The 288,358-nt window shown below is 37.7% G+C and overlaps 1 protein-coding gene across 1 annotated transcript; it reads left to right on the forward strand.

Annotated features, from left to right (window-relative positions):
- Window positions 1-96,078: 96,078 nt before the first annotated feature.
- Window positions 96,079-215,857, forward strand: LOC120534948 (ninjurin-2-like). Its single transcript, XM_039762457.1, has 4 exons — window positions 96,079-96,176; window positions 188,558-188,710; window positions 210,108-210,208; window positions 215,617-215,857. Exons 1-4 carry the CDS (start codon window positions 96,117-96,119, stop codon window positions 215,759-215,761), a joined length of 459 nt encoding a protein of 152 aa, XP_039618391.1. The 5' UTR covers window positions 96,079-96,116; the 3' UTR covers window positions 215,762-215,857.
- Window positions 215,858-288,358: the final 72,501 nt, after the last annotated feature.

Here is a 288,358-nt window from a genome sequence, read left to right on the forward strand (position 1 = left end):
GTGCCGCAGAGCTAGCAAGGAGCTGGCGCTCTGTTCACGGATTGTTCCTGTCTCGCGCTGTATTTTTACTGGGGCTGGCACGACACTGGAAGGATAAATGGTGTGGCATGCAGCTAGGGGTGGTACCCAGTCGGGATGCCCAGGACAACCGGAGGAGGGCTTGCGCCTCCTCCAGACCTCGAGGGGGTGACCCACCTGGTGCCAAAGGGGACCACGGGTACAAAGCTTGGAAGCTCAACCCTGTAGGGGCCTGTGGTCACCGCCAGGGGGCGTCCCAATGCCTTTGGAGCCCTGGACCTCAGCACTTCCGACATACCCAGAAGTACAGAGGGGAAGAGGAGCAGGGGACTATAAAAGGGGCTGCCTCCCTTCATTCAATGGCTGGAGTTGGGTGGCAGAGGACAGAGCTCAGAGGAGAGGAGTGGAGTCAGACCAGAGAAGAGAGAAAGGCATTGTTGAGGGCCTGGACTGAGGGTGATTGGTGCTGCGGCACTGAGTTGTATGTGTTTCATAACTGTAAATAGTGTATAATAAACGTGTGCTGGGTGATAAAAGTATGTCTGCCTGTCTGTGTCCAGGCTGTTCCCCACAATGGATAGAATAATTAAACATGTACTACGAAGATATTTCAATGTTCCTTAAAAGTTTTGAAGAAGCTGTGTTCTAAGCTTACAGATGGCTTAACGTCTATTACAGAGCTGATTGTGTGGCGATTGGGTATTTGGAGAAAGAAAAGTAAGGACAGGAATCGGGGGTTAGTACGTTTAAAAGAGACAGTACTGCTGCAATAAATTATGTCATCGAAGGTCGCGCACGGCGCAGCAAGCATCTTGCGTCAGGACCATAAAAATACTTCATTGTAATGAAAATTTCATTTTAAAGATATCCGTTGTAACGGAATTTTACCTGTACGTGATTAAAGTAGAAATTTCGAGATTAAAGTTGACATTTCATGCTTTTTTCCCACTGCATGCCTATTTTTTTTTCTCTGTACCCTAATAAGCTTACATATGACACCCAGACGGTGGGCTACGACTCGCCTTTTCACAGCGACTTTGATATCTGACAACTTTTTTATTTCGGGCACTGTGCAACTTTGTGAATTTGAGCTTTTAAGTTTCTCCGACACTCTATGTCACTCAATCAACTTCCTTTTGTTGTTAATACCACTGTTTAAACCAACAAATAGTAAGTTTTACCTTGCCTCCACTTGGTATTCGCTAAAATTCTTCTATTTTCCCCTGTGCTTTTGCCATAGCGTTTTCACAGAACGCTGAGCTTAAGGGCTATTTATATTTATTTGCTTATTCAAAGAGGCGTAATTCTGGAAGGAGGTTGGGGAGTGGCAGCAGGCACGTTCACATGCGTTACTTTTCACGCTGACTGGGATTTATGGAGCGGAAGAACATGGAAGTTGGCAAATGAACAGATTTATGCATTATGATTTTTTTGTGCGTACGCACATTTACACTTTTGTCCTTACGCCATGTTTTAGTGTGAATTTTATGCACGGCATTATGCATGAGGCCCCAGAAGAGGTGTGGGGTTTCAATACAGAAACTAGAAAAAAACAGGTTTCACAAACTGTGGATTGCTATCAGAAACCAAATGGCTTAACTGTTATTGTAGTTAAATAAGGTGTCATTAACAAGAACACAATTTTGCCAAGACTGAAAATGTGGAAAGCTATGAGACATTACCAGAAAATCAGAAGCTAAAACACAAAATATCAACAAATCCATAATATTGTACAAAGGATTAAAGATGCTACACTGAAGTTTTTGTGACGCAAATTGTGGTGCCTGTTGGTGGTTGTGCCAGTAGTTGGTAATTATCTGTGAAAAGGAATGGACCAGATGTAATCATAAACAAAAGCAAATATTGTAGCTGGAAAAGACAAAGTACAATCATCAAACCAAAAACATGCATCAGGAATTGTCGTCAAAGTAATGGAGCCAAAACATTTTTAACCAGAAAAGTACTTGGAAAAAGGACTCACTAACAGTTGTTGTGGGTTATCTGCACTTTCAGATAGAGACTAAATGTCAAAGGTGACTTTTTATGACATTGTGCTTCAGAGATTCCGCCCCTTGGCCCTTAATGACAGGGCTCACAGAATGTTGGTGTCCATATATAAAACAAAATGGTGTCAGGCATGGCACAAAATGTTTTTGATCACACAATTTTCAGATTTAAAAAACTTTACCAAACCCTATCACGCATCCACACCAGAGGATTACCTTTCAGGCTCACCTAAAGTATGTGGTACCATCCCAGGACAAGATGGGGCGCCAACACTAACAGTCTTGGTTCCTTTATTCCCTTTACAGCAACAAAGCCAAGGAAGCTCTGCCCTTTCTGCTCTGGCTGGTATAAAAAGAAAGATGCTCCCTGAAGGTGGAGTCTCATTTCAGACCTAAACACACAAACAATGTACAATTTGAGCAAGCACTAAGTTAAGGGATTTGTCCCTCACAGAGAGCACCTGCACAAACATATTTTCCACTATTTTTTTGGCTTGTTTTGGAGGTAAACTGGGTTTTGCCATGTTGCCACCTCAAGCATTTGGCTTTTGTCCCGCCTCACAAATGATCAGAGCAAAACACAACAAAGATCCTGAAGAAAATATGAAATTAAATAAAATTATAACACTGGTAGGAGATCTTTAACAATCTTGCAATGCTTCCTAATGGCCCATAAACTACTTTCTGAAATTTGAAGTGGTGGTATGATGCACATAAGAATAAAGTACATCTTTCTCAAGTAAAGACACATACATGCATATTAAGCTTGTAAAATAGTTTTTGAAATATTAAAGACCCACAAATATGACAAAATATATCTAATATATATATATATATATATATATATATATTGTAGTATCCCTTCCCAGGTGGGAAAATAAACCTCACAGGCAAGTGGTGGTAGTCAGGTCAAACAAACAGGCCTTGAACAAAAACCACCCACCAGAACGAGTAAAAGACACTCTCAAACAGAACCTCCTTCCAAAGTCCCTCCCCCTTTATTTAAGAGTGGCAGTTGTGTCTCCTCTGCCCGCCCCCCTCCACATCACTCCGTGCAGCCCCATAGAACACCCTGCATCAATGGCAATTTCTTTCCCACACTGTTACAATATATATATATATATATATATATATATATATATATATATATATATATATATATATATATATATATATATATACACACACAGAAACATAGGGAAAATAAATATTATCCTAATAGTAAGAGTAATAGTATTGTCACATGAACAGAGTACAATGAAATTCCTAATTACACTTCTGAAAAACCTGCCACTCTTTGGTAGCATGATGAACTAACATGAACTGAAAAAAACATAACTTCATTTCATTTTTAGAATCACAAAAGCTAATGTATGTTGAAAGAATAAGTGCATGTTCTCTTGCACAGGATTTTTTTCTCAGAATCATTCATTTAGTCTACTACTTTTGCATAAGTGATCCAGGCAGTGATGCAAAGAACCATAATGATGCTTCTACCATGCTTCCCAGATGGGATGGTGTGCTCAGAATGACAGATGCTGTTGTGTTTTTGCTTGAGAAAGGTCTGAGTTGAGGCCAGAAAGGTCAAATTTGTTTTTAGCAAGTAATCATATGTTCTTCCGCTTGGTCTCACACAATCCTACATTTGCTCTGGCATCCTCAGTTTCTTATTTTGCCATTCCACAGTGTAGCAATTTTTACAGTTTGTGTTATCTCAGCTGTAGAATATGTAAATACTATATAGATTGCAATAGGACTTTTCTGGTCACTCTGACAAGCTCTTTTCTTGACTGAATATTTTTGTGAACCTAAAGGGGCACCATCGTAACAGCCCTGAACACAGAATGATGCTAAAAGGAGTCAAAGTATTTTAACAAAGAAAGATTTAATTTACAAACAGTACAAGGGAGGGACATAAAGAAGGGAAGAATACAAGATACAAAAGTACCCTGATGGCTTTAGGGGTCTGCCTATGTGTTTATTATGCACCTGTCTGCCTTATGGCACAGACATACTGTATATCTGGTGACTCATGCAGCCATAAGAAGTTCTTTACTGGTTTTGGCCAAGTGGGGGTTTGAAGATTGAGGATATAATACAGCCACTTACCTTGCCTCTGTTGATCCGTGTAGAATGGATGAAAAGCCGCAGAGAATTTGAACAGGTGACCCATCTGGAAGTTGCCATTCATTTCAGAGAAGGACAGAACTCCCAAATTCTAGAAGCACTTCACAACCAAAGAAAGGCACCACATGACAGTTGCCTTTTTTTTCTCACTGTTTTTGTCCTTAGTCCAACCACGGCATTAAATGTGAATTCCTTTTGGAACCCAATTCTTCATCTGTTCATAAATAAGGTTAGAAATGCTTCTAAATGTGAATAAATAAAAAGAAGCACATAAATATATAAAAAGGCTAGCTTGTTTCAATTTCACAGGTAACCAAATTATCTGTTCTAACCTTTCGTGTAGAAATCTGAAGAAATTTGTTGTGTTAAAAGATTTACAGCAATACATCTTTCTGATAGTCTTTTTCAGAAGGTCTGTCTCATTAATTCTACCTCAGCATCATTGAGACATTATCATTTAAAATAGTCTCTGCAGATGAATGAGGTGAAGGTCAAAAGACACCCTTGTGTGCCATCACTGTCCCTGTAAACAAAATATTTGTTCATCTTGATCTCAATTTTAGCACAATTCTTGCTGAAGCAGTTCCACAGAGTCATAATGATGATCACATCTGTGCTACTGGCTTTTGCAATGACCAAGAGTTCTTCCCCTTTTCATTTATTTTACTTTCTCAATGTCTGATAAAGACAAAACTATGACTGTTGTTTTCCTTTAAGAATTGTTCAGGTTATCAATAGCTGAGTGATCTGTAACTATCTGTTGTAAAAGTTTTCCATTTAGTTTTAAAATTTTGTGAGGTATTTGACTTTGCGCTTTTAATTAATAAAACCTTTACTTACAAATGTAAATTCTGTATTTGTTTTAAATATAATTTCATAAAGAAGGTAAAAGTTAATAATTTTCATAATGTTTATGCAAGTTAGTATAAACAGTTTGCCACTAAGGACCTACCCTTTAATTTATGTCATTATTAAATACTACATATGGTAATGTTTCTACCTCTATTTTGTATTTGCTTTTAAATAATGCACTTCCTGTTGATTGGTTTAGTGCACTGTATACATTTAGAAAAATCTAGCTAAAATAAAATTTGAAATAAGATTCAACAGAAAGACAAAAGATCTACTATAGAATAAAACACTAAGGCCTGTGTTTCTAGTCCCTCAGAGCAGTCTTGATTGGTCAGTTTGGCTTTGCTGATGCAGCAAAAGTGGAAGTGCAAGTATGAAACGTGTGAGGAGGAGAAAGGTTTCATGCTGAGAGGGTTGCCTTCAAACACAAAAAGTATAAAACTGGACAGGAGGTGAGAAAGTTGCCTCAAAAATAATGACATAGTATGAGAAGCAGGCTTTACAGAAACACACTCGAGAGCTGGAGCGCTGGTGAAGAGAGGTTCAGACACCTGGAAATACTGCGGAAAGGCACTGAAAGTGCACATAGGGCAAGAGACAGAAAATATTTTTTTAAATATTCTATTACCTGTCTTTGACAGGTACTATGGCTAGTAACTGAATAAAGCAGAGACTACTATAAAAACTATGTGATCATGAATTGGATTAAGTAAGTTTGAGAATTTAAAAAATTCTGCAGGACTGTGGTTTATTTGAAAAATGTAAATCATCCGTAAACGGATGGAAACCGGGTGAGAATCTGAGCTTCTTCTTGTTTTGAAGGTGTGTGTCTGATGTTAAAGAAACTATGCATTTATCACAGGTAATGCTAAGATCTCCAGCACACTCTAAGATCAAGATCAGGATGGAAACATGCTGCTAGTACTATACAGAAAAAACACAGCAACACCTCATTCTAGCTCTTGCTTATAAATAATGTACTGTGTGATACCAACTGGTCAAACAAACACCCTAGGTATGATAAAGAAAAATACCTAAAGGAAAAGTGTTTCTGTAAAGATAATATAACACGACTCTGGAGCTGGGGAGTCCTCTACAGCGCATCTTCAACCTGAGCCTGGAACAGGGGAGAGTCCCGAGGCTTTGGAAAACATCTTGCATCATCCCAGCCCCAAAGGTATCACGTCCTGGTGAGCTGAATGACTTCAGGCCTGTTGCCCTGACGTCTCATCTGATGAAGACCATGGAGCAGCTGCTGCTTCACCACCTGAGGCCACAGGTCTGCCACACCCTCAACCCGCTGCAGTTTGCATACCAGGAGAAGGTGGGAGCTGAGAATGCCATCATCTACATGCTGCAAGAATTATGTTTTTGGACTTCTCTAGTGCCTTCAACACCCTCCAACCTCTGCTCCTTAGGGACAAACTGACAGAGATGGGAGTAGATTCATACCTGGTGGCATGGATCGTGAACTATCTTACAGACAGACCTCAGTATGTGCGACTTGGGAACTGCAGGTCTGACATTGTGGTCAGCAGCACAGGAGCGCTGCAGGGGACTTTGCTTTCTCCAGTCCTGTTCAGCCTATATACATCGGACTTCCAATACAACTCGGAGTTCTGCCACGTGCAAAAGCTGACGACACTGCTATTGTGGGCTGCATCAGGAGTGGGCAGGAGGAGGAGTATAGGAACCTAATCAAGGACTTTGTTAAATGGTGCGACTGAAACTGCCTACAACTGAACACCAGCAAAACAATGGAGCTGGTGGTGGATTTTAGGAGGCCCAGGCCCCTCATGGACCCTGTGATCATCAGAGGTGACTGTGTGCAGAGGGTGTAGACCTATAAATACCTAGGAGTGCAGCTGGATCATAAATTGGACTGGACTGCCAATACTGATGCTCTGTGCAAGAGAGGACAGAGCCGACTATACTTCCTTAGAAGCCTGGCGTCCTTCAACATCTGCAATAAGATGCTGCAGATGTTCTATCAGACAGTTGTGGCAAGCGCCCTCTTCTATGCGGTGTTGTGCTCGGGATGCAGCATAAAGAAGAGGGATGCCTCACACCTGGACAAACTGGTGAGAAAGGCAGGTTCTATTGTAGGCACGGAGCTGGACAGTCTGACATCTTTGACAGAGCGACGGGCGCTGAGCAGCCTCCTGTCAATCATGGAGAATCCACTGCATCCACTGAACAGTATCATCTCCAGACAGAGGAGCAGCTTCAGAGACAGACTGCTAACACTGTCCTGATACACCGACAGACTGAGGAGATCGTTCCTCCCCCACACTATGCGACTCTTCAATTCCACCTGGGTTTGCAAACGTTAACATTATTCAATGTTATTGTCTGTTATACCTGCCTTGCACTGCATTTTCATCACTATGTAATTAATATTGTTTTTATCAGTATGCTGCTGCTGGAGTATGTGAATTTCCCCTTGGGGATTAATAAAGTATCTATCTATCTATCTATCTATTTGCAAAGATACAGATTACTTTAATTACTGTATGTTCATAAGATTTACTTATTAATGCTTTAAAATCAGTTTTTGTTTCTTTGGCACCTCTTGATTCATGGATATGAGAAATCCCCAAATATGAGATACTGTTTGACTTATCTTGATGTCTAGCAGGACATTGAGCTTTGTGAGGTTCAACTCTATTTGGCCTTCTAAAGTCCCTCATTTTTAGGCCATCTTTGGACCATATTTTGTGCAGGAAATTACAGCCTTATGATACAGAGTAAACCAGTAGGTGTCTTCGGCAAAAATTATCACAACAGCTTGAAATTGTGCATGCCAAATCAGCCGAGGGTTCACCCCCTAATGCAGTGTTTCCCAACCTCGGTCCTGGGGGCACACTGTGGCTGCAGGTTTTTGTTCCAACCAGCATCTGTTTTTAATTGGACTTCTGGGCTAATTAAGTGATGTGTTGTTTTGGGAACAGTATAGAAATTATAAAACTAAGTTTGGTAATATATATTGTGGAGGACTGCCGGCTTCATACTCCGGTCCTCCCCCCAGGCCGCCAGGAGGAGCTTTCCCGACAGCAGGATCGTGCCCCGACTTCCAGCAGGGCATCATGGACCTTGGAGTGTTTATACACAGCCCTGCTGGATACCTTGGGGGCCGCTGGGAGTCGCAGTAGGGGGGCTCGTGGGCGCATCTGTGCCCTATAACCCGGGAGTACGTCACGGTCACGTGACAGGGAGAAACGACGTGCTCCTGGGTTGAAGAAAAGGACTGTTTACCCTGACCCGGAAGGAATAAGAAACTGTGGACTGATTGGGCAGGAACACTTCCGGGTCAGGGTGTATAAAAGGACTCTGGGAAAACCCAGACGGTGAGCTGAGCTGGGAGGTAGGAGGGCGAAGTGTCTGGGCGAGGAGGAGAGATTATTGTGTTTATTTGGTTGGTAATTAAATATATGAGTAGTGTGGAGGGTGCTTGGTGCACTGTGCAAAAGAAGAATAAAGAATATTGGACTTTTATCCAGTGTCTTGCGTGGTACCTGAGGGTTCAAGGGAGCACTAGCGCCCCCTACTGCCACAATATATATATATATATATATATATATATATATATATATATTAAAATGTACGAGAATAATGTATTTATTCTTATTAACAAAATTTTCATCTTCATTTTTATTCTACTTTTCTTGGTGTTTTTAATTAATCCATTATTTACTAATTAGTGGGTCTGATGCTAAAATAGTTGCAGCCTTTGATTATTCAGTGTTGTTTGGCAGCACATCTGCTTTGCTCATTTTTATTTGTCATTAATAAGATACCACGAATGGAAAAACTGCACAGAGAAAGGGCAAGATATAATGGAATCAACAAAAGAGAGCTAAGCATTTAAATCTATAGCAAAAGCAGAAATATTTCTAAATAACTTATAAATGTAAAAATCATGCTGCTGTGCTTTTCTGAGTATAAAATAAAAGAAAAATAATACCAGCTAATTAAATGAGATCAGTGTTATCAGGTGTTGTCACTGATTAAGAATCTGTTTGGAACAAAAACCTGCAGCCACAGTGTGCCCTTTAGGACTGAGGTTGGGAAACACTGGTCTAATGTGATAACAGGTGTCAATGCTACTCACTTTTCTGAAAACTGAAAAAAAAAGAAAAAAAAAATTGGAATCAGTAATATAAGAATGGGCGGCATGGTGACGCAGTGGGTAACGCTGCTGCCTCGCAGTTTAGGAGACCCGTGTTCCCTTCCCGGGTCCACCCTGTGTGGAGTTTGCATGTTCTCCCCGTGTCTGCGTGGGTTTCCTCGCACAGTCCAAAGACAAGCAGGTTAGGTGCATTGGAGATTCTAAATTGTGTGTGCTTGGTGTGTGGGTGTGAGGGTGTGTGTGTGTGTGCGCCCTGCAGTGGGCTGATGCCCTGCCCACGGTTTGTTTCCTGCTCTGCGCCCTGTGTTGGCTGGGATTGGCTGCAGCAGACCCCCGTGACCCTGTAGTTAGGATATAGCGGGTTGGATAATGGATGGATGGAATATAAGCATGTTGAGTGCTGTTTTAAGCTATTTCGAGGTTGCCAATCACAAATATGATAATATTTTTGATGCTTCATTCTTTACCTGTAGTTTTAACCCTCTAAAAGTCACCACAAGAAAGTTAAAAATAACAAATTTAATCATAAGCATGTGGGGTATTGCTTTAGACTATTTTAAGGTCAGTGATTAGGAATATGATGTTATTTGTCATTTTTGATCTTTTACTATGAATATAGCCCTCTATGGAGGATGAAAATAACAACCTTCTATTGTACTGAAGAATATGTAGACTGAAAACATTTAAACTGTAACACACATTTTAAAATTTCAAATATTGCATGCAGCTATTCTTGTTTATTATGTATCTCTACTTACTAAAGTAAATCATTATATTTCTTATGAACACCTTGAATTAGGTAAGCTTAACCTAATTTAGACTTTTGTTCATATTTAATCTGTTTATTCAAGTATTTTTTAAATGCCAAACTATCCTTATTTAAAGGAGAATTCAGTTTAAAGTAAAATAAATGTACACTGGAAAGGACCGTTACAAAAAATCTAATGTTTGAAAATTTGTAAAATATACTTTTGCTATGTAAAGCTATAATCCATTTTCAAGACAGCATATTTGTGAACCTGCTTAAATGTAATTCAAAGTCAGAAGGCTAAAGGATATTTTTTGTTATCAGGCAAAATGCAAGACTCAACCATGAATACAGGATCAGTCAAGCACAGACTACATTGACAGAGGTGGCCACTTCAAAATCACCAGTTCGTCTAAAATGTGCATATTTGGCATGTAGGAGGAAAAGTTATGCACCTAAATAAAAACCCATATAGGCATGATGTGAAACTCTATGAACAGGCATGAGATTGGAAAACAAACTGCTAGATGTGTAAGGCAGCAACGGTAATGGCAGTAATAATCAAGATAAATAAAGCATGTAGTATGCTGTTGTATCTGAATATGCTTTAATAAGTGCAGAATTCATCTGTCATTGTTTTTGAACATTTCAGACAGGACACTAAAAATTATATGCTAAATAATAAATTTTTGCTAGATTCCCTGTATTTTTTTATATTTTGATCAAAGTACAATAATTCACACTTTGAATAGTTTCCAGTACAAAAGAACTTATCTTACTGAATTTTTGTCAACTATACTTTTGCATTGAAAGCATAAAATAATTTTAAAGTAACTTTAGATTATTTTTCTATGTGGCATGCTTTTATCATAATAAAAACGTGAAAATAGTTCAAAATTTTGCAAGCCCTTTTTGCACTGAAGGAGCACACAGTAATTCACCTATACACTCAGAAGATTTAGCTTATGATAATAACTTATGTAAAATGCAATGCATGAAGCAACTGAAGTTTAAGTTCATACACTACTTAAAAATATATTTTAATAAAGTCAGAAGCAGATTGCTGAAAATGGGTGGATGAAAGTGGTACTCTTTTATTTCCAGAGATATTTTTCCAAGTAGTTATTGCCATGGATTTATGGAATGGTGCTGCTGGATTACTCTTATAGACTGTGTTATGTTGTTATTAAGAGCTTATCCATATCTCACTTTAATCAGTGCTTTAAAAGCATTTCCATTTAATGTGTGTTGTTGTCATTTCCCCCAACTAATCTGCTGTATTTTCAGTGTATCATGAGAGAAACAACATGCTTACCCATATTATCCAACACCAAAATTGTTACTGCTGCATTTTTGATCTATTGCTTTAAAACTGTTTTCTGTTCTATTCATAATTTAAGTCAAAAAAGCGAGCAGATTTTTTACTTCTCCACTCACTTCACTTCTTTCATTTCCTTAAAACAATAATGCATTTGGCAGGATTTGTTATGTAAAGTACTTTTAAAGTACTAAAGAAATAATGTATTCATGTGATCGACCATACACATTTAATGCATGTAGGTGGTGTTATGTACTATAGCTCATTAAACATATGTATTTCCTTTATCTTTTGTCTCAGCACATTTAGACTCCATATGGTGCCTCTGTTTACTGCCAAGGTCTCCCATTCAGTAAACAGTGGCACAAGGTAACAACAGGGCTCAGCAAGGCTCTGTGAGAGAGAACAAACCATTTGATGGCAGAGGTGAGGCCAATGTTCATGCCAGTGCAGGTGAAAGAGCACTTTGAAATGGCTACAAACTATGTGAAGAAGAAGATCACCAGGGCAGGAACATTCGGTCTAGAAGGAAAACAAGCAGCTACCTGAAAGAGAGGCCATGGTGGGTTGGAAGGAGGGTAGTGTATATGGTCCAGAATGTGGAGATGTGGTTTCAAAATGCTATTTATTTACCCTCCCAACCACTGTGCGTTATTATACCAAAAACTGCTCAATCGATAGCCGTTCCCAGACCATAAGCTCTTTGAATTTGGAGTCAAGAGGTACATTTGGGCCTGACCTCAACTAGATAGACAAAGAAACCGCAGACTAGAAATTGGAGGTTTCTTAAGAGGTAGGCAAGTGGAGGAAGCTACCTATCCCAAGCAGAAGTTCAAACCTGCATTGCAAAACCAGTGGTGCAACAAATTCATATTTTGTGAGAGTTGAATGGGATACTTCACAGAACCTTGAGGTGGCAAGTGAGTAAGCCATCCCGGTAAATTAGGTGTTATATATATTTCTATATAGTAAGGCTCATTGCGGTATTAAAAATATACCACAATTAACACTAGAATTACCAGAGCCTACGAAAAAACTCGTAATTCCGTCCCACCTTAAACTGCTTCTTAAATCCCTTCACACCTCTCCGCCAGCACCCTTTGTCTTCTAAATGTGCTGATAAAGAGAAGCTAGGAGCAGCCGGCTATTCCATCCCCCCACCAATTTAGAACGTGCATGAACTTCTCCCAGCTCATGCCTTGATTGAGTATCTGGGAGTGAAGTGGAGTTTTAGAGTGGAAATAATAGATCGTTATTTGGAACACACGCATTTCATGTCTGTTCCATTTCTACAGTAATCTGTGTAAACACATTGTTAAAACAGAAACGTTTTTTATATTCTAGTAGTAGATGACAAAATGTAGGCATAAACTATATAATGTATGAAGCCTGAAGTCCAAATATCAAAGAAACATTTTCACAAGAATAACACAAGAATTGCACTTTTATTCAAAAATATAACTGCAGAAACAAAAAGCCGCCTTAACATGTGACATTGACAGCCACTTATTGCAACTGCTTCCGTGGTTCAATAGAATCAGTTCACGCTTGGGAATCAAAAGGTCACGAGTTCGATCCTGTGCAACTCCGTTTTGAGAAGTAAACTGCTCTTAGTCTTACTATTTTAGAACAAAAGCATGTGAAGGGATTTAAGAAGCGATTTAAGGTGGGACGGAATTACGAGTTTTTTCGTAGGCTCTGGTAATTCTAGTGTTAAAAGGGAAAAACCCTGGCCATGACCCAGACTAATCATTTAAGTAATTTATTAAAGAAGAAATTAAAAAATAGCAAAACATACTAAACAAAAAAAAGTCAAAAAATGTAAAATGCAGCATACAGTGCAGCAGACTCAAAAATAATACATGTCAAAAATTCAAAACATAACAAAGAAAAACAATACAAAAATTAATACTAATTAACCAGACAAAAATCCTGGAAACAAATTAGAGAGCCCTAGTAGAATGGTCAATAGACCACAATACCTGCACAAAACAGAATAAAAGGGGAGCAGAGGAACACAACCAAGCGCTAATGCCACTTCAAATTAGCACTGGTGTTAAAGGAAGGCACCAGAGTTTTAGGAAAGTAGCAGAAGCTTTCTTGTACCATTTTAAAAAGGACTTTTACAAATATGTTTATTCTTCTGTGATAAAATAGGATGTAGCGCTGCCACATAAAGATAATGTGTTCTGCTGTCGATCGGTTGTTGGGGGGGAATTGCTTCTGACAGAGATTGACAGCGGTACCCCAGAGGTGGAACTTCCGGTTGGTTCGGGGATTCATTAGCATAAAGCGCGCCGTCTTTGAGAAAGGAGAGGAAGAAGGAGAAAGAGAAAGAAGGAAGAACATTGGATAAAAGAAAAGGCAGATCAGCTTTTGCTCTGGCCATGGGAAAAGCCTAGGAGCTCCTATTCGGTCCTGTCTGAAGGTGGATGGTCTTCTGTTTAATACCTGGAAACGATCGTTCCGCTATTACCGACGGACTCGGGTGAGCCATCAAAACGGACTTACTATTACATTAATCATGGCGCAAGTATGACTGTATGTCTTTTATGACGAAGAGGAGATAGGTTGTGTAGTCTGCTATTTTCAGGACTCCTCATCAGCTCGCCGGCCGTAGCGGGAGTATGACAGGGGACTACCTGCGGATCTATTTATTACTTCTGGAACAGGAATTGAAGGGGTGAAAACGGTTTATGGGTAGATACATGTATATGTGTGTGGCGCTGCAAATCAAGGGTTACTTATATTCGGGTGGGGTGATCTATGTGTAGGGGATTGTTTTTCTATTTGTTGTTTATTTTGATGGACTGCAAGTATAAATATGGTTTATTGGTGGCAGTGACCTATAAATGTACTGATATTTGGGGGGTTGTTTTATATGAATAAAGGTGATACGGGAAAAGTATTAAGGTGTGATATTGGCCTAACCTTTTATCATCTGCCTTTAGCTAGGTCAGATATAGTGGTAGCATTACTCTCGGGCGAGTGCTCAAGACAAATTGTTACAGTTCTATGTGTAGGGGATTGTTTTTCTATTTGTTGTTTATTTTGATGGACTGCAAGTATAAATATGGTTTATTGGTGGCAGTGACCTATAAATGTACTGATATTTGGGGGGTTGTTTTATATGAATAAAGGTGATACGGGAAAAGTATTAAGGTGTGATATTGGCCTAACCTTTTATCATCTGCCTTTAGCTAGGTCAGATATAGTGGTAGCATTACTCTCGGGCGAGTGCTCAAGACAAATTGTTACGGTTGGTGCCCTCTCTGAGGATTAGGAACATATACGTCTTTATATTCCCCGTATTTTGTCTAAATTTACTCTGAGGCACTATGAGTGTGTCTTCGATGCCGCTAGAGTTGGAGGATGCCAGTCCGAATGTATCGCTGTGGGGGGATCCGGTAGCCCGAAGCCGCCACGTCACCGTCAGGACTCCTGCAGGAACCCATGATCTATCTAGTCTGTTACAGTCCATGTATCTGGAAGATCCACCCACGGACGAGGAAGACGTCGATGGCAACCCGCTGTTACTCGCGGCGGTTTCCGAACGTCTTGATGCGCTGGACGAAAGAATAACCTCTGTGGCGGAAAGTACAATATCTCGGGAAGAGGGGCTCCGCGTCTATGTGGATACAGCGATCGCAGAGCTTAAAGACAACTTCACTGCCCAGCTAGCGGCTATGGAGAGAGATTGTGCAGTGTTTACAGCGGCGAGATCGCCAGTGGAAGGAGGAACTGCGTAAAGAGATACGGAAAAGTATTTCGCGATTAAAATGCCGGCTGCACAGTCAACGCCGGAGGATCATCGCGTTTATCAATCTCATACGCTTCCTCATGTGCGGCGCTTGGAATTTCCCAAGTTTAAAACGGACTATACTTCAGAGGATGTAATTGACTTTTTGGAGCGTGGGGAAGCTTTTGTGGCTGCTACACCGCTGGGCAATGAAGAGCTTATGGGGGTGATAAACACCTCTTTACAAGGTCCAGGTAGAAGCTGGTGGCAAGCTGCCCGACACAAAATTACTGACTGGATTTCTTTTAAACAGGAATTCCTTAATGCTTTCCTGCCTTCCGGATATAAGATGGAACTTGAAGAGCGTCTCCGGTCTATGGTGCAAGCCCCTACACAGTCCATAAGAGATTTTGCTTACGATTATCGGGCTCTGTGTTTGAAGTGGCAACCTGACATGGCAGAGGAAGAGCTGGTATGCCGTATATTAAACGCATGCAATCCACGCTTTGCTGGAGGATTGAGGGGAGTAGTGACCTCGGTGGAACAGCTGGTGAAGGTGGGTTCTCTTGTGGAACGAGACTGGGCTGCTTCCAAAGAATACTGGAATAAAGTGCAGACTACAAAAAAGGAAGTTCAGTCCGCCAAAGCACCTAAAAAACGAAGCAGCCTAACTGAAGTGGGGGTCTCGGTGGTCCAGGTTCAGACTTCTCTTCTGGTGGTCTCGACTCAGGTGAGGGGATTACACATAGATGCAGTCGTGGATACTGGGAGCCACTTCACTTTAATGAAGAAAAGCTTGTGGAAAAGAATGGCACTACCAGGGGAAAACCTCGAAACAGCAACCTCCGTCAAATTTATTTTGGCTGATGGCACCAAGCATGTGGCCGTGGGTAGGGTTTCGTTACCGTTCCACATGGATTTGACCCAATGGCAGGCTGAAGTCTATGTTCTGGAGGACAAGCACTTGACCATTCCATTGCTCCTTGGTTTGGATTTTACTACCTCCATCCGGATGTCTATCCATCTGCATTTGAGAAGCTACTCTATAGATGGGGTGAAATGAGGCCTTTCTTATCCAAGGCAAGATTTGGGATGGTTTAGTCTCAATTTTTATGCTGCTGAGGTAATGACCTCCAAAACCAACTCACTGGCAAGCGTTCTGGAACAACCCATGGAGGTGCAGCCTCTGTTATGTCGATGGTCAGAGGTGTGGACAAAAAAACTGGGTTTGACACGTATAATAACTCATGTTATAAGGACTAAAGATGAGATCCCAGTGCGTCATCGGGCATACAGAGTATCCCCCCAGAAGAGGGAGATTATAAGAGCACATTTGGACAAGATGTTGCAGGATGGTGTCCTAGAACCGTCTACTTCACCATGGGCCTCTCCGGTAGTCCTTGTCAAAAAACGGGATGGGACATATCGTTTCTGTGTAGACTACAGGGGGTTAAATGCAAAAACCCATCATGATGCTTATCCGATGCCCCTAGTTCAAGAAATCTTGGAAAGTCTGCATGGGGCAAACATCTTTAGCACCCTGGACCTCCGCTGTGGGTATTGGCAGGTGCAGATGGAGGAATATAGCAAACCAAAGACAGCCGTAATTACCCCCGAGGGATTATTCCAATTCAGAGCCATGCCATTCGGGCTAAAGAATGCTGGGGCTAGTTTCCAGCGTCTGATGGAGCAAGTTCTCAAGGGGTTAATTGGGAAAATCTGCTATGTATATATTGATGATATAGTGGTGTTCTCCCCAGCACTGCAACCACATCTGCAACATCTAGAAGTAGTCTTCCAGAGGCTGCAGCAGGCACATCTGACACTAAATGTGGAGAAGTGCTGTTTCCTTCAACACCAGATTAAATTCTTGGGCCATGTGGTATCGGGAAAAGGGGTTGAAGTAGACCCTGAAAAGGTGGTAGCAATTCAAAACTATCCTACCCCCACCGATATTAAAAGTCTACAGAGGTTTCTTGGTCTTGTTGGGTGGTACCACAAATTTATCCCTCGATTGGCCGACTTAGCTGCACCTTTGCATCACTTGCAGAAGAAGGGTATTCCATGGGAATGGACAGAGCAATGTCAGGATGCAGTGGAACAATTAAAGGGGGCCCTCCAATCTCCACCCATCCTGGCCCAACCAGATGTTCAACTCACATTTCAAGTTCATACAGATGCCAGCAACATCGGGCTTGGAGCGGTTCTGACCCAAACAAGCGAAGAGGATCAGAGAGTAATTGCTTATGCATCAAGGGCTCTGCATGGGGCTGAGCTAAATTACTCCACCTCGGAAAAGAATGTTTGGCGGTAGTCTGGGCCGTGGAAAAATGGCGCCACTTCCTAGAAGGGGTGGAATTCGAGGTCTTCACAGATCATAATGCACTGACTTGGGCTTTTAATCAACCGAAGACGTCATCTCGACTGACCAGATGGGTGTTGCGCCTCCAAGCTTTCAGTTTCAAGGTATTTTATCAGAAGGGCTGCAATAACATTGTCCCGGATGCGCTGTCCCGGAGTTATTGGATGTCTGGGGATATATGTATGGTAACTACTCATACTCAATGGACAGATCTACCTTTAAGTATGCAGGACCTAGCTCGAGCACAAACCAACTGTCCTGCGTGCCAGAAGGTTGGCAAAGATTCTAATGAGATGGGACGGGATCGCATACATTTCAAGGACATCCAGGGTGTCCTTTTCCGGGTGGTGCCGACCAGTCTCGGAGGATCCAAATGCCAGTTAGTGGTCCCGGAAGAATATGTACCCAACTTCCTTAATTATTACCACGACAGTCCTTTTGGTGGGCATCTTGGGCGAATGAAGACTTTGATGAAGATTCTGGAAGTAGCATGGTGGCCCACCATTCGAAGGGACGTTTGGAGCCATGTGAAATCATGTAAAATCTGTCAACAATTGAAGAACCCCCCTGGTAAGCCGGTAGGATTTCTCCAATCCACGATTACATCTGAACCCGGTGAAATGCTGGGAGTTGATTTAATGGGGCCTTTACCTTCATCCAAAGCCCAAAAGACAGTGCTAATGGTGGTAGTGGACTATTTTTTCCACAAGCTTTTCTTCATTAAAGTGAAGTGGCTCCCAGTATCCACGACTGCATCTATGTGTAATCCCCTCACCTGAGTCGAGACCACCAGAAGAGAAGTCTGAACCTGGACCACCGAGACCCCCACTTCAGTTAGGCTGCTTCGTTTTTTAGGTGCTTTGGCGGACTGAACTTCCTTTTTTGTAGTCTGCACTTTATTCCAGTATTCTTTGGAAGCAGCCCAGTCTCGTTCCACAAGAGAACCCACCTTCACCAGCTGTTCCACCGAGGTCACTACTCCCCTCAATCCTCCAGCCAAGCGTGGATTGCATGCGTTTAATATACGGCATACCAGCTCTTCCTCTGCCATGTCAGGTTGCCACTTCAAACACAGAGCCCGATAATCGTAAGCAAAATCTCTTATGGACTGTGTAGGGGCTTGCACCATAGACCGGAGACGCTCTTCAAGTTCCATCTTATATCCGGAAGGCAGGAAAGCATTAAGGAATTCCTGTTTAAAAGAAATCCAGTCAGTAATTTTGTGTCGGGCAGCTTGCCACCAGCTTCTACCTGGACCTTGTAAAGAGGTGTTTATCACCCCCATAAGCTCTTCATTGCCCAGCGGTGTAGCAGCCACAAAAGCTTCCCCACGCTCCAAAAAGTCAATTACATCCTCTGAAGTATAGTCCGATGTTTGCCCCATGCAGACTTTCCAAGATTTCTTGAACTAGGGGCATCGGATAAGCATCATGATGGGTTTTTGCATTTAACCCCTGTAGTCTACACAGAAACGATATGTCCCATCCCGTTTTTTGACAAGGACTACCGGAGAGGCCCATGGTGAAGTAGACGGTTCTAGGACACCATCCTGCAACATCTTGTCCAAATGTGCTCTTATAATCTCCCTCTTCTGGGGGGATACTCTGTATGCCCGATGACGCACTGGGATCTCATCTTTAGTCCTTATAACATGAGTTATTATACGTGTCAAACCCAGTTTTTTTGTCCACACCTCTGACCATCGACATAACAGAGGCTGCACCTCCATGGGTTGTTCCAGAACGCTTGCCAGTGAGTTGGTTTTGGAGGTCATTACCTCAGCAGCATAAAAATTGAGACTAAACCATCCCAAATCTTCGCGCGCCTTGGATAAGAAAGGCCTCATTTCACCCCCATCTATAGAGTAGCTTCTCAAATGCAGATGGATAGACATCCGGATGGAGGTAGTAAAATCCAAACCAAGGAGCAATGGAATGGTCAAGTGCTTGTCCTCCAGAACATAGACTTCAGCCTGCCATTGGGTCAAATCCATGTGGAACGGTAACGAAACCCTACCCACGGCCACATGCTTGGTGCCATCAGCCAAAATAAATTTGACGGAGGTTGCTGTTTCGAGGTTTTCCCCTGGTAGTGCCATCCAACAAGACCAAGAAACCTCTGTAGACTTTTAATATCGGTGGGGGTAGGATAGTTCTGAATTGCTACCACCTTTTCAGGGTCTACTTCAACCCCTTTTCCCGATACCACATGGCCCAAGAATTTAATCTGGTGTTGAAGGAAACAGCACTTCTCCACATTTAGTGTCAGATGTGCCTGCTGCAGCCTCTGGAAGACTACTTCTAGATGTTGCAGATGTGGTTGCAGTGCTGGGGAGAACACCACTATATCATCAATATATACATAGCAGATTTTCCCAATTAACCCCTTGAGAACTTGCTCCATCAGACGCTGGAAACTAGCCCCAGCATTCTTTAGCCCGAATGGCATGGCTCTGAATTGGAATAATCCCTCGGGGGTAATTACGGCTCTATGTGTAGGGGATTGTTTTTCTATTTGTTGTTTATTTTGATGGACTGCAAGTATAAATATGGTTTATTGGTGGCAGTGACCTATAAATGTACTGATATTTGGGGGGTTGTTTTATATGAATAAAGGTGATACGGGAAAAGCATTAAGGAATTCCTGTTTAAAAGAAATCCAGTCAGTAATTTTGTGTCGGGCAGCTTGCCACCAGCTTCTACCTGGACCTTGTAAAGAGGTGTTTATCACCCCCATAAGCTCTTCATTGCCCAGCGGTGTAGCAGCCACAAAAGCTTCCCCACGCTCCAAAAAGTCAATTACATCCTCTGAAGTATAGTCCGATGTTTGCCCCATGCAGACTTTCCAAGATTTCTTGAACTAGGGGCATCGGATAAGCATCATGATGGGTTTTTGCATTTAACCCCCTGTAGTCTACACAGAAACGATATGTCCCATCCCGTTTTTTGACAAGGACTACCGGAGAGGCCCATGGTGAAGTAGACGCTTCTAGGACACCATCCTGCAACATCTTGTCCAAATGTGCTCTTATAATCTCCCTCTTCTGGGGGGATACTCTGTATGCCCGATGACGCACTGGGATCTCATCTCAGTGCTAATGGTGGTAGTGGACTATTTTTCAAAATGGGTAGAACTCTTTGCTCTCCGGGACGCCAAGGTTCCAAAGATCTGTTCTACGCTCAAAGATGAGATTTTCACCCGCTGGGGGTCCCAAAGTATATTGTGTCTGACAGGGGCCCACAATTTACTAGCTCTATGCTTCAGGAACTATATACAGCGTGGGGTATCAAACAGAAACTCACCACGGCTTACCACCCGCAGACGAATTTAACGGAAAGAGTGAATAGGACTTTGAAGACTATGGTAGCCTCCTATGTGGGTGAACGACACCAAGATTGGGATAAGTGGCTGCCGGAGCTCCGATTTGCTATCAACACAGCGGTGCATGAGGCCACTGGTGAAACCCCTGCTCGGGTGGCTATCGGACGACAACTCAAAAGTCCCCTGGATCGTCTTATCACCCCAGCACCTCTCCCAGATTCAAAGACATACAATACAATTCAGATCCTCGAAAAATTAAAGCAGCAAGTACAACGGAGGTTAGTGAGTGCTACATCCAGACAGGCTAAGTATTATAATGCACGACGGCGAGCGGTACCCTTTGCTGTCGGGGACTTGGTTTGGGTTAGGACACACCCACTCTCCAGTGCTGTCAACAAATTTGCTGCTAAACTAGCGCCCAAGTGGGGGGGTCCAGTAAGAATAATAAAACGATTAGGACCGGTTAATTTCCGCATACAAAGGGGTAGTGGTGTAGATGCCATAGTGGAAACAATACATGTGGCCAATATCAAGCCCTACTTTGGACCCGCCGTGCCGCCGACTGGGGGTGGGGATCTATGTAGCGCTGCCACATAAAGATAATGTGTTCTGCTGTCGATCGGTTGTTGGGGGGGAATTGCTTCTGACAGAGATTGACAGCGGTACCCCAGAGGTGGAACTTCCGGTTGGTTCGGGGATTCATTAGCATAAAGCGCGCCGTCTTTGAGAAAGGAGAGGAAGAAGGAGAAAGAGAAAGAAGGAAGAACATTGGATAAAAGAAAAGGCAGATCAGCTTTTGCTCTGGCCATGGGAAAAGCCTAGGAGCTCCTATTCGGTCCTGTCTGAAGGTGGATGGTCTTCTGTTTAATACCTGGAAACGATCGTTCCGCTATTACCGACGGACTCGGGTGAGCCATCAAAACGGACTTACTATTACATTAATCATGGCGCAAGTATGACTGTATGTCTTTTATGACGAAGAGGAGATAGGTTGTGTAGTCTGCTATTTTCAGGACTCCTCATCAGCTCGCCGGCCGTAGCGGGAGTATGACAGGGGACTACCTGCGGATCTATTTATTACTTCTGGAACAGGAATTGAAGGGGTGAAAACGGTTTATGGGTAGATACATGTATATGTGTGTGGCGCTGCAAATCAAGGGTTACTTATATTCGGGTGGGGTGATCTATGTGTAGGGGATTGTTTTTCTATTTGTTGTTTATTTTGATGGACTGCAAGTATAAATATGGTTTATTGGTGGCAGTGACCTATAAATGTACTGATATTTGGGGGGTTGTTTTATATGAATAAAGGTGATACGGGAAAAGTATTAAGGTGTGATATTGGCCTAACCTTTTATCATCTGCCTTTAGCTAGGTCAGATATAGTGGTAGCATTACTCTCGGGCGAGTGCTCAAGACAAATTGTTACAAGGTTATGTTACTTAGCTACCAAAAATGTGCCTTGTGTGTTGATGCTGCTGTGTTTAAACAAGAATTACCTGAATATTTTGATAATTAGTTTAAATGTTAGTCTAGACTTTTAGGAATGTTGTATAAGGTATTATTTGGCTGTGTATATTTTTGCTGAGAAGTTGTTTCTAAGTTATAGAAGAATGCAGAATTTTGTGTCTCCTGCTTCCGATGTTGGCTAATTTTGGAAAAGTATAGCTATAAAAGATCAAACGACAGAGCTGATTAGAGAGATAGAAGAGGAGGATGGAGATCTAACCCAAAGATGAGACTTCAATCAACTTAACCACCTTCCCACACATGTTGCTGATCTTCGTTCGTTTACAGAACTATAGGGAATTTTCCAGGTTGTACAGCGTGAAATGCCACACTTTTTTTCTGCTTTTGTTTATGGCATTGGCAAATTTAAAAATGCTTAAAAGGTAAAAAAAAAAAAATATTAAGCCTGCTTTTATGCTTGCATGTTTTGATCTAATATGCAACCGGACAAGAATAAAGTGTCATTCTTACCTAGATCAATTGGGGTGAGGGAGTACACTCCAAACAGCTGACTTCAATGACAATTATATCTGGATTAAGTCTAAAGGAGCTATATTTACAAGATAGTAGTACAAACTGGATGTATGCCCTGATACAAGTACATTGCAAGTATAATGTGAACATCCTTAAAGATTGTAGGTGTAAAAATAGACAAACTAAAGTAGTGACAAAGGTTAGATATAATACGCTGGCTCTTCCGTAGAAAGAACCTGAGAAGATAAAAGATGCACATTTTAAAGAGAGGTATCCCCAGAAGCCTTTCAGTGATAAAACAATAGCCAACATAAGCTTAACATAGCCTTCATTTATTGTTGTTAAACCTAACTGTAGCACCTGTGGACAATTACATAGTCAGAGCTACTGTATAGCTTTACAAGTTAACAATCAACAAATAACTTAGCAGGCACACACCAAGGTTGAATTCATAATAACTAAAGAATACACAGTATTTGTATTAAAATTAAATACAAACATATAACAAAACAAACAAAATATAATACAGAAGAGGCAAAATGCATTTGCCATAGGACAATCATGATATGGTAGAAAGTTTATTTGAATTCTGTGTTTATTCTTTATTAATCCCATTAAGTGTTATTTTATTTAATAAACCTGCATTGTTCAGATTTTGGCAATTTCTGTGCTCACACCTCTTAATTCTGTACGTAGTTGCAAGCCAAGGTGTACATGTTATTCATATGTTCCTCTCATGTTCTAGAGTTTCTACCCATAACAAAGAGTACATGTATTGGGCTTCTTAAAGTCTTAAAATATGGGATGTTCATCTTTACCCTAGGCAGACGCCTTGGAAGATCATGAAAGAACTGACTAAAGACGGATATCCGTCTTGTAACTGACAGATAACTTGGGAAGAGATTATGACAATCTGTCTCACTTATGGACTACTTAGACATCAGCTTTGACAGTATGTCTTAACTGTCTCAACAAAAAGTCAGAATGGAGCAGTGGGTGAAGGTTTATAGATATTTAATATTGAGCTAGATTTGTTTCCTGCCTTGTGCCCTAGGGCAACCTTAATAATTTTAAATTTGTTAAGAATATGTTCTTATATTGTGGTGGGCTGGCGCCCTGCCCGAGGTTTGTTTCCTGCCTTGCACCCTGTGTTGGCTGAGATTGGCTCGAACAGACCCCCATGACCCTGTAGTTAGGATATAGCGGGATGGATAATTGATGGATGAATGTGTCTATATATTTTCAGAAACGTCTCAAGTTTGTGACAGTACAATCAGAAACAAGATTTGTGCTGAGGACATTAGATTTTTGGGTTTATTCAGCACACAGCCAAATATTGAGAAAAACGAAAGAGTTCCTGCACCAGACCAACAGCTAGGCACTTTAATCGGTTAGGTTCAAGCAGGGAGCTGCACAAAATGGCTACTTATATATTATCTCAGGTAGCCTCTGAGAAGGTTTTAGTGTTTTGTCTTTTACTGTGTTTAAAGTGATGTATAAAGTGAAATATGATCAGGGGAACTTGGGTGTTGTACTGTGTTAGCCATTAGGGATGATTTCATCTTGCCTGAAGAAGGAGCCTGAGTTGCCTGGAAAGCTTGTATATTGTAATCTTTTTAGTTAGTCAAAAAAAGATGTCATTTTGCTTGACTTCTCACTTTGATCAGGAGATAAATAAAAACATGTAGGTGGATCTTGATCTTTTGAATGTTTACTATACAGAAAATAATTTTCGATTTTGATGATGGTTATATTTTATATGTAACAATGAAGACTTTCTCCTAAATATTTCAGGTGTAACACTGAAATTATGGAAGCTTCAATCACTTCTACCTCATTAATAGTTGTGTTTGGTGTACTCCCAGATGGGCTTAAAGTGGAGAAGGACAAACAAACTGTAATTGCCTTTACTACACTATTGGCACGTAGGTTTGCCTTAATCAACTGGAAGAATCCTAACCCACCTCTTTTTATGTCAGTGGGTAACTGATATTCTATACTATGTGAAACTGGAAAAAATCTAATTCTCACTTAGAGGATCAGTTCAAAACATTTTTAAAACCTGTCAGGATCTAATTGATAACATTTTAGAATAGGCATTTATATTGGGGAAAAGGATTCTCTCTCCCTTTTTTCTACTCTTAAACTTTTACTCTGCCTGTTGGCCTTCCTCTCTTTCTCATGGGTGGGGTGAATTGAATTTTGAATTTAGTTTTGTCAAGTTTGATTTACTTATATGGAATGTTACCCACTTTTAATAAATTCAATAAAATTAAAAAAAAGAAGAAATTATGGAAGCTTCAAATGTTTTCTCTAAAAGTATTGTCCTAAACTGATTTCAGAAAGTGAAATTCTAGGAAGTATTCCACATATAAAAAAAGTAAGCCAATGCTTTAGACATTTAAAATAAAAAGTGACACAGGCTGTAATTTCCCAGCCCAATGCTATTTTTATTGAGTCTACACGTCTTCTCCATAATCCTACGGGTTTTCTCCGACGGTAAGGTTCCTTTTTACATACCAAAGATATACTTGTTAGATTAATTAGCAACTCTAAATTTTAAACCCAAAATGAGTCGGGCTTTGTAAATGTGTGCTTTGTACTGAGATTCTTCCTTGGATAGTTTGTGTCTCTGTTACCCTGTCATGAAATTGCAAAATAAAATAAAAATAGAATGTTCACTGAAGCCAAACAAAGGTCAGTTTATTCTGTTCCATTCTACTCACCCTATCACTTTCAAATGGAAAGCCAAATTAAATTAGAAAAACCTAAAGTGTTGCAAATATTTAAAAGGCATATACACAAACACTTTCTGATCCCATTAGGTATTAGTACATCCCTAGCAGAGAGAGTAAATTGCATTACTTTCAGCAAAAAATCATTGCTACTTATATACAGCCTGCACTTCAAGAATCTTCATCAGATTGCAATCATCATTCTTTGCATCTTTAGTGTTTATTTGAGCAGGATATGAGGAGATCATATTTCCCCTGGCTGTTCAGCAATGTCTAGATGCTTCTTTATCTACTCGTAATGGATGTCAAATACAGACATTAAAATACCTAAAGCAATTCTTGTTAAAAACAAATCATTAGATTAGCAAATCACTGTTTCCCATAAATGTATAAATGGTATAAGAAGGGACGAGATTCCTTCAGCCACTTTCAAATTAGTATCAAATGAAAAAGTATTGCAACAGTCAATCAAAGGAGAATTGATGGCTGAGTGGTAGTTTGTGTCGAAAATGTCGACGAGTAGACATCTGGTCATGTACTAGGTGCTTACCAAGAATAATCTAGTTGCTAATAGGACCAATGAGATTTACTAGGGTAATTAGTCATATCAAGTTTGGGCCATGAGCTGCTGCCTCATACTTCTAGAACACTCACTTCAGCTTGGGATCCATCTGTATGAAGTTTTACCAAAGTCCACAGATTTTCTTTGGATACTTTGTTTGCTCAGATATTTCAACACCTTATACAATGTTGGCTTTTGCCTTGATCTTTGTGCCTTAGATATCAGACTGCATTAAAAAGAAGTTAAAAAAAGTTCATTTTAATTTTTGAAACACTGGTAAAGAATACCATAGAATAACAACTCTTACAATAATTATATGATCGAGTACTTTGTTAAAAAGGATGAACTGTTCCACAAATGTATTATTACATTTTGTTCATTGCAGAAATGTCTTCATTTAAAACATTCACGTGGTAATACTATATGTACAGTGTACTAAAGAAGTATAATCTTACAGTGACTATATTAGCTGTTATTTATCTATCATTGGTACATCCATGTAATCTCTTCTGCAGTTACTCTTATTATTCTCTTGGCTCAAGTGTCCTTTATAACATGCATTTAAACAATCTACTGTTGAATATCAAGTAGCCTTTCCATTTGCACAACCTTAATTTTCCATTATTTAGTGTGGGAGAATTTAGCTGTTGTCTACTGTATTGAGAGTATAGCAGAAACAAACCATGCTCACTCAAACTAACTGAATTTAGTGTCACCATTTAATCTAACATTGGCGCCTTTGAGATATGGGAAAAACAAGGAGGTACTCAGACAATAGGCTCACAGGGTTCCTCTGTAAACCTTATACTTTTAGGAATTGAATTTAGTTCCTAGAAGTATGACGCAACAATACAAACCAATGGGTCACAAAACCTTCCAAAACCTGGGATCAATGCATAATCAAATAATGTTCTATTTCAGAATCTAAAACAGTAGTTCTAAATCTAGGATGAGTTTCTTAAGAGAGAAAACATTAGAATATAAGAACATCCATCCATCCATTATCCAACGGGGTCACGAGGGTCGGCTGGAGCCAATCCCAGCCAACACAGGGCGCAAGGCAGGAAACAAATCTCGGGCAGGGCACCAGCCCACCACAATATAAGAACATATTCTTAATAAATTTAAAATTATTAAGGTTCCCTCTCTGAACCTGGCTAAGCTTCATCCAAATCAAAACTAGTGCTATTGTTTGACAAAAATGCAACTGGCTTGGCCATGGCAGCACATTTATAACCATCTCAATAGTATCCTTGCCAGGAGTAACAAGTCCTAGTAAAAACACATAGGTACGTTGACAGAGGTATTATTTGCTTAAAAATTCCCCTTGGCATACAAAGGAACTCTCATTATTTTCGGCCAAATTTAATGTTCACATTGATAAATGTCAGTTGTGATCCTGAGTTTTGTGTGTTGTCACACATCTGCATTGGAGGATCACCTTCCTGGCTTATCCTTGGTATTCAATACTACCCTGTGATTAAAAGTATCATCTCTTTCTGTTCTCACAGCACAGAGAAGACGCCCAGTGAGGGCAAATGACTCTGCCCCTCCCAGTAGGAGGACTATACATTTGAGGTGCTCAGGAAGGTTGCAATTCATTTGGACAAAATCTCAAATAGAAACAGAGCCCTGCGCCAGACCTGATAGCAAGATTAATGAAAACGGGGCAGCCTTATATTGTGTTTGTTTGTGCCAATGAGTGCTATTTCTGTTATATTTCTTTCTGTAAATGAAATGGAGCAATTCGGCTGGTGCCCCAACATTTATTATGTGATACCTTGCACGACCAAAGTGTAGTAAAAGAAATACTACTAAGCAAATGTAGATTTGTGTGAATTTTAATTTTCTTATAGCCTAACCGCAAAAGCCCATAAATATATATTTATTTATTTATTTATATATACATTGAATACATTGTACTCTCCTGCCAAACCTGTATTTCCTGTAATTTATATTCTAACTTGTGACATTGATACTTGTACATTATGCATCATATGCAATATGTTATGCAAACCATGTAATTAACTTCCCTTAGTAATTTATCTTACTCTTAAAACGATTATAACAACACAGCTCTGAGAACTGCCTCTTTCTTTTATCTTGCATTTTCACTTCTGTATTGAGCCTTTCACAGTTAAAGCAATGCACCGTAAGCCAGTGAAGATATACAAAAAGTTCAATTCCATCTGCTTCCTTAAAATGTAGCTACAGTAACTTTAACAAAAAGGAGAAAGGACATCAATATTAGGAATGTATTGTTCAGAGCATTATTCTGCATCTTGATTTTCACCCACCACTGAAAACGACCATGCTACATTTTAAAAAGTCACAAAGGAAGCCTATGTGTGCTTCTTTCATTTGGTGGAAAAGAAGCCAGCATTTACAGTTACACGTTTGGCTGATACCTTTATCGAAGATGAATTACAACATGTATTATACAATTAGCTACATTTCTTTTGTTTTTCCATTTGGAGCACAGGCAGATGAAGTGACTTGCTCATGGTCACACAGTGTCAGTAGTAGAATTTGAATCCAAGACCTCAGGGTTTAAAGTCCAAAGCCTTAACCACTACACCTGCCATGAGTATGATGCTCTTGTTTCAGAGAAGTACAGAATCCTTTCGAAGAAAGCACAGGTACGTAGAAAATAACTTTCTTCAGTTGTTTGCCGCCTTGTTCTCTCAGGCAAACACCTGGCTACACCATATAGTGGTTAGTGCTGTCACTGGGCAGCCACAGTCTTCTGTTCAAATTGTGTGGTGTATGTAGTCTGCATGTTGTTTTCATGTTATTGTTGCTTGTAATTTTTCACCTCAAACCCGTTTGATTTTAAACTTAAGGTGTTACCCTTTTAGTTTAATAAGATCATATTCAATTTTTCTGAGCACTGGGCAGTTCTATGGCTCTCAAATCACTTAAAGATGTATGGCTGTATTTTGCCAGAAGATGATGATGATGATGTCAGAAGGCATCCACAATCATTCATAAAAGGCAAAAATTACAGTTTTGCTCATCAGAATGCTCTTATCCTCCTGAGCATTCTGCAGTTTCATAAGCACATTCTCAGGTTCACAACCTCACAAACTGCAGTAAAATAGGTCTGTCTGTTGTGGTGTCAGCAGATGTACAATCCTAAGGTTCCCAGTCATTCTGATCCCATTGCAAAGACAGAAGCTGCAACTTGGCAAAGCAGTAGTACCACAAAAGAATAAAGAGGAGAGAAACAGAATAGAAGAGAGTGGATAACAACTCATAATAACTACCAAGCTTATACCCTTGAGCATATTAACAAATATAGTTGTAAAACTGTCTGAAGTCTAATCAGCATCTCTGAAATGAGAATACTAGAATAACACTATTCAGAATAGAATAGAATAACACTATTCTTCAGCCTGGATTTCAATGCTAAGACCTTGAGGGTATCACTTCTGTTAGATCATTCCACATTTTGGGGGCTGTGTAGCTAAAAGTTTGACCAACTACAGTATTGTATGAATACTTTGAATTTTTATAGGGCCAATGTCTTCTTAACATAATGTGCAAGACTCATATTAGACCACTGCGTAGATTGGAATCTAAGAAAATTAACAAGATAAATCACCGTAGTGAAGAGGCTAATTGTGAGTGCTCATGGCCAAACTGAGAAGCATCAAGGAACTGTAGCAGTGATCTGGACAAAGGTATGGATGCCTGTCAATTTACAGCTTTGAGTGCATGCCTCCTGAGGACTCGAAAATGACCAGGAACAACCTGCTGTTCATTAGGGCATGATTCCATAAGTAGTCTTGGGTCATCCTTTAAAGAGGACCTATTATCCATAGGCAGGTGGACTTTGTGTCGGAAAATGATCAGTGGCAAGTACTTACAGCAGGCATGGAGGACGTCCAGGACAAAACAGAAAGGGTCAAGGTTGGATTATGAAGTAGAAGAGTGCAAGACTGGGATTAACTCATGTGAGGCTAGTTTTCTGTTATGTATATGTTTGTCTAATAATCATTTTGGTTTTTGTTTTATCCTACCCAAACCCTACCCTTTTGTTTGAATGTTGCTGTTTGTTCCTTTGGGCTTGGGACTTGCTCAAGACTGCATTTCACAATGGAAGATTCCCCTTAAATAATCAGATGGTTCTTTTAGAGCTTCAGCATTTCCCAAATATTGAAAATTGTCCTTTTGTGCTATGTAACATGCAATAAATTAGCTATGGACACTGTTATTACTTATGATCCTAAAAAGAGGATTCTTAATCTCTTCAGTAGATGATTCACATGATACAATGATACACAAACTCCATAAAAAAGTCACACCACCTTGTACTTTAGATTAGCACAACACAGATCATACAACTTTCATGAGATACAATATGCACACTTAGATCTGGTGACTGCAATACCATCATGGTTATTTCATTATGTGTATTACAGTAATGGCTCACCATAAACCAGTTTGTTACAATACATCTGTAGTTGGTTAAAAGCATGGAAGGCAGGTGCATGCAGGAAACAAGGAAACAACCCAATATTTATCATTTTCTGAATTTGTACTGGGGCATACTGTAATGATCGCTGAGATGGAAAGACAGAGGCATAAATTGAATGATATTATTATCAAATAAACAAGCACAAGTATTAATGCCATACTCTTAAGTGTATTCCAGAAGTGATTCCTTCACTTTCCCAGCATTACAGACCCCAGAAATCCCCATCTCAAAGGAAATGTGGCTATCCTCATGCTATTCCCGTGAAACATTAACACAGAAGGAATCACAGTGTCATCAATTGCTATAAGTGCCTACTTTTCACAGTATGAAAGGTTATGACCATATTGTGAAATCTTCTCAAACCTTGTAAAAATATGTGTTGCCTATTTGTCAAGCCCCACCTGGCCTCTAAAACACTGTCTGATGTCTACCAGCTGCTCCAGTACTTTCCTTCTAATTCAATACTGGGCACGGAGAGATACCACAACATGTACATAATATTTTTTTCAGGGAATCTTCTACAATTTGGATTTTCAGGCTATAGGGGGTTGAAAAAGGTTAAGTAGAGGGATCCAGGCCTTTTGGACTCCTGTATATGCATCTAAATATAGTATTTGACCATTAATATTTAGTAAATATAGGCAAAACTAATAAATAGTTTCACTCCATTAATTATGCACATCTTGAGTTGGTGGAGCTGAAGCAGGAACGTCTCTCTACTGCCCCCTGCAGCTGACCCTAGCCTTGTCCTCTCATATTAACCAGAGCCAGAATCTCCCTTGTTTTGCCTCTTCTGCCAAATCCTTGAGTGCCTTCCTTAACCTTCAGCAGACAGTTGGTGGAAATTCTGATGAAGCCTCTCCAACCAAGTTCAGCAGAATAGGTGCTTTCTCCCCTATTTCTCTGCATTCTGCTATCAGCTTCGTGTATCAATCATTCTTTCTTGTAAAAGCCACATTCATTTCTTCCTCCTATAGGACCTTAAGCTCTACCATTATCGCTGTATTGACAAAGATGCACCACAGGACAATATCTAAACGTAACAAGGTTGTGGTGTTCTCAGTAGGGAACTTCAGCTAAGACTCAAGTTATGTTGTCATGGTTCACTCACCTCCCAGTACCAGGACTGACCTCTACTTCCTGTAGATAGATTAGATAGATAGTTAGATAAATACTTTATTGATCCCGAGGGATATATACATTTCCTTTGGGATCAATAAAGTATCTAAATACCAGTAGCCAAGAATTATACCAAGTTAAATACAAAAATATAAGTACACACTATAACAATAACAAGTACTCTACAAATATTGCAATCACAAGTTGGTGCATAAAATAATGCCACTGCAATGGCAATTGTGCAAATAATACTAAAATACCAAGATGACAGGTGGCACATAATATTAAAGTGACAGATACTAATGTGACATTAATATTAAAGTAAAATAAAATAAAGAGACCGCTTAAGCTGACAGGGTAACATGTTTAAAGTGACACATTCTGAAAAGGTTATACAATAGTGACCAAGAAGTACGATATCAGATGTAGTGCATAGCTAATGCAGCTAATATAGCTTATGAGCAAAGAAGCAGCATCAGACCCAGAACTTAACTATCCCCCATCCCTGTTCATAAGAGTTATAGAGCCTAATGGCTCTGGGGACAAAAGATCTTTTGTATTTGTTCATATTGCAGTTCTGTGATAGCAGCCTACAACTAAACAAACTCCTCTGCTTAATTGTAATGGTGTATAGTGAGTGATGCTCATAGTGTCCTCCTCTCTGCAACTGTCACCAGAGAGTTCATTTCTATACCAACCACAGAGGCTGCTCGCCTGATCAGCTAGTAAATACACTCAGTATCTCTCTTCTTCAGCCTATCCCCGTCCCTCCCCAGCACACCACAGCATAGAAGAGAGTACTGACAGCCATCAACTGATGGAAAATATACAGGTTTGTTCTCTGATCAGTCCAGCCTGTCATCCAACTGCACTCCAAAGTATTTATACATCTTGACCTACTCTATATCAAGTCTTTCAATGGAGACAGGTCTCAGTGGTGGTCCAGACCTATGATAGTCCATGGCCATCTCCTTGGTTTTGGAAATGTTCAACAGCAGTTGGTATGACTGACACTATCCCACAAAATCATTCACCAAATCCCTATACTCCTCCTCCTCTCCACCCCGACACACCTCACATTAGCAGCATCATCTGAGAGCTCTGCATGTGGCATGTCCATGAGTTGTAACTAATTCCAATGTGTACAGGGTGAAGATGAAAGGGGAAAGAACAGTCCCCTGTGGAGCTCCTGTGCTACTGATTACAGTCTGTGATGTACAGTTCCCCAGTCTGAGAAACTGAGATCTACCAGTGTGGTAATGTGTAATCCAATTCACCAGTTGCAAGTCCACACCAGACCTGTACAGCTTGACACTCGGTAGGATTGGCTGGATGGTAATAAGGACGCTGGAAAAGTCAAAGAACCTGGCTTTGTACTCTACTTCTCTGTCCAGTAAAATGGATCAACTGACGAGATAGTTTAAGGCTTCTCTTACTTGCTTCTAAACTGTTGACTTCTGTAACTTCAACAAGCTTCTACCAGAACTTTATCACGGTGCCATATATATCAGCTGCGAGTAAGAGCCACTTTGCAGCAAAATAGAATGTGCTGTAAACTTGGGTTTGGTACATCACAGAGCTGGCAAGCTGACTCTGAGCCTTACAATAACTGGAGGTCAGTTGATGGCCTGACTGACTGCTTGCTTTGCCTTCAACTTGTGTCCAAGGCAAAGGTCTTGGTGTTTTTCACTGATGAGTCAGGTGAGTCCTTTAGCTCAAAACAAACCTTACTTTATCCTTCCTATAGCACACATTCATTGACATCAGAGGCAGTTAGAGGTTATTGCCAAACAACTTCATTAAGGCATTCATCTTCTATGTATTAATATGGATAACTACGAGAAGACATAGAGGTAAGAAAGTGGTGGAGAAGGTGAACTTAACAAAACCACATAGCATGCAACAATATTCAACAATATGGTCACATCTGGTCCCTCTTGTCACACGCTAACACATTGGCAAAACAGTCTGCTGGGAATACACAGCTGGAAACATTAAGGAGCTCTTTAAGTTTATCTATATATATAAAATTCTTTTCGCGTTTGAAACGGAAATTACGTATGACCACGTGAAACGGAAATTACATACGACCACAGAACATATTATAATACAGGAACTAATCACTTCATTTGTGGACGCCATTTTTATATCGTCTTTATTAATTGTTATTATTTGTGTGAGAGTTACTTTACTGATATTGAAAAGAAGTAAACACAAACATGGTGATCTATCCCAAGTGTGCCCCGCATCGCCCTCTCCCAGCCCTCCTCTCTGGACTCCAGCGCTCAGGTGCGTTCTGACAGAGAAGTTTTATTTATTCGTCCACGTGACTGTCGTGGAAACTGCCACATTATAACTTTTTTTTAATTGGCAGTACTTGGTAGTAGAAGAGATGAGGAAAACAAGTTTTTGCGTCTTTCTACTTTCTAACTGCGCCGAGCTGTAAACAATGTGAAGACTACACCGCCTTCCGCGGCGAGGGGTCGTGAGAACAAAGTGGATGCTCGGAGGTGTGGAATGTCGGGCTGCTCCGCCGGGTCGAGAGCTTCGTAGTTTCGGGCGGCGTCCTCTCTTCTCGCACTGTTTGTGACACTTCGAGTGCCTTTGCGAATGAGTGTGATTGGTGCCATCGAAGCAAAAGTCTCTTTGTAAATTCCACTACACCACTACTTACTGTCCCTTAAGGTGAGTTCAGGTCACTAAAACCCCGCAACATTCAAGGTTGCTTTTGTGATGAATTCTTTTAAGAAGATGGAGGGTTTACATCTAAGAAGATGTACCGACCTCTTCATGTTAAGTTTTGGACTTGGGAATTGTTTGGACCTTCTGCCCATTAAGCATGGAAGGGCAGCATCCACATTTCTCAGAATAATTTTTCTCTTAAATCACAGGCATGTAGTGCAAGGTTGTCAGGCAGAAATTTGCATGATCGCATAGAAAATGTAATTTCTATACCACAGCGGTCGTGTAGCACCTTTCACAAGGGTTCTGCTACCAAGAGATGACCCAAATACATTTAAGCTGCTGTTAGTGCTACTTACCTGTTGTGTTACAGCGCCTTTAAAATGTACTTTACCCGAAAGCACTCTAGTTCTGCTCAATGTATCTTTACATGTCTTACATGTTAATGTTTTACTGTTTAATAATTTATATACTACATTTTATTTTTTTTCCCTTGCACTCAGTGAGCAAAGCCACTGGGTAATCAGCTTGTTTTGTTATAGTTTATGCTTTTGATTACTATGTATTATGTCTTCAATCAAAAGTGCTCAGAGATGATTAACATGGTAAAAAGGACCACAAAACTTACTATTAAAGGTGGCTACCACAATTGCTCAGCACTAACCAACAAAAGGCTAATTTTTTAAATGCCCCTTTATGTACACTGTCTTCTTTCCCTGTTTTAATCTTTTTAAATTTGTGTTCCACTAGTGTGACCACCCATTTCACACTTCCATAATTTCCCTTTAATATACACTGTGAAATATAGCTATACAGTCTTCATCAGCTATATCTTAGACATATGTTTCCCTGTCTGTATCTAAGTCTTTATCATTTTCTGTCTATATTGTTATTTAGTTTTGTGGTGCTGAGAGTAAGTGCTGCATTGGGAGTTTTATTTTTATTGCTTGTATGTTTTAAAGTCGGCACTTCCTTTCACTCTCTTAGCAATAAAGGTAGTTTTTCTGATATTTACAGGCAATTCTTTTTTATATAAATTAGACCAAAGCACATGGCAAGATGATTCAGACTGTAACCTTTAGGTAGATAATTTAATTTTCTAGAAATGTCTGTTGTGAAATTTGCAGGAAATACTGATATATTCTATGTAACACGGGAAATGAATATGTAGTCATTTTGCAGTCATATTTATAAAAATAATAATATTAATCTGTGTGAGACACTTTTTTTATTAAAGAATATATTATTATTGTATATTTTTCTATCCAGTAATAGCAACCAAAAGCAATCTCCCTACCTATGAAATTCTCAGTTTTGTTCTTACTGTTGCTTTGGTGTGCACACTAACAGTTTGTTAAACATATAATGGAGTCTTGAGACAACCTTATACATTAGGGCAGGAGCATCCTGGGTAATACATTAAATATCAATCATGACCTTCCCCATATACAATATTGTATACTCAATAATAATATTACTTTAGATTTGTTTTCCATAAGGAATTATACCTGTGTTTCATATTTAAGTCACATAGGGAAACTGCAGCAGTTTCTAAAATAGGTAACTCAAAAATGGCAGTAGATAAAACAGTAGGTGACTTTAATAGCAGAGATAGCATACCTGGGTGTAGATGGTTGAAATGTTGCTAGCAAAACTCACTGGGGTAGGAGGTTCAATAGAGGGTGATGGCAAAAATGGGAGACTCAGACTTGGTTGCGATGCTGTAGATGGCTTGATGTGCATCTTAAACTTCACTGCAGGTTCAGAATGTGTTAACAGATACTAAATTTTAGGTTTACGTAAATGGATATATTCATGAAAATTGTTTCAGTTGTCATTCTATAAAAGTTCAGTAATTTTGGCAACAAAGGTAGTTGCTACTAAAATTTTCTCAATATTTCTTGTAAATGTTTATAACTGGAAGCAAGAAGGCAGCATAATAATCCCCAAAAATGATCTCTCTTCAATAGTTTTCTGCAAAACACGTAGCTCTTTTTGAACCAAGCTACTTTTAACATCGCAGTTGTTAATTTTGAGTGATTAATTCTGTTACGATGGAGCAGCACACAAAACAGAAAAATGGTCTGAAGCCTTGGAAAAACACCCATAAACAGGCTTGCACCCTTCCTAGCGTGTCTATAAAAGGCCACACCAAAGGCAGCCTGGCCTCCCAACTCCATAGGCAAGCTTCCGGCCTGTCTAGGCCTCAGAAACTGAGAAATATCTTTTAAAGTTCAAAATTTTAACTGTTCCATAATATATCAAAATGCCTCTTAAAGAAAACTAAACCATAAAGAAACCTTTGACTTGAGAATCAAGTTTACAAATAATCTTTAGAAAAAGAATAATTTATTCTTTAACACTAGAATTCCTAAGTCAATGAAAAAACTTGTAATCCAGGCCCACCTTAAATCCCTTCACACCTCTCCTTTCAGCATCTTTAGTTTTGTAAATCTGTCGATCAGCACAAGCAGCCTGCTGTCCCATTCCCCCACCTCCGCAGAAAGGGCAAAAAGCTCTCCCAACTCAAGCTTTGTTTATCTGGGAGTGAGGTACTGGGAGGTGTATAGGGTAAATAATATATTGTTATTTGGAACACATGCATTTCATTTGTGTTCCATGTCTGTGTAAGTGTAGGATGACTGGAAATGCAAGAAATTTTGAACACATACCTAAAAGACAAACTTTTTTCATGTTTAGTACTAACAACAAAATTTTAGAAGAAACGTCTACTCACATTTAAGAACAACGCAGCTGCACCAGGTGTAAAGACGAATGATGGCACAGTTTGGATGCAGCAACAGACTCGGTGTCATCCGTTTATCCCACACCTGTCAAAATTTTGTCGTTAAAACTAAACTAAACTAAAACGTGAAAAAAGTTTGTCTATTAGGTATGTGTTCAACATTTCTTGCGTTTCCTGTCATCCTACACTTACATAGATCTTTGTAGACACAGAACACCCATGAAATGCATGTGTTCCAAATAACAATATATTATTTACCCTATATGATTCCAGGCACCTTACACCACAATAAACAAGGCTTGAGCTGGGAGAGCTTTTTGCCCTTTCTGCAGCAGTGGGGGGATTGGACAGCAGGCTGCTTGCGCTGATCGTCACATTTACAACACAAAAGACGCTAAATGGAGAGGTGCGAAGGGATTTAAGGTGGGCCAGGATCACAAGTTTTTTTGTAGGCTTCAGGGATTCTAGTGTTAAAACGAAGTAAAATTGCAAAAAAGGCAAAATTATTTACATAAAAGGTAATCCAAAGCAAACAAATCCAAATACATAAAAGAAGAGCAAAATCCAAGAACAAAACCAATAGCTCAAGTATCACAAAAGATCAATACTCATAAGAAACAAAGAATGTTCAGAACATCAATGAACCACTTCAGTATCCACTTCCAGGTTCCGAATATAAAGGCTGAGGGTAAACCTTGAACAATGACATCAGAACAGTCCCGCCTCTTGGGCTTCCACCCATAAAACCCAAGAAACACAAGAGATCACAGCACAACACATAGATAATAAATAATACATATACATATACATATACATACATATAAGAAAAATACATAATTAAACTATAACTGCATGAAAAACAATACATACTTTAAGCAAAGAAGGCACAAAAAGGGAAAATAAAAATAAGATAGGAAGCAAAACCTGGGTATAACATAACAGTTATTAGCTGCATTGTACATTAATTTCCTCATCTGAACACAGAGCAACCTGCTTTGTCATTTTTAGAGGAAGAAACAAACATTTTGCTTTGCCTTGAAACAAAAAGGCTTTTTCTTCTTTTGTTAGTTCTAAAATGAATTTAACCTTTATTTTGGTTTTGCTTTTTGTATAAAGACTAGAACCCTTTTCCAGCTTCCAACAAGAAGGCAAATGTGCATTTTTGTCCAAACTAGCTAAGCCCTGATGGCTGTGTTACTTTTCATCTGTGTAATTATAAACCATAACCAACTAGCAGCCGGTTTATGTTTGTCTTCCCTCTGCATCTACAGTAACTGTACCATGGCTAAGTAACAGGTAACTGCATCTGACTTGCAGCTAAGTGAGCCACAAGCAATCAGTAGCTTCCCAGACACAATGAATGCTCTGATGCTAATCTCAGGGCTTTGTCTGCTTGACCAGTTCACATTCCAAACCATTTTTTTTTTTTCTGCACTACTAACCTTCCTGGGGCCTCATGTATAAACGGTGCGTACTGACAAAAATGTTGCGTTAGAACGTTTCCACGTTCAAATCGCAATGTATAAAACCTAAACTTGGCGTAAAGCCATGCATATTTCCACGGTACCTCATACCCTGTCATACACAAGTTCTACGCTCGGTTTTCCAGACTGGCGGCATGTAACGTCAAAGCAGTGCTACTGTTCCTGTGTGGTTATCCTTTCTTTTTTAGATCAACCCTGACACAGCTACACTGAAATTAACTGCATATTGTTTATTAGTTTAAAGCATCTGATTGTAATTAATCTGTAACAATTTAACGGTCCACTGAATGGTCAAACTATTCTAAATACAATATCTGCTTTAGTGTTGTTACTCTCACTGCACCTTCTTCTTCTTTCAGCTACTCCCGTTAGGGGTTGCCACAGCGGATCATCTTTTTCCATATTACTCTCACTGCACCACTCGGAGTATTTATATCACTGTATCTGAGTGGAGAATCAAAGATCTACAGAAGCTGAGAAAGAGAATTATTTGTATACAGCATCAAGCACACGCTGTCTCAGCCATGCTATCCATTGAATTGCTTTCACACGGCAAACATTTCAAAGCCTTTCCTGTACAGACCTCGCGGTTCAGAAAGAGTTTCATCCCAAGAACTATAAACGCACTCAATCAAGTGCTCCTTGTAGAACTGTCTGTACTTATAAGTAGAATTACCTTACTGTAAACTTGCACTACATTTACAATATTGCATAACCTGAGGCACTTCATAAAGTGCGTATTAACATATGATGACGATATCATTTTTAAGATGAAATGCAGCAAAATAAGTTTATTATACTATACAGATAAAACTTTAACTTCATTTAAAAATCTATATTGTCAATTATTAAACATGCCAGAACATGGTGCCGCAGCGCTAGCTATTAGCTGGCGCTCCATTCACGGATTGTTCCTGCCTCGCATTGTATTCTTACTGGGACTGGAGTGACACTGGAAGGATAGATGGATAGAATAATTAAACACGTACTACGAAGATATTTCAATGTTCCTTAAATGTTTTTAAGAATCGGCGTTCTAAGCTTACAGATGGCTTAACGTCTATTACAAAGCTGATTGTGTGGCGATTTGGAGAAAGAAAAGTAAGGACAGGAATTAGAGGTTAGTACGTTTGAAAGAGACAGTACTTCTGTACTAAAGCATTTTATCGAAGGTTGCGCATGGCGCAGCAAGCATCTGAGACATGAACAATCACTGCACCACCGTGTCCCCATGTTTAATAACATGATTTAACTCCTATCATCATGAAAATGATATCACATATACATCTCAGTATTTTAATTATTCAGAGAGCTGTAATATCACGAATGTAATGGATTTAAGCCAGTTTAAGAAGCACGTAGTGATTCATAGAAGCACATAGAGCACATAGAAGATCAAATACAAAACAAAGCAATTAACTTGCTACTTTAGTTACGATGGGATTTGACAAACTAATAAATTAAACAATTTTAAGATGAAGTTTATGATGTCTGCGGTGGGTTGGCACCCTGCCCGGGATTGGTTCCTGCCTTGTGCCCTATGTTGGCTGGGATTGGCTCCAGCAGACCCCCGTGACCCTGTATTCGGATTCAGCGGGTTGGAAAATGGATGGATGGATGGATGGAGTTTATGATGTTCTACTTTAATGAAAAAATAAACTACGTGATTATAGTGGAAATTTCGAGATTAAAGTTCGTGCTTTTTTCCCACCATGTGCCTATTTTTTTTTTCTCTGTACCCTAATAAGCTTTCATATGACACTCAGCCAGTGGGCTACGACTCACCTTTTCACAGCGACTTTGATATGTGACGACTTCTTTTTTATTTTGGGCACTGTGCGACTTTGTAAACTTGAGCTTTCGAGTTTCGCCGACACACTATGTCACTCAATCGACTTCCTTTTGTTGTTTATACCACTGTTTAAACCAACAAATAGTACGCTTTTCCTTGCCTCCACTTGGTATTCGCTAAAATTCTTCAATTTTCCCCTGTGCTTTTCCCATTGCCTTTTCACAGAAGGCTGATCTTAATATTGATTCGAATATTCAAAAAGGCGTAATTCTGGGAGGAGTTAGGGCGGGACAGCAGTCACGTGCATGAGCGTTTTCACGCTGTTCCGGATTTATGTAGCGGAAGAACGTGGAAGTTGGTGAACACACAGATTCCTGAATCTGGAATTTTTTGTGCGTAAGCACATTTCGGCTTTTGTGCTTATGTCATGTTATAGTGCGAATTCTACACACGACGTTGTGCATGAGGCCCCTGGTCAGTGAATGTTTTCTTTTCCTCACTTTGATGCTGTTTTTCTCCTTTTTTATACACAACACACCTGATTTTTATCCGAGTCTAGTGCAACTCTGAATTTGGCTTTTCTCTCAGAATCATCAAAGATATTTAAATGTTTACTAGTTACTAACCCTAGCATGCTGTTTGAATGAAGGGTTCTTTTCTATTATCATGATGCAAATCGGTGGGACTGCCATCCCCACTTTCTTCCACCCCATTCTCTTATCTTAACCCTGTTGTTTTTAAGGCCCTTATGTTAATTATTGTATGTCCTATCCTATCCCTTACCCTTATCTTAACCCCAATTGACTAAGTCCCTAATGTTAAAAAAGTACTTAGATTACACTCACCCATTTCCTTATCTTAACATTGCATCACGATAATAGGAAAGTACCGAATGCAGTTTTGTCTAGCTGTTAGGCAACAGCAGCAATCACGTCTGAGAATAGCAGAATGGAAGGTCAATGGTCATTGGCATTGAAGAAGCGGTGGGTCACAAGAGATGTCAGGGATTATGGAGGATAAAGAAGCCTACTTATTTATTGTTTTCTATATTTTATTCTGTCTCAGTCATGTTTCCTTTGCACAATGCTTAATTATAGTTCTTTTTAAGAATTGTGCGTTGAAAAATTATACTTTATTGACTACTTTTAAATATGAAGGCAAGATATACATAAGAGTGGTACTTGCTAATTTTTATAACTGCTGCATTGAAGTCTCTGTGCACTTTCACCAAGAGGTTCTTTTCCATGTTTCATCCTTTAGAGCAGAGATTTATAAAATTGTTCCAGGATTTTTGTTCTGACCCAACTGCTTTATTAGAAACCAGTCCTTGCCAATAACTGGTTTTGTTTAATGTTATGGCTTTTTAGTGTTTTCATTCTGCACATTAGCAATTCTCAGTCCTTCACTTTTTCTCTTCAGTTTTTCTTCCAAATATTTTATAAAACTAGATAGTCCATGATGATTACAAACTGGTGTAAATGGAAACAAGTTAGATGAAGAACTGCTGATTCCTTTGTCATTTGCATCTTATTTCTAAGAAGGAGTAAATAAATTAGTAAACACAGTTGTTTAGGACTAAAAAAAGTAATTAAAGGTGGGAAATCGTAAAAGGTGAGATAACTGAAATGAAGCATAAAATGTTGATTGAGTAATTCGTGTTTCAACAGCAATGACTGAATTCTCATAAAGAAACTGGGATAGATCTAAATCCGGCAGCAGCTACAACCCTCCAACACTAGTGTTGCAGAACTCTACCTTAGAGCAACAAAGTCAAAATCTACTTCTTTATTTAACATTACATCCGGTGCCACCATGAATTGCAGCCATTCCAGCAGCTCCATGTATGACTTTATCTATTTATCTTTTTTTCTCTATTATTCTCTATTTCACTACCTCGTTCTTTTATGTGGAATCGCTCCCTGGACACTTTTTACTACTTGACATGCATTTTTACATGCCAAGACTCGCCTATTCAAGTTGTCAACTTCATGCGCTGAGAAGAAATGCCCGTGCAGGTGTGGTTGCCCCGATATCGGGCAGCCGAGCCGGCGCTAAGGTAAAAGCCAAGCGGCTTGCGAGAAAGTGGCGCTATAAACCTTCAGTGCTTTCTGTGATCCTAGGAAATGTGAACTCACTACAAAATAAGATCGACAAACTGGCTGTGCTGGTGAAAAATATCAGAACCTACAGAGAATGCAGCTTGCGGTGTTTTAGTGAAACTTGGCTAACAACTACCATCCCAGATGCTAACGTTGAGCTACCTGAGTTTAGCACAGTTAGAGCGGACAGAGACGCAAATATCTGCGGGAAGAAGAAAGGAGGAGGAGTCTGTCACTATGTCAATACAAAGTGGTGCAACTCAGGACATGTAAACGTTAAAATCTCCACTTGCTGCAGGGATATCGAACTGTTGGCCGTAAGTTTGCGTCCCTATTACTTGCCCAGAGAGTTTGGACACATCATTGTTGTTATTGTTTACATCCCTCCTCGGGCAAACACGGAGATAGTGGGTGACGTCATCCATTCCGCAGTTGCTAAGTTACAAATGCAGCACCCCGAGGCGCTTGTGCTAATCGCTGGAGACTTTAACTATGTGACGCTGGACAAAACAACCTGCCTTCTCTGAGTATGTGGATTGTAACACCCGGGGAAATAGGACTATCGACCTACTGTATGCAAACGTTAAAGACGCATACAGTGCCACACCGCTGCCTGCGCTTGGGAAAGCAGATCATAACCTGGTTCTCCTTAAGCCTCACTACAAACCAAGAGTGAAGGCGCTACCTACAACCACACAATCATTTAGGAAGTAGTCCCCTGAGGCAGAGCAGGCTCTGAGAGACTAGTTTGGAACTACTGACTGGGATATCCTGCAGAGGTCACATAGTGAGAATATTGAAAAGGCTGTTGATTTCACAACTGATTACATCAACTTCTGTATGGACATTGTAGTTCCAGTAAGAACAGTACGCTGCTATGCTAACAACAAGCCATGGATTACAAGTGACATCAAGGGCCTTTTGAACCAGAAGAAAAGGGCTTTTAAAGGCGGTTATCAGCATGAGCTCAAGCACGTGCAGAAGGAACTCCTTCTGTCCAGCTGAGGGCTGAGCAGAAATTGCAGAATAACAGCATGAAGGAAGTGTGGGATGGGATGAAGATCATCACTGGCTGCAGCTTGAAGCGGGGTGCCACCATCGAGAGAGACGTGGAGAGAGCAAACCAAACGAATTTCTTTACCAGGTTTGACCACTCTAACACACGCTCACCTCGGACTACTGCATCCTCCAACCATCCTTCTGCTGATACCAGCATAGGAGAGACATCCCCACCCACAATTACAGAAGCGCAGGTGAGCAGAGAGCTAAGGAGACTTCGTGCCAGCAAAGTAGCGGGTCCAGATGGAGTAGCGCCACGACTGCTGAAGGCCTGTGCACTGGAACTGGGGAGTCCTCTACAGCGCATCTTCAACTTGAGCCTGGAGCAGGGGAAAGTCCCGAGGCTTTGGAAAACATCATGTATCACCCTAGTCCCAAAGGTATCACGTCCTAGTGAGCTGAATGACTTCTAGCCTGTTGCTCTGACGTCACATGTAATGAAGACCATGGAGCAGCTGCTGCTTCACCACCTGAGGCCACAGGTCCGCCGCGCCCTCGACCTTCTGCCTTTCGTATACCAGGAGAAGGTGGGAGCGGAGGATGCCATCATCTATATGCTACACCGATCCCTCTCCCACTTGGACAGAGGCAGTGGTGCTGTAAGAATTATGTTTTTGGACTTCTCTAGCGCCTTCAACACCATCCAACCTCTGCTCCTTAGGGACAAGCTGACAGAGATGGGAGTAGATTCACACCTGGTGGCATGGATCGTGGACTATCTTAAAGAAAGACCTCAGTATGTTCATCTCGAGAACTGCAGGTCTGACATTGTGGTCAACACAGGAGCGTCGCAAGGGACTGTACTTTCTCCGGTCATGTTCAGCCTATATACATCAGACTTCCAATACGATTCAGAGTCCTGCCGCATGCAAAAGTTTGCTGATGACACTGCTACCGTGGGCTGCATCAGGAGTGGGCAGGTGGAGGAGTATAGGAAGCTAATCAAAGACTTTGTTAAATGGTGCAACTCAAACCACTTAGACCTGAACACCAGCAAGACCAAGGAACTGATAGTGAATTTTAGGAGGCCCAGGCCCCTCATGGACCCCGTGATCATCAGAGGAAACTGTGTGCAGAGGGTGCAGACTTATAAATACTTGGGAGTGCAGCTGGATCATAAATTGGACTGGACTGCCAATACTGATGCTCTTTGTAAGAAAGGTCAGAGCCAACTATACTTCCTTAGAAGGTTGGCGTCTTTCAACATCTGCAATAATATGCTGCAGATGTTCTACCAGACGGTTGTGGCGAGTGCCCTCTTCTATGCGGTGGTGTGCTGGGGAGGCAGCATCTATCTATCTATCTATCTATCTATCTATCTATCTATCTATCTATCTATCTATCTATCTACTGCAGTGGATGGAGGTGTTTGCTTCTTAATTAGTGATCAGTTACTGCTTCTAATGGATTGCTTGTCTTTTGCATTACTTCTTATTAACTTGTGCCTTCAGATTCAAAACACTTAATTTTGTTTTGTAACCAGCGGCTAAACAATAAGGAAAAACAAAGCAATCCCCCCAGACCTGACCTGATAACTCGATTCCATTTCCATCTGTGTGTCCATCATATAATATCTCCTTCAAGGGATTGAAAGTAAAGAGAAAGCAACAAAAATAACTCACTAAGACAAGCACAGTTTTCAGAAATGGGTAAACACTCGGAAAATGCAGTTTAACATAGAAACACACAAAGTGCTACACAGGGGAAAAAGAAGCATCATTTATAAACACAAGATAAATGATTTGAAGGCTATAGACGGCAGTGAAAACTTTAAAATGTATTTACTTTTTGCAGCAATGCCATTTTGTGGGTCCGATTACAATGATGTGACCACCGGTTGCTGGGGGTTACTTAGAGGGTGTGACTCTGACCATGTTAGATTAAGGGTTTAAAGGATGGCTTAAGTGGCCATGTTTTACCTGATTTTGCAAATAAGTCATGAATCACTGTTTTTTAAGACTGTTGTTTTTGATTGTTTACGCTTAACAAATCCTTATTATTGCCATTTACAGTTTGAATTTTTGACTGTGTTTTGGTTTTGAGTAAAGAAACTTTTTTGCCTTCCCAGTTTCTGATCTGTTTTTCTTGGCTCTGACATCTGTTTTTTTTAATACAGCCCCAGTTTGTTTTCTGACCTTGGCTTGCTTTTTGACTTTGCATTTCTTGACATAAAAATGTTACCATCTTCCTGTGGGGCAGTGCACATTTTGGATGTGTGTGCGTGTATTGGTCTTTCCATCTCTGGGCTACTAACATTATAATTCTGAATGTTGTTATGAAGTGGTAAGAACTGCATGCAGCTTAGCACAATATCTTACCTTTTACTTCTTCTTCTTCTTCACCATTCTTATTGTTTTTCTTTCCTCTCATTCTTATTGTTCTTCTTGCCACTCTTTGTGGCAAAACCTTAGTGTTAGTATAAGAAAACTACAAAATTTTATAATGAATGCCAATTTGTGAGATCTTGAGACCTCATTCATTTTCAAACATGGCCTCCTACTCTTTGCTGGCAATGGGAGTAGGATGCTTCCTAACTGCTTCTTATCTTCTACTCTGAGGTAGGACAAATTCTTATCCTAGTCAGACTTCTACTGCAATTCCTAGAAGTAATTCTGAGACGCTTCATAAATTATGACACTGATCTCAGATTTGCAAAACATTTTGGGCACCTTCCAAAAAAATAAAAGAGAAAATCAAGTTTGGTAAAGCAGAATAATAGCACTAGCAACCACAGAATTAAATAACAGTTTTTATTATTAAGAAATTCATTGGATCAAAAATGGTCACTCTTTGGGAGTTTGAGACCCCTCAAGATGACTAGTTAGCTATTAGCTCTCTTTGTGTTATTGTTTGGCTGCAGATTACATAAAAGGGAAACAATAAAGAGTTGTGTCAATTAAAATTAAGGAAAAAGTATGCTTACTAATTATAAATGTGGATGTAACGAATACCTGAAGACACTTTAGCTCTGCAGAATCTGGATTTGACATACCTGCTTTAAAATTTGATTATAAATAAGCTTAGCCATGACATACAGATTTGAATTAATTCTGAATAATAATAAAGAAGTAATCTTCTTCTTCTTTCAGCTGCTCCCGTTAGGGGTCGCCACAGCGGATCATCTTCTTCCATATCTTTCTGTCCTCTGCATCTTGTTCTGTTACACCCATCACCTGCATGTCCTCTCTCACCACATCCATAAACCTTCGCTTAGGCCTTTCTCTTTTTCTCTTGCCTGGCAGCTCTATCCTTCGCATCCTTCTCCCAATTTATTCAGCATCTCTCCTCTGCACATGTCCAAACCAGCACAATCTCACCTCTCTGACTTTGTCTCCCAACCATCCAACTTGAGCTGACCCTCTAATGTACTCATTTATAATCCTGTCCATCCTCGTCACACCCAATGCAAATCTTAGCATCTTCAGCTCTGCCACCTCCAGCTCTGTTTCCTGCTTTCTGGTCAGTGCCACCATCTCCAACCCATATAACATAGACAGTCTAGCTACCATCCTGTAAACCTTCCCTTTCACTCTTGCTGATACCCGTGTATCACAATAAAGAAGTAATCAATGAAGAAAAATAGTCTAGGGTCATGAGTAAAAATGGTTTTTAGAAAGATGCATATGTTGTTTATTGTACAGCATAATAGAGTAGATATACTGTATATCAGCTTGTTTCAGTAAAAAGTAAAATGTAATTCCATTCTTTAAAAATATCAACAGCATCTTTATTCTGCCAGGTGAGCCATCCTACGTTTTGTAACAGTAACGAGAATAAATTGAAGACTAGAAAGATAAGTGTTATGATAATGTTTCTCCCCAGATTGCTTTATAATTTCATAAATAGCAATGTTCTCTCCAAAGATTGATTTAGTCTTGCAATGTCCTGACATTTAAATCAAGCCCAGATCAGTAATATCTTTTCTTACGCAAGGCAAACAAACACAGTCTAATTAGGTTTTTATATGTGCCTTGATCTGTAAAAAAAAAAAACCATAGTGCCCTTATGGACAAAACTTACAATGTAACACACTAAATCAAGTCTAAGAGTATAGATACGATTGTAGTCTGTTTACATAAAAATCAAATACTTGAACCCAATCACTCTAATCAGAATTTCCAGAAGAGCCTCACAAATGAAGTCGACCGGTAAAGGCAGCCACTTTAATGTTCAAGATAAATTGAAAATCTTTCATTTTTTTATTGTGACTAAAATTAACATGATTCAAAAATGAAATATTTGAAAAGAGGTCCTCATAAGGTTTACAGCAAGATGACTCACCATCTGTAGTAAATGCAGTCCTGAATGATATAATGTCAGGACAAAGGTTTGGTTGTGTAACTCCTCACAGATCAATCCCCTTTAGGCTATAACAAAATCTTTTTGCTCTTTCGAAATGTCAGGTTCATGTTTGAATCTTTTGGTTTACTCTGAGTAAAGATTCAGAAGTGTTAAATACATTTATTAAAGTTCTGTTGTCTAAATTCCTTATGTACAGTAGAAGGATAAATTAACTTTACGAATAAATAGAATATGATGGTACAGGTACCAAAAAGACATATAAATACATATTGGTAAAATAATTGGATGGCAATCAAGTAAATATCATAGTGTCAGGATGAAAAAGAGAGGTCATAAGAAGAAATGAGGAAATGAAGAAACTGAAAAAGAATAGGTCAGCCTTTTTTTGAGTTTAATAAGAGAAACAGTCTAAGCTCTTTAGACAGAAGGAAGAAATTTCCCGGAGAAGAAGGGCTTGATAATAGCTAAAAACCAGGAATTTTCATAATTTGTAAATCTTTATCATAAGATTGCTGCTTCCATACCAATGAATAAGGAGTCAGGTCATTGCTTCCCTTGGGCTTCACAGCTGTACCACCAAGATTCAAAACCTGCCAGTAAGGCTCAGTAATGTACTACACATTTAGCGCCTTAACTTTATGTGCCCCCAGGGAGTCCACAGCTAAGCTGTTTTTAATGGCTGTTACTGAAACTGATCTAACTGACTGAATAAACAACTCCCATATAAATGTTTTTGATTCTTCAAACTGGAAAGCCTGGTACTGTATCAATAATGTCATTACATTGCAGTCACTTATCCTTCTGGATCATGCTGCAGCACAGTTGTTTGGGCTTTGTGTTTACCTCCGCAGATGCATAGCATGGTGTGTTTATCTAGCAGCAGAAAGTTAGAACAAGTTATAATAAAGGATGAGATTTAAGCTCTCAACTAAATAACCGAAGTCAAAGATGCTGCAAAAAATCTTTTTTATGGAAATTTGATGAAGCTCCTTTTAGCAAAAGGCTATTCAAAGCTCATAGATGTAGAATTAACATAGAAATAGTGATAACTAGTGATAACTGATTTTTATTTCACCCCATTATTATATGCTAAATTTCCCTATATTAAAAAGATGCATACAGTACAATGTATATTTTGACAGGAATTTATTTTTGACTATAGAATTTGTTTTCAGTAACCATTTTATTGTATTAATGCCCTAATATATAGTCTAGGGCATCTGCAATGTTTGTAATTTGCATCAAGATGCTGCTCATTAGTGCTACTTTGTATTATATGGCATTGTTTAATTAAGTTATTTTGCACACAGTAAGCAGTATGTGGGTAATTTGGCTTTGATTAGTGGCAGCTGCTTCCTTACTGTTTTAGGGGCATTGAATGTACTTTATGTGTCAGGTTGTTCAGTGTTATAAGATAAAAGGAACAGCAGGTGACACAATGTGCAAGCCAAACTAAAAATCTAGTTGGGCTTTCAATGGAATGGAAACACCAATATCATGCCACAGCTCTTTATTCACACATTGTACATTTGTTTCTGAACTGCTTATTACCTCATCTCTACATCCTCACAGAAATTAGACAAATGTTTGTGAGAGAACACATAGTTTTGAGAGAGTTCAGGACTTTGCTCAACATTTTATATATGTCAGTAGCTGATCTGATATTGTTGGGTTTCTGTTTTCCGCAGATAATAGAAGAAGACCTCCACAGCAGGTATGATAATTTACATGGATATGAACTAGAGCATGACGGCAGACTGAAGTACTTCAAGGTTCAAAGTTAAGTTTGTCATTTGAAAACAGCACATAGCAGTACACAGCACAAAATAAAATCACATCAATTGGCCCGCTTAGATGCAAGAATAGACAATGAAATTAAGAGAAACAACTAGAATATCAACTATAATAACAAGACTAAAACAACACAGGATAACATATAAGTCATATGTTGCACTATATTATCAGATAAGCACTGTAAATCGTTGTTTAAGAATCTAATGGCTTCTGGGACAACATTTTATGAAATCTGGAAGTTCTGTACCATATACTTTGGTGTGACTTGCTAGTCATACAGTAAGGCACCAATCACACAAACTGGTGACACTAAGAAACTTGTCATCTGATTGGGTTGTGACTTTGGGGCTGCCAGATCTCTTCCTTTCAGAGTTTCTTCCAGTTTCCAATCATCTTAGGATTGTGTAGGACACTTTTTTTTTTGCAGTTTCTCTAAATGAGAGAATTCTAAGCGTAATCATACTCTATTTCATTTCATTTGTTAATTGCCATTTTCCTGCCATTGTCACTGGAATATTGTCCAGAGGGTGCAGTAACACAGGCTGTTCCAACTCTGCTTTAATACAGGCAGAGGGTGTTTAAGTAATCAACAGAAGTTGGGATACCCATACAAATTGTTTGCTTTACCTTACAAAACTTTATTTACTTTAATTGCTGCAGTAAATCTGTAGGTTGTAACCTATTAATTGTTCCCTGAAGATGTCCCATTTGTAATATTCTGATAATTCCTTATTTTTCAGTTTTTGCTGACCTGAACTGTAAATTTAATCCTCTGGCAGTTTACTGCTTATCTTTTCTCCATTTTAGATTATCCATTGCATTTTAACCAATTAAACCTTAAGAAAAACTGGAAAAACCAAAGTGTTCTAAAACTTTTGACGGTAGTGTATATCAACCAGTTTTTCTTCTAGAATGTTTCTTTGATTCAGCAGTTACCAGGGGCCTCATGTATAAACGGTGCATACGCACAGAAATGTTGCGTAAGAACTTTTTTCACGTTCAAATCGCGATGTATAAAACCTACACTTGGCGTAAAGCCACGCACTTTTCCACGGTACCTCATGCCTTGTCGTACGCAAGTTCTCCGCTCGGTTTTGCAGACTGGCGGCACCCAGCGTCAAAGCAATGGTACTGTTCCTGTGTGGTTACTCATTATTTTCCTGACATGGCTTTATAAATAGAAGATCAAATACAAAACAAAGCATTTAACGTGCTACTTTAATTACGATGTGATTTGAGAAACTGGTTAATTAAACGATTTTAAGATGAAGTTTATGATGTTCTACTTTAATGACAAAATAAACTACGTGATTAAAGTGGAAATGTCAAGATTGAAGTTGACATTTCGTGCTTTTTCCCCACTGTGTGCCTTTTTTTCTCTGTCCCCTAATAAGCTTTCATATGACACTCAGACAGTGGGCTACAACTCGGCTTTTCACGGCGACTTTAATATGTGACTTCTTTTTTATTTCCGGCACTGTGCGATTTTGTGAACGTAAGCTTTCAAGTTTTTGCAACACGCTATGTCACTTGATCAACTTCCTTCTGTTGATTATACCACGGTTTATTTGAACAAATAGTATGTTTTTCCTTTGCCTCCACTTGGTATTCGCTGAAATTCTTATATTTCCCCCCGTGCTTTTCCCATTGTCTTTTCACAGAAGGCTGAGCTTAAGGCCGATTTATATTGATTTGCATATTCAAAGAGGCGTAATTCTGGGAGGAGTTGGGGTGTTACATAAAGCTCGTGCACGAGTGTTACTTTTCACGCTGATTGGGATTTATGTAGCAGAAGAACGTGGAAGTTGGAGTATGCACAGATTCCTGCATCTGGATTTTTCTGTGCATAAGCACATTTCGGCTTTTGTGCTTACGCTATGTTATAGTGCGAGTTCTACGGATGGCGTTATACATGAGGCCCCAGGAACTTGCAATTTTACTGAGAATTAACATGCAGGAAACTAGGAGTGAACAGTACCACCAAGGTGCTGGAGTTTTATACCTACTGTATACCCTCTTTGACACTGACAACCCAGGACATAAGAACATAAGAAAGTTGACATGAGTGACCATTCACTCCATCAAGTCAGTTTGTTTAGATAATAGCTAAGCTGTCCCAATATCTCATTCAGATTCTTCTTAAAGTTTGCCAAAGTTTTTGCTTCAACTTGGTAGTTTGTTCTTGATTCCCACAACTCTCTGTGTAAAGAGGTGTTAAGTGGCTTCAATCTTAAATGCACTTCCAGCTGATTTTCACTGGTGTCCTCAAGTAAGTGAAATTCATATTATATTGGTAGTATCTAACATTTGATTTATTTACTGAACATGCTTAAGGTACTTTTTAGATTATGGTGAGGAACAGTCATACCTGATAATACAGTCTGGTGTTAGTAACTCACTAATCGGACTTCCCTTACTTGTATTTTTCTTTTTTTTTAATTAACAAATGATTAGTCATAAGCCTTAACCGGAACTGAGCGTGAAAATCTAAATTTATCTTCACTTGCACAAAAAATTGATAGAAATGATATATAAAACATCATTAAAAACAAAACCATTTTAAAATTAGCATATCATTTATATTTCAAAAGTCTTTTATTTTTGTCTCCTTTGTAGGCATTAAGAAGGTTTCAATCCTATTTTCTTAATTAAACTACCTCATTACAAGCACCGTGGCTCATGCTGTTTTTCTAAACTGTAATTTGATTAACACAAATGTGTATTAAACTGATTGAACACCAAAGTGCTACCAAATAGCTTGTGGCTTGTATCTATTTTAGTTCACTTAGTTTCAATAACAGAGTGCACTGGTGGACATCTTTATTGTGTTATCTCCTATTTTGCGAAGGTTTAATGCTTACATACAGTAGGTGGCTAAATCAGGACATGGAAGAACTGCAGCAAAGTATATGAAGACTGTGAGTGTCAGACTTAACAAAAACTGTCTTTGTGCTATCATACCACAATTTATGACTCCCATGAAATAACAGCATACTCTAGCCAAAGGTCTGTCTGCTTGAGTAGAAAAAGAGGAAAATCTAGAAGCTTCAGATCAGTTTTAGTTTCAGTGCTGATTTCAGTCAACTGCATACTTTATTTTAAACTTTAAACACTAAAAGTTTACTGTATATAATATATTTTTGTTTTACATATTGTCACACACATACACTTAGGAGGCAGCCAAGAAGCCCTAAGGTGAGTGATATTACAACGGATGAAGGGTTGATTATATATATTAATGCCTCTCTCTCTCCATCAACAGAACTAAAGAAGACAAACAATAACTCACATTCTGTACTTCCCATCACCCAAAATGTCTAACATCCAACAATCCCGTCTCCATATTCCATCGATGACGTCACTTCCGGCTCTCCCTAGATAACGTCACTTCCAGCCCGCCATAATAACGTCACTTCCAGTCCTCAATGATGATGTAATTTCCATCCATCTGTATTTGATGTAATTTCCTGTAAACCTCATTTCCTGCCACCATTTTGCTATAAAAACTCCATGTATTCACTTCTCATTTGTCAAATGCTCTTGTTTTTGATCTATTTTTTTATTCTGTCCAAGGATATTACATGGGGTCATTCCCCAACTCTTTTGAGACTTTCTGAGTCGTTTATTCTATCACAAGGTGTATATTTAAAAGTTCAGCTATAAAGATGAAGTATATATAAGCAAAACCAGTTAATCTGGCAAAATCAAACCATGCAAACATGGGAAGAACATGCAAACTACATATAAACAATGCGTGGTTATGAGCTCCGAGAGGTAGCAGTGCTTACCACATAGATATAATGCTATCTATATATAGGGCAAATATAGTGAAAATTTCTTTTTACTTCATACATTTCAAAATTATTATTTACTTACAGTTCAACAACAAAATTAATAAGCATATGGTTAATAAACATTATTTACAGAATACACACAATGATGATAAGTTCAGAGTGAAACTTGTATTCAAATAGATTTCAGCTCTCCTGAATGCATTTATTTATTTCTGGTCCTTATCTATTTTTCTGACCAAAAAGGCAGAAGCAGAACTGCAGCAAAACTTCCTTTTATAATTACTTGAAAATCATAAGTATGTGAATTTAAGAAAGTGATAATAATGTGTTACATTGCAAATTATTAAGAAAATCATGAATAAAACAATGATTTAATTACACACCTGCTAGTGGCACATTAAACCCAGTATAAAACAAGAAATTACAACAACAACAACAGCAACAAATGAATAGATAACCATAGAAGGCGAGAGGATGTCAGGCCTCAGCATTTTTGAAGAAGTGCACTTTTAATTCTTTCAAAAGCTAGAAATGGAGTGTTTATGGAAAGGCAGTACCAGTACTACAGAGGCAGGAATAAGAAGCGACAAGCAGAATTTTTGCTGTATTAGAGAAATGCCATTATCAGATGGTTAATGGAGACTCACTGCCCAAGATTTGCTTTTATGACCCCAATAATCCAGGTTTTCATGCTGACAGTACCTGCAAATGGCAGCTAGTGCAGGAAGATTAACAGGCATATGATGAAAAATCACATCAAGCTGACTAATGCATTTTAAAAAGTAAGTAGCTGTGTGAATGACACACCCATCAAGAAGATGTTTCAATGGTCCAGGCTCTAGATCATCAGTGCATGTATCACTGTATGTGTTGAATTTACTGTATCGCTGAACCTCTTAATGCAGTTGGTCAGCAGCATGTAGGGACTGGTCACTGTTGCTTTGTACTTGATAGAGTTGAAGTTGATCCCAACGGGAAAAGGGAAATTACAAAAATTCTGAAAAACCCTATTCAGAGTGCATTGCTTCAGTTTAAAGGGTACTATGCTCACCCTACATAGAACACATTTAGGTTACGATAATAATGTACTTCTGGACTGGTTATGAACCTAGTGCCCTTTAGCAATCTAATGTCAATTCTGCAAAACATATGCAGCATTCTGTTCAGAATGAAGCAGCTATTAGAAGTTAGTGCTGTCCAAGCCTATAATGTGTTGCCTTTGCTTCACAAAATAAATCTCATGAAAACTAATAAGGCCATCTTCTTTCTAGCTCGTTGAATCTACTTGAACATTGCTCTTGTTGCATTAGAACAATGTAAAGCTGGCTTCTGTCCTAATTGGGAACTATTTAATTTTTTCAAAATGAATCATGAATTAAGTAGAGTCTTTCTTTTGGCTACTTGATTATTGTATAGGTGTCATGGAGTGTTAACCATATTCAGCACTCTTTTGATATTCAGCACAGGTACACTTCCAGATGTCAAACACTGTGCGGTAATTTCTAACCAATAAGCATTTTATGTGTGGATTTTTTTTTCTTTGGTTGTTAAGTTTGTGAAAACTGTAAACAACCTTTTCAGAAACTGTCGTAACAGTAAAGTCAGTTATTCAGAAGCGCTTAGAGAACCTGTTACATTAGTAGACAATTCTCTGCTGTTATTTCACACCCCCTACCAGCTTTTATTCACTGCCTGAAAGTGAAGCCAATGACTTTACATGAAAAGAGGAGCTTTCCATTGAGGTAAATTACCATGCTGCTATCACATGAAAAAATGATTAGAAGAAAAACTGTCACTAGTTGTATCACATCACACAAGTATGATTAGTCTGGTTCAGTGATTTGAGAGTCAGCAAATTAGAATCTACAAAACCTATAATAAACTCAGGCAGCTTAGAGATCAATATTGAGCTGTGGAAAAGTAAACCATGGCAAAGATGAAACAGTAAAGTAGCAATGAAATAAATTATCCACAGAATAAATAGAAAAGCCCAAAGTCGTTTAGTACCCTGAACATCCATTCATTTTCTGAACCTGCTTATTTCAACTGAGCGCTGATGCGTGGAGCCAGAGCACTTCCTATAAGCTTCAGGCTCAAGGCAACATGTGGATGTGGATGCCATGCACCATGCACAATAAACATATTTTCTATCAACTAGTTCAACTAACCAAGCCCCTGAAATCTACCACAATGTCTACCTCCAGCTGTAGGTACAGGAAACAGAAATAGTCACAATTCCTTTAAGAAATGTGGATTAATCCCGTTATCATAACCATAAAGTAACATACAAAGAAAGAGTTTCATGCTCTAAATATATGTTATTGATTTCTTAGAAAGAAATGTAAATGTTCTTTTCTTTCTCTGCACTTGCTTTATTGCCAAAAATCAATATGTGGTTTCTGTCACACATGATTTGCTTTCCTTTCATTTGTGACTTTCACCAGATTGTCCTCCCATTTGCCAAAAAATGTGCATGCTAGAATAACTGGCAACTGTTAATTGTCCCCTTTCTAAGTGGGGGCCCTGTGATGGAAGGGAGTTGACTTCAAGTCTTTGTAATGTCTTGTGCCCTGTGCTACTGGACAGGCTCTGGTCTACTGTGACTGTGAATTGGATGAAGTGTGTCTGAGAATGTTATTTTTGTGGTTAAAGGGTGCAAGGTGTCACTGTCCTTAGAAATACTGCTTCACTGACCCAGCTTCCTGGGTATGAATCACAGTCAAGTCATAATTATTATCATGTGTACGTACAGTAGTACATAGTGTGCCTAGTACAATAAAATTCTTACTTGCACGTCTCCTCAGAACACACACTTGCTAGATTAGTACAATACTTGTGCCACATCCAGAGTTGTTTCTTACCTTGTACCCTGACTTAGATAAAGAAGCACATGCCAAGCAAAAGGTATCTTTTTTAGTAATATCACAGAAGCCCCAACTGAAGAGAAAATTAAAATAAAGGGAAACCCAAGAGTGATGGCTAATGGTGACGCAGAACGGAAAAGATGCAGAAATGAAAAAAAGAGCAAAGAAAGGAGATCCTTGGAGATATTCTAAACTGGATTGTGCCACATGAGCAAGAACCTGATTAATTTACTTTCTTGCTGCATTTTTTTAACATATCTACTTTGGACACTTGATTAGTTTCTATATCACACAATATTGTAAATATCACTCGCTAAGTGTTCATGCACCCCATTGAATTTTAACAATAGTTGAATGTCTAATGGACAGTGGCATGAAATAGACGGCTGAACACTTTCCAAGGACTTTGTCCCACTCCCACTCCAATCTACTCCTGACTTGTAACCATTGAATGTTAAAAGTTTTAAACAGCTCTTGAATCAAAGAAATGGAAGCTAGTTTCCGTTCTCATTAATAACAATGGAAAATGACTACTCTATTATCTGATTTCCCTTTTAGCATTGTAAGGCTTTAAAATTATTATTTTAAACAGCCTTTTCAACTTTTTGATGCTCATTTTACTTGCCTTAGCATAGATACAGTGTCACACTAATCTAAGTATGGCTTTCTGTATTAACTGGAATAGGCTGTTGCTTAAACACAAATTTTAAGTGTTGTTTGAAACCCAACAATTCAGGACACTTCTGTTATATTTATGCAACAAGTAAAATAAGAAATATTCTTAAAGTTTCAAATTATTTCAGTCCCTCCTCTTATTTCTTCATCACCCACAGGCACTTAAGGTATTTCTCCTGCTGAAAAGTATTACACCAAGCTGTGCATCTCTAACTCTGTTGAAATGGACTGTGCTCTGTGTATGAATGACATTCTAGCCAGGACTAGAAAAGTTCCACCTGTGTTTATTTCACATGATTTTCACAAATCATTTTTCTAAACATTGTGTCACAGTAGTTATTGGTACTACTTCATGGACCTAGTATTCGAAGTTGAAGGCCAGTTTCTGGTTATTTTCTAGGTGGATTATGAACATTTTCTTTATGCTATGCAGGTTTTGTCTCACATCTCCAAATCAAATAGTAGGTTGATTGGCAGCCCTAACCTGAGTGCATTGTGGGTTTACATGATGAACTGGGATTCCAGGGTTGTTTCCTGTCTTGTTCACCTCCCCCCCTTATATCTCTGAATTTAATTAAATCAGTTAGATAATATTTGTATGAGTGATTGATAATAGAAGTTATAATAGCCTGAGATTAAAATGAATTGACCCATTTGTATCACCTTCTTCAAAGCAAGCTCAACAAAACAATTAACAAAGCAATTTATATTACAAATGAGATAAAACAAACTGCAATACATTTACATAAAAAAAGGTTAGACACTGTATCATTTCATGATAAGTTATTCAATAACTAGCCAGTATGTTCACCACTATGAATTCATCCATTCACTACAAATTCATTGCATCAGCTCTGCTGCTTTAAATATTTGCTGCCACTAGACAGTACAGGCCGGCACTGACACATATCACATATTGTTCTAAATTGATTCAGCTTGGTGAGAGGGTTAATTTTTTCTGATGATAACACTTCAACTGTTTCTCTCCTGTAGTAAAATTTAGTATTTAATTAATGTTGCCAAGTTTTGGAGATTAAGAATAGTATTACATTATGTGATAACATCTTGAGTAGTCTAAATCATTCTACTCATTTTAAGATAAAACATTTGTAGATTATTGTTTTGAAATTATTACAGATATTTGCAAATCTAGCAGTAGTTCATATGAAATACAAAATAAATTTCATAATAGTGAATTATACTATATAAATGTGTGTGAGGGGAACAAACCTTCAAATCATTGCCCTCAATTATGTTTTTGAAATTTCAAGGCCATACACTTAGATCAATCAGTTGAATAGAATTTACTTTCCGTTCACTTTGATTATTAAATGCATTTAAAAGCCCTGAACACTGCTTCTCTAGAGACCTATTACACACATGGTACTTTATTTTAAATGGCAGGCACAGTATCGGGTCAACCAAACCGTTGTAAAATGCTCCTTCAAAACTCTACAAAACAAATTAGTTTTTCTGGAAGTTTAACTTTAATGTGATGTCGACTTAATAGAATACTATTATTCTATGAAGTAAAAAAATATATGACAGCCAACATTATTCTATAGGCAAGGGTGCAAGAACATATTTGTCTGATAATGCAAAATGTAAGTGTGATTCCTATCACTGTGCAGATTTAATGCCTATTGCTTTGAATAAAGTACTGTATATAAATGTGCATACAGTGGGTACGGAAAGTATTCAGACCCCCTTCAATTTTTCACTCTTTGTTATATTGCAGCCATTTGCTAAAATCATTTAAATTAATTTTTTCTCTCATTAATGTACACACAGCACCCCATATTGACAGACAAAAAAAATAATTTTTGAAATTGTTGCAGATTTATTAAAAAAGAAAAACTGAAATATCACATGGTCCTAAGTATTCAGACCCTTTGCTCAGTATTTAGTAGAAGCACCCTTTTGACCTAATACAGCCATGAGTCTTCTTGGGAAAGATGCAACATGTTTTTCACACCTGGATATGGGGATCTTCTGCCATTCCTCCTTGCAGATCCTCTCCAGTTCTGTCAGGTTGGGTGGTAAACATTGGTGGACAGCCATTTTTAGGTCTCTCCAGAGATGCTCAATTGCGTTTAAGTCAGGGCTCTGGCTGGGCCATTCAAGAACAGTCACAGAGTTGTTGTGAAGCCACTCCTTCCTTGTTTTAGCTGTGTGCTTAGGGTCATTGTCTTGTTGGAAGGTAAACCTTCGGCCCAGTCTGAGGTTCTGGAGAAAGTTTTTGTCCAGGATATCCCTGTACTTGGCTGGATTCATGTTTCCCATGATTGCAACGTGTCGTCCTGTCCCTGCAGCTGAAAAACACCCCCACAGCATGATGCTGCCACCGCCATGCTTCACTGTGGGGACTGTATTGGACAAGTGATGAGCAGTGCCTGGTTGTCTCCACACATAACACTTAGAATTAAGGCCAAAAAGTTCTATCTTGGTCTCATCAGACCGGAGAATCTTATTTCTCACCATCTCAGAGTCCTTCAGGTGTCTTTTAGCAAACTCCAAGATAGAACTTTTGCGGCCAAGTACAGGGATATCCTGGACAAAAATCTTCTCCAGAGTGCTAAGGACCTTAGACTGGGCCGAAGGTTTACCTTCCAACAAGACAATGATCCTAAGCACACAGCTAAAATAACGAAGGAGTGGCTTAACAACAACTCTGTGACTGTTCTTGAATGGCCCAGCCAGAGCCCTGACTTAAACCCAATTGAGCATCTCTGGAGAGACCTAAAAATGGCTGTCCACCAACGTTTACCATCCATCCTGACAGAACTAGAGAGGATCTGCAAGGAGGAATGGCAGAGGATCCCCAAATCCAGGTGTGAAAAACTTGTTGCATCTTTCCCAAGAAGACTCATGGCTGTATTAGCTCAATGGGGTGCTTCTACTAAATACTGAACAAAGGGTCTGAATACTCAGGACCATGTGATATTTCAGTTTTTCTTTTTTAATAAATCTGCAACAATTTCAAAAAATCTTTTTTTTGTTTGTCAATATGGGGTGCTGTGTGTACATTAATGAGGGAAATAATTAATTTAAATGATTTTAGCAAATGGCTGCAATATAACAAAGAGTGAAAAATTGAAGGGGGTCTGAATACTTTCCGTACCCACTGTATTTTCAGTAGTACTGTTTTCAAAGTGTATGGCATGTGAGGAGCAGAGGACAGTGAGGTTAATACTCAATCATAACAGAGCACTATCTGCATTATAATGGCCATTTCACAGTAACTGATACGTTGTAATTAATAAATGGAAAACAATTGCTAATATCTATTTGGCAAAGATTTGGGTGCCCTCACTAATATCACACTAATCATGGATATTTCTTTCATTTTCCAAAATGCAATCGCTAGGTATGGTATAGTTGATAATGATGTTATTGAGAGATGTCACAGAGATTGCTGTAACACTGCTTTGAATTAATTTCAATGAGTTAAGACTTCTGCACTTAGATGTAAGCACAAGACCAACAGTCCACAACTAGGCCAACTAGTCTTCCAGTACTTTTGCTGTTTTCAAATGTTTTAAAGTATGCATATATTTATACCTTCAGTATTTCTACAGCATTTAAACCAGCCTTGTTTTGTGTTGCCTTATATTAAGAAAACCTAATAATTTTATTTTATACATACTTATTTTAAGTAGCTAAGTGGCAATTGCTCTGCAAGTATTCTGTCCTAAAGCAATAATTACAGTTATGGTACTATTATTCTATGAAGTAAAAAAAAAATTACTTAAAACAACAATATATGAGTGGAAGAAACTGAAATAGCATAAAAGTATTTAATCTTTATTTATGCAAATTATATTATTATATTATATTATTCTAGTAATGGTGCACTGCACGTGAATACATTTGACTTGAGCATTCATAATTTTCATACTCTTTCTCTGTACGTTTAGCATTCGTTTGCTTCTTCTCTTCTTTCGTCTGCATCTTTTTGCGTTAAAACTGATTAAGTCAGTGTTTGTGTTGCAATTACTTAGTACGTTTTCTTTAATTTTTCACTTAAGCTGACACTTAAATCTTCAATCTTCCCCAAGATTTATTTAAGGTATGAAGAGGTAGGGGAAGTGACAGTGAAGGTGATAGGGAAGGAGAACGCCGCCTGTACGCTTTCGCTGCACGGCCACCCTGCTGGCCGCGGGTGAGATTTGATTCTACAATAAAATAAAAATATAAAGAGGAATACAGTAACTGTGAAGGTCAATCATCACCCTGAAAGTGGACAGTAGACATCATGTAGTATATTTTTACTAATTTTCAGGTTAATATGTCAAACGGTTCGCGACCTATAAGTGATTTAAAATCCTGGACAGGTAAATGAACAGCCACGGTATTATATTATATTATATTATATTATATTATATTATATTATATTATATATGGTCCTATGCAAATAAAAAAACAGGTGAAATTTAAGAAGTTGTTGACACATCTTATATTTTCTAAATAGTTACTTATTTCAGTTCCTCTACAAGTCTAACTATCTTTTATTACTTCTGTGGCTCATCTAGAGCAGGGGTCGCCAACTCCGGTCCTGGAGGTCCACTATGGCTGCAGGTTTTCTTTCTAACCCTTTTCTTAATGAGTGACATGATTTTGCTGATTTGTTCCCATGAATTTCTTCATCGTTCCTCTTACAATGTGTATTCTGGACTTTGCCTTGTATGTCTATGAGCTATCATGCATGTCACCTGCTCAATTGCTCTATGTTAGGAATTACTTTTTTTTGTCAATGTGGCTTAGTGTCTTGTTTTCTTATACTTTCTCATTCTTCGTCACTTTATTGCCTTCTGTGATATGCTTGACACTCAGCAGATGTTACTATTCTTTTTCTTTCTGCCATTTTTTTTGATCACCATATTGCCTCTACCTAAAATGTTTTACTTCTTTCAGTTCATTGTCGTCTTTCCATTCTGTATTCTACGCTTGATGCTTAGAAGATGTTGCTGCCCTTTTTCTTCTTCCTATTATGGTGAACTTTGTCACGTAATTGCCATCTCTGATTTGGTGGACAATCAGCAGATGTTGCTGACTCACTTTGCCTTTCTGTCATGTCATTTGTTGTCACTTTGCCATAATAAACACGTGGCCACAGGTCACTTGATTAGTTAGACACTACCTGAATTTTTTTTTTTAATTTGCACAATGTAGCAGGTCATATGCTTTCAAATAAAATAAAGATTAAGGTTCTAGCCCCAGTAGTTCTTGAGTAATCAAATGACAGATATACAGAACTTATATATATATACACGGGACATTCAAAAAGTCTCTGCACTTTTTAAAACTCTATTTATTATGAATTTCAAAAACAAATTACAAACAATTTTTCTACATAGTCACCTTCTTTTGTGAAGCATTTTTCCCAGCGTCGTACCAACTTTTTAATGCCCAATTCCTACTCCCCCTCCTTCACCGTTTCCAATGAAAATATAAAAGTGCACAAACTTTTTGAATGTGACTCGTATATGAAAAGTGCTATATAAATGTAAAGAATTGTGCAAATAAATTTATTTGTTTATTTTGTTTATTTATTTATATGTAAGTACTGTTATTTTGTGGTAAAAAACATCATGTTTTCATCTCCATACATTTTACTGTGCTCCTGTTGTCATTGTAAAGCAACTTGTGACATTGTGCTCTATGGAGGACACTATATTAAAAAACAAACAAAAAACAAAAATTGTTGCTATAATTTTTGGTTGAAAACATATGAAATCTATTTTTCCAGGGGAAAAGTAGTTGAAAAGTACAATGCATAAGCATATTCACAATTTAAAATTTCAACTTTTTGCATAGAAAACATACTATTTTTTGCAATCAATGCTAGCTATATACTGAGGTTATCAAAGTAGGGGAGAGCAATTTACAATCCAGTTTGACTTTTTTCAGTTTCATTCAAATAAAAAAAATCTTTGGATGGGTTGTTACACTGACTTGATAAATGATCAGGGAAATTACAGAAAAATGGCAAAGTTGTAATCTGGGATAAAACTTGTATGATTCATGTCAAAATTCTTGGTTATTGATTGCAGGAACTGTGAAAGCCGTATAAAGAAGGAAATTGTGAAATAAAATGACTATTATTATTATTTTTGGCTATTTCTTTTTTACTATTGATTATGTGAACAAGGAATTGTCAAGTTTTTAATCATGTGTACCCTCAAGAGAGAGAGAGATCATTAAAAGAAATGTGAAGTAATTTGTAATTAATTTTAAGAAGAGCTTGTTTTGACAGCATAGTATTATGGTTATTTTCTTTTCTTTTTTCTTTGTTTATTCTTTTCCAATAAATGTTCTATACAGAAAATTTGGAACTTAGTTGTACTTCTATTAAAGGTGTCAACATTTAGTGCTATTACTTTTGTTTATTTCTTTATTTCCTTTACTAAATCCAATTTCGTTTATTGTAGATTGGCTGAAAATGCATCCAATCATTAAACTAAAAGTTACAGCTGTTTTACTTATTTGAGATGTTTCTACACAGAACCTCACAGAGTAAGCACTGCAACAATAAAGAAATTGCCAAGAATTGTTTTTTATTTTTCAAAAAATACCAAATCACACTTGTAAAACTTCAGATCAATATTTTTTTTTGCTACTAGCACACATAAGGTCAACTTAGCAATTGATTTGGGGATGCAACAAGTTTAGCACACTATGGCTTGTTGATCAAAGACACAAAAGGTCTAAAAACACATATAAGACATTATATAAACATTTTCAATAAATTATAAAAAATCTTTCAGAAAGCACACCATCAAAAGGCAAATTGCAAGGTACACAAAATTTAAATTGAAGTATTGAAAGAGTAATGTTATGAAGTAATGGTTACAAAGGGAGCAGAAACTGTGTGGCTATTGTGTGTAAGAAATGTGCGACAGATGTGTGTACTTCATAAACTACCCTAGTATTTTTAACAGTATTACTTGTTATTTGGCTGTTGTATGTATTCCACCTGGAGCACAGGCAGTTGGAGTAACTTGCTCTTGGTCACAGTATCAGTAGTGGGATTTGAACTCAGCCTCAGGGCTTGATGTGCAAATCCTTAGCCACTAGTATGCAAGAAATCAAGAACAGGTATATAAAAGACTTATTGGCTTTTGCACAAGCATACTGATATAAAGACCTTATGAAAGCTTTTCACCACTGATTTTATGTTATACAACATTGAATCACCATGAATTTGTTTGGCGTTTTAACATACTGATTAAAAGAAAAGGACTTTTTAATGTCAATGTGAAAACAAATCTTATCAAAGTGATCTGCGTTAATCTACAGTATATATATATATATATATATATATATATATAAAAGTCAATGTATGTGTGCATGTATATATGTTCCAGCATCACTTCCGAATGGCTGGAGTGATTTTAATGAAACTTGGTACACATGTTTCTCATTGGTTGACAAAAAATACTGTAGGGTGAAATCAACCCTAACCCATCCCTTTCTGGGTGGGGGGTGATTTTGCGGTCTTGTATGCATGTTAGCATCCAGTTGACACTCGGAACGACCACCAGAGGGCGAAATGGAGGTGACTGCCAGCATTCTTTATGTTTGAGCACCACCACGCCCCTGTTGCTTTTGAAATTAAATAGAGTTGGATGATAAGATGCATACAAGACCACAAGACAATCACATTGGTTAGTCTTCATTGTTTGTTAATTTATTTTTATTTTTAAAGTTGTTTTTTTTTAATTATACTTTTCATGAGGTCACTGGAAAGGGGTGTATGGCGCTTCCGATATCTATGCAAAAGGACGAAGGTCCAAGTCTTTAGAGTCATGATGCTTCCTGTCTTACTATATGGTTATTAGACATGGACGCTATCCTGTGACCTGAGACGAAGATTGGACTCCTTTGGTACTGTGGCTCTCTGGAAAATCCTTGGGTACCATTGGTTTGACTTTGTGTCAAATGAGCGGTTGCTCATGGAGTCCCAAATGAGGCACATTAACTGCATTGTGAGGGAGCGTCAGTTACGGCACTACGGCCATGTGGTGTGTTTCCCCGAGGGTGATCTGGCTCATAAGATCCTCATTGTTGGGAACCCAAGTGGCTGGACCAGGCTAAGGGGTCTCCCATGTAACACCTGGCTGCGGCAGATAGAGGATCATTTCCGGAGGGTAGGAGTGGACCGCGTGTCTGCCTGGGGGGTTGATAACCGGGATCCCAAGCTGTTTCGACGTGTAGTGGGTGCGGCAACACACTGTACGAGTGCATGCTCCCCAACTTGACTTGACTTGTGTTTTTTTTTTAATTATACTTTTCTCAAACGATTAAAAAAGAACACTTTATTTTCCTCCCGGGCAACGCTGGGTATTTTAGCTAGTTACAGATATATACTGTAACACAAAAAAATTGACTACATAAGCATTCAGTCCCTTTATGACACACCTAAATCATCATTGGTGCAGCCAGTCGGTTTCAGAAGTCCCATAGTTGGTTACATGTACTTCACCTATCTGTAGTCAAAGGGTTTCAGTTAATTGTAATATACAGTAAACACCTATGTATCTGGAAGTTCCACCTTGTGCTGAATCAGTATTGTGGCCTAACTTACGCAGTGAAGACTAAAGAACACACCAAGCAATTTCATGAAAAGGTGTTTGAAAGTGCAAGTCAGGGGATGGAAACAAGAAAATATCCCTTGGAGCCCAGTTAAATCAATCATTAAAAAATGGATCGATACGAAATCTGCCTAGAGCAGGTTGTCCAAGAAAACTGAGTGGTCAATCAAGAAGGCAAGTGAGGGAGGCCTCAATAGGTCTCAGGAGATCTATGAGAATGCTAAAGACGTTAGAAGCTACAGTGGCTCAGATTGGAAGGGCTGTGTATGCAACAACTATTGCCTGAGTACTTCACCAGTCACAGGATATTGGGAGAGTGGCAAAGAGAAAGCTTCTATTACAAAGAAAAAAGAAATATATGACTTCTCTGCAAGAGTTTGCCAAAAGGCACATGGGAGACTCAGCAGTCAGTTGGAAGAAAGTTCTGTGGACCGATGAGGTCCTCCCTACAGTGGAGTAGGCCCTGGAAGGTTTGTGAGGTTAGAGGGTAAAAGGAATTCAGCAAAATACAGGGAAATCCTGAAGGAAAACCTGATGCAGTCTTCAAGAAACCTGCCCCTCGGGAGAAGAATTATATTGCAGTAAAACAGCGACCCCCAAGCTTAAAGCCAAAGGTACATTGGAATGGCTTAAAAGCGACAATGTGAATGGCCAAGTTGGAGTCCAGATCTCAATCCAATTGAGAAATTTGTGGCTGGACTTGAAAAAGGCTGTTCATGCACGACCCCCATGAAACCCGACAGAGCTTGAAGTATAGAGATAAAAGGCAGTGTCTAGCTGTGCAAAACTGATAGAATCCATTCCGCAGAGATTCAGGGCTTTTATTTTGTGTTTCATAATGGCAATTAATTGTGACCGCTTTTCAGAGATCTGTCTTCACTGTAACATTAAAGAGTCTTTTTCTGATGATCAGTGTCAAAAATAAATCAAAATAAAATAAAATAAATCTACTGTGATTTAGTATTGTATAACAACAAAATGTGAAAAATTCCAAAGGTTCGATATTTTTATTGGCAATGTATTCTTATCTGTAGCTAATTTACTCTATGGTATACAACATATTAAGTGGTGTGTTTATGTTAACATCTTGTGGTACTGGCCTACAATTTATTTACCACTTCATTGTTCTTTAAAGCTTCTTCATATAGGCCTCTAGTGCACACTATATAAATCCATTAAGTTCAAGAGCTAAACTTAAAAGAAGTGGTGAGGCAGCATTCTGCTGTTATGCACCTAAAATCTGGAATAGCTTACCAATAGTAATTCACCAGGATAATACAGTGGAGCACTTTAAAAAACTGCTAAAAACTCATTACTTTAACATGGATTTCTCTTAGCTTTATTTAAGCTTAATTCTGATACTCTGTATATACATTTAATTATCATTATCATTCATGGTGGCTCCGAAATTTGTACTAACCCCTACTTTCTCTTCTGTTCTTTTTCTGGTTTTCAGTGGTGGTGATCTGCTCCACCACCACCCAATCAAAGCACCGTGATGTCCTTACATTGAGGGCTTAAAGGCCACATGACCGTCATCATCAAATTTTTCCATGTGAACCCTGAATACCATGAGGACTGATTGAGGTCATTTATGTTTGGTAGAATGCCTACAGGGAGCTGGGTGGTCTTGTGGCCTGGAACCCCTGCAGATTTAATTTTTTTTTTTCCTGTCCTCTCTGGCAATCGGACTTTACTTTTATTCTTTGTTAATTAATATTGCCTAATTCTATTTTTAAATATATTTTGTCTTTTTTCTTTCTTTATCCTGTGAAGCACTTTGAGCTGCATCATTTGTATGAAAATGTGCTATATAAATAAATGTTGTTGTATGGTAATTTAAATCTAATTGATGCAGCCACATTTTTTATAATTTACTTTAGAAAAAATAGGCTGTTTAAGCAAACTTTCATTAATTATATCCAAACTCCATGTCAGTGGCTTTAGAATAAAATTAACCTGTTATATATTCATTTTCCTCCTTTATTTGTATTGCTTCTTCCGCAGCGCACACATTCGAAAGGCACTCAAACACATTCTGAGAATACAGGATGTTCAACGAAAGCTTTTAAGTACAAATAATTCAGCTACCAGACCTCAACTACTAATCAGGAATTCTGTAATTTAAATAACAGCAACAAAATGATAATATTAGGAGAAATAATCAGAGACTATACTGTAGCTCAAAATGTGTGACACTGAGTCAAGGACAGTGGACAGACAGATGCTACATATATCCAAAAGAAGAAAACGTATTCTAGGTGGACCTACTTTTTCCTTCATTGAGTATATTTAGCTTTGTTTATTATTTATATTTTCTTATCTGTATTTCTCATTTTAATACTTTAGCAATCCATCCATTATCCAACCCACTATATCCTAACTACAGGGTCACGGGAGGTCTGCTTTAGCCAATCCCAGCCAACACAGGGTGCAAGGCAGGAAACAAACTCCAGGCAGGACGCCAGCCCACTGCAGGGCGCACACACGCACACACTATGGACAATTTAGAATCGCCAATGCACCTAACCTGCAAGTCTTTGGACTGTGGGAGGAAACCCATGTAGAGAACATGCAGACTCCACACAGGGAGGACCTGGGAAGTGAACCCGGGTCTCCTAACTGCGAGACAGCAGTGCTACCCACTGCGCCACCATGTACTTTAGCAATACAAAAGAAAATCATGCCAATGCATATATTTTTTATATATATAAAACAGGCATGTTGAGTACTTTTAAAAAGTACTTTCAGGCCAATAGAGTATTATTTACACAATCTTGATGTGGCTATGCTACTGTATATATGTCAACAGTCCCTGAACTTGAAAAAGAAAATATTTTACAGAAATAGAAGCAATGTCTTTTGCCACTTAAAATGGACTCTACGTAAGCACACTACACCATAAAGGCATTACAGAATTCAGAGTCAGATAATAGCAACTTTCAAAAAACTACACAGTTGAGAAATTTCTCTGTATATTGTAAATCTAACACTGCTTCTTCAGAAGGACAAGAAAACATTATTATTGGTAAATAATAATAATAATGATAATAATAATAATAATAATAATAATAATAATAATAATAATAATAATAATATGGAAAGGATCCTTACATTTTTGTTGAATGGCTTAGAGGAGTCTCTCAGAGCCCAGGCTCCAAGATGTCTAGGCAATGTGGCGGCAGCAGGACATAAAATGCAATAGATGTACGGAGGGGTTTTTCAGGATTTAAATAGTGGCTTATTATTTTTTCCAAGGACCCTTCCATGTAATGTTTTTATGCTCATTTTGTCTTGTTGAAATTTTGTTTTACAGTCTGGTTTCCAAATATATGACATTAGGGTGAGTGGAAAATCTTAAAGTAGCCTGGTCTGAAAGAGTATGGATATGTGGATGAGAGTGCTTCTTCAGTGGCATGGAACTGATGCTGCCAGGATCAGCTCCGACTTCCAGTCACCATGTACTGAATAACAGTGGATAGGAACCTACCAGACTTGTCAGTTGCAGCCTTTTTTATTTATGAAATCTTATTTATTTCCAGGTATATGCATTGCAAGAGAAGAATTACTATGTAATAGTCAGACACATATAGCTATAAACAAAAGGTGAAAAGCCAGGTTAATCAAAATATAATCAGTCCAGTAAATCACATAAACTCAGACTTGTTAATTTAAATGATTGTTTAGTAATTAGTAATGAAAATCTCCTTATATTATACTTTATTGTATAGATTATAACAACAGTAGTTAAGCAGACATGTTGGCAGGAGCCCATGAGAGTTATTTTAAAATAACACTAATGAATTCTTGCCAGATTCGAAAGAGGTTAAAGAGGTTGTGCACATTTCAACACGAAGAGCAATTCATTTTTCTTAATTTTAGATAATGCAAAACTTTCCCTTTTAGTCATCTAGGGCACCTCAGTATTCTTTCAGTTCAGCAAGAGCAGCCTCTGTGATAATAATCTAGTGTAGAAAATCACAGTGAGTTTATTGCTAGATAGTCTGATCCCATTTGAATAACTCCAAATAATGCTGCAAAAGGATCTGTTTTTTTTTGTTTTTTTTTACATCAAGTGCTATCTGATAGGTAAAGAAAATAATTTAAATCCTAGTGAGTTTGGAGCTTCATGATATCGTCCACAATTGCGGTGCAATCCTTGATATATTTTAGCTTATTTTAATTTGGAGAAATGTGTCCAGTGTAAAAAGGTATGATACTTTACAGCAGGTTTTGCAAATATTGATGAAGAAAGAATGTCAAGAATAATCAAATTCCTTACCTTACCTGGAATATTGATTGAGATGTAATTTCACCAGCATTTCCGAAAATTGGATAGTGCTGAATAAATAATATTAATTTATAAATTCTGACAAAAACATCATTATTTTTCTTAGTATTTAAAATATGTTTGAATGAGAGCATTGATGGAGGATTATGGAAGTTAGGCAAATTCTTTTCAGCTGTGATCCTATCTTGATAATAGAAAAATATGTGTGTTGCAATAGAGCTGATCAAAAGGTGCAAATATGTCATCAATATCAAGATCTCTAAACTACGAGATACTCAATGACTTAAGTACTGTCTAATTGAAAGAGGGCTTTAATAAAGATAACTGTGTCATTGCCTTGAGCTGGTTATGTATTTTAAACGAATGAAGCACAATCTGAATGCAGGTAAATTGCTGATAAATATTGGTAAGCAGAACACAGAGTGAAGCATATCAGGAGATGATCTTACAATTTTTTTTTCTAAAAGGAAAAGGAAAGGAAACAAAGAAGAGTCATACCACCTTCTGGTATTTTGATCTTGTCATCTTTTTAAAACATAAACCTCAGTAATATGTTGGTTTGTATAGATATGCAGTCTTGTCTTCTGGGCTAACAAAGCTGTACATTTTGAGAGCTCAATAGTGTAAAAAATAAGGAAAGCATTTTGTAACCTTTATTGACAATAATGAAACTACATCCAATCAAAATAGTTTTAGGTAGTGATGTACTGTATACACTCACCTAAAGGATTATTAGGAACACCATACTAATACGGTGTTTGACCCCCTCTCGCCTTCAGAACTGCCTTAATTCTACGTGGCATTGATTCAACAAGGTGCTGAAAGCATTCTTTAGAAATGTTGGCCCATATTGATAGGATAGCATCTTGCAGTTGATGGAGATTTGTGGGATGCACATCCAGGGCACAAAGCTCCCGTTCCACCACATCCCAAAGATGCTCTATTGGGTTGAGATCTGGTGACTGTGGGGGCCATTTTAGTACAGTGAACTCATTGTCATGTTCAAGAAACCAATTTGAAATGATTCGAGCTTTGTGACATGGTGCATTATCCTGCTGGAAGTAGCCATCAGAGGATAGGTACATGGTGGTCATGAAGGGATGGACATGGTCAGAAACAATGCTCAGGTAGCCCCTGGCATTTAAACGATGCCCAATTGGCACTAAGGGGCCTAAAGTGTGCCAAGAAAACATCCCCCACACCATTACACCTGCACAGTGGTAACAAGGCATGATGGATCCATGTTCTCATTCTGTTTACGCCAAATTCTGACTCTACCATTTGAATGTCTCAACAGAAATCGAGACTCATCAGACCAGGCAACATTTTTCCAGTCTTCAACTGTCCAATTTTGGTGAGCTCGTGCAATTTGTAGCCTCTTTTTCCTATTTGTAGTGGAGATGAGTGGTACCCGGTGGGGTCTTCTGCTGTTGTAGCCCATCCGCCTCAAGGTTGTGCATGTTGTGGCTTCACAAATGCTTTGCTGCATACCTCGGTTGTAACAAGTGGTTATTTCAGTCAAAGTTGCTCTTCTATCAGCTTGAATCAGTCGGCCCATTCTCCTCTGACCTCTCGCATCAACAAGGCATTTTCGCCCACAGGACTGCCGCATACTGGATGTTTTTCCCTTTTCACACGATTCTTTGTAAACCCTAGAAATGGTTGTGCGTGAAAATCCCAGTAACTGAGCAGATTGTGAAATACTCAGACCGGCCCGTCTGGCACCAACAACCATGCCACGCTCAAAATTGCTTGAATCACCTTTTCTTTCCCATTCTGACATTCAGTTTGGAGTTCAGGAGATTGTCTTGACCAGGACCACACCCCTAAATGCATTGAAGCAACTGCCATGTGATTGGTTGATTAGATAATTGCATTAATAAGAAATTGAAAAGGTGTTCCTAATAATCCTTTAGGTGAGTGTATACATTAATTTTGTGAACAACAAGATATTTTATAAATTATATTTGTTTTGCAAGATAGGCTAATTGAAGTTAGATGGCTCTGAAATAATTTAGGAAAATGATTAGGACAGTTGTAGCAAAATATGACTAAACTACAAAGTTTCTGAGTGCTGGTGGTTTAGTGAGCTGAAGGGCTTTGGTATAAGAAAATTGAAAATTATTTTGTGGTCACATAAGATTTAGATTACTTCTAGGTTGCCATTCTTGATCCCTTCTCTTCCTGGATCTGCCTTGTGTGAATGCTAATGGTTCTGTGTTGCAAGGTGTCACATACATAAGTTTTGGGAACAGCTTAAGGGCGCTGGTGATTGTAATTCTCCTCCAAGACAGGTGGCACAATGCAATAATGTTCTCATTTCCCTCCCCTTCTACAGAAAGGAAGATTGGCACAATTCCACCTATCACTTCTGTGGTCAGTCCACTTGGACCTGCCTCTTCCTCTCAGAATGCCACAAAACCAGTATCAATGCCATCTTGGACAGTCAAATTAGAAATTTATGGAAGACTCAAAGTTATTTGTGCTAAACAAGCATTTTTTATGTCTTTTGCGTCTGTCAATATATGGCTTTGGTCCTCAAGGTGCCCCAAAATGTTTTTTTTTTTTGTGTTTTGTCTCATCACAAAGGGTAAACTGTGAATCCTTCTAAATTCTGATGATTGTTCTACCTGATAATTCTATTTGTGAAAGAAGCTTTAGAAAACATAATGAGGCTCTTGGCTGTATGAGAACATCAAAAGCTGGTATTTACCAATACATTATTTTGAGCCTGTAATAAACAAATTTAATTTAGATATGATTTTTTTTTTTATCTCCTACCTTTTTCACCAACATGAGTGCAATTATAAAGAGTGCTAGTAGTTAGTGGATTATATCTTCATGTCTAATAGTAGCCCTAGTTTTTGTACCCTGATAGTATTAATGTTTCAAGTGGTAATAGAATGGATAATAATATTTTATAAATGTCTGGTAAACAAAGTGAACTTGTGACAGTGGTGACTGAAGGGTAACACAACGGCAAGCAACATCTCCTCATATTACAAACATATAGATTTGGAATTTAGACCTGGTCACACTCTGTGGAGTTTGCTTATTTTCCCTATGTCTGCATTGTGTTTTATCTTTTCTGAGGAATGAAAAGTATTGGCAATCCTTTTTGACTACAGTTGAGATTTTTTTGTGTTCACTTCAGGCCTACATTGTAGGAATTTAAAGCTATTGACACCATCCACAACATTCCCTTCATGTAGATGGGAATGAACTTTGCCTTTTCCTTCCTGAAGTCTGTGATCAGCTTATTGGTTTTACTGTCATGAACAGAGAGACTATTGTCCTGACACCACTGTGATAGAAAAAAAAGACTCTTCTCTGAAAATCATCTCATCAGTTTTGGAAATCAAACCTAAAACTGAGCTGCAAATTTAATGTTGGAGTTGGAGTTGTGGCTGACTATACAGTCACAAGTGAACATGGAGTAGAATACCCCATCATGGGGTTCCTTTGTTGAAGATCATTGTTGAGGAATTGATGCTGCCATTCTAATTAATTTTGATGGAAAAAAGTGTTGAATGCTGAGCTGTAGTCCATAAACAGTAATTTGGCATAGCTGTTTTTATTATCTGGTTCTGCTAATAGTAAGAAGTGCATGTAACACAACATTCTTTATGTGCCAGTGTGATGAAATATAAACTAGAAGTGGATGAAACTGTGTGAAAAACTGCATCTCTGTAAATATTGTGGTGAGTGGCTGGGGGTAGTGCCCAGCCAGGATGCCCGGAAGGACCGGAAGAGAGATTACACCTCCTCCGGACCACGAGGGGGCAGCCGCCCTAGCTGGTATGGGGACTACGGGAACAGAACATGAAAGTTCAAACCTATAGGGGCTCGTGGTCACCATCAGGGGGCACCCGGATGCCTGAGAAGCCGACGGAAGTTCATCAGGAGACACCTGGAGCACATCCGGATGAACATAAAAGGGGCCACCTCCCTCCATTCGTTAGCTGGAGTTGGGTGGAAGAGGACGAAGCCTGGAGGAGAGGAATGGAGGCAGTTAGAATTGTTGAAAGGTCTGGACTGAAGGGTGATTGGTGCGGGTACACTGGGTTGTGTGCTGTTGAACATTATTGTTAAAGAAATGTTTAATAAATGCATCTATGGTTTGGAACCATCGGTGTTTTCCTATCTGTGTCCGGGCAGCATACCACAATATAAAATAACATAGCAACTGTCATCTTTCTGTGGCCAGGCATAATGTCATCCAGCATCCATAAGAAGGCTAGAATATCAGATGAAAGGAAACAAGAAGCACAAAAAAATTGGGATGTAAGGGATAGCATATTCGATGAACAGAGGTTCCTAAATACATGAAACAGACAGTCCTGCCTTTGTGGCCATTATACTCAATGGACATTTAGTGTCTAATATTGTGCAAAATGTGTCTAGGCAACAGTATGTCCAAGCATTTTATGACAATGGCAGGGAGTGCTAGCAGTTCTGTAAGCAGTTAAACAGTCCATTTTGTTACTTTTATTCCAAACAGATGGATTAAAAATGATTCATAAAGCCAGTTATTTGGTCATATAATGATCTTATATTGTTCTCTGAAATTCAGATTCCTTACTGATGCTATGTTGTTTAAAACTTCTCTTTACATCATTTATAGAAACAGATGAGGCTAAATTACCTAATGCTGTAGACACTTGCACAAGCATAGAAAATACTAAGCTAATTTCAGAGACAAAATGTGGATGTGCTTGCTGTGTATTAGCCTTTAGTGCAATCTGTAAACAACGGGATGCTTTGCCACACAGTTCATGGCATAAGTGCTACTGTATTCAGTTTCCAGCTTATCCTTACATTGGCTTTTAGCAACTTTAAATGCTTTTCTAGGTCGTACTTGCATTTTTTGAATGGTTCTGTATGCATTACTGTGAGTATTCATTAAATTATGGATGCAACTGATGATTACAAAATAAACACTTTCTATAGGCACACAGCTATCATCACATTTACTTGATTAATCATGTCAGACAGATGCACAATCACACAGAGCCAATAGTCTTTAAACATTTCATAATTTACAGAATCAAAACTATCCTACTGGTTATACTCCACCTTCATTTGTTTTGCACTGAAAAAAAATTCATTCCTAGTGTAGCACTTGACACGCTGATGATATCTGAGGTCAATACTGCTTAAATGTTTTTATGAAATCAACTGCAACGATATATAATTCCTGATTGTGTACACATTCATATCTCATAATACTGTTGTGTTGATTGCTCAGAGCAATGCTGGTATTGGCTTGGGGGAATGTAGGGCAATCAGAAATGATCTAATTAGTAATTAGGTCATTATATTTCCAATTAAATTATCAATTTCATTAAAAATCAGTAATCATTAATAATCTGATCATTAAATGCCCAATTTCGGTGAGTGATTTTTGACTGTTTAATCATCTGTGTACCACTTGTTTTTTTAACATATGAAAAATGCCAGTCAGCCCTGCCTTATCAAAAAGTTTGGTGTCTTAGGGAGTCATGAGGGAGTTAGGTATGTGAGTGAGCGTACTCTGAGATGGCCTGAATCCAATCAGGTTTGGATTCTTGCCGTATTGCTGATCTGGCCAGGAGAGGCCCATCTCCCCCACAACCTGAAAAAATGGATTAAGTGAGCTCAGTGGCATAGTTCAGCCTGGGGTCAGCTGAAAAATAGGATTGATTGGATGCTCTGTTTCTTTATGAGCAAGTCAATTCAGAAACAAGGTTCTTATGGACACACTACTAGTCCCAATCATCTCTCTGATATCCTGTAAAGCAAAATGCCATTATGCAGTCTTCTTTTTCATGCACCCTGCACAGTGTAAAGAATCTTTTAAAAACTCTCTTGCTTTCTACTTCCTGTAAACAGAACACTCAAAAGAGAATCTCGCACATTCTCTACAAACAATAAACCTAAACTCAACATAGGTACTTGTTGCCCTCCCACTTGATAGCTGTGTTTATAACCCTGTTAATAATGTTTCTTATCCATTGAGACCTTGGCTGATCTATAATTTTGCTCACATTTTAATGTATGAAAGAAAATGTGGCATGCAACCAAGTAAATAAACACAGGTAAGTAACTTAGTGGAAAATAGGACTCATTTGGGTCCATGCCAGACGGCACTGTCATTTAGTCAGTGCATAATCTTGGATTGTCAAGGCCAGAGCAAATGAAAACTGTAAATGCATTACCTTTTCAAAGAATAAAACATCAATATTCCTATGAAAACTCATTGATAATTGTATGGGGAGTTTTGTCCTTGTTTTCTGCCTGGTTTGTTGAAAAATAGAAAACATTAGTACTAAGTGTAGGTGTGTTCATGAGTAGGCATTGTAATGGGCTGGTGCCATATCCAGAATTGGTTCTTGCCTTGAACGCAGTTGCTGCTGGGATAGCTTCCAGTCATTGTGACCATGAATTGGGTTTAGCTGGTTCAATAACAAAAGAATAAAAACATTTGAAACAATTAAATTAAGTGTTAAAATTAATTTTATATCTATTTTTTTGAAGAACCGTTTAAAGAACCCTTAGTATAAACCTGGGGTTGGCAGCTGTAAAGTGGTATAACACAAAAATGTATTAGTAAATCGTAATGCTGTTATTCAAGGTCCACGGTAATGCAGTGTTTTGTTACAAAAAATGGAGGCAAATTTCAGACTCAGTGCTCTGCCTGTTTCTGCATATTGTTTTCCTTGGGCACTCCAAAGCACATACATTACGTTTCAGATGAAAACATCCATGATATTAGCTAGAAGTAGTGTATAACAGAGTGTGCCTGTGATTGACTGTCCTCAACAGTCCCAAAATATGCTCCAGCTTCCCCTAATCTTAAAATAATATCATGGGATTCTAATAATGTTCAAATTTAATATATCTGATTCCTGCATATTCCCTCACTCAGAAATTAATTACAAAATATACAAAAATTATATTATAAAATCATACATTCATCATTTTTTTTTATTTTTATACTATCTGAAAAATACCTAGAAGATATTGAGTTATGATGCTAATGCTGTGAGCTTTTTTTTTAGTATTGGACACAAAGTCTAATCAGTCTTATGAAGAATAAAACCCCTTCTGAAAGTATTACCTTTGACTTCTGAAACAATTCATATGAATCTATCCTTCTTAATTCAAGTGGATTTTTTCACATTCATACTATATTTCATGAAAGTTTTTCTTCATATGAAGATTTGTTGATCACACTTTCCTCTATTGGGAAATATGTGTGTTATGAAATTCTTATGCTTTCTTAATACAGACTGGAATACTAAAAAAATATATAAACCTCATTTTCCACTTCAGACAACAGAGAATATCCTGCTCTTCTATAGGGACACCCAGAAGTGATAAACAATGATGCCAACTCTACTAACTGACCTGTTGTGCAAATATATCTATTTGCATTTATAGCACATGTTTATCATCTTATCTTGAAATATTAAAGAGCCTTTTAACAACTCAGTGGATTGAATCCCAGTTTTATAAAGCAGAAGACACTAATATCTGCCTTTATCACAAAAGCAATAACTGTATCATGACCTATTATATTTTTGTATTTTACCATTCTACACATAAAACATTCACTATTGAAAATGAAATATTAAAAGGCTGCATTTATTAAAATTATCTAGTTCAATATATTGTAATTTACCTCCCATATTCAAAGAATGTCCAGGGTAAGTTTACTGATGACTCTAAATTAACCCGATGTGCATGAGTCTGTAGGTGCTCTGCAATTGACTTATGTCCCATCCTATGTTACTAAATTGTGCCTGATTAGGATTCAACACTCCACAAACCTAAAGGGGATAAAGAAAATGGATTGGTACATGGATACTATAGTGATGGAGAGTTGCTGTATTAATTATACAGGGCAATATTTGTCTGAATGGATCAGGAGAACATGACCGTTTTGAATATATTTGATTTACAACCATTGAATGATTATTCTGGGTATTAAAGTGATTCGAGCTAGAACTACACCTTTAAAAGCTGCTTATTCAAAATATACCATACTGTAACTGCAGTAGAAGTGATGGATGCATTCAAGGTCTAGATGGGCTTACATCAGGGATCACCTCTGAGCCCTTTCTTATTTGCAATGATAATGGACAGGTTGACAGATGAGATTAGACAGGAGTCCCCGGGGACTATGATGTTAGCCGATGACATTATGATCTGTAGCGATAGTAGGGAGCAAGTAGAGGAGACCCTGGAGAGGTGGAGATATGCTCTAGAGAACCATCCAACCTCTGCTCCTTAGGGATAAGCTGACTGAGATGGGAGTAGACTCACACCTTGTGGCATGGATTGTGGACTATCTTACAGACAGACCTCAATATGTGCGTCTTGGGAACTGCAGGTCTGACATTGTGTGCAGCAATACAGGGGCGCTGCAGGGGACTGTACTTTCTCCGGTCCTGTTCAATCTATATACATCAGACTTCCAATATGACTCGGAGTCCTGCCACGTGCAAAAGTTCGCTGATGACACTGCTATTGTGGGCTGCATCAGGAGTGGGCAGGAGGAGGAGTACAGAAAGTTAATCAAAGACTTTGTTAAATGGTGCGACTCAAACCACTTACACCTTAACACCAGCAAGACCAAGGAGCTGGTGGTGGATTTTAGGAGGCCTAGGCCCCTCATGGACCCTGTGATCATCAGAGGTGACTGTGTGCAGAGGGTGCAGACCTTTAAATATCTGGGAGTGCAGCTGGATGACAAATTGGACTGGACTGCCAATACTGATGCTCTATATAAGAAAGGTCAGAGCAGACTATACTTTCCGAGAAGGTTGGCATCCTTCAACATCTGCAGTAAGATGCTGCAGATGTTCTACCAGACGGTTGTGGCGAGTGCCCTCTTCTACGTGGTGGTGTGCTGGGGTGACAGCATAAAGATGAAAGACGCCTCACGCCTGGACAAACTTGTTAAGAAGGCAGGCTCCATTGTAGGATTAAAGTTGGACAGTTTAACATCTGTGGCAGAGCGACGGGCATTAAGCAAACTCCTGTCAATCATGAATAATCCACTGCATCCACTTAACAGTGTCATCTCCAGACAGAGGAGTAGCTTCAGTGACAGACTTTTGTCACTGTCCTGCTCCACTGACAGACTGAGGAGATCGGTCCTCCCCCACACTATGCGACTCTTCAATTCCACCCGGGGGAGTAAATGCGAACATTAATTTTATTTTAATTTTTTCATTTTTATTACTATTTAATTTAATATTGTTTCTTTGTATCAGTATACTGCTGTTGGATTATGTGAATTTCCCCTTGGGATTAATAAACTATCTATCTATCTATCTATCTATCTATCTATCTATCTATCTATCTATCTATCTATCTATCTATCTATCTATCTATCTATCTATCTATCTAAAAAAGAATGAAGGTCAGTAGGAACAAGACAGAATACATGTGTGTGAATGAGAGGGAGTTCAGTGGAATGGTGAGGATGCAAGGAGTAGAGTTGGCAAAGGTGGATGAGTTTAAATACTTGGGATCAACAGTACAGAGTGATGGGGATTGTGGAAGAGAGGTGAAAAAGAGAGTGCAGGCAGGGTGGAATGGGTGGAGAAGAGTGTCGGGAGTAATTTGTGACAGATGGGTACCAGAGTGAAAGGGAAGGTCTACAGGATAATAGTGAGACCAGCTATTTTATATGGGTTGGAGACGGTGGCACTGACCAGAAAGCAGGAGACAAGCTGGAGGTGGCAGAGTTAAAGATGCTAAGATTTGCATTGGGTGTGACGAGGATGGATAGGATTAGAAATGAGAAAATTAGAGGGTCAGCTCAAGTTGGATGGCTGGGAGACAAAGTCAGAGAGGCGAGATTGCTTTGGTTTGGTTATGTGCAGAGGAGAGATGCTGAGTATATTGGGAGAAGGATGTTAAGGATAAAGCTGCCAGGCAAAAGGAAAAGAGGAAGGCCTAAGAGAAGATTTATGGATGTGGTGAGAGAGGACATGCAGGTGATGGTGAAACAGATCAAGGTGCTGAGGACAGAAACATATGGAAAAAGATGATCTGCTGTGGCACCCTCTAACGGGAGCAGCCAAAAGAAGAAGAAGAAGAAGCTAAGCATATAAGTAATCCTTAAATAAACGTACCCCTGCAGGATTGCAGACACATGTAGCTAGCTATAGCCCACCAGTACAATGCAGAGCACACTTACTGTATACAGCAGGGGTGTCCAAACTTTTTTCAAGGAGGGCTAGATTTGATAATGTGAAAGTACCCGAGGGCCAACAGTCCCTGATGACATTTTTTTAAACAATAAAAGATGCATAGGAATATTCTCTTATTTAATATTGTCATTTTCACACACCAAAAGAAAAAAATATGCAGATTTAAGTATTTAGATATACAGATCACAGCATACAAGTTATCTAAATTTCTAGAAGTTGAAAACATTCAGAAACTCTATAAAATATAGCTGTGTCTAAATCTGATAACAGAGCAACAGGTAAGCTATTGACACTAATGTGAAGGGTGAAACTGAGATCTGGATTTCAGTACACAGGCCAGGTCTGGTTCGAGAGCAGTAGTAGACATGCATAAAATGTCACATAGGTGGGAGTCACTAAGTCTTCATCTCAAGCGGTTCTTGTTTAAGTTCAGAACAGAGAAAGTCTGCTCACATAAATATGTAAAGCCAAACAAGCTCAACATTTTCTTTACAAATGTTCGCATTTCTGGAAACTTGCCTTGATCCAGCTGTCAGCTACGGCACTCGTTGTCACACTGAAGCTCAATCAGCTCTAGCTGTACATGAGCTGGAGCCTCATCAGGGTCCACGCTGAAGGGATAAGAGAATAGTAACAAGTCCTTTTCAACTGCGGTAAAAGCGGTCGTTGAACTCACTAGCAAGAGATGCGGTAATTACTGCATACCTCTTTGTTTGTACACCCATATTACCAACCATGACATCCTGGTTGGGAAATGTGTGATGCAGGGCTCCATTTGTGACAAGTGTCTCTGGAAAAGTTGCAGTTTCATTTTAAGGCCTTTATGTGTGAATATAGTAGGCTCACTACTGCTTTTTGTCTTTGAAAGCTAACATTCAGTGCATTCAGATGCTTTGTTATGTCAACCAAAAAAGCCAAGTCTGCTGTTGACTCAGTATCTGACAGTTCTTCAATTGGCTGTTTCTTTTCAGCCAAATACTGTCCAATTTCCCCTTTAAGAGAGAAAAATCGCTGCAGTGCTGATTCTCTGCTGAGCCACCTCATGTCGTTGTGATATATTACATCTCCATATTCAGCCTGGATGTCAAGCAGGAACTGCAGGAACTGGTGGTGGTATAGAGCTTTAGAACGGATTAAATTAATTGCCTTTACTACTGGATTCATGACATGATCAAATCTTAGATGTTTGGTGCAAAGAACCTGCTGATGAATGATGCAATGGAGTTTAACAGCGTTGTCTCCTTCATTGCTGACTTTGTTACAGATAAGTGTGGACAATCCACTTCATTCACCAGCCATGTCAGGTGCACCTCTGTAATAATCCCACTTAGCTTGCTCCATGGTAGTTTCATGTCATCAAAAGCTGAACAAACGTTATGGAATAAATCAGTTCCTCTTGTTTGGCCTTTGAGGCTTTTGAAGTCCAGCATCTCTTCTGTTATGTTTATGTCACCATCAACACCTCTCAAAAAATCAGTAACTGAGCAGTGTCTGATGCATCTGTGCTTTCATCGCAGGCCAAAGAAAAAAAATCTAAATTTGTTGACTTGTCTCCCAGTTGTCCACTAACATCTGATGACAGCTCTTCAATTCTCCGTGCCACACTGTTATGAGCGAGGCAAATGATGGCAAAGTCTTTCTTCTTTTCGGGGCAAATGTGTTCTGCTATGTTCATGACACAGTCTTTAACAAACTTGCCTCTGTAAAAGGTTTTCTGTGTTTAACAATTAACATAGCCACTTCATAACTAGCCTTGGTGATGTTTTCATTTGACTCATGGGCCCGTGTAAAGAACCACTGCTGGGTGGCTAAGCTCTCCACGAGTTGCTTCACTTTTTCAGCACTGTCAATCTCTGATAGCTTGTCATATGTACTAGCATATTTTGTCTCTTAGTGTCTCTTCACATTATATTCCTTATAAAAAGCAACAGTCTCCTGGCAAATTAGGCAGACACAGTTGTTTCGGTTTTCAGTGAAAAAATATTGCAACTTCCACCTTGCCTGAAAGTGGCATCCTTCATTATCAGCTTTCCTTATTTTTACTTGCTGTAGCCATGACAGCTGTAGGGTAACAACAAATTTTACACAGCCATACAGTGTACCTTCAAATTGGCAGCGTACACTTGCGGAACCCACCCAAGCCCCACAGCATTGCACGTCCAGCAAGAGCTGTAATTGGTTCATCATTCAATCTTTTTCTGATTGAGGTTTTATGCCAGTTGACAGACTCTCTTATAAAGTGCTGCATCCATGAGTTCAAAAAAGAAACTGCATGTTGAATTGGTATGATTTATTTATTCTGTTTGTGCATGCTGGCCAAAAATAACACATTTTGAGACAAAAGGCGCGGGCCATATAAAACCCAATCTCGGGCCGTGATTGGCCTGCAGGCTGGACTTTGGACATGCCTGGTATACAGGTATGTGCACCTGCGTTGTTTCATGCAGCTGGTCTACTTGTATTTTTATTACAGAGTAGCTTTGAGCTGGAGCTGATCCCCAGCAGTATTGTGGATGGAGCAACATGTCATCAAATGTTACAGTCAGACACAAACCTAAAAGCCAACTTAGTGTCACCAATTAAATTTAACACCTGTCTTTGGGGAGTTGGAGAAGCTGGAATAGTCAGACACAATGACTCGGTCACTGTGTGCTAACCAGCATATTCAGATGAAAACCATGCAGCTTTCACCTGATATACATGATATTTAGTTGTAATATACAAACATTGTACAAAAACATTTTAGAATGCCTACCTTTATAAACTTAAAGTATCTCACTTACCGTGTTTTGCTGCAACTATAAAACATTTTACCAAAAAAAACAACTTTATTACCTGATTTAAGGCAGAAGGAGACAGTAAGATATGTTTATTGGAATAAGAAAGGATTCATAATTCTTTACTTTCTGTACACTTTCTTTTTTTGTAGATTTAATTTTAAATGGACCCCATATGGACAAAAAGCAAACATGTATATGTGTAGCTTTTGTCATTTGAATTCTTAGTGTTAGGGAGCAGCAAACAGCTTCTCACCAAATTAAAATGGAACTCTAGTAGATTCTCTCGGTACTGAAAAGAACAGCGTAAGAAGCTCTGTGAAAAGGTTGCCAAGTATTTTTCTTTTAATCACTGTTAAAACATGGTATTATTTAATTCGAGATCTCTGATTTCTCCTTGTATTCAATAAAAATTGAAAAATTTGCAGGAAATTTTCAAGTACATCTTGAAAAGCTGCTTTCTCAGGAACCGTTTTTACTTTTAGTTTGCCCAATTTGAATGTTCATTATTTTGTCAATGAAAAGCATTTATTAGAATGGATAGGCTGTCCTGTTTGGTACCCATTGGTTTCATTTGCAGGCCATTATGCCATCTCCAAAGCACAGATGTCAAAAACAAAATGATACAGGATGTCTTTACTTGCCCAGATTGCTTTAAAAACCATTTTGCTGAGAACATAAATAAGTGTAACTGAATTGAATTATTTTATCCACACATCGAGTCTCTGTCTCTGTTATTTTCTTGGCATTTAATCTAAGCTGTTATACTTGAACACTAAAATGAATGTAAAGCATTGTTTAAAGGAATATTAAAAGATCCTTTTTATAAAAGGAAGTATAACTCAAATGAACAGCTGTTGACATGGCATTAGCTCTGATCAATTCACAAGTTTTCAGTTTTTCAACTCCAACTTATAATTCTCTTCTTTATCAAGCTTCTTTGAATAGCATCTGGATATTTTGCCTCCAGTATTACCATCTAATAATTTAGGAGTGTTGATTACAAAAATGTTTATAACTGTAGACTTCCTGTATGATAAAATTTTATGAATGAATTGCAATGGGATGGCTACAGTTTCCAGACCACTCAGTCGTATTGTTAATCAAAAAATCATCCACCTACCCATTAACTGAAGCTGAATGTTTCAGCCCAGAGACACAGCTATTCCGACAACACCAGGTGCAAGGCAGAAACCAACTGCAGTCCATTGCCAGACACTTCAAGACACATACACTCATATTTATCCATGTGGGTCAATTTAGAATTGCAAAAAAAATTTGAAGAAACTGGAGTGAGAAGAAAACTGGGAGCCACTTGTAAAACAAGAAAGCTCAGTAACACTTTAGTTTAGGTACTGCAAAAATACATCTATTACTTACTTAATTATATGTAGCAGAAATTTAACATACATTTCTTTGGGTCCTCAAAAACTTACAAAGCATCTGTAAAGTGTTTAGTCATCTCTGCAACATGACCTACAACTCGTCACTTTCAGTGGTCTGAGGTGGCTTAACTGAGACACATTTTCTCTTGATATTACTTATTTAGTATAAGACCTGTGAATCCTTCACATTAACAAGTAATCTTACCATCATGACAATATACCACATGGCACAGAGGTGAATAACCTATTTACTTAAGTCTTAATAGTGCTACGAACTCTAAAAGAAGCTTTGATAAAGTCTTATTACATAAGAGTCAAAGATTAAGAAAACACTGTTCCACAGAAAATTCTCACACACTTCATGATGCAAGCCACTCCTCCTCCATTCGCCATTATCTACCAAACACCCTCACATGTTTCTCGAGTCCTGAAGAAGGGATTAAAGATATGTACTCTTTAGTCAACCATGGAGCTTCAATTTTCTTTGCTCTCTCTGATGCAAATTTGGGATTGTGATCACAAAGATTGTCATTAAAATAGGAGAATTGGGGATCGTACTATAAGAACATGTCTGGCAGTTCAACAAAATGCCTGCACGTGACAGGAAATGAGTACAGTGATTTTGTTTTTTTTCACAAGAGATCTTAAATTAAATGCTAAATGACAAGCAGAATCAATTCATGTAGATGCTTCCAGACAGGAACTAAAGACCTTTCTTCTTGTATCAATAGCATGAATTTCACTGGAACTGAAACACAATTTGTTTTGTGACTTTTTTTTGTGAAGGAAACATCTAATTTAGCTGGACATTCATTTCAATCATTTCACTCATCACTATTCATGACAGACAATTGTGTTTAAATGCTCCAGTAGTGTTAACCTATAAAATTTGGAATTTTTTTTAACTAATGTGTCACCTAGGTGAATTATGCAGAGTTGACAAAAGCTTCTAGGCAGAATTGTTTTTTTTTTTTTATTACATAGTATAGGAAGGTGGAGGTTTAAGTGAACTTAAGTGTGTTACCACACCCAAAACATAACAGAGGTTAGGAGCACACGTTGATACAGCACATTGCCGCACCCACCACATGTCAAACCAACTCTGGATCCCAGATTAGGACCTGAGTGCAGCCATGCAACAGGTGACACCTCAGCACCACACTAGTTCAGATGGAATGGAACCAATGTGAGGTTTTATTTATGGTGGCTGGAGTGCCAATTCTGCGACCAACCGCCAGGTTTTCTCTGCAGGTTGGTGGGCCAACCTGCAGGGCTGGATGCAGATTAACGTCATACCCAGGACGGAGTAATTTCAGGTTAAGGACCTTGCTCAAGGGCCCAATGAAGTAGAGTCACTTTTGGCATTTACGGGATTTGAACCGGCCATCTTCTGATTGCCAGTGCAAATCCCTTGCCTCAGAGCCACCACTCCATCCAAAACATAACAGAAAGATATTAAATGAGTGGTGGTCGAGCTCCTATTTAAAGTCTCTTCTGCATCCCCTTCCAATAGGCTTAGAGGTTTTGGCAAGAATGTACATAGGGTGTTGAAGGCAGAAAGTGTTTTTTCCTGCCCAGCCAGAATTAAAGGTTCAACTTCAATGACCCTGTAATGGAGAAAGCAAGTTAATCAATTAAACTGAAATATTGTAGAGGTTTGCTGCGCTTGCCAGGTTTCAATTGATGTATTATTGCTCATTTCACTGGTCTTTTTTGTAGCTTGCTATCCTTAGAAGAACACTAGATTGGTGATCATGCAATTGTGGCAAGTTTACCCTTGTTTATAGTGTCCCACTGAAACTACCCATTTGAACATGGAGACCCAGCTCATACTGCTGCTGAATCACCACTGACATCATCGGCTGGTGAAAGAGTGAGAACTCTTACAATATCTAATGTGAAAACTGAAATCAAGCAATTCTGATTGCAAAATCCCAAGTCATGCCTCAGACCTCACCAGAATTCCAACCAATGATAGGATGCCCTCAATTACACTGAGACTTGGTCTCATCAGGTTATTCAGCCGAAAATGAGGAGTCAAACTTGTAGAGGAGACAGTCAATAAAAAGACCATACACAGCATGCACTCCAGCCATGAATCAAAAAAGGATCCAAGGACTACAAGGCAGCAATGTTATCTATTGTGCCTAGTGAAAGAAGCCAATTAAAATAGATAAATGGATAGAATTAAATTATAATTTCATTATAGTATCATTGTGAATAGTTTGTTAAATAGGTATACATTTTTATCCCAAAGAAATTAAATAACACAATAATATGTTTTGGAAAGACACAACAATTTTCACAGAAAACAAATGCAATTTTGAATAAAAGGTTCCCAGATCCCAGGTTCCCAGTTCCCAGATACCAATGCAAGCCATACAAACCTGTCTTTTTTTGATCAAATCGTACACATTTCATTTCATTTTATAATTTTGGACTAGTCTTATTGTGCAACATAAAAACAAAGGTTAATAAAAACATCTTGGCATTTAATATCATACTCGCACTGTTATTCTGTAGTTAGGATGTAAAAGTTAAGAAGTAAGTATCACATTACAAATATCAAACTTCCTACAGATTCAGATGTTGCCTATTAACCTAACATATTTGTCTATATGGGAATGATGGAGGATAATCACCATGCAGACAAAAGGAGAATCAAAATGGTGACTATTGGATCCTTTTTTTGATGATGTGAGTTTCACCTTTTTCTTAAAAACTATAAAAATGGTTATTATTTTTACAGATATAACCACTAAGTAGAACATAAAGACATAATGGATAACCGTATGTTCCATGCTAGTTTGGAAACCTTAAAGTACAAAACGTTTTCAAAATATGTGAATTAAAAACACATAAATGGAAGGAGCGTAATTTAATAAACCATATTAAAGCATGACAAAAGAAGTAATTGTCTAGCAATATCAAGCTGAAATCAAAATTTGAAAGAAAAAAGCAAAAGAGTGAAAGATTATATTATGTGTAAAACTCTGACAAACAGTAAAATAAAATGCGCGCAAAGCAGCAAAAAAATTTCAAATGCTCTGAGATGCCTCCGCTTTACCTTTGTACATGGGAAAAGCATCAGAACACTATGATGTTTGTGTTTATTAGGATTATAGTTCATTAAATAAGAACCTAGGCCTAACTGCTTTTTCATAAAAATCACTGAAGAGAAAATTCTGTCAAAGACTTGAGGTAGTCCAAAAGTGTCCATAAAATGATTCTGATGGCTGTGTATAGTTGGTGTTACTGAGGCGTCTGTCAGAGTTAATACTCCTTAAATAAAGACTAGTCTTGAGTTATTGTTACAAATGAAATTCAGGATGGACATCCTTCTCCTACACCAATTGGTGTAGCATCCATTTGCTCTTGTTCAGAGCAACATGGCAGATTTACTAAAAAGACAAAACAAGGACCTAAAGTTCATTTACATGTCGTATTTAAATATAGTTCTATTTATACCAATCATCACACAGATAAATGGTACATTCTAAAACATCCCCATTCTATTAAGTGCCATCTAAACTTTCCAAAATAGTTAAATCATTTAAATGGCTTGTGTAAATACATGGTTCATGGAAATATGTCTTCTTACATGTAAATGGTAAGAAATCAAAAATCTAAATTTAAAATGTTATATGAACTCATCTCTAATTTAAATGTGCTGGTACAAATGATGCCAGGATATCCTAGTTAAACAGGTAGACACTTTCAAGCACTTTTTTTCTTACAGTGTCATATGGTGAAAGTTTCATCGAGATCTTCTTAAAAGTGCTTTCAGCTTCAGGGTGTATTGTGTACATAAGAAAAGGAAATAACTTGCTATGGGTGCATTTCGGAGTGTGGTGCACTTTTCCTAGAGTGCCCTCATTGGTAACATGTACACTTCATTTAACTCTGAAATGCCTTGATTCAAATGGGCTTGACTACAGGCAATGAAAATTGAAGTAATTGTTGAATGTAGGTGGATCACAAAAAGTAGTCATTTTGTAGCATCAGCATTTTCTGCTGTGTTCCTTAAAAGCTGGACCGCCTTAGGTCTTTTTTTTATGTATACTACATGTTAATATGTGGCTGGGGTGACTTTTGTGCCTTATATTGTACTGAATTTACCTCCAACTGGGAAGTTCATTTTGAAGCTCAAAAAAGTGTATACAGTTACCCATTCTTTTTAGAAGTCTAAGTTTAGAATCCTCTCTTCAAATCTGACTGAAATATAATATATTGATATTCTGTTTGCCTGATCCTCCCCTTTCTGCTTTTCTGCTTCTGCTTCATTATGCACAAGACCTGATTTCCCTTTAAGCTGTCTGGCTTCTTTGCTTTACATGTGAAACATAATTATTTCCAACATTCAGTTTAGTCACACAGAGAGATGTATAAGAGCATGCTACAAAATTGGTTAAGAAGGCACATACATAGTCAGCTAATGTATACTTGGAACATTTTAGTACCTTTTCCTTCAGCGTGAATTACACCTTTTCATAGAGCTTTAATTGAACAACATTTTCTAACTACTTTGCTCAGCAGTATGTCAGCTAGCAGCTGGGCAGAAATGTTTTGTTGTTGGTACTGTAGTGTTTTAAATTATTGAACAGCGAAAAAAGCTGAAAAGGTGCACAATACTAATGATATGTGGAGAGTAAAAGTGGTTGAAGGACCCTAGAAACCCTCCAGGTATCCTTAAGTCTGTGATAATACTCTCCTTAATGTTTATTCTAATGAAAAGAAAATGGTAGCTGTCAAGAGGAAGCAACTGATTCTAGCACAAGTTTCACTGTGGGTTTTGCTTCCTAGGGGAGAGATTCACAGACAATTCTAACATAAATTGGAGTGTCAAAGAGTTCACTATGCAATCATTTAAGAATCAGGAATGTAATGTGTGCTCCTGGCCCACTGGAACTGAAGGCAGAAGTTCAGATCTTTCAAGCTTTTACTGAAGTTATGAGCATTCAAACAGCTGTCAGTGTTTAATTCTGTAAAGACACTTGCTTAATTCTACTCACATCTGTTTCACTGGCTCCACTAACTATGAACCACAGTGTGAAGAAAACTCAAAGTGAAATACTGCTTCTTTCTACAAAGTTCTGGCTGGCATAGCAATAAATATTAAAGTGAGTCACATGCAAGTTTTTTTGTCTTTTTTCCTGAATAGACACTCATCTTTATAATATGTAGTTTAGGTCTATGTGTCTAATTTTTTTTAACTGTTTCACATTTAATAGCCAAGGAACAATATTAAGAAATAACAGAAGACAATTAAGATTTTGGGTGTGACATTTGTCGTTTGCTATTCGTTTTAGAAACTGCTAAAACACAGTGATTAGTGCTGCTTCATAATTCAAATCATAAGTTTAAACCCACACACCACTGTTGTATGTATGTAGTTTGCATCTTTTTTCTGTATCTACATGAACTCTCCTTGAGCTCATAAATTTTTTCCTCCCATATACCCAAAGATAGGCATGATAAATTAACCGGTGATTAAATTTGGCCCCATACTGGTTTGAGCGGGCCCTGTGATGGCCTGATGCCATGCTTCCTTGTGCCTAGTGCTACTGGTATAGACTCCACCCTCCATTTGACCCCCTTGAATTTTGTGTGTTTCAGAATGTTATGCTATGTTTGGTATTTTTACACTCATAGTATATCTTCTCATTCATGATTTTTTGCCACATGAAATTGAGTTTGGCAGCATGGTGGCGCAGTGGGTAGTGCTGCTGCCTTGCAGTTAGGAGACCTGGGTTCACTTTCCAGGTCATCCCTGCGTGGCGTTTGCATGCTCTCCCCGTGTCAGTGTGGGTTTCCTCCGGGTACTCCGGTTTCCTCCCAAAGTCCAAAGACATGCAGGTTAGGTGCATTGGTGATTCTAAATTGCCCTTAGTGTGTGCTTGGTGTGTGTGTGCACCCTACAGTGGACTGGCGCCCTGCCCGGGGTTCGTTTCCTGCCTTGTGCCCTGTGTTGGCTGTGATTGGCTCAAGCAGAACCCCGTGATCCTGTAGTTAGGATATAGTGGGCTTGATAATGGATGGATGGATGAAATTGAGTTCTAAAGTGAAGCATCTACTATATAATCAAACACAAAGGCCTGAGTGTCCAGTTCCTCAGAGCAATCTGATTGGTCAGTTTGGCTTTGGTGTAATTGGTCAGTGTGGAGATGTAATGAAAGAGGAAGAGCAAGTGTGAAATGCATAAGGAGGAGTAAAGGCACGTGCTGAGAGAGTCGCGTTCAAAGACAGAAAGTATAAAACCAGACGGGAGCTGAGAAAGGTGCCTCCAAAATATTTGAGTCTGAGAAGCAAGCTTTATAGGAACACACTTGACAGAGGGAGTGACAACAAATACCTTAAACTTACCAAATATGTCAGTTTTTCAAGCCAAACGTGATATCAAGTATTTAGATTGCATGCATACTGTAAAACAGCTTATCCATGTCATTTTAGGAAGGCAAAAACGAAAACATTTTTATGAGATTAGATCACTTTAAAAGGATATCAGGTTTGTTTTGGACTGAATTTACGCAAAACCTTTGTGCCTCTTTTCAGCTCTTGTAAGCTTTTTTTGTAGTTTCGAATTTTTGAAAATAATCCTTTTCACTTATAAAGATTCTTTGTCGTTCTTCTGTGCAGAAGCTAAGGTTTTCGGTTATCCTCCTCTTGAAATTGTTAAAGTTGTTTTGCCACCTCCTTCTTTTTAAGTCTGCTTCAGTTGGATCCAGCAGGTTGCCTTAGGGCCTGGCTGAAGTCTGGTGAGCCTCTGGTAGGCAGGATTCTGGCTTGCTTTTTTGTTGAATCCTAACCTTATTGCTCTTTGGAAGAAACTCCAATTCATAACAGTAATTTACCTCACCAGACATGAAGGGCTAAACTTTGTTTGGTAATTGAGAAGTATCACTGTCAAATTTACAGTATTCACTGTTGAAACAGATAGTCTTCCACAGTTAAACACACTTATACCATTCTGTTCAGAAATCAAGGGGAAAGCATCCATGTAAAACCTGATGCTGTAAAGTAGGATTGAGAGTCCTGCCCCACCACTGTGCCTTTGTTAAAATATCTATACTAAACTTACTCATCTTTATTCTGATTAAAATTAAAGGTATACTTAAAAAGTCTGTTTCGTTCTTGTCACTTGATTGCACACTATGTACGTACTTAATCTCTTTTTCAATAGCTGTCACTAGACGACCAAAGCACAATGATACCAGCAGCAGGTAATAATATGCAAAATAACACAATAATTTTTTTTCAGTGGTGGGAATAAGCTTCAGAAGAGGGGGTGTGCCAATAGAAAATATCAAAACTCCACTCACAATGGCTTCTGAGAGCAGACATGCAAACAGAAAATGTATCCTTACCTCAAGAAAAAGAATCTGTGATAAAATGTATTTTTTTCAGTTTACTTTTGCTGTCACAAGCATACCTCAGAAATGTGAAAGGCATGTTTTGTTAGATCAAGACATTTGCTGCTTCAAAGTTGTTGTATTAGGTAAGATTTAAGGCTTTTATTTTTATATTTGGACCCCAGTACCCTCCACTTCTAGTTTAAAGTGCAAGAGCAAGCTTTTTTAAAAATTGTAAAAAAAAATGCTTCACTTTAGGACACAATTTATCCATCCATCCATCCATTTTCTAACTCGCTGAATCCGAATACAGGGTCACGGGGGTCTGCTGGAGCCAATCCCAGCCAACACAGGGCACAAGGCAGGAACCAATCCTGGGCAGGGTGCCAACCCACCGCAGGACACACACACACACCAAGCACACACTAGGGCCAATTTAGAATCGCCAATCCACCTAACCTGCATGTCTTTGGATTGTGGGAGGAAACCGGAGCGCCCGGAGGAAACCCACGCAGACACGGGAGAACATGCAAACTCCACACAGGGAGGACCCGGGAAGCGAACCCGGGTCTCCTAACTGCGAGGCAGCAGCGCTACCACTGCGCCACAATTTAAATGTGGCAAATTAATACATACCATGTGAAAGAAATAACATTGATTTAACAGAATACCAAACTTCACTTTTTAATCATGCATCCTACCTTAAAATAAATACATTATGACTACTAACACTATTAATAATACAATTCAGCATAATGTGTAACAATTTCAACCACAACAGTACTTGCTTTTAGGTTTATTTCCGTACTGTCAGGAATTTAATGGTTTTGTACATATTTTCTAACCCATTTGCAACATTTGTTTATTTTGGAGATTTGCTTGATTTCATTTCAATGTGTTTTGATGCTCAAGGCATCACATGTGCAGTGCAACATATCTTTCTTGCCATGCCATCGATATCATTATGTGCACCCATGTAATAACAACCAACATCACACACAGCAGTCGCATTAACATGGTTCAGCATTTATTGCTGTATCTTAGAGTAGTTAAGGTAGGAGGGAGTGTTCAGATGACACATTTAAAAAATGGCTTTGGTTTAGTTTGAAAAGAAAGAAAGAAAGAAAGAAAGAAAGAAAGAAAGAAATGTAGTTGTCTGTATTTTTGTTGTTTAGCTCTGTAAGTCAAACCTTTCCTTTTAATCTAGTTGAACATGTATAAGAGTCAATTGTTGAAGCTTTTCCCCAGTTTGTAAGATCACAGCTGGCGACAATTTCTTTGGCACTCATTGCTATGCATGTCTCCATGCATGTCTCGATCTATAATGACTGTGGGACAAAAAGGTCAGTGCATTTAATACATTAAGGTGCTTTTTATAGACAATTTAAAAAGAGCAGTCAGTACATTGCCAGCTCCAATACACAAAAGTCTAAGAAATGAGTAGCAAAAATAATGGAAAAGCATTAGTTTATAGTAAAAAACAATTAATACATGTAAAACTGCAAGTAAAAAAATCTCAGAAGGAAACTGCCAGAGAAAGCAATGTCTTCAAGCCCAATAAAAGGTCTTCCCTTTAAAATAAAGTTCACACAACAATAGAACACACAGAACAGCCTTAAATAAGAGAGTGATCAAGACTATCTGACCATGCAGTTGTGATGTCACATTTAAACATATAAGACAAGCCCCTAGCTACAAATGCCATGGTGTAAAAATTAAAAATGTCAAATATCGATCATTTAATGTCATTATTACTCAGTACTCATGAATGGGACAACATACGATATAGAAGATAAAAACAAAATTGGCTAAAAACCAGGTCAAACTTAGTTTCAGTGTTTATGTGTTGGTTTGTATATTGTGGTCCCCGGCCGGGACGCCCAGGAGGACCAGAGGAGGGCTTGTGCCTTCTTCAGACCGCGAGGGGGCGTCTGTCCTGGTTATGTTGGGGGCCTCGGGTAAAGAGCTTGGAAGCCCAGCCCTGTAGGGACCCGTGGCCACCGCCAGGCGGCACCCCGGTGCCTGTAGAATTCTGGAGCCCAGCACTTCCGCCACACCAGGAAGTGCCGGGGGGAAGAAGACAGGGGACACCCGGAGGGCTTCCGGGTGCGCAGCCCGTCATTTCCATCACACTGGGGTGTGTCTTCAGAGGAGTGCCGGGAAGCAGCTGGAGCACATCCGGGTTCCTATTTAAGGGACCACCTCCCTCCAGTCATTGGTGGATGTCGGGTGGAAGAGGACAGAGCTGGAGAGAGGACGGGAGGCGGCCAAGAGAGAGGCACAGAGACTGTGAGGCCTGGACATTTGGGGGAACGGTGCTGGAGGCACTGGGAAGTGCACTGAGTCAAAGATTGTAAATATTGTAAATAAATAGTGTTTGTGGGTGAACATACGATGTCCGTCTGCTTGTGTCCAGGTCCCAGTTCACAATGTTCACCCTGTGTCTGCATAAGTTTCCTCTAGGTTGGTATTTTTTAGCCAGGGTTCTTCCACTGGCTTATGTTTAAATTTCTTTTTTTGTCTTTTTCATTCAGTTATCAGTATTAATTACTTGTTTCAGTCATTTTTGTTAATTTTTTCTGTCCATATATTTAGTAGGTATTTTTAATATATTATATCTGTTATTTATGATTTAGTTGTTATTTATTTATTATTTACTTTTTATGTATATGACTGTGTTTTGCTAAATTCCTTGTATTTTGTTGGCGAGACCACTCTTATCTCACCACTAAAAGACCTCCAGCCACCCCAGCTATTAAACGCAACATGGGAAAGTGGGTTCCTTGTGGTTCATTAAATGCACTTTGGAGGATTTTGTGGGACTATTGCCATTTCTTTGTTCCTGAGCTTCTGATTTTTTGTTTATTGGATTATTGTTCTGGATATCAGTTTGAGACTTATTTTCTCTAGATTGCCTTTCCTGTGCATTCCTCTATTTTCATTTATAAAACTCCTTGAGGGACTTCTCTCCTCAAATCAGATTTTTATGGTTCTCCCTCTTTTGATGCATATTTATTGATATTTTCTTTTGTTATTCTGGATATATATTGGGACATGATAATCCAAAGTTCCTTAAGGGACTTGTCTCTGAAAGCCAGAGTTTTATTATTTTCCCTATTTTGAAGGATACTTGTTGATATTTTTGATATTCTAGTTATATTATGGCACATGATAATATTTTGCTAGTTCTCATTCTTTGGACCTTTGGACACTGAAGCCTCACAGCCTTCGAGAGTCAGACTCCCCTGGGTTAACACCTATTTTTGGGTAGGCCTTTTAGGATTCTGACCCTTTTTTGTAGATATTTTTGACCTGTTTTGCTGTCATGTGATGCTAGAATCACAACACAGGTAGTTTTCTTCCACAGTTCAAAGACCTGGAGTTTAGGCAAATCTGTGTTGTTAAACCTGACTTGTGTTGATGTGTGCAAAAGTCTTTTTCTGTTCAACCTGCAGTGGACTGATGCCCTGTCCCTGCCTTGTTCCCAATAATTGGTGGGATAGGCTTCATTAGGAAATGGATGGATGGATGTTCTTTATGTAATGTAATGTTGTTCTTTTGCTCGTAGATATTGTTGCCACAAGCTGAGTCTACAGAACATGTTTCTGTTTTTCTGCCAGAGTAAATAGGATACTGCTTAGTTATAAGACCACTGTTTTTCATCAGTAGCTATCAATTGTGTGTATTCCCTCTCACCAAAAATAATCCCACAGTCCCAGGTATCCCATAATTTTCATGATGGTGTCAGGATATGACAGAAGGTATGTAAACCTCTGTCACCCAAAGTAAAACAAGTGATTCAGGATACAAAAAGAAAACTACTTTCAATAATGGTTCCATCAAAATCTCTTCTTGTGCTTTTCTGTAGGCATTCTCATTTTCTTCTCACATTCCCACGTTTTGCAGATTAGATTCATCAGTGTCTCCACGTTGGCCTGAAATGAGTGTACGTACAGTATGTGTTAATGTGCCCTGGACTGTATACTGCTACCAGTATAAATTAGTTTGTCCCTAGCACCCATGGCTGACAGCACAGGCTTTGTCTTCTACCAGCACTGAATTTAAAACATGCAGTTTCTAAAATACATGCAGACAAAGTTACCAGAGTCTCAGTTCATTCATTAATTTTTTTGAACATTAATACAGGCATCATTTTATAATGTTAGGGTTTTACAGGTGTTTGTTCATGGAATTAATTATTTCTTATGATCAAATTATATATTTTCTGTGTAAACCTCTTTGACTGCATATACATTTACACCTTCAGTTGTAAACAGTAAAATCATTATTGAGCTCAAAGAAAATTCACATCAGGTCCTTTTGAAACAAAAAGCCCAGCACAGCTGAAAGCATATAAAAGAGTCTTCTCAGTCAGCAACTCTGGACCAGTTCAGGATTTCTGTCAATAGAGCTGGTCACAATGTGCTCAAAATAAAGGAGACACTGGAACACAAACACATGAACATATTGGCATCTGAGCATGGGGTCTCACATTTCTAATAAGTTAGTGTTGCCACTGTTGATTGTTTAAAGTTGCAAAATTTTAAAATGTTATTCAAGTTTATGTAATGTTTTACAGACCTTTCTAAGACCACATGTGACTTCCGTTTCATTCTTCTTTGTGTACACATCAATTTTATTTCTTTATTTATTTTGTCTCAGATGAAAATGAGTGCTTTGTTTAGAAGAAACCTGCATAGGAACATCCAACAAGAAGACAGCGACATGTCTACTGATGATGAGCCACTTTTCCAATCAGCTACAAATGAAGACAATCAAATAAATGTAAGTGAAAGTCTTTTTTTAATTGATATTCTCTGAATTTCCAGAGATCATGGGAACATTTCTCAAAACTTCTCATTTTGTTGTAATAATTTCGATTTTGAGTATGATTACTATTTTAAGTAAGTGGACACTAATTACCAGTGATGTATATGTTCATATGAACATGTTGTGACATTCTCAAGAAATAATGTACCTGAATACCTGAGAAGTGATGAAAAGTGTATATTATATTATGTATAAGAGTGACCAAAAAGCATTTTAGTTGATTGGGAGAAATAGCAAATCATAACAAATTAGCACTAGTTATTATAAAAGTCTCCTCATTTATGCCTAGTTAATTCAAGAGTTATTCTTCCTTCATTCAATAAAAATAAATCAATTATGAATTTACATTATTTTACTCATTTTAAATGCTTGTGAATGATTTTCCCTGTCATATTTATATGCAACTACTAAGCCATATGTCCCCATGAATTCATAATGAAAGATTGCTGGTACAGCAATATAAATCAAGGCAGAATATGCATTAATTCAAGATGGGTTATTTCATTAATATATATGTGTGATTAATTTGTGTGAGTTATTGGAATACTTTGCTGGGATATATAAATAAACTCAATTTAACAAAAATGTTGTTAGATATTTAAATGTTGGGTGTAAATCTTAATTTACATTCTCTAGCAATGAATAGTTTTTTTAGCCATGAATGAGTAATTACTTGCTGGATCCGCTGAAATGTTGGTTATGTTAGTTGGACAGCAGGCTGCACCATTTAATAATATTAAAAATATGGTTTGGTACTTCATTTCTTATTTCTGCAATTTTAAATGAAGTGACAGCAACAGTGTAAGTAATAATTGCAAGCAATCAATATTGGTAGGGGAGCAAAAGTAAAATTTATGACTAATGCAAGAAAAAAAAACTACTTTGCATTAATTTCAAGTCTGTGACATTTGGCTTTTCTGCAAGCAAGAGACTGTTTATTCCTCTAGTGCATTCAATGAAATATATCCCAGTGAATAAGACAAACTGAAGTAAAACAAAAAAGTGTTAATAAAGAAGAGTTATATAGGTCTCTTGCCTCTTTATATGTCTTGTTAAAACAGAAATGTATACCTTCATGTGGAAAAAAAGTGATTTTCCTTTGATAACACTTTGAGCCACTTCTTACTAATGTTTACATTTGCCAGCATTTCCGAGTCATTGACTTATAGTGAGTTATTTAAAAGTCTTATATACAATGATCCGAAAGCTTCTCCTCTTCTCTTGATTTAGACAGGCTATGGTCTGCATTACTGCTTGAAAAAAAGTAATTAACGTTATTGTCTTTTTTCACCTGGCACAGCTTTCATCAACATCATCAATTCCAATCAGGCCAGGACCAATATTTGACCTGCCTAGACACTTGTCTGAAAAAGATATGAAGGCACAGCTCCTCATGTTTAACTGCCAGAGAAGTTGTTTTCCAGTAAAAATACCAACACAGTTAATTATGTTATTGACATCCATCATTTTTTGTAACAAAATAGTGGACTCTTTCCTTTACTGTTAAGATCACTAGGCTGACTGTTTTTTTTTTTTTAATTTTAATCAGCGTTGCTCTCAGATAGAGATAAATCAACCTCAAAAACACTAGCTTCAGCCTTTGAAGATCCCATAATTGAAACACTTAGCGCACAGACAGAGGATACTCAAAATGTTGTCAGGCTGAGAAAGCCGCTGATGGGATAATATGGCTATTATTTCTCAGCGCATCTTGAGAGTACAGTTCTCAATTGCTTCTCCTTTGGATATTTTCAATGTTCCAGCATCTATTATACCAAAGGGATTGTATTAGAGAAAATGCACCACTCAGGTAATTTCTTTCTGATATTTTTTCCTCATCAGAGTTCTGAATTAGGACATTATGAATGAGATACTCTTCCACCCTTCCATTCATGCATCTGTCTTTTTTTAACTGTTTTTTGGGACATTTCCTTAAGAAAAACAAAGGTAGGTTGTACATCGTTACAAGCAAGTGAGGGTAATGTGAACTAGTAATACTCATTAATGTGTTCAGTTAAGCAATTAAAATGCTTTTTAGAAATATGACACGTATAGCTCGAATACATATACAGTAAAAGCACATTTTTTGAGTTCTGCCATTATGCTGATTCTATTTAGAGGAACAACAACAATATTTATTTATATAACACATTTTCACATGTAGCTCCAAGTGCTTTACAGATTAAAGAAAGAGAAAAAAGACAAAATATATAATTAGGCAATACTAATTAACATAGAGTAAAAGTAAGGTCCGATGGCCAGGGAGGACAGGAAAAACAAAAATAAAATCTCCAGACGGCTGAAATAGAAAAAAAAAACAAAATCTGCAGGGGTTCTGGGCCATGAGACCGCCCAGGCCTCTCTAGGCATTTTACCTATCAAAAATGATCTCAATCAGTCCTCATGGTTTCAGGCTTCACATAAAAAAAACTTGATGATGATGGTCATGTGGACCTCTGGCCTTTAATCCATCAATATAGGGACAGCACGGTGCTTTGATCGGGTGGTGGTGGCACAGATTGCCTTCACAGAAAACTGGAAAAAGAACAGCAGAGAAAGTAGGGGTTAGTACGGAATGCTCGCATAGTGGCAGTTAGAATTTCTGACTCACAGCTCCAGGGACTTGGATTTGAATAACAGCCTTGTCACTGTCTTCTGAAGTTTGCTTATTCTCTTTGTTTGCATGGGTTTTCCCTCGGTGTTCTGATTTCCCCCTATAAGTTATACTGAATTGTAAGTCAGGCTGAGAGTATGTGGCAATGTGGCTTAGTGCTTAAGCCAAAGGTTAAGGCATTCAAAAATATAAGTTACCGTAAGTCACCTTGGAAATATGTATCAGCAAATAAGTAAGCATGTACTATATGTGAGAGTGCCCTGACATGGACAAGCATCCTATCTACAGTTGACACATTTCTGCAGGGAACCTTTACTAGAAGGAGCAAGTTAAGCAAAGAGTTGAATAGGTATTTTGATGAGCCACCCCTCTCACACTTAAACATGCAACTCTTGATAACCATAAGGTGATGTATTTGTGTAAAATGCTTCATCACTCAGTCTGGTGATAAATGGGCCTGTACATACAGTATATCTATGTTATATTCAGGCTTCACTAAAGAGAATAAGCACAAAATACATCTAAATTAAATCTCCCGACTGTCAACATAATGTAGCTAATAATAAAATGTAAAGTTCTCTTATTTAAAAATGAGACTATTGTCATGGGGTATAGGTGAGCATCACTGTTTTTATTATTTTTGGCCTGTCCCCTGGCACTAATCTACACATGATGGATGAAATAACTCTGACTGCATTTTAAAGCAGCTAAAGTTATTTTCATCTCCATTGACTTCTGGCCTGTTAAATCTTTTGCTTGATGTAAGTGAAGCTCTGTCAGGTGAGTGAGGGGATTTTTGAAGACTTGTTCCGTCATCCCTGGGGTCCTACTTGGCTAATTCATGCTGCTACCCACTTTTTAAGTTCTAAAGTCTTTGGAAGGTACTTATTAAATAATAAATAGTAACAGCATGATTTATAATGTTCTGCAAAGCAGGGCACATGTATTAGTCAAGGTTCTGTGGAGCCCTGCAGTTTAACATCACTTATGCACATGTTTAACTGGATAATTTGTTTACCAAATGGGCATCTCATTATCATTTATGCAGACTAATGCACTGTCTATCATTAGTAATGTTTTCAGCAATTTCAATGCAACATAACACAAGCATATGATTGACATTAAATAATAAGCCACCATCAGGGTGTGAATTATGTTTTAGCATTTAGGGGAACATGCCAGACCATTGTGAGGGTGAGGTAGGGCTGGCTGTTAAGTGTGAAAGAAATACATCTTTATCTTGTAAGGGAGCAGTTGTATATCTCCACATAGACTGATCATGATTTTGAAACTCATAAGTTACTTTAATAGCAAATGATACACCATAGTTATGTGACTAAGCTTCTCATCAGAGAAAAATAAGATAGATGAATGCTAACAACACAAATCAAGTCAAGCTGGGGAGCATGCACTGGTGCATTGCCACACCCACTACACAACAAAACAACTCGGGATTCCGGTTTGCAACCCCCCAGGCATACACTTGGTCCAGTTTCACCCTCCGAAAATGACCCTCTGTCTGCCGCAGCCAGGTGTTACGTGGGCGACCCCTTGGCCTGGTCCAGCCGGATCACCCTCGGGGAAATGCACTGTAACTGACATTCCCTCACAATACAAATAATGTGCCTCATTCGGGACTCCATGAGCAACCGCTCATTCGACACAAAGTCAAACCAATGGTACCCAAGGATTTTCCGGAGAGGCACAGTACCAAAGGAGTCCGGTCTTCATCTCAGGTCACTGGATAGTGTCCATGTCTCACAACCATATAGCAAGGCAGGAAGAACCAAGACCCTAAAGACTTGGACCTTCGTCTTTTTCCATAGATATCGTGAGCGCCACACACCCCTTTCCAGCAGCCTTATGACCCCCCATGCTCTCCCAAACCGTCTACTGACTTCATAGGAAAACTCACCAGAGACATGAATGTCACTGCTAAGGTAAGAAACTCGCATGCCCAGACACTCAGACTCCTCGCTCAGTCTCTTGAGTGCCCGATCAGAGCCTCCATTGACTCCACAAAGATCACAGCATCATCAGCAAAGTCAAGATCCGTGAACCTTTCTTCACCAACTGATGCCCCACAGCCACTGGACCCCACAATCTTGCCCAACACCCAGTCCATAAAAGCATTGAAAAGAGTAGGAGCAAGAACACATCCCTGATGAACCCCAGAATCAACTGGGAAAAATGGAAAGGTTCTGCCTCCACTCTGCACAGCACTCACAGTACCAGCGTAAGGCAGACCATGATATCCAGCAACCTCGAGATCCCGTGAATCCTCAGGATGTCCCACAGGGCAGCTCGTCCTATTGAGGACGACCCTAGCGAGGACCTTACTCGGCACCGAGAGCAGTGTTTTCCCCTGTAGTTGCTGCAATCCAGGCAATCACCCTTCCCTTTCCAGATAGGGACGACAAGTCCCTTTTTCCAGTCAGTTGGGATGATACCAGAGTCCCAAATGGAAGCAAAGATTGCTGGAGGACAGCCTTACCACCAACCTGGAGAAGTTCACCCTGGATACCACAGATCCCTGCAGCCTTCCCCACCCCCACTCAGCTGGCTCACCACCTGTGCAATCTCATTGAGATTGGGTGGTTCACAGCTAATTGGATGATCAGCCTCAAGAACCGTGGACCCAGAGATATCCAAAGTCCTATCTGGAGGATCAGCTTTGAACAACTGCTCAGAGTAGCCAACCCAGCGGGTAACAACTGCAGTGTCATCCGTAAGGACCATTCCATCAGCTGCCCTGACTCTCCGAGGAACAGATTCAGATGTGCATAATGCTTCAATTCCTCTGTAAGCAAGATGTGGGTCACTAGACCACAGATGGTATGTCACTTGCTCACAGATTCCTATAACAAACTTCTCTTTATCTGCCCTCAGAGCCCTCGCAGTCGTCGTTCTCAGTTCCAGGTACAGACCAGAGTTGCCATTGAGCCGTGCTCTGCGACTCCTCTCAATGATATCCAGGGTGCCCTGCGAGATGAAACACCTCCTTCTGGGAACACCAGTAACACCAACACAACCCACAGCAAGGGTTACTAACAGTGGGAATTATTTAAGCCTTATCGATTAAATTTGTTCTTGTTTTTTTACAGTCCTGGCACCTTTATTACAATTTACAAAGCTGAATGAAAATTCACTGAATTACACTATTAAAGGGGAATTTGTATTAATTTCAACAGTAGGGTGTGAAGATAAACATTAGGGCATATCGGAAAGAACCTGACATTTCTTTAAGTAAATTAGCCTTAACTTCAAGTTTGTTCATTCGTAGAATACTACTTTTCTGATGTGCTATTAACATCACCATATAGTTTACTCAGTTTAGGTTATTTTGCAAAGCAAAAATAAGCAAACAAGGCTCAAAATTTTTTTCATTGTCATTGTTTTAAAAATACAAAGAAAAAAACACAACGTGTGTCATAGGTGGCTTCTAAGTTTATTTGCTTTTTACCTGAAAATTACTGGTTGGGATTCTACTTGTTTGGCTTGACAGCCAGTGCACACATAGTCAAATGAAGTCTTAACACCCAGGAGAAATATGTGATGAATAATACTAAATTTGTTTTATAATTTTACTTTTACATTAAAAGTTTACACAAAAGGAACATTTTTAAAATTGACTATTTAAATGACAATAGATGCCACCCCTGAAACCTTAAACATAAGTCCTTTTCAGGGGGCTGAAACCTATTTTAACACTTGAAGTGCCACACATTTTTTAAAACTATAACTTCAGAAAGCAGGATTAGTGAGAAATCTGGTTAAAGTAAGTCAGGATTCACAGATATCAGGCTAATTCCTTTCAAGAAAACCTTGATTTTCCAAACCTGAGTTTTTGGAACAGATTAAGCCAGAATTACATGATCTATAAAGCTAAAGATGTGGAAAAGTTTGATAATTATCCTATTTTGTAAAAGGATCAGGATTTGCCTGTTCTACAAAGAAAGATCTGAAGAAATCCAGATCAGTTACTGGAGCAACCAATGCTCTGAAACTAACCTAAATGGCACATTGTTGACCCAGCAAGCTGTAAAGTGAAGAGTACAGCATTGAAAGACAGTTCTCTCGCAGTGCTTTCACAGACACAGCAGATCCAACAATATATGCAAATACAGTGGAACCTCGGTTCACGAACGTTTTGGACCACATACAAATCGGGTTACGACCAAAAAGTTTGCCAAACTTTTACATCTGTTCACGACCACACACTCGGGTGACAAACAAGTCAGTTTCCCTTCCGGTTCATACGCACCGATGATTTCTGCACATGTTCAGTCTCTCCCTGTGCATTCCCTGTGCAGTGAGCAAGCGAGCGAGAGAGAGAGGGAGCGCGAGAAGGCAGTTAAAGAATGCACCGGGCTTGTTTTAAAAGAGACTGCTTCAAGCATTGTTTTAATCTTGTTGTGTTTAATAAAGACTTTTTTATATTGGATTTTAACCTTCACTTTAATTCTGTTTTTATGGGATCATTTCTTTATTAAAGGATTCTGAAAGCACTGCACTTTATTTAATTTGGACTTTGTTTTTGATTTTTGTTTTGATGATTTTAATAAAAGCACTTGGCGCTTTTTGCACCATCCGATTGCTCCCTTGTAGTGCCTGATTGTCGTACTCATTGGTAACATTACCGCGGGTGATGGGTTTAAGTGCTCCCGGAAGCGAGTTGGGAGCATGCAGCGAACCTGCATCGTCACAGACATTACCTCAAAACTTTAATCTCCTCTCCACCCAGTTCCTCCTCACTTCCTTCATGCCAGAACTCGATTCATACAAGGTTAGTTTTCTTGGTTGTTTATGGTTAGTTTTTGTGTAAATTATGGATTTTTCAAATGTACATTTTTGTCCCTGTGCTTAAAACTCATTAAAAAAAGTGTTTACAGAGAGCGGTTCGTACGGCTATAGCGTGAACTTTTGCAATGTTAGTTTTCTCTGTTCAAAGTTTTCTCAGTGTTATTCAATGTTTTTACATTTAGTTTACTATTACACTGTGCATTACATGGTATAATTAACTATTTTTGTGCTTAAAAATCTTTAAAAAAATATATATCTACATACAGCTCATACAGTCCGAAACAGATTAATTGTATTTACATACAATCCTATGGGGGAAATTACTTCGGGTCATAACCAAATCGGTTTGCAAAGAGAGTTTTGGAATGAATTACGGTTGTGACCCAAGGTTCCACTGTACTAGAATAAACAATTAACATTCTTTACTTTCATATGTACCTGCCATTAAACCGTGTGTGTAATTCAATATGTAAAAATATGTATGTGATTCAATATGTGAGACAGCATCTAAGCTATACTCAAAACAGTATCACATTGCATCGGTTCTTCATTTTTACAAAGAAAATCCTCTATTTATTCTTGAATTTTGCATACTTTGATGGGCCTTCCGTGTCTGTGAAAACACTGAGTGAGTCTCATCCCAGCATTGTGTCATCTCACATGTTCTTCCCTTCTCACATTAAATCAATGCTGGCTGTGTACTCAATATTTTTCAAGTTGTGTGGAAAATATTGCAATGCCATTTCAAGTGTGTTTATAGTAATTTTTTACCTATCTGCAATAACTGGCATGCCAACAGCTTTAAGATTTGTCTATGTTTTCATTACATGTTATGAAACAATGTTAGTGATTGTAACTGTGACAAAGAGACAGAAGTTCATATTTGGGAAACAATTTTCAGTAATGTAAATAACATTGGCAAGATATCATTTGTCAAAGTGAAAAGGATATAAAAATGCAGCTAAGTGCGCCCCAGCGGTGGTGAGTAATGAATCATACCTGAGTACCAACCTTCAGTCATTTTACTTCTGCTCATAATAGGGGTTCTTCCTTGTGAAAAAAAAAATCAAATAATAAATAAAAATGTCACAACGTGGCCATTTACAGTGCAGCAATTTAGGAAGGAAGGAAGGACAGGAGCATGACATGGCACTTCTAGTGTTAAGGGGGTGAGTCTCCCAGTTCTCCTGTTGTTTTTTACACAACAAAATATTGAAAACACATCCCTTACTAAAATATTATTTAGAAAAAAAAGAAACATGTCCTTACCATATTTATTTTAATTATTGAATTTTAGTTTTATTTTACTCAGTTTAAATTCATTTTGTGCTAATATTTAGGAACTTACACTTAGCATATAGTTTATACATAGGCTATGTGTAAATCTTGCGTTTCTATACTCAGTGAAAGGCGCTATTAAAGAACAAATATATCTGTATTGAATCCATCCATTTATTGTCTCAAGTCTGTTACAGTATTCTTCAGGGTTATGGGATGACAAAGCCTACACCAGCAGCAGGAGAACTGTAACAGTTATACAATGTGACCTGGAACATTGTGATTAAAATGTAAATATTGACAGATCAGCAGGAAAACATCAATGTTAACTTCTCAGAGAAATGTTCAAAACATTGACATACTCTATATTTAATATATATTTTTTTTGTTGTTGCTATCTATTTTTAGTCAAATATCTGACAAATCCAACTGGCATCTTTATCAGCTTGACATGTGACACTGTCAAAATGACAGTGTGATGGCCATGGTGGCACAGCGTAAATGACCAACAGGGCTATGACAAGTATTAGGAACAGTGTGTCCTATAACATTTCTCCCCTAATTAACAGACCTCTTCTGTGAGTTTCAAAGCACTTTTTTTATTATTATAAAAGGCAGTTGGGTATTCTTCCAAGTATAACACAGGTTTCCATCAGCTGATTTCAGTGCAGCTGTTGGAAAATATGCTTTCCTGTCATCTCATGAACTCTGCCATCTTTGACAAATGCTTCCTGCTAAGCATAAGCAGATCTATCACCCTCACCTGTGTCTGCCAAAGCTTGTATAATTTAGTAAGCTTAAAAACAAACCAAGTCACTCCTTTACAGTATCTCATAACACAAATCCCAAGTAAACTTATCAAAATTAATCAAGTTTTAAGCAAAAATTACTTCTTTAATGGAAGAAAAATTAAAATGTAATCCCTCTTACATGCATTGGTAGAACATGTTTACTTGAACATTTGTGGAATTTTCAGTCAGCACGCATTAAGGGTTAATATGTCTGTTTATAGTGGCTGGTTTTAAATCTGAAGCTAAACACTTATGAATATATAAATACAAACACATTTTCAGCCATGCTAGCTGACCTTAGTTGCACTTGTTATTATCAGCAGGAAGGTTTAGTGCAAAGGTTTATATTATCCACTTTTGTAATCAATTCTAAGCTGTTATAATAGAGTTTCTTTAAAAATCCAGACTTTAGATATGAGCATGCAGCACCATCTGAGGTACTCTGTGTCTGCAGTTGCTTTGAATTATGAATAATACAAAACAAATCTTGAATATCCCTGTATAATGAAACACTCTGAACTGAACATACTGATAAAATGTTAAAATCACAATTATTAGTTGTATGCATTTTTGAGTATGAAAATATGTTACATGTACTTCCTTCCTTTGCATAGTTACATATGGAGATGCGCAAGAGTTGAATATTTGCCTAGGATTTATTTTTAACATTTGAGATATTAAACTGAACTCTATACCTATGAAAGCACAGTGTTGTATTACTGTCTGCTGGTATAATGACAGCTTATTTTATAGCAAAAACATTCACACTCATATCTAACACTTTTATATTATAGTTATTATCATTTCATAACTTCGAAAGAAGAATGTATTTTTAAAAATGTCACTTTTTTGCTTTAAGTGAGTGCAAGGAATGGTTTGAACTAATTTTTGGATACATATTAATTTAAGTCTTTGTTGCAATCTATAATCATTGCAAGAATGAGTGAAAGAACAGGAGTGATATTGAAAAGTTAGAGAATCTATTTCTGGTAAAAAGGAGTAGAGCCAAGCAATGTATTAAGAAAGTGTTAAGAGTTTGCTTGGAATAACAGAATTTATGGTCTTATAGGAGGGCTGATTATTATCTTTAAGGTGCTACTCTAATAATACAGGAATAAGAGCACCATGAAAGCATTTTACTTCTGAACTCTGCACAACGAACACATAATTATGTGTGAAAATAACAACTCTTCCTTCAGAGTTATATAAATATTTTGAATGATGCTTTTATAACTTTTTTTTTTTGGACACCCATTTTAGCTGACCGACTTATCTTTCTTTGTTGCTTAGAGGCTGACAGGGATCATCTGAGATTTTACAATGACAATGGTCATTACTTTGTGATAACTGTAATTGTGGCATGTTTTTATACCTATTACTATATGCAAAATTACATATATACTAGGGGGTTACCCCCAGTTCGCTTGCTTGCTAACCCCCCTGCATTACGCACCAGCTACTTCACGTCTCTGCCGCTCGTGTTGTGAAGAGGGGGGCTGAACACACTCCAAGGAGACGTGGTCGCTCATCCGAAACCCCCTCTTATATGGAGATACAATGGGAAACAAATATTTTTTTTTTTTTACCTCCTCTTTGCTCGATCAGCTGCTGGGTTGCTGCTTCTGCTGTGCCGCATGATCTGCATCTCACACGGCGCTGTGAATATTTAAAAACCTGTACAGCAGCTGTCTTTGTTATCTACTCTTTGTCTTTTATTTCCAGCATGGTTAAATGTCTTGGCACAAAGAACTGTCTTGTGGGACATGAGTTCTTGATATTTTAGTTTATATTTTTAAGACGGAATAAGGATCTGAAAATCTAACAACATCACATTAATGTTCGATAAATTCTGAAAAGAATGATTCCAAACATATATATGTAGGTTTTAAAATAAGCCCGATTTATAGCATGTCAAAAAATGTGACATAATATCGTTGCACTTTTAGCCTTAGGATTTTATATATAGAGAGAGTAGATATACTAACATCAGGCCCGCCGCCAGGGGAGGACAAATGGAACTCTGGTCTGGGGCCCTAACGGAAGGGGACCCCTTCACGCTTGATTTTTTTAATGCTGATGTTGTGCGTGTAGATATATATTCGGACAATTATTCAAGTTACATGTAATTGAAAAGTTAAATCATTTAGCTTACAGTAATACAAGTGAGTGTTTTAATAGCCGCACGCTCCACGCAAGTAGATATCGTGCTCGTGTCATGTGAAGCACACTTGTCAAAGGGGGCCGGCAGCAACATGCTTCTGAAAGACAAAGGAGAGCCGACGCCTATGTCCTTCAGCTTGACGTTGAGGAGTATGTTTGTTGTACGGTGTACGTGAATAATGGATTGACTTCACCGCTGTAATTGAATACTTCAATTTCACACACACAGGCGCTGTTCTGTCTCAGACAACAGCGATATTGTTGTGCACTATTGTGGATGTTGACGTGTATGGTGTAGCAGAAGTCCGCGTCCGTAGTTTGAGAATTCATTCGCTTGGATGTTTATTGTTGTTTTTAAAGCAGTGACGAGTGTGCGTTGGTTTTGTGTGTATCACTAAAGAGTCTGGATCACCCGGATTTTTTGAAAACTTTGAAGTTTGATACAGCAAGTTACCATACCGACTGTACACCATGTAGATAACCCTAACCGTTAGTATCTATTAAAATGTTCAGATGTTACTCCTATTCATTGCATTGGTATAATTGTACCGTTACACGTTAGATAATACATAGGCCTATCTCATTAATGTATTGTTTCAAGTCTGCTTTGAGCTTCCGTTAGCACTGGCTTTCCTTACTCACAGTCAAACTTTGATGTTGAAGAAGGCTTAACTCATCATTATGGTATTCATAAATGCAGCATTGTCACTGTCAGATAAACTACATTTCGATCATTTTGTATACGTATTTGAAGGTTTTGGCATGTGGGGACCCGGGGGAAGGCAGAGGGGCCCACACGTACCCAGTTGTCTGGGGCCCAAATATTTCTGGCGGCAGGCCTGCTACCATCATTGCAACTGTCTACCACCCACCTAAAATCAAATAATGATTTCCTGAACAACCTTGTTATCTTTCTTAGCTGTTTATCTACAATTTCTTCAAACATAATACTGTTGGGGGATTTTAATATACGTATGGATAATATCAATATCCCTCTCACTACAGACTTTTTATCCTGCCTTGAGAGTTTTGGATACCAGCAGTACTGTATACTGATGTTCCCATCCATTCTAAAGGACATATCTTGGACCTGATCTTCTGCTCTGGTGTTATCCCTCTCGATCTTACAGCAGATGAACTCACCATAACTGATCATATTCTCCTTTCATTTAATGCTAAACTTACTTTTTCTATTACTAAGGTTCCCTGTTTCATATCTTTCTGTAATATTAAGAACATTAACTTGGATTTTCTTTACTCTAGAATTGATTCCCACTTGGACTTTTATAATCTGTCCACTCTTGAAGAATTGGTCTCACACTATAACACTGGACTCAATGGTATTATTAATTCTCTTGCTCCGTTAAAAACCAGGTTTGCTTCCTTTCCTTTTCTGCCCCCTGGTTTATGCCCGAACTTTTACTTTTGAAAGTCAAGGGCCAGCAACTTGAACAGTTACATAAAAGAACTGGACTCTTTGTCCACAACAAGATGCATAAAAATCATGTACCTATTTTATTATAAGGACTGTATAGCTCAAACCAAATGCAGTTATTACACTCAGTTAATTTCTTCTAATAAAGGTAACACCAAGTCTCTGTTTTCATTACTTAATATTACACAACCTCCAGACTCTTTACCATCCTACCTTTACTCAACTGCTTTTTGTAATTCCCATATGTCCTTTTTTAATGAGAAAATCCATAGGATACAACAGCACCTCGGTCAAGAGTCTCTCAGCATTTCCTCTGAACTAAACCCACCTATTCACTCATTATTCTCGTTCCAGTTGCCCACTTTCTCAGAAATTTCAGATCTCGTTCGCAAATCTAAGCCATTAACTTGTCAGCTGGACCGCCTTCCCACAGTTTTGGTTAAAGCCTGCCTCCCATCTCTGGTTCCTCTTATTTCTGCTATAATTCAGTCCTATCTCACCACTGGTACTGTTCCCTCATCTTTTAAAACTGCTACAATAATCCCAATACTGAAAAAACCTGTTGCTGAACTTACTAACTTCCAAAATTCTTGAAAGAATAGTAGCTATTCAACTTCACTTCCACTTATCTCATAATTATTTGTATGAAGAGTTCCAGTCTGGTTTTCGTCCTCTCCACAGTACAGAAACTGCACTTGTTAAAATTACTAACGACCTCCTTATGGCTGCTGACTCTGGTTTAATTACTATTCTCATCCTCCTTGACCTGAATGCGTCCTTTGATACTATTTGTCATACCACTCTCCTTAATAGATTATCTTTGATTGGCATTACCCACACTCCACTAGAATGCTTCAGATCCTACCTTTCGGGTCGCACTTAGTTCATTTAGCTTAAAACTTTCACATCCCAACCCACTGCTGTTATTTCAGGTGCCTCTTTGTTTTATTATTTACCTTCTTCCCCTTGGGATTATCTTTCATAAATATAACATTAATTTTCACTGTTATTTCAATGACACCCACCATCTTTGCTTATTGACTGCATTGCTGAAATTAAATCCAGGTTTTTCTCAATTTTTCTTAAATTAAACAGTGGCAAAACTGAGGTTCTCCTCATCGCTACAAAATCAACATTATCCAAAGCCGATAATCTTTCATTTGTTACTGATAACTCCTTTGTTTCCCCATCACCTCAGGTCAAGGGTCTGGGTATCATCCTTGATAATATTCTATCTTTCCAATCTCATATTAATAACATTACTCGGTCTACTTACTTTTACCTATGTAATATTAATCACATCCACCCCTCCCTCACTCCCCATACTACTGCCATACTTGTTCACAGTCTTGTTGCTTCTCGTCTAGACTATTGCAATTTGCTTCTCTTTGCTCTCTCTAATAACCATAAACTTCAGCTGGTCAAGAATTCTGCTGCCCACATCATTACTTGAACCCTGTCTATTCACCATATTACTCCAGTCTCGCAGCAGCTTCATTGGCTCCAGATTAAATTTCAAATTGATTTAAAAATTCTTCTGTTATCATTTAAGGCCATTCACAACCTCGGTTCTTCATATCTGTTAAGTCTTTTTCATTGTCGTTGTCATTTCCTCCTGTAACCTTAGATCCTCTTCCTCCATTCACCTGACCGTCCCTCTCACCCGTCTAACCACCATTCGGAGCAGAGAATTCAGCCATTCTGCTCCCAAGCTCTGGAACTCATTACCTTCTGAGCTTATAAATACTCAATCATTCTCAACTTTCAAATGTAAATCTGTTCAAAATGGCATTTTCTCTATGATTACAATGGCTTTGTTTGGTTTTAACGTCTTATATTTTGTGTATTTTCTGGTACTTTTTTTTTCAGTTTATAATGTGCTTTTTTATTTATTGTTTGTTCGATGTCCTTGATTGCTTAGATAGGTGCCTTTGTATAAATAAAATGTATTATTATTATGGTGCTCATGTTTTTAATCAAGTGTAAAACTCTTATAATCTGTTAACTCAGAAAAAATACCCCTACAACACAAAAACATGTCTTCATTAAAAGATTAAATAAAATTCTTGTATGCTTGTAATAATCTATAATCTAGCACTATTCTGAAAGCCATAGACTGGATTTCTTTGTTAAGAAACTAATTTTGATAACCCTGCGAGTCCCTTACAACACTTTTCCTCCCTAATTGTAAATAAACACATTTAACTGGCATCACTAGAAGAATCTAAAAGGAATTATTAGACCAAAGCATTTTTGACAATGAAGGAATTATAACAAGACACAAATTACATTTTTTATAAAAGATTTATTCTATGTATATTCTTTAAATTGCTACCTTCTGTTGCTTTACGTAAGATTCAGCTGGCTGTCAAATAAAACTAAATTTCGTAATTTTCAATTGTGTATGTTTGCCATAATAAGATGGATAATAGATTTAATAGATTTATTTACATGGCATATTTCATACACTGAATGCAGTTCAATATACAAAAAAATTACAATACTAAATTTCCTTTGTAAATACAATAACACTATTATTTAAAAGTGATGATGTGATTAGTTTATCATTATTACAATATCCAGATTGCCACAGAGGAGGGAAAAAACAAAACTCCAGGAAGCCACATGCTAGAGAAAATAAACTTTTTTTTTATAGTGTGTTTTGGAAAGAAATTAAAGAATTCAGTCACGTTCGATTAAGAACACAAACCTTTCCTAAATTCCTTTGACAGTAAAGTAAGTCGTCTTTGGTACAGTTTTAGACTGACACATTGGATGTTGAATCAATCATTCATAATAAGCAAGTGCCCAGTTAAAGGAAAACATTGACCTCTGAATAAACATAAAAGTTACACAGGAGTGTTATATGTCAGATAAAACTGCAGGGTCTCCACTTTAATTGAAATCCCAAGGCAAAAAGTGTACATCAATGTTCATGGAAAGAGAAAGAAGAAAAACCATTATAGAGTACACTACCAAAAAGTGTCAAATATAAATGAAAAATATCATTTTAGACAGATATTGAAATCTCAGAATAAAACCATTTAGGATATTTAATGTTAAAACACACACACACACACACACAGAGTATATATATAAATGGAATTGTAGTTATTACAGTTTTATATTTATAATTGGTGTATGGGGTTTGGGTTTGTAAGTGGAAGTGTGCTTGTAATGCTAAGTTAAAATGAACTTAATAGCATGTTTGTAATGGTAATTGGTAATGCATATTATATCAGTTTTGATAATAAAATGGTTATACTGGCAGTTTTGAAGCTACATAGCACAATTACTGCATTTTTTCTAGTAAAATCTTTCACTGGTGACTACATGTATTTTATTTGATCGCATTGATCTTCTGTGCTGTATTTTATTTTTTCTATATTATATCTGATAAGGCCATTCCGTAGAAAAATCTCAAAGGTACCAAATACATGAGATATGCAACTTTCTCTCCATATTCCCAGGTGAGTAAAACACACCTTAACTGGCATCAACTATAATTAACGAAGGAAAGATGATGAAATCCTATTAGTTAAAAATATTGTAGGTTTATGGCTTGATTAGCAACATGGCATTCTATTGAACTGCATCTTAATAATTAAACAAATTGAAGTGGCTCGTTTTTCCAAGCAGTTGAGCTATAGACAATACAGAAGAAATAAGTGCTGAATATTACAGTTCGCTTCACCTGCCTCAATGAATGTATGTGATTATCATCGACATATGAGTATTACATTTTTTATGATCAAGTTTGTATTAAATCAAAAACAAAACAACAGAAGAAATCAACAATAAACAGAGCCAAGGGGTAAATACTTTGGAAAATTTCAGTTGCAAGAGTACAGGAATGGAGATTTAAAGGACCATAATCAAGTCACTGCAGTGAAGATAAAAATAAGAAAACAAGCAATAGTTAACAGACAAACAAACTCAAGGTGTTGCAGCAAAGAGTACTACATTTTAAGGACTTTTAAATCCAGACATTGTTGGCAGCATAAAAACAACAGACATTTTCACTTTTCTTTGAATTAAAAAAGTGTAGGTGTGGTTCAATATTTTTGTGGAAGTTCATAATAAATATCTGAATAAGGAGTGTTCAATATTTGCCCCTAAAATCTGCCCGCTACCTGTATAGAATGACAATGGTTGATCAAATAATATACATTTCTTAACCCCTGAGGAAAACAGGAGTAGTTAAATAAATCAGTCTTTATTCAGTCACTGATGAGTAGTAGTAGTAGTAGCAGTTTATTTATATAGCGCCCTTCACAGACAAGAGGTCACAGAGCGCTGAACAGCAAATACAGAATAAATACAAACAGTTGAAGGAAAAACATAAACAAAAGCAGTAAAAAAACAATAAATAAACAAACTGGAACTATTTAGCACTAATTAAAAGCTTGTTTAAAAGAAATGTTTTTAGTTGTTTTTTAAAAGAATCAACAGACTCGACTCCACGCAGACAACAAGCAGTCTTGGTGCCACAGACTGAAAGGCACGATCCCCACGAGTGCGAGTGCGTGGGACAACTAAAAGGCCCTGTTGACCAGATCTTAGAGTCCGGCAAGCTGTATGGCGTTGGAGCAGGCTGGTTAGGTACTCAGGGGCCTGTCCATGCAAAGCTCTGAAAGTGAGTACCAAAATTTTAAAATGAATTCTATAAAACACTGGGAGCCAGTGCAGTGTGTACAGAATGGGAGTGATATGATCACTCCGGCTAGCACGAGTTAGGAGCCTGGCAGCTGCATTTTGAACTAACTGAAGGCGTGACAGAGAGGACTTGCTCAAACCCGTAAAGAGAGCATTACAGTAATCAAGCCGTGAAGAAATAACAGAATGAACAAGCATCTCCAATTCTGATTTAGAAACAACATTTCTTAGTTTTGAAAGATTTCTTAAATGAAAGAAACACGAGCGGCTGACTGACCGTACATACTCATCAAGTGTCAGGGACTGGTCAAAAATAACTCCAAGGTTATGTATGTATAACATGTATGTTATGGAGTACATGGATTCATGCTTTGCAAAGCAGAAGAGCAAAGTTTTCCAGTTTCAATCGGCTTTTAATATTATTTTCCTCTCGCCCCCTTACTTATGAAACAGCATCTAAGTATTTCATCAATTTGGCCAACCGTTTTTTTTTGTTAACATGTCAAGCGGGGCCCCAAAGATCATCTTTCCTGTGTCTAACAGACGCGTGCCTAAAAAAGGAAGTTGCCCAAGTTCAGCTTACTTCACCTTATCTTACGATAGATGCCTGTATGAATAACCTGCCGTTATAATAAAACAGCTTTAATCCTTAGTAGCTTGCAAGCAGTTAAATTTTCTTTCACAAAATGCGCCACCACTTTATCAACTCTCTGAATAGTAACCAGACATAGAGTCTCAGTGGCAAAGCTAAATTCAATAACCAACTCCTTTATTTTGCTGATTTAAATTGACAATTCTTTCATAAATTCTTTCAGCATCAAGAAACAAAGTTTTCCACCTGAGTCCTCCACTCTGTCTCATCTCCCTTGAGAGTACATTCCATAAATGCAGAATCATCTGAGAATTTCTTCCAGTGATGAGCCCTGGTGTTATATTTATAGTCAGAGGTGTAAAGAGGATTATGGAAAAGAAAACAGGACTGTCCCTTGTGGTGTTGCAGAATTGTTCACATCCATATAAGAGACACAGTTCTTGAGCCTTACAAACCTGGTGGACAGTTCATTATCCAGGACACCATAGGCTCATCCACCTGCATACATCTGGGTTTACCCTTTAAAAGAGAATGCTGGATGGTAGTGAAATTACGAGAGAAATACAAAAACATAATCCTCACAGCTTTGTCTATGATAGAAATTTAACAACTTAAAAAAGAAACATCCTCTAACAGGACGAATCATCAATCAAGCAGGAGAAAAGCTGTTAACTGAATTTTTTAATTACTCCTTGGCAAAATACCTTAAAGGGAGCATTCTTCCAAAACAGTCTGTTACAGCTTGGCCAGAATGATCAGAGAAACAAAGAATAGAGGTTCATTTTTATAAACTCTTGAATTTACATACAATGTCAATCAATGCATACATTTTACTCTGGTAGGTTCACTGGTTTACACCCAAAGTACTTATATAAAATAAAAGTCTTGTTATGTTATATTCTGGTTCTTCTTATACCTTTGTGTTGTGCAGCATTTTCACAACCTCCTGTACACCTCTTAGGAGCCTAGAGTACACATCAGTTAATGGAGAGCATCTTATTTTTATGAGATTCCTCTCTGTGACTGCATAAGATAAGATCTGTTTGTAATGGTGTATAGCGCACTTGACAATGTGTGACATAATTATTGTTGGAACATTTAAGCCATCAACAGTGTGCTGAATATTTTAGGTAATTTTCTTAGAAGGTACCTGTCAGTTGAAGAGTTACCTGCTGCATCAGTGTAGGTCTCCAGGACTCTAAACAAATTCAGGTCCTATTATGTGATATCATTTACTGTTATATTCTGTTCTGTACTTGTAATATTTTTATTTTACTTATTATATTGTATTGAGGATTACTTGTGTCCTTTTCTGCGTATTATATTGTATTGACCCCCTTCTTTTTGAAACCCAGTGCATGCCCAACCTACCTGGAAAGAGATCTCTCTTTGAATTGCCTTTCCCAAGGTTTCTTCCATTTTTTCACTACTAGGGTTTTTTTTTGGAAGTTTTTCCTTGTCTTCTTACAGAGTCAAGGCTGGGGGGCTGTCAAGAGGCAAGGCCTGTTAATGCCCATTGTGGCACTTCTTGTGTGATTTTGGGCTATACAACAATAAATTGTATTGTATTATATTGTATATTGCTTCAAAGCTGTACATTTCATTAAATGACTCATTATTTGAAAGTGCCAATATGGATGGACTGGCAGTCTGACTAGGATGGAGAAAGAATCTTGGCCTGGCCGGGAAGCCATAACGGAAGGACAATGTGGAAGGAGGTATAACTCAGCCAGGATAAGACTTGATTATTATTTCAGTTGGGGTGAAAGATTAATGGAGACACTGAGGGAGGTTGTTTCTCAGGAGCAGTTCCTTCCCCAGTGCAGTGGATTACTGTGCTTCTCTGGCCTGCATCTATGGGGTAGTCCTAAAGGACAGCCCTGTCTGTCCAACATAAAAAGAAGCCATCCTGTCTCCTACAGTTGAGTTAGACCCACTTTGAAATATTGATTATGGATGCTCTCTGCATTTAGTATGGCACATTCTCTGACTTGGTTGTGATGTGGTCTCCTCCCTTCAGTCATTGCTACTTTGCAGAATATCCTTTTCATTTAATCTGCAAAAAAAGAGTTCTTCCCATATTTGAAAAATTATTTTCTATTTTTTTTTTTTTTGTTATAACGCTGCTTGTGATTTGATTTTATTTGATTTAACTGGTATTGAATAATTGTCCTCTTCTCTTTTTTTTATTAGTCTATTACAAAGTATTTGCTAATTATTACCTTCTTTATATTGTAGTAAATGAAGACCGATTACTATTAACTTTTGGCATTCTTGTCCTCACTGTCCCAGTTGCTTTATAGCTAATTGTACTGTTTCTGTTGCTTGCTTTATAGACTTGCAGCACAATTTTTCTGTGTTGCTCACTAGTGGGTGTGAAAGTGCACAAAGAGAGGTCGAGTATAATATTCTTGTGAGTAGGTGACACGCATATCTTCCTTGCACTTTGATGACCTGTTGCTTCATATTCAGTCCTTCTTTGATCATTCTTGTACCCTTGTAACCAGCCTGTCCTTGAAATTCATCATTTGGATTACACAGCACTACAGCTGTATTGCCATGTAGCTGCAAAAAATTCCATGTGCAGCGTATGGCGAAAACCCAGCACATGTTCCTGTGTCTGATGTCATTTTTGCTGTGCTGCCCCTATTTTAAGTATAGACCAGGATTCAGATGAGGTCATGAGAGTCTGACACGCTATAAGCAGTTGTCTTTTAAAGAGACACTAATGTTAAGATTGTAAATGAAGAATTGGGCATTTTCCTTTAATCAAATTGTGTTGATCAGGAAAATATTGCAAGGAGCATTGAGTCTGTAGTATGGTTGTCCAATATCAAAAACTAGTAGTCCAAGGAGTTTGGACTAATGATTTGTCCACCATGGCCTAGAATGTATACAATGGTGCTGTTTTGTTTTGTTCAAATGTATTGACTTTCTGATTAAAATAGAATCACTTGGTAACTATCTTGATAATACAGAACAGTTTTTTCCTTTTCCGGAAATCAGTAATTCATCAAGTTAACATTTATCTAATTGCTTTAACTAAAGTGAATCAGAATCCTGTTTGGATTTAGGGTTCTCACGGAAGGGCTTGATGATGGTCACGTAGACTTCTGCCTTTTAATCCATCCATCATTGTTGGAGCATCATGAAGCTTTGAGTAGGTGGAGGTGGCGCAGGCCACCACCACAAAGAAACCGGAAAAAGAAACAGAAAAGAGAGTAGGGGTCAGTACGATTTTAGAGCCACCATGAATAGTTATTATGAGGAATTGAACATACAGAGTATCAGGATTAAGTTAAATTAAGTTAAATGAAGTTATAAAAGGCCATGTTAAAGTAATGTGTTTTCAGCAGTGTTTTAAAGTGCTCTACTGTATCAGCCTGGCGAATTCCTATTGGCAGGCTATTCCAGATTTTAGGTGCATAGCAGCAGAAGGCCGCCTCACCACTTCTTTTAAGTTTTGTTCTTGGAATTCTAAGGAGACACTCATTTGAGGATCTGAGGTTACGATTTGGAATATAAGGTGTCAGACATTCCGATATATAAGATGGAGCGAGATTATTTAAGGCTTTATAAACCATAAGCAGAATTTTGAAGTCAATCCTGAATGACACAGGTAACCAGTGTAGTGACATCAAAACTGGAGTAATGTGTTCAGATTTTCCTTTCCTAGTTAGGATTCTAGCAGCTGCATTCTGCACTAGTTGCAAACGATTTATGTCTTTTTGGGTAGTCCTGAGAGGAGTGCGTTACAGTAATCTAGTCGACTGAAAACAAACGTGAACTAATTTCTCAGCATCTTTCAGTGATATAAGAGGTCTAACTTTACTATGTTTCTTAAGTGAAAAATGCTGTCCTAGTGATCTGATTAATATGATTTAAAATTCAGATTACAGTCAACAATTACCCCTAAGCTTTTTACCTCCGTCTTGACTTTTAATCCTAATGTATCCAGTTTATTTCTAATAGCCTCATTGTATCCATTATTGCTAATCACTAAGATTTCAGTTTTCTTTATTTAACTTGAGAAAGTTACTATTCATCCATTCTGAGATACAGTCAGACATTGTGTTAGTGAATCAATAGAATCGGGTCATCAGGTGCTATTGATAAGTACAGCTGTGTGTCATCAGCATAGCTGTGGTAGCTCACGTTGTGCCCTGAGATAATCTGACCTAACGGAAGCATGTAGATTGAGAATAACAGCGGACCCAGGATAGTGCCTTGTGGAATACCATATCGGATATCATGTGTCTTCGAGTTGTAATATTTTCTCCCTGTCAGGTAGGATTCAAACCAATTTAAGACACTGCCAGAGAGGCCCACCCATTGACTAAGGTGATTTCAAAGAATATTGTGATCAATGGTGTCAAATGCAGCACTCAGATCTAAGAGGATGAGAACAGATAAATGGCCTCTGTCTGCATTCACCGCAAATCATTTACTACTTTAACGAGTGCAGTTTCTGTGCTGTGATTTGTTCTAAAACCGACTGAAATTTATCAAGAATAGCATGTTTATTTAGGTGGTCATTTAACTGCATAATGACTGCCTTCTCCAGAACTTTACTTAAGAAAGGCAGGTTAGAGATGGGTCTAAAATTTTCAAGAGCGAGGGTCAAGATTATGTTTCTTAAGAAGGGGTTTAACTACAGCAGTCTTAAGACAGTCTGGGAAGACCCCCGTATCTAATGACGAATTTACTATGTCCAGAATATTATCAATTAGCACGCCTGATACTTCTTTGAAAAACCTTGTTGGTATTGGGTCAAGGACGAGGTGGAGGTTTTAATTGAGATATTATTTTTGTAAATCAGGTAAATCTATCCTAGTGAAAGAGTTTAATTTGTTTATAACAGGATGCTGGGGTTTAGGAGGATCCTTAGTGTTGGAGGGATATACTATGTTATTTCTAATATCATTAATTTTTTGATTGAAAAATACAGCGATAGCCTCACAGGTTTCACTGGAAGTACTTAGGAGGCATTCCTTTGAGTTACCTGGGTTTAGTAGGTGATCAATTGTAGAAAATAAGACTCTGGGATTACTAGCATTGTTATTTATAATCTTGAGAAATAGCAGCGCTCTCAAGACGGACAGTGTTATTGTATTCTGTTATTTTGACTTTTAATATTTCATAGTGGATAGTAAGTTTAGTCTTCCTCCATTTACGCTCAGCTCTACGGCATGTTCTCTTTAAATCAGACACTCTTTGGGTCTTCCATGGTATAACAATGCTAGAAGATTTTTTCACTGTCTTTTCAGGTGCAACTATGTCAACAGCAGCTCTCACTTTAGTATTAAATCTTTCCACCTTACTATTTACATTATCCTCGCTATTATAGCTGGCACTATAAACGGACTGATTGCTTAGAATGTTTGTAAGTTTTAAAGCTGCTGCTGAGTCAAAGAAGCGTTTTTAACAATATGCTTCTCATGAGTGTTTTTATCATTATTTCTATATTAAAAGTAGAAGAAAATGGTCTGATAGACCAATATCAATGATCTGTTTTATATCAACTTTCAGTCCTTTAGTAATCACTAAGTCTAATGTATGACCTGCTTTATGTGTAGGCTGATTTATGAGTTGTCTCAAATCAAAAGAATCCAGGAGGTTCATAAATTCTTTTACTTTTAGATCACACTGATTATCTATATGAAAATTAAAGTCGCCAACTATTAGGAGTGTGTCATAGTTAGTAATTAAAATTGACATTAAGTCAGAGAATTCCTCAAAAAAAGACGCGTTGAATTTTGGAGGTCTATACACGGATAATACTAGAACTTGAGAATCTCCATGGATAACAACGGCGAGATACTCAAAGGACTTGAACTTACCAAAACTGACATCTTTACACTTTAACCGGCTTGAGTAAATGTTTGCCAAACCGCCTCCCCTTTTTCCCTGGCGGTCTGCACGAGTAAAACTGTAATCCGGAGGCAGATTGATTAAAACAGCCGCACCGTCTGAGTTAGGCCACGTTTCACTTAGTGCAATAAAATCTATTTTTTTATCACTAATAAGATACATGTATTTGTTTGCACATAATGGAGCAAGAAATATAAATAGATTACAATTATGGACATGTATTTCTTTGCAAATGACACTGAGATAAAAACAAAATTTCAATTCAGCAGGTCAATATCTAAGCCATTGTGGTTAGTGTGTGGCTTAACTCATCTGCTACATAATATCAAGAAGAAATTTAAAATTAGTGCATTGCCTATTCAGACAATGAGACTGTAACCCCAATAATAAAATGTTAACAGAACCAGTTCTATGGAAATTTTTTTTTGAGGACACTAACATAAATCTCACTTAAAAACATATAGGAAATGGCATATTCCTTTAAATAGTCAGTTAATTCTCATGTAAAAAAATGACAATAAACCAACAGACTTCATATTCAATACATAATTCTATAATTCTATCTGGGAACCTGTCAATATTCTGTTATTTGTGCAAAATAACTGAGCTGGTTGTGGTTAGGGCTCCATGACAGGGTGTGAATACAGAAACCATGTTCCTCGTGTGCATTTGTCACTGGCCTGGAATATTATCCACCATGCCATGTGTCTTGTCAGTACCAGCTAACGAAACAATGACTTAGAGCAACATGTTGCGTCTCAGGGAAAAAGAGAAAGAATTAGCCAGCAGGAATCAGGGATAGAGAAAGAGAGACTCCTTTTAAAGAACGACATGTCAGTCATGGCTAGGAGCTGCATAGTGTAGTATGTATGTTTCATGAGGAGTTGGTTATACTGGAACTTGACAACTGAAGCAGACAGAATTAAGAGAACAGCTGCCATGTAGACCTTAACACTGTCTTGACTGAACTCTAGATCACAAAATTATTACCCTAAATAAGTTCTTTTTTAACTGTTTATAATATTTACAAGATCAATCTATGTTAGATGTAAAGTATATTTTTGATAAATATACTTTCTAGTTAAAGGCAAAGATTGATGATAAAAAATACATGATGTTAAAATTAGGATTATTATTTAAGAGGGTTAAAATCTCTTTTTTTACCACAATCAGTATGCAATTACTGTCCTTTTTATTGTTAACCTAGGATTATAATTATCTCTTCAGAAATTTTCAATGCATGAGTAAGTACTGTGAACAATGCTAGGTCCTTAATCTTTAGTGGTACATGAATGTCTGAAACAGCTGATTTAAAAATGAACATTCTCTGACATTTTCTTTAGAGGTGATAGCTCACCTCTAAAAATCTATTTATTTATTTTTTGATCTTTAAGCAAAGGAGGTGGTAGCCGATTGTCCTCAAAATCACACTCAGCATACATCTTATAATTTGGAACACATACATTAAAACACTGTGGATTCACTGAACAAATCTCAGAAGATAAGAATGCACTGCATTATTAAACAAACTGAAAAATAGCATGGTAAGCAACAATAAACACAACTTACTCTTACTCTTTCCTGAAATGGATAGGTGGAAAAAGAAGTGATAATGAACTCCCTTCCAAACTGATAAGGTGAGTGTATATTTGGGGTTTATTATGAAGACATTTTTTTCAGATTCTTTATTTAGAAAAGCTCTTTTTTAACTTATAATATTTCAGATCACACTTATAATAATCAATACTGTTTGTCTCCCTTACTTTACAAGAGATTTGTATTACTCTGTAACAACTCTTATAAAATACATTTGCATTTGACATATTATCATCAGGAACTCACTCACATTGTATTTATATTATTTATTAAAATACATGATGCTGCATAGAATATATTCTGTATAGAATATTGTTAAATTACATGCCTTATTAAAGGAGAGCAAAGGAGAGGCAGAGCAGCAAGGAATATTATAATGTGAAAAAATGTCAGGGATTTAAAGAGGTAATTTTGGTTCTCTTTATTTCAGACATAACTAAAAGAGAAATTAGAAATTAAGTCACTGTGGATGTCCATGATGGTTTTTGAGTTCATTCATTCCTGGAATATATGTTTAGTTTGTCCTAAATTATCTGCACCATGGTTAGTGGTGCCTCACGGCTATATCAAGGTTAGTATAGGGCCTCACAGCTCCAGGAAACTCAGTTCAATTTTCAGGCTGATACAGTATCTATGTATCTATCCATGGGTAGTCTGTACATTCTCCCGAAGTGTATTTTCAGGTGTGTTATGATTTCATCTCATTTTTCAATGATAACACTTTAGGACAATTGGGGCTAAAAGTGGCCTTTTGTGCCCTGGTTTGGACTGGCACCTAAACCACTAATGCTTCCGGCTTTCTAACCAATGAAGATGGAAGAGTCTCTAGTTGAACATTAATCTTAACTAGAATTTATGGGTTGCCTAAATTCCCTTGGAAATAGTTGACCTTCATATCAAAGGCTTAGAGATTTTTGCTAATAAACCTGGATACTGAGCCTGATGTGTCTATGAGACAGACAGGAAGAAAGCAAACAACAGTATTGCCTCCATAGTCAGTTAATAAGAATAATCAACTTTTCATATTGATATTAAGTTCAACCTTCATATAAAGGGCACAAACTGATGGAAAATAAATTTTTCTTATTAGATTTTTTTTTTTCTGACAAGATTTCAATTCTGGAACAAGCTATTTGGAATCTAAGATCCCCTCTCATAAGAGTATACATGCTAGATTGCAAAACAAAATAACAGTGAATCTTTAAATTGAGGGAGGAAAGCAATTTTTTCAGAGAAAGCCACATTATACAGTAAGAACATGCAAATTCCGAAAGAGCGCACTATACAAGACCCATTATTCTTTGCTGGAAACAGTAAGTTAAAGGTGGAGCTAAAGGGATAAAAAATAAATTATCAGAACGGCAAGAGAAATGAAAAACGTTAAGAGCTTTACGTTTTTATTATATATATTCATCCATGACAAGCTTGAGTTTACAGTATGTATTATGAGTTATGATCTCCTATGTCTCAGACTCCTTTATAGATTTATTAAATAAGAATACTGCATATTTGCAAGCACTTTATATAAAATTGTAATGACATTATCATCTATTATAAAGCAGTATTATTTTATGCAAAGTCATTAACTGTGTATAAATTTTGAATGGTTTTGAGTATTGTCACAACAACTGGTAAAGTAAAAATATTTGTATCCTCAACATGTGTCATCATTCAATTCAGAATTTAGCAATCAGAGAGAGAGAGACAAAAAATCTCTTATAGCTCCTAAAATGAGTATTTATCCACTTACTAAAGCCTGTCTGGATTTAGTATTCTATAATAATCAGGATAGAATTGAGGGTGTAGAGGTGATTGAACCGCTAGGGTCAAGTGACCATAATGTAATACAATTCTCAGTATTTTGTAAGAGTGCAGATGCAAAGACTAAAATTTTTAAGTTGAATTTTGGTAGGGCTAATTTTGAGCAGATGCAACCATGTCTAAGTAGGATACACTGGGATAAGCTGTTAAGTGTGGAGACAGTTGAGGAACAGTGGAACAGGTTTAAAAATGTTTTACATGTAATGCAGGAGAGATACATACCTAAATTTGGAATTAATAGGAAACTAAAAAAAAACTCCACAGTGGATTAATAAAAAAGAAGCTGCAAAGGAAAAAAACTGCTTTATAAGGCATATAAGACTAATGACTGCAGAGTGAATCGTAGAGCATATGAGAACATGAGGGCAACCATTAAGAAGGATATCAGGGAGGCTAAAAGATAGTTGGAGAGGAATATAGCAGATAAGGCGAAAGAAGACCCTAAGAGATTCTTTCAGTATTTTAGTAGTAAAAGAACAGTCAAGGAGGAGGTCAAGTGCATCAGGAATAGTAAAGGGGAATTAAAAGAAACAGACAGTGAAATAGCGGATGCCCTAAACTTACATTTTTCTGAGGTGTTTACAAGTGAGCAAGTGAATAACCTCCCAGAGGTAAACGCAACTACTAAGGAGGTACTAAAGGATATGGAAATTGTAGAGGGAGAAGTGCTGCTCAGATTAAATAGGATGAAATCAAACAAATCACCAGGACCAGATAATATTTATCCTCAAGTTTTTAAGGAGGCTAGTGAGTACATATATAAACCCTTGACACATATTTTTAGGAAGTCACTGCACACTGGAGAGAATCCGAAGGACTGAAAAATGGCAAATATCATCCCATTATATAAAAAGGGTGACAGGGCAGATCCAAGCAACTATAGGCCAGAAAGCTTAACATGCATCACAGGAAAATTAATGGAAGGAATTATTAAGGATAAGATTGAGCAACACCTGGCAAGGACAGGAGTTATTCTGAACAGTCAGCATGGGTTCAGAAGAGGGAGGTCGTGTTTTACTAACATGCTAGAATTCTATGAGGAGGCAACAAAAGGATACGATCAAAGTGGAGCTTATGATATTATTTATCTGGACTTTCAGAAAGCATTTGATAAGGTGCCACATGAGAGGTTGGGCATCAAATTAAAAGAAGTTGGAGTTCAGGGTGATGTTTTTAGATAGGTGCAGAATTGGCTTAGACATAGGAAGCAGAGGGTGATGGTGCGAGGAATCTCATCAGAACTGGCCGATGTTAAGAGTGGTGTTCCACAGGGGTCAGTTACCAGGCCGCTGCTTTTTTTAATATATGTAAATGATTTAGATAGGAATATAAGTAACAAGCTGGTTAAGTTTGCAGATGATACCAAGATAGGTGGATTAGCAGATAATCTGGAATCTGTTATATCATTACAGAAGGACTTGGATAGCATACAGAATTGGGCAGATTTGTGGCAGATGAAATTTAATGTCAGTAAATGTAAAGTACTTCACATAGGAAGTAAAAATGTTAGGTTTGAATACACAATGGGCGGTCGGAAAATCGAGAGTACACCTTTTGAGAAGGATTTAGGAGTCATAGTGGACTCTAAGCTATTGACTTCCTGACAATGTTGAGAAGCCATTAAGAAGGCTAACAGAATGTTAGGTTATATAGCACGATCTGTGGAGTACAAGTCCAAGGAGGTTATGCTCAACCTTTATAATGCACTGGTGAGGCCTCATCTTGAGTACTGTGTGCAGTTTTGGTCTCCAGGCTACAAAAAGGACATAGCAGCGCTAGAAAAGTTCCAGAGAAGGGCGACTAGGCTGATTCCAGGGCTACACGGGTTAAATTATAAGGAAAGATTAAAAGAGCTGAGCCTATACAGTTTAAGCAAAAGAAGATTAAGAGGTGACATCATTGAAGTATTTAAAATTATGAAGGGAATCAGTACAGTGGATCGAGACTGTTATTTTAAAATGAGTTCATGAAGAACACGGGGACACAGCTGGAAACTTGTTAAGAGTAAATTTCGCACAAACATTAGGAAGTTTTTCTTTAAACAAAGAACGATAGACACTTAGAATAAGCTACCAAGTAGTGTGGTAGACAGTAAAACGTTAGGGACTTTCAAAACTCGACTTGATGTTTTCTTGGAAAAAATAAGTGGATAAGACTGGCGAGCTTTGTTGGGCTGAATGGCCTGTTCTTGTCTAGAGTGTTCTAATGTTCTAGTGTTCTATTCTCTACCCAAATGATCCTGCATTGGCACAGTAAGCATTTGCCTATAATTAACTAACGCCCAATTGTTATAATCCTTGTTTTTGGAACCCCGCATTCTCTAGCCACTACCTTTTGCACACCTGTATTTAGTTTTGGTTTTTGTGCATTATATTTCCATTATGTCATTGACTTATTCTTGGAGTTTTCTTGCTGATTGATTTGTCAAACAGCCACCACTGTTTTGTGTTCTGTTTTCACAGTCATGACAATAGTGTTGGTAGCAGCAGTACACCATTGCTAGCCACGTGTACAAGTCATCATGGAGTATGATATCTTCATGCAGTCCCTACCTAAGATGGTGATGCAGTAATTTATATACAATAAACTCATGGATTGTGAGTAACTTGGTCTGCAAGTGTTTTGCAAGATGAGCAAAAATTTGTAATAAATTTTAACTTGATAAACGAGCAAGGTCTTGCAATACGAGTAGTATGTATACGCTTTGTCTGCTGAGCATCACATGATCACAACTGAGCCAATGGTTCTTCTCTCTCTCTCTCTCTCTCACTTGTGGGTAATCATTTCCCATACTCAGTCTCAGTCGGCGTGCCTCACTCATATAGTCAATATCCATACGAGCTAGTATACTGTTTACTATAGCATTGTGACCATGTGTTGTGTGCGTGAAGCATTTCTTAAATTTTGTGTCCAAGTATAGTGACTGCTCTTTAGTAAGTGTACTGCAACAAACAAATTTTGTAGAAAAACACCACCCGAATAAGGCTGTAACAGTGCAAGTGATAAATCTGTTTAACCACAATGCAATGTCACATTTCTGCGAAATCTTCAAAAGGATGCAAAAGCAACTGTCATTGGATAGGTTCCTTGTTAAAGTCATAAAAAACAAAAAAGATTCCAGTGAGCCAGATAGCAGTGATTCCGTTAGTTATGGTGAAAGTTGTTCTACACAATAATCCTCCTCCTCCTCTCCTCTTTCTCGTCTCCCTCATACCAGCCATGATTCTTTTCAAAGGTAAAGAGTAGGTTAATTTGTTTTATGTATTTTTACTTGATTTTTTGTATTAATCATTTTTATATGAATATTTTTGGGTTGTGGAATGAATCATCTGAGTTTCCATTATTTCTTATCGGAACATTCGCTTTCATATACGAGTGCTTTGGATTACAAGCACGTTTCCGGAATGAATTATACTCACAAACCAAGGCACCACTGTATCTTCATTGTGGATCTTTTTCTTAATACTTGCAACCTTCTCCCTGGGTGTCAGTGGTAGCTAGGAGCAACTTTCAAGACAATTTTATTGTTGGGACGTCTTGCTTGCTTGCCTGGACATCAGTTTTGTTTAACATTACTGATTTGTTTGTTTTGGAGTTCAGTTTTCTTTCTAATCCATACCAGTTTTTTTTTTGTTGTTTTGAACAATACCATGGCTACATCCTATCTGTCTGTTTCTTGATTGCTTTACTGCAAATAGCATTCCAGAAGTTATAAACATTTCTGAAGCTAAGCAGTACAAATCCACTACAGTGCTGAAAATGAACAAAAAGAAAAAAAATAATAAAACAAGAGAACAGGCAAAACAAAACTAGGCACCTAAACCACCAAAATGCAAAATCACTGTTTTTTTAATGCATAAAGAAATGTCAAAATTAAAAACTCTGGCTTTTTCAAAACAAAAGGTTCTGAAAGGTTGACAATCGTACCATTGTGCAGGTGTGCTTACAGTATATGTTCTTGGAAGGGTTGGAAGAATTTTGGGATTACCCTATCCTAAAGCTTAAATTTTTTTATACACAAGCACAGTTCACATATGTTCACATAACACACACATATGTCCTCCATCCCAATTCTGGTCCTGTTTTCCTTGCACTTACCTGGACTATGGTTTGACTTTATCCAGAGGTGACTTCTACTTTGCTTCATATTCCTTGTTGGGTTACATCTACTCTAATGTTTAGACTACAAGTAGCAGAACAGAGCAACAAAGCAACTGGGGTGGGGTGTAGTTTAGGTGTGGTGGGCAGGTAGGAACTTTTATACGGTCATACAGTCCGACATTCTCAACCTTCTTAGTGTCGAAAGCAGAAGCAAAACAAATGGATGTGGCAAATCACATATAACTTAAAAATTTCAGAAGCGATCTTAAACAATACACAGTTTAGTTCCTTAAGGTTACATTGCTGCATCTTGAACATCTCATGGCATGGATCTTCTTGGTGACTATGTTCTTTCTGCGGCTAAGACTGTTTCTTTGTATATTATGGCACTTAGAGTAAACAAATTAGTATATTTGTGAATGCAGATATGCTGGTGGTAATGTCACACCAGACCACAATTTTTTTCATAACGTTGCTTCCTGAAACTTTTTTTATGGTTATGGTAGACAGTTTTAGGCTAAACACAAATATTACTTCTGATTGTCTGTATCATATAGGGATTAGGAGACACATGAAATTTACTTTTTTTATGAATTTAGGATATTCAATAGCACTAACAATTTGCATTAGTTTGATTGAGCTAAAATTGTTTTGCTGCTGATTTTTAATTTTTAGTATTTGATGCTTCTCATTTTTTTTGTCCAACAATAGTTAGCCAATATTGATGGATTCCATTTCACCTGATATCACTTTTCCATTATTACAATTACAATCTGAATGCAGAAAACTGAAATTCAGTAACATTTTGCACATCATGGTTTTGTATGTTTGACGCATGTTGTCAACCAGCTGAATGTAGTCTGGTGCTCTGTAGTCTCCAAGAAAATTCTCAACAATATTCCTCGATGGCTTCCGTTCAATTTTTTTTTGGCCTTACTAGCAGGTTTTTGAACTTCTTGCCATTGATGACACCTCTGATTTGTGGACAAACTAAAATACCTTCCTTAATGTTGGCAATGCTTATTCATTGAAACATCTGTCTCAGATGTAGGTAACCTTCATCTTCTTGTTCAATACTTTTACAAATCTTTCCATCAGTCTAAGCTTTATATAAAAAGGAGGAAAAATTATCTTTGTTGGGTCAACAAGTGGGTTATATGCCACACTGTTCTGCCCTGGGATCAAATGGTTACGAGCAGCCAGATCTTTTTAATGTAATGAGACTCTTTGGTATGGCTGTCCTATTCGCAAATGAAACCACAGGACTGTATATCTGTGCTACATTACTAGTAGCAGGGCCACTACTTTTAGATCACTACAGATGTTCCTGTTGTAACTGCTATCTTTTATAAATCACAAAAATAGACAAATACAACAAATTGTACATGATAGGAAATTTTACAGGTGATTTTTATCCATAAGATACATCCAAATGTGTTTTGGAAGCAAAATCCAAAAATCAAGCAAAAAAGAAAAAAACAACATTTGAGTTATGTTTATTGGGCCCTGTAAACTGGTCTAGTGTTAGTGTGTGTAAGTATGTGTGTGAATACGCCATGTGACGGATTGGCACCCAGTACGGGACTGATACCTTCTTTATGACTGATACTGCTGGGATAGGCTTGATTCCCCCCACAACCACATTTTTGGAAAATTCTGGTTTCAAAGAGGTTGGTAAGATAGGTGGGCCTGCATAGATATTTTAATAATATATATCTATCTTCTCTGCTTTCTTATCTTTACATTAGCTAAACATGTCAACGTTTTGTCTTTGTGGTTCTGTCACATTCTTTCTGTGCAGTCCAGAAATAAAGTACATGTTCAGCAAAACAAATTAAATACAAAATTGTGCAATTGCTTAGTCTATGCTAAGGGACATGTGTCTTTTACTACACATGTTCACTATCACCAGCAAAAAAAATCATTGTTTTGTCACAAATGCCTTGTAATTTGTATATAATTGATTAATTAGTCACATGTCTCTTCTTATAATAAAGAGATTGCTGAGCACAAGCAGCCTAAAGGAGACCTTGAGGAAAACTCCTGAAATGCAGCTTGACAGCCTGATGATCACACATGATCATATGGGTCAAGAGAAAATCCAGGATTTAACTCTAAAAAACCATTCATCTGGAATGATCTGTAATGAGTCACCCAGCACAGCTGACATTGCAACTGCACAACCATTCTTATAGCTGACAGCACATTTATGGATGCAAAAAGGCTGAAAATGCTAACAATTTTATTGTTTAACAATGATCAGAGTTAACAGAGTTTCAGGGTACATAAAAGTCTTGTTTTTACATATTTGGGTTTGAGTAAATTAGCTGAAAAGCTAATCCTTATCAAAAATAAAAGGGAAATATAATCAAATCAGATATGATTTTGTTTCTGAACTATAAAGATAAAATCCTCTGTTACTTACCTATGGTTTCTCAAAAGCCATTTTAACACAAATGTATTATTTGCTTCTATTATGTGCTTGTGAAGGATGCTTTATAATTTTTCTTTTAAATTCATCCACAAGTAACACATTTCTGAAAAAATGTCTCTTTCTGCTCCACTTGAACTGCTGGTATTTAAATATTTGGCAAATTGAGAGCAGGCATATAAACCGAGTAGCCAATTTATTAGACCACATAGGGTTCCGATTTTGAATACTCCATTAATATTACAACATCACTGTTACTTTAGAGAACCACCTGAAGATACTTGGTCCTTTGTAAAAAGGACCTGAAAGTATCCAATTGAAAATGGGTACACTGTAGTCATAGTGGTCACTGGCAGTGCTTAAGGAGATGTCAGGTGGATAGGACAGGAGATAATGAGAGTGGCAGAGATCAGCAAACTTAGCAGAGAAGACAGTACACACGGACAAAGATTCACATCAAGATTCACATGGTATGGTAGCACTAGACCTGCAGTAATAAACAAATTAGATCTAAACTAAATTGATTTTCTCAAAACACGTAGGTCTTATTTTTAAACAAATAAATGATTCCATACAGATACAAAAAATGACAGCTTCCATGAAAAATTAGAGCCACATGCTGATAACATGAAGTCAAAGAAATAATGCTAAAAAATATAAATAAGGCAAAAACAAAACATTATCTATGTAAGTCTGACAGCTGTTTCAAAAATAATGATACTGCTAATGGAAAGTATGGTGGATCTATGGGCTCATTGTGTTAATGCTAAATTCTGACCCTAGCGTGTTCATGTTGCAGCATAAAATAAAATTCAGTACACCAGATGACATTTTTACCATTGTAAGCCATTCTGTTTAGGTGATTATATGTCCACTGCAACCTTCTTCTTCTTAGCTGTTAGAAGTGAAAGCCCACTGTTGGAGACTATCCTTTACAAAATCATGTGCACTGGACATTTAAGGGTGCATTTTGCACACAACTGTTGTTTTACAAAGTTTATATTTCGGTGTCTGCGGTGGACTGGTGCCCTGCCTGGGGTTTGTTTCCTGCATTGCGCCCTGTGTTGGCTGGGATTGGCTCCAGCAGACCCCTGTGACCCTGTAGTTAGGATACAGCGGGTTGGATAATGGATGGATGGATATTTCGCTGTTTGTGGACTTTCTGTTAGCTTGAATGAGCTGACCAGGTCAGTAGCATTAACACAAAAAGTTAAGCATAGATCATCACTAAAAACATTAACAAAAGGCTGTCATGTATCAATGTGTACAGCATATGTGTGTTTTATTGCAATTTTTGTTAATATTGTATGATTATTTCTTATATTTTTGTGTTATTTCTTTTATTTGAAAATGTGTACTTAAATGTTCTGATAGTTCATATGTTTCATGGGTGGAACCTCAAGAGGCTGGGCCACTGTGACATCACCACAGCTGGCTCCTCCCTCTGCCTTTATTAGAAGGTCAAGGAGTACTCAGCAGTGGATCATTTTGGTTTTATTATTTGGAGTGGCCGGTGTGAGTATTGCCCTTTTCTTTGTATTCTCTGGTTTTTTTTTTTGACCTTACTCTGTTTAAGGTTTATGAATTTTGGATTTTTTTTTATTCTGACTAGTTTTCTTCAGTTTTTGATTTTGGACAATATTTCTTGCATAATTTTTGCTCTTCTTAGCTAGTTTATGGATTTTTCTTATTTTGCTTCCTTTTCAATTTTAAAGATACTTCGCCTGCAATTTACAAGCTTGCAGTTTTCAATGGTTCTTCTCTCTTTTGACGGCTTTTGTTGAGTTTACTTTTTAAGTTTTTAAGCTTTTGTTTAAGTTTTGGTAAGTTTTAAAGAATCTAAGAGCTTCTTCCCCAAAGGGCTATTGGTACAAGAACCTGTCCTCTATAGTGGGGATAAAACCTAAAACGACCTGTTGGCTAGTAAAGGCTGTGTTTGTGGGGACTTTTAGCAATGAATCTAGCTTAAAATCCCAACAAGGGCAAGTCAACAATCATAGAATGTAGCATAATGTGAAGAACATAAGATGGAATTAAAAAGTCATTTGTCTGAAATAGCTAAGGGTTAACTCAATGACAAAATACTAAAACGTTGCAAGGAGTGAGGTTATGTTGAAATCAGCACTGGAGTTACAAACAGACATTTGGGGGTGGTGATACAAATCTAAGGAAATAGTTAGATGTACAACATAAGAGTGCTTCTTCTATAGGGTATGATGTTTGGTAGAATCTGATAAAAAAAAAAAGGAAAAATTACCACAAACATATGAAAAGTAGACTACTAAATCTGCCATCCTATACTTCAGATCTATTGTTTAGATTACTGAACAAGGTTCTCCTCTCCATTACTGTCTTACTTTATGCAGATCAGGTTACAGATTTGCTAAGGTAATTTTGCGTTTTTGTTTGGTTAACTTTTGTGTTGAAATGTGCATACCATGTGAGAAGCCATGACATCATGACATTTGTAATATAACTCAGGAGCATTTATCTGAAATTTGAAATAACAAGGAAAGACTCAACTAAAACAAACAAATCATTAAATAAAGAATACAATTAAATTTTTGAAACTAGTATTATTATGGTTTGTGAATTTGGGTTAACATTTTCACTTTTGTGTTTAGACAAATCATTTCTGTCATGATGGTTCATAAACAATAGCCAAAAGAGGTCATAGGCCTCCAAAAGACTCGCAAACCATGCCATGACCTTCACTGAATGGCCCGAGGCTAGCTGCTTGAATCAAAACTACACACGCAGGAAAAATATGGTTTCAATATTCCAAAAACCCAACATACCCCAAAATTCCCTTCTAAGGTGAGAAAACTGTGAAGCGTTTGGCTTGGAATGACAGGCTAAATGTAAAATGTTTATAAATGATGAAATCATTTCAAATAAAATCAAAAAAGAACACAAACAGATGCCAAAAGAAAATGTCTAAATTGATAGACCAGGGCGAACAAATCAAAGACGTGATCCAAAAATGAAAATTCTGGAACAGAAGTGAAGAACCCAATAAACCAGATATCAATAGAAAAACAATTTTACAAGAATGTCTCCAAGAACACTCAATGATCCATAGAAGGCCAACTTCCCAGCCTCGCTCACTGTCTAAAGACTGAGGATGGCCCTTCTGCAGATCATGTCAAGGTGGCCCAGCCTCTTAAGATCCCACCCACAAAATACAAGAGCACTCAGAAACGCAGTACAGTGGAACCTCTAGATACGATCACCTCTGTATACGAGAAATTCAAGATAAGAGGAAAGTATGAGTGAAAAATTTGGATCTAAATACGAGCATTGGCTTACGTAACGAGCCACGAGCCAGGCTGTGGTTATGCGTGACGCGTTTCCCAATCCGCCTCGACTTGGGGATTCACCCAAGCTGACGCTGCCAGCCCGTCAGCTCACTCAGTGTTCCTTGTTCTCCGTGCGTGAGGATCTACGCGTTTGTGCGCTTGTGATTTCATTGTTTCGCTGTAGCAGTTCGCCGTATAAGCATATCCAAAAATATTGCGGACATGCAGACGGAGAATAGGAGACGATTGCCCTCAAGAGGAGTACTAGGGTGTTGTACCGTGTTAGCCATTATGAATGTAGAGAAAAGCCAAGCAAAATGACACCTTTTATTGGCTAACTAAAAAGAGTACAATATGCAAGCTTTGATTACATCTTGCCTGAAGAAGGGGCCTGAGTTGCCTCGAAAGCTTGCATATTGTAATCTTTTTAGTTAGTCAATAAAAGGTGTCATTTCGCTTGGCTTTTCTCTACCCTCAAGAGGAGAGAGAGAGAGGCGCGCGAGCGAGCGAGCAAGGGAGATAAAGAGAGAGAGAGAGAGGCGTGCGAGCGAGCAAGAGAGATAAAGAGAGAGAGAGAGAGGCGCGCGAGCGAGCAAGAGAGATAAGGAGAGGGAGACGCGCACGAGAGAGAAGAATCATCAGCTCAGTTATGATCACTTGACGCTCAGCAGACAAAGTGTATCCACACTTATTTATCAGTGTTATTTGTTAGGAAAATTGATTTTTATGTTGATATTTTTGGGGGTGCGGAACGGATTAACTGGATTTCCATTATTTTATATGGGGAAGTTTTGTTCTAGATACAAGAAATTTGCTATACAAGCTCAGTGCTGGAACGAATTGAACTCGCATCTAGAGGTTACACTGTACTAGGATATTAAACAACTAATAGAAATTACATAACCACTTGAAAAATTAATCATTCAAAAACAGCAATAAACATAAACCACAGGCCAGGAAATAAAGTCTGGCTGTAGAATAACAATTTCACAGTGTATTGATCCTCAGTACATCTCATGATCTTCCTGTCTCTTCTACACTGATCAATCTGGTGTGTCCACAAAGGACAGTTTAAGTAAGATAGTTAGGACTTGAAGACAAAGCAAATTAGGAAGGTTGTATAGAAGAACAGTTGATAAAATAGGTAGCGGAACTAAAGGACAAAAGTCAAAGTTCACTATTTCAAAACCAGTTGGCCCTAACAATGGCAAAATACTTTTTTCCTAACTAATACTGGATACACTTGTGTGTATTTGCTGTTAATTTAAATGCAAAAACAAAAACCTAGAAACTGTGTGTTGCGTGCCACCATCATAAGTGAGGTATGGACAGTATGCATCATGCAGATGTACTATCACAAAAATAAAAACCAGAAACAAGATGGTAATTAAAATCAAAACACTGAACATGATTGCGTTGCCAATGAAAACAACACTAAAGAAATTACAGTAATGAAATAAAATAAAATGCTGATTATAAATAAAACCAAAATAAACATCCAATAAATGTTGTAAATATTGCACCCTGAGATCATTCATAAGATCATCCTTTTAATTTGGTTGCATCACTTGCCATACATCTAATAATGATTATAAACATAACAACATGTGTAGATGCCAATTAATAAAGAGGGAATGGCAAATTCAGGTATACTGTCAGATTCTGATTTGTTCACTTGAAATAAATATTGGAAGAAATAAGGAGGGCGTAGCTACACTCCAAACAGTCTAACATATTTGTCAAAATAATTTCCTAATCAAGGGCTTCAACCTGGAGAATTGTATTTTAGCAGATTCTAATTTCTTTCCCTTTGAAAATCACAGACACGATAAAAATAAGCTGACACTTGACTTGAGCACGAATTTTAGGACTTTTTAAAATGAAATGGCCCACAGTTGGTGGAAGGAGTGTTAACTAAATGAGAATTCTATAAGACAACACTTGCCTAGAGGACACAAAAATGTAGCCATCTGTAAGACAGTTAATTGAACAGGAAAAATTAAGATCAAATCAGCAGGGGCCTCATGTATAACGGCGTGCGTAGAACTCGCACTATAACATGGCGTAAGCACAAAGCCGAAATGTGCTTACGCACAGAAAAATCCAGATGCAGGAATCTGTGCGTTCGCCAACTTCCGCGTTCTTCCGCTATATAAATCCCTGTCAGCGTGAAAAGTAACGCTCGTGCACACGCTTTATGTAACTCCCCAACTCCTCCCAGAATTACGCCTCTTTGAATATGCTAATCAATATAAATCACCCTTAAACTCAACCTTCTGTGAAAAGACAATGGGAAAAGCACGGGGGAAAATATAAGAATTTCAGCGAATACCAAGTGGAGGCAAAGGAAAAACATACTATTTGTTCAAATAAACCGTGGTATAATCAACAAAAGGAAGTTAATCGAGTGACATAGCGTGTTGGAGAAACTTGAAAGCTCACGTTCACAAAATCGCACAGTGCCGGAAATAAAAAAAGAAGTCACATATCAAAGTCACCGTGAAAAGACGAGTTGTAAGCCCACTGTCTAAGTGTCATATGAAAGCTCATTAGGGTACAGACAAAAAAAAGGCACATGGGGGGGAAAAAGCATGAAATGTAAACTTCAATCTAGACATTTCCACTTTAATCACGTAGTTTATTTTGTCATTAAAGTAGAACATCATAAACTTCATCTTAAAATCGTTTAATTAACCAGTTTCTCAAATCACATCGTAATTAAAGTAGCACGTTAAATGCTTTGTTTTGTATGTGATCTTCTATGTGCTCTATGTGTGTGAATTACTACTTGCTTCTTAAACCGGCTCTCTTCCTCCAACTGGATACAGAATCCATTACATTTGTGATATTACAGTTCTCTGAATAACTAAAATACTGAGATGTATACGTGATATTATTTTCATGATGATAGGAGTTAAAGCACGTTATTAAACATGAGTTTCATGGCGCATTGATTGTGTGTGACCTTTGATGAAATAATTTATTGCAGCAGTACTCCGGGGCAGCTCTAGGCTTGTGGTGGCACTGGGCAGAGGAAGAATCGGTGGCTCCTTCGCCCGCCAATGTCAGAAAGGTAGTTTATGCACGGTGGATGGCCACGCCCATTGCAGACACTGCATAGCCCTCGTTTTCATGACACAAGCATTTAACGTTTGCCGAAATTTGTCGCTGCGTTTTTAGCTGTGTTGTTATTTTCTCTTTCTGTTTTATATTCAATATACTGTATATTGGCATAGCCGCCACTGCAGTCCTTGTTTTTCTTTCCCCAAATACCCAATCAGAATTGGGGAGCGCCGATTCTTCAAAACGTTTAAGGAACATTGAAATATCTTCGTAGTACATGTTTAATTATTCTATCCTTCACGACACTCCCAGTGAAGAATATAGATTATTTAAATGAAGTTAAAGTTTTAGCTGTATAATATAGGCCTAATAAACATATTTTGCTGCATTTCATCTTAAAAATGATATCGTCTTCATATGTAAATACGCGCTATATAAAGTGTCTCAGGTTGTGCGATATTATAACTGTAGTGCAAGTTTACAGTGGGGTGATTGTACTTATAAGTACAAACTGTGCTACAAGGAGCAATTGATTGAGTGCGTTTATAGTTCTTGGGATGAAACTGTTTCTGAACTGCGAGGTCCGTACAAGAAAGGCTTTGAAATGTTTTGAGTGGCTGAGACAGCGTGTACTTGAAGCTGTATACCGATAATTCTCTTTCCGATCAGCTGCTGCCGTGATTCACACTCAGATACAGTGATATAAATACTCCGAGTGGTGCAGTGAGAGTAATATGGAAAAAGATGATCCGCTGTGGCAACTCCTAACGGGAGCAGTTGAAAGAAGAAGGTGCAGTGAGAGTAACAACGCTAAAGCAGTTATGGTATTTGGAATACTATGGCTATTCCCTGGACCATTATATTGTTACGAGTTAATTACAATCAGATGCGTTACACTAATAAACAATATGCGGTTAGTTTCAGTGTATTTATAAAGCCGCGTCAGGAAAATAAAGAGTAACCACAGAGGAACAGTAGCACTGTTTTGACGCTGGGTGCCGCCAGTCTGCAAAACCGAGCGGAGAACTTGCGTACGACAAGGTATGAAGTACCGTGGAAAAGTGCGTGGCTTTACGCCAAGTGTAGGTTTTATACATTGCGATTTGAACGTGGAAAAGTTCTTATGCAACAATTCTGTGTGTACGCACCATTTATACATGAGGCCCTAGGCCAGGTACATTCAAAAAGGCCAGCTTGGACTGTAGTAAAGCAATTGAAAATTACAACTGAAAAATGAAGTAAGTCAAAAATATGCAAAGAAATCACAAAGGCTTGAGTAACAAGAAGCTAAGCATTGACCCAGAGTTCCAAAAGTTTAATGGTCACTATATTGATTAAAATAAGCATAAGAAGATAGCTGATGATTTGCAATTTCCTGGAAGTGGTGAACTGGAAGAAAGGTTAAGTGTAGGATTATCTGCAGGACATGACAAGAGTGTCCTGATCTGTGCTATTACAGGCATTTATATAAGTCATGATTTGCAAGACAATGTATATCTGACCTTTTGACATTAGAAAATCTGTTCATTCAATTTCTAAATTCTCATTTTTCATCAATTTCAGCAAGCTGAAACCTATACACTTAACCCAGAAGCACTGGGTGTAAGGCGGAAAAAATCATTGTATAGAAATGCCAGCATGTTGAAGGCCACGCTCATGCATACACCTACACTTTCATACCAGAAGACATGCCATGTGGGCACAAGAGGGATGTGCAGACTGTGTAGTGACCAAAATAAGACTAACCTACCTCTCTGGAGTCCACTTTAGTACTTTACTATCATGTCACTCCTAAAAAGAAATTGGAATCTTGACTCCTGAAGAAGAAGAATATTTCTGTTGAATTAGTACTTACCTGTTAGTTACAGTATGTTAGCAGTCAAAAAACACAAAATTCTTATAAGGTCTTTTGTGCAGGACACACTTGAAAAAAATGCAGTATAGCAAATATAATTTAAGATAAAAAGAAATAGAAATTTCAACCAGGCTGGAAACAAAATAGATGTCTACTCATTCATTATACAACAACATTCATCCAGGCTCAGGTATATAATTATTCTTCTAAAAACAAATGTTAACTGAAACACAGTATAATTATATTGTACGATTATTTTAAACAGTCATACTCCAAATGCAGTCTCATTTAGTTAAAATATTGCAATGAGGTTCCCTAATGTCAATTTGCTTAAAAGGAAATAAAAATATCTTGTTAATATTAGACCATAGAAAAATCATCATGTTCAAGGACAGCTGTGAGTGTGATCATCTTTTCACAAATAAAAGTGACCTGGATCAACTACATCTATCTACATTTAACACAGAGGAGGCTGGCTGTTTACTAGTTATTTAGGTTTCTAATTTACCTTGGCACAGATGAACAGTTTTATGATACTAAGCCTTTAAGGATGATGTCCTAATGCTGTGTGGAATGGAGTGGAGGAGTGCTGGAGTGCACTGTTGGTATTTGCTACATGGTCCTTTGTCTGTATTGTAATGTTGTGTTCCTCAGCTAGCTGTTAGGCTATTTCTCATGTCTTCTGCAACTTCATAGCAAAACTTCTGTCACCAGTGTGTAGGCGTAAAAGTTCCCTTCTTGAAATAATGGCTGCTTATCAAACAGGGTTCTATCATTGGCATGGAGTTTGGCTTGAAAAAGTGGATCTTGGGTCCAGATCAGGGTATCTTTTCATCTGAAGATGTATTTGTAGAGGTGTCAGCTCAAATCTGATTTACATCTTTGTTATCAGATGAACTACAAAGCTAACCAAAGTGTTGGTAGAGCTGCAGTCCAGCCAATCATGTTAATGTTACCTCAGGAATGCCTTAGTGGACTGCAACAGACATTCTGTATCCCTGGTAAATCTGCTGTCTTAACAGGTCTTGTGTGCCACTAAAAGACTAGAAACACAAGCGATTCCCTCTTTGTCAAAAAAACAACAGGGCCTACTCATGAATGGCTGCTTTGAGTATGGGAAAGATACAAAATAAATCTTCTTTTGGCTGCTCCAGTTAGGGGTCATCTTCTTCCATATATTTTTGTCCTCTGCATCTTGTTCTGTTACATCCATCACCTGCATGTTCTCTCTCACCACATCCATAAACCTCCTCTGAGGCCTTCCTCTTTTCCTCTTGCCTGGCAGCTCTATCCTTAGCATCCTGAAGCCAGTCATTTCATCAGATTTGGGCTGCCGACACCTTTTGTTGGTACTCGAACTTGTACTGCTAGTGCTAACAGCATACAAAGTTTCTGTGCTCGCTGTAACATGTTTTGCATTTAGATAGTACCGTAAGGTTGAAGTGCTTCGGTGGTATGCAAACTCTGTTTTGCACAGTTTGCACAAAACCACGCTTTTATCAAGGCTTCCGTCGGGTAGTCTTTTGAAATGAAATTTGCCTCCGATCAGTCCTAGCAACGTGCTTTCTTCAGACTCTTCCATTTTTGTAGCTCTGATGTGTGCATCAATGTAATCGATGTACCAGGAAATCATGCATTGAAAAAAGTTCCCCTTTGCTTGGAATGCAAAGTGTGATTAAATGCGTTATTTTTTTAACGCGTTATGGAGCACATGCATTGAAGCTTCTCAGCTGTGCTTGTGCTAAGAAAAGGAAACATTTTAAAATAATGTAACATGATTGTCAATGTAACCTTTTGCAGGGTCTGTCCCTGAGACTAATTAATTGTCATCGCGAAGCATAGCCTTACTGGAAATTGGAGGCATTTGAATTGAAATGGTAGATCAGAGTATAACGGGGATGCGAGGAATACAAACTCTCTCCCCTGAGCAACCGGCAGTAAAAATAGTTGCCTCAATTAGGTTCTTTTGCAGACACGTGACCTGAAGTCTTGTGCCGTTACAATGTTTCGGTGGCTGTAAGGTTTTCAGTAATATTATTGGTGTCCCTACCCTCAAAATTAGATTATGCTCAGTAGTGCCTGGAGGATTCAGAGTGCGGAGAAACCCTAGAGACAGCGTGTGTATTAACTTTTTTCTGTGAGTATTTGGTGGCAGCGTCACAAAGTTGCTTCCGCAAGACCGCGTTAGCTGCGGAGCTCAGCTCAGAGCGAAATGAAGTGAATGAAATGAGGTGAATGGGAGGGGAGATGATTACGTCACTCTCCCACCCGCCTTAACTGTCAATCCCCCCCACAAACACAGTTTTTTGGAATTTGCATAAGCAGTCCTTCACCAGCAATTTTAACTTAGTTAAAAAGTGATCAAAACTCTTATTAAACTTGTATCCCGCGAATATCGTATTAGTTGTGGGCATGACAAATGCCAGCGGCAGCCTGTCTATGAACTTAATTTAAACTTTAGGTTTACACCATGCTTTGTTTCAGAAGTAGCTGCACTCATGAATTAGCTTGTATGTGTCACTTTGCATGACAAACGGCAGCGGAAGCGTGTCTATAAACTTAATTTAAACTTACGGTTTACACCGTGCTTTGTTTCTGCAGTAGCTGCACTTATGAATACGCTTGTATGCGTCACTCACTCGCTTCTTATTGTTTCGCTGCCTTCTCAATTGTATAATGCATGTTTTCTTTGGCGCTCTTTGGAGCTCCTCCTTGTTTTCCACGTACTGCGTTCACAGTCAGTTCACGTGATTACGTGGGAGGCGTGATGACACGACACGCAACTCGAGGTGCAGTCTATTACATCATATGGACAAAAAATAGGTTCCAGTTATGACCATTACGCGTAAAATGAAATCTGCCCAACTTTTGGTAAAGTAAGCTGTAAGGAATGAGCCTGCCAAATTTCAGCCTTCTACCTACACGGGAAGTTGGAGAATTAGTGATGAGTGAGTGAGTGAGTGAGTGAGTGAGTGAGTCTTACTCTAACTTAGTCAGTGTCATGGGAAGACTGGAAATTACCCCTGGTATGTCCATATCATCACAGGGCATCCTATCACTAAACCAAACCTGATGTTGCATTTTTACAGATATAACAAATAGTACCAGTTTTTTCACCAAACAACGAGTCAGGTAATCTGGACATTAACCCTGAACTTGTGCCCCTTTCAAGAAGCATGTGTAAACAACACTGCAATTTGTTAATATGCTATGCAATATACAGGAATACACCTCATTATCTGTTGGAGTGCAAGCAGAGACACTTTGGTCACAAATAGTCCATAACGGATGGTAATGTTACAAAGATTGTACATAAGAATGTTAGAATTATAGCAAACAAAAGGAGACCATTTAGTTCAGTGTGTTTATTTAACCAAAGTTTTCAACATCTCATCCAACTGGTTTTAAAAACCATTATTGTCAGGGAATCATCTTGAACCCTGTGAATAAAATGTTTGTTCTACCAGGTTCTAAACTTTTTAAAAAGCATTTTCTGATATTTATATACAGTATTTATATGCACTGTAATGTTTTGGGTGCTACTTAAGAAGTGGTTAGCATAGACAGACAAAGGATCAGGTAAATAAAGCAAGTCTTTGTGGGCTCAACCAAAGATCCTTGTAATTAGCTCTTTTTGAGAAAAGAGCACCAGATACACCAGAACTAGAAACTCTTATTTTTTATCAGAGTCTCTGGTGTAACCTTCCATGCAAAGATTGTAAGACATTCTTTGATTAAAATAAAAAGCCTAAATTAACAAAGGTGCAAGGTCCTCTGTATCCCACCGTGAGGTCACTGTAGGGCACATAATAAAAATAAGTGTCAACTGTTTCATTTTCTAAATTCATGATACAAAACCATTTCATATCATTTACATATTCATAAAAGGACAGGATACAGCTCAGCAGTAGCAAATATTTGAATGAACAACAAACTCACTTAGTGGTCTTCTTTAAATGCAAACAACTAGACCCCCCACTTAGAAACACTGTAACAAAAAATGGCAACAGCATGTAATGAAAGAAAAAGCCCACTTGCAACTGCCAGCAAGACAGGGCTGTGGAATACAGCTGTGGTAGCTGAAGCAGCACGTAATATGAAAGCAATAAATTCTCAAAAAGAAAAAAAACATTATTCCATAACACCATTAGGAAGCGTCCAGCTCTTCTTGCCAAATGAGGTGAACCATGGAAATTTTAGTGTCTTTATTCATTTTTATTTTGTAAGCATATTTATGGAGTGGGAATCAATAAACCTTAATAGAAAGCATCACTATTTCAAAATTCACCCTGAATGACATGGCTATAACTAAGAAAGGATTGCCAGTTTAATCTGTAGAGTAGTTTACCTGTTTTCCCACCTTTTCACCTCCAAACCAGTTTTAGCACATTGAAAAGCTGTGCTGTTCTCTTGAGGATGCCACTGTATGTTATTTTCTTATGGTAGCCTTATCTATTACTGCACCTTTGACTGCCAAACACAGAATCTGCCAAATAAAAACATTTAGAACACATAACATAAGACACTCTTTTCCAATGGCTCTGAAGAGGGGTCCTTTTGACGGCTCCTACCTGTGCCCCTCTAAGTGTTTTCAGTGTAAATAGGTTTTAAAATTTATGCCAAGAAAGATGGACCCCTTGTGTCTGCTTAAATGCTCATATCCATATGGGCATATTAAAGAAACTTGGCCTCTCTTCTGTTTTGGATTTATACACTGATCCAATGACTTCCATAAACACTTACCGAAAAAGTTATGCATTGTGAAATGACATTCACTACTCATACATAATGCATTTTAATAGGGTCACAGGCACACTATGTAAGCGTAAATTGCTTAAGAAAGGTGAAACTAATTAGTCAGTCATTCTCCAACCTGCTATATCCTAACACAGGGTCACGGGGGTCTGCTGGAACCAATCCCAGCCAGTACAGGGCACAAGGCAGGAACAAATCCCGGGCAGGGCACCATCCCACCGCAGGACACTCACACACACACACCAAGCACAATTTAGGATCACCAACGCACCTAACCTGCATGTCTTTGGACTGTGGGAGGAAACTGGAGAACCCGGAAGAAACCCATGCAAACAAACGGGAGAACATGCAAACTCCACGCAGGGAGGACCCAGGAAGCGAACCCAGGTCTCCTTACTGCGAGGCAGCAGCACTACCACTGTGCCAACGAATATTTGTCAAAGTTCAATCCTTGAATTCCATACAATCTATTATTCTGATGTCTGTGTTACCAATCTGCTTATAACTTCAAATACTATACAGTACGTTCATTTACAGAAAAAGATCAACAATAAAAGCCTCACCATAAAGTAAGCCAAATTATAATCTTATGAAGAGGATATTGCATTCAGCTACTTTAAGTTCTATTTAAGTTTTTATGAAAAATGTTAGCATTTCTGTAGAGATTTTGATCAAATATACATGTTAAGATATTTTTTTAGATTGTTTGCTTTAAACGTGGACATGCGCATCAAGAAAAGTGTGTGAATAGTTACTTTGTAATGATAAACTGGGAGACGTGAATATAACAATGGTTGGCAAGGGAAACTGCCTTCATTCAGCATCACTTATGAACTATTATAAATAAGAAAAATGTTAGCATAATCCTCCTGATTTGAGCCTCACGGTAAAAATGATGGATGGTGACAGACGTTATTTTTAACTAGAGAAATAAGCTGCTTATTCATAGATTGCAGTATCTATTATCTAACCTGATTAGGTTAGCTCAGGATCATAGAGGCAGCAGGCAGTGCTGGCTACATCGGCTGCAATATAACCTGACATGTATATCTTTGTGATATCAGAGGAAAACTGGATCAACACTAAAAAAGCATATTCAGATATGAGGAAAATAGAGGCAAATTTCACACAGAGCTTTCCTTGGCATGTTCCAAACCAATGACTTTGGAGGTTTGAGCCCAGTCCATTGCTACTGGTGATAATAATTGATTATATATATATGTACTGTACTTTAAATGAATTTACAGACATTTGCCATTATATGCATAAACACTCTTTTTTTATTTCTCTTATTTTAAATATTCAGAATATACTAGATAGATAGATAGATAGATAGATAGATAGATAGATAGATAGATAGATAGATAGATAGATAGATAGATAGATACTTTATTAATCCCAAGGGGAAATTCACTATAACTATCAATCGCCTAGTCCTCAACAAGTCCTCAAGCTAGATAAATCTAACCGTATGACAAACAACCCATAGCAGATTTTTTTCCCATTTTTAAAAGTCTATTTGCAGAAGCAATTTGTGAAAAAGAATATTTCAATCAAGGTTCAATAGCTTTCATCACAAACTTTATCAGAGCTAGGGCAGGCTTCTGAAGGTATGTCCGCTGCTGCCAAGAGTTGATTCTACAATACAATAAAATAAAAATAAAAAGAGGAATAACCTTGGAGGTCAATCATCACCCCGTAAGCAGATAGTAGACTTCACATAGTATATGTGTACCAAATTTCAGGTCAATAGGTCAAACAGTTTGCCAGCTACAGGTAATTTAAAATCCTGGTCAGACAAACGAACAGCCACAGTAGCGTATTATATATAAAGATAATTAATTATATTTATAACCTTATAAGTCATATACCATTGACTGACTTATTTCCATGCACAAAGAATAATAGCACATTTAGGATGTATAATTAAAATAAGATGTTTTGTTATAGAATCATAAGTGAATGAGAATTGTGCAACTCAACTCAATTGAATAAGACCTGGTAGACTGATTTTTGGGTAGTGACTCATTCACGAATCAAATGAGTCAAGACTTATTATTCTGGAGGTTCTTGTGCATATGCCTTAAACATCTATCAGCGAAACGAAAGAGGTGACAACATTACTCAGGATGAACTCACGTGCTGTTTCACACTCCCTTTGAGCTCCACTGAATTGTTTTTTTTTTTCATGCTCATAAATCGGTTCAAACGATTCACTGAATGGAGTCATTCAAAATAACGGTTCAATTGCAATTCTCCAATGATAAGCTCAAATAGTTTTCTTGAGCTTTTAGTGTTTAAGTGCACAAGTCCGATTATAAATAGGCAATCAAGTGGGATGAGCAATACTTGGGCTGTGTTGAGCTAATGGTTTCTATGATTTCTGTAGCCGACAAAATGTCACTGTTTTTGGAGCTTCAAAGTTTTGTATCTTTTTCTGGCAAAATCAGGAAAAAGCTTCAGAAGCTTCATGGGGCTATGCAGTTCTCAGTAGGCTTCATTACAGGTCTTAACATTGATTATCTATTCCAAAATACTTTTTTTCAGCCATATATTAAATTTTTCTGTGTTCTCAGGACAATTGTTCAGTTGCACGTTCCAGTTTCTGCATAGCCTTAGCTCTTAAATAGCTTTCACTCTGGAATACTGAGGAATAAAGAGGAATTTAATACACTGCATTTTATATTTGTAAATTGGTCCATTTCATTACGTTTTTGTTATCCAGATTCCATTTTGAAGTTTTAATTTTCAATTCAGCTTATTTTGAAAAATATATACATATTGATATTATTCCTGTCCTGTATTTGGTTATTTATATGACTTTTTCTGGATGCATCATGTGACCGCAATTATTGCATCTCTATCATGTAAATGACAGTATAATTATGGTCACAGTTACTGTGTAAGTTCTTTCTCAATAGACAGACAAAGCCTTAAAGAATCTTCAGCATAGTTAGTTTAAAAACAAAGTAGGCCCTAAAGTCAAGTTTTTGTTCCCTTTTGCTTCTGACTTTTGATTCTTACAATGCCCTCTTAATTCTTGGTTGCTTATTCTCATTTTCTTGGTCCTGACCTATTATCCTTCCTGCCTATAATTAAGCATACATATTATCTTCACAAGTCTCATTTATAACACTTTGTGTGCATACGAGCGTGAAATTATTCGTATGACAAAAAAAATCTGATTTAAAAAATATGGCATACACACATTTATATACAATTCACCCTTTATAAACCTAATCATCTTGTAAATGTGCTTAATTGAACATGCCTCAAATTCTTACTGGTTGCACTCATAATGGTCCAAATAAGAAAAGCTACGATGGTATGGAAAATACAAATAAAAAAAAACAGTGAAATTTACTTTGACTTTTATTTCATCGCAGACAGCAATGAGAAATCAAGCAAAATTACACCTTTTATTGGCAAAATGAACAGATTACAATATGCAAGCTTTTGAGGCAGCTTAGCCCCCCTTTTTCATGCGACTTCTAATACAGTGTGACAGGTAGCTGGCGTCCATGACCAGCCAGGACACCCCTGCACACTATATTCAGGGGGAGCAGCCCTGGACTGTGCAATACCTCCCCCTGGACACTAGATGGACGCCCCCCGGGACTGGTGTAGTGCTTCGGTTTCCCACAGGGCTCCCTGGGAATTGGAGTTGGGGGCAGCCCTGTTGGGTCCCACAGGTTCAGCCAATGGGTGCTGGGTTTGGGACTCCTGAGCCCGTGTGGGCAATAGATTCATCACACCTGGAAGTGCCACCGGAACTCGGTGATCAAACACCTGGAGCACTTCCAGGTGACCTATAAAAGGAGCCAGCAGCCACCACTCATCAGCCAGAGTCGGGTGGAGGAGGACAAGGTTGCTAGGGAGGAGTGGTGGTGCCAAGGAAGAGAAAAGTAATTGTGCTGTACTGGTGGTTACTGGTGCTTGGGACTGTGTTGTGGCTGGGGGGATTACGGGGAAGACGTGCCCTCCAGCTGAAGAGAAATAAAAGTCCTTTTATTTTACACGTGCCTCCCGTGTCCAATCTGTGTCGGGTCAGGCGCTATATAGTGCCTTTCACAACAGATACTGGAGTTTCCTGTGTTCATATAGGCACTAGGATATAGAGAGCTTTGGCAAACGTTTATGTGGGTCATCATCAGATAGTATGAACCCAAGATATTTCATGTTTTGTCTGGTCAACATAATTTCATTTCTTAATATACATCCATTTTTGAATTTCATACGTGCAACACATTCCTAAAAAAATTGGGACGGTAAAGCATTCACCACTTTGTAATGTTGCCATTCCTTCTTACAAAGCTTAAAAGAAATTTTGGCACTGAGAATACCGAGCGATGAAGCTTTTCAGGTGTCCCATTCGTCCTGCAAACACACCTTAAGGTGTGCAAAAATACAAGGATGTTGTCGTCACATTTTTCATTTCAAAACTCTCCAAACATTCTCTACTGGGGACAGTTTAGGACTGCAGTCAGGGCAGTCCAGTGCCTGTACATTTTTTTTCCGCAGCCATGCCTTTGTAATGTGTCCAGTTGTGGTTTTATATTGTCCTGTTAAAAAATGCTTGAATGTCCTTGGAAAAGATGATGCCTTGAAGGTATTTGTTGCTCTGAAATTTCAATGTACTCTTCTACATTAATGTTGCCATCACAGAAGTATAAATTACCTTTACCAAGTACACTAATACAACTCTATACCATGATAGACCCTGGACAGTTCTTTTGTCTTTGGTCCAGAGCGTTCATTTCTTCCAAAAAACATCTGGAACACTGATTTGTCTGACCACAGTACACATTTTAACTGTGTGATGGTCCATCTCTGATGCCTCCTAGCCTAGAGAATTCAACACCGCTTCTGGACACAGTTAACATAAAGCTTCTTTTTTGCACAGTAAAATTTTGTGGCATTTGTGAATGTAACTCCACATTGTACTGCTTGACAAATGTTTGCCAAAGTAATCCCTTACCCATGTAGTTATATCAGCTATTGATGAATGACAGCTCTTGATACAGTCCCGTCTGAGGGATCGGAGATCATAGGTTTTCATGTGCCGAAATCCCTCCAGATTCCTTGAATAATTTAATGATATTATGCACAATGGAGGAACTTTGCCACTTTGTTTTTAAACATTTACTGTAAATAATTTCCTCACACATTTGTTCACAAACTGGAGATCCTCTGCCCATCTTTGTTCCTCAAAGACTCAGCCTTTTGTCGATACTGCTTTTGTACCAAATCATGATTACAATCACCTGTTGACATCACTTGTTTGAAATCACATCATTATTTAATTATTTTGTCTCATCGCTGGCCCTAATTTTCTCCCATCCCAACTTTTTTTGGAATGTGTTACAGGCCTGAAATGTAGGAATGGACAATGACAAATGAAATGAAGTTGGGCAGATAAAACATGAAATATATTTTGTTCATATGGTCTGCAATGAAATAAAAGTCAAAGTAAATTTTAGAATTTCTGCATTTTTTTTACATACTGTCCCAACTTCTTCTGATTTGGGATTGTACAAACACCATGTTGGAGACCTTCCTTGGCTAGAAGGGCAGCCTCCTACCTGCCACAGCGAGAGCACCACCAGCAATTGAGAAGTTCAATGTTGCACGCCATAACTCAGCGGGTAAGAGCATGCATGGCATTATAGAACATCTGCTCTGCTATCTGGGGTTAGGGAAAGGTTTAAGAAAAGGCTATCACATGACACCTGCAATGACATGATTGCTGTTAAAGTGAATAATAGAGGCACAATGAAACACTCAGGGTTCAGCCATTTACCCTACCAATAAGCCAGCCAATATGTACAGCACCGTCGGCCAGTCACCTTCACCACTACTTTGCCTCATAGTAAATGAATCATGGGTTGACCCAGACCACTGATCCACTTTCTTCATTCTCATCTTGGCATCACAGATAACTTGTGCTTTAATGGAATGTAACTGCTTATGGTTAAGAAAAGGAGCTTCATTCTTTCTAGGTGCCTTTATTCCATCTTGAATGAAGCTATTTTCCCCGATGTTGGCCTGCACACCCACGCCATACAGAAATTGAATGTATCACCTTGTCAGTTAGTTAATGGTTTCCAGCATGGAGCTGAAGCTTGACTGAGATATTCCTGACCAATCAGCCAGTTTCCCAAGAAGTGTCAACAGGAAGCCTAAATATAGAAAAAAAATGAAAATATGTAACATTTTCTATCCTTAAAGGGAACTAAAATGCAGTCTGTATATTTGAAGTGTAATATGTTTGTCACTTCAATGCACATTATAATAACAGCTTTGTGATGTGTATCTTTGTGCTTGTGAGTGCTTGTGATTTAGCTGGTTTGGCTGCATTTCTCTAACTGATCAAGGGCCTTCTCATTTCCCGGATGTGCCTCAGTTGCCGTAAATACATGCAAGTTCTACTTTCAAGTTTATTTTTAAAAAACCCACATTTTTCAGGGAAAATTGCATACTCACAAAGGGAGGCCCATAAAGTTTTAAGAAATCTGACCCCTGGTCTTTTTCCTGTTTCTTATCAGTGATAAAGTCCTATGGGTACAAAGCAGCTCTAAATCAATTCCACTTCATCATCATGCTTTTGATGGCTGGTATGAGGTTTGTATGTTAGTTACTATGAAGTGCTTTGTTTTTGTCTAAATTAATTTTGTGCTTAATGACTAGAAACGTGTATTGGAGTAGAAATTTTTATGGGTGGATGCCTCCTTTTGTCACCTTTTACAACAAGAACCTTATTCAAACTTCAGGTCACATGTGAGAAAGTTAAGTGTGAAAAAATGGTTACGGTCGGTGGTGATTTCAATATATGCGGAAGCATGAAGAATGGTCATGGCAACAGATGGGTATAGTGGTATGTTTGAGATGAAGGTGGGACTGCACCAGGGATCCATTCTCAATGCATTCTTCTTCATGATACCGATGGAGATTGTGTCCTGTTTGCTGATGATGCTGCATTACTGATCGAAATGTAAAGAGATGTTTAAAGAGAAATATTAAGTTAGCTACAAAGTTTTATGCTCTCTAAATTCATAAAAAATGAGTGGGACTTCTCAGAAGCCCTGGGACTACTGTAGTTGAATGCATTTAGATCTACAACTGAAGCAATGCAATTGGTTAAATGGGTTACAGATTAATGTGGGATTAGAGCATAAAATGTATGTCATTGCTGGAAGAGTTTTAGTAGAGATTGTACACTGACTGTTTATCCTAATTTGAGTCTTTGGAATTTTTTGGGGGAGAACTAAGGCAGCAGATAAAAAACTACAAGGTGAAGACATAGAGTTTTGACTTCCACAAGCTGACCAACTGGGTTTCAATCAATCATAAGTGACTAAGAAAATCTCTTCTTTCTGCCAGAGTTCACAGAGGATTACGGAAAGCAGTTTGTTGAATGACATCAGACCATGAAGCTTCAAAACTGAGCATTAAGCAGTCTTGTTCTTATAATTCACTAGGGGGATATAGCATATGTTTTGTGGTAGCTGCTCTTATGCAGTTTAAAATAATTATGAGAACACTAGAAAATACAAAAAAAAAAACATGTAATCAAAAAAACAAACCTCATAGAGAAAGAGAGAGAGAGAGAATAAAGTCTAAAAAGGTTGCACACATTTGTTCTTATCTTCTTGCTTGTCAGGTTTTAATACCAAACCATATTGCCGAGCTGCTTAATTGAAGCCTTTATGTGATTCTAAATTAAGCTCATCCATAAACCTTATTAAACTGTATTTCTCATCTACATATACATATTCTTCCTTGTGATGTATGTCTTAGTTTTATTTAGAATTATATGTTACAGTTTCATTATTTTTTAAATGTATTGTAAATACCTGAATTTGGCATGGTTAAAAGTAATTTTGCAGACCTCGTGTATTCAATAAATTGCAAGCTGCATTTTTGAAATGCATAATAAATGCCTTTGGAATCCACATTTATCTGTTCATACATTTTGTGTCTCATCACCATACATTCATGCCCACTCGGTTGAGAAATAAAACTGGCGAGTGATTTTTATTGTTTGATACAACCCAAGTAATATTGCTATTAAAGATGCTCTATATTCTCATGCTCGCTTTGCCCCTGTTTCCCAGGTTTCTGCAGTTGTCTAAAATGCATTCCACTATCAGTATGAAGCATGTAGCAAATATGTAGAAGTGGATGTGCTCTAAGGTGTTCGATTATTTATAAATTAAACCTGTTGAAAAAGTGGAAAGAAAAAATATTTAGCTTCTTTCATAACTGTTGTGCTTTGTCTCAAAAACACAGATATGTCTTTTGCAAGGCATATTAAATTCTTGCAAAATAATTGCTAATGCAATTCATATCTAAAGATAGTTTTATGAAGTGAAGCACCTCATTGATATACAATATTCATAAAGTATCCTTTCGCCCTGTTTAATCAGATCACCTGTGACATGCACCTAACACAAAAGGTATCAAGTAATCTCTTAGGTTCTTGTCTCGTTAGGGCATAAGAAGAAATGTCACAGCCAACTATGTAACTGTTACTTGTTAACCTCTTACCTGTCTCACTGTCCATGCTGAACTTAGCGTGTTTCTAGATCACTATGACAGGCTGCTTATAACTGGGGCTGTTTCAACCAGTTTAACACAAATAGAAGACTTCACAAACTTATCCCCTTGTGCCCGTAATAGGCCATAGTCAAACTTGGAATGAACAGTCTTCTAATCTTCTGGCCCGACAGTAGTGTAATGGTTAAAGATTTTTAAAATCTTCCCACTGCAATTTTTTTTTCAGATCTTAATTTATGGGTTGTTGTTGGCTTGGATTACCAACAGTGGCGGCTGGTGAAAAAAATTGGATGGGGGTGCAACTTTTGGGGGGCAAATTGAAGCAGCACTTATCTATTATACAGTGCCTTTCACATCTGTCTATTTATCTGTCTATCTCTCTATCTATTATATAGGGACTTTCACATCTATCTATCTATCTATCTATCTATCTATCTATCTGTTATATAGTGCCTATTACATCTAGCTATCTATTATATAATGTATTTCACATCTATTTGTGTATTATATAGTGACTTTCACATCTATCTATTATATAGTGTCTTTCACATCTAACTGTTATATAGTGCCTTTCATATCTATCTGTTTGTTCATTCCACATGCTCTCCTGGTCCTCATCATACTGTCAATGCACATCATCTCCTGTCCAGTACCAGATCCAAAGGACAAATCATGGCTAAAATGTATTATACCCCCTCCACCATGCTGCACAATCTGATGCCATCTTTCTCATTTCTACTGAACTCTAAAACTTTAGTCTATGACATCTGCTTTCCCCTTATTCTTCACATAATTTGCCCCATAGATGTGGAAAGGAACAGGTGCACCTGCCACCAAAATTTTATACTACATATGTCTCTAAATTTCCAAATCCTCTGCCAACCTGCCCAGTTCCCTGTTCTTCCTAAACCCACACCATAATGTCTGCACCCCCACATCGATGATCTTCCAATAATGTGGACTTCTGTCTGTCTTATAAAACATCCATAGCAAATCCAATCCAAATCTTATACTGGTTATGCAAAAACTGTAGAGTGGCCAGTCCTTGGCCATTTGCACTGTATTCCATAAATCCACATCATACAATCATTAGTCCTTTGTTTATTTTCTGAAGTTTTGTATCCCAGTTTATCATTTAACACACCCAGAGAATCATTCTCACCCTAATTGTATTCTACACTTGCTGCCAGTCTGCCCTCTCCTATGCCAGTTTGCCAGGCTTACCTCACCTGGGCAAAAATTCACATTGTAAGCCCCACAGAACCCAGCTTAAAACATAACTTGCCCCCAACCCATCTTATACTCCACCCACAGGACAAGTGCAACCTAAATGTTATTCTGCCTTTAAAATCAGGATTACATATATTTCCTTGAACATAAATTTTGCACTCCTTTCATTCAGGGCTGAAAATTTCTCAATTACTTTCTGATTAACCTGAGTCATTTCCCTTTGCCTGACCAAAAAAAATAGCCGCATACTACTGTCTAAAGCAGTATTTTCCAGCCTTTTTTTCTGTAGTGACATAGATTTTGTAATCAAAATCATCCCAAGGCACACCACTATTCTACTAACCACAAACACATTATATCTCATCTATTATTCTGGACAGGATGTGCCTTCTAATGCCAATCCTGTAGCCTTCATCTAGCTGTTCAGCAATACTAAGTCTACCAAAAACAAAATGTCTCATACTATTGTCTAGATGACCACGACTACTTTCATGCCATTTACATTTTTCAGAAAGATGTTTTGGATCTTGTACCCATATTTTTGGCCACGATGCTTTGGTACTGACACTTTGAAACAGCAAACAGGAAGCAAAAAAATGCATTACTTACACCACACACAGTTAGCCAATTATGTTTGTCATAACAAGAGCTGGAAAATGTCTGTGTGTAACCTTGTCCTCGATCACATGCTCACAGCTGAATTATTAAGTTAGGTTGCTCTTGTATAAGCTACGTTTATCTTCTTTTTTATTCAAGTGAATGATTAATGAAGGGGTATTTCATTAATTAAATAACCATATTATCTTTGATTTCTGAAGTTTTGCTTGAAGTTGCCATCTCCTAAACGACGTTCACTCATCTGTAGTTATGTAATGTTAAAGCGGGTGTGAATTGTGAACCATTGACGTCAACATGACATAGTGCATCAACAATTGTCCAATCACATTAGATTAAAAAAACCTAAAACAATACTAATTTTTGTAATTGGCGTCCATCAACATCTGCAATAAGATGCTGCAGATGTTCTACCAGCAAGTGCCCTCTTCTACACGGTGGTGTGCTGGGGAGGCGGCATAAAGAAGAAGTATGTCTCACGCCTGGACAAACTTGTTAAGAAGGCAGGCTCTATTGTAGGAATAAAGCTGGACAGTTTAACATCTGTAGCAGAGCGACGGGCACTAAGCAAACTACTGTCAATCATGGAGAATTCACTGCATCCACTTAACAGTGTCATCTCCAGGCAGAGGAGCAGCTTCAGTGACAGACTTGTCACTCTACACTATGCGACTCTTCAATTCCACCCGGAGGAGTAAATGCTAACATTATTCAAAGTTATTGTCTGTTTTTACATGCATTTTTATTACTCTTTAATTTAATATTGTTTTTTGTATTAGTATACTGCTGATGGATTATGTGAATTTCCCCTTGGGATTAATAAAGTATCTATCTATCTATCTATCTATCTATCTATCTATCTAATTCACTACAAATAAATATGGCAGCAAAGAGCTTTGTCCCTGGAAAAATCTGAAAGCAACCAATTAAAGGGCAGCCACAGGTCACCTGGTTGCCAAAAGATCAAGCACTTACATAGACTGTCATTTGGCTGACATCCTTCACTCCAGAAATATAGGTATTCATACCGACTTTTTGTTTTATTCACACAGAAATTAAACATATACATGTCAGAAACAGTTTTTAATGTATGTTGATACGCGGTGACACCAGCCACAGTTGTGCAAAAAAAACAAATTTACTTCATGATTATTTCACATTACCTAATTGATTTAAATAGAGTTTTTAAACTATCACTATATGTAGATGATATGGTATTGTATATATCAGATCCACAAAATTCACTGCCCGCATCCCTAACTGTACTAACAGAATTTTAAAAGATATCTGGACTAATTTGAACAAAAGTCTGCTTTTTCCAGTGAATTCTCTAGCAAACAGCATTAGATTGGACACCTTCCCTTTTATTATTGAAGATCAGTTTAAATACCTACTGTAGGGGTAAACATTAAATATAAAGCTCTTTTTCAACAAAAATTTTGCTTTTTGCTTTGAAAAAATTAAACAAGTCATGCATAGATGGTCTACTCTCCATCTTACTTTAGCAGGAAGAATTAATACTCTCAAGATGAATATTCTTCCTAAGCTTCTGTTTTTATTTCAGAACATCCTCATATACATTAACAAATCATTTTTAAAGAAATTAGATTCAATCATAACTTCATTTATTTGGAATTTGAAATATCCGCACATCCAAAGGGTGACCCTACAATGACCTAAAGCAGAAGGTGGCATGGCTCTACCTAATTTTCAGTTTTATTACTGGGTGGCAAATATACAAGCTATAAAAACCTGGACATTGACACAAATAGATGAATGCACATTAGCTTGGTCCGCAATAGAAATGAAATCCCGAAGTACTATTTTATATTCCCTGCTTTGTACACCAGTAAATACAAGGTATCATCAATAAACTAGCAACCCAATTGTCCTTCATTCATTCAGTATTTGGAACTAATGTAGGAAGCACTTCAAGTTGGAAAATATTTTATCTGTGGCACCTCTACATGATAACCACCTTTTTCCACCTTCTCAAACCTATACAGATTTTCATGTTTGGAAAATATATGGGATTAAATCATTTACAGATTCGTATATAAATTATGTCTTTGCATCCTACGAACAATTACACTCCAAATTTAGCTTCCCATCAACACAATTTTTCTCCAAATTCTTCCCAATTTTCCATACCATCCACCTATTTCTAATCTATAAGAAATATTGATCAGTCTTAAAGATTCAGACAGCATTTTTTATCATATTTAAAACCATTTTAAAGTCCCTTCCTTTTAAAGATCCCAGAGTACAGTAGGAAAATGATCTTTCACACAACATTTCAGAAAATGAGTTGAAGGCAGACATGCACAGAATCCACTGTAGTTCCATCTAAGCAAAACATTCAATTATTTAACTTAAAATTTTTTATCGAGCACATCTATCTCATTTAAAGTTGTCCAAAATGTTTCCAGGGCAAGATCCAACCTACAAATGTTGCAATCAAGTTCCAGCCTCACTAGGCCATATGTTTCGGCCGTGTACTAAATTAACATCGTTTTGGACAAAATTTTTTAAATGTGTCACAATCACTACTAATCCATTAACAGCTGTGTTTGGTGTACTCCCAGAGTAACTTCAAGTGGAGAAGGACACACAAACTGTAATTGCCCTTATTTCACTATTAGCAAGTAAACTTATCTTGCTCAACCTCTTAAGTCAGTGGGTAACTGATGTTATATATACTATTTAAAATTAGAAAAAAAACAAATTCTTTCTTATGGGTGAGTGTTGATTTGAATTTAGTTTTGTTATTTTTGACTTGAATATGTGGAATGTTACATTCTTTAAATTAATTCAATAAAAATGAATTCAATATAAAATAAATAAATAAATATTTGGGGAAACAGCGCTCCAGCACCCTGCATTACAAACCGCCACTTATTACCAAGGAACATTTTGGGTAAAGCTGAGTCCTTTATTAATTGTTTTAAATAAGTTGCTTTTATTCAGCATTTTATTTTTGAAAAGTTTGGATGTCGTTTTGTTTTTGCTGTATGTGCCGGAATTTTGTGAATCTCAAAACACTTCTCTCAGTTGCCAAGTGTGTGACTGTGTGAGGTCATTTAAATGACAGGGTTTAATGGTTGGCACTAGCACTCATGTTTAATCCAAGTTTATGGATAACTTTGTGAAAGAAAGAACCTCTGCTTATTTCTTATACTTTTTGTTTTTTGAACTCCTTCTAAGTTATTTTCTAAGTGTTATGAACCAGAGAGTTACAAAGCACAAAAAGTTCTAAAATACCCAAAATACCCACTAGAGGGGGATAAACTGGCTAGTCACAAAAATGGATATATTTTACACAAATAATCCTCTGTAATAATTAACTCTGAAAAACACAAAAGGCACAGAAGGCAATGCCTTCAAAATTTGAATTTCCAACAGCAAACATAATCCCATTACAAATGAAGAATCAAAAACAGAGCATTAGGTCAAAATCTAGTAATGCACAAAAAATACAAATTTAATAAATAAAGGAGAACTCTCAATCACCACAATCATAGTCAGTGAGCTACAAGTGGGTTTTCCAAAGACTTTATAGGAATGAGGGCATCCCTTGAAGTTCATGGGCTGTGCTCTGCATTTCTGAAGACATCTCATAAAACACAGAATACACACTGACATTCAGAAACTAAATAATAAACAGTATTAACTTAAAAAAATGAGCAAAATAGAAAAAATGTGAACCCCAGCCAGAATGTGTATGAAACATGATGGTAATACTTCAAATTTGAATTACAGTCTGACATTGATGCTTGGTTTATTATTGATCTTTGGTTCAGACCCTTTCTGATTATTGTTTATGAGTTTGGTCCATCCATTTCCTGACCTTTACTCCACTCACAGCCACTGTTGAGGTTGGTATAACAAGTTGCATTTACACTGAGAGACACTCTTTAAGCTTTTACTCACAAGCTACATTTATTTAAATCAAAACCAATAACAGTACAAAGTGAAACAAAGACATACAATCTGGTGTGGTAAAAAATTAGGCAGCAGACAGAAAAAGGTTTGGGGTTAGCCACCCTGCATACTGAAAAGAAAAGAAATATGTTTTTATCTCAGTGGAGTTCACAGTTGAACTGAATAACAGGTTGAGCCTGCTCTATAAACATGATGGATCGGAGGAAGAGGTGGAGTCTGGGCAGCCGGAAAAGGTACAGATATGGCAGGAAGGTGGATTCTAAGTACTGGAAATGATGTCATCTGGGTTTGCCAGAAGTGATGTCAACAGTGGAAGGACCGGTGGTGATGTCATTGAGAGGAAGGGCTTTCAGCTGAACTGCACAGGAACAAGCGGAGAGAGGATCAGGTGAGAGCACCAACCTCTGATCTGACTGACGAATAACACTACTGTATTTGAACCTGTAAACATTCCCCCATGCACATGTGTGTGACACTGGGTGGGTTAAATCTTCATGCAGTTCTGTTACCAATAGCAAGGTGCTGGTGAACATTCACAGGTGGCACCTTTTCTTAGTTGCACATTATTTCTTCTCCAATAAACACAAAGGGAAAGAGTCTTTTCTGTGGAAGAGAGACAAAACATTCTGAAAAATGTCCGTGTTTTAAAAGACAGCAGCTCTTTCTACTCATGTGCCCAACGAGCACATAAAACAGAACTCCCTGGCTCACTTAGCAGCAGGTTCTTATCTCTGCTAGTAGGGAGCATTGACATTTTATAGTATTAAAGTAACAGTTTTAAAGTGTGAAACACATTAAAGGTATGTGCAACAAATAAATTGAAAGAAATGTTACAGGACATCATTATCACTCAGGACACGCCACCCACACCCATTTCAAGGTTAGGGACTTGAAGCTCATAAACAGTCTGAGAACAAAGCATGCTAAAATTGTACTTCACATTTCTTGCCTTCCAGCATACAGTGCATTTCTGTGCAGCATGTCAAAACGCAGGGTATATCCTGACATCTGTTAGCTGAAAAGTTTAAAGAAAACGCTATACATACAAATGTGTATTCCTGAAGTAAGGAACTAGTGTTAAAGAGTTTACCACAGCATGGTGTACATGTATCTTCTCATTGAGCATATGAATTAAGTATTATTCACTGTACTATATACAGTTCAGTTCATTTAATTGTATAAGCATGGAATGAGCTGAAGCATAATGTAAGAATAAGTAGGTTCACAAGAAAAATATGTTTGACTTGTCTTTCTGTGTAAATGTCATAACATTATCTTCTCAGTCCAACTTAATTCATTTCAGAGTTGTAGTGGAATGGAGGAGCTTAGCTGATCTAGGCAATATCGGAGGCAAGGCTGTAACCAACCCTAGACAGGAACCCCTCCACATCCAGGTCCAATCACACACGCCACAGGGATAATTCAGTATCTCAAATTTAAGCGAACACATACATCTTTGTAGTGTCTAAAACAGCTGGAGTCCCTGGAGAAAAACATACACAGACCCAGAGAGAATATATAAACTCAACATTGTAATCTGGCACCCAATCATGATCTAACTCGGGGCTACACTTCTGTCACAACAGCACTCGGGAACAGACCATCCTGCTGCCTTACATTTACAATTCGCTGTCTGCATAATGAAATACTGTAATGGTTATTTCACTCAATAGTTAGAAACATGTTTGTCTGAGGCTCATGCAGTTTAAAATACAGTGAATTATTAATGTTTGCAAATAAAAGTGATATGAAGAAGTATTATTGAAGCAAGTAAAACTTCTATATACCAGTTTTTATCCTAAAAATATTTTAATGTAACTCGTTCAGACAGAACAAGCTAGCATAAAGTACATTAAGGGAAAATATATTTGATTCATCAGTAAATAAATACAAAAGTTAGTTTCATCAGGGTCAAGTAGCATGAAATAAACTAGCCAGTGTCAAAATTATGATCAAAGAGAATAAGACAGCGTGTAACAACACAAAGCAGCCCCGTTCTATTCCACTTCCCCATGTCCCCATGAGAAAATATCACTTGGATGACATTTCCACTGGATTTGTATTTGGATATTCTATTGTAATATTAGAACAGCCTCTCTAATAAAAGAAGTAAAGAATTATTTTCAAGGCAAAAGGTGAAATACATTTGAACAATGTCTTTTTCAATTTCTTTATCTGGCAGTACTGAGGTCTGTTTCATTATTTCACAAGAAAAAAACTTTTAATATACTCATTCTGCTTCTTCTAAATGTTATGGTTTCAGGTTGTATTTTTTGATCTCCATCACTTTAAGTAGGCATATATTTATTACTGTTTTCAAGGTTTTGTATTTAAAATGCAAATTGCTCATAAAAAATAATTGTTTGAATACTGTTTTGTTTTTAATTTTAAGAAGACACTGCATTAATGCACAAAACATTTTTCCCTCACTTGTTCTATATATTGTTGGGGAGCGAAATTATGTTTGCAGGACAAAAAAGATGCTTAGGATACCAACTGTTCAGCAAGGCCCTGTTTAATTCAAAACCAAAGCAGGAAGCAATGAAAAGTAAGCACTTCACTGTGCAAATTTTAAAGAGACAATAGTCCTCTTATCAGGATGATCAGCAAGGAATTCAAGCTTCTGCCAATATAAAAGCCAGGTCCATATCAAAAGGAGACACCATCTTCTGTGATCGCTGTGCATTTATATTGTGAGGACTGGAAGTCGGTGTTTGCTTGGGATGGGGGGTTGGGGGGCTTCTTTCAATTCAAAGCCTTTACAAGACAGTTTTGCCAGGCTATGATGGAAGAAAGAGACAAATCTGTTAGCGGCAGCGCCCCTTCTCTTCCCAGGGTGGTACAGCTTATATCAGGTGAGTGTATAAGTTGACCCTCTGGCACACATGTGTGACACAATATAATACAGTACCTGTATATTGTGCTTAATCCAACTCATGGATTTCTATTTTTTTACATAGTGATTAAAAAATAACAAGCTCATTAGGACTTCTGAAAAGGAATGTACAGGTATTTAGAACAGACAGATACTATTAGTAGCAAATAAATACTATTTGTAAATTAAGTCTTCTGTTTCTCAATACTCTGATTTTATTAATTTAACTTTAATAGGATTTATAATATTATCTCTTCTTGCAACAGATATAAATGTTATCTTTGTAGTAAAATATTTTTTTATTTTGTGCTGTTTCTTTTTTTTTATAGTATGTGGGAGCAGTATGCCTTTCTTTCCTGTAAATATTGTTTTATATACATGTAATATGAATGCCGCATTTAGTGTCATAAGATTGTGAGCACATTTTTCAAACACCGCTTACCTTCTGTCTTCTTGTTCTTTTGGCTGCTCCCGTTAGGGATCACCACAGCAGATCATCTTCTTCCATATCTTCCTGTCCTCTACATCTTGTTCTGTTACACCCATCACCTGCATGTCCTCTCTCCATATCAATAAACCTTCTCTCAGGCCTTCCTGTTTTCCTCATCCCTGGCAGCTCTATCCTTAACATCCTTCTCCCAATATACTCAGCATCTCTCCTCTGCACATATCTAAACCAACGCAATCTCACCTCTCTGACTTTGTCTCCCAACCAACCAACTTGAGCTGACCCTCTAATGTCTTCATTTCTAATCCTGTCCAAATCTTAGCATCTTCAGCTCTGCCACCTCCAGCTCTGCCTTCTCCTTCATGGTCAGTGCCACCATCTCCAGCCCATATAACATAGCTGTCTCACTACCATCCTGCTTACCTTCTGTAACATTAATAATAATATCGATTGATACATATTTTGTTAAACATTGTATCTCATAAATATTTTATTACTGGACCGTGAAAAAGATGATTAAGAAAAGGATGTACAACTGAACAGAAGGAGCAAACAAAAGAGCTGTCAGATTAACTGCCAAAGGATCTAAACCAGAAAAAAGCAAAATACAAGCATCAGTTCAAAAATCAAGAGTTAAAAATTTTGTCGAAAACAAAAGCAAAGTGTTCCTTCCACCTGAAGATCTTTTTCCTAATTAAATTGTTAAGCATATTTTCAAAAAAAACGAAATAACATTTTTTTTAAAACATGCATTCAATTAGACGTCAAATGCGTGACGACATGCCAGGTGTCACATATTAGATGCTGTTTCTATACACAAAATGTTCTAATTCAAGAAAATCTCATGTTAACTACAATTTCTCGCAAGGATTGTCATAATGATAAAATAAATAACCAAATAACAAAAATCATGTTAAACAAATAAAAAAAAAGACAGAAAACAATCACAAATGAACATTTATAAAAAGGTCATTGCATATGTTTCACCATTTCACATTTTTAATACAGTGCTGTTTGTTTGAGTAGGTAGACTTTGTAAGATATAATTACAACATGCATAAAAACTCAAAAAAAAACACTGAATCATTATATAACAACATAACTAAAAATACACAAAACAAAATGAAGAGAACTGGAAAATAACCAGTAAAGTACCATCCACATTTGTGACAGGTACCAACAGACCAAACTAAATTTCTTTAATGTAAAAAATAAATCAATTGACACTAGAATTACCAGAGCCTACGAGAAAACTTGTAAATCCGGCCCACCTTAAATCCGTTCACACCTCTCCGTCAGCATCTATTGTCCTGTAAATGTGCCGATTAAGACAAGCAGCAAGCAGCCTAATATTCCATCCCCCACCATCGCAGAATGTTCACTAAGTTCTCCCAGCTCATGCCTTGTTTGAATATCTGGGAGTGAACTGCTGGAATTTTACAGTGGAAATAATAGATCGTTATTTGGAACACATGCATTTCATGTGTGTTCTGTTTCTACAGTAATCTGTGTAAACACATTGTTAAAAAAGAAACTTTTTCATATTTTAGTAATAAATGTTATAAAATGTAGGCATAAACTATAGAATGGGTGAAGCCTGAAGTCCAAAGATCAAATAAACATTTTACAAAAGGTTCAAGAACAACACAACAGCTTCTGTGGCATACTGATAAGATTTGCTGACTTGTAATCAAAAGTCCATGGTTCGATCCCCACTGCCTCCTAAATTTGCCATTTTCAGTAGTGAGCTGCCCTTATTGTTAGTGTTTTACAGTACACACATGCATTTGGTTTGCGTCTGTAACAGCCCATGTACATTTATAGTTCTGTACTTGTAAAAGTTACCGTTTTTTTTAACTTCACTTCACGATCACGATACTACCGTCCTAAGGATCTGACACTGTTAGTTTTTATTTGAAACTGTGAGTAACTGTAGATGTGAGTGGTCTTTTGAGGCAATGGAACTGGACATTCTCTGATCTGGAGGGATAAAAGCTGACACACAATGCTGGTGAATCTGCCTTCTTCGTATCTTACCGTCACTTGATTTTTTTTTTTATTCAGTTTTATTGAGTTATCCTGCTCACGCAGAATTAGTATGCACATTATGGTTTATGATGTCAAAAAAAAGAAAAACAGAGATGTTGGTATATATGATATTTGGAATTATTCATTTTATGACCTTTTATGTGGTCAGTTCAGCACTATATGCAATCATCAAATTCAAATGTTAACAGTTTACACACACGCAAGGACCATCATTTATGACATGTGTACCTGTTGCAATGCACACACTTCTCTCTATGCTGTGGTTTCTATTACACACCTGACAGAAAAAGACAATATATGTGACATTTTGAAGAAATAATTTTATGACCTGAATAGTACCAATCAGAAAACATCATTGCACTAATGCAATATTATTTGAAAATGAACAGCGTCAGATCGGGTGTCAATTGATGCTGGCGCTGTTACTTAGAGTCAGATCAGGAGAGGTGGGGATGTGTGTTAGAGCGTGATCGTGATTGAGAGAATAAAACTGAAAAAAGCTACGGAAGCTATTGTATTGTCCTTGAACCTTTTGTGAAAGTGTTTATTTGATCTTTGGACTTCAGGCTTCACACATTCTATAGTTTATGCCTACATTTTGTAACATTTATTACTAAAATATGAAAAAGTTTCTGTTTTAACAATGTGCTTACACAGATTACTGTAGAAATGGAACACACATGAAATGCATGTGTTCCAAATAACAATCTATTATTTCCACTCTAAAACTCCAGCAGTTCACTCCCGGATAATCAAACAAGGCATGAGCTGGGAGAACTTGGTGAACGTCCTGCGATGGTTGGGGATGGAATAGCAGGCTGCTTGCTGCTTGTCTTAATTAACACATTTACAGGACAATAGACGACGACGGAGAGATGTGAACAGATTTAAGGTAGGCCGGATTTACGAGTTTTCTCGTAGGCTCTGGTAATTCTAGTGTTAAACATATCTATAATATGAAGTGAATTCACTGTTGGATTTCTGCCCACATTTGATGGACTTTTAAGCACTCAAAGCCAATTCTGTAGATATTACCATAAGTTAAGGGCAACTCTGCAAAGGTGTATATAAACAGCACCTTACAAGTTATTTGGAAAAGTTTTATTAGCCTTCTATCCATTGTTAATCTAAAGGACCAGCATCAAACTTAAACAGAAGGCTATGTTAGATTCCACTGTTGTACACTGTATATTGTAATATGAGTGTATTGTGCATATTTTCATATGTATTATGAAGAATGAGTAAAGTACAAAGGGTAATGATTGAAATAATGTTTCGTCAGTTTACGTCTGCCAGTTGTTCTCATACAAAATTCCGAAAAGTATAAAGTTTCTATGCTCACATCCCCCTACCTAGCTCTGTTCTTTGGGCTTCAACATTTCTACAGAGAACACATAAACTGGGGAATGTGGCTTTCTGATTCTCCATGTCTCTTTCCACATTTACAAATGTGAACTCACTTGTGACTATGTTGTCTCAAAGGGTATGGTGGCAGTTGCATCATAGATGGAGAAGAAATCCTGTATTGACAAAGCTTTCTCTCCACAGCTAATTAATAGAAAGACGATGCGTTCACCGACACTAGCAAGAACACTATTAGTGGTGTAATAAAAAATAGGAAGCAGACAGAATAAGGTTTTGGGGTGGCCACTCCGTATACTGAAAAATCAGCAAAATAAAGAAAACACGTGTTCGCGATGCAGAGTTCAAAACCGAACTAACCTACAGGATGAATGTGAGCACAAAATATGGTCAATTAGAGATAGAGGTATGTCGGAACAGGAACTGATGTGGCAGGTACATCAGTACCTGAAGTGATATAATCAAAGGTGCCAGAAGTGCTGTTATCAGTGGGTGGACTGGTGTTGGTATCACTGACAGGCACAGTCTCCAGCTGATCTGCAGAGGAACAAGAGGAGAAAGGATCAGATGACATTGCCAAACCCTGGTCTGGCTGAGACATAACACTCTTTGAGCCTGTAAAACATCCATGCGCACATGTGTGATGATGGCTAATAGGGATCCTTTAATAAAGTCTAACGACCAGTCTCTGATAAACAGGCAAGTTTCAAAATCAAATTGTATTGAAAGTAGTAATGCTTTAAATGAATAAATAAAACCATAACACCAGCAGTTCAGTCCCTTTACCTTGTGCATGGAATCTTTAGAGTTAAAAATACTCAAGAAAACTCTTCAATGGTGCTGTGTACTGCTGAAAATTCAAGGGCCCAGGAGCACACAATGAGCAAATGACCACTCCTCTCAATTTAAAGTAATGCCAGTGGAGAACAAGATAGCTTAGCTGCTGTGATGTGTTAACTGAACTATTAAAAGCTGTAGTAACTAGGTTGGTAGAGAATATACAGTACAGTCATTTATTATTAGAATAGCATAGAGTTTATTATTTTGTAAATACACAAATCTCTCCTCGATCGTGGGGGTTGCGTTCCAGACCCCCCCGGGATAGATGAAAATCCGCGAAGTAGAAACCATATGTTTGTATGGTTATTTTTATATATTTTAAGCCCTTATAAACTCTCCCACACTGTTCATAAATATTCCCTGCACAGTTATACAGCATAATCCCTTTGTATTCTCTTAGATATTAGGTAAGATTCATTGAAATTATGTATGTAAACACACTGTTTATATACAGTAAAACCTAAATGTTATTTTAAAGATATCGAGCGTCTCCGATATCCCATATGTTACAGCCATTATGATAGACAGGCCACCAGCAATAAATACGTACAATGCAAGAAAAATTGTATACAGTAAATATGTGTACAGTGACACTAAACGTACTGTGATGGATGGCCGGCTTCCTATTCCGGCCCTCACCCCTAGGCCACCAGGAGGAGCTCTCCCAACAGCATGGACGGGCCCCGAATTCCAGCAGGGCCTCATGGACTATGTAGTTTTTATGCACAGCCCTGCTGGATACCCTGGAGACCACTTGGAGTCGCAGTCGGGAGACCAATGGACTCATTTATGCCCTATAACCCGGAAGTGCGTCATAATCCCTTGACTGGAGGAAGTGATGTGCTTCCGGGGTGAAGATAAGTACTATTTACCCTGACCCGGAAGGAATAAGGACTTGTGGACTGTTGGGCAGAAACACCTCCGGGTCAGGGGGTATAAAAGGACTATGGGAACTCCCAGACAATGAGCTGAGCTGGGTGGTAGGAGGGCAACGCGTCTGGGAGTGGAGGATTGTGATTTATTATTAGTATTGTTATTGTATTTGGTTTATGAGTAGTGTGGAGGGGAAGGTGCTTGGTGCCCATAATTATTATAATAAAACAAAGAATTATTGCACTTTTACCTGGTGTCTGGCATGGTACCTGAGGGTTCAAGGGAGCGATAGCGCCCCCTACTGTCACAGTACGTACATGTACTAAGTACTGTAAGTATTAAATTAATTATGGTTACTCACCAACAATGACACGATGACTTGTCTGATAACAATGAGTTTAATTTTACTGCACAACAAAGGAGAGAGTTACAGCCCTTCTAAAGGAGCCTCTTCAGGTGATTGTGTAGCACTGCCGTTGTTCTTCTCCTGGCAGTCTTCAATCCAAATCCCTAAAGCAGATTCCATCCAGACTACTGCCTTATTACATCCACCTACAACTCGTTTTGCACCCTGGTGAAAAGGACATTGCGGCCGTAGATCTTATATTCCTTTCCCACTTTTTAAATAAAAAGAAGCTTCATTGATGCTGTAATGGCGTCCTACAGAGGTGTAGCTTTTCCCTTCCTTCAACAAATCCAAAACGTTTACCTTTTCGGCAATCGTTAACATCTTCCGTTGCCGCTTGGGCACAGCCCCTGAAGCAGGAGCAGGAGCAGATCATTTTGGAGCCATAATAAAGGGCTTGACTATGCACAAAGATAAACACAAAAGAGCACAAAAGTTAACTCTTTACACAGCGAAACACGTTGATGCTGAATGAGCGAGACGAGACTTCCTGGTTAACACCGCATTCAGCACACAGGAACTTAACTGCATGCTCTGATTGGTTAGCTTCTCAGTCATCCGCCAATAGCATCCCTTGTATGAAATCAACTGGGCAAACCAACTGAGGAAGCATGTACAGAAAGTAAAAAGACCCATTGTTCGCAGAATCTGCGAAGCAGCGAAAAATCTGCGCTATATATTTAGTTATGCTTACATATAAAATCCGCAATAGAGCGAAGTCGCGAAAGTCGAAGAGCGATATAGCGAGGTATTACTTTATTTATTGGATTTAGACTTACCCTCTGGAATAAATTATTCATGAATCTGTTATGACATGACTGGACAAAACTCCACTTCATGCAAGTCTTCCAGCTAAATTGTCCTCTGATTTGGAATGTACATAATTCAGAGTATGTAATAGCAGGAAACAGCTGCTCAGAGCAAAATATGGTAATCCCGGTTAATATCAGACAAAGCAGATGGATGGATGTGATTGTTACAAATACCAATGCAAGTCAAAAATCTGAAAAAAAAATAACAAGAGCAGTAAGAGATATGCTTTAAATAGGAAAAGTAATGAGTGTTACACAAAGTCAAAAGCATTCAGTTTGGATGTGAAATTTTGAAATCGGTACAGCAATTTATAATTTTCATGTGAATTTTCCAAATGTCATTCTCACATAAAAATATTTTTTAAAAAATAGAATGAAAAACATTTTTGAATCCAGAACTGAAAGTTCTAACTTAAGACATTTGACTTGTAAGAATGAATAACTAAAGCAGGACATCCTTGGCAATGAGAAGTAGTAATATTTGCATTTTTCTTTCTTGTGGCAGCTGAAAGAAAACATTTATCTTCTTTTATTTGTCATTTTTCTAACCTACTTAGTGCTGAGCATGGTTGCAGGGTGTGCTGGAGAAGATCCCAGCTAGCATAGGGTGCAAAGCAGGAACAAACTCTGGACAGGGTGGCTGTCCATTGCAGGGCGAACACAAACACACACACCCAGGGCCAATTTAGTATCGCCAACTCACCTAACCTACATGTCTTTGAACTGTGGGAGGAAACCAGAGGACCCAGCGGAAATCCATGCAGAAACAGGGAGAACATGCAAACTCCGTGCAGGGAGGACCCAGGACATGAATCCTAGTCTCCTTACTGCAAGACAGCAGCACTAGACTAGAAACTAAACTTAGATAGATAGAATGAAAACTAATGCATGTCAGAAAATGCATACACTTAACATGGCAAGGCTTTCTACAGTATTTGAGTAAGTTGCAAGGATTTTAGCTTTAAAAATGAAATTTCTTAAAATGATTATGAATATATCTATCCATCCATTATCCAACCCGCTATTTCCTAACTACAAGGTCACGGGGATCTGCTGGAGCCTATCCCAGACAACACAGGGTGCAAGGCAGGAAACAAACCCCGGGAAGGGCGCCAGCCCACCGCAGGATTATGGATATATGCATTTTGTTAATTGTAACTGAGGTTAAAATACAATATTAACTTTAAAATAAAGTAGTTAGTATTTAAAATGAAGTCTACCAGTTTTTGAATTTCATGTCTACATCCCTTAATTATTTTTAGGTTCCCTCTTTTCTTATCAGTAGAAAATATATGCCTCTAGAACAACTTTGCACTTTCCAGCACCTTCTCATGGCTGTGTAAAATGTACTGAAAGGAATGGCTGTTGTATGAAGGCTTGCAGTTAGTAGTGGTTATCTTATGGCCTTTTCCTAATCCATATTGTAAGTCTCATGGAACCTAAAAATGGCCATATTTGCAGGTCATACACTTAAGTTATCTCCCTGTTGGTTCTGCATCAGACCCAATAAGCACTAATTTGCACAAGGTATTCACCCACCTTTAATCCATCCATCCTTCCATCCATTCATTACCTAAACCACAATGTATTTAATTCTTACACAGTCATTCACTTGTTTCCTTACTTGCTTTTTCCTGAACAGATTGTGGGGGTCTGCTGGAGCCTATCCTAGCTAGCAAAGCGCACAAGGCTGGGAACAAACCCTAGACAGGGTGCCAATCCATTGCAGGGCACACACACACACACACACACACACCTACATACCAAGCACACTCTAATGAACAAAAAATCAAGTCTACCAGGTTATGCAGCAAACAATATTCCAATGAGGGGCAAATCCTATCTAGTAATTGTTATTAAACATTCTTTATTTTCCAGTCTCTACCTTTATAATATCAATGCAAAGATAATACACCATCTCTTTTAAAGGAATTATTATGTTTTAGACATGGAGATTAGCTTTTTAGAATCTTGCATGAAATTAATCTTTCTTATTTATTTCAAAATATTTTAATTATTTTTCTAATGACCATGTAATTTGAAATTGCTGTTTTGTCTCATTTTCTGTAATCAGCATTAATTGCATATGTGCCTGTTCTTTAGTAATTTTTACTTTTTGGATACAACTATATGGGCAAATTCTACAGATCAACACTATGAGATATGACACACATACACATCTTATTTACATTTCTTGAAAAACTAAATTTATGCTGTTAAATATTTCTGAATATAAAATGAGAGGGATAGTAGAATAGATCAGCTAACAAGTCTAGTTCAGCTATTCAGGAATGAGTGCCTGATTATGAAGTTGGTTGGTGTTAAAGCCTATAGGCACAGGGATCCCTAGTAGTGGAAGCTTACAACATCTCTACCAGTATCAACACAAGATTCAAGAGTGAGTTATGATGTACAATTCTTCAGTCATGTGTTTAAGTGTATAGTGTCACTAGATGGATATACAGACCTAGATGGGTCCTTATCTACACTCCATGGGTGACAGGGCCTTCAGCTGTATAGCGCCCAGACTCTGGAATGACCTACCAAAATTAATCAGGTCAGCTGACTCCATGAATTCTTTTAAAAAACAACTCAAAACTCATCTGTTCAGGAAGGCTTTTAGCTCTACTTGACTTTATTACCCTTCTCTCAGTTTACCTCTCTGTCAAGATGCTCATGTAACCTGTATGTGTGTGTGCTAGACCACCAATTAAATATTAAATATATATATATTAAATATTCTCATAGACAATATATACACTTTTCGAAGTTAGTTTTTTTTTTTTTACGGTTGAGGTTAGAATTACGATTTGCATAATGTGACAATTGGACAATTAGAAGTGTAGGCATATTTTAGTGGTGTTTCATAAAATACATACGGTTTCTACAATGCAGCCCCCCAGGTTTATTAAAATCAGAAATTGTGTTTTGCTCCTTTCAAATACATTTGGGGTGTTGTGATATTTCATTGTGTCTCATAACTCTCTCTTTTTAGTGCACTGTACAGTATTTTTGAGATATAAAAAACAATTTTGGGCATTTTCTCACTTAAGACCTGCAAAGAGCATGATAAAAGACGATTGCTAACACAGTGATCCCTTGCTATATCGAGCTTCGACTTTCGCAGTTTCACTCCATCGCGGATTTTAAATGTAAGCATATCTAAATATTTTTCGCTGGTTTGCGGATTTCTGCGGACAATGGGTCTTTTAATTTATGGTACATGCTTCCTCAGTGTGTTTGCCCAGTTGATTTCATACAAGGGTCGCTATTGGCGGATGGCTTAGAAGCTACCCAATCAGAGCATGTATTACGTATTAAATAAAACTCCTCAATGATATACAATATGCTTCCCGCGTGGTGCTTGATTATTTGCTTTTCTCTGTCTCTCTCACTCTCTCTGCCTGACGAAGGGGGTGTGAGCAGAGGGGGTGTTTGCACAGAGGCTGTTTGCCTAGAAGATACGGACGCTCCTCTAAAAAATGCCACTTTATTGCGGTGCTTCGGCATACTTAAAAGCCCAAAAGTATGTATTGATTTTTTGATTGTTTGCTTTTCTCTCGCTCTCTCTCTCTCTCTGACATTCTCTGCTCCTGACACACATTCTTTGAAGAGGAAGATATGTTTGCACTCTTTTAATTGTAAGAAATAACTGTTATCTCTGTCTTGTCATGGAGCACAGTTTAAACTTTTGACTAAAGAGTGTTATTTCATGTCTAGAGGGCTCTAATAATGTTAACAGTGTGGGATAGTTTATAAGGGCTTAAAATATATAAAAATAACCATACAAACATATGGTTTCGACTTTGCAGATTTTCATCTATCGTGGGGGGTTCTGGAATGCAACCCCAGCGATCGAGGAGGGATTACTGTATTGAATTTTTTTTTTTTACAAAAAGAAAAATTGAATTAAGAACAGATCGATCCCCACCCCTGAGAGAGAGAGCAAGCCAAACGGCGTAAAATTTAAGGCTTGTAAACATACCTAAATTAATAAATTCTCTGTGCTTTATGAACTTATTTTAAAATATTACTGATTAGATCCTGCCATGTTTTGAAAAAAGTCTGTACAGATCCTCTAACTGAGTATTTGATTTTTTCCAATTTCAAATAATATAACACATCAGTTTCCCACTGACTTAAAGAGGAGAGTTTGGGTTCTTCCAGTTTATCAGAATCAGTCTGCGTGCCAAAAGTGTAGTGAAAGCAATCACAATTTGTTTGTCTTTCTCCACTTTAAGCCCCTCTGGAAGAACCCCAAACACAGCTGTTAATGGGTTAGGAGGGATTGTGAGTCCAAGGCTGTCTGAAAGGTAATTAAAAATTTTGTCCAGAATAATGTTAATTTGGTGCAGGCCCAGAACATGTGACCCAGTGAGGCTGGGACTTGGTTGCAACGTTCGCAGGTTGGATCATGCCCTGGAAACATTTTGAAGAGTTTTAGTCAAGACAGATGTGCTCGATATACTGTATAATTTTGAGTTGTATAATTGTATGCTTTGCGCATATGGAGCTCAGTGAATTCTCTGCATTGCTACTTTCCACTCCTTTTCTGATATATTAATTGAGAGATCTTTTCCCAGTGTCCTCTTGGATCTTTGAAAGGGAGGGATTGTAAAATGATTTTATATATTGTAGAGATGGAGTCTAATCCTTGAGATTGAGCAATATTTTTCCAGCATGGATGAGGGTGCAAGATGAGGAAAATCTGGAAGGTTCTGTTTAACAAAGTTCCTGATTTGAAGATAGTGAAAGAAATGTGTAGCTGGAATGTAATTGTTCATAGGATGCAAAGACGTTGTCTATATAAAGATCTCTAAGCAAGTTAATTCCAAATTTTTCCAGATATTAAAACTGCATATGTTTGTGAAGGTTGAAAGAGGTGGTTCTCTTGCAGAGGTGCCACAGATAGAAGCTTCTCCGTCTTAAAATGCTTTCTACATTGGTTCCAGATTCTAAGTGAGTGGAGCACAATTGGGTTATTAGTGTATTGCCGATAACGTGTGTTTATTGGAGCACAGAGCAAGGAATACAAAGAAGTACTGCAGGATTTTACTTCTATTGCGGTCCATGCCTGTGTATGTTCTTCTATTTGTGTCCAGGTTCTTATCGACTGTATATTTGCTGCCCAGTAATAAAACTGGAAGTTAGGTAGAGCCATGCCGCCTTCTGCCTTTTGTCTTTGTAGGGTCGCTCTTTTGATGCGTGGATGTTTTGAATTCCAAATAAATGAGGTTATTGTTGAATCTAATTGCTTAAAGAATGATTTATTAATGTATATTGGATGTTTTGAAATAAAAAGGAGCTTAGGAAGAATATTCATCTTAACAGTGTTAATTCTTCCAGCTAGTGTGAGATGAAGGGTTGACCATCTATGCAAGTCTTGTTTAATTTTTTCCATGCAGAGGAAATTTTGTTGATAAGAGCTTTATGTTTACTTGTGATGTTTACCCTAGGTATTTAAACTGTTCTGCAATGATAAAAGGTAGGGTGTCTAATCTAATATTATATGCTTGAGAATTCACTGGAAAGAGTACACTTTTATTCAGATTAATTCTGAGACCAGAGATCTTTTGAAATTCTGTGAGTGCTGCTAAGACTGCAGGCACAGAATTTTCTGGGTCGATATATACAATACCATATCATCAGAATATAATGAGATTTTCTGTTCCAGTCCTTCTCTGCTAATCCCCTTTATCTGATCAGTATTTCGACAATGTATTGCCAGTGGTTCAATGGCAATCGCAAACAGCAGCGGTGACAAGGGCATCCTTGTCTTGTGCCACGCTCTAGTTTAAAGTAGTCTGAGCAAATGTTGTTGATGCAAACTGAAGCTTCTGGGTTAGTATACAGTAATTTAATCCATGCACAAATGTTCGGGCCAAACCCAAACTTCTCCAATGTAGTAAAAAGGTATTTCCATTCAATCATGTCGAATGCTTTTTCTGCATCCAATGATAATAATATTTCTGGGGTGTTTGATTTAGTTGGTGAGTATATTACATTAAACAGGCGTCGAAGATTTGAAGATAAGTGTCGCCCCTAATAAATCCAGTTTGGTCTTGTGATATTACGAGGGAGCACTTTCTCCATCCTTCTAGCTATGATTTTAGAGAGTATTTTAACGTGTTATTCAGAAGTGAAATTGGTCTGTATGATGCACATTGTAATAAGTCCTTATTTTGTTTTGGAAGACAGTGATTAGTGCTTGGCGAAAGGTTTGTGGAAGAGATTGGTTATCTCTGGCTTCTGTAAATGTTGCTAATAGGAGGGGAGCTACCTGAGCGGAGAATTTCTTGTAAAATTCTGCAGGGTAGCCATCAGGGCCTGCTGCTTTCCACCTTGGAGTGACTTTATAGCATCTAGTAATTCTGATAATGCCAGAGGTTTATCAAGTTCCTCCACACTAAAAGCGTCTATTTGTGGTATCTGTAATGTATCCAGAAATGCATTAAATTGTGTATTGTCTTCTTTAAACTCAGTAGTATATAGGGATTTATAGTAGTCTCTGAAAGTGTGCATTATATTTTTGTGTTCGATTTTATCTCCGTTCGTGTTAGTGATTACGAGATTGCGTTGCACTTCTTGCTTGTGAATTTGTTGAGCTAAAAGCTTATTAGCTTTCTCCATGTTCATAATAATGATGTCTGGATTTGTAAATTAGTTGTTCAGTTTCTTTAGTTGTCAAGAGGTTTAATTCTGAATGTAGAGCCTGCCTCCTCCTATGTAGAGTCTCGCTTGGTAGTCTGGCATGTTCTTCATCTATTTTAGTAATTTAGCTTTTATCTCTGCTACTTTCTTGGCTTTGAATTTATTTCTGTGTGAAAGATATGAGATAATCTGTCCTCTTAAGAGTTTCCCAGAGTATTCCTGCAGAGATCTCTGGGGATGTATTTGTCTCTAGAAAGAATTTGATTTGTTTGGATATAAATTCAGTACAATTCTCGTCAGCTAATAGAAGCGGGTTGAGGCCATCTGCGGGTGAGTGTATGGGGCTTAGTAATTTTAGCTCCAAGATCATAGGTGCATGGTCAGAAATAACAATAGCATCGTATTTGCAAGATTTAATCTTAGGCAAGAAGTTATTGTCTATAAAGAAGTAATCAATCCTTGAGTAGCAATGATGTACTGGTGAGTAGAAAGAATATGTTCTTGAATTTGGGTTTAATAAGTTGTGATCAGTTATAAACTTTGTAATTATCTTTGCGGTGTTAGATGCCGTTCCCCCTGTGGAGGAAGTCCTATCTAAAAGTGGATTTAGAACACAATTAAAGTCCCCAGCCATTATAACTTTATGAGTGTTCAGATTGGGAATGGATGCAAATAAATTTTGTATAAATTCCTTATCATCAACATTAGGTGCATAAACATTTATCAAAATCATTTTACAGTTAGATAAGTCTCCCATGACCATTACATATCTCCCTTCAGGATCCAATACTACATCTGATGCTACAAATGGTACTGTTCTATGTATGAGAATTCCCACACCTCTAGTTTTCTTTGTAAAACTAGAATGGAACATTTGGCCAGTCCAGTCTTTTTGCAGCCGGAACTGATCCTTGCTTAGTAAGTGGGTTTCCTGTAAAAATACTATTTTAGCATTTAGACCTGTTAGGTGAGAAAGTACTTTCTTTCTCTTTAATTCGTGATTCAGGCCTTTAACATTCCAGCTTACGAAGTTAACTGTCCCATCATGGAGACACTGATTCTGAGTTTTTGATGTCATTTTATAGTCTTAACTGGAAGTGAGAGTTTAGGTCTTAATTTCCTATTTCCCCTAGAGTTGTTGCCATGCAGCTTATTATTACGTTGGTAGTTATAATTATAAAGATTAATAGGATAGATTAGGTATAGATCAAGCCTGCTCTCTTTCTCTTCCCCCCTTAAAACCCCCACCCTCCCTTTTTGCCTCCCCAAGTGAGGCTAAAACCCACTTCACACAGTCCCAGTCCTCTGACATACCCAGAGACAGAGCACGTCCAAAGCAAAACAAGCCCCAATGCAGCGGCGCTTTAGGGTTAAAAGATAGAGATATCTGTTACCAATATAGTCTTTAAAAAAGAAAAAAAAGAATTTTGCACTTAAAATATATATATAGTCTTCAGCAATTTTAGTGCATTAAGATGATACACCCAGATAATAAACCCGGGTGATGGTGTTAAAATGTGTCCAGAATAAGCATAACAAGTCTTAATGCAGTAATAGCAATAACAATAAACCAAGGGTATGATATTGAACAGTCTCGTTTAGGGTAGAGATGAAATAATTAGAAATAAAATAAAAAATGTAGGTATTAAAAAATAATGGCAAAAAATAGAAACATACAATTTGATTATGGATGATATATTAGGCTATATGCACATTCTCCTCCATGTCAACCAACTACTTAACTTCCAGCACTGATATCAAAAAAGGACTAGCTATGGCGTGTTCCACTCGGTCACTTCAAGACATGCCCAGACTTACGGTAAACAGTTTAAGTCGCATTATTCAAACATTGTGCTAAACGTCAGGAGCTAAAAAGGAGACAGGCTTCAAACTACGTATGTACTTCAAGCTACAACCACAATTATGAAGGAATGATCCGGTTGCATCAACATGTTGTGTATTAGGCAAGGCTAACGTAGTGATATCGCTAATGTTATGTGTCAGTGTCAATCACTGTTACAATTTTCGTAACATCTTTGTAAATCTCAGTTTCAAACAAGGATGCAGAGAAAGGAGAGGTTTCATTAGGGGTCAGTGCCTCAGATCAATGAGGACAAAAAAAAGCCTCACGGTTATCCTGCAGGTTCAGTGCAGGCTCATTCATGAGAGAGGTTCCTGTTCATCAAACTGAATTTCAGTAATTAGTCATAATTTTTTTCAAGGACTGGTGAATATGTATGTAAGCTTAATACATAATAACATGAGTCTGCTGGACATCTTAGCTTGTATAAGTGAATGTCTCTGTCTGAGCCAACAAAACGATGAATAGAGGATTGGATTGGCTGGAGGATTTCCTCTCTGAGAGACATATTTTCATCAAGTGCTAGGTCAACAACTGCTGCATCCAGAGCCAAAATGTAGTTAGGATTTTATCATCCTCCATTGGTTACTTTCTCCTTTCTCAAACCCCCGTTCTTGAAAGTGGAATGGAGAAGTTGTTCCACTCAAAGATTGCAGGAATCTCTCCCTTCTTCAAAAGTTACCACCCAATTTCAGACCCTATTTCGTGAATATCATCTTTTTTAAAATTCCGGCTACAAACTCTGGTATAGGGACTAACCATAAAGCTTTCTCTCCAGGTAGTCCATTTCTATTAAAATCGGTTTCTGTATTGGAGGGAAATGCATGAAAACTAAGTACCTTGTTGTACTTACTGGAAGCTCAACATAAAATTACACAACAAAGATCAGCTATAGAGCTATCTGCACACTGAAACTTAAACTTCTTTTTCACAGTCATTCTTTGCACTGAACAAAAATCACAGCTGCAGTTTGAACAATGGAAGTGACTGTGCTGGCTGAGATTTCACCAGAAGTATGTCAGCATTACTCTGTGCATACAGCGAATTAAAATAGTGTGAATATTAACACATACAAAAGAAACACTAAAAAAAGAAATGACGCTGACTTTATTTAAGTGGTCATAGTCCCGTAGATTATTGTTGTGAAACCAAAAAAGTACAAGGATAAATGGAAAACAAAAACCAAATAATTATTTTTGATTAGTGTTTTAATATTAACAGTTTCATACAGATTCTTTCAAACATAATTAAACTACAGGTGTTCTTGTAAAATTTACATGTAAAATATATACATTTCTTTAAAAGAACTAATATAACAGTATGTGTAAAGTTTTCAATAATAAGGTGCTTATAGATGTTTTCACTGCCAGTACTAGCAAACAGAGTTAATTAACTGATTTCTTAACCTTTGAAAAAATGTCAAATACATGTGTTGGTCCTATAGGCAGGAATCACAAGAATTTAATTTAACATGGCATCTTGTTTAGCATTAGTGTTAACTGGCAAAATTGGCTGAAGTGTTTTTCACATCGAATATGCTGTGTTTGTCAGTGACCTTGTACGCCGAATATTTTCCAGAAAGTTTACCGTGTGGAAGGCTTAGGTCAGGAGTGAGCAATATCGATCCTGGAGGTGCTGCAGTGGCTGTAGGTTTTCATTCCAACCCAATTTCTTAATTAGAAACCAATCTTTGCCAATCACAGACCTTATTTAATAGTATGGCTTGATAATTTGCAATGATAGGTTCCTATCATATCATAGATAAAAATCATAGATTTTTTCTTTTCAAAGGATATTAATAAAATGATTTGAAGCCTAAAATGATCATTTTCAGTCTGTCAGATTTTTCTCCTAAGTGTTTTATTATACCATATAGTACATGATGAATCCACACAGGTTTAAATGGAAACACATTAGATGAAGAACTGCTGTCTCTTTTGTCATTTTCATCTTATTGTTAATAAGGACTTATTAAAATAGTGAATACAGCTGTTTAAGACTGAAATAAGCAATTAAGGGTAGGATACCTTAACAAGCGAGACCACTAAAATGAATCATCAAAATGTTACTTCAGCAATAAGTTCTCCTTAAGCACTTCATCAGTAATAATTGACTTAACATTAAGAAACTGGGTTGGAACAAAAACCTGCAGCCACTGCGGCCCTCCAGGACTGACATTGCCCACCCTGGCTTATGTGAACATTTTTTCCCACACGCTCCATCATGTTTTGCAAGGCCAGCATGACGTCACACAGTTGTAGAGTCATGTGCAGAACTTTCACACATGCTTTCTGTAAGCTCATTGCTGACAATGAGTGAGATGGGTTTAACTGCAGCAAACAATACCGATGATGTAGGTCATGTAACATCCACAACATCAGTTACAAAACACCCTTTGATTCAGAGAACCCTCACACAACAATAATCTTAACCATAGTATAACTGGGAAGGTTATGGATATCTGCATGACTGATGTTGTAGGCATTTCGTGATTTTGGGGCATGAATATGGTGGGCTGCAGTTGCACTCAGCTGGATACAGCCATCACTTGGTTACAAACACACAAAGAAAAAAAATGTTGTTGCAGTCTTGACAGTGCTGCACTATATTTTCCTCCATCTTTAACCTCACTCATTTTCCCAAGAGGATATTTTGCCCTTCTACTCGTGGTTGTTTCAGCTGCCCCCAATTTCCATCCCATATATGTTAAAAAAATAAATAACTTGCAGTATTTTCACATGAGATGTGCATTAGTGGACTATAATAAGACTATTACTGGCACCGAGATATATAATCCTGATCCCTGTGCTGGCAGGGCATCACCTTATGGCTAAATATACATGCAAATTAGCCATGTGCCCAGCTAAATCCCAGAACAATTCTTAAATGACCCCCCCCCATCAGTAAACACAACACTATGAAAAAATAAAAACAAAAGATTTATTACTATTTTTAAGGCATTTCTTTTTTGTTTTGATGAAAGTATCTGCACAGATAAATCAGAAAATAGGTGTTGTGGCTGTGCCCTGAGCTGAATCTAATAGTGGAATGAGCCAGTCCCATGCTGCCAGTTTGACATGGCCAATGTGTGCCCCACACTGTGAGTGCAATGACCTATATTTTATTTACTTATTGCTAGTTTGTGGCCATTTGTTGTATTTTGTTTGTGGGATTTGCTCTGTCTGAATCTTTTGTTGTTTGAGCCATGAGTAGCACAGTGGACAGCACTACTACCTCTCAGCTCAGATTGGATATTTGGCAGCCATAATCAGTACAGCATAGTTGGCAGACTTTTTCCTAGCCCCGAGGGACACTTTAAAGACCATTGGACCATTTTAATCAACTCAAAGCTCATTTAGTTCCTCCTTCCCCATTAACTTCAATGCATTTCATAGAGTTTGTTGATGTTCACAAACATTTCCGTGATTTTGATTAACTCAGAGCGAAGCAAACTCTGCAGGGTTCATTCATTACTATTCAGAATATTCTGTTCTTAAACTTAAATCTGAAAATATATTAACATAATCAATTAGCTGCAGCATATCTAGAGTTTAAATGTGTTTACGTTTACGTCACAAGCAATCCCATGTTAAATATTAATGTTTTTAAATTCGATTGGTGTTTGGGTAAAGCTACTTTTTTTGCAGAGGAAATTTGCATTTGTCTATGATAATTAAAAGTAGGGATTCAAATCAAAAGTAAGCTGAAGAAGGGGCTTGAAAACACTTTTCTTCATTATTATTATTATTATTATTAAGCAACATGGGGCATAAATGGCTCTGAGGCTAAGGATCTGCACTGGTATCCTGAAGGTTTCCGGTTTGAATCCCTGTCTCTGTCAAAAGAGATCCTACTCTGCTGGGCCTTGAGCAAGGCCCTTAACCTTCAATTGCTCCAGGGGCGCTGTACAATGGCTGACCCTGCACTCTGACCCCAAGGGGTATGCGAAAACTAACAAATTCCTAATATGAGAAATTGGATAAGGCGAAATAAAGAACAAAAAAAGAAAGTCTTCTGATTTTGTGGCTTCTACTAGTAAAGACGGAAGACATAAACCATCCTCAAGAATCTCAGTGACCAGCCTGACTGCTAAAACTTTGATATTTTAGATGCTTTGTTTTCTGCTTATTTTTGAGCAAGATGCTTATTGGTTTGTTAATCATCGGAAACTGTTTCGTTCATTTACAGTTACTTATTTGGCAGATGCCCTTATCCAAGCTGACTTCTGAAATACAATTGGTCACTTTTTCTTTTTACTATTGGAGCTTCCTTATGGTCACACAGTGTAAACAGTGGGATTTGAAACCACAACCTCAGGGTTTGAAGTCCAAGTCTTAACTGCTACACCTGTTTCTGTTCCAACAACTTCTTCAGTTTATTGCTAGAAAGTAATTTCACATTAATTGACTAACAAAACAGACAACACAGTAACTTGTAGGTTCCCAGTACCTATTACAGCAACATGATTAAAAACACTTCTTACTTTTACTTTTTTGAATTAATTTACAATAATAATAATTTTGTAATAGATGTCATAAATTTCAAATTTTGTAAGTTATTTCTGTATTTCAACACAACACGTGTTCTACTATATGTAAGCAGGTCACATTCTTTCTGTTTGATCGAGTGACAATCATTCGACTAGACAGCTGAATTATGCTGAGTCTTGTTTGCACCAAATGCAAGTGAATCCACACAAGAAGCATTATTTGAGCTATGCATAATGTAAAAAAGTCTCAAGAGACTTCCCACTTGCAATGCAAAAATGTGAAAGACTGGAGAAAAATATATATTTTGCCAAAGAACAATTAAATGTGTTTAATTTAAACCTTAAGCAGAAAACACTAGTCAATTTGACAATAGTGCACATAAAGAAATGAACATGACCTTAAATGACATAATAGCACACTGAACATACAAATATTTTTTCACTTTCAGAAATGTAAAAAATAAAGCATCTTATATTAGAATATTTTCTAGCATTATGAATTTCTGTTTCTGTCAAATACTGATGGGATCCAAATGTCAGTTTTGACAACGATGAGCTCATTATACCACATATTTTGAACATAGCTTGAATGAAATGTAGAACTCAGGAGATACTTAATCTTCAAATGTAACATAGCTAAACTTGGTCTCAGCAGTGTTTAGACTGAAGATTATAGCACTTAGGTTCCATAATAGTTTTCAAAATTAAAAATGTACACTGCTAAATATGTGTTTATTTTACTTTGTATATATATTTTTAACCTTTTTATTAATTGTGTCCACTTTTACCTTTTGTAACGGTTGTGCTGCAGTTCCTGAACTGCTCCATTCAGTTACATTTGGGCTAACTTATCAGAATCAAGATGTGGTGCTGCTTTTTTGTTGGCTGTGGAATTCTTTGTCCCCAGGTCATGGCCCACATTTGTGTTTATGGGTTTTAATCTTGTGCTCTATTATATTCATGTTGATACACACTAAAATGTTTGTGAAAATGAAAGTTCAGCTAGCTTATACAGAAATATAGGCTGACCATATGAGGCCATGGGTGACCAACTCTTATAAACTAATGCACTGTAAGTCTAAAATGTTGCACTGGAGCTAGCAAAGTCAGGATAAACTCAGATTTTACCTTCATTGTGGTAAAGTTTTTTTATGTTACTTTTATTTTAACTATTTTTCTTACGAATTTAAAAATGTTAAGACCAAATGCATAGAAAGTCTGACCACAGTAAATTTGATGCACAGGCAAAAACTGTACTACTGTAGCTGGGAGCAGTAATGCAAGAGGGACGACACAGGAATATTTGGGACAGCAGCCGGGTCATCCTAATTAGTAACAGCAAAAAAAAGAAAAACAACAAAAATGTCCAAAATCAACAAAGAAAGTAAACAGCCACTTTGGCGGTATTAACACTATTTCATATAGTTTTCAATCTTAAACAACAAAGCACTAAGGAGCTCCGTTTCACGGTAGTCTCTGGGGGTAAACTCCTATCTTGTCTCTGGCTAGCTAGCAGGCTTCTTATGTTGGTGAACTCCTAAGGGGTTGGGATTAGGTGCACTCATTGGGCAGTTTCTTTGAGCTGTGGGTAGAAACGAGAAGAGAAAGTCAGTAAGAGTGGGGAGGTCCTGCGATGTACATGCGTGACACTACCTAAACTCTAAAGCTCCCCTGACCTCTTGGTGTTAGCACCACTAATTTAAGGATACAAAAATCTTCTCCTAGTTATCAAAATGTGATTTCTGGCGTGGAATTTTGTATTTTTATTTTTTATATTGTTTCAGTCAATTACTCTCACACCATTATGTTTATTGAATCACTGTGTATGTATAATGAAAACTATTGCTTGTTTCTTTGCATTACTGTCTTCATCATTTGTACCAGGTCCATAGTGCCAAATTTAATTCAGTTTAACTCAGTTCAATTATGTACATTGTTCTTTATTGAGTGTAGGCACAGAACACTGTGACAAGTTCTCTAATTTTACAAATTACTAAATATAGAAGTAGTACTTGGGTTGCTAGATCCTGGAAATATTTCCACCCCAATGACAGCTGAAAACCTGCCTAATAACTCTGTGGTCCAGATGTTGACAAACAGGGGACTGTTTAGGCTGCAGACATAGTTTTGCTGCTGTTGACATTTTTCCACTTTGAATTTTTGCAGGTATCCACGTCTCTGAGAGGGGTCACTCTTGGTGTTTTTTGCTATTGACGTCAGGGAGTGGGGGATCTAGTGTTTTTCCACTATCAACATCCATTAACATTTACACATAACATAATAAACCAAAAATCACTGGCAAAACCACATTTTTGCCTGCACAATGCTTTAAAAACCACACATCTGATATACCTGAATTGTATACAGTAATCCTTCCTCGATCCGTAATGTAAAAACCGTATGGTTATTTTTATATATTTTAAGCCCTTATAAACTCTCCCACACTATTCTAAACATTTCCTGCACAGTTATACAGCATAAACCCTTTGTATTCTCTTAGATATTAGGTAAGATTCATTGAAATTATGTATGTAAACACACTGTTTATATACAGTAAAACCTAAATATTATTTTAAAGATATCGAACGTCTCCGATATCACGTATGTTGCAGCCATTACGACAGACAGGCCACCAGCAATAAATATGTACAATGCAAGAAAAATTGTATACAGTAAAATGTGTGTACAGTGACACTAAACGTACGTACATGTAGTAAGTACTGTACATAGAAAATTAATTATGGTTACTCACCAACAATGACACGACGATTTGTCCGATAACGATGAGTTTAATTTTACTGCACAACAAAGGAGAGGGTTACAGCTCTTCTAAGGAGCCTCTTCAGGCAATTGTGTAGCACCGCCGTTGTTCTTCTTCCGGCAGTCTTCAATCCAAATCCCTAAAGCAGATTCCATCCGGACTACCGCCTTATTACATCCATTTACAACTCGTTTTGCGCCCTGGTTAAAGGACACTACGGCTGTAGATCTTATATTTTTTCCCCCTTTTTAAATAAAAAGAATCATGGACTCATTGATGCCATAATGGTGTCCTGCAGCAGTGTAGCTGTTACCTTCCTTCAACATATCCAGAACTTTTACCTTTTCGGCAATCGTTAGCATCTTCTGTTGGCACTTGGGCACGGACCCTGAAGCAATAGCATGAGCAGATCGTTTTGGAGCCATAACGAAGGGCTTGACTATACACAAAGATAAACACAAAAGAGCACAAAAGTTAACCCTTTACACAGCGAAAAATGTTGATGCTGAATGAGTGAGACAAGACTTCCTGGTTAACGCAGCGGAATCGAATTCGACTCTCCGTTGCTGAGCCAATCAGCACAGAGGTACTGCTCTGATTAGGTTGCTTCTCAGCCAGCCACCAATAGCGTCCCCTGTATGAAATCAACTGGGCAAACCAACTGAGGAAGCATGTAGCAGAAGTAAAAAGACCCATTGTCCGCAGAAACCCGCGAAGCAGCGAAAAATCCACGTTGTATATTTAGATATGATTACATATAAAATCCGTGACAGAGTGAAGCAGCGAAAGTCAAAGCGCAATATAGCGAGGGATTACTGTACACAAAGATGCAGATGCAGGAAAACAAGGTAGTTTGAAACTGATTAACATAAATGGAGGCCAACAACATCATGCCAATTATTAATTGTTCAGCTATGTTCAGATGACATTGATTTACCCGATCTCATGGCCACTTAACTATTGCATTATGAAGTAATGAAATTGCTCATCATAAAGTGCTACATAAAACAATGCACAAGAGAGTCAGTCTTATAAATGAAACATTGTTGTCTGTGTATTAAGTTTTTCAATTGGCCTGAATGGTATAAATTAATAGTGTTCAAGTACAACTCTTACATTGCCATCAATTTGTTACCTACATATTCACATCGGAGGCATGGCCTGCCAAGAATGGATGCAAGACAGAAATCAGCCAATTAAAGTATCTATCTATCTATCTATCTATCTATCTATCTATCTATCTATCTATCTATCTATCTATCTATCTATCTATCTATTGGTATCACTCAAGTTCTTTCTCTCATTACTGATTTAGTAATGCCAGTCAATGAGATTCTATATCTTTGCTAAGAAAGAGTAAAAATGTTCAACCTTCATATTAGAGAATAAACAATTCCCTTCACTTCTGCCCTCTATTATGTCTCTTAGTTGCTAATTAACTTATTCTGAAACATAGGTTTAGAAAGTGAAAATAGAAACCCTAATTATAGTTTAATAAAAGCGACATATCCGTGTCTAGTGTAATCATACTGACTTTTTATAATACAGGTAAAATTCCATTACAACAAACTGACCTAAAAAATATTTTGTTGTAATGAGATTCTGTATTTGTGACTATAGTGCTTTCTTTAACTTGTGTCCAGGCGTTTGCAGTCATTTCAATAGCTTCTTTTGCATTAATTTTCATCTCCTCCTGTCTGAAATTTTTATCAGCATTTCCTTGCAATAATACAATTTCAGGGTGCGAATGATGCCCAAATCCAATGGCTGAAGAACTACTGTGCAATTGGGTGAGAGGAATTCAATGCGAACATTATCTAAATGTGGAAGCATGTTGTGTGCAGCAGAGTTATCAATCAGAAGCCAAATCATCCTTTTATTCTTCTTCATATTGTTAGGTTTTTTGTTTGGGATCCCCCCACTCACCACCCAATGAGAACTTCACGCTGAAGTGCGTCCCGAACTGCCATTGCCACATCTGTGTACGATTTTTTGTTTGTTGCTGGGTCAGGGCAACAGCAGGCTCACAGCGGTGCAGTGAGGCACCACAGAAGCGAATCCTAAAAGATCATGGTCGCGCTATAAGCCCCTGTCTTACTCCTCAAAACACAAAGCTAAGTCTCAGTATTTTAGCAAAACCAGCTTTATTTAACTTGAAACAGGAACAGCAGGGTTATTTATTGTAGCGGGATCTGCCACTCTCCTATAAACAGACACAGCAGTCAGACATGGTTGTGGCTAGGTTAGTGGCCAAGTAATACTGTTCCCTTCATTTACAATGTTCCTTGCATCACCCATTGAGATCTTTTCTGTTTGCTTCAGTTCCGAGCCGCATCACAGCTGTGAGCCTGCTGTTGCTCCGGCAACAGATAAACAGTCTTCCACAGACGCGGTGATCGCACTTCGGGATGCTCTTCGGCGTGTTGTCCAGTTGGGGGAGGTCCCAAGAGAGTTTAGAAACCTCACATTTTCTTGAATGAGTCCCGCATTAATAGGAATGTTTCTTGAATGAGCATCACTTAACCACATAAAAACGGCTTTTTCAAAATCTTCAAATGCAGCAGTTCGCATACATTTGCAACCCAAGATTTTCCTTCTTTTTTTGCTCGGTTTTCCAAGAAAGTTCACAGTGTCGATGGAGAAATTCCGAATTTACTAGCAACATCTTTTTTCTTTTTGCTGCGATCGAGAGCTGCAAAAATGTAATGTTTTTTTTTCTAATATGAACTGTTATCGTTTTTTTCGTGTCTGACTTTTCAATAGGAGGGTGACATTGAGTTAATTTTCAAATGTTGACGAACAATAAGCAAAAGATATCACTGAAAACCACCGAAAACAAAAACAGCAAAAAAAAGTACAAGCAAAATTTACAGAAAAATTTTTTTTTTCATGTTTCTGTTTTAAAGATCGTTGTGCACAACTGAGCTGCGACCACAGAACTAACTGCTCTGTGGATGATTCAGGCATTTCAAGGTCTTTTGGGCACTTTGTTGTAATGAAAGTATCTGATGAATGTACTTCGTAGTAACGATATTTCTATAGACTCGTGTCATATGGGGAAACTGTCGGGACCATAAATATACTTTGTTGTAATGAAAATTTCGTAGTAAAGGTATTTGTTGTAACGGAATTTTACCTGTATTTGTCTAGACTATAGTACTGTTACTAGTACTACTGTTAGTACTGTATTATTACTACTATTTGTAAAAACATCTTCTCATGTACTCTCACTTTGTACTATTTTGCAGTAGAAGGCTGACTAGACAGACCAAACTACTGTAGTATCTATAACCTCAAAGTAAACCTCTCCGTCCTCCCAGCTCCAACTTGACTGGGTAAGGGAGTGTGGTCACTTTTACTTTCAGTTCAGCTGAAAGTTCTAGTCCCTTTAGCATGTCCAAGGCCTAACAGCAGAATTGTCTCATAGTTGTTTCCCATAGGAGTGGCATTGTGGGCACACTATACATGTTAGATGCTCAGACCTCATCATTTATGTTTTTTCGGCAGCATGGGCATGTCCCAGATGTCACTTTTCTGTTTTTCTTCAGAAGAGAAGACTCTGAGGTGTCTGTGTGCACTTGAAGAAGAAGGCAGTACAAAATACTTTTTTGGGATGAACCTTTTTTTTAACATTCAGATATAAGCGATTTCATAAGCCAGCAATAAAAATTACCTGATTTAACATAACTGTAAACAGTTCTCTTCACATCAAACATTGATTTCATGATTATTTTTGAAATACTTAAAAGATGTTAACACTTTAACAGTTAGTTTTCTGACCCTTACAAAATATTTCAAAGCCAGAACTGCTTCTAATAAGCTTCATGCCAGCTATAATACAGGTACAGTATATGTGCGTTCAGTTTTCTTGTTATATTTTACGTTCCCATTTTTGCAGGATGCAATCAGTTTTTAACATTCAGATCTAAATTTAGGATTCTTCTCCAATGCATTAAAGATTTGTTTCTTTAATGTTTTACTGTTAAACGTACATAGTGATGTGCCAATGTTTTGATTCCACCTTATTTTTTTTGTTTAAATGATGTATGCTTTAATTTCAATTGTATTCTGAATATTATTAAACCAGGAATGGCGCACTGCATGATAACATGCAGTAAATACACTTGACTTGAGCATTCATAGTTTTTATACTCTTTCTCTGTACATTTAGCATTCATTTGCTCAGAGGTTGATGCCTTTGCTGCTTCCTGAGCAGCTCTTCTTTTCTCCACCCTAGCGGCCTGCTTCTTCTCTTCTTTCGTCGGCATCTTTTCGTGTTAAAACTGATTAAGTCAGTGTTTGTATTGAAATTACTTAGTACGTTTTCCTTCATTTTTCACTTAAGCTGGCACTTAAGTCTTCAATCTGTCTCAAGAATGATTTAAGATATGAAGAGGTAGGGGAAGTGAGGGCAAAGGTGGTAGGGATGAGAACGGCGCCCATACACATGTGCAGCATGGTCGCCCTGCTGACTGCTGCTGAGAGTTCATTCTACAATAAATTAAAATAAAAATAAAAAGAGGAATAACCTTGAAGGTCAATCATCATCCTGAACACGGATAGTAGATGTCACATAGTTTATGTGTACCAAATTTAAGGTCAATAGTTAAAACAGTTTGCGAGCTACAGGTGATTTAAAATCCTGGACAGACAAACGAACAGGTATTAAGCCCATGTCTGGTCAGGATGCCTGTCCATTTATTTGGGGCTTCCTGCCCAGGTAAGGAACCATCAGTTCTGGATGGGATGTCTGTCCATCCATTATTGCCACTTAGTCCAGGTGGGGCCTCCTTCCCTCTCTTGGCCGGGATGCCTTTATGTTCCCTTGGGGCCTCCCATCTGGGTAAGGGATCTTCTTGGTTCCTGTCTGGGATGCCCGTCCATCCCGTGTGCTACCTACAATAGTTAAGTTCTATATAAGACTGTTGGAAATTTTATATCAGTCATCACCTTTGTCAAAATTATTGTTGCCAATATTAGCTAGAATTATAACTCCATAGTACATATTAATAAATAAATTATTAACAAACTAAAATGTACAGTATAAAAAACATGTAAGTGAAAACTATCATTTCCCTTTTATTGTCATATGTTTATTGGCAAGGATTGCTATGATGTGATAAAACTTTATTTAGAAAACAGAAAAGGCTTTAATTACTGCATCAGTATTTATTCTAGAAGTATAATTACATTAGACATTTTGTTCTGTGCATGTAGTAGGTAAAAAATGCAGTGTACATTGTTTATGTTTAGTGGTAATACCTCAAACTCTGCCCACCATTGTCACTTTCTACCTTTGAGCTGAAATACACAATACATTAACACATTTTAATTATAAATGAGTTCTTTGTCATATAATTAATGCTTGCTTTCTAAAGACTATTCTTTTTTTGTCTTTACCATCCTCCACTGACACTATAATAACCTATTGTTTTCTAATGTCAGGTAATAAGGAACATAAACACGTATGCCAGAACAAAGACTTTGGCTCAGGGATTCCTTGACATGGCTCTGTTCACTGCCAATGCCTCCCAAATGAAACATCTTCTACAGCAAGGCCCTGGCACCCAGTTTTATTATTTCCTGTTTGTCTCACTGGTAGGTATAACTAGACAAGTAAATTGAAATTATTATGACTCTCAGACTTAATGGACAGAAATTGTTTTAAAATGGTAAAATATCTAGGTAAGTAGCAGTCTACTGATGACTGTTTTAAAGTGATAGATTGCCTTATGGCTATAGTGTTTTCATTTTCTACAGTTGGGCATTGCTTGTGAAGTCTGAAAATTAACTGTAACAGAAATAATTCTGTATATGAGTAAATGTTACTCAAAGGTTTCATACTCATTTGTGTCGTACTGTAAGAACATTGGAAAGACAATGCATGATTTTAAATTGATAATAACAGATGCAGGTAAGTATGTGTGAGCTCCTAAATTTTTACAAAGTAAACAATGTGAGTTTAGCTATTAGATTAATTGTTTTAAGTAATTAATAGGTAATAGGTACTGTTACAGAATGTAAATAGTATATCTTTTATTTCTGTGTTTCTCCCCTTTCTATTAAACTATGTCTAAAAGCACTGAATATGTATACAGTAAACAATACAATAACAATAATACTATAAAATGATAATTTTTTTTGCTTTTGGGTCTAATGTTTAATTAATAATCCAGCATCTATTGTTTATTTCTCCTTTGCTTGGCATGAGTCTGACTTGGGAAAAGTGAGCTGTAAAATGGCAGTAGGGATGTGAATGTGAAAAAAATGAAAGTAAACTTTATCCAAAGCACTCACTGAAGACTTTAATACAAGGCACTAATTAACATGCTAAGCATATTACAGTATATCACTTTCATGCCAAATTGAACAAATATGTCTTTAGACAAGAATACCAGAGGCTCTCCTGGCATTACCAGAACCTATGGTGTGCAGATCTTTTGTTCATGTCATGCACATTTGTATGCAATGACCTGACAATGCTTCTCCCTACTGTCCATTTAAATACACGCAGTTTGTACAAATATATGTATATGTTTTATGTGTTGTGTATTAATGAATATCTCTGGTGCTGTTTTATATTTGGGAAACTGTGTAGGCTTTATAACTATTGCTTCAATGAGGTGAACTTTGCAAGAATAAACTGAACATAAATTTATGGTAGTGTATTTTTACTCACGGTATTGGTCATGTACTTTCTCTCTGTCTGATAATACAACCTGCAATCTTAGGTGCACACGTTTTGTGTGCCTTATGCAGACGCAGATGTGCAACTATCATACATAACTCAACATTCTAAAACCAACTAATTCAAACTAAATCTCAAAGGGAGCTTATACTGGAAACACTGGACGCAAGGCAGGAAACAATCATTACATTTGAAAAATTTAGACGAGAACAGGCCATTCAGTCAAACAAAGCTCACAAGTCCTATCCACACAATTCCTCCAAAATAACATTAAGTCAAGTTTTGAAGGTCATTAAAGTCCTACTCTAAACCAAACTACTTGATAACTTATTCCATGTGCATATTGTTCTCTGTGTGAAAAAAAAGCGTCCTAATGTTGGTGCGAAATTTACCCCTAACAAGTTTCCAACTGTGTCCCCACGTTCTTGTTGAACTCATTTTAATTTAACCATCTTGATCCACTGTACTAATTCCCTTCATACTTTTAAACACTTGAATCATGTCTCTTCTTAATCTTCTTTTGATGAAACTGAAAAGGCTCAGCTCTTTTAATCTTTCCTGTACACTCTTCCCCTGTAGTCCTGGAATCAGCTTAGTCATTCTTCTTTGGAATTTTTCAAATGCTTCCATTTCTTTTTTGTAGCCTTGAAACCAAAGCTGTACACAGTACACCAGATAAGGCCTTAGCAGTGCGTTATAAGGCTTCCACTGCTCCTTGACTGTCTCCACACTTAAAAGCTTATCCCAGTTTTTCCCCTTTAGACTTTGCCGCTTCATTTCAAAATTTGCCCTATTAAAGTTAAACTTTAACTTTTAGCTTTTGCATCTGCAATCCACCAAAAAACAGAATTGTAATAAATTATGGTCGCTTGACCCTAACAGTTCAATCACATCTACACCGTCAATTCCACGGCCAAAAGCTCCTGCCCTTGTACTCCACTATTTGCAAGGTTAACCCAGTACATGTTTCTGTAGTTAAAGTCCCCCATGTAAACCTGCTATTTTAATATTTCTAAAAAGATTGAAATTGTTGTTTGCATTGGGGGGAGGGTTTTAGAATACTCCTAAAATAATTTCTCTTGTCCTAATGCTTTCCAGACAAATACAGATGTCCTCAGTAAGATGTGGTTCACTGTCCAACTGAAGAATAAATGCATTTAAATTATGTTTTACATAACAGCAACCACCCCCCACCCCTTTTCTGTTCTGTCTATCCTTCCTAAAATGTTTACCCATCTATGTTATATTTATCCCTGTCTTTGTTATTCACCAAAAAATCAACAAATAGTATCGCAAATGTTGTAAGTTGCCTTAGATAAAGATGTCAGAGAAATAAGTAAATGCATATGATATTCATTCATTTTTTTCAGGATTTTTTCCCCATGGTTTTTGATTTCCTGTTAATTACTGAAATTTTCTGTGTGTGTGTCCTTTGGCCAATGACTCGCATCTAAACAATGCTGCTAGCATTTATTACCTCATTGCATCAAATCCTTCATCTCCTTTTGCTTCCAAGGGCTCAGCCTGCTGGCATCAGAACCAAGGAGGTGAAGAAATGGCAGTGGCTAATGACATGATAATGCTAAGTCATGAGAAACAGCATAAATTTGAAAGGAAAATGATGCACACGAAAATGTTCATCATGTAAGACTGGATTCTGATAGGTAGTATTTATAACTGCATTTGACTCTCATTACATCAAACTGTACTAACATAAAAGAAACATTGACAAATTCAAGAGAACAGTTTAGCATTCTTGACTAATAACACAAACTTTACAAATAATATGTACTATAATATTTGTAAAAGTGTTTTAGAAACATTTAAGTATGGCAAGTTAAGGTCATGTCACAAATAAATGACCTTTCCAGTGATTTTAGGTTGTAGCCTTCATTTACATAATCTTGGCTAGTCAGAGGCAGTCAGTAGCACAATCCCGTGACTTTCAGTTACCTAATGTGGCTTTCTCCAACTTGTCCATGACTCTCTCTGATAAAAACAAACACATTTGATTTTGTCTTTAGTCAATGGGATGCACCCTGTGCGAATGGGAGCTGACAACCAATGAATATTCATCCACAAGTAAACATATAACGCAGCGATGATGAATAAGGTCCACAGGTGTTTTGGACCTTCCAAACAGAAAAGGGACTCATCTGCCTGATGCCTTGTGCTTTACTTACCATGATATAATGGAAAAATGTAAAATGAGATGGGATTGCGACTGAACCTGCCATACATATTAGCCCTTTGCACTGCATGGACTCCATCACGCAACATGTTATTGACTGTCAAGAAAAAATGACAAGCACAAGTGTGCTGTTAAGTTGACTCAGTCCCTAAATTTGACATACCCAACGAATGCCAGTTGTTTATACTGACAACTGCTGATCTGGTGTTGAGATCAGCTGGCAGTCGGCAAGTCTGATATATTCTCCAAAAAGAGGTTGTGTCATGTGACCTTGGCCTTACAATAAGACTTAATGTACTGGAGAGATAAATGCAATAGCCATTACATGAAGATGGAAATAAACTTAACGTTTTTAGATGTAATATTTATTTTGAATTTATAATGTATTAACATTGCATTTAAATCAATACAAAATATTTGTAGTAGTTTCAGAAATACTCTCAGACTGCCTTCTGCCTCTTTTTCCCAAAAAAAATATAATAAATGAGATGACCTTCAAAATAGCATAATTATAATTTATTATTGTTTTTTTAATAGCTCGTTTACTGAACAATGTAAAAAACAACTTAAAAATGAAACATTTCTGGCATTTCTAATTTACAAAGCTGCATTCAGTGAGAAGCTAGTTTTTTCTTGCAGTAACTTCTGTCATCAGATTTGCCTGCTCTGACTGGCAAAACGTCTTCACTCTTTTACCATTAGTTGCCACATTGCACTCATTATCTGAACTTTGGACTTCCAAGATACTAAGCAGGAACTCTCTTCTGCTTTAATTTGTGTAAATTAAATCCGTATTTAGTAAAAAAAATAAAAAGTTACAAACAGATTGTTGTATACTATATTCAGATACTCTTGTTAGTATTCCTTTGTCTCGTTAATGGTAAGCTTTAAAGAATCTTCCAGATAACATCTAATTCTCAACTCCTGTTAATGGTTGCTTGCTGTAACTTTACAAAGTTAATGTAATTGAAATGTGGAGAAGACATTTTTATGCCTTCTTCGTGTATAATAGGTTACAATAAGGGTACAATAAGGTATTACATTACTGCTTTGTTATTAATGTTATAATCATTATGAAAATCATTTACTTTTTGCTTTCATTGCCACCTTCCACTTATAAAGTAAATGTTCCTTAGGTAAGATAAGTCACAGACAAGCATAACAAGACGTATTGTGTATTATTACAGTCTGTGATCCATACTCACTTGGGGATGGTGCCATCTATGCAGATTTCTCAACACTGGCAATTTGAGGCTCTTCTGGGATTCACTTAGGCTGGGAGGGGCAAATGTAGCAAGGGGAGTGCTTGTTTTGAAAAGAAGATGTTTAAAGCCCAATGGATCACAAGGGAGGAGGATTCTTCTGGATGTTCATTTGGCTAAAATGGCTGAACTCTACACTGTAATCCAACAACTCAGAGTGAGGACATACAAATAAGAGTGGCCAATATAAAATTAACTAATAGTCCACTACACATACCTATTGTCTGTTAGATGAAAACCAGGACTTTAGGTGAGGTTTTAACAATTTTTTTTTAAATCAAATTCAAAATTATATTTATCCTTATATACATCATATATATATATATATATATATATATATATATATATATATATATATATATATATATATATATATATATATATATATATATATGATGGCTAAATACAGGGTGGGGCATAAAGATTTCAAACATTTTGAAGGGGTATAAAAAAAATGAACGAAGCCATCTAAAAAATTGTATATATTACTGAAATGTACATAAAAAACAGTTTTGTTTTAATGGGTTTTAAAAATCATATCAGACAAGTGGCAACCGTCATTGGCAATACATGAAGAAGCTCTGCATCACTATCCGGGTCACCTCAAGCGGAATGGCGTTGAGTTTCTGTCTGATCCTTCCCGTCAAATCCTCAAGAGGTCGAGGACAATGTTTGAAAACATTTTCCTTTAGGTATCCCCAAAGGAAAAAGTCACAAGGGCTTAAATCTGGCCACCCCCCATCTCCCCTTAAAGAGATCAAATGTCCAGGGAACATTTCCCTCAATGCTCTGAGCGAACATCGTGCTGTGTGAGCTGTGGCCCCATCCTGTTGAAACCACACATGTTCTGTCCTAGGTCTGTACAGGTGATTTTCTTTTCAGTGTGGATCCAGTTGCCTGAAGGTTAGGAATCCATAGCAAAATCATTTTCCGATCAGTTACAGATGCATTTCGACTGAGTGCGAAGCATGTACAGAACGCACTCTGCGTCACTATCACAGAATGGTTGTTCTCATAATACTCTTGAACAATAAAGCCCCGATGTTCACCGGGCCAACTCATGATAGGCACTGAAAACAGTAGAACCTCACCTATCAAAGGAGACCTATCCCACCTCTCCACCCCCACTAGAGCGAAATGTTGGAGATGTTTATGCCCCACCCTGTATAATCAAAATGATATTTTGCACTATTCAGGTATCAGATATAATTTTCTTAAGCAAACACTGGACACAAAGCAGGAACAACAGCTGCATAGGATGCCAGTCCATCACACATACACATTCACAGCAGGGCCGATTTTAGTAACACCTATCCAGCTAACTAGGAAATCTTTGGTCTGTGGGTGGAAACTGGAGCACCTGGAGGAAATCCACACAGACATAGGGAGAACATGCAAATTCCATGCACGGAGCACCCAGGTTGCAAACTCCAGTTTCCTTATTGTGAAACAGCAGTGCTACAACTGCACCACTGTGCCACCCTAAGATATGAAATGTATCATTACCTGATTTATGTAAGGTTACATATTTAATGATCACAATTTCAATGATGGATTATTCAGTTATGCAATTTTTATTTTTATAAAATCACTTGTACTGTTAAATTATGTTAATGTGCATGATCTCTTATAGCCCAGAAAAGTGGAAGACATTCTGTAATATTTTTAAATATATGCATTTAAACTATCCTGGGAGCAATGGGACAAGACACAGTCAAGTGTGGGCGTCTCCTGGAGATCACCATATATCAGCAGCAGTGCTACTAACAATAAACCAACAGTAACAGAAAATTAGCAGTGGAATTTCCTGGCTTGTTTCAAGGCTCAGAGACTTCAATGCTTGATGCAGGCTAGTGTAGCTTCAGCAGTTACAGGTCCAAAACGAACGATCACCATTTCTAGTTGTCGTGCTGGTTATATAGAGTCTGGACCAGAAGGCGTGGGGATTCCGGGAGTACTGGATGATGTGTCATTGGTCTTCAGAATTCTCCTCCTCCAGATGCAAGAGAAAGAGAAGTTAAAGCATATGCTTCACTCTAACCCATCCCTATAACAGTTTCTAGTTTGAAGCCATTGACACATTCCCTCAATGCACATGATTGACACCACAGTATTCATTTAAAAATGTATTAACAAATACAAATTATACAGTTGGGGTTACTAACAGACTGTATAACAAGAATAATCCAGAGACATTGGGAAGGTTTGGGGTAGCCATCCGTATAATAGTTCCCGGCTGCAAAATCTGTCAAAAAACAAAGACATGTTCACACAATGGAGTCCAAAACAGAACTGAGTATCATCTTAAGATGGCAGCTTTTAAATTCTCGTAGGGGGAGTGATGTCATCAGAACTGGAACCGGAAGTGACGCCATTCACTGCTCCGGAACAGGGCGGGATTTCCCGAGAATGGTCTGTAAGGAAATAAGAGAGAGAATTCGCGCACTTCACCACGCCTTTGGTTCAACGTGGAACTACATTTATTCAGGCCCTTTGGTTGTCCCCTAATCATGCGTGTGTGACAACTGATGAATAAATATAGTGTTGCCTCAGATTACCTTTTGTACAAGCAGTGATAAAATAAACCTCTAACAAGCCACTGATAGCTACTTTAAAAGAAGCTACAGCAGCCAAGAAAGACTCAGCTGAGACTCTGTGGAACAAAAAGATTTTAAATCAGTTTAAAATTTTAAGTAGAATGCATTGATCATTCAGACAGATAAATACATGCATTTATCATATATAGTTTATAGTTTAATTAAACATTCAGAATACAGAAAAAGACAAGCTTGAGGTTAACATAACATAAGGCATAGGCACTAATGCTAAGGAATTTGTTGGCAACTGAAATGAAAAAATGAGCCTGGTACCGTACATTAAAAGAACAATTAATACATTTTATTTCTTTGATATCAAAATTTTCCCCTAATTAAGAGCTATTTTTAAACACGTTGTGTAACCTGCATGATTCATTTAGGAACATTTAGACAATAACTGAACCTTGCCAACTTAATAATTGCCATTAATCAACAAAAAAGGAATCACATAATCATCCCAGCTAACTGCAAGGTATCATTTGCATATCAAGGATTTTAAAAATATGCATGAGAAAAACAGTAATAAATGCAAACATTCATTTAAATTTACTTTAGTCATCATTATTTAAATTATACAGTGTCATGTTAACTTGTCTTAAACTAATAAACAAAGAAAAGCTTACTACTAATCAATATCAAACACATTTTTGAACAAATGGTAAAATGCTTTCAGTTCTATTATGTGGAAAACAATCTAGTTTATTATAATACAATCACTAAATCAATATCTTTATTTAATAGAGTGCTATGAACTGTATTCTATTTAACAGGGCAAACTGAACTAATGCAACAATTTAATGAAAATGCAAATATTTAAATATAAATTTTTAAAAAGTCAATAACCAACAGAAAGCCTTGTTTCAGGTAAGTATTCATTAAAACATAATTATGATAAATATTATGTATTGTGCAATTAGAAATCGGCTCTTCTACAAATAAATAATTGCATAAAAGTGGTATAACACTTCTAGCTTATCACACAGTGTGAAAACAAACCGTAGAAAATTAAAAGGGCTTTGATTAATGAGCAAATAAAAAAGAAAAAGTGGCCCTAGCAGTGCTGACATACACATATCAAGAGTAGTTATTGTAGCGTGTGTTGTGGTGACAGTTCATGCATGAAATGACCTTATTTACTTAGGGAAGTCTTCTTCACTGAGCTAAAGAAATTCTGCACAGCAAAAATAATTAAAAAAAAAAAAACAGTAGCATAGGCCACCTTCTCATATGAAAAGAAGATAAAACAATCCACTGTGAGTGGACATTTAATGAAATGTTTTTCCTGTAATGGTTTTGTTTTATTTTTATGTTATAGGATTGCTACTGAAACACAAAGCAAACACCTTCAAGGGAAACATAAGTCAATCTGACAGAAATTACAATAAGGTAAAACCCCAAGTTTGGCACCCCTACCCCCACCACTCCGCCACCACATGAGACAACCCAATCCAACTCTCATACATTAAAAATTGATAGCAACAAGAAAAAAATACAATCTGTAGTAGTTTTATCTTATCACTAATTATGCTACATCTAAGACAGGTTGAAATCTAGAAAATCAACGTTGACTTCAGTGTTAATATTTGCAATGCACCATCTACTGGAATGTGTTTTGCAATGCATGTAATAATAAAATGCATTGCATTTGTCATTTTAACAGGTGGCACATCACAAACATTTGCAGTAATAAAATACATTACTAAAAATGTTTGTGATGTGCCATCTGTTGAAAATATCAAATGCAACACATGTTTCTGTGATATGCCATTTGGTATGGAATTCATAAAAGCAGTGTTAATGTTTGAGATGTTTGGAATGACAGATGCAATGCATTGTATAACTAAAGATGTTTGTGATGTGCCATCTTTTGGAATCACAAAGACATATCAACCAGACAGACACTTACCCTTTTATTATGAAGTGTAAGGGCAGACTGCAAGAAAATAGATAATAATTCTTAATTTCTTATACAAGTATGTATTTTTTATTTGTCTTGAAATTTGGGAAATCTGACTTTTCTGTTTAAAATTCAAAATAGTTTGTGATAGTTTTATATTTTGAAGGTTTAATTTCCAAACTTTAGTTTCATATATTAGATTGAATTTTATTTCTTTGAGAAGGTTTTTCATTCTTTTTTGCTTTATTTTTAACTGTGTCACATCCGCATGTTGAAAATCGCTTAAAACAGGGAACGAGTTTGCCCCCACCTGATTGCTAGGGACCGCCCACCTGATACAAGCTGATAAATTATGATGCAGTGGTGTCAGCTGCTTAGTCTGAGATAGAGATTCAACCAGTGAAGTGGTGCTTGTTTAGTATTTTGACATTCTTGATTATCTGTTTTTATTTTAGTGTTTAGGTTCTGCTTATAGTACAGTATTTTCTTAGTGAAGACTTGTGCAGTTCTGTTTTGACTAAGACTACAGTCTAACTCTCTAGTTAGAAATATCTAGCTTTTGTACTATGAAAAGTTTCTTTTGTTTTGGAGTCTTTTTTTAAGCAAATACACAGGTCAAGTACATAAAACATCATGTAATGGAAAAAACTTGCGATGGTTGGTTTTGGAAAGAAGATGGGTCTTGGGCATACGTGGTGTGGGTTTTTTGTTAGTGCAATTACAGCAACTCTAACCATAACATAAGTAACCTATTAAGCACATTTTAACAACCTGTGACAAACTCTGAAAGATCCTGGAGAAACTAAAGATGAGTTAGAAGAGGTCAGCAAATGGATTTAAGACCTAACAACTAGTTTAACAAACTGAGTGAATTATGTAATTAGCGTTACAAAGCAAGAGCCCTCTAGAGGGTAAATTATGCCCAAGAGCCTAAGATATCTCGTCCGTCACGCTTTTCAACTAATCAGAGAAAGTATAGAAAGTGTTTAAATCAGTGCTGTTTACTTGTTGACCTTCAGCCATGCATGTGTATTGCAGACAGAGCTAAAATATCATACGTAATTTCATTGTTTCATGATAAACCCGTGGAACTGGTGTCATCCTGTTATGATGCAGGTTACCTGCAAATTGCAATTTGTTAGGTGTCTCCGTGAAACACAAAGGTGTGATATAGCAACTAATAAATAGTCTTTTACACTTCAAGCAGAGAATTTAGATATTAATGAATATGTGACAATTTTCCAGACTATAATGGCTGATGTGGGTTGGGAACAATGCATGCACGTGTCGCTATTCTAGAATGTTCTGCCAACTGGAAATAAAAGACAAGCTCAATAACATAAAAGTGGAAAAGACTTTGGAAACTTGGTGTTTGTTCTAAGGAAAGGAAGGTAAAACAAAAATAGTAAGGAACTCTTTTTTCAAAGATTTCAATAAAAGACGGTTACTAGGAAAAAAAATGGAACTAGAAGATGAATCAGAGATGCATTGCAGAGCACCTGTGATTTAACTGTAGCAAATAAGGAAACCACATAATCCAAAAAGTTCAGGATACTAAAATGTTCACCCTATTTTAAGGATGGTAGCATCAGCCCAAGAATTGCAAACTCTATCAAAGAATTCACTTGTTCTGTGCGAAGCCCTGAGTATCCGCAGTCATGGGCTTGTCCCATTTTCCCAGGAAATTGATATTCATTACTGAGATGGTCTAAGCCAATAAAAATACAAACAGCAAGTTATGGTGCAAAGTTCTTTTCATTACAAGGAAACAGTGCCCGAAGTGTGGTGCGGATCAATAAAGTCTTCAATAAATACACTATGAAAACTGTGAAGAAGTTAAAAATCCAGTAAATAAGTTGTTAAAACAAAGGATAAAATCAGAGACAGCATCAGCCTTTTATCTCATTCCACAGTGTTTCCCTCTCTCTTTCATCTAATTCTTCTAACTCATTACTCAGGAACCCTCAGCAAAGCTGAGACACTGGCGAATGTGATCCACATACGACTCCCATTTCAGTCACCTATTATCGGCATTCGCCTCGATGTTCTAAGCCTGAGCCCTTATCCTTCTTTCTCCATCATCATCTGCAGGTTCCCTGGGCCCCTTCTTCACTACTACTTCCACCATCAAAAGATGAACAATCCTTTATGCCCCTGGTGGGAGTCTCACTTTGCTCCTCCGTGAGGTTTCTCCAACCACTTTGCCTCCTTACATTAACATGGGCTCCATCCCGATTCTTTTCTGTCCTTTTACACCAGTCTTTCTTTCTTGATTCCTTTCTCTTTCCTTGTTCTTCTCAAACCAACTCCCTTTCTGTCCTAATCAGACCACGTTTACCCTTGTGGGTGCAAGCGCTTTCGCAAACAACCCATGGAGTATTAATGACGAATGACTGTGCTGGTCCTGTGGTGTAGCGTGGGTGTCAACCGCCCAGAGCGGAGGAAAATTTGCCGCCCCCTTATTTAGGTATTTCAATTTAAAAGATTAAAATATACAGTAATTCTTTGCCGCCCCCTAAAAGTGCCGCCCGGGACGGCCTGCCCCTGCCGTCCCCACAACGCTACGCCACTGCTGGTCACTCTTGCACATGAAGGAGCAATCGGCTAGTTCCCCAGTAAACAATTTTTGGCTGCAAGCTTTCCGCCAGTATGCACCACGTCCATAAAGTCTGACCATGACTTTTTGAAAACCTTGCACTGATACAGACCCCTGACATGCTGCATCACATTTTGTCAGTACTGTTAGATCGTTTGATTATACAGACCCCTGTTGACACAGGCAGTGCCAAGAATTTTATCAGGTCCGATATTTAACTAAGAAATTATGTCTTCCAGTTCTACCTTCAAATCATAAGCCAAAAATTTTATCTGAGAATGAAATTTTATTTATTACATAAAGGGATCACCGAAAAGACAAATTCAAAGGAATTTGACCTCTACATCGTGAGTTTATCACATTTTTTGTTATACCCAGGATTTTTCCATGTGTAATTTTAGGTGTCCTGTGGTTAAAAAAACATAATAAGTTTGTCTTTTGTTTTGGAGTTAATTGTCAAGAGAAAAAGATACCTTTTGTTTTGTTTGTGAAGGAAACACACATCTCCCGATCAGCTTCTTAAAACATTGTGGCATCGAAAAACCTGGGGTGGCAGATTTGGAAAGAAGACAAATGGTTATTTTAGGAAAGAAGCCGGTTTGGAAAATAATGCAAGAAGTACGCGTTCATGGTTTGTGTTTTCAGTAAACGTTGTGTTTTTAATGACTGGCAAAACAATTTGCCATATTTCCACATTTGAATATAGTGAAGTGTGAAAGAGCACCGATCCATCCATTATCCAACCTGCTATATCCTAACTACAGGGTCAAGGGGGTCTGCTGGAGCCAATCCCAGCCAACACAGGGCGCAAGGCAAGAAACAAACCCCGAGCAGTGCGCCAGCCCACCGTAGAGCTGAAAGAGCATTGTGTAATTATATAATCTTATTTCAATTGTTAAAATAAAAAAATGTTACATGTTTTTAAGAAATGCTATCCATGGTATTTACAAATTACAGTCTTATTGATTTGTTAATGTTATCTGATATTTCCTGGAAAAACTATATTTTTAATAGAGAATACACCAAAGACTTTTTGGCATGGTGTTTTATTATGCTTTTTTATGCTTATAATAACATTTTTCCTCTTCATATTCTTTCACCCAAGATGGACTTACATAAATGTCAAATTTCAAGAATTCAATTCAATTAAACTAGAACTCTTAATTAATTAAAATAAATTTACTACACTTGTGTTATGTTCATGCACACGTATGTATTTAAATTACTAAACTGCAAATAGTAATAGAGAATTACATTAAATTTATATTACTTACAAACCAATTATTTTACAATCGATTTAATCTCTTTAAAAGATGTCCAGAATGTAGCTCTTTTTAATAAAAAACACAACATATGTTTTAGATAGATGGCACCATGGCACAGTAGTAGTGCTGTTGCCTCGCAGTAAGCAGACCAGAGTTTGCATCCCAGGTCCTCCACACACAGAGTTTGCATTTTCTCCTCAGTTTCCTCCCACTGTCCAAAGACATGCACGTTTGGTAAACTAGTGATTCTAAACTGGACCAGGGGGATGCATTTGCCCTGTGATGGACTGGCGCCCGGTTCAGGGTTGGCTCCTGCCTTGCGCGCTGTGCTAGCTGGGATAAGCTTTAGCCACCTGCGATCCTAGTCTGGATTAAGAGGATTAGAAAAGATGTTACATTTTTCAAATTGGGTTATTCAAGAAAACATTGTAATTACATTGTATTAAGTTACTCAGAACACCTCTCCAGTCTGTATTTATTCTAAAAAGTAACATCACTGAAAAAAACAGAAAAGTATATTGATATTAGATAATATATTGTCTAATGCAAACAACATAAATGCTGTTTAATTATTTTTTGGCAACTGGGAAATCCACAGTCAATACATGTCACATCATGCTCAGGTTACTTTTATGGTTTTAAACATTTCTTTTTAGTATTTTGTTTTTTTAATAATTTTTTTTCACATTTTTTTTTGTGATGTGGTGCTCTGGTTCCCTTCCACAGTCCTAAGCCATGCAGGTTAGATGGATTGGTGGTGCTAAATTGTACCGTGTGTGTGTGTGTTCACCCGGTGATGTACTAGTGCCCTGGTTTGGAATTATGTCTGCCTTGTGCCCTGTGCTTGCTGATATACTGTGGGCTTTAGCTTCCCCATGACTCTGCCCAGGATAAAAGTGGGTTTGGAAGATTAATAGATATGTGGATGGGTATGTTGGATATTATGTTGCCATCATATTGTTTTTATGATTTTTGTTTTCTTTGGAATAAAACTCTGCAATAGTTTCAACTGTATTGCACTTCACACCATATACTTTATATGGATTTTAACATTACTAAGACAGTTTAGAAGTCTAAGATAATATAATAGATTTTCGCTTACAGCTTCCATGTTGTTTATAGTTAGAATTCTCTTTGCAGGTCATGTGGCATAAGTGGAACTTTGACTTTGTTCTTTATCACCTATTTATGATAGTAGAGTACAACTCCCAGTAATTCTACCCTTTGTGATAAATGTAAAGCAAACTTCAGTTATAAAAACTGCTAGCTGCTATAGCAGTTCAGTGAAAGACCAAATGCACAATTTGTGACACTGTTGTGTTTGATTATTATCCTATTATAGCTCTATCTTCTTAAATTTTATGAAGTGATAAAACAAGGGTGGTTTATTTGCTTTATCTCTCAGGTAATAAAAGAAATGCTGTATTACAGCGTCAGAATCACCTCTGTCTGGATGCTTTTTGCTGTCAGTAGGCATCTTATGATAACTTTGGGATTTTTTTGCATACTTTCAGAATCGTTTTACTTTTAACCTTTTTAGTCATACTTTTAATCTCTAACCAGTCTCTGTCTATTCATGCTTTGTCTTTGCCTATATCTGTTCTCACGCATATGTATTCTTAGCTATGGCTCATTTGGATTTTCCTAAAATGTATTCTTATACCTTTTTTATTCCTTTGGTTTGGTAATATTGTATTTTGTTGCTAGAAAATGCTTTGAGATAATCCTCACTATGAAAAATAAAGACTGACTGATGGGCTATTATGAGCACCCACTTTAGTATGTATATTTCTGCTCCTCCTCCTTATAAGCAGTATTTCCCAGAAAGCCAAAGGTACTTTACTTCTGATTATGAAGCAATTTATAGTGACTACCCACAACAGAATAATCACCCATCACTGCTGTTTTTTATAATGCATATCAAAGTTAGGTGATAAACAATGTTCACTTTTTCTCTGAATCTTCATTATTTTTATAAATGAATTCAGCATTCCATCGTCTGGGTCATATGCATGTCATTTCCTTCACCTACGTGGCACTGACACATTAACAATGTAGCTCATCTTCATTCTTGGGGGATACAGCTCATTCTCATTTCTTTCTGCCAATCACAGAGACAAAGAGCACACAGGTTGGATTATAAATTCTTGTTTACTTCTGCAGCATGCTGGAGGGTACAGATCTGAATCAGACTTCAACTGGAAAATTACTTCATTGAGTTCTTATTCATTTCATTCAACCTTGCAGACAGTTCATCTTCAACCATGCATAAATGAGACTTCCAGAATGGGGCTGTTTGACAGCCCATATGTAACCTTTTCCTAAACCAATATATTGGCACATATGTAGAACATTCCTTAAATGTGATCATATATAGAGAGAGAACATGAATTGTAATACGTATAAGTGTGGAAAGACAACAGGTACAGTATTATATGCAGTATAAACTATGCAGTATAAGCCTTGGTGTTTTAGTTATGTTTAGTCTTAATTTATTAAAAAAGAATAGGAAAAAAAATTATATGTGTTTCTAAAATTCTGTCATATCGCAATAGTGCTATATATTTTTTTTGCTTTCAGCCACTGTTGTTTAAAATCATCTGCCTTTTTTTACTCCTAAGCAATAGCTGGAGCCTAATTCCAGGCTTACACTGTGCAATTTTGGCACGATTTTAAACCCAAACATTCTGTTGTCCACTCTAAATTTAGCTTCATTGGCCATTGCATTACATGCAGTATGAGAGGGATTGCAATGTCTGATTGCATCTTAAGATTGGGCTGGCATATGATGGGAAGAATTTCTGTCATGTCAGGTTGAGTGCCTTTTAACTTGAGCTGTCTCATGACCTGATTTTCTGATGTCACTATCAAATTTTCCAAAATTCCTTGTACAGCAACTGCAATACATTGAGTTTTGTCATTGTCATGCTCATTTTCACCGTTTTGTTTTCAAAAAGTTAGCCATCATATAACAACACACATACAGTACACCTAACTGGCCAATGACAAAAGTATCTTAAGAAACGTTTACTGGAAGAACTCTAAATAAACTCCGACATTCCAAAGAAATGCGGTTTGGATTAATTTAAGATAAAAAAACAGACCCACTGGGATCAAGTGGGGCAATGTGGGTGAATCTAAGTTACTAAGGATTGGTTTTGCATTTCATGGAGCAATGCTTACAGTATGGCAAATGATCTTGTTGGGTTAAGAGAATGGCTGAATGGATGGAAGGGTGGATGGATGGGTGTTTATAGCAATTCTGACATATTTTCCAAAAAATAAGAAATCAGAATTCTAGACTGACATTTTTTGCCCACTTTCTCTACCTGTACTTTCCAATTCTGTATCTCAGTACTTGGAGCCTCTTTCAGTAACAATGGGTGCAAGGCAGGAAGTAGCCTTACTTGGAGTACCAGTCTATCACTAAGTATACTTAAACCAATGTCACATTATGCCACCTCTAGTTGTGGACTATGTCAGATTTGCTGACTGCTGTTTGTCATCACATCGCCAGCCCATGTCAATTTAAATTAACCGAAATCACAGGGCACGTCTATTTTACTCTTTAAGTATCAAACTACTAACGCATTCCTTCTCTCCCCTTTTTGTGACAGCAAATAGCACACTTCCTACTGCTGTACAAAGGCTTAACAGGTACAATGTGTTCAAACACAATCTCCACCCTTTTTACTGTTTAATATGTAAAACATGCAACATCAGACAGAGAAGCTTCAATTGTCTTTGTGAAGTACAAAACTTCTGTGTTCCTCTTTCTATGCATTGCAATTCCAGATGAGCATTCTTTGGTTCTCAGCTCTAATGCACACAAAGTCTGCACCTACAACTAAAGACGATCATTCTGATTTTAATTTTATCATATTGAGTCATAGATTAGCTGAAGTAAGTTGGTGGAGTGGGTCAAATAAGGCAATTGTCTCTGACAAGCTAAGATTACGTAAATGAAGGCTGCGACTTAAAAATTGTTAGAAAAGTCATGTAGTGTTACACAGCCTTTACACAAATCTAAATTTCACTCAGAGACTGCCAATTTACATTCACCACCTAATATTTACATTCCCCAGTGTTGCACATTATTAAAATAATTAATCTCATTTGGAGATTTTCTTTTTATTTATTGACTCAAATACAGAATAACAATAGAAAATGAAAGACAAAATACCACCATAAAGGTAAACCCACCAAACCCTATCCAAAATTGGACCAAGGGCCACAAAGTATACAGTAGGAATAATCAGCTCAACAGAAGAAAAGAAGGGGAAAGGAAACACAATCTCATTGCACCAGTAGAAAGAAAAAAGCAGCAGTGAAGCAAAGAGTTATACAACTGAGGTGATACAGTCCAGTTTTCAATTGATTTTCTGGGTGCCCCATTGGTCTGTGATACACAAAGTTCAAGGTGAATTAAAGTGGAGAAGGAAGATCGCTAGTAACAATCTCAGGGGTATTGCAGTCAGAAGTAAGTAATAGTTTATCTGTCAGAGTACAGAAGCAGAATAGTTTACATTAGTGATGGGTTAAGATGAAAAACAAAGTAGTCTAAGAAAAGGAAGGTTTAAGATAATATTGGAACATAAACAAAAAAAGATTGATAGTGACCGTGACTGAAGATGTACAACACCATCACTATAGCAGTGACAGAATATATAGAGAAAGGTGCCAGGCATTCCAAATGGACATAGATGGCAGGCTGGATCAGAATTAGAACTTACCAGGTGGTAAGTAGGACAAAGCCTTTTGAGAATTTTAAACTGGGTAGTTAGAGATGAGAAGAGAAAGATCTTCAGACCAAAATGAAATAATGTAGAGGTTTTGAAGATGTTTTATAAAGTAACGAGCAGAAAGTGAAGTTGCGTTTTCTTTGGTAAAAGAATAAGATAGAGAATACAGCAGTTACATGGGTAGAGGAGTGGATAGGGAGATTCTCTCTATCCTTAGCACTGATATGGTGTTCAGGTAGTAGAAGTAAGTCATGCTAGGAAAATTGAAATGGATCTAAAGGAGTGTAATATTATGATTCCTGATCTATGAAACTGATCATAGAGCCAGTTAATCTCTGTGCACTGCCAAGTGAGAAATATATAAGGATGGTCATCTATAGAGGAGGGTTGTGGAAAATTCAAGTACAAGTGGACCATCTTCCAGATGGAGCAAGAAGCTTGTCCACCTCTTACCAGATCCTGATAGCATATTACAAAATATGTCTTAAGGGGAGCCAAGAGATTTTACACTTTTTGGAAGGTGAGTACTTTCAAGAGATTGAACAAGTAAAGGCAAATTCTGAAACGCTACGGAGATGAGTGGGAAAGATGTAGTCATGACCAAATAGGAAAGAGGATGAAAGCACCACAGTTCTAGCTGAAGAAATAACACCCCTGAACTGTCTATCATGACCAAGTGCTCAGTGCTTGTTAGATTCCTTATCATTCCACAAAAACCTGGAAAATGGTGACCTGACATCAGCTTGATATTTAGTGGGAGGAGGGAGCAGAATTATAGCATTCATAAAATGAGTACAAAGTACATTTGACAAAAGAGATACACGACTCAAAGAAGAGAGAAAGCATAGAAAAACAGTTAATAGAGTAACTAAATTAGAGAAGATATAGTAATTGCTGTAAGAGGTTGTGAATATCTGTGACTTAGACAGAAATATTGACTCCCAAAAATATGAGACTATTGCTCACTGTTTTGTAGTAGCAACAATGTTCACAACAAAAAAGTGCTTGACCGGAATCCAGCAGGTTCAAGAAGGACAGGAAGACTAATTCATACACTGCAAAATACAATAAAAAAAGAAGCAAGTCAACTTGTGGGGTGCAATGAAAAAACTGACCCAGAACAAATCAGAATGGAGAAAGATTTTGGAGGTCCTAATGCTCATTGTAGGAGAGGCAGGAATTAGTAATTGTATTATTGTACCCTGTGACAAAAAAAAGAGGTTGGAGGCTTGGTGACTAAGGTCATTAAGTGGAAAAAGGCTGAACATCCATCCACCCATCCAGTATACAACCCGCTATATCCTAACTACAGGGTCACGGGGGTCGGCTAGAGCCAATCCCAGCCAACACAGGGCGCAAGGCAGGCAACAAACCCAGGGCAGGGCGCCAACCCACTGCAGAAGACTGAACAAAGTCCAATTAATTTTGTAACCAGATAAGATTTCAAATGTTTTCAATAAATTCAAAATACAGGAGATATTAGATGGGAAATTATTTTAAAAAGATATTTTAAAATCGAAATTAAGAACAGTATTCTATCTATCTATCTATCTATCTATCTATCTATCTATCTATCTATCTATCTATCTATCTATCTATCTATCTATCTATCTATCTATCTAAGAAGTTGGGAGTTTTGGTTGAAAAGTATAAGTAGAAGTCAAATTAAAAAACACTGGAGAAGAGGACTGCCCTGCCTGGCTCCCTGACTAATGTGTAACAGACGTGAAGTATCAGAATTAGTTAGAAATACTTCAAAGCTCATTCTGTCCATTCCTTTTAGCTTTCGCTATACTAATCAAAATAAATATATGAAATAAGAAATTGATCCAGTTCTTGGATATCAGTTACAGCATGCTTGCCTCCTTCAACAAAGTCACATAATGACGCTGTGTGTTGATAAGATTCCCAGTCACATTACCAGTAATGGAAACTGTTGACACAAACAACATTTCTGTGGCTGTTAGATACAAATACAAAATATGTTGTGTACCTTGTATGTTACAATTGATTGTGCAATAGATGATGACGTGACATCATCGTGAAAAATAATAAAACACATCAAGAGAAAGTAAAACATGAGAATGTGATGAATTGCATCACATGATCCAAAAATGCACATTCGTTACACTACTGTTAAACAAGTATTTTGGGAATGGTAGACACACTCACCAATTTCATCTTTGCAAGAGCTTCCACGGTTTGTTTTTAAATTGTGGTGCCCAATCTGTTTCATGCTTTTTGGAAGAACCTTTGTTCAAAATAAGGTATATACAGTAACAAAATTTAATTGTACCTTATCATCAGGAGGCCAATAGACAGATGAAGACCTGTAAAAATATTTTAAAAATATCTTGCAATATCAATACATTTCAATTAAAATGGAAAGCAAGCCCATTGCTAAAGTCGCTTGGTATATCCACCCTTTTAAATGTGTATAGAACATTCCTTCATAATTAATCTCTCATCTGCTTCATCCATTACCAGTGTATTTTATATTTTGACTTACTTAAAAAATGTTCAAGACAAAGAGCGTGAGAGTGACAGACTGATAGTTCTATGAGAGATTACTGGTTTTGTCCTGGGAAACTGCAACCCATATACAGTACTTTTTATTATTTTAAAATAATTAAGCAGATTGTACCTGTCACTGATAAGCTGGCCCTTCCAGTTAATAATGAAATTCATTACACTTTCCGTGTGTCTCAATTAAAACCAATTTATTTAACTTACTATTCTTTGCCCTCCATGGCACCATCCCAGTTTATTATCAATGGAAAAACTGAACACAAAATATAGAAAATAAACTCTCATTGTTCTGGGTCCCATTGTTAAACATCTAGTGTCTTGGCAGAGTCCTGGGTCCCAGCCAAAGCACATTCAAAGCTGTTGCCTTAGGAGAGAGGCTCCTATGCTGCTGTACTCCCTTAGTCCAGATGACTGCTAGATCTGTGAAATTTCCATCACTGTATGCTAAACCTGAACTTGAACCTGGATGAAGCAGAAAAACTAAACAGATGGATGAATGTGATAATGAAAGCATAGCTAAACTATGACCCTTAAATGTCAATTTTAATCTAGCCACGACGTTTGTATTTTGAACTTTCGAGAGAAATTACTGAGGGAAACAAATTTTGCAAGCAGCATGTCACCTTTAGTTTAGTGACATGATACACATAATTCCTCGATCATTTAGACATAAAGCCTTCTGTTTCCTTCAGTAGCTGATATACATTATTCACACATAGATTATCAACCCATCCAGCTAATCGGACTGTTTCTCGGTGAATAAGCAATGCAGAGGGCTTATAGTATCTCTGTACACAGTATCTCTGTACACTTAACAAGGGTATGAGGACTTTACTTGAAGTATATTTTTGTATGTCCATATTCATAACAAAAGGCACATATACAGTATTGGAATAGATGAAGTGCAAATGCTTTAAATTTCCAAAGATTTTTGGTACGCCTGCAGTAAAAATTTGTGTGACACATATTAAAGTAAGCTAAAGTGTTTTTACAGTGTTGTGAAATTGCCTCTTAACCTAATGGGGTTCAAAAACATGAAAGCATTTTTGTTAAAATACATTTAGAATGGTGAGTAGTGGGATTCAAATTAGGACATTCATTTTTTTGCAGCCTAACAACAATGGAGGGATTCTGTACACAGTTGTTGATTCTAGCAAATAACCCTAAAAGCCAAATTTAAAAAGTGAATTAAATTTTTTCCAGTGTCACTTTTCTTTTTCTATTGCAGTGCATTTCAGTGAGCCTCCAGCTAATTGTAGCGGCTCTGTTGATCTACAAAGGGTCAAAAAACATTGAATATGACGATCCTGAAAGACGACTTAGTGACAGGTAGGCTGATTGTAAAGTATATTTATCATAATACCTTGCTAAAATGTTTATAATTGTCTGGAAAATAAATTTTAAAGATACATGAACACAATTCATACTTAATTATATGTACTCATATACATTGTCTGTATACTATACTTTCCTCCCACATGCCAAGTGTTTGTAGGTTAGACAGATTTTTTTAGTTTACTGTGTGGTTAAGTGTAGGTATATGATGAAGTGTGCCCTGTGATGGTTGTGGCCCCATGACCCTATATTGGAATAAGCACAATCAGCAAATGAATAACTATGCAGTACATACAAATATATTTTGTCATTAAATCTTTCTACCTATTTTTCCATTTCTAGCATATTAATATGTCTTATGAAATCTTTATCAGTAAACATTTTATGACTAAACAGGAAAAGGAAAATATTACTTTAAGCACAAATACTGCAAAGGTAGCAGTGCTGTGAGCTCATGCTACCATTCTCCATCGTGGGCTTCTGCTCATGGGCTGAAAGCCATATACTTGCTCAGGGTGTCAGCCCCTTGAGGGCATATTTAGTTGAAAGTTTTATGGAGAATGCAAACAAAATAATGTTGATTGTGATAGTGTGGTCACTTTGTGTTTCCATACTCAGTGGCTTGAATTTCTTTTCTTCTCTAGTGATTGCATCCTTGGCATTAAAACAGGGTGAACAACTTGAGGAGGTTGCAGTATGTGCAAGGGGTATATTCTGAAAACACTTACAGAGATGGTTATTATTTCAGTTGCTTCATTAACTCAAAAAGTTCAAAAAGTATTGCAAAAGATTTGGGAGTGAAATCAAATAGAGCAGATAAGACGAGAGCCCTCTTTACCAGAACAAGGACGACTCTTGCACAATTCAGGATAGTTGGAATCAAACTGAATGGGAGAGAATGAGTGGAAGATTGTAAAAGTGATCAGGTAATTTTTATAACAGGAGTTTCACAATTATAAATGATTGATATTACTTAACAGTGTTCATCATACATTATTGGATACTGCTTTTGTATTAATGTGTTTATGACATCTGTTATGTAGATTTTATTAAAAAAGAGAAATTTACAAGCAGCTTTCAATTTTTCCGTTTTTAAGGTACTTAATTTTACAATTTCCTCGAAAGGTTTTTTTGCATAGTACTTGCAATGAGTTAAGCAATATGGTGCCTGCTATCAATATAAATGTAAATGTGAGTTACAGTGCAGAAAGGCCAAGGGAGGTTTTTATCATGATAATATTATGTTCAGCATAAAAGGGTACAAATCAGCAGCTCAACCATAAATGAAGCCCAGCTTTGAAGATGTACAACATATTATCTAAAGTGAACCCACATTACAAAACTGAAAAATATCTTTGACTGGCAGTATTTTCTAGGCTTGAGATCTGCCTGCTTCAATTTCCCCTTACTTTGGAGTAAATCCAAATAATTAAATCCTGAGGACATGACAGGGAAGATCTATTAAGTACATGTACTTATATAAAACTGTCCATATTAAGGTAGGTAAGGCTCATCAAGACAAAGTAGATGTACCTTTTGTGAACAGCACTGTTATTTGGTATTTTGATAAAGAAAAACATTTCAGTGTAGTGATACATCATGCAAATATGCTGCAAAAATACAATGTTTTATTCATGTAGCCAGATACAATTTAGCCTTGGCTGTTTACTTGCTGGTGTTTTTTCTTAATAAGCAGTTGTGTGCAATAAAACTATTAACCATCCATCCATTTTTCTCAACCTGCCTTTTTCCATTACATAGACATGCAGTGGTGGTTTGCATCTCAACAGTGTTGGGTTTGAGGTACAAATCAACCGTGGACCAGATATCAGGGACAATCTTGCACACTAGCTAATTTATTATTGACAGCCCATTTTAACAAAATGTCTTCTACTGCTTAACCCTAAAGAAATGCTGGAAGAACAAGCAAAGTCCACACACTCCACAAGGTAGGTGAGAAATGAGAAGAGTCCCATCATAATGGAGCAATGACACTTGTTGTACCATTGTGCTTTCTCATTTATTGATATTTAACCATTAACTGTTTAACAGCACGGTGGCACAGTGACTAGTACTACAGCTTTAGTGATCCCGTGTTATACAATCAAAAGCCTTACCCACTCATTGTCTCTGTATAGTTTGCACGTTTTCCCCATGGCTGTGTGGGGTTTTCTCCAGGTCCTCCGGTTTTCCTTCCATATCCCCAAACATATGCATATTAGGCTGATTAGTGATTTGAAATTGGCTCTGTATGAGTGTGAATCTGAGCACTGCAATGTGTTTCTGCAATAGACTGGCATCATACTGTATTCAGCAGTGGTGCCTGCCCAATACCCAGTACTGCTGGGGTAGTCTCCTGCTCTGTAACACTGAATTTGGATTAAGATGTTCTGGGAATGTTATGTTGTCCACTGTTTTATGCCTTTGCTAAATAAAGATATCTATAGTTAAAAATTAAAATTGTATAAAGCGATAAGTTGTATGTACTGTATTAGGTGCATGTCAAAGTGGTTTATAAATTGTACATTAAAAGTGTGTAATAAATTTCATCTCTATACTCTTAAATATGCTAATTCTGTAGTATACACCATCCTAACAAGTTCCTTGTGCTGTGATTTTTTTTTACAACAAATTTCCTAAATTTACTTTTGAATGTGTGAGTGTATGTCCTGCAATGGACTGAGATCACCCTTCTCTTGCGCTCTATGCTGCCAGGATAGACTCTGACTCCTCACACAGTTGTAATGGATAACACAGATTCAGAACGTGGTGGGATGAATGGAAATTCACACAACCTGATCCATTTGTGTGCATATAAACAGTTATTGATTTTACTCTCCAGAGAGGTAAAAGCAAACAGGAGCATTTCAGGAGTGGAATGCTACAGTACACAGAACGGACAAAACACAAATGCTTGACTGACATAGAAATTCTATTAAAGTAATATTTTAAATTTGGGCTCCTTCAAAACTAAGACTGTTCATTTTAAAATCCAAGGCAGCAACACCTTATACATTTTCTCCTTTATTACACTTTTCTTACAATATAATTGCTCAGTAACTTTCATTGTTATTGTGTGTGTAACTACACATTTCTCATTCAAATTCTATTCCTGATTGTGCCAATATGAATACAGTTATTAATGTTATAAGCGTATAGTTAAACTGTAGTATAATGCAAAATATAATTAATATTAAGATTTACTTAACATATTATATAAAATGTAATGTTTTCAATTAATATATTTATACACGTTTTTAGTAATAATTAGTTAGTACAAAGAGGGCGGCATGGTGGCGCAGTGGATAGCGCTGCTGCCTCACAGTTAGGAAATCCGGGTTCGCTTCCCAGGTCCTCCCTGTGTTGAGTTTGCATGTTCTCCCCATGTCTGCGTGCATTTCCTCTGGGTACTCCAGTTTCCTCCCACGGTCCAAAGACCTGCAGGTCAGGTGCATTGCTGATCCTAAATTGTCCCTAGTGTGTGCTTGGTGTGTGTGTGTGTGTGTGTGTGGCCTGTGGTGGGCTGGCGCCCTACCTGGGGTTTGTTTCCTGCCTTGCGCCCTGGGATTGGCTCCAGCAGACCCCTGTGACCCTGTAGTTAGGATATAGCGGGTTGGATAATGGATGGATGGATAGTTAGTACAAAGATTTAGGGTGCCAAAATGGCAGACAACATTTGTAATGGAAGGAAAAAGGGAAAAACAGCAAAAAAGGCCAAAACACAAGAATGTATTGAATAATGACTGTTATTGTTCTATTCAGTTAAAGAAGCTCTGTCTCTACCAGACGTGGGTCTAAGATTAAGACCATCTCTGAGCTCTCACCAGGTTTTTGAAGTGCGTTCCAGAAGAAGCAGAGTATTGTGGGCTGGAAAGGAAGCAATGTTAATTGAAAAGACTCCTTAAGAACTATGGAGGAAAAGTGGGATTGATTTAACAACAGTGCCTCCTCTCTACTTGGGGTGCTATTGCTTACCTTGCAAGAGCCCTGAAGATGTTGCCTACTCGTACGTGCTTGACTGTATATAAAGTAAAAAAAATATATATTATATATTATAAATTATAAATACCAGTGTTCTTTATTTGTTCATTTTGTATTTCAGTCATCTGTTTATACCACATTAGTGTGTTGTCAGACAATGAGGAGTGCAGATATTTCTTCGTTACAGCTTAATGCATGCTGCTTTTGTAAAATAAACATTTTTTGATTGGCTTTTGATGTAGATTTGTTATATTGATACATGCATGCACACATTTCATCCATTCAGTATGCCAGTTAATGACAGAGCACACTAACACAGCCAGAGAACCACTTAAATGTCACCAGCTAACCATGTGATAAGGAAGTGGCAGGGAAACTGGACAACCTGGAGAAAAATGCAAGGAAACATGAGAGAACATACAAAGTGAATTTAGTGACCAGGTTGAAAAACTGAAAACAGTTCCCTTAAAGTGTGAGACAGCAGTGCTGACCACCGTGCCACCATACAACAAATTCATGGATACTTTTACGTTTCTTAAATTGAGGTAGAAATTAGAGTAATTTAAATGCAGTATACACATGTCAGCATGTGCAAAATATGGCGTAGAAATGAGTTCAACTTGACACTGGCTTCCTCCAACAGTCATTACAGATACAGTCAGGCTGATTTGTGGCTGTAATATGTCCCAGTGTGATGAGGTTAGACATATGTGTGATTGCACCCAGTGATGGACTGACTTCACATCCAGGGTGGCTTTCTACTTTACTTTCATTTCTGCTGTGATAGATTCTGGCAGTCCATGACATTGGAAAGAAAACAACAGGTTCAGAAAATTGATGAATGTAATTTTGCAGAGTAGTTGTTTTGAACAAATGATGTAAGCTGCTTTAAGAAAATTCTTCCTGTAAGTAAATGTCTTGTTTAGCTGTGCAAAGTTATGCACCAGACCTTCCAAGAGTTTATACTCACGGTGCTTGTAAGTAAAAGTGTGAATGTAGATTTTAATGTAAGTGGTTTAACAATTTTGTTGTTCAATGCTCACCTAGTTTAATATTACCCTTCTATTATTTAAAAAAATGGTAAATTGTCTTTTATATTAAAATACAATGTACAGTTTCTTAACTGGAACAATACCACTTAAAACCCTATCCATTTTCTTTATATTGCAATTCAGTAATACTGTATGGTGTACCTTTCATAAATATCATTATTTACTGAGTGACTTTGTTTTTGCATCCTGTGCTATCTGCATCTGCACTAGCTCTGGTGCTAATAGGCTTGTATGTGGGACAGGTTGATAAATAGCCTTGATTCCCTATAGATGAAATACACTTAGCTCAGCTCTGTCAGAAGGCTAAGATTGATAAGATGCAAAGCAGTGGCAGCCCATGACTTTGTCCTTTTTTTTTTTTTTTAACAGAGTTCACCTGCTGAATAACATTGTGACTGGGTTAATTCTGGTGATAACAGCAGTCAATGTGTTTATTACAGCTTTCTGGTTTTCTCCACACCAGACTACTTCCAACCAGTGCTTTGCAGTTGCATCCACAATGGCTGAAACTTAATGGCATTATATTTGCATGATTTTTCGACCACAGGAAATAATGCTCATTCATAACTGTGTGATCATGCTGGCAAGTTAGTAATCTCTTGTGAATATAGCCCAAAAATAAACAGATTTTTAATATAAGGATTGTTCCTCTTCTTTGTCTCTTGGGAAAGGTTACATTCAATAATTTTAAAACCATATTACATTATCATACAAAAACAAGCAGAAAAAAATAATTGAATAGTACAACTGGACACATTCTTTTGATATATTAAAATTAAAAAGATTCTTGTATTTGTGCCATGTTTATGAAGACAGATTAAACAACAAATCTTGCATCTGTTTTGCTATTTTGACATTCCGCAAATGTGCTTGCTTTCAACCATCTTACAAAGGAGCTCAAGCGGCAGATAATTTCCTTTTTTATCTGTTTATTATCTTCACATGAAGGTGTTTTTATTCTCAAGGATTTGAGAAAAATATCAAGACTTTAAAATGTAGGCAGAAAATTGTTATTTTTATGCTTTATATTCTCTTACTAATACTATAGCACAGCAGTGCCAGTAAAGGAAGACATCTGCAATACTTTTCTGTAAACTTTCTAAAATTACTTTCTTACAAGTACTGACTGCCAGCTCAACCAAGCATGACAAGATTATAAATGCTATTGCTAGTCTTCATACACCGTATAACAATAAGACAGTGTCTGTGTGTGCATTAAAAATTCTATGGATAAAGAAAACTAAATTGAATGCCCTTGAATTTCTCTTGCTGTTTATTTAAAGTGCAGATTAGCATGACTATACTTTCGAACCACAGCACAGCTCTAGCCATGGTGCCTATTCTCTTCTAGCATTGCTGCAGATAGGGAGTTAATGGGCATGATTTTCTATAGAGATGCATCTGGAAATGTGACTTCCTAGGAAAGAAGACCTGCTAAAAAATTGGTTTTGTCATCTAACCAAGGAAGAAGACGGAAATGTGAAACACATTTTACATTCATCATTACATGAAAAATAAACTGTATACAGAGTCATTTTAACAAGAAGCAAAACATTTCTCCAAGAAACTTTTACCTACATCCTGTCCAGGGTTTTGTTTGTGCTGCCAGAAATGATGAATTATAAATAGATGAAAACAGGCAGCCGTTATATAATATAATATAATATAATATAATATAATATAATATAATAATATATGCACACAAAGAGAGTACTTTGCAAAAGTTCTTTAAAGCGGGAATGCTTTCAAAAATAATGCCATGAATAATCAGAAAAAGCATAAATGAAATCAATATTTGGTGTGACCACCCCTAAAAACAGCAGGTATTCTTCTCTTTGGTACACTTACATTCTATTTCCAAGGGGATTTAGGTGGTTGATTGTTCCAAGTCCCTTCGAGAACTAGCCACAGTTCCCCTGCAGATGTTGGATGTCTTACTTTTCTCCATCTCTACAAGTAATCCCAGACTGGCTAAATGAAGCAGAGATCAGGGCTCTGTGTGTGGCCATACTATGTGTTGTAGATTCCCCAGATAGGGGATGTGTTTGGGGTTATTGTCATAATGCAAAAAGAAGCTGGGACCAGCCAGACACAACTTTGATGGTATTGCACGATGCATAAGTATTTGCCTGTACTTGTCAGTACTGAAGTTGGGCAATCAATTTTGAATCATGATCGAATCATCAAATTCATATACAGAAATGCAACTCAAATCCCGCAGGGAACCTCCACTGTGCTTCACTGTTGCCTACAGACATTCATCCATGTATTATTTTCCATCCTTTTAGCTGACAAAGTGCCTCCTGTTAGAGTCAAAAATGACAAATTTTGTTTTGTCCAGCAATCCTTGTGTTTTCATGCATAGGTGTGTCATTTGGCTTTATTTCTACCTCCGGAGAATTGTTTTTTTTTGGTCACAATTCTTGCAGGAAAACTACTTCTGATAAGACTCTCCCTTACTGTAGATAGTTTTTAGCAGGGTCCCAGTGGTTTCTGCCAGTTCTCAGATGATAGGGGTGCTGAACATCTCCCGATCCTTAAAGCAAAGTAAGCGTGATGTATTTGTTTGCTAAATTCATTTTTTGTGGCTGATCTCTGCATTTCCAGTCCTCAACCTTGCCTGTTTGTTTGTGCTTCAGAAGAAGAACTTGGAAAGTCCATCTAGAAGTGCTTGACTGCCAGGAGAGATCCTGATGATGCAGGATGACCACATTGTGTCTTGTTGCTGTGCTTTCTTTTGGTATGGTGTAAGGTTAAATTGGTATATCTACGGTAACCTCTCCTTTTTGCCTTTGTTGTCCCTTGCCCAGTTTTATTCTCTCTACACAGCTGTTTCTGTTTCAGTTTATCGTATTGATTAGACTAACACATGATATTGTGACAGGTGTCTGGTCACACTTACAGGTAATCTAACCTAGACACCGTTAAAATATCCGACTATGCCACCCAGTTTTATTAAGAGACTGGGAACTCTTGAAATTTACTGATAATAGCACACAGGCTTGTGTGAGTAGACACACAATGAAAGACACAATAGTAATTTCAGGAAAAGCAACACTAACTTCTATTACACAAGACAATATAAAGTACATTTAAAAGATAAACGAACATAACAAAATCTAAAAATACCAGTAATGAATTTCCTTTTTTTAAAAGGAAAGCACAAAGTCCACACTGCAAAAGTCAGTAAAAAACAAGAATTTGAGGATACAATCTTTAGTGGTCCAGTTTGCGCACTGTTACCCCAACAATTAACTATCCAACTGTCCACCGATGCAGTCTGCTCACCGGACACTCATTTCCCAAAAGACGTTTTATCAAAATCGTGGAATCCCTGCCAGCGTCTCCTCGTCGTTCTTTTTTCCACTCTACGCTCCTTGTGTTGCTGTGATCTAGGCACGCCTCATTTCTCGTCTGCCAGCTTTGCTCGGTCCTTTCATGCAGCTTCCCTCTCTCGCTGGACCCACAACTGGCGTCTCCTTGTGGAGCTGTCTCTTCCTCCCTGGAAGTAAGTGTTGCTGTCCTTGTACTTTACGTTGTGCCAGCCATGTACCCTTGTGTGCATGCAAGCCCTTGTGCTCTGTCTGAGTGTCTTGGCAGCGTTCTCAATGGACTGTCCCTCTCTTTGCCTTCTCCTGCCCAGAAGTTTAAATCTCTATCAGTCGCTGCCATTGTCAGTTCTGGACAATCGGATTAAACAATGGCACATCTAAATTTCCTGGGTTTAACAAATAATGAAAACACAAGTTAAAAAAATGTATTGTTACCAACTATCAATGAGTACACAGCTGATTAGAAACCAATATTCTCAGACATGTTACTTTCCAAGTCAGGTAAATACAAACATCCTCCAAAGAAGAAGCAGGTCTGTTATCACAACTTTGTATTGTTTGTATACTCAACCAGCCAAAACTCCAAAGCAGTGACTCTTTTGCAAGATAGCAGATACCGATATCCTGTAAACAGCCATCACAATAATCAGTAACAGGATAACCCAGGAAATTTGCCTTTTAACTTCTCACCTCAGTCCAAACAATGGGTGCCTATTGCCTGTTCATCTGCTGGGTTTTAAATGTAATATTTACATGTTTATTTTCCTACGAAAGAAACAGAATGACCCAGTGTACAAAAAATGTCCCCCTCTGCCAATATCAATGATCATTATCACCTGTTTGTTATATTTGTTTAATCAAGTGCTTGACTGTATGCCTACAAAGATCTCACATTTTTAACTGGAAAGCTGACTTTTACTGTATTAGCTTCTGTCTTTAGGGATGCTAAGATATCTTCTTATATTGCTTCACTTTTTCCAAAAGGAATGTTTGGAACTCTAAAACACACTGTTGACACTCTAATCCAGAAGAGATAAAATAACCTCCACAGGCAAATATATTTGTGAACTAAGTAACACTTTTCCACATTGCAAGCAGAGCAGCTGTTCAACAGGTAAGGTGGCTTATTGACTGAAGACATGGACCTGAAAGCATAATGTTTGAGGGTGGATCTCACCATATTACATTTAGATCAATCTGTTATCACTGTAAAATTTCAATGTACTTCACCAGCTCAGATTTGTTACTATACTCTGTAAAACAAAGACTGATTACAATTTACCAACTGTGTGTCAATTGGCTTGGTTTACAAGCATCATTGAATGTCATTTTGCTAAGATTTATCTCTTTGGCAGAGTAGTGAGAATATGTACTGTACATTTTAGTAATAATGAATTCTGATTATGAGAATGTGAAGACATTCACACCCATTGGTTTGACTGAGTAACTGAGTTCAGTTAGCTATTAATAGATCAGAGACAGGAATAAATGAAACTTATTGATTTGCTAGCAGTGCAGCAGATATACACATAATTAAGGAATTATTAAGCATCCAAATTAGTGATGTAGGCAGCAAAAGAGACTATGTTTATTTTATAGATTTGAATTGGTTCCTATACTCTAACAGAGGATATATTCATTTGGCATAGATATTTGCTGCAATTAGGATGGCAGTTACAGTTTAGTGTCCTTGATTCAAAACTCAAGTCAGTCCTCTTGTGTCCACATGGCAGTCAGTTTCCAAAAAGTGCAAGGACTGTCCAAAGACTGACAACCCTTATTTGGCAGCGCATGAGTGAATGTCCAATATGATAGACTGTGTGGCGGACGGCTAGGGCTCATGCCCAGTTGGGATGCAGGGAGGATGGAAGGACCAGAAGAGGAGCAGTACCTCCCCTGGAGCACGAAAAGGCAGCCACCCTGGTGGGTGTTGGGGCCACGGGAACAGAGCTTGGAAGCTCAACCTTGTGGGGACCCGTGGCCACTGCCAGGGGGCACCTCGATGGTTCAGAAACCATAGTAGGTCATCAGGGAGCACCTGCAGCACATCCGGATGCATTATAAAAGGGGCCGCCTCACTCCATTCAGGGAGTCAGAGTCGGGTGGAAGTGGATGGAGCTTGTGAGGAGAGGAGTAGAGGTGGCAGAAGACTTGAGGAAGAAAAGGGACTAAGCCTTGTGGGTAATTTGTGCACTGTGTGCTGTGCAGAAGGAAAAGAATTAATAAACGTGTGTGTTTGGACATTGTGTTTCACAGTGTCTGCCTGTAGCCGGGCTGGTCTTCTACAACTGGCATCAGTTCACTTTCTAGTCCCAGCCTTGTGCATGATGCAATCTGAGTATCTCTTGTGAAATACAGTAAGCAGGTTTGGAAAATGAGAGAATATTTCTATAATTACTGTATAATTGCTTATTACAGGAGTAATGGGATTTAGGGTTGTTTAGCTCCATTTTTGTTCTTTTTAAAAAGTAACTTAAACACTCTTGTTTGGAATAATGTAACAAAGTGATAATACAAGGAATTCAGAAGAATGTTACAAAGCATCTAGCCTCCTTGCGGGCTATAGTATTAAATAAAGGAAATTCTCAGAGAACAAAGACTTCGATATTTGGTGTTCTAGATAATCAATAATGAAGTATTCAGGAGTGAACAATGTATTGTCCCCCTACGTCTCATTGTCTCAGTCCAGTTAAACCAGTAATAGTGATCAGTTGTTAAAATAGTGCCACAAGTATTGTTGCCATCCTTTTGAGCATAGAAGTCTTGCATGTCAACTCTGGGATCATGTTGAAGAAAAGCATTTGGGCATATGTGGTGCTTAGTTTCCAAACAAATAACTGTTGACTTAAAGGAAATCAAGTGGTAATCAAATTCTCAGTACGATTTGTTAGTCCTATCCAGTGTCAAAAGGGCATAAGGCAGGAACCAGCTGCGGCAAGGCGCCATCACTTATCCAGATATCCATACTGTGTCTTCTCGGACAGTTTAGAGACAGTCCAACTAGTGATGATTTTTAGACTAAAATTCAGATGGAGCTCAAACACGCTGGTCAAGCACCTGCAGAAGTAACTGTGGGTCTCAACCCATCATGCACAATTCTTAATTGCCTAATTGTTGTATACCTCAAAACCGTCTCAACCCTAATACTACCAAAGATAAAGTCCATTATTTCTTATCAGCACCACATAGAGTTATAAAATATATTTTAATCATTTTACTGTATCTTCTAATTTTATCCTACTAAACTGTAAACTTTACTATATGTAAGAACCACACAGATTATTGATAACAGAGAAACACCACAACAGATATTCCATCGTCAAGAACTTGGTTGCTTTTATTGTCCTCTTCGAACAGTGACCTATTCAAACATGAATATTTCCCACTGAATTCAACAGTACAAGTTACATTAGTAGTGCAAAGTTCTTAAAAATCTGTCAGCATTAAGTATGACTTGTGGCAAGGACAAGCTGTATCAGAAGCGATTTGCACTGCTGATTAAAATACATGTCTTTTAGTGGACGTGCACAAGTAATGTAGAAAAAAACACATCTATTTTTCCAGTAAAATGATGAATGAGAATAAGATCCACATCAGAGCAGGTTTATGTGGCACTCCATGCAGACAGACGCCTGTGCTGATAGCTGCCTTGGAGCTGCTCCTGACGTCTTCCGTGTAATATTCAGGTGCCTCTAAGGATTGTCATTTGCTTCACAGACATGTCTACTTTTGCACATGATTACGTTAAGGAAGCAAATCAATCAAATCAAAAGTTAGCAGACAGGAAAGATGTATCATATAACAATGGGAGGCTTAGGTGCATTCTTCCATTTGCAACACATTCATCCTGTTACATTAAGATTGGTGCCAAAGGAGCCACAGCTTCCAAGTCAAAGGAACAAATCAATAGAAGCTAAAAATGAATTCCAATGAAATGAACACCAGGATGTTACCATTATTATATACATCATTCACGGCACTGTATTAAAATGTCAAGGTTGAACATCTGTGCTGCAGACCCTTAAATGTTAACGGCATGGTTGCAACACATACAGTATACATTATAACCCAAATAAGGGTATGAGAGGAGATGTCTAACTAAAAATGGAAAGAACATAAAAAAAACCATATTATTAACTAACTAATAATCACTGATGTCTCATGAGCTTGGCTTGCACTTTCAGAGGAAATTGTTTTTAAAAAAGGTTTCACTCCACACTTCCAAAAAAATTAGTGGGGTGTTACATTAACACTTCCTAAAGTTTAGTAGGCAGCTTTCTTAAAATAGCTGTGTTAACAAGTACAGTTGCTTTTTTCATGACATTTTTACAAATCTGAAGGGACCTGTTTAATGCATTTCCTTGCTCCCCATTGCTGTATTGTTACCTGTCTCTTAGTTTTTTTCTCCAGCATGCAGTAACATGCAGTTATTTTCCCACATTTAGCAAGAGATGTGCTTTAAAAATGATATCCGAGCACTTTGGACAGCATCTTGTATTGCTAATCCTGGTAATTTTCTCCTCATGATAAACAAATCCTACACAGACAAACACAAATGGGAATGCTACACTAAATTCCGAAATCCTTCATAGGAAAGCAAGTTTGTTTCGTTGTTTTAGTACAGCAAACAAGGCATAATATTTCAGGTGGAGGTTTAATTATACCAACAGGGGCCCCCCTTTCTAAGAAACAAAAACCTCTGCCAGTTTTATCATATTGCTTTCATCTCTTTACAGTTCTGGTTCAGCAAATTGAGCAAGACATACACCTGTGACTTTGAATGTTTTATTACAATAATGTGCAGTTCTGTCTGATTGTCCTGAGACTTTCAGTTAAACTGTTTTCTTTGTGATGTTCTGTGCTGTTTTGCTCTTGTGGAGACCATTCTATGACAGCAGTTTCATTTAGAAGGGTACATTAACAATTTTTTAATATTTCATAATTTCCACAAGGTATTGTTTGTGTAATTGCAAAGAAAAAAAAGATGTTTCTTGTGCTGTTAATGATCTGTGTGGCTAATACATGTAAGTCTGCTGGCAAGAAAAATTGGAATTTTTTCATAACACGTTTAACCTCTCACAAAAAGCAAAGGTCTACAGACAGCCCCTGCCTATAAAATATTTTTCTATTTTGTTCTTATTCATTATTTCAAATGCTATTATAGTACTATAATTGCAGAAAAAGGAGTTTGAAATCTTCAGTTGAGAAATATGTGGCTGTAACACATTTCATAATGGCTAATCCGGCAGACCACCTGCAGTGATTCTATTGCTTTAATAATCACATTTTTGAAAAAGAAGCTTTGCCTTGGCGCCATTCTTTCAATTCATTTGTATATGTTATTGTCATCTAACACATGCAGTTAATAATGATTTATTTAAAAGTCCCAGATATTTGAAATACAAATGCACAACACTATCCCCTCTCTGAAATGCATATATGTGGACACTGTGGTTGGTATAATTTTACTTATGACTAATGTGTGAGGTATTTCCACAAAAAACACATATGCTTCAACAACAATTTTATATTTATTTTGTTTTTATAGAATCGCTGCATTATGTTTGGGAGTTTATGTTGATGTACCATTCTTATCATCTATGCAGTATTCAAAAGCAATACATTTTTTTTCATTTAGTAATCGTAATTATTTAAACACATTAAGAAAATTAACCTTAAAAATGGATTTACTTTTGAAAGTATGAAATTGGGTGTAGCCAGTATGTGTAAACTACCAGTGAAACATCTAGACACACCTAGAATTTTTCATATCCTTCTATATAAAGTGGTCGGGATTGTCCTTCCGTCCCGTGAGTGCTACGCAGGCGCGGAGTTTCACACACGCCCCGTTCATTTTGCAATGCAAGATGGGATTTATAGTTTCGTTTTTCCAGGTAAAAGATGATTTTCTACTCCAGACTGTGCGATATTTTCCGATTCTTTCTTACTATATAAAAGCGGTCGGGATTGTCCTTCCGTCCCGTGAGTGGAAAACGTAGCGGTATTCTATTTATCACAGAATTACTACTTGCAGCTTGCGGTACGAAGCGACATGATGTGAGAGTTCTGGTGCTCCCATCATTCCCTTGCTTTTGTACGCGATGCGCTGGAAAAATAGACAAAATGATGTCTCTGGAAATAATTAATGTTGATGAGTTCAAATGCCTGGCCACGTAGTAAATATCAGGGGGGTTCAAAAGGGCGACCTCAATATAGAAAAAAAGTTAAAATTTCATCACAAAAATAACAAAAACTACGAGTATTAAAGTAATACCACTCAAATGCAATATAACCAAATTAATGAGTTTGTATAAAATATCAAATTGATCTATATATTGAATTGCCTTAAGAAGTGGTCAACTTAAAAGTCGGTCGCCTTAAAAGGCTCATTTTCAGCAGCCATTTCTTCACTATCTTAATGGTAAGTTCCCTTAACATATCTTTAATTATTTATTTTAAATGCTAATTGGTAATTAGAGGTTTCCAAGGTACAAAATCTTTATTGCTGAATTGGCAGGTACAGACACAAGGGGGACTATCTTCAGCAGACAAGCATACCGGGTGCAATTGGCAAATGTCGCAATGTAGTACCCCTCTCCAGGTTAAAAGACACCAAGTCTTCTTCATCAAGTGGGTTCAGCGGCTTGGAAGCAGTGACTGGGGCAGATGCAGCCTGAGGGAGAGAGGATGGGAAAGTCAGCCTTTTAGGAATGTTGGGGGCTGTGTGTTTTAAATTTTCTAAACCTTGTGCTAGAAGCATGTTACGCAGTAAGCCTGCAAGCCTGAAGTAGATCTCAGAAAGAACAGGCAAGGGTGTGTTTTTTTCTAATTGAAATACTGTTTAAGAGGGAGTTTCTGAAGGGCAGCTGGGTTTCTTTACCTTACACCTGAGGTCCAACCTCCCCCTCCCCCATCATTTTCATGGTGAAGAGAAACTCCTTCACAAATGCCAACCAAGTGAACAACACTCTCCAGGGGGTAGGTGTATCGATATCCAAGTCTACCATAAAGAGAAGACTGCATGAAAGTAAATACAGAGGGTGCACTGCAAGGTGCAAGCCACTTGTAAGCCTCAAGAATAGAAAGGATAGGTTGGACTTTGCTAAGGAACATCTAAAAAAGCCAGCACAGTTCTGGAAAAACATTCTTTGGACAGATGAAACCAAGATCAACCTCTACCAGAATGATGGCAAGAGAAAAGTATGGAGAAGGCGTGGAACAGTTCAATATCCAAAGCATGCCACATCATCTGTAAAACATGGTGGGTACAGTGTGATGGCTTGGGCGTGCATGGTTGCCAGTGGCACTGGGAAACTAGTGTTTATTGATGATGTGACACAGGACAGAAGCAGCCGAATGAATTCTGAGGTGTTCAGAGACATACTGTCTGCTCAAATCCAGCTAAATGCAGTCCAATTGATTGAGTGGCGTTTCATGATACAGTTGGATAATGACCCAAAACATACAGCCAAAGCAACCCAGGAGTTTATTAAAGCAAAGAAGCTGAAAATTCTTGAATGGCCAAGTCAGTCACCTGATCTTAACCCAATTGAGCATGCATTTCACTTGCTGAAGACTAAACTTCAGACAGAAAGGCCCAAAAACAAACAGCAACTGAAAGCCGCTGCAGTAAAGGCCTGGCAGAGCATTAAAAAGGAGGAAACCCAGCATCTGGTGATGTCCAGGATTTCAAGACTTCAGGCTGTCATTGCCAGCAAAGGGTTTTCAGCCAAGTATTAGAAATGAACATTTTATTTCCAGTTATTTAATTTGTCCAATTACTTTTGAGCCCCTGAAATAAAAGGATTGTGTTAAAAAATGCCTTAGTTGCCTTATGCAATCTTTTTGTTCAACCCACTGAATTAAAGCTGAAAGTCTGCACTTCAACTGCATCTGAGTTGTTTAATTTAAAATTCATTGTGGTAATGTACTGAACCAAAATTAGAAAAAAGTTGTCTCTGTCCAAATATTTATGAACATAACTGTATATCTATACTAATAAAAGGCAAAGCCCTCACTCACTCACTGACTCACTCACTGACTCACTGACTCATCACTAATTCTCCAACTTCCCGTGTAGGTAGAAGGCTGAAATTTGGCAGGCTTATTCCTTACAGCTTACTTACAAAAGTTGGGCAGGTTTCATTTCGAAATTCTACGCATAAGGGTCATAACTGGAAGCTATTTTTTCCCATATAATGTAATGGAGTCTTGAGTTGGAGATGGCCGCGGGGGGCGGAGTTTCGTGTGACATCATCACGCCTCCTACGTAAGTACGTAGAGAACAAGGAAGAACTCCAGCGATGAGCACAAAACGCCATTTCACAATTGAGAAGGCAGAAAAACATTATGAAGCAAATGATGCATACAAGCATATTCATAAGTACAGCTACTGCGGAAACAAAGCACGGCGTGAACCGTAAGTTTATATTAAATTAAGTTCATAGACAGGCTGCCACTAGCGCTTGTAATTTAGTGCCTGCCCATATAAGGCCGTCCATCAGCGGCAATCCAATACAAACACTGCCGGTAAATATTCACGTGTGAAGGACTGTGCTTATGCAGAGGAAGATGAGATGGTCAGGGTGGTGTTTGGCACAAACTCATTGAAACTGCGAGAGAAACTTTTAAGTGCCGGGTCTTAGCTGACATTACACGAGATGGCACCAGTACAGCTGGGAACCTTCGATGCAAGAACACCAAGCGGCTCACGTGAACTGACGAGTGCACAGACAAAAGCAACAGTTCCAAAGAGTGCTGAACAAAACCGAATTACACAATTGAGAAGGCAGCAAAAAATATGAAGCGTCTTATACATACAATCATATTCATAAGTGCAGCTACTGCGGAAACAAAGCACACGGTGGAAAAAGTGAATGTCCCGCTAAAGGAAGACAGTGTAAAAAAAACCCGTGCATGCAGTTTGTCACATCACAGATAAAAAGGAAGACGAGCTGTTTATTGATGCAGTAAGGAACTAATCGATGAATGAAACCTCTTATCTTTACAACGATTGACAAACACGGAATGTAACTTGAACACATCCTACAAATACGAGCCTGATTGAAAGAAATAATGATAATCAAATCCTTGATGACAGCAACATTCAATAACACTCACAAAACAATTACTGTATATTGACAATCATGTTACGTTATTTTTAAAATGTTCCCTTTTCTTTTTCATAACTTCTACTTCTCCACTGCGTACACGGGTATATATATATAAATGTATATATATACCCCGATCTACAATACATACTTTAGCATAGACAAGCCACGCTGTGGCAATTGTAGAGTCTTAAGCCTCTAACGCCGACATTCGAGGTTCGATTCCCGAGAGGGATGTACTGACTATGTACGCGCTACCCGATTCATTTTACCTTCGATCTCCTTGGTTTGGGACGTATGAAAAATATTAGGTTAACGCAGAATCATGTTACGTTATTTTTAAAATTTTCCCTTTCTTAGCACAAGCACAGCTGAGAAGCTTCGATGCATGTACTCCATAACGCGTTAAAAATAACGATTTAATCACACTTTCAATTCCAAGCAAACGGAACTTTTGTCAATGCATGATTTCCTGGTACATCCATTACACTGATGCACACATCACAGCTACAAAAATGTTAGAGTCGGAATAAAGCGCGTTCCTACGACTGATCATTTCGACTTCCCGCGAAGCCTTGATAAAAGCATGGTTTTGTGCACACTGAAAAGCAAGCAAAATTAGATGCATTACAGAAAGCGGACTTTGTGGCTCTTACTGGGGATCATTGGACTTCCGTGACCGTTAGTAATTCTAAATACATCTAATTACAAAATGTTCAATGATCACACTGTTTTAGCCTAATGTACAAAATAATTTTGGCTAATGTTACTCAGAGTTTAAAGAGTAAGCTGGTCAAATTACCTTTTATGTTTCTGACTTATTTTTTAAGAAGAAAACTGCACTTTATGGTGAAATTTTGGTTATTATTATTTAAAGACAATACTATTCTGAAAATGTACTTAAAGTACTTAAACTACCACTTTATTTTTAAGTCTGCCCAATTTTAACCAGGGATGATATTTTTGTTTCTGTTTTGAATTCAAATGCAGTTTAAAAGCTTTTTTCAGAAATTAAAACAGCTTCAGTTTACAATATTCATGTCCATGTCTATTATTTGATTCTGTCGCCCACTAAAACCGTTTTAAATTAAAAAAAAACATTTGCGATTTGGGGCAAATTTACGTGTGCGATTACATACGATTAATCAAGATTAATTCTTACACAGCCTCTAATTAATTGGATTAATTTTTTAATCGAGTCCCACCCCTAATATATATATATATGTAGATATATATATGTAGATTTGTATATATATGTGTATATACAGTATATATGTAGATATGTATATGTTGTATATACAGTATGTATATATGTGTGTGTGTATATATACAGTATGTGTATATATATGTATATGTATATATATGCTTATATGTATATATATGTTTATATATGTGTCTGTGTGTGTGTGTGTATATATATATATATATATATATATATATATATATATATATATATATATATATATGCCAGCAACACTCATGACAATTACAAAACAATTACATTGTCAATCATGTTACGTTATTATTAAAATGTTTCCTTTTCTTTTTACTTCTCGCTGCCAATCGCAGGTATTTTGATATATATATATATATATATATATATATATATATATATATATATAAATAGATAGATATGACAACAACACTCATATCAATGACAAAACAATTACATTAACAATCATCTTACGTTATTTTTAAAATGTTTGCTTTTCTTTTTCATAACTTCTTTAACACACTACTTCTCCGCTGCGAAGCGCGGGTATTCTGCTAGTATATTATATATGGAAGAAGCCTGATCCAGAATTAATGGCTGGTGGTGATGGACTGACAGCCCAGTGGGGATGAAAGATGCTGCAGGGGACTGGAGATGGCAACAGCCCTCTGTATTGGTACCCATTTTGGAACCAGCAGGGAATGCTGGGAGATGTAGTCCGGCAACACAGCCCTGATAGAGAAAATGGGTGCCACAAGGGGGCGCTGCAGGGGGATGCGCACCTTAATAAGTGGGACTCCCGTATGACCCAGAGGTTCTTCCATCAGGAAGTGGTCCTTATCCAGTTTAGTCGGAGCTGGGAGGATGCAAGGCAACACACAACTGGAGGAGCGCAGTGCGGTGATAAGAGATATTGTGAGGAGAGAAATTACTTGTGCTTGTGCGACTTTGTGGAAGAATCTGGTTAATAAACTATCCTTTATTTGAACGTGGGACTCTGTGACTTTGTGTTTAGTGATTTGGGGCTCGCTGACCCAACCTGGTTTCATCACAATATATATATATATATATACTAGCAAAATACCCACGCTTAGCAGCGGTGAAGTACTACCTTAAAATTTTTATTAAGAAGAAAATTAAACCTTTTTAAACTGAGGGAAAATATACCAATAATTATTTGTTAAGGGTCTCTTTGTATACCATATTGTGAGTTTGGCCCTACGGTTGTAATATGACCAAGCTGTATGCTGAGCTTACTCTTGAGCATGCAATGTACAGTTGGCCATGTGAACAGTCATCTTGTTTCAAATCTCACTGCTTGGATTGCTGCTGTCATAATCGGTTTGAGTTTCATGGTTTGTTTCAATTACGACAGTATTTGCAGGACTTGTGTTGAAGTGACATTCGGCATCTGTCAAGCATTGTAAGCATACAACCGGTTTCATCGATAACTTTGCAGCCAGCTTTTGAGAGTTTAAACATTCATAAATATCAAAGTGTCCACTACTGAAATCGTCACCTGTGAATCTAAGATGTTTAAGAGGGTGTAAAGGTGTAAAATATTTGGCCATTTCGGTAAACTTGAAAGCGACAACCGAACAGTTCAGCGGCAGGCATCAACTCACATGCAGAACCATAGGTGAAGGGCTTAAGCATTTCACTCTTCTAGTGCTCCTGTGTAGTATAATTATCTCCTGTACCATCATCAGTCCACACCTTGAACCTGTCCCAGTCATTCAATACATGAAACACAATGTTCCTCCGGATATCAAGATTGAGTCTGATATGGCCGTGCAATATGTAACAAAGAGAATGGAAAAGGCAGGTGCCATCTCCGGGCATGGAAACCACTCGGTAAGTGACAGTTCTTTGATCGATGGTGATCACCTCAATAGACATGTTAATGGGGGTATGGATGGAACGGTAAAGAAAATGTGTACCTGAACAATGTAAAGTTAGTCTAAAATACCTACACAATAACTATAAGCGTAATAAACGAACAATAAAACAGTGGAGAAGCCGTGGATTAAATAAAAAGACTGTAGTTATCAGCAGGGAAACGTGAATACCGTGGCAAAGTAAGGAAGGGAATGTAGAGACCGGAGCGATGGACGGCCTTATATAGGCAGGCAGCCAACAACGTGGGAGGCGTTGGGATGGGGGACCCAACGCCGCCTCACACGATGACCGAGGTGCAGGCTATGGACGTATATATGTACGTAAGTAGAATTCAGTTAGCGTTGGGAACCCGCGTACCAAATTTCTTGAAGATGAGCCCATAAGTAACAAAGACCATTGGAAAGTTCAATATGGCAGCCGACAGTGGCATCATACCACCGAAATAAGTACGTACGTTGGTTTCGGTTAGCGCAGGGAAGACGCTTACCAAATTTTGTGAAGATGGAGCCATAAATAAGAAAGTTCAACATGGCGGACGTTGTCGACCGTTATGACCGTTACGCGTAGAATTTCGAAATGAAACCTGCTTTATCCATTACGCGTGTTATTTCTAAATGAAACCTGCTTAACTTTTGTAAGTAAGCTGTAAGGAATGAGCCTGCCAAATTTCAGCGTTCTACCTACACGGGAAGTTGGAGAATTAGTGACGTTGGAAAGTTAAATATGGCGGCCGACTGTGGCGTCATACCACCGAAATAAGTATGTACATTGGTTTCAGTTAGCGCAGGGAAGCCGCCTACCAAATTTCGTGAAGATAGGGCCATAAATAAGAAAGTTCAACATGGCGGACATCGTCGACCATTATGACCATTACGTGTAGAATTTCGAAATGAAACCTGCTCAACTTTTGTAAGTAAGCTGTAAGGAATAAGCCTGCCAAATTTCAGCCTGTCTACCTACACGGGAAGTTGGAGAATTAGTGATGAGTCAGTGAGTGAGTGAGTGAGTGAGTGAGTCAGTCAGTCAGTCAGTGAGGGCTTTGCCTTTTATTAGTATAGATAATGTTTGTGTGTGTGTGCATCATCATCATCATCATCATCATTTGGAGTTATCAACTGTCAACTGCTAAACAATGGCCTCTCCAAGCTTTCCCCACAAGAAACAATTTTTGGTATTTTGCATCCAGGTGTTCTATCAGGCTTCCTTCTCTCATTCATTTATCTTGTGCTTGGTCTCCTTGGGCTTCTAATGACATCATCTATCTTGGCAAATTAAATTCTCAAAACAATCAATTATTTCTTTATCAACTGCAATTTGCCTATCTTCACAATGTTGATTAAACATGACTTTGGTTTTCTTCAGATTCATAGATAGATCTGTTTTTCTGCTTTCCTCATTAAGCTACTATATATTAAGCTGAAGATCAAGCTGAAGCAAACAGTACTGTGCCATCTGCAAAGTGAAGAAGGTTTAAATTTTATCCAAACCTCAGTCCAATTTAAGTCTTTAAAGACATCTTCTAACATGTATCCATAAATATAAATGTTTTTATATTCAGTGTTCAAGGACACTTTGAACTCTTCACTATGTTCCTTAAAACATTATCCGGCTGAAATATGCCACTTCCATCCATTCATGGCATTGCCATAAAAGTGGGTACCTAGTTTGCAATGATGCTGTGGGTGATGGTACATATCCAATTAACCTCCACATAAATGGCCAGACTCAGGATTTCCTAGTAGAACATTACTCAAAGCATCATACTACCTCCACTGACTTGTCTTCTACCTATAGTGCATCTTGGTGCCATCTCTTCCCCAGATAAATAGCATACAACGACCATATCATCCACATAATGTAACAGAAAACAGGATTCATCAGACCAGGCAGCCTTCCTCCATCAATCTACAGTCCAGTTTTGACACTTCTGTACCCGTTTGACAGGGTGCATTTTTTTTCATGGGCAGTCTTAAACTGGCCTGTGATTATGCATGACACATTACTCCCATAACAATCATTGAAATTGTCTGTAAGTAGCCCTCTGTTGTTTCTTATCAGGCAGAACTGCCTTCAGTGACCTCTTGTTCATTTATAGAGTGCCTTTCACAAACCCAAGGTCACTATACATACAGGGTAAAAAAAATTAAGAGGAGTAATCTTGGAGAAACTGAGGAAGAGAGTTCAAGAGTTGAGCAGCCATAACACTGAAGGACCTGCCTCCTGGGGTGGAGAGTCTGGTGCATGGGACAGTAAGGAGATTACAGCATGAGGATATGAGAGAGTGACAAGGAGTGTATGGAGCCAGAAGGTGAGTGAGGTAGAGAGTGGCAAGGTTATGTAGGCCATTGATGGTGAGAAGCATAATCTTGAATTTAATCCTTGATGGAACCGGTAAGCAATGAAGCTGGGAGAGAACAGGGGAGATGTGAGCAAAACGCTTTGTGTGGGTGAGAACTCTGGGTGTGGATTTCTGAATGTTCTGAAGCTTCAGTATACAGTAGATTTTGCTGGGAGGTAGATGAAGAGGGAATTACAGTAATCAATATGAGACATGGGGTGGCACAGTGGTAGCGCTACTACTTTGCTTTCCAAGTCCTCCCTGCATGGAGTTTGCATGTTCTCCCTATGTCTGTGTGGGTTTCCTCCGGGTGCTCTAGTTTCCTCCCACAGTCCAAAGACATGCAGGTTAAGTGCATTGGCGATCCTAAATTGTCCCTAATGTGTGCTTGGTGTGTGGTTGTGTGGGTGTGTGCCCGCCCGGGATTTGTTCCTGCTTTGCACCCTGTGTTGGCGGGGATTGGCTCCAGCAGACCCCCGTGACCCTGTGTTTGGATATAGCGAGTTGGACAATGACTGACTGATTACTGACTGAATATAAGACATTATGTAACAATGAACCAGAGTTTGAGCATCATTAAAGGTGTCACACACATGCATATGGAAGGCAGCTAAAGGCCTTGAGTAAGGTAATTTCCGAGTCAGACCGGGATGTGGCAGGGTGCGCTGAATCTTTTTCTCGCTTTCTTGCAAACCATCCACAGGAGATTCCACCTGGACCTGTTTACGTCACTTCCGGGTCTGAGGCAATGGAGGAAGACCTTGTCGGCTCCGGCCCCTTTGATGTCATGTCCAGGCTCGAGCCTATGGCTGAAGACCCATATGAGCCTGACTTCATTTCCTGTTTTCCCCTTTAAAAGCCTCCATCTTTCCTTATTCCCTCAGTTCTGTTTTGGACTTGGTTTTGTGCACATCAGTGCTGTATAACATTTTGCGACTTTGCAGCCAGGATACCAAAAATACGGGTGGTTGCCCCAAACCTTGCTACGACTCTGTGTGGAGTTTCTGACAAAGGATAGAAATGGATGGAGGCAGGCAATGTTACAGAGATGATAGAAGGAAATTTTGGAAAGAGACCTAATGTGTAGCTCAAAATTAAGTGAACATCAAGATTTCTGACAACAGGAGCATGTTTGGAATACAGTGTATACAATGGAAAATAAGTAATGATTCAAGTGTTGCCCAATGTAGCGGAGTAAGAGTAGCGTTTCTTCTTCTCAAATGTACTCAAGTAAAAGTAAAAAGTATGGTGCAGTAAAACTACTCTTAGAAGTACAAATTTTTTAAAAAGTTACTCAAGTAAATGTAACGGAGTAAAGAACTCGTTACTACCCACCTTTGCTCCCAGCATACTCACTGACTGCATCACTGATCTTAAGCTATGGATGGAAAATAACTTTCTCAAACTTAATGCCAATAAAACTGAAGTGTTACTGGTAGGCCCAAACTTCCAACTTTCTAAGTTATCCAACTTCTCTGTTTCTGTTGATATTACACTTGTCAAACCCAGTGGGGCCAGTCGTGGATAGTTGACACAGTCACTGTATAATAGATGTGGGATGATCTTTTTAAAAAAAATAAAAATTGAGGCTGCAATTAACATGAAAAAGTGTCCTTATAACTGTTCTTATTTTTAAGTTCTGTAAGACATACACTGTCAGACAGATCACTGAATAATGCACAGACAGAGAAGTTACTAGATAGATAAACGGGGAAGGCACTGTATAATAGAAGATATAAAACTGTTAGGAGAAAAAAAAACAACTAGAGGGATGGATGGATAGCTAGATAATTAGATAGATGTGAAAGGCACTATATGACAGGTGCTGCAGAAAGGCAAGCAGGCAGTAAGAGAACATTCAAATGTGAAAGGCACTAGATAAACGGTATGGTGAGTGGCCGGACCCCATGCCTGGCCGGGACTCTCCTTTTATTTATGTTCCGGTGGGGCAGCCAGGGGCTCCTCAGTACCTCTCCTGGAACGTTTGGTGGCAACCTCCCTGGTTCATGATGTCGCCTCGGCTTCCCGCAGGGTTTCATGGAAGTTGGAGTTCTCCCCAACCCTGTGGGGATCTGGGGTGGCCGCCAGGGGGGGCTGCAGGGATCCCGGTGCCAAGGTGGAGGACTGTGTGTACTGTTTGAGTGCTTTTGGGACTGTGTATTACCTGGGTCACGGGGAAGACATGTGCCCGCAGGGGAAGAAAAATTAAAAGTCTTTGTGTGTTGACACATGCCTCTGGGTCAGTCTGTGCCGGGTCATGCGCAATATACCGCCTTTATCACAACGAAAAGATAGGGAAGCCACTTATATAATAGGCAGACAGAGAAGGCACTAGACAGATACATAACAGTATTAGTTATACTGTATAGTAGTTTCATTTTATATATAATATATATGTATTTTACAACTCAGAGAATTATGTCAAAAAGAAATGCATTAAATCATATATCAATCGACATGCACAGCATGCAGGCAAGCGGGCAGTGAAAGTGGAGACAGATGTGAAAGACGGTAGATAGATTGCATACAACAGGCAAAAATAGTAACCACTTGATAACAGTATTAGATATAATCAATGAAAGCATTAATTAATCAACAGAAATAACCTCAATCAACATTTTAAACTTCACAATTTACTTAAGAAAAAAAAGAAAAATGCCCCAGCATGTCTATGAAGGCAGATGCTGCAGGCAGGCAGGCAGAGCGGTGAAAAGCACAGAACAGAGTCCCCCGAAACGGAAGTGGTAGAAAATAGATCACATCGGTAGTGGTTTACTACTTCCATAGAGAATGAATGGGAAATGGTTTAGGGAGTTTTAGCTAAAGAATACACAGTGCAGCAGTCCGTCAAGGTAAAGTGAAACTTCTTGTACGTGCACAAGCTGCCTTGTTCTAATGTTATTTTCTATCAGCTGTGCTATTTAGAGGGCAAGTGAATATGCAGTATTATACTGTCAGTGTACAGTATACCTTGTCACTGTAAGTAGTTTGCACTGTTCAAACATACTGTACATGTTACCTACTGTAGGTATTGGCTTCAAACGTTTGTTGTGAAAAACTGAGATTTGGAACTTTGTGATATTTGTGCATCTTTATTTTGTAAAGGTTTGATTTATTTTTACTCTTTTTTTTATTTTATTATTTGGAAATAGCAGAATTTGCACATTATTTTATATTTCTGTCTGTCTTATTACAACATTTCTAAAAAATAAATCATTTATTATGATCAAACAGTTACTCAGTACTTGAGTAGTCTTTTCACCAAATATTTTTTACTCTTACTTAATTTTTTGGATGACTACTTTTTACTTCTACTTGAGTAATATTATTTTAAAGTAACGCTACTCTTACTTGAGTACAATTTTTGGCTACTGTACCCACCTCTGGCTGGGAGGTGAATCTGTAGGAGAGTGATATAAAGGTTTGGGGCAGTCACCCGTATAATCTGGTTTCCTGGCTGCAAAAGTAGTTTTCAATGAATACAGCACTGATGTGCACAAAACCCGAGTCCAAAACAGAACTGAGGGAATCCTAGGCTTTTAAAGGGGAAGACAGGAAGTGAAGTCAAAGAGGTCGGGCTCATGTAGGTCTTCTGCCATTGGTGCGAGCCCGGACATGACATCACAGGGGCCGGAGCCGACAAGGTCTCCTTCCATTGGCTCGGTCCCGGAAGTGACGTCAAGAGGACCAGGTGGAATCTCCCGTGAATGGTCTGCAGGCAAGGGAGAAAAAGAGTCAGTGTACTCTGCCACATCCCGGTATGTCTCGGAACTGTCCTTACTCAAGCCCTTTAGCTGCCTCCCATACGCACGTGTGTGACACTGTATATTGTCTGCATAACATTGGAAGTTAAGGCCATGTCTGTGAATAATCTGACCCAAAAGAAGGATATTAAGTAGAAAAAGTAATGGCCCAAGGACTGAACCCTGAGGGACACCATGCGACACAGGTGAGGTGAACGATTTATATCGGCCGAGTGTGACAAACTGTTTCCTCTTAGAAAGATATAATGTGAGCTATTGAAGGGCTAAGCCAAAGATCCCTACAGCAGAGAGATGTGACAAGATGATTTCATGATTAACAGTGTCAAATGCTGCACTTAAGTCAAGAAGGAGGAGAATATTAAGTGAACCACACTCTGTAGACCGGAGAAGATCATTAACTACATGGAGAATACCTGTCTTAGTACTGAAAAAGCTCATAGAGTGTATTATCTAGAAGAAAAGCTTGGAGTTGTGTAGCAACCACACGTTAAATCGCCTTAGCCAAAAAATGGAGATTAGAAATAGGCCTGTAACTGGAGAGAGAAGAAGGATCTAGGTCAAGTTTTTAAGGATTGGGGTAACTGCAGAAGTTTGAGGGTAGTAGGGGCAGAACCTGAAATTAAACATGCATCTATCAATGAGGAAACATGAATGCTAATTATGAATAAGCATTTCTTAAGCAGAGGAGTGGACTCAGGATCAAGCAGACACAAGGATGAATTAGACTTATTAATAAGTTCAGGAATGGCAAGAAAGTCAACAGGCGAGAAAAAAATAGTCTTGATGATAGAGATGGCAGATCAGAATTAATGAGTGATTGAGTTGTGGAGGGGAAACTGTGATAGATTTGATCAATTTTGGCATCAAAGAAATGTAAGAAAGCCTGACACTGTTCAGCTGTATTGGGGCACGCTAGAGGAGGGGGTTGGAGTAGTTTATTAACAGTCCTAAAAAGAGTTCTAGGCCTAGAATTAACCTCCATTATGAGAGAGCGATAATAGTTGGATTGAGCAGTGTTAAGGGCATCCCTATATCTAAGTATGTGCTTAGTGTAAAGCTGTGAGTGAACTATGAGGCCTGTTTTCTTTTTTTTTCTTTTTTTTTGAAATGTTATTAATTTTATTGTAATCATTCCATGCAAATCAATCAATTTTTACAAAAAGAAGGATTGAGAAAAAGTCGACCCCCACCCCTGAGAGAGAGAGAGCATGGCCAACAGAGTAAAACTGAGGCCTGTTTTCTTATAAAGCCGCTCAAGATGCCGGCGAGTGGCTTTCATAGCTATGAGCTCACGGGTGTACCAGGAACAGGAGTGGGTGGCTGGAACCTGCCTAGTCCTTAAGGGGCAAAGTTATCTAGCAGTTGGGAAACACAGTTGTTATAAAGGGAAACCATGTTTTCAAGAGAGGAAAGACTATGCAAGCCAAAAAGAGACGAAGATAGAAGGGAAGCAGCAAACAAATCTGAATTAACAGTTGTGATAAGAGACGGGTATATTCTCAACTGAAGTAGTGGTAATAATGCTAAAATTACATTCGATAAGCTTATTATCAGAAATACCAGAGAGTGTGAACCTGAGACAGAGACATTATTTTTTGCCATTTGAACAAAGCAAATCAAGAATAAGACCATCAGTATGAGTGGGGAAATCAACAGTTAAAACATTCCAAAATTGAGATTAACTCACCTGTAAGAGGGCAGTTGAAATCAACATGAATATGAAAGTCACCAAGTACAATTACAGCAGGGCAAAGAGATGAGATTACAGTGAGAAATTCATTAAGATCTCTACACATACCCATATCTTCTGCATTCAACACATCGACTACGAGCATTTAATAAATCTGCTTACCATGTAACATATTCCTGACCTTGACATGTGCCAATGTTATGAGACAGTCATTCTCATTCACTTCATATGGGAGTTGTCAAAATGTTTTGACTTATTAGTGGCTCATTAGCCTATAATATAGATATAGCTATCAAGCCTAAATACAGAAGGGTAGGAGTGTGAGGTCCTGGAATGATGCACACCACTCCAAAGCAGGGCAAAACCACACATACACCAACAAACTCTCTGCCTGTTTACAGTTGCCGGTCACCCTAACTGGCACATATTTTGGAGGTGGGCAGAATCTGGAGTTCCTAATAAAAAATTCACATATAGAAGATACAGAAGAAAAATGCAAACTCCACATAGCAAGCCTGCGATTTGAATGAACAATTCTGGATTTCTTATTAATTTTTTCACCACAAATGTGTCCAACATTTTAAATAATATTGTAGAGATGTAGTGTATATCAAAAGTCTGCACAAATATAAAGGCAAAAATCAAAATAAATCACGCTAGAATGTTTTTTGCCTTTATTAACAACTTGTAACTAAAATACTCCAATGAAAAACAAATACAATATTTAACTGAAAAATTTATTAAAAATATAAAACTTCTATTATAAGTCATGAAGCAGCAAATACTTAGCAGTGGCAATCTTATACTGTTATATGATACACCTAAAGCAGCTTTCAGGACTTGTGCTTTCTACCCCCAGTAGGCTAATTATATGCTATGCAGGAAGGCAACTCTTTTCAGCTTTTTGCATGGAACTAGCTGCAATTATTCTTCCATGGTGCAAGACACTTTATTAGCAATATTCTTGAACCACCTTTGTTGTTGTGCATTGCAAGTGCTTCGTTCTGCTCAGATTTTTCTTTTCATTACCTGCTTTACTGTTATGAATACACCAGCTTAAAAATCATAATTTGGGAATTTTTCTGAAGATTGTACACAGATTTCCTTTTGCCACCCTGGTAATCAGGCTGACATCTAGAGGTTTCACCTATCACATTGTACTCACACGATGGAAGGGCTGCATGCTAGACCAAACTGACAAGATTCAAAGCAATTTTCACATTTCCCATTTATGCATTCAAGAGAAGTGAGACTGTGAAATGAAAAGAACTGACAGCCTTTATGTTATCTTGTGAGGAGGAGGTATAAGAAATGTCATCTTAAAGGAGCAGATGACAGGTCTGACCTGGTCTTAAGGTGTAGGAGTCATCAGATTTTGGAGCCTTGTATAATATATTTAGATATTCTTATACCCCACTAATCAATTACTGTACTGGTGTGGTGGGATAACAGTAAAGTTAAAGTCCATTTACTGTATTTAAAAATGACTTTCACAGTAAGGAATTGTATTTTCTGTGTGAAAATAATATATATGTATTGCATTTTAGGTTAAAAAGACAGCAGAATGGGACAGTGAAGAGCAATGGAGTTTCATGCTTCAAGGGACCAAGATTTGATTCAAGGGCCGGTCACTGTCTTGTTTTGTATGTCCAAAGATTATCTCCAGAGGTTATGTTTTTCAACTTCCCAAAGATCTTTGTCTTACTGTATATATAATGTCTTGACATCACATGATAGAGAAGGAAACCACTTTATACCTGCACTGGCAATGCAGGAAGACTAGGAATTCTAGGAGACAGTAAACTCTGTCAGTAAAATGGCCATCTCAAGGGTTGTATTATTAATAAAGGAGAGAATAAGGTGCATCCCAGGTAGGGCCTTGAAATGCTTCTCCATAACACTAGGCCACACAGAGGATTTCTAACAACATGTAATTTTGTCCTAGTCAATACAGAAGAGCACATGGTTAGTTAAGAGACGTGGGACCTTGTTGTCATTTTAAAACTAAAGACAAATAGAAAGTTGGTAGTACTCCTTCATCTCTTTAGACAGCATCATAAAGCCCTCAAAGGTAAGAAGTATAAAAAAGTTAAAAGCTACCTAGGATCTAAGATATAAGGAGGGATTCTTGCCCACCCAGGAGTCCATAATGTGATGGACTAGGCGAACTGGAATACTGGGAGCAGTTCATTCCCCCAAAGGACAGGTGTCAGTGTTCTTTGGGGCTGAACTCAAGTAAGACGCCTGCAGGGTGGCATGGGTGTTGGAGTCTGGCAACAAATACCATCGGGGGGTTAGGATTGGCCTGGTTTTTGCATGACCTAGAAGTGCTCCAGATTACCTGGGTGTGACACTGGAAGCAGTTTCTGGGTCAGAGTTAAATGAGAGCTCACTGCTTTACTTAATGGAGATTCGGGAAGCAGCAGGCAACACTAAAATGAAAGTGAAAGGAGACGATTTATAGTTGTGTATTTTGGCTGATAATTGTATAAAGATGGTGTCAGAAGAAAATAAAAACCTTTTATTTGAACCTGGAATTGTGTTTGGCATTACTGTGTCTGTGGCTCAGTGGTGCCCTCTTGTGGTTACAACACATATAGAAGTTTTTTTCAAATCGTGTCTATAATCTGAAAAGTGTACAATGTTGACCAGGTGATGTCATGCGCCACACTTGTCTGGTGCCTAATTATAGCATAGCAACAATCCACAAAAATTCCTGGAAATAGTGACGTTCAAATGAAAACAAAATGAATCAGAAATAAATTCTAAGGGATTCAAAATTCTATTCTACATTTGGAATATTTGATTACAGCCCAAAAAAAAAACTGCTGTGTGGAAGAAAATTATGAATACAGACACCCCCCACTGAAATGCCCCGATTTAAGCAATAAAACACAGGCAGGAGAAAGCGTCAATCGTTATTCTTTATCTAAATCTCTGAAGAGGTAACAAATGCATTACATGTTAGCCACATGCTACAAAGAAAAAAAGTGTCCTCTGTGCTATATTTATACAATTCATTGGTTAGGTCACTACTCAGAAAAAGGAATTTATTACATAATCAGAAAACTTTTAACATGATTGGTTACACCTAGTTGCTAACAGGACATGGCAGATGTTGATACCTTAAATGACCACAAGTTGATTGATAGTCCTGTTTGCTTAGGATGTACATGACATTTTAAATGCATTACTTTTATTCTTATTTTAAGAGATGTGTGAGTTTCTCCACATATACCTTGTTTCTCATGGTTTAAAAGAAAAGAACAATGGCATATATGTATATATATTATGATCCAGCTGGGTACAAAAACAGAAAACTTAGTACTATAGATGAATGGTTATGCCATAAATATAACATATTTATCTTAAGGGGTTATATAAAATAACAAGAAATACGTTTATCATAGTGAATAATAAAATAACAGCATAAGCTCAGAAGGATATGAGACTCAGACACATTCCAGGTGCACATTGGAGCAGGGTTCAAATTCAGCTATTACAGCTGATCATAACATCAGGACAGAGGCTTATAGCCCAAAAAGGTAGCTTTAAAAATTATATAATTTCTATGAATGAACAAAGACTTTTTCACAGTACTTTACATTTAAAGGAAATTTCAGCATTAAAGAAAATGGAGATGTTGTTAAAAACATCACCATTATAAAGTTCATTGTCATTTGTACAAAACCAAAGTGAGTAATGCTACAATTTGCAATGTGAGATCAGTGAATTCTAATGCTTTTGCACCTTGGATATAGTTGGACACAGTTAACCAAAATATTTTCCTGATATTTTATTTCTACACTGTGATAGAATCCGGCCATCCGTGAGCCCCCAACCCCCAAAAGAAACAAACAAAGAGCCCCGGGTTCAAATAAAGGTGTGTTTATTCAACACAAGACACAATACCTCCACAAAGCAACACAGAAGTGAAAGATTCTCTCACTACAATCCAAATATTCTCTCACCACCACACTACCCTCCTCCAGTTGAATGTTGCCTCCCAGCTCCCACTTGCCTGGGTAAGGGAGTATGGTCCCTTTTATTACAGACCTGGGAGTACTTCCTGTGCCAGGGTGATTGCCCGATGGAAGTATGTCCGGGTCACACAAAAGTCCAGGGAGTTTGTTTTCCTGCAGAGCCCTCTCGTGGCACCAAGTGACCCCAGCAGGGCTGTTCTGCCGGACTACATCTCCCGGCATACCCTGCTGGTTTCCCACTGGGCACTGTTAACCGGGATTGCTGCCATCTAGCATGCTGGGGAAGAAAAAAAGCCCCCAGCAATATTTTCCCCTTTTGTGGGCTCTCTGTCCTTCCCTTCTGGTCCTTCTTTCCAGGTTTGATCCTCCCCGGCTGTGATGGCTATATGCCTTTTATGAGCCTCCTGTCCAGGTAAGGAACCATTCCCTTTTCTGACCAGGATGTCCGTCAAGCCCAGGGGTTCTCAAAGTCAGTCCTGGGGACCCACTGTGGCTTAAGGTTTTTGTTCCTGACAACTGACAACTGATCTCAATTAATTAACAAAGCACAGAGGCATGATTTTCACATTTAGAAATATTTCTGCTTTTGCTATAGATTTAAATGCTTAACTCCTTTTGTTGCTTTCATTATATTTCACCCTTTCTCTGTGCAGTTTGCTTCCTTCATTGTATCTTATTAATGACAATTAAAAATGAGCAGAGCAGACACCCAGGCAAACGACACTGAATCATGAAAGGCTGCAACTACTTTAGCATCAGACTAACTAATTAGTAAATAATATATTAATTAAACAATTAGAACACCTGGAAAAGTAGAATGAAAATCAAGATGGATATATTGCTAAAAAGAAAAAAATACATTATTCCTATATAACTGACAAGTACATTTTAATATATATATATATATATATATATATATATATATATATATATATATATATATATATATATATATAGTGGTGTGAAAAACTATTTGCCCCCTTCCTGATTTTTATTCTTTTGCATGTTTGTCACACAAAATGTTTCTGATCATCAAATACATTTAACCATTAGTCAAATATAACACAAGTAAACACAAAATGCAGTTTTTAAATGATGGTTTTTATTATTTAGGGAGAAAAAATCCAAACCTACATGGCCCTGTGTGAAAAAGTAATTGCCCCTTGTTAAAAATAACCTAACTGTGGTGTATCACACCTGAGTTCAATTTCCGTAGCCACCCCCAGGCCTGATTACTGCCACACCTGTTTCAATCAAGAAATCACTTAAATAGGAGCTGCCTGACACAGAGAAGTAGACCAAAAGCACCTCAAAAGCTAGACATTATGCCAAGATCCAAAGAAATTCAGGAACAAATGAGAACAGAAGTAATTGAGATCTATCAGTCTGGTAAAGGTTATAAAGCCATTTCTAAAGCTTTGGGACTCCAGCGAACCACAGTGAGAGCCATTATCCACAAATGAGAAAAACATGGAACAGTGGTGAACCTTACCAGGAGTGGCCAGCCGACCAAAATTACCCCAAGAGCGCAGAGACGACTCATCCGAGAGGTCACAAAAGACCCCAGGACAACGTCTAAAGAACTGCAGGCCTCACTTGCCTCAATTAAGGTCAGTGTTCATGACTCCACCATAAGAAAGAGACTGGGCAAAAACGGCCTGCATGGCAGATTTCCAAGACGCAAACCACTGTTAAGCAAAAAGAACGTTAGGGCTCATCTCAATTTTGCTAAGAAACATCTCAATGATTGCCAAGACTTTTGGGAAAATACCTTGTGGACTGATGAGACAAAAGTTGAACTTTTTGGAAGGCAAATGTCCCGTTACATCTGGTGTAAAAGGAACACAGCATTTCAGAAAAAGAACATCATACCAACAGTAAAATATGGTGGTGGTAGTGTGATAGTCTGGGGTTGTTTTGCTGCTTCAGGACCTGGAAGGCTTGCTGTGATAGATGGAACCATGAATTTTACTGTCTACCAAAAAATCCTGAAGCAGAATGTCCGGCCATCTGTTCGTCAACTCAAGCTGAAGCGATCTTGGGTGCTACAACAGGACAATGACCCAAAACACACCAGCAAATCCACCTCTGAATGGCTGAAGAAAAACAAAATGAAGACTTTGGAGTGACCTAGTCAAAGTCCTGACCTGAATCCAATTGAGATGCTATGGCATGACCTTAAAAAGGCGGTTCATGCTAGAAAACCCTCAAATAAAGCTGAATTACAACAATTCTGCAAAGATGAGTGGGCCAAAATTCCTCCTGTAAAAGACTCATTGCAAGTTATCGCAAACGCTTGATTGCAGTTATTGCTGCTAAGGTTGGCCCAACCAGTTATTTGGTTCAGGGGGCAATTACTTTTTCACACAGGGCCATGTAGGTTTGGATTTTTTTTCTCCCTAAATAATAAAAACCATCATTTAAAAACTGCATTTTGTGTTTACTTGTGTTATATTTGACTAATGGTTGTGTGACAAACATGCAAAAGAATAAGAAATCAGGAAGGGGGCAAATAGTTTTTCACACCACTGTATATATATATATATATATATATATATATATATATATATATATATATATATATATATATATACTGTGTATATATATATATATATATATATATATATATATATAAACTGCTCAAAAAAATTAAAGGAACACTTTGAAAACACATCAGATCTCAATGGGAAAAAGAAATCCTCCTGGATATCTATACTGATATAGACTGGGTAATGTGTTAGGAACGAAAGGATGCCACATCGTTTGATGGAAATGAAAATGATCAACCTACAGAGCCCTGAATTCAAAGACGCCCAAAAATCAGAGTGAAAAAGTATGTGGTAGGCTAGTCCATTTTACCAAAATTTAATTGCAGCAACTCAAAATTGTACGCAGCACTTTGTATGGCCCCTGTGTTCTTGTATACATGCCTGACAACATCGGTGCATGCTTCTAATGAGATGACAGATGGTGTTGTGGGGATCTCCTCCCAGATCTGGACCAGGGCATCACTGAGCTCCTGGACAGTCTGAGGTGCAACCTGGTGGCATTGGATGGACCAAAACATAATGTCCCAGAGGTGTTCTATTGGATTTAGGTCAGGAAAGTGTGGTGGCCAGTCAATGGTATCAATTCCTTCATCCTCCAGGAACTGCCTGCATACTCTCACCACATGAGGCCAGGAATTGTCGTGCACCAGGAGCCACTGTACCAGCATAGGGTCTGACAATGGGTCCAAGGATTTCATCCTGATACCTAATGGCAGCCAAGGTGCCTTTCTCAAGCCTGTAGCGGTCTGTGTGACCCTCCATGGATATGCCTCCCCAGACAATCATTAACCCACCATCAAACTGCTCATGCTGAATGATGTTACAGGCAGCATAATGTTCTCCATGGCTTCTCCAGACCCTTTCACTTCTGTCACGTGCTCAGGGTGAACCTGCTCTCATCTGTAAAAGCACAGGGCACCAGTGGTGCATCTGCCAATTCTGGTATTCTATGGCGAATGCCAATCGAGCTGCATGCCGCTGGGCAGTGAGCTCAGGGCCCATTAGAGGACATGGGGCCCTTGGGTCATCCTCATGAAGTCTTTCTGGTTGTTTGGTCAGAGACATTCACACCAGTGGCCTGCTGGAGGTCATTTTGTAGGGCTCTGGCAGTGCTCATCCTGTTCCTCCTTGCCCAAAGGAGCAGATACTGGTCCTGCTGATGGGTTATGGACCTTCCATGGCCCTCTCCAGCTCTCCTAGAGTAACTGCTTGTCTCCTAGAATCTCCTCCATGCCCTTGAGACTGTGCAGGGAGACACAGCAAACCTTCTGGCAATGACACGTATTGATGTGCCATCCTGGAGAAGTTGGACTACCTGTGCAACCTCTGTAGGGTCCAGGTATCACCTCATGCTACCAGTAGTGACACTAACTATAGCCAAATGCAAAACTAGTGAAGAAACAGTCAGAAAAGATGAGGAGGGAAAAATGTCAGTGGCCTCCACCTGTTAAACCATTCCTGTTTTGGGGGTCATCTCATTGTTGCTCCTCTAGTGCATCTGTTGTTAATTTCATTAACACCACAGCAGCTGAAACTGATTAACAACCCCTCTGCTACTTAACTGACCAGATTAATATCCCATAAGTTTCATTGACTTTATGCTATACTCTGATTAAAAGTGTTCCTTTAATTCTTTTGAACAGTATATATATATATATATATATATATATATATATATATATATATATATATATATATATATATATATATATATATATATATATATATATATATATATATATATATATATATATATATATTAAACAAACTTAGTTTTCTCATTTTATAGTGTTCCCAAAACACATAATCTGGGAAATAACTGTTCACTTAATTAGCCCAGGATTCCAATTAAAAACAGAAGCTGGTTGGAACAAAGACCCACAGCCATAGGGGGTCTCTCATAACCGACTCATGTGGCATCTACAACACATATTATGTGACAATCATAACAAATGTTTATTTTGAAAATACTATATATATATATATATATATATATATATATATATATATATATATATATACAGTATATATATATATATATATATATATTATATATATATATATATATATAGTGGTGGACAGCCGGGGTCCATGCCTGACCGGGACGCCCCTTCTGTATATGTTCTGGGGGAGCAGGCATGGGCTGCACAGTACTTACTCCGGACCACTTGTTGGCAGCTCCCCTGGGTTACTGTGGTGCCTCAGATACCCGCAGGGCTCCATGGGAGATGGAGTTACCCACTGCCCTGGCCACCAGATGGCACTGCAAGGGTTCCTGGACCTGTCTGGGCCATTGTCAGCCACACCTGGAGGTGCAATCAGAGGCAGGTGGTCAAGCACCTGAAGCACTTCAGGGTGAGCTATTAAAGAAGGCAGCAGCCACCACTCTGGGAGCCTGAGTCTGGAGGAGGAGGAGGACAAGGACAGTGACAGTGCTTGACGGGAGGAGTGGTGGTGAAGAGAAGTTTGTTTTACTTTGTGCTTTTGTGTTGCTGTTTGTGCTTGTGGAACTGTGTTGTGTCTCTGGGTACGGGGAAGATGTAGCCCACAGGTGAAGAAAAATAAAAGTTTATTGGTTTTCATTCGTGCCTCCAGTGTCAGTCTGTGTCTGGTTGGTGCCTATATAGTGCCTTTGTTACAATATATAAGATGTAATGTTTATTGTGCTACAGGTCATCAACCTATATTACCCAGGTCAAGCTTTATAGGGGACCTGCTATTTTTTTTTTCCTAATATTGGACTATAAAATAATTATAAATAAAACTCTGGCACTGCATGTTCTGCTTCATTTGATTTCTTTATAATAATAAAAGTAATATATTTAGTGGTATCAGGGCAGCATTGCAGGATGACAGTTCTTGTCCTTCAGTCTCATTTCTGGTTGAGACTCCTTTTGTGTTGGGTTTGTGTTTTTCTTTGAGTTTGAGTGGGTTTCCCCTATGCTCCCCATTCCCTCATTGGTTCTTCACTTATTTCAGACGCTTGCTGTGAAACTGATTGGTTGATCGAGTGTGTTCCATCAAAGGCTGGAGCTGGACATGAAAGGTAAATTAATGGATGGATGGATGGATGGATATCTGATAATCAAGAAATCACTTCAGGCTTTGAAGTGCCAGCTTGGGCAGCACAGAGTACAAAAGATTGAAAACCAATTAAAGGGGATTATTCTAAAGTTTTTAATATGTTCAAGTGTTCAGAACATAAAAAGAACAGTTGTTCTTGGGGCCTTTGATGTTTCAGCACTGCAGAATGATTCTTAAGAGTCCTATGTCTTAGTCTCTCTAAAATCTATTGATAAGCAATAGCTTTGAAATCTCCAATTGCAAGCTACAAAAACAGATTGCTAATCAGTGATGCATGATTGAAGGCAAAGACGGCAAGCAAATTAAGCACTAGGTCGTGGACGATCCTCAGTAATAAAGGCAGCTCCAACTCCTTCTTAAGTTACTTTGCATTTTATTTTTTGGCAGACGGATTCATCATTTTACATCCTAATGAATATGCTTTCATACAGGAGCCTTATCAAATGTTACCAGATTTGTCTGCATTTTAAAATTCTTATTTTTTAATTTGTTTATTTTTGGCTTCGCTGAGATGTCCTGGACATGTTAATTTATGCCTTCAAATATTTATGTTTGTTTCCTTCTGAATGTGAAAAGTGTCTAAATCCTTCCAATTAAGACAGACAGACAGACAGACACACACAAAATCTGTTTGAAAAACTTGAAAAAAAAAAAACAATCACACCATGCTAAACGGAGCCAAGGACAACATCTGCTTATGTTTTATTTCAAGAAATATTGAGTACAGACAATTCATGACTTTTTCTTCTTTTCACTATTTTACTTCTAAATGTCATTATGTTTATAGATACTGAATACTTTTTGATTTCTTTAGATAGGATTTTTTTTACACTCCTCCATTCTCTTTTTTCTTATTTTTCCTGACAAATGTGTGGTACATTTTATAAAAACAACCTGCTATTTGTATTCAGATTTTTTTCCTCTGTGTGTACATTATATTGCTTTGAATCAATATGTACACAATGTGTGTTATGCTAAAAATAATGTGAACTGAACAGTAGCCGTTAAAAATGGCACAAACCTCTAACAAAATCAGAAACAAAAAATACTAAAGCAGCTGATCACCTGCTACTTTTTTGTTGTCGTCTGAGGCAGCATAGTGCTTGGCTTTACTTCTCTCCAGTTTCATGGTCTTCCCCTTGCATTCAAGCACTGTTTTATATCCAAAGTCCAAAGACATATTGTTAGATAGTTTGCCAGTTTTAAATTAACTTTATGTGCTAAAAAGTGCCTGCTGTCGTATTCCATCTCTCCATACATTACCTGAACTTGTTTCTTCTAGTGTATGTTCATAGAGAACTGGAGAACATCTTGCATCAAGGGTTCAAGGTCTTATTGTTCAGAAAACTTGGGGTTTGGTGGTAGAATTGACACTCCAGCCACCATAAAGAAACTCACACTGTTCCACTCCATCTGAACTAGTGTGGTCCTGAGGTGTCGTCCGGTGCATGGCTACACTCAGGCCCTAATCTGGGATCCTGAGTTGGTTTGTCATGTGGTGGGTGCGGAAATGCACTGTATCAGTGTGTGCTCCTAACCTCTCTCTCTCTACATAGGATGCAGCTCCATTCAAACAGCACACTTATTCATACCAGGTTAAATTGAAATGTGGGAGGAAAACTAACTATTTTGAAAAAAAAACCCTTACAAGAATGAAGAGAGGTTACATAGGTACTAAGTGCTGCACAAACATACCACATTTTTACTTAATACTGTAACTATATTAATAATGTTTCTTTGGTACCCTGGTAACAAGCCTCAGCCTGGAGGATGTCAACATTGCATTTTGGTTGGGTCAGGCTTGATACACAAATGAAACAGGAGAAAATATTAGAAATATATTATACTATTCTTTAATAATAAATAAAATAAATATGTTTCATTTCCTGGTGCATAAAATCCCATCTAAAAGTCCATTAGCATTATCAGCCTGTCAGACTTAAGCAGTGTGACACTTCGTCTCTTGAGAGCATAAAGCATATTACAGTGACAGAGTGAGAGTTCCCTTCCTCCAAACCATCATTGATTCAGTAGGAGCTGAAGTAGACCAGGAAGTAGTGAATCTCTGCTGAATATAAATCCATTAACATTTCTTCTTTCATTACTACAGTGTAGGCTCCAGTCTCAACCATCAGGAAGAGCTTCCAGGTTCTGTTCTCATACAGACACTGAGATTGCTGAGGTGCACTGGCAATTCCTACTTTACTGTACACTGGATTGCATTTAAGATAATGAATGCTTCATTTACACAGGCACCTTGAATATCAGCCCATCAAGTTCAGGACAATTCCATCCTTAAACGGTCAATCTCCACTTATTATTCAATCATATGGAAAAAAGACTGTTACAAATGGGTTAAAATTTTTTGTGTGGTAAATTCAGTTATAATATAGCAATCACATATGAACATCACAAAATAACTAGTGACTTGACTCCTATGGAAGTACCGGTAGGCCACATTACATGTTCAGGGTCAACAGGGGAATTCATTGCTTGACTTTGTAGCTAAAAGGCTATGCGGTTCTCAGGATGTAGCACCTCATATTGCTAATATACAGTAGCTAATAGTTCTTTGAAATGATCTTCACAACCCAAATAACATAAAGAGAAATTAAAAAATAAGCAAAGAAATAAGACAAAAAGCAGGAATGTGTCCACACATGTTCTTGTCCTTACTTTTATACCGGGAGTTTTGCCACAGAATTAATATTATCAATCATTTAAAAATCATAATAATAGTTCCAATTACATCTCCTTGTATTCCACATTCTAGATTAAACACATAGAAATTTCAGTTTTGGATAAAGCTTTAGTTTTGCCTAGAGTTAGCTTCTATCTGAAATCCATCATAACTTGAACATATGTGTTATTTTTATCTCCTCCATCTTCCCAGTATGGCCATTTTTGTAAGAAGGTGCCTTCTGTTGTTTCTTTTATTGTGCCATTCTGCAGTCACTTAATCTTCATAATATGATTTGTGGAGTTATTTTTCACCATTTGATTATACTTCACGTCCATGCAGCGTATTCTCATCCTGTATATCTTCAAGACATTTCCCACTTTTCAGTTTATTCTATTTTCTTTTCTCAGTTTCTTTCTTATAACTGCATTTCAAATATTTCTGTGTCCACATTTTCATATACAGTGGTGTGCAAAACTATTTGCCCCCTTCCTGATTTCTTATTCTTTTGCATGTTTGTCACACAAAATGTTTCTGATCATCAAACACATTTAACCATTAGTCAAATATAACACAAGTAAACACAAAATGCAGTTTTTAAATGATGGTTTTTATTATTTAGGGAGAAAAAAATCCAAACCTACATGGCCCTGTGTGAAAAAGTAATTGCCCCCTTGTCAAAAAATAACCTAACTGTGGTATATCACACCTGAGTTCAATTCCCGTAGCCACCCCCAGGCCTGATTACTGCCACACCTGTTTCAATCAAGAAATCACTTAAATAGGAGCTGCCTGACACAGAGAAGTAGACCAAAAGCACCTCAAAAGCTAGACATCATGCCAAGATCCAAATAAATTCAGGAACAAATGAGAACAGAAGTAACTGAGATCTATCAGTCTGGTAAAGGTTATAAAGCCATTTCTAAAGCTTTGGGACTCCAGCGAACCACAGTGAGATCCATTATCCACAAATGACAAAAACATGGAACAGTGGTGAACCTTCCCAGGAGTGGCCGGCCGACCAAAATTACCCCAAGAGTGCACAGACGACTCATCCGAGAGGTCACAAAAGACCCCAGGACAACGTCTAAAGAACTGCAGGCCAAACTTGCCTCAATTAAGGTCAGTGTTCATCACTCCACCATAAGAAAGAGACTGGGCAAAAACGGCCTGCATGGCAGATTTCCAAGACGCAAACCACTGTTAAGCAAAAAGAACATTAGGGCTCGTCTCAATTTTGCTAAGAAACATCTCAATGATTGCCAAGACTTTTGGGAAAATACCTTGTGGACTGATGAGACAAAAGTAGAACTTTTTGGAAGGCAAATGTCCCGTTACATCTGGCGTAAAAGGAACACAGCATTTCAGAAAAAGAACATCATACCAACAATAAAATATGGTGGTGGTAGTGTGATGGTCTGGGGTTGTTTTGCCGCTTCAGAATCTGGAAGGCTTGTTGTGATATAGATGGAACCATGAATTCTACTGTCTACCAAAAAATCCTGAAGGAGAATGTCCGGCCATCTGTTCGTCAACTCAAGCTGAAGCGATCTTGGGTGCTGCAACAGGACAATGACCCAAAACACACCAGCAAATCCACCTCTGAATGGCTGAAGAAAAACAAAATGAAAACTTTGGAGTGGCCTAGTCAAAGTCCTGACCTGAATCCAATTGAGATGCTATGGCATGACCTTAAAAAGGCTGTTCATGCTAGAAAACCCTCAAATAAAGCTGAATTACAACAATTCTGCAAAGATGAGTGGGCCAAAATTCCTCCAGAGCGCTGTAAAAAACTCATTGCAAGTTATCGCAAACACTTGATTGTAGTTATTGCTGCTAAGGGTGGCCCAACCAGTTATTAGGTTCAAGGGGCAATTACTTTTTCACACAGGGCCATGTAGGTTTGGATTTTTTCTCCCTAAATAATAAAAACCATCATTTAAAAACTGCATTTTGTGTTTACTTGTGTTATATTTGACTAATGGTTAAATGTGTTTGATGATCAGAAACATTTTGTGTGACAAACATGCAAAAGAATAAGAAATCAGGAAGGGTTCAAATAGTTTTTCACACCACTGTATGTGTGATTAATTCTATGTTAATAATACAGTGGTATGCAAAAGTATTTTATCCCCTTAAAAGTCATCATAATTTTCTGCATGACAATAGATTAGTACACATATTTAACCCATTCAGTATTTTTAATGTGAACTCAACATTTTCAAAGTCAAAATAAATCATTATCTGTAGATATTTAACTGAAGAACAACAGCTCAGAAGTAAGTGTTTGCATAAGTGTTTAAACCTGTGTGCTCTGGAAGTTCCAGGTTTACACCAATAACAAGTTAATCACAAACGACACAGAGGTGACAGTCATTTAGCCATAACTTAACATAACTAAGTATGATTCATTAGTCCTTTATATGTCTGGATATAAAAATCACCTTTTGTAAGGGCCATAGTCTTTGCTGGAAAGTTCATCACAGCAGCCAGACTCTTAATAGAACAGGCCATCCCTCAAAACCAAACATCAGAGCTAGACGTCGACTGGTGAGAGAGGCCACTCAAAATCAGAAGTCTGCAACATTCTTTGCCTGAAACTGGAATAAAAGTGCATACAAAGAACTCTCCATAAAACAGGCCTCTATGATAGACATTCCAAGGAGGTCCACATAAAAGCATGTATGACATTTGCTGCAAAGCATGAGAAAGACCCAGATAAGATGTGGAAGAAGGTTTTATTATCAGATGAAACCAAAATAGAACTTTTTGGCCAGACTTTCAAAGATGTATGTGTGGCGTAAAACTAACACTGCCCATGCCTTAAGAAACACCATACATACAGTGAAATATGTTGGTGGCAACATCATGCTATGGGGAGGATTTTCATGTGCTGGGACTTGAATCTTGTCAGAGTTGAAGGGACAATGGATGAACACAAATACCACATAATATTGCAGGAGAACTTGTTCCAGTCTGCTATGAATCTACGGCTTGGGAGAGGATTCATCTTTCAACATGACAATGCCCCTTAACATAATGCCAAATTGACACTGGAATGGCTGAGAAACAGACAGGTGAATGTTTTGAAATGGCCATGTCAGAGCCCTGATCTTAACCCTATTGAGATTCTGTGGCACTATTTGAAAGCTGCTGTTCATCGGTGCCATCCCACCAACCTAGAGGATCTCTATCAGTTTTGCCAAGAAGAATAGGGAAGAATTACTCCTGAACAAGTGCAAAACTGGTACATATTTACCCAAAAGGGTGAATTATTGACATTGCAGCAAAAGGGTTCTCGACAAAATATTAATGTGTAGGGCTTGAAAATTTATGCAAATAATAACTTTGATTGTTTCTTCTTCAGCTAAATATCTAAAGAAAATGGTTTATGTTCACTTTGGAAATGTAGTGTTACAGTATAAGAGTTTACATTCAAAATACTAAATAGATAGATAAATATGTGTACAACTCTTTTGTCATGCAAAAAATTATGATGACTTTCAAGGTGACTGAATACATTTCAATGCCGTTGTGTCTGCTTCATAGGTAACATGACTTTTCATTCATTCCTAAATGAAGACTTTTCATTTATTCCTGAACGTGTCAAATCTACGTTAGCGTCATGGGGAGTCAGAATCCATCCTAACAATAATAGACAAAAGATTCCACCCAAACTTGTTGGGGTGTCAGGCCAGTCAGATCATTCTAGATCAAACTGATTCACATATGCCTACACTCACTTACACCAGGCCAGTTTTGGGTTGCTCATTAACCTAACATCCCTATCTTCAGTAAATATTGAGAAAAGCCATTATTATGTGGAATAAAGTCCTCATAGGCCTAAGGAGAACATGCATAGCCATGGTCCAGGATTCATTCCAAGTCACCTGATGCATTGCACCAATGGTATGGCATTTAAACCCCAGTCACAGCAGGTACAATGGCTGAAACACAACACCATGCTGTCTCAGTATTTTATCCAGTTAGTTTCTGTAAGCCATCAATGTCTCCATATTAGCTACAGTATACACAGTAACTTGGTGTTCTGCAAAGGAAATGGAATGAATGGGGACTTTAAGAATAAACATATTTCAAAAACCAAACCGAGTTTGTTACAAGAAGACAAACAATCTTTGGCCAAATCACAAAACAAAACCCGACATTGTAGTTGAGGTTCATGCCTAAATGTCTAAAGCCAAAAAGTACATGCAAAGCAATAAGTATACATAAGTTTCATAATTGCTATTAAAATCTCAGATAATCAATAATGTCTGTGGTGAACTTTTATGTCGTTGCAAAGCTTAGATATAGTTGAAAAAAAAAACACAAATCACTTAAAGCTATCAGAAATTGACTTCACAGCATAAAAATAACAATAAAAAGAACTTCAGCTATCCCAAAATTCTTTGTAACAATGCTAAAATGTAAGATTCGTACATAAAAAGAAACTAAAAATTAGAAACTAAACAAGATCATAACACTTAGTAGTTTGCTCCAGCCATCCGTTACCATTTGTGTGAAGAAGTACTTAATGATTTTCATGTTGAATGAATCATCTTCTCTTCTTTTAGTGTTCTTAAATACATGACTCACTATTTATTCTTTTGGATCAAATTTATTAATACTTTCAAGAATTTTCAAAACTAGCGATTAGGTCGCTTTTTCTGTCCATAACCAAGCAGGTTTCATTCCCATAATGAAAGTTTAGGACATGCTCTTTATTCCATGGATGAGCTGTGTGTCTTTTCTGTGTATAGCCTCTAAGGCTCCTATGCCATTTTTGTTATATGGTGACTAAACTTAAACACACTATTTTGGACCTGCTCTCACTGGTGTATTATAATGTCTTGTGATGTATCTTCAACAGCTTTTACAATTAATGGCATTGTAGCACTTTAGTTAATACCAATGCCTGGCAGCTCCAGAAGCCATGATTCAAATCCAGACCTGACCACTGTGTTCAAAGTTTGTTTATTTCCAATAAATTCGTATGGGGAGACAGCGATTGATGGTAAGGAGTTTAACACTGTCTGCACAGTTTGTTTGTTTTTTAAATTCAGTTGTTTCTTTTTGTATTCTAAAGACATGTAAGTTAAATGGTAACTCTAAATTGGCCCACATTAATCTTTTTTTACTTTATATTAACTTGTGCATTATTTTTTATTTTCTTGTTTGGATACCTAGTATAGCTATTTTGCATAAGAAAATTCCTTATATTATTTCTTTCTTTACATCATTCTGCAGTTGTTTAATATTCAGGACATGATATGTTTAGAAACCGGTTGTCTTTTATTTTATCATATTATGTAACATTTTACTGGTCTTTTTAATTTCTTCAATCTAAAGCCTTGAAATTTTAATGATTTGTCTAACTACACCCTTTAATATTGTTAAGTTTGTTTCCTTTCATATCAGTTACAATACAATACAATTTATTTTTGTATAGCCCAAAATCACACAAGAAGTGCCGCAATGGGCTTTAACAGGTCCTGCCTCTTAACAGCCCCCCAGCCTTGACTCTCAAAGAAGACAAAGAAAAACTCCCAAAAAAACCCTAGTAGGGAAAAAATAGAAGAAACATTGGGAAAGGCAGTTCATAAATTGACCCCTTTCCAGGTAAGTTGGGCATGCAGTGAGTCTCAAAAAGAAGGGGGTCAATACAATACAATACACAGAACAGAACAAATCCTCAATACAGTATAAAAAATAAAAAAATTACAAGTATCAAGCAGAATTTAACAGTAGATGATATCCCATAATATGATTTGGATTTGTTTAGTCCTGAAGACCTCAGCCATCAAGCTGCCTTCCCCATTTGGCCATTCGACAGCTGAAACAGCGCTGGGCCAGCCAATCCGATGAAAGGACCCCTCTACCCCACGATTCCTGCGATACTCCATCAGGGATGACTTTACCTTAGGCAAAACAACTTGGCAGGTTATCCGTGGCACTAAGTGCCACATTTAAGTACTGAGGAGAGAAACATAATAGGTGAGGGTCATTAACAAACTACACTCACCTAAAGGATTATTAGGAACACCTGTTCAATTTCTCATTAATGCAATTATCTAATCAACTAATCACATGGCAGTTGCTTCAATGTATTAAGCATTTAGTTAAGCATAACTAAAATGGCCCCCACAGTCACCAGATCTCAACCCAATAGAACATCTTTGGGATGTGGTGGAACGGAAGCTTCATGCTCTGGATGTGCATTCCACAAATCTCCATCAACTGCAAGATGCCATCCTATCAATATGGGCCAACATTTCTAAAGAATGCTTTCAGCACCTTGTTGAATCAATGCCATGTAGAATTAAGGCAGTTCTGAAGGCGAAAGGGGGGCAAACATCGTATTAGTATGGTGTTCCTAATAATCCTTTAGGTGAGTGTATCTAACTATCATGTTACTTATGTTTTAGTGCTAATGACTAACAACAGAGATGCAGTCTGTACGGTTAATCAGCAGCTCTAGTCAGGATATGCTAAACTGAAGTGGTGAGTCTTCAGCCGGGATTTAAAAACTGAGACCGAAGGGGCATCTCTTATAGTAGCAGGCAGACCATTTCACAGTTTAGGGGCCTTGTAACTAAAAGCTCGACCTCCCACTGTTATTTTATTAATTCTTAGAATCATTAGCAGACCGGCCTTTTGAGATCTTAATGTGCGCTCTGGTTTGTAAGTCATGATCCACTTCAAAAAGTAGAAGTTACCTTGTATCAAACACTGATACAAGTTTATGTAGGGTGCAAGATTTTACTTGCGCAAGAAACAAAAATAAATAAATGATAAGTTCAGACAAGCAAGCCGGACCTTGGCCATTTAATGCTTTATATGCTTAAAGGAAGATTTTGAAATCTGCCCTAAACTTAACAGAGAGCCAGTGTAAGGATTTAAAAACTGGAGTGATGTGTTTGTATTTTCTTGTTCTTGCAATAATTCTTGCACCAGCATTTTGGATTAACTGGTGGCTGTATAAAGAACAGTTTGAACATGCAGTGAACACTGCATTGCAGTAGTCAGTCCTACTAGAAATAAATGCATGAAAAACACCTTAATTTCCCAACATTTTTAAGAAGGAAGAAACATGATTTAGACAACTTTGTAATGTGAGATATAAATGGCATGCTAGAATCAAAGATAACTCCTAGATTGCGGGCTGATTCAGTAAAATTAATGGTGATTCCAAATGAGCTAAATGATGATAAAATATTGTTGTGATCAGCGTCATTAACTCCCAACAATTAACATCTCTGTTTTATCGGTGTTTAAAGATAGGTACAGTAGTTCTCATCCATCCACTCCTTTAATTCTAATACTAACAAAACTAATTAAAGACAACATTGGAGAAACTTAATTTGATCTAAATTAAAGGTAATGTAAAATGAAACTGGGTGTCATCTGCATACAAGTGAAAATTAACATTATGTTTCCTAATGATAGATCCAAGTGGAAGCATGTAAAGTGAAAACACTAAAGGTCCAAGTACTTAGCCCAGTTACTATTATTGAACAGGTTTTTCCATGTAATGTCCAGTTTTGAAGTCTGATTAGAGTTTTTAAAATTGTTTTTCTGCTTCTGCAATATTTGCTGTTTTATATTATCAGGTTAAAAAATTCCAGGTTTATTCACTACTTCCGAATTTGTGTAGTTTGTGAAAAGTAACCAACCTACTTCACATCACTACCAAACACCTCACACCATTCGAAGTATTCTCCTCTTTTTTTCCCTGCACTTTAACAAATTTACAATTCAACTGCAGTTAAGTTACTACTATGGTTAATGACACTCACTGCCTAATAAGAATTTAAAAGTGAAAAGAAGTAATATCAAGCATTGATATTGGCACCAAGGCAGAGCTGTGTAAAAAAGGAGATAAAACCCATAGTAACAGAGTTTGGTTGATCAGAGGCTTATTTACAGTCGTAACTTAACTTTTTTTTATTAATTGGCTCAAGCATAAGCAGCCACTCTGACTCCCTAGGATCAAATTTTCGCACCTCACTCGGTTTTGGTACTTTTTATATGCTTTATCTGTCAATGTGTTTACTTCCTAAGGCAAGACAGAATAGTCTATAAGGAGACACTCTTTGCTACACATTTTCTAAAACATTCTTGGTTTGTGCGAAATAAATAATAAATCAAGAGGTTTGCTCAATATGCAGTGAGTAAAATTGTTCTATTTTGAACACATCAGTAAAAATGTTAAGGTATTCAACCAAATGACTGTAATAAGTCAGCATGGGGCTTATATGAAGAGATGCTTTGAATTACAGGCTTTTCATTATCCCTTCTGCATGTTGAGGAGCACAGCATTGTGTAGGGACAGCATCAGAGCAAATCCTTGTTATTTGACAGTGCACCATTATTATCTTTATTGTCCTGAGCACACCTTACAAAACATTATATGAAGACCCAAACACAAGCAGTTAAATTGTTTTTTTTTTTACTTTAAATCAAAAAGACACCAATGAAACCTGAATGCAGTGATGGGAATTGTGTTGTCCAATATGAAGTAAATAAATTGAATTTGGAAAGGTCAGTGATAGAAAAATCTAACACAATACATTGAGCAAGATGTTCAGCTTAATACAAGGCTAAAACTTACGGTTGAAACATAAACAAATTTTTATTCTGGGTAAGATGATATTATAGTGTTGGGTTTAACAGATGCAGTGTATGGCATCATTTATGAACCAGGCATGAAAACAACATAATTTATAAGCAAGGTATTGTGACATTCAGATTTCCACCATGGAGAAGCTAATTCCAAATAAAGCTTATTGCCAGCCTTTAACAATTGCATGTCATCATCAACCATGATTCAAGCTCAGTTCGATCAAACACTTGAGATTTAACCAGAAGTGGTATACTTAAAGAGAAAAATATCCAGGCTACTTTTCATGCTGGTCACTTTTGGGTCTAAGATTTTATGCTGGGAATGAGTACAACACATTAATTCCTGAGATCCAACAAAACCAATACAGAATTGACAGTTAAGTTCAGGGTCCCAACTAGTAGCGTAGCTGCTCACCTGCTGCTGTATTGACATGCCTGTACAGTATAATGAGAACCTAACCTGCATGTCTTTCACAGACTAGTTATAGTAATGTAATGCAAACAGCAGGCAAGAACACCCATCATGGAGTTGTTGGTTTGCAAGGCTGTTGAATAACCATATGACTAGAGTTTATGGAGCTGGTGGGAATGATAACACCATTAACCTTTTCATTCTGTTATCAAGTAGGCAAGCATTGTAAAAATAAAGTGTTGCGAAACAACAAGCATGAAGTTACTGTGAGCCCTAAAACCCTATGGGCTCCTTCTGCATTGCCTATAGTAGAATCACTGCTTAGATATTTGAATCCTCCTTTGTATTTAGCTTGGTTATTTGTCAGGTTTAGATTCATATGTGTGTGTTTTGAATGTGTTTTTGTTGCTCATTCTCACTTTGTACATGCTATATATGAGGTGGTACCAAAAAATAAACGGAATTGAAAAAAAAATTGTTTCAATAATTTTTACTTACTGAACCTTTAGTCTCCTTCAAAGTATTCTCCATGTGAATGAATGCACTTGTCCCAACCATTTTCCAACTGGTGGAAACATTTTTGAAATAGCTGTAGAGGAATGCTGCCTAAGGCCTGACGCGATTTTTCTTTGACTTCCTCCACGGTACAAAAACTCTTTCCTTTGAGTTCTTTCTTCATGTGCGGGAACAAGAAAAAGTCACACAGAGCAAGATCAAGCTACATTTTCACTCGTTTGAAATGCAAAAACCACTTGTAGACTTGTGTTTTACTTAAAGCTTCTGCTTTAAAAGCAGTTTCAAGCATCACTACAGTTTCAGCAGCTGTTTTCTCTAAGAGAAAACAAAATTTAACTCAGACTTGCTGTTCTTTATGATCACCCATCACAAAAATCGCAGGATACATTTAATAAGTACCAAGAAATACCAAAACAGAATGCCGTACGACCAATGCAGAGGAACACCACTTGGCAGACTGTCACAGAATACTGTAAGTATGCTACACCTAGAGGTGAAATTTGCAGTTAAGTCTAGATTGTGTGCCAGGTACAGATTCTGTTATTTTTGGGTACTTCCTCATACAGTACCATGTAAAAGTTTTAGGCAGGTGTGAAGAAATGCTGTACAGTAAGAATGCTTTCACAAATATACATTCTAATTTTTTTTAATCAATTTACAAAATGAAAGTGAGCTAACTGAAGAAAAATCTAAATCCAATCAATATTTGGTGTGACTACCCTTTGCCTTTAAACCACCACCAATTCTTATAGGTACACTTGCACAAAGTCAGGGATTTTGTAGGATTATAGTTAGGTGTATGATTAACCAGTTACACCAGACAGGTGCTAATGATCATCATTTTCATATGTAGGTTGAAACACAGCCATTAACTGAAACAGAAACAGTTGTGTAGCAGGCTTAAAAATGGGGTCGCAGGAACGCGGGGCTGTCTAGCGGGTGAGCGCTGTGTGTCTAGACACATGTAGAGCCGGTATTATGATCCTCCTCCTCCTCCTCCTCCTCCTGTGTTCATTTTTACACGCCGGTGTCCTCGCAGCCTGCCCAGTGCAGGTGATTTAAATTTCAGTGCGCGTAAAAGAGAATACCGACATTTGTTTGAGTCAGAGATGGGGATCCCATAATGTTAAAGAAATGATGTGACTTACTGGTGAGTCGGCAACGGGTGTACATGAGCTCAGCATAGCCGTTGGCCGTCCCGGAGGGTTTATACGCGCGCGACCCGCAGGGGTTCGGTTTTAAATACATAGTTGCCCGGGGTGTGTTGCGGCGCGTGTCGTGAACGCACTGGAGTCTACCTGGATAGGTGCGTGAGGTAGACGGGTTGGCAGATTGGCTGGACAATCTTGCCGATTATATTTAAGGAGTCACCGGCCAACAGGGGTCGTCAGTGGACCTAAAGGCGAGGTATGAGTAAGCACTGCTTTTTGATTTTGACGGCTTTTGTATATATTTTTTTGTATATATCTCCTAGTGATCATTTTTGGTGGAGGTATATATATTTATTTGGTGCTGTGATAGTTTTTTTTGATTTTGGGTTTGGTGCAATTGTTTTTTTATATACACACACTTGTTTTTGTGCATTTTTCTTTCCTACTGGAGGAGCGTCTTGAGCCAGGGATAAAAGAAGACAACTTTCATTATTGGAGTGTGTGTGTAGTTTTTGTAGGAGTGCACTGTTTTTGTAAATACACCATATTTTTCCTTTTGTTTGTTTTTATTTATTTCTGAAGAACTGTTAGTGTTGAAGGACTGTGTCTCAAAGCCCACCTGACACTACTGCATTTTGGTTGTACAACATTCTTGTAAATAAGCTTGCACCATTCACACTTTAATTTTTGTCTGTTTGTCTCATCTCTCCGCTGATCCTGTTCAGTTCATGAAATATCAGATGTTCAGAGTGTAGGCTGGGGCCACTTCCCACTACACAGGATATTACAGTGCTCTGGCCTGATGAATCAAAATTTGAAATATCTGGCTGTAGCAGAAGGCAGATTGTTCACCAAAAGGCTGGAGAGGAATTCAATAATGAGAGTCTGCAGGTAACAGTGATGCATGGTGGAGGTTCCTTGGAAGTTTAGGGCTGCATTTCTGCAAACTGTGTTGGGGATTTGGTCAGGATTAATGGTGTCCTCAATATTAAAGTTACTGAAGGTACAAGGGCAAGAGATAGCAATTTTTTTTTACAGGTAGCCTGGTTGGTGTGTGTGTGTATATATATATATATATATATATATATAAGTGGCAACGGCGCTGTATAGGCGTCGACCCGACGCAGACTGACACCGGAGACACACATAAAATAAAACAAAAACATTTTATTTTTCTTCAGCCATTGGGCACGTCTTTCTCTTGTCCCTCAGGCCTAACACAGTCCCAAAACACCAAAAATCACTCCTCTTCCTTCACTACTCCCTGACAGCTTTGTCCTCCTTCTCCTCCCGACTCTGGCGCCCAGAGTGGTGACTGTTGGCTCCTTTTACAGCCCCCCCGGAAGTGCTGCAGGTGCTCGTTGACCTACTTCTGGCTGCACCTCCGGGTGTGGCTGCGTTCCCGCCCAGATGGGATTGCTAGGCCATGCAGCTCCAACAGGAATGAGCTCTGGTGTTCCAAAATATTGGCCCCGATGCAACCCTGGGTGGCTGCCACCAAGTGTTCCGGGGGACATAGTGTGCATTCCTGTGACGATGTGGGTTCTGGCTCCACGCTCCCATGGCTGTTTGGGAACCCTTGAACCCAACACCATCGATAATGAAACCGAGTGAGCTAGTCAATGGAGGCAAATAAACAATTGAGCAAGGGGTGGTGCAAAAAGTGCAATAGTGCTTTTATTTAAAATCCAACAAAACAGGTGTTCAAATAAATAGTGCAGTTCAAACATTCTTCATTAAATAAATAATCCATAAAAAGAACATGGAGGTAAAACCAATAAATAGAAAAAAACACAATCCTTAAAAACCAGAGGTTAAAATCTTCTCATGGAAGCAGTCTTAAAAACAACAAACAAGCTCGGTGCTTCTTTTCTGTTAGTGTCTCAGTTAGCGTTTGTTAGCGTCTCACCTGCTTATCCCGTTTGGGCTTAGCAGCAGGCAAGACGCTCTCTGCAGCTGCCCTCCTCTACATACTCGAGACTGGAGACCTCCCGATCCCTGGCTCCGGTATGGCACTCATCCCAGTCCCCGAGACTTGATTACCCCCAATGGCCAGGATGCACACATTGGGGACTCCAACCACCAAGTCTCCCGACTTCCGCTGCCTTTCCACGGCCCTCTGCGGCTCGTCGCTTTCTTCTCGTCGCTTTTCTTCTACATGGTCGCTCAGCGGGAGCAACATTAACTCAAACGTCTGGGTGTTGGCCTAACACCCAGCTTCCTTACAGCTGCCCTCGATCGCTGCTCAACACACGCACGCACCGCCTGCTTCCTCGCTCCCTGTAACCTCCGTCCTCTTTTCCTCATCTCTTTTTTCTCCTCTCTCCATTTTTCCACCCTCACAACCGACTCGCGCTTCTTTGTAAATGACGAGGGCCACAGCAGCTGTAGCATTAGCCATGGGACAATCACGAATGTGGGCAGTTCCTCACCTGTGCACTCGGTGAGAAACGCCCACACCCTACGGATCACCCCACGGCTCGCTATGGCCCAACGTCCCCTCGCTAAGCTGCGATCATTTATTTAAAACAAATGGCTTTTGCACAATGAGCTGTGGACCCGCTACACAACAATTCCATGTCTGTTCCCCCAGATCCAGTGTTAAAGGGGCGTCCCGATAGAGCAAGGGTCCCGGCCATCTGCCACTATATATATACTGTATATATACATTATATATATATATATATATATATATATATATATATATATATATATATAACAAAGACACAAGAAGTTAAAAGACTACTATTATTTAGGTAGAATGTGTCCCATCTTTGAATGACATAAATTTCATGTCATTCTATTTTGGTCAAATCAAGGGTATTCCAGACCTGATGTTCAATGACATCTAGCTAACACTGTGGTGTGTTTTACCTTTAATATAATTCAATTTACAAATGATTGAACATTTGCTACTAACAAATTAAAGGTAAATGTTGAAAACTGGGAAACCTGTCTTGTCTGTTTAAATATTTTTTCTTCTGGATATTTTTTTCAGCTTATTTTGTAGTTTTGAAAGTTTAATTTTGGAGCTTCATTTTCACATATGAGTTTGTATTTTGTTTCCGTTCTTTGGGCGTCCCAGCCATCCATCTCACAGTATGGACTAGAAAATAGAATGACTTGTGGAGATAGCTTATCTCTATATGAATAAAATCCAACAAGAGAGAACTAATTAACAGATTTAGATCGGGTTTTTTCTATGATTTGCATGAACAAATTGTTGATTTTGTAACTCCTCTCATCCTGGTAAGTATCATAGTTCAGTTACCGGAGCAATTCATTCATGTTAATCTGAGACAGAGGCTGTGGGCCGAGGGGAGGGGGAAGCGTGACATCAGGAATGGATAGGTCTGAACAGTAATACTGTTACATGTTATACTATAATCAATTAACTATTATTAAACTTACTGTTAAACAGTGGAAGGCATGCTATACAAGGTACTGTACAGTGTACTGTATATATTCTCACTTGTGCATGTAAATACATTTTTAAACTTCTAATCCATTGGAATTAGAATATTTTTATTGACTTCCTCCTTTTATTACTATTTCTCATCATTACTTTTTTCTTCCTTCTCCTTAAGTATGTTAATCTCATTATTATTTATTTTTTAGCAGCAATGACAGAAAAATGTTGTAATTTTTGGGATTATAAGAAGAGAGTTGTCAGAGTACAGACTAAGTGCCAAAAAACTGGAGATCCTGACAATTAGAAACCAAAACACAAATGTAAACTAAAATCACACTCAAACATTATTTACTCAGCCAGTTAAAAATTAAATTTATTACTTAATTCATTTTCCAAAGTGTTATTGTACAGGACAATTGCAAGTCATTGCTTTGTTTTTGAAGCAAAACTTCAGACATGAGTGAACGTACACTGCCATCTTTTATGAGGTAAAACAATGATATCACAGGACAAGAACCATGTGATTAGCAACTGGGTTTCAGTAATAAGCAATATGGTGTGTAAATACGACTCTGAAACAAAGAAAAAGAGTTGGGGCATCAAAAGTGGCCCAGTTTAATGTCCAGGGAAAAAAAGAAAGCCTTTGGCAAACAATAATGGCATAAGGTTGTGGAGAGTTGAAGTATGTTATGGTAGCTCTTAGCAGATGTCTGTCCTTCCTGAGTTCCAGGTCACAAATGACGCCTTTCTTTCAGATCAAATGGCTTTTAAGGCAGCAGAGACAGATGAGTTGAGATTATGAGCGGAAGTGATGCCAGAGTTCTGCACATAAGTCTTTCCATGCATTCTAGGGCAAACAAAAATTGGGTTAAAGCAGGTGTTACATTCAAATTCTTCCCTGTATTTCTAACCAGTCCCATACCTACAAGCACACCCTATGCTCCTGTGTCTGACAGGTGATGTCCATTTAAAATACAGCATGAAATAGTTATGCCCACCAAACAAAATGGCACTGCGATGTCAAAAAACTACAGATAAGAAAATTCACAACACCAATGACGACTGTAATGCTTTAACAATTGTAATAAAACTAATCCAGACAACCCCTAGCATATGCTTGACACCTTTCAAGATATATTGTGGCTTCACTTTCAAACTTAGCACTTATTAAAGAATGTCATATAATTGAAGCAGACACTGACAGCTTTGTTCAGTGGACAACTGTACGTTGTTAAATGAGCCAAACTGACGGACTAATCTCCATTCCACTTCCTTGTAAACATTCTGATATTTTTACATAAACAGATCACAACACCGGTACCTAACCCAAGTAGTTAGTTAGGCACCGCCGTGAGTGGCAGCCTTTCCAGCAGCTCCGCGTACGACTTTATCTTCTTTATCTTTCTACCTTTTTCTCTATCTCTCTGATCACTCCTACCACTTTCTTTTATGTGGACTCATTTCCTGGACACTTTTTACTACTTGGACATGGATTTTTAAACGACGAGATTCGTTTATTCAGGCAGTCAACTTCTAGTGCTGAGAACAAAGGCCTGTGCCGGTGTGGTTCCCTATTTACCTGACAAGGTAAGAAGGTGGTATCGTGGGAGCAGACCTGGCGCTAAGCTAAAGGTTAAGCAGTTAGCGAGGAAGTGGAGATACCTTCTGTGATCCTGGGAAATGTGAACTCACTACCAAATAAGATCGACAAACTGGCTGCGCTGGTGAAAAATGTCAGGACCTACAGCGAATGCAGTTTGTTGTGTTTTTGGGAAACATGACTAACAACTAACATCCCAGATGCTAACGTGGAGCTACCCGGGTTTAGCACAATTAGTGCGGACAGAGACGCAAATACCTGCAGGAAGCGGAAAAGAGGAGGACTCTCTCTCGCTCTCTGTGAGCACAAGGTGGTGCAACCCTGGACATGTAAACGTGAAAATCTACACTTGCTGCAGGGACATCGAACTGTTGGCCGTAAGTCTGCATCCCTATTACTTGCCCAGAGAGTTTGGACATGTCAATGTTGTTATTGTTTACAACCCTCCTTGAGCGGATGTGGAGATAGCGTGTGACATCGTCCATTCCGCTGTTGCTAACCTACAAACACAGCACCCCGAGGCACCCTTGCTAATCTCTGGAGATTTTAACCATGTGATGCTGGACAAAACATCACCTGCCTTCTGCCAGTATGTGGATTGTAACACCCGGGGAAATAGGATTATTGACCTACTGTATGCAAACGTTAAGGGAACATACAGCGCCACCCTGCTGCCTGCGCTTGCGAAAGAAGATCATAACCTGGTTCTGCTTCAGCCTCACTACAAACCAAGAGTGAGGGAGCTACCTACAACCACACGCTCATTTAGGAAGTGGTCCCCTGAGGCAGAGCAGGCTCTGAGAGACTGCTTTGAAACTACAGACTGGGATATCCTGCAGGGGTCACATAGTGAGAACATTGAAGAGGTTGTTGACTGCACTACTGACTACATCAACTTCTATATGGACATTGTAATTCCAGGATGAACAGTACGCTGCTATGCTTATAACAAGCCATGGATTAAAAGTGACATCAAGGGCCCTTTGAACCAGAAGAAAAGGGCTTTTAAAGGCGGTGATCAGCATGAGCTCAAGGAGCGTGTAGAAGGAACTCTGAGTCCAGCTCAGGGTGGTGAAGGAGCAGTACAGGAGAAAACTGGAGCAAAAGTTGCAGAATAACAGCATGAAGGAAGTGTGGGATGGGATGAAGATAATCACTGGCTGCAGCTCGAAGCGGGGTGCCTCCATAGAGAGAGACAGGGATAAAGCAAACCTGATGAACAACTTTTTAGCAGGTTCAACCCACTGTCACTCTCACCTCAGAGTATAGTATCCTTCACCCATCCTTCTGCTGATACCAGCATAGAAGAGAGTTTCCCCCCACCCACAATCACAACAGCCCAGTTAAGTAAAAAGCTGAGGAGACTTCGTGCCAGCAAAGCAGCAGGTCCAGATGGAGTATCATCACGATTGTTGAAGGCCTGTGCATTGGAGCTGGGGAGTCCACTACAGCACATCTTCAACCTGAGCCTGGAACAGGGGAGAGTTTCGAGGCTTTGGAAAACATCTTGCATCACCTCAGTCCCAAAGGTATCACGTGCTGGTGAGCTGAATGACTTCAGGCCTGTCACCCTGACGTCACATGTGATGAAGACCATGGAGCGGCTGCTGCTTCATCACCTGAGGCCACAGGTCCGCCACGCCCTCGACCCACTGCAGTTTGCATACCAGGAGAAGGTGGGAGCGGAGGATGCCATCATCTACATGCTTCACCGATCCCTCTTCCACTTGGACAGAGGCAGTGGTATTGTAAGAATTATGTTTCTGGACTTTTCTAGCGCCTTCAAAGCCATCCAACCTCTGCTCCTTAGGGACAGCTTACAGAGATGGGAGTAGATTACCTGGTGGCATGGATGGTGAATTATCTTACAGACAGACCTCAGTATGTGCGTCTTGGGAACTGCAGGTCTGACATTGTGGTCAGCAGCACAGGAGAGCCGCAGGGGACTGTTCTTTCTCCAGTCCTGTTCAGCCTATATACATCGAACTTCCAATACAACTCGGATCTTGCCACATGCAAAAGTTTGTTGATGACACTGCTATTGTGGGCTGCATTAGAAGTGGGCAGGAGGAGGAGTATAGGAACCTAATCAAGGACTTTCTTAAATGGTGCGACTCAAACCACCTACAACTGAACACCAGCAAAACCAAGGAGCTGGTGGTGGATTTTAGGAGGTCCAGGCCCCTCATTGACCCCATGATCATCAGAGGTGACTGTGTGCAGAGGGTGCAGACCTATAAATACCTGGGAGTGCAGCTGGATGATAAATTGGACTGGACTGCCAATACTGATGCTCTGTGCAAGAAAAGGCATAGCCGACTATACTTCCTTAGAGGCTGGCGTCCTTCAACATCTGAAATAAGATACTGCAGATGTTCTATCAGACGGTTGTGGTGAGCACCCTCTTCTACACGGTGGTGTGCTGGGGAGGCAGCATAAAGAAGAGGGATGGCTCATGCCTGGACAAACTGGTGAGGAAGGCAGGCTCTATTGTAGGCATGGAGCTGGACAGTTTGATATCTGTGGCGGAGCGACGGGCACTGAGCAGACTCCTGTCAATCATGTTGAATCTTCTGTATCCACTGAACAGGATCATCTCCAGCTCCAGCTTCAGCGACAGACTTCTGTCATTGCCCTGCTCCACTGACAGACTAAGGTGATCATTCTTCCTCTGACTGTTATACCTGCCTTGCACTCTCCATCTTGCATTTTTTAACTTGCACTGCATTTTTATTTAATTAATATTGTTGTTTACCAGTATGATGCTGCTGGAGTATGGGAATTTCCCCATGGGGAGTAATAAAGTATCTATCTATCTATCTATCTATCTATCTATCTATCTATCTATCTATCTATCTATCTATCTAATAGCCTTTCCAAACAGATCAACTGCAGAAATGGAAGGTTTATCTATCTATCTATCTATCTATCTATCTATCTATCTATCTATCTATCTATCTATCTATCTATCTATCTATCTATCTATCTATCTATCTATCTATCTATCTATCTATCTATCTATCTAATAGCCTTTCCAAACAGATCAACTGCAGAAATGGAAGGTTTATAAAATTTTAAGATTTTAGAAAGTATCAAAGAAAAAGCATGATTCCCTATATACTTGAATATATAATCTATCAAGTTGTTAATTCTGCAGTGAAGAATGAGAAAGAAATGTATGTCTTTAAATTTCAATCTATTGGTTAAAGAACTTAACAGGATTTCTTACTTATTATTATTACTCAGCTCTATACTTGATATACATGGTTTTGGTGTATACTTCTTATTTCTGGCTTTCAAGCAGAGCATTGGCACACCATCTCAGTGCAATTGTCCTGCTTTATAAGCAGTGGAGTGAGATTGAAGAGGGTGGGCAGCCGCATATTGATCCATCCTCAGTTTTTGTCATGATGTCTCACTCAGTGTTTACTAAGCAATCCGTCAGATCTGTATGTCCTAATGTCTTCTGCAGTCAAATTGGTTCAAAAGAGCATTGTGTAGTGTAGCTCTTTACGTCAAAAAGTCAGAATCAATATAAGTGAAAATTCTTTGTTTTCTTTAGGCATCTATACAACAGAAGAAGTAGCAAAAAATAGCTGGAGAAATTCTTAACAAAGGCTAAATCTGAAAAACATGAATAAGATTGAAATTCACTACACGTTACACAAATTCATAACAAAATCTAAGGGATGTTTACTAGAACAAATTAATTACATGTGGACAAAGAGTGTTGGGTGTTGTCCACCTTGCCACCCAATGTTTGCTGCATAATTGTCATTTCTAGGCAACTTCCTCAGATAAGATATGCAAGAAACAAGCAGCTAGAGCAAAGCCTTGTACTGTAAAAATACCTGACAACAACCCTGTGATAAAACCATACAACTGGCAACAAACATTGCATTTTATTTATTTAAATAGAACATTTCAAAAATTATGAATTAGTGATGTCTCCACAATATGCAGCACTTTCTTCTGGAATTACCATTGCATTTGCTTATAATTTATACATTCCTAGATAAAAATGATTATTCATACACTCATCAATCGAACATTTGAGCTTGTGTGATTGTTTGTATAGGTATCTCTAATCTCTGGAGATGAGTATTTGGTTAGGACTTCCACTAGATTATTCTCTTTGATATACTAGAGCTGAGGCTTGTATTGCAGCAGACAAGCACAATCTTTATCAGACAATTCCATCTGTGATTGTTTCCTGCTCTTGTTGATTAGTCTGTCACAGTTTTTAGTGTGCAATCAGCCATAGTTTGATGTAGCTTCCTTATAATCAGATGGATGCTAAATAAATAAATGTCAATTTCATTCCATAGTTAAGTATCACAAAAATAGACATACACATTTGTTGTCACAGAAATATTTGATGGATGATTTAAAGTCACTGGCAATTACAAGTGGCTACTACTAACATTAGTATTGTCTTATCTACAGTAGTCAAGTCTTTGTATGTGTCAATAAATCAATTTTAAAAGCTGTCAGAGCAGGTTAATGTTCTATAAGAAGTTCTGATGAAGTGCTTTAGAATATGGTGCACTAAGGGACAAATTGTTCAAATATTAATTTTAATTAATAGTTCTCTCTGCTAGATGCTAAAAGTAAGTCAAAGATGATGGCACTGGCTTCTGTAAAGCATAAAAACATGCACACCCAGATGGCATATGCTATTTTCAAATGTAATAGATGCAGTCTGACATGCTCAATAAGGAAAAAAATAGTAAACATTTGGGGCAAAAAATAAAAAAAGAATAATTTATTATGAGTAATAAAAATAGAGTACTACAGACAAGGAGAAGTGACAGATGACATCAAGAAAATATCCAAATGACATAAAGCCCCAAAATCTGCCCATCTGTTCCAAAAGCGACTCTCTCCATTACTGAATTTGCAGGATTAAGCAGAAAGCAGGACTAATATAAATTAACAGTTGCACATCACCTGCTTATTTTATCTGTCTTTTCAGAGTCATCCTTTAAACTAAAAGAATGCCTGTGAAGTTTATTACACGAGAAGGATTGTCCAAATTAGAGTGCTCTAACGTTCTGTGTTTTTATGCAGCTCTGCTACTTTTTTATTCATTTTTTTTTATTTTACTGTGAATCCATACTGCCAGCAAATAGATCATTTCAGTCCTATCAAGCATGAAGCAGCTAGCATAAGCATTTTTATTAATTGTTTCATGCATATTGGTTGCTGATATTTACTATTATGTAAGACACTGCTTATTAATGACTGATATATGGGCCAAAATGCACTATTAGTTTCAATGCTTTATTACTGTTTTGCTTCGTATGGTAAGATACATTTTCATTTGTAAAGTGCTTACTTCTCTTTAGATTTTATTTATGTCTGTACTGTTTAGTTTTAATATTTCACCAATTTTTGGCAAAATTTTCCCCAGCCACTTTCATAAAGGAACATAACCCTATAATATACGAGAACACTGATTTATATGCTTACTATTTAATACATAACTGTTGTCTGCCTTTTTTGTTGTAGTTTTTATTATTAAAATTACATTGCATTGCTCATAACAAAGAAGTGTCTTTAATGACTGCTATATACTGTAAGGTGTAGCCATGCATCCATAGGAAAAGAATACAAAAACATAAGAGTTACTGTAGCTAAATGTGAAGCAGGCACCAGAGTGGCACAGCACTTAGTTTGTCTCCTTGTAGCTTTAGTCTCAGTCTGTTGCTGTTTACCTTCTGTCTTTGGTTTGCATAATATCACAATATTGGCAGCTCTTTAATTCCACAGTTTAAAAACGAGTGTAAGTCAGGTATTGTGCATAAATTGCCCTGGTATGGTGTTGTGTGTTAATAACTGTTTTTCAATTAAGAGACATTCCATCTAAGTTTGACTATTGCTTTTTCCTATTGTTGACAGGAAAGAATGCCACAATCCCTAAAACAATCAAAAATTATTGAAAATGGACATATGGAAGATAATATTACAGTGATGTAAAACGATGACAAAGAAAATGCTTGTAACACTAGCTGTTTGTGTTTTGTATTTAAAAAATACCTTACCTATTTATGTCTCATCTTTGAAAATCCTCAAAAAGCAGAAAAATGTTTTGAGGCCAAAGAAGAAACATAAATAATAAAGATAATGTCATCAAGAGATATACACTGTCTACTCTTCTGTAATGTGTGACATGTGGGAATGCATAATGATACTTTTTGTCAATAAGGCAAAATGTTATTGATCATTTTTAATTTCAGCATAATCTTGTTTGTGCTAATATGTCTCCGTACCTGGTTGGAAAGCTTTGATGAAACTATAGGTACAGTTTATAATGCCCCAGTGAAAACCTACTGCTTCTGCTGTCTCCACTTTGAGTTAAATGGCATATCCCAGAAGACAGTGCATATTAGTTCTGGTTCAAAAACATCTGTGAAAAATTCATGTTTACTCTTAACCTAAAAAAAATGGAATTCTGCCAGTAGCTGCATGAATCATTTTTATCAGCACAGTTACTATACAAATATACTGTACACTTGCTGTTAATTATGTCAGTTGTCCTGATGATAATTATTCTTTGTCAAAAACAATGTTTTTGCTGTTGTTTTTAATTCTTTTTACTGAAAAATGTATTAATTGTACTTCTTGGTCATTACATTATTTTTACCATATAAAAAATACCCAATCCATTGCTGGTTCATGCTCCAGAATAACTTGGGAACCTTTGAGATCCTATAATTGGATTAAGTAAGCTTAAACAAAGGCTTCTTTGTTTACTGTAAATACCCTGTATTTGCAGCAGATATTATTCAGTAAATCTTCAACTACACTAATGAACTATGGAAGTAGATGCTATGGTTAACATGCTAATTTTGGACCTGCTGTGTATTGTACAAGTAGATTTATATTCCTAGACTGTTAGATGGATGGGTGGATGGTTATCAACAACCATGTATGTTTCTTCTCACACACCCCTCTCAAAGATAATCTACTTACATACACTTCATAAATGGAACTTCTCAAACCCTTCCTGTTATTTGAGAAAATGCTTCCAAACATCTTCTTTGTCACCGAACTGCCAGCCTGAGCTGTTTTCTTTTGAGAAAGACTTGGGAGTGAAAATGGTCAAATCACTGTCAGAAACCGTTACATGGGTTGCAAAATGGGGCACTGCTCCTCATCTGAATTGTCCTTCTCCCTTAGTTTTCAAAACAAGGACTTTTAAACACTGTCCTACAACTTAACTCATTGCTTAAAAATAGTTTTATTTTGTGAGTGATCAGATAAACTACACCAACCACTAATTTACACCAAAAGTGATACTTGGAGTCATAATAAACACTCCTCCCTCCAGTTCAAACAGACTGTATTGCATATTGAGACACTACAAGTGGGGAATAAATACAACAGCTTTTGAAAAATGTTTTGTGATAATTTCTCAAAGTTCATGCATCTATTAAAAAATGATGGATGGAAATATCACTTAATTAACTAAAAATACCAGATTTTAATAGTGAGTATTCATTGTTACTTCACTGTTTATTGTGTTTCACTTGGGTTAGTCTTGCTGAATGAATTTTGCTTAAAAGTTTGCTTAAAACCAATCCAATGCCTCATGGAGGCAGCACTCAAATAAGGGCAAAACTTTTGAAATGCCAAGATCAGAGGTGATCTAATTAAGCAAACTTCTGCTTACAATGAACCCACTATAGTTGAAATATCTCCAAAAAACATATTTTAGGCATTTGTGTCACATGTGTACATTTTATATTATAAATTACCATAACCTGATGAAAGGGCAAAAAGCTTTATCTAGCATCAGAGTATAAATTGGAATTCAATGGCATCAATGGATGAATAGTAAACATGAACGATATATGTTGCAGGTGCTGTGTGTGCTCCTGTTGTTCAGTTACTGCGATAGTGTAGGAGACGATGTAAGCATGAAAGAACTGGCACCAATATTCATGTAAACACAAACTGCAAAATATGCATTTGAAGTAAATTGTGTTGCTCTCTGTCAAAAAGATTGGTGTTAAGAGAGCTGATGATGGAGAACCACAGGAGATGCAGATTCCAATACTCAAAACATCCAAATCAAAAACTCTGCCTAACAACACCATTAGATTCAAAGATGAGGCTGCACAACAATCACTTTCAGACTGCACATCTAAATGAATAGCTAAACAAATGTAATATTCCTGTGTAACTGGAAATGCAAATGTGTCACAACAAAATAGCCTCAGTGTTTTAACACATTGTATATCCATAGACCACAACTCTTCTTCTAAATTCTATTGCTGTTGATGTATCATATAGTGACGCAATAGTTAAAATGGCAGAAAGATACCGTAGCAGACAGAGACTCCAGAATGGATAACAGTGATTTTAGCTTTTTCTTTTTTCTCAGCATCATCTTTTGTTCAGTATCTTTTGTTCCCTTCCCTGAAACCCCAAAGATGGTTTAAAATGCACAAACTGGAGAAACTCGGGATGGGTGTTTTAGGAAGAAGCCCTGTGGATGTAGCCTTTGCAGCATGTGATTTTGCTTCTGTTCAATACACACTTTTTAACAGGTTGTTCCCAGACTTGTATTCTCCTTTGAGAATTACGTCTGGCCCCATGAGACTACATTTGGGTGTAGTCTCCCGTGGCTCTTTAGTTTCAACCTAAAGGTCACAATCCCACCACTGAATTTCACAGTTTTTTTCCCTGTGTCAGTCCAGTAAAAAAGAAACAATACAGAAACTAATACGAAAGATAATTCAATTTTGGGTAACATGAAACAATGTGTGGAGTATGAGTTGGCAGGGGACTCTTAGCATGGCATAGCTTATTATCTTAGCATAAGCTGTACAATGAACTTTTCAAGCTTTATTTAGAATACTATGCACAGATTTAGTCTTGGTCTTCCAAAAACATATAACAGAGATAGAGGACATTCAGAGAACAGGAAACTATGTATAAAAGGAATTATTTTTCTTTCAGTTAATTTCATGAGGGAAATGAAGTGTGGATGCTGGCTATAACTTTAAAATGAGTTCTTCAACAGGAAAACAGGGATGCAGATGTAAGTGGTGTTAGGTTAAAGTTCCCCTTAGAGTTTAAAAGCATTCATTTAAATTGAGATAAAATAGACACAATGGAATAAGTTAAAAGCAGTGCAGTAGATACTCTAGGGACAATCAGATGGGAAGTTGAGTAAATAGGGATTGACAAGCTATGCTGGGTGGAATGACCTACTGTCATCAAAATGTTTTGCATGTTGTAAGCTGTAGATCCATCCACAGGCTTATTCACCTTATGACATATGCAATACAAGTGAATGAATTAAAAACTCCCCAACTCTATATTGCATAGTTTGTTTAAGAAAGATCCATATGGTAGACACTCTATGTTCCAGCACTTTAACAGGCTCTCCTGGGAAGGATTCCCAGTTGTTTTTTCACAGCACAACTCAGGCTTAGTCACAGCACTCAGACACTTGCCTTCTAGAGCAATATGGTTATCTGGGCAGTGTACTTATTTTCTCTTTCACTAAGATCTCCTGCTCAGTGACATTTTGGCAATATATTTGTGAGTCAGGTATACCCCATATGCCTATTATTTTGTTTTAGACATTATTCACAAATAATATAACTCACATAATTCCGATAGCCCCCTTATTTTAACCAATACTCAGAAACCTACAGCTTCTTTCACTTTTGAACTGCATTAAAAATCTAGTCTTACAGTGCAGACATCTGTCTGACTGCTGCATAAACAGTATCAATACAGAGTTACTCTGAGTACCTGTTACAAAAGATGACAAGCATTTTGATAGACATTCGCTGATTTTCCCCAAAATCCTCCCACAAACTATCCGCATCAGATATTCCTGAGTTGCTCTTCTAAATGCTAATCAGTGACCAAAACTAACAGTCTATTTTGTGAATTTTTGAATCATTATTATAGGGCCTTGCACAACTATCATAATTAAAATAATAAAACATTTTCCAAGGCATCACAGATTCATTTGTTCTTGTACTTATATTTCTGATTTAAAAAATGATAAAAGCAATCTTTGCTATCTGCTGCATCTTTATACTGTTATTTAAATAATTTCATATTCAGATGTTCACCGTAACAGATTTTTTAACACCTACTCAACTTAATACAAAAGTGAAGGTTGAATTTTTAGAATGATAAAATTGAATTCAAATATCAAATATGTTTTGTTTTGTTTTTTTTAAATTTCATTGTGTGAAGTAGGAGCGCAAAAGAGTTACATTTTTGATTGCATTTTCTTGTTAAAAAGAGTTGCATGCTCTGTAAAGGAACAGTTTTGGTGCTTCCCACTTACCAATACATCTTAATGGATGGTAAAGTCAGTTGTAATTATTTCATTTGGCAAATGACGATTTAACTGCATTACATAATGATAATTTGCCTAGCTCTTTATATTCCAATCACTGTAAACATTATGAACTGCTGCAGAGGTCGCGCCACAGTGTTTCTGCATATAAGCTATAATGTGAAACAGAAATCTTCTATACAGTTTAAAGTATTCTATATATTTAAATCCTAAAACAATCTGTAAAGGTCATAATATTTCCTATCATATATTATATCATATTATACAAAGCATGAGTGTGAAATGCTTATGTTCATTTTTTATCCTAAAACATAAATGCACTATTGCAGATCTCACATCTGAATTCCTGTTTGACTTCTTACAATGCAGCATATTTTGCTGTGCACATATAAAGGTCATGAATAATCTTTATACTGGTAAGGGTCAGGGCCAGTACAATATACATTTGTTTACTAGTTCACTCCTGTTTCAGCAAAATCTTTCAAAATAAGCAAGATTTGTTTTTGAAGAAAATCGCTGTGTATGAATCAGCCTCAGATAAAAACAGTGAACTGGAAACCTCTAACATTTGATAACCCAGGGTCTCTCTTTTTACATGAATTAAAAAGCAATAGACATGTTTTTTTGATTTTCCTACTTTACTTGATGTCATTATAAACAAGGCTATTAGTTGTCAGGAAGAGTAACTGTTGAAGGTCTTATTTTGTAATGAAAGAGTCTGCTCCAAGATCATTTGAAAAGAGAACATCAAACCTTGTTTTCTCAGTTTAAATTATTGTTTTTGCTCTTCTCAAATATATTTTTAGTCAAGGAAGCAAGGTGTGATATCTTTGATAGATGAAATGGTTTTCAGAAACAATATCTGTATTAATAGAATGTGGCCTGGTAGGAGAACCTAGAATAGTTGTCAAAACAACACTACACTATTTAAAAGAATATCTTACAATACTGCATAAAGAATGAATAAATAGAGAGTTCTGCTTTATGCCTGGCCTCATTAAGACTACAAAAAATACAAATCCTTTCCTGGGAAAAAAGATTATATATTGGTCCATTTTGCCTCTACCTGTTTAATGAATCACTGTACACCTTGGGATTCATTTCTGAAACATTCATATAAAAAGAGAATTTCTATACTTTGACATTCAGTATGAATAGGTGACATGCTCATATTGACCAATCTGAATAGACAAAATCACAGTAGAAAAGATGGAAAAAATTAAGTTCTTCTCAATCAATCAATGAATGTTTTTGAAACTTATTCTATCCCACATGCTTTGAGAAAGGAATTTCACAATCATACAAGATTGTCTAAGCCTTTCACCCTGACCGCCGGTGCCCCACATGGTTGTGTTTTATTACTACTCTTTTATTTGTTGTGTACAAACTACTGTTTTTCACATGATGAATGGTCAAGTGTGCTGATTACCTTTATGAGAACTGATGGCAGACATCAACTGAACTGAAATATTTTTATCACCTTCATACACTGATGAACATTTTGTAGAGATGCTGGAGAAGTTCATGTTCCCCTGACCCACCACTTCCAACTCTTACCAAAATGTAGGAGGACAGCACACCTGCTTTGGTCAAGAAAGCTTACCAGAGGCTGTTGTTATTGATATACTTAAAGAAGACTATAGTATCAGAAGAATAAATTAACATTATTTCATTTCCATTACTGAAAGTGTTTTAATTATCTCCGCAGTCTGCCATAGCGATTTCTCTGCTGAGGACAGGATGCTATTTGGGAGAATTTTGCGCACTGCTTCGAAAGTCATTGGTGTTCACCTCCCCACTTTAGATTTGCTTTTACAAACTGCAGCATAAGGCTACTAAAATATTTTGTGGCCTATAAATCCCTGCAAAACCCTTCATCCCATAAACTGCTCTGGTCATTCAGGACCAGATCTACAACATTTCAGAAAAATATTTATTCATGGATTTAACTCCATTCATAGTAATTTGTGAGTTTTTGTTAAAGTGGTTGCTTGTGGACTATGAAATTGTGATTAATGTTATTGTGGTACTGATGTTGTACTATTTATTGATGTTTTATTTGTTTATGCTGCACCAAACCAAATTCCATACAATTGACTTTTTCGTTGGATAAAACTTGTTCACAATTTTGCAGTTTTTCCTTGGTATTTAAGAGAACATAGTTGTAAAAGCTTACTTTTGTTTTAAATTTGTTTTTGCACATTGTTACTGATTTCTTATCTTGCTTGGTCAATAAGTGAGTACTTATTCTAGCAGTAATGGGCACAAGACCAACAATAACCGATGCAGGGCAGCAGTCTTTTGAAGGATATCCTGAGTTACATCCATCCATCCATCCATTTTCCAACCCACTGAATCCAGCCAACACAGGGCACAAGGCAGGAACCAATACTGGGCAGGGTGCCAACCCACTGCAGGACATCCTGTGTAACAATGAGATAAATGAGATATTCCATTAAATTTAACTTTATGTCTTTAAACTGCAAGAATAATTATTTGCAAGCACTGAAAACGAAGTGATGCTCGATATTTGAGTGCAAACCTTTGGATAAATTTGAATTTATAAATATATACTTCAAATATGTATTAACAAAAAAGACAGAGTGTTGGGGCACCCTTAAACAAATTCCATATAATTGACAAAAAAATGAATTAAAATTTGTTAGCAGAAATGTCTTTCCAGACGCTCATAATAGACTAATTACAAATGGTGGTGGAGAATGTCAAGGTTATGGAGAGGGGTCCAGGTGATCAGATACTGGAAGTGATGTCATGATTCATCTTCTGTTGATCAGCGGATCTGCAGATGAAAAAGAGGAGAGACATTAGGCAACAGCACCAACCCTCTGTCAAGATTAGAATTATAGTCAAATGAGTCCTTAGATTATTTTCCAGTTGCACGTATGTGACAATATATGTAATGAAAAGTTCAATGATAGACTTCATGACTCACTCACTCAATTCATTAACAAAAACAGCATTTTCCATTTAGCTAAGAAGCTTAAATTCAGCAGGATACATCTAGAGCAGTAGGTATCCGCTAAGAAAGAACATTTTGATATTTTAATGGATAGACACAATAGAAAAACTAAATACCTCAAAATCTCAGTTGACGAATATGACTGAAATTTGATGAAGTTGTAGAAAAATGAAAATTAGTTGACATGTGTTTTTTCATTTGTTGTTGCTTGTTATTAATAATACTCCAGCCAGTGGGACATTCAAACACACTGTGTCACCACAACGTCAACAGCGATCACACAGAGAAATGGAGCATGCTGCTTTATGTAAGTAAAGGCTGTCTGATGAAGTGAACAGACAGGAGGAAAGTTCAGCGAAGCTTAGAGAAGATGTATTTAGGATGCGTTTAGCAAGTATGCACTATTGCCAGTCTCTGTAGCTGTGAGTACAGTAAGTTTTGTGCAACCGATCCAGTAAAAAAGGTATTTATCATATATTTCCCCATTTTATGTGTAAGCTTGTGGCAAATGGTGATGTCAGGACTACAATTTCCATCAGCCAGTTTGCTGCTCCAGACGATTTCATCAATGCCTTACAAAGTATAAATACAAGCATCGACAAACATGGCATATTTCAAAGGTAAAAACTGCTGCATTTGTTTTTATCTCAGACACTTTGGATAATGAAGTCTCACTAAAAATAGAACATTAATAGCATCTGTCTTTTTGTCTTATCAAGGATTTCACAAAATACATTTTTCCCCTGTTTGTTATAATCTGAACCCTTTTCTGCGAAAAGTGTTGCCAAAACCAGGGTATGAAGTGTTGCCAGCATTGCCAAACCCTTAAGGAGCAATCTTCCTTTTTTCTTTCTATACACATCCCCCCTTTCCTGTTCTTGTTTTCGTTTTTTACGAAGTTGCACTATTGCAAACTCGCTTGAGAAATGTATTCAAAAGGAAACTCAGCTGTTATGCTTATCATTACCTTTGGTGGTGTTATATTTGACATAGTCTATGTATTGAGATTTGAGTTGTGGTGTGATGCACTAGGCCAAGTGTGCACTTCATTTACTGCTCATCAGATGTAACAATAAATCTGACATAAATTGATTAAATTACATTGCCTTTTTTAGGGTATATTTGCATTTTTGAAAAAAGTCAACACTGTTATCCTCCGGCATATAGTCATTCATTTCTCAATACCAATCAATGATCAGTGATAAGGGTTTTTTCAATTAAAAAAACCAAATAGGAAATAAAAAGAAAAAACAAATAACAGAGGTGCCAAGTCAAGATGGAACAGAATGAAGTACGATTTATTCTATAACCGATTTAGACAATGTTTTTCATGATGTGGTAGAGAACAGGGCAGTGTTTTTGAGTGAGTAAAAGTAGTTAATAATGTTTGCTTTTGTTTTTGGTTGAGATTTATTCAGACTCACTATATAATGAGGCAGTACTAATTTTAGGTTATGATGCTATTACACAGTCAAGATTTTAACTTTGAATGAATCAACTTTAAATCATCTTTACCCAATACTGCTATTGGAGATGTCCTGTACTGCAGAGTTCTTCTGTAAATTCTTCCACACCAGCACCAACAACTGTAGATGCTTTTCTGCTTTCCAGATTGTACGTAGTTCACCATTTTATGTCTTCTGTTCTTTTCTGCACAATGCTTAAAATGTTCAATTCATTGCATGTGCCATGTAAATGTGTAGCCTGTAATCATCTTTACTATTCATAATAAGTTAAAGTAAAACACAATTCAATCACAAAGCCATATTAATAAAATTAAAAAAAATAATAATAAATACTACAGTATAATAGTTTTGCATGAGCAAAGTAAAAACCCTTATCTGAAGCTGAGTTTAGTTCAGTTTACTTTCTACCATTGAATGATACGTATATAATGCTCATTACAAGGTTAGGATTTGTGGTTTGCTCTACTTTTTGTTGCAGTTACCAACATTTTCTATTTTGTAATTTTATTTGGGGTTTATTTCAGTTTTTACTAGTTCCAATTGATAGTTCCCAACTTTCTCTGAGTTAAAATGTTGTACACTAAGCCAGTTTCAATTTGTGTATTGCTTTTGATCTAAACCCTCTAAAACTTTTTAACAGTACAGGATTACAAAGCTCTACATTCATATCTGATTGAAGCAACCATTTTTACAGGCTGTAAAATTTACATTATTCCTGTTATTAACATAATTACCTATTTGATTAAAAAAATACAACTTCCTGTAAAATCATGTTTTCCCATGACCATCAATAAAAGCCAAGATCAGTCACCAGGAAATGCTGGAATTGATTTGCTGCATGAATGTTTTGCTCAAGGGCAATTGAATGTAGCATGTTTAAGAGTAAGGAGCTCCAGAGAACTAATAATATTAGATCTGGTAAAATAACTACAAAAATAGTATATAAAAAGTACTCAGTTGTACTTCTAATACATCTGATTAACTGATTGCACCATAACGAGGCTTACACTTTTAGAAATTTTTACAGGCAAAGTTGTGCTACATAGTGTCATATGTGTGTGCTTAGGGAACAGCTTATGGGCTTAAATGATTGCAATACATCACCAAGACATGAGGTGGAGGTATCTAATAATAATTTCTCTTTTCCTCCCTCTACAGAAAGGAAGACTGAGTGAGACCTTTCCACTTATGACATCACTTCTGGGGTCCAACCACCTGGATCCGCTTTTTCCTCCCAGAATCCATCAACCGGAAGAACCACAATCTGGGCAATCTACCTCATTGAATAAGTCAGAAAGATTCGATTTGGTTGTTAACACGTGTTTTCTTTTTTTGATCTTATTAACTCTTTTGAGTTAACCTTCAGGGTGCCCCAAAACACTTAAATCTCTTTTGTGTCTTATTAAGAAAGGTGAATACATTGAATTCAGTGTAATTAAACCAAGTAAACATGAAAACCCCTGACAAATGTGGCTCAATGTATAGCCATTAGATTAAATCAACAGAAAGAATAGCTACTAGGCAGATTGTGAATATGACAAAAAGTTGTTTCTTCACTTGTTTGTGGGAATAACAAATCACATCTAAGATAATTTCACTCTGATATTAGTATTTTCTTATGCTCCAGCCCTCACTAATGTGGAAGCAGAATTTCAATTTTAGTCTCTCTTAAAAAACAGAAATTTGTGAGCTGTATTTAGCCAGCTGGATTAATTCCTGTTAAATTGACACTGTATTAGACACAGCCACCTAACTGAATAAAGTAAATATTATTGATGCATGAATGAATGTAGTTTCTGTGTCATCTATAATTCTGCCTAGTTACTAACACTTGCATCAAATAGTGAGTACCTGTTTAATAAGAAAAAAACATGATGACACATTCGTCTGATAGTATTAAGTCAGATGTTGATTATCTCGTCAGTATATGTTGTTGTGTCTATTCTATTCTATCCTCCAAAGCAAAGAAATCAAAAACTAAACAAGGAAACCAACACTTCCAAATTCCCAGGAACAATCTCCCTCTTCCTCTTGGGAATTCTTAGTTGTGTCCATTCTATCAAAGCGATATATTCCTGTGAGATTGGTCAACTCTGTCCGTAGTTCTTCATCCAAAGGACCTTGACCAGTACACCTCCCAAAAAGGCTAACTGTAGTATTATCAGTTGTTTTTCTTGATCTCATGAATTATTTTATATTTTGTTTTTTTCATTTTAGCTTATGGATCATGTTATAATGTGCAAAATGCAGTTTATCTGAACATATAACCAATACAACATTCCATATGTTAATGTTTAAAAATAAACTCAACTGAATCATATTTTATACTCAGTGACCATTGTTTCTACTTTGGGCTCCTATTGTATTAGCAGGCTATTCATCCTGAAATGAATCCTTCAAAACCTCTGTAGGAATGTTGATTTTGTTCTGTTTTATATGCAATCTCATTCTTTAAGTCTGTAAATTACACAAATTAATGACTACAGGTGAGAGAGGGGATGTGTTTAGTACCTCTGTAGAACCACTACCACTGCAAACCATTGGTAGGCCACTTGCATGATCCATTCATAAAGAAGATAAAGAGATACTTAAATTACTTCATATTTGTACAATCTGATTCTTGTGTTAACCATTTCACATTATGATTTAAATCAAAAAGTAAAAAAAAAAAAAAAAAATGGCAACCACATGACATCAAAAGCAAAACATAACTAGTAATCATAGAAGCCTTAGCTGCTAATTGATATCTATTCTATCCATGCAAATCGCAACCAGTAAGAGAGACAATGCACACCCTTAATGAACCTTATGCCCAACCAAAAGAATATTGTATTTAACTAAGAATGGAAACAATTCTCACTTAATAACTACTAGGGCTGGATGGTAGACTACAGTATCTCAATAAAGCCATATTCTTGCTGTGTATAACACAAGATATTTCAGACTTTTGGTCATTAGCCTTCTCCAGGGTTACAAAGGGTTATAGGAGGGACTGGAAACTCACATGAAATATGTGTGTAAGGATAAAAACCTGAACAACCCTTCCAAGGGCAGTATAGAATATCGCCCAGCCTGCTTCTAAGGTTTGATTACTGGCTACAATTTTCTTTGCAAAATATCACCATATTCTTACATGAGTAAGCTGAAAGGTACAATTCATGAGTTATTGTGATATATACCCTCCTCCCCTTTTTGAAAATGAGCAATATCACCTTCAACTTTCCAATCTAAGGCTACTGTTTTTATTCTACATGGTTAACCATAGCACACCAACAATACCCAAAACAATCAGCATTTATGACCTCACCTCATCCACCAGTACAACCTGGTCCATGTGTAACGTCTTAACTACTGCAGTTGTCAAGATTAAAAACCACACAACATTTTGGGTATTTTTTTATCTTAGCACCTCTTTAATAAAGTATTTAATAAAGTATGTTAAAAGTTGTTAAAAACCTTTGTCTTTTTATCCTGTAAATACTGATATAATAGAGTAGTTAATTAATTTTTTTACAATGGCTTTAGCACAGGGCAAAGAACGGGAAAAGAAAACCTCCAGGTTATGGAATCCTGGAGAAAATGTACCTTTGAGAGCATGTAGTTCTTATTTGTTCAAAAAAATAAAATCCTGTTCACCAAGCCTAAAGGCTGCTCAGCCGCTCCAGGACATTCTAAATAGATGACAGTTTCATAGTAACTATTAATCATGGCTCTTAAGATGCTGTAGCCATAGCAGAGATGCTGTCCTTTAAGCTGATGATATGTTCCATAGGACTGCTGGGAAGCTTTGACAATGGGGCAATGGTGCATGGCGCCACAGCAGGATACTGAGATTAACATGTGACATATTTTCTCTAACACTACATGTACTGTAATTCATGCTATTTGGAGCATGAACACTTTCTGATGTTCCTAGGAAACTAAGTACAAATTACATTAAGGAAACAATATATTGACAGAACTTCCTAATCGTGCTTTACTGAAATTAATTTCTACAGACAATCATAGTCAACTCTACAGTGCATGGGAAAAAAAAAAGAAATGTCAGCAAGGGTTCTACATGTAAGGAAAGAAATCCTATCTTTGGGCATCCATAGATAAACTATCTTCATAACTGTTATTTTAGTTGGATACAGCACCTAAAGTTGTTTTAGTCTTTAATGAAAATGGATACATATGCAATGTATTTTGCAGATTTTTACCAAGAGAAGTGCTGTTATTGACATGTGTTGCTATTTTTCTCTTTAATTACAATCTTTTCTTAACTGCTTTTTATCCTCATTGACACTTTTCTTTTTACTGTGCTGTTCTGTCACAACCTTAGTTATTGATCTTGGGTTTCATGTTCTTTGCTCTATCTAAAAAGAAGGGTTTCCTGTTTTTTTGCCTTCACTGTACTTTTAAACATTTTTTTTGATTTTCCCCAAGTGCATGTTTTAACTGGAAAGAACCTGTTTTGATCCCCCATTATCAGAAGCATATACCTTTTTATTCCAATTCAATTAAATTGTGTTTCCCCAAGAGGGAAATTTGGTTTGTCCATAGGTTTTACTAAGAGACAACAACATAACATTAACAATACATCAATGAAGAACTCAGCCATTAAAGGTTAACTTTGTAGAAATAAAATAAAGCAGTGAGCATAATACTTATGTTGAATCTTTAGATCAAACATATTAAACATAAAAATTAAACAGACATTTACACTGAATTGCTGATTGTACACTGCACACTGTGAGGCTATTGTATTTGCCAATGCCATAGGAAACAATCCCAGAATTGCCCAGAATGTGCATGTTTATGATTTCATCAGTTGACAGGTTGAAGGTTGCCCCCGATAGTTCTACTGGAAAACAACAGAACAAACATGAAGATATTGTGGAATGGGTTGAGGACCATCACTGGCTGCAAAATGTAAAACATGATGAGGAAAGGAACAAGAGCAGAGGTAATGAACTGAACCAGTTCTTCAATAGGTTTGACTCATTCTTGTCTTTATAGCCCTCCCTTAACACTGCCAGCCTCTGTGAGCAAGCTGAGGAAGTTCTAGAATCCCAACTGCCATCTGCACCCTGCATGACCTTCCTCCACAATGACATCACACCTGTGGTCTCCAACTCCTTTCCAATCTCTGGACTTTGGGTCTTTTAAAGATGAAGTGAGGAGAGATCTGGGAAAACTTTGCATTCATCAACACCATCCAACCTCTGCTCCTTAGAGACAAGCTGACTGAGATGGGAGTAGACTCACACCTGGTGGCATGGATCGTGGACTATCTTACGGACAGACCTCAATATGTGTGTCTTGGGAACTGCAGGTGTGACATTGTGGTCAGCAACACAGGGGCACCTTAGGGGACTGTACTTTCTCTGGTCCTGTTCAATCTATATACATCAGACTTCCAATACAACTCGGAGTCCTGCCACGTGCAAAAGTTCACTGATGACACTGCTATTGTGGGCTGCATCAGGAGTGGGCAGGAGGAGGAGTACAGGAAACTAATCAAAGACTTTGTTAAATGGTGTGACTCAAACCACTTACACCTTAACACCAGCAAGACCAAGGAGCTGGTGGTGGATTTTAGGAGGCACAGGCACCTCATGGACCCTGTGATCATCAGAGGTGACTGTGTGCAGAGGGTGCAGACCTATAAATATCTGGGAGTGCAGCTAGATGACAAATTGGACTGGACTGCCAATACTGATGCTCTATGTAAGAAAGGTCAGAGCCGACTATACTTTCTTAGAAGGTTGGCGTCCTTTAACATCTGCAATAAGATGCTGCAGATGTTCTACCAGACGGTTGTTGCAAGTGCCCTCTTCTACGCGGTGGTGTGCTGGGGAGGCAGCATAAAGATGAAAGATGCCTCACGCCTGGACAAACTTGTAAAGAAGGCAGGCTCTATTGTAGGAGTAAAGTTGGACAGTTTAACATCTGTGGCAGAGCGATGGGCATTAAGCAAACTCCTGTCAATCATGAAGAATCCACTGCATCCACTGAACAGTGTCATTTCCAGGCAGAGGAGTAGCTTCAGTGACAGACTTTTGTCACTGTCTTGCTCTACTGACAGACTGAGGAGATCGTTCCCCCCTCACACTATGCGACTCTTCAGGTCCATCCGGAGGAGTAAATGCTAACATTACTCAAAGTTATTGTCTGCTTTTACATGCATTTTTATTACTATTTAATTTAATAATTTTTTTTGTATCAGTATACTGCTGCTGGATTATGTGAATTTCCCCTTGGGATTAATAAAGTATCTATCTATCTATCTATCTATCTATCTATCTATCTATCTATCTATCTATCTATCTATCTATCTATCTATCTATCTATCTATCTATCTAAACAAGGCATCAGAGTTGGAAGGAATCTGGTACTGAAAACATGTGCTAGCCAGCTCTGTTGGGTCCTACAACATGTGTTCTTCATTTCCCTGAATTTGTAGAAGGTTCCTCAGGTCTTGAAAACATCCTGTGTGGTTCCTGTGACAAAGAAAGGTCATTCCAATGATCATAAGGACTTCAGACCAGTTGCTCATATGTCAAACATCATGAAGACCTTTCAGAGGCAAGTCCTAAAACAGCTATGGCCCTTGGTTTCAGAACATCTGGATCCTCTGCAGTTTGCCTGTCAGACACATATACAGTAGGTGTGGAAAATGCTGTCATCTCACTAACAGGGGGAAAAGCTCAAGGCTTTGAATCTCAATGCCTCCACATTCTCCTGGATCATGGATTACCTGACCAACAGACAGCAATTTTTGAGGCTGCAGGACTGTGGGACAGAAATGGTGGTGTGTAATACTGGAGCACCTCCCTTATTGTTTATCCTCTACACAACAGATTCCCAGCACAATATCAGCGCTGAACTTCAGCAAAAATTTTCAGATGACTCATACATCATAGGCTGCATTGATAATGGGGAGTACAGAAAGGTTATGGAGGACTTTGTCTTGTGGTGAAACTCAACATTAG

Source organism: Polypterus senegalus, chromosome 9, assembly GCF_016835505.1.
Source record: "Polypterus senegalus isolate Bchr_013 chromosome 9, ASM1683550v1, whole genome shotgun sequence".
NCBI classification, from domain to species: Eukaryota; Metazoa; Chordata; class Cladistia; order Polypteriformes; family Polypteridae; genus Polypterus; species Polypterus senegalus.

Coding starts and splice junctions, on each gene's coding strand:
- LOC120534948 (XM_039762457.1), top strand. CDS start 96,117: ATGTCTACTGATGATGAGCCACTTTTCCAATCAGCTACAAATGAAGAC. Junction 188,711..210,107: donor ATTTCCTGTTTGTCTCACTG/GTAGGTATAACT, acceptor TTTCTATTGCAG/TGCATTTCAGTGAGCCTCCA. Junction 210,209..215,616: donor GAAAGACGACTTAGTGACAG/GTAGGCTGATTG, acceptor TTTTTTTAACAG/AGTTCACCTGCTGAATAACA.